At 37.3% G+C, this 277,216-nt stretch overlaps 40 protein-coding genes, 2 long non-coding RNA genes and 2 pseudogenes across 54 annotated transcripts in view; 19 read left to right on the forward strand and 25 right to left on the reverse strand.

The window, feature by feature from the left end:
• Positions 1–1,063: 1,063 nt before the first annotated feature.
• Positions 1,064–3,383, forward strand: LOC103936713 (protein ALTERED PHOSPHATE STARVATION RESPONSE 1-like). Its single transcript, XM_009346565.2, has 4 exons — positions 1,064–1,616; positions 2,053–2,270; positions 2,423–2,631; positions 2,726–3,383. Exons 1-4 carry the CDS (start codon positions 1,064–1,066, stop codon positions 3,381–3,383), a joined length of 1,638 nt encoding a protein of 545 aa, XP_009344840.2.
• Positions 3,384–3,919: 536 nt separating this feature from the next.
• Positions 3,920–6,718, reverse strand: LOC103936712 (probable serine/threonine-protein kinase PBL11). The gene is made up of 6 exons (XM_018644861.2): positions 6,517–6,718; positions 5,740–5,943; positions 5,145–5,213; positions 4,975–5,037; positions 4,571–4,893; positions 3,920–4,399 (listed from the first exon to the last, which is right to left on the reverse strand). Exons 1-6 carry the CDS (start codon positions 6,716–6,718, stop codon positions 3,920–3,922), a joined length of 1,341 nt encoding a protein of 446 aa, XP_018500377.2.
• Positions 6,719–16,210: 9,492 nt separating this feature from the next.
• LOC103936701 (NEP1-interacting protein 1) lies at positions 16,211–18,683 on the reverse strand. The gene is made up of 5 exons (XM_009346551.3): positions 17,884–18,683; positions 17,140–17,318; positions 16,880–16,963; positions 16,597–16,764; positions 16,211–16,492 (listed from the first exon to the last, which is right to left on the reverse strand). The coding sequence occupies exons 1-5, from the start codon at positions 18,035–18,037 to the stop codon at positions 16,370–16,372; spliced, it is 708 nt and encodes a 235-aa protein (XP_009344826.1). The 5' UTR covers positions 18,038–18,683; the 3' UTR covers positions 16,211–16,369.
• Positions 18,684–27,397: 8,714 nt separating this feature from the next.
• Positions 27,398–33,152, forward strand: LOC103936700 (aconitate hydratase 1). Its single transcript, XM_009346550.3, has 20 exons — positions 27,398–27,597; positions 27,717–27,821; positions 28,039–28,199; positions 28,294–28,386; positions 28,540–28,725; positions 28,821–28,982; positions 29,166–29,310; positions 29,433–29,575; positions 29,651–29,707; positions 29,805–29,884; positions 29,975–30,050; positions 30,206–30,391; positions 30,794–30,861; positions 30,940–31,058; positions 31,149–31,270; positions 31,417–31,515; positions 31,642–32,121; positions 32,279–32,377; positions 32,473–32,715; positions 32,811–33,152. The coding sequence occupies exons 1-20, from the start codon at positions 27,594–27,596 to the stop codon at positions 32,877–32,879; spliced, it is 2,697 nt and encodes an 898-aa protein (XP_009344825.2). The 5' UTR covers positions 27,398–27,593; the 3' UTR covers positions 32,880–33,152.
• Positions 33,153–34,560: 1,408 nt separating this feature from the next.
• On the reverse strand, positions 34,561–37,382 carry LOC103936698 (probable prolyl 4-hydroxylase 10). The gene is made up of 8 exons (XM_009346549.3): positions 36,912–37,382; positions 36,744–36,825; positions 36,319–36,416; positions 36,087–36,184; positions 35,770–35,899; positions 35,478–35,665; positions 35,162–35,252; positions 34,561–34,968 (listed from the first exon to the last, which is right to left on the reverse strand). Exons 1-7 carry the CDS (start codon positions 37,118–37,120, stop codon positions 35,179–35,181), a joined length of 879 nt encoding a protein of 292 aa, XP_009344824.1. The 5' UTR covers positions 37,121–37,382; the 3' UTR covers positions 34,561–34,968; positions 35,162–35,178.
• A 1,607-nt stretch (positions 37,383–38,989) lies between these two features.
• On the reverse strand, positions 38,990–40,377 carry LOC103936711. Its single transcript, XM_009346562.3, has 3 exons — positions 39,772–40,377; positions 39,442–39,572; positions 38,990–39,359 (listed from the first exon to the last, which is right to left on the reverse strand). Exons 1-3 carry the CDS (start codon positions 39,979–39,981, stop codon positions 39,005–39,007), a joined length of 696 nt encoding a protein of 231 aa, XP_009344837.1. The 5' UTR covers positions 39,982–40,377; the 3' UTR covers positions 38,990–39,004.
• Positions 40,378–41,371: 994 nt separating this feature from the next.
• Positions 41,372–41,939, reverse strand: LOC103936697. Its single transcript, XM_009346548.3, has one exon. The coding sequence runs from the start codon at positions 41,854–41,856 to the stop codon at positions 41,464–41,466; it is 393 nt and encodes a 130-aa protein (XP_009344823.1). The 5' UTR covers positions 41,857–41,939; the 3' UTR covers positions 41,372–41,463.
• Positions 41,940–43,278: 1,339 nt separating this feature from the next.
• On the forward strand, positions 43,279–51,626 carry LOC103936696 (DNA-directed RNA polymerase II subunit RPB1). The gene is made up of 15 exons (XM_009346547.3): positions 43,279–43,536; positions 43,768–44,031; positions 44,310–44,609; positions 44,692–44,850; positions 44,996–45,157; positions 45,298–45,518; positions 45,621–45,762; positions 45,848–46,183; positions 46,292–46,578; positions 46,739–46,997; positions 47,079–50,140; positions 50,344–50,415; positions 50,557–50,610; positions 50,728–50,799; positions 51,239–51,626. Exons 1-14 carry the CDS (start codon positions 43,453–43,455, stop codon positions 50,786–50,788), a joined length of 5,463 nt encoding a protein of 1,820 aa, XP_009344822.1. The 5' UTR covers positions 43,279–43,452; the 3' UTR covers positions 50,789–50,799; positions 51,239–51,626.
• Positions 51,627–60,655: 9,029 nt separating this feature from the next.
• On the forward strand, positions 60,656–66,302 carry LOC103936695 (phospholipase D delta). Its single transcript, XM_048575464.1, has 10 exons — positions 60,656–61,852; positions 62,171–62,287; positions 62,581–62,775; positions 63,039–63,341; positions 63,496–63,564; positions 63,663–63,810; positions 64,228–64,376; positions 64,749–64,901; positions 65,187–65,387; positions 65,735–66,302. The coding sequence occupies exons 1-10, from the start codon at positions 60,917–60,919 to the stop codon at positions 66,029–66,031; spliced, it is 2,568 nt and encodes an 855-aa protein (XP_048431421.1). The 5' UTR covers positions 60,656–60,916; the 3' UTR covers positions 66,032–66,302.
• Positions 66,303–66,623: 321 nt separating this feature from the next.
• LOC125473080 lies at positions 66,624–67,741 on the reverse strand. The gene is made up of 2 exons (XR_007255001.1): positions 67,682–67,741; positions 66,624–66,842 (listed from the first exon to the last, which is right to left on the reverse strand). It is a non-coding gene; the product is annotated as an uncharacterized LOC125473080 (long non-coding RNA).
• Positions 67,742–68,486: 745 nt separating this feature from the next.
• LOC103936694 (serine/arginine-rich splicing factor SR45a) lies at positions 68,487–72,506 on the forward strand. Of its 2 annotated transcripts, none has more exons than XM_048575612.1 (8): positions 68,487–68,490; positions 69,473–69,492; positions 70,476–70,613; positions 70,732–70,755; positions 70,917–71,016; positions 71,139–71,288; positions 71,839–71,908; positions 72,003–72,506. In XM_048575612.1, the coding sequence occupies exons 1-8, from the start codon at positions 68,488–68,490 to the stop codon at positions 72,236–72,238; spliced, it is 741 nt and encodes a 246-aa protein (XP_048431569.1). In that variant the 5' UTR covers position 68,487; the 3' UTR covers positions 72,239–72,506. The 2 variants fall into 2 exon arrangements, with proteins under 2 accessions (XP_048431569.1, XP_009344819.1); XM_009346544.3 differs by lacking the exon at positions 68,487–68,490 and adding an exon at positions 69,241–69,380.
• An 8,567-nt stretch (positions 72,507–81,073) lies between these two features.
• On the reverse strand, positions 81,074–81,844 carry LOC108866362. Its single transcript, XM_018644860.1, has one exon. It carries the CDS (start codon positions 81,842–81,844, stop codon positions 81,074–81,076), a length of 771 nt encoding a protein of 256 aa, XP_018500376.1.
• Positions 81,845–82,052: 208 nt separating this feature from the next.
• Positions 82,053–84,193, forward strand: LOC103936710 (annotated as a pseudogene).
• Positions 84,194–85,334: 1,141 nt separating this feature from the next.
• Positions 85,335–87,964, forward strand: LOC103936693 (bifunctional nuclease 2). Of its 2 annotated transcripts, none has more exons than XM_048575295.1 (9): positions 85,335–85,611; positions 85,879–86,091; positions 86,189–86,241; positions 86,331–86,387; positions 86,732–86,797; positions 86,886–86,999; positions 87,107–87,216; positions 87,306–87,397; positions 87,561–87,964. In XM_048575295.1, the coding sequence occupies exons 1-9, from the start codon at positions 85,350–85,352 to the stop codon at positions 87,611–87,613; spliced, it is 1,020 nt and encodes a 339-aa protein (XP_048431252.1). In that variant the 5' UTR covers positions 85,335–85,349; the 3' UTR covers positions 87,614–87,964. The 2 variants fall into 2 exon arrangements, with proteins under 2 accessions (XP_048431252.1, XP_009344815.1); XM_009346540.3 differs by having other exon boundaries at positions 86,886–86,957.
• Positions 87,965–88,230: 266 nt separating this feature from the next.
• LOC103936708 (ammonium transporter 2 member 3-like) lies at positions 88,231–90,909 on the reverse strand. Its single transcript, XM_009346560.2, has 3 exons — positions 90,301–90,909; positions 89,195–89,480; positions 88,231–88,920 (listed from the first exon to the last, which is right to left on the reverse strand). Exons 1-3 carry the CDS (start codon positions 90,907–90,909, stop codon positions 88,376–88,378), a joined length of 1,440 nt encoding a protein of 479 aa, XP_009344835.1. The 3' UTR covers positions 88,231–88,375.
• Positions 90,910–99,675: 8,766 nt separating this feature from the next.
• On the forward strand, positions 99,676–105,085 carry LOC103936707 (serine/threonine-protein kinase STY17). 3 transcript variants are annotated; one of them, XM_048575503.1, is made up of 16 exons: positions 99,678–100,037; positions 100,333–100,447; positions 100,766–100,866; positions 100,994–101,113; positions 101,644–101,698; positions 102,191–102,301; positions 102,387–102,437; positions 102,690–102,865; positions 102,947–103,048; positions 103,140–103,213; positions 103,459–103,634; positions 103,804–103,899; positions 104,194–104,274; positions 104,412–104,465; positions 104,545–104,679; positions 104,757–105,085. In XM_048575503.1, the coding sequence occupies exons 1-16, from the start codon at positions 99,841–99,843 to the stop codon at positions 104,826–104,828; spliced, it is 1,716 nt and encodes a 571-aa protein (XP_048431460.1). In that variant the 5' UTR covers positions 99,678–99,840; the 3' UTR covers positions 104,829–105,085. The 3 variants fall into 3 exon arrangements, 2 of the variants coding, with proteins under 2 accessions (XP_048431460.1, XP_009344834.2); XM_009346559.2 differs by having other exon boundaries at positions 99,679–100,037; positions 102,941–103,048; XR_007255029.1 differs by lacking the exons at positions 104,545–104,679; positions 104,757–105,085 and having other exon boundaries at positions 99,676–100,037; positions 102,941–103,048; positions 104,168–104,274; positions 104,412–104,430.
• Positions 104,856–106,322, reverse strand: LOC103936691 (protein IQ-DOMAIN 20-like). 3 transcript variants are annotated; one of them, XM_048575504.1, is made up of 2 exons: positions 105,762–106,322; positions 104,856–105,531 (listed from the first exon to the last, which is right to left on the reverse strand). In XM_048575504.1, the coding sequence occupies exons 1-2, from the start codon at positions 105,927–105,929 to the stop codon at positions 105,346–105,348; spliced, it is 354 nt and encodes a 117-aa protein (XP_048431461.1). In that variant the 5' UTR covers positions 105,930–106,322; the 3' UTR covers positions 104,856–105,345. The 3 variants fall into 3 exon arrangements, with proteins under 3 accessions (XP_048431461.1, XP_018500380.1, XP_009344813.1); XM_018644864.2 differs by having other exon boundaries at positions 104,856–105,559; positions 105,650–106,248; XM_009346538.3 differs by having other exon boundaries at positions 105,650–106,244.
• Positions 106,323–106,542: 220 nt separating this feature from the next.
• On the reverse strand, positions 106,543–108,957 carry LOC103936690 (thiosulfate sulfurtransferase 16, chloroplastic). Its single transcript, XM_009346537.3, has 6 exons — positions 108,574–108,957; positions 108,183–108,293; positions 108,037–108,110; positions 107,855–107,925; positions 107,693–107,746; positions 106,543–106,981 (listed from the first exon to the last, which is right to left on the reverse strand). The coding sequence occupies exons 1-6, from the start codon at positions 108,732–108,734 to the stop codon at positions 106,907–106,909; spliced, it is 546 nt and encodes a 181-aa protein (XP_009344812.1). The 5' UTR covers positions 108,735–108,957; the 3' UTR covers positions 106,543–106,906.
• A 1,099-nt stretch (positions 108,958–110,056) lies between these two features.
• On the forward strand, positions 110,057–113,191 carry LOC103936689 (thiol-disulfide oxidoreductase LTO1). Of its 2 annotated transcripts, XM_048575281.1 has the most exons (7): positions 110,057–110,496; positions 110,667–110,926; positions 111,015–111,127; positions 111,417–111,461; positions 111,818–111,965; positions 112,584–112,721; positions 112,884–113,191. In XM_048575281.1, the coding sequence occupies exons 1-7, from the start codon at positions 110,106–110,108 to the stop codon at positions 112,962–112,964; spliced, it is 1,176 nt and encodes a 391-aa protein (XP_048431238.1). In that variant the 5' UTR covers positions 110,057–110,105; the 3' UTR covers positions 112,965–113,191. The 2 variants fall into 2 exon arrangements, with proteins under 2 accessions (XP_048431238.1, XP_009344811.1); XM_009346536.3 differs by lacking the exon at positions 111,417–111,461 and having other exon boundaries at positions 110,060–110,496.
• Positions 113,192–114,632: 1,441 nt separating this feature from the next.
• LOC103936688 (ganglioside-induced differentiation-associated protein 2) lies at positions 114,633–116,033 on the forward strand. Its single transcript, XM_009346535.3, has 3 exons — positions 114,633–114,794; positions 115,102–115,366; positions 115,500–116,033. Exons 1-3 carry the CDS (start codon positions 114,671–114,673, stop codon positions 115,717–115,719), a joined length of 609 nt encoding a protein of 202 aa, XP_009344810.1. The 5' UTR covers positions 114,633–114,670; the 3' UTR covers positions 115,720–116,033.
• A 4,873-nt stretch (positions 116,034–120,906) lies between these two features.
• LOC103936687 (F-box protein SKIP23) lies at positions 120,907–122,484 on the reverse strand. The gene has a single exon (XM_009346534.3). The coding sequence runs from the start codon at positions 122,288–122,290 to the stop codon at positions 121,103–121,105; it is 1,188 nt and encodes a 395-aa protein (XP_009344809.3). The 5' UTR covers positions 122,291–122,484; the 3' UTR covers positions 120,907–121,102.
• A 4,404-nt stretch (positions 122,485–126,888) lies between these two features.
• On the reverse strand, positions 126,889–129,064 carry LOC103936686 (putative F-box protein At1g65770). The gene is made up of 2 exons (XM_009346532.3): positions 127,720–129,064; positions 126,889–127,162 (listed from the first exon to the last, which is right to left on the reverse strand). Exons 1-2 carry the CDS (start codon positions 129,036–129,038, stop codon positions 127,141–127,143), a joined length of 1,341 nt encoding a protein of 446 aa, XP_009344807.1. The 5' UTR covers positions 129,039–129,064; the 3' UTR covers positions 126,889–127,140.
• Positions 129,065–131,100: 2,036 nt separating this feature from the next.
• LOC103936706 lies at positions 131,101–132,271 on the reverse strand (annotated as a pseudogene).
• A 2,602-nt stretch (positions 132,272–134,873) lies between these two features.
• LOC103936705 (GDSL esterase/lipase At5g55050-like) lies at positions 134,874–137,915 on the reverse strand. The gene is made up of 5 exons (XM_009346558.2): positions 137,663–137,915; positions 137,230–137,384; positions 136,685–136,906; positions 136,098–136,347; positions 134,874–135,483 (listed from the first exon to the last, which is right to left on the reverse strand). Exons 1-5 carry the CDS (start codon positions 137,913–137,915, stop codon positions 135,263–135,265), a joined length of 1,101 nt encoding a protein of 366 aa, XP_009344833.1. The 3' UTR covers positions 134,874–135,262.
• Positions 137,916–143,678: 5,763 nt separating this feature from the next.
• On the forward strand, positions 143,679–148,926 carry LOC103936685 (protein S-acyltransferase 10). The gene is made up of 11 exons (XM_009346531.3): positions 143,679–144,045; positions 144,250–144,364; positions 144,817–144,891; positions 145,150–145,221; positions 145,370–145,507; positions 145,777–145,810; positions 146,508–146,617; positions 147,067–147,153; positions 147,359–147,442; positions 147,789–147,854; positions 148,459–148,926. The coding sequence occupies exons 1-11, from the start codon at positions 143,961–143,963 to the stop codon at positions 148,631–148,633; spliced, it is 1,041 nt and encodes a 346-aa protein (XP_009344806.1). The 5' UTR covers positions 143,679–143,960; the 3' UTR covers positions 148,634–148,926.
• Positions 148,927–150,455: 1,529 nt separating this feature from the next.
• LOC103936684 (lysine histidine transporter-like 8) lies at positions 150,456–153,729 on the reverse strand. Its single transcript, XM_009346530.3, has 5 exons — positions 153,112–153,729; positions 152,795–152,931; positions 152,258–152,685; positions 151,433–151,564; positions 150,456–151,234 (listed from the first exon to the last, which is right to left on the reverse strand). The coding sequence occupies exons 1-5, from the start codon at positions 153,561–153,563 to the stop codon at positions 150,746–150,748; spliced, it is 1,638 nt and encodes a 545-aa protein (XP_009344805.1). The 5' UTR covers positions 153,564–153,729; the 3' UTR covers positions 150,456–150,745.
• A 3,733-nt stretch (positions 153,730–157,462) lies between these two features.
• On the forward strand, positions 157,463–158,297 carry LOC103936682 (40S ribosomal protein S30). Its single transcript, XM_009346529.2, has 3 exons — positions 157,463–157,623; positions 157,740–157,877; positions 158,073–158,297. Exons 1-3 carry the CDS (start codon positions 157,620–157,622, stop codon positions 158,117–158,119), a joined length of 189 nt encoding a protein of 62 aa, XP_009344804.1. The 5' UTR covers positions 157,463–157,619; the 3' UTR covers positions 158,120–158,297.
• Positions 158,298–163,266: 4,969 nt separating this feature from the next.
• LOC125473066 lies at positions 163,267–184,209 on the reverse strand. Its single transcript, XM_048575340.1, has 7 exons — positions 184,045–184,209; positions 183,127–183,259; positions 165,031–165,134; positions 164,777–164,948; positions 164,514–164,654; positions 164,284–164,372; positions 163,267–164,197 (listed from the first exon to the last, which is right to left on the reverse strand). The coding sequence occupies exons 1-7, from the start codon at positions 184,134–184,136 to the stop codon at positions 163,468–163,470; spliced, it is 1,461 nt and encodes a 486-aa protein (XP_048431297.1). The 5' UTR covers positions 184,137–184,209; the 3' UTR covers positions 163,267–163,467.
• Positions 184,210–186,766: 2,557 nt separating this feature from the next.
• Positions 186,767–189,732, forward strand: LOC125473207. 3 transcript variants are annotated; one of them, XM_048575706.1, is made up of 8 exons: positions 186,767–186,899; positions 186,970–187,018; positions 187,113–187,219; positions 187,561–187,633; positions 188,010–188,129; positions 188,229–188,348; positions 188,698–188,888; positions 189,202–189,732. In XM_048575706.1, the coding sequence occupies exons 4-8, from the start codon at positions 187,595–187,597 to the stop codon at positions 189,218–189,220; spliced, it is 489 nt and encodes a 162-aa protein (XP_048431663.1). In that variant the 5' UTR covers positions 186,767–186,899; positions 186,970–187,018; positions 187,113–187,219; positions 187,561–187,594; the 3' UTR covers positions 189,221–189,732. The 3 variants fall into 3 exon arrangements, with proteins under 3 accessions (XP_048431663.1, XP_048431661.1, XP_048431662.1); XM_048575704.1 differs by having other exon boundaries at positions 188,698–188,845; XM_048575705.1 differs by having other exon boundaries at positions 186,771–186,899; positions 186,975–187,018; positions 188,698–188,845.
• On the reverse strand, positions 189,733–198,825 carry LOC103942514. The gene is made up of 2 exons (XM_048575703.1): positions 197,665–198,825; positions 189,733–189,829 (listed from the first exon to the last, which is right to left on the reverse strand). The coding sequence occupies exon 1, from the start codon at positions 198,643–198,645 to the stop codon at positions 197,689–197,691; it is 957 nt and encodes a 318-aa protein (XP_048431660.1). The 5' UTR covers positions 198,646–198,825; the 3' UTR covers positions 189,733–189,829; positions 197,665–197,688.
• On the reverse strand, positions 189,854–190,792 carry LOC125473021. The gene has a single exon (XM_048575238.1). The coding sequence runs from the start codon at positions 190,790–190,792 to the stop codon at positions 189,854–189,856; it is 939 nt and encodes a 312-aa protein (XP_048431195.1).
• LOC125473022 lies at positions 194,587–195,324 on the forward strand. The gene has a single exon (XM_048575239.1). The coding sequence runs from the start codon at positions 194,587–194,589 to the stop codon at positions 195,322–195,324; it is 738 nt and encodes a 245-aa protein (XP_048431196.1).
• A 4,364-nt stretch (positions 198,826–203,189) lies between the features above and the next one.
• Positions 203,190–203,876, forward strand: LOC103942513. The gene has a single exon (XM_009352699.2). The coding sequence runs from the start codon at positions 203,190–203,192 to the stop codon at positions 203,874–203,876; it is 687 nt and encodes a 228-aa protein (XP_009350974.2).
• A 5,568-nt stretch (positions 203,877–209,444) lies between these two features.
• On the forward strand, positions 209,445–210,311 carry LOC103942512. The gene has a single exon (XM_009352698.3). It carries the CDS (start codon positions 209,445–209,447, stop codon positions 210,309–210,311), a length of 867 nt encoding a protein of 288 aa, XP_009350973.2.
• A 5,531-nt stretch (positions 210,312–215,842) lies between these two features.
• LOC103942511 lies at positions 215,843–216,736 on the reverse strand. The gene has a single exon (XM_009352697.3). The coding sequence runs from the start codon at positions 216,734–216,736 to the stop codon at positions 215,843–215,845; it is 894 nt and encodes a 297-aa protein (XP_009350972.1).
• A 1,739-nt stretch (positions 216,737–218,475) lies between these two features.
• LOC103942510 (pentatricopeptide repeat-containing protein At2g17670) lies at positions 218,476–221,405 on the reverse strand. 2 transcript variants are annotated; one of them, XM_009352695.3, is made up of 2 exons: positions 219,888–221,404; positions 218,476–219,190 (listed from the first exon to the last, which is right to left on the reverse strand). In XM_009352695.3, the coding sequence occupies exon 1, from the start codon at positions 221,286–221,288 to the stop codon at positions 219,891–219,893; it is 1,398 nt and encodes a 465-aa protein (XP_009350970.1). In that variant the 5' UTR covers positions 221,289–221,404; the 3' UTR covers positions 218,476–219,190; positions 219,888–219,890. The 2 variants fall into 2 exon arrangements, with proteins under 2 accessions (XP_009350970.1, XP_009350969.1); XM_009352694.3 differs by lacking the exon at positions 218,476–219,190 and adding an exon at positions 219,715–219,796 and having other exon boundaries at positions 219,888–221,405.
• Positions 221,406–221,841: 436 nt separating this feature from the next.
• On the reverse strand, positions 221,842–224,693 carry LOC103942509 (probable FBD-associated F-box protein At1g32375). 3 transcript variants are annotated; one of them, XM_048575431.1, is made up of 4 exons: positions 224,473–224,693; positions 223,066–224,194; positions 222,823–222,969; positions 221,842–222,372 (listed from the first exon to the last, which is right to left on the reverse strand). In XM_048575431.1, exons 2-4 carry the CDS (start codon positions 224,185–224,187, stop codon positions 222,043–222,045), a joined length of 1,599 nt encoding a protein of 532 aa, XP_048431388.1. In that variant the 5' UTR covers positions 224,188–224,194; positions 224,473–224,693; the 3' UTR covers positions 221,842–222,042. The 3 variants fall into 3 exon arrangements, with proteins under 3 accessions (XP_048431388.1, XP_048431389.1, XP_048431387.1); XM_048575432.1 differs by having other exon boundaries at positions 223,066–224,202; XM_048575430.1 differs by having other exon boundaries at positions 223,066–224,233.
• A 1,485-nt stretch (positions 224,694–226,178) lies between these two features.
• LOC125473104 (endochitinase-like) lies at positions 226,179–229,292 on the reverse strand. Its single transcript, XM_048575433.1, has 4 exons — positions 227,707–229,292; positions 227,494–227,589; positions 227,019–227,169; positions 226,179–226,688 (listed from the first exon to the last, which is right to left on the reverse strand). Exons 1-4 carry the CDS (start codon positions 227,813–227,815, stop codon positions 226,319–226,321), a joined length of 726 nt encoding a protein of 241 aa, XP_048431390.1. The 5' UTR covers positions 227,816–229,292; the 3' UTR covers positions 226,179–226,318.
• LOC125473105 lies at positions 228,081–230,140 on the forward strand. The gene is made up of 2 exons (XR_007255016.1): positions 228,081–228,217; positions 229,680–230,140. It is a non-coding gene; the product is annotated as an uncharacterized LOC125473105 (long non-coding RNA).
• Positions 230,141–230,480: 340 nt separating this feature from the next.
• On the reverse strand, positions 230,481–233,392 carry LOC103936530 (putative F-box protein At3g58860). Its single transcript, XM_009346380.3, has 4 exons — positions 233,161–233,392; positions 231,754–232,905; positions 231,512–231,658; positions 230,481–231,021 (listed from the first exon to the last, which is right to left on the reverse strand). The coding sequence occupies exons 2-4, from the start codon at positions 232,834–232,836 to the stop codon at positions 230,701–230,703; spliced, it is 1,551 nt and encodes a 516-aa protein (XP_009344655.2). The 5' UTR covers positions 232,837–232,905; positions 233,161–233,392; the 3' UTR covers positions 230,481–230,700.
• Positions 233,393–240,371: 6,979 nt separating this feature from the next.
• Positions 240,372–242,239, reverse strand: LOC103936531 (endochitinase). Its single transcript, XM_009346382.3, has 3 exons — positions 241,751–242,239; positions 241,275–241,425; positions 240,372–240,866 (listed from the first exon to the last, which is right to left on the reverse strand). The coding sequence occupies exons 1-3, from the start codon at positions 242,178–242,180 to the stop codon at positions 240,497–240,499; spliced, it is 951 nt and encodes a 316-aa protein (XP_009344657.2). The 5' UTR covers positions 242,181–242,239; the 3' UTR covers positions 240,372–240,496.
• Positions 242,240–247,775: 5,536 nt separating this feature from the next.
• On the reverse strand, positions 247,776–249,653 carry LOC103936532 (endochitinase). The gene is made up of 3 exons (XM_009346383.3): positions 249,132–249,653; positions 248,493–248,640; positions 247,776–248,219 (listed from the first exon to the last, which is right to left on the reverse strand). Exons 1-3 carry the CDS (start codon positions 249,583–249,585, stop codon positions 247,850–247,852), a joined length of 972 nt encoding a protein of 323 aa, XP_009344658.1. The 5' UTR covers positions 249,586–249,653; the 3' UTR covers positions 247,776–247,849.
• A 5,422-nt stretch (positions 249,654–255,075) lies between these two features.
• On the forward strand, positions 255,076–268,711 carry LOC103936534 (butanoate--CoA ligase AAE1). The gene is made up of 2 exons (XM_009346384.3): positions 255,076–255,326; positions 267,049–268,711. Exons 1-2 carry the CDS (start codon positions 255,123–255,125, stop codon positions 268,474–268,476), a joined length of 1,632 nt encoding a protein of 543 aa, XP_009344659.1. The 5' UTR covers positions 255,076–255,122; the 3' UTR covers positions 268,477–268,711.
• Positions 268,712–274,869: 6,158 nt separating this feature from the next.
• The window catches only part of LOC103936535 (protein STRICTOSIDINE SYNTHASE-LIKE 5), a 4,170-nt gene continuing 1,823 nt past the window's right edge, over positions 274,870–277,216 (forward strand). Inside the window, exon 1 of the mRNA XM_009346385.3 lies at positions 274,870–275,370. Within this exon, the coding sequence (XP_009344660.1) occupies positions 274,924–275,370 (447 nt within the window). The 5' untranslated portion in view covers positions 274,870–274,923. The remainder of the gene's footprint in view (positions 275,371–277,216) is intronic.

Raw genomic sequence — 277,216 nt, forward strand, 5'->3', positions numbered from 1 at the left:
CAAATTCACAATGTGGAAGATACTGATACTACTGTTTTGTTAAGAGTCCCCGAGTAGATTTTGCCTCTAAAAACCGGCTTGCAGCGGAATGGCGCCCAAGAGCTCTTAAACCATCTCAAGATGTCGACGTGAAACCTATGAATCTGATGGCACAGTTTTGAGACAAATCGTATTCCAGCTATTGTTTAGGCCAGTTGGTTTTCAAGATCCCCTTGAAGGCTGTTTGTTAATGAAGTTGTCTCCCGAAGAGATGTTTCCTTCAAGTTCTTGCAACACTTGGTGGAAATTTAGCTAAAATTTCCTCCACGACCTTGCTCTAAATTGTTTTGATCTACGGGGAAGGAATTTAACTCGTGCAGGGGGTGGACACACTGCCCTATCCAATGGCCTAATATGTTTTCCTTTTTTCTTAATACAATATTCTCCTACCCTGAGGGAGAGGAAGGATTTATGCTAACTCGCACAATGGTCCAAATATAAGCAAAAATCGAAATCAGCATGTGAGTTAAACTTGATATATAATTATAAGTGAAGAAGAATATCACCTATCGTAATGTTAGTAGGTAGTATCCTTAATATGTTGATTATACCCATGATAAATTGTTTACAGAGTATCGAGAACACAAGTCACGTGATTTACAATTTTACATGTTATGATTAAACTCGACAACATAACTGAATATTCCACTTCTAGAATGTTCTAACTTTAGGCTCAAGAAAGGAGAGTTAGAAAAAGAAAAAAAAAAGGAAAGCGATTTTTCCTAAAAAGAATTTAAATATGAAAAGAGGTTTCCCAGTTTCAAACATGAAGAAAACGGCTAAGAATATGAAGAACTTCCCTAATTAAAATTTTCAAATTGATCTTTTATCCTCGGAATTAGATTAAAAAACAGCAAGTTTTTACAATTACCCCTTCAAACAAGGAGTTTTTACTACCAGTATATATACCCCTAGTCCCTACCCATGAACCCAAAAAAAAAAAACAGAACGGACTAATCTTTAGAAGTCCGTACAAATCTTCTTAAGCAAACCAAAACCCTGCAAATTCAGAGGAATCAGAGACATGGGTGGTATTCCTTCCAAATCCAATTCCAGGGTGGTGGATGTTAACGATCAGGTACGGCTTTGTAGAGAGAGAAAACGCCAGCTAGAGTTAGCCCTAGAGAGAAGGTCTGCGTTCGCAGACGCGCAGTGCAAGTACATCCATTCGCTCTTGGCGGTCGGGCATGCTGTAGGGATGTTAGCAAACGTTCATACTCAAAACATTGACTCAACGTTTTCGGACTCCGAAATTTCGACGAGCTCCGTAAAGGTTGACGGAGAAGAGGACGACGCTGGGACGACTGATGGGGAAGTAGTTTGTAGGGTGATGGTGGCTCCTTCAGTGGCATCATCAACACAAAGAGATTCTGAGGGGGGAGAGATGGCGATAAGTAGTGAAAAGGAGGGAGATTCGAGTAATATGAATCAAACGGAAGGAAAAGCGATAGAATTGTTGGAAGCACTAAAAGCTGTTGAGAAGCATTTCTTTCGAACTTATCATTCTGGTATGGAGGTTTCGAGGATGCTTGAAACCAACATGGTTCAAGTAGAATCTGCTTCCAAGGAGATTAAAGGTGAGATCCTTCTCTTTTAACTTTTCGTTTTGAGTAACCAGGGAGACCAAAATTTTTAAATCAAATTTGCAAACTAAATGATTTGGTTGTAGATGATTGAATTATTAATTAAGTGTCGATTAACGTGCTTGTTTCTTATTAGTGACATGTCATTAATTTGCAATTTAATTTTAAAAAATTTAATCTCCCTTACATTACTCTTTGATTTTTCTTTCATCTTTTCTCGGAAGTTCGTTTTGTGATTATGGTTTTTGGTGCTTTTGTCCCCCATCTGTTTTATTTTTCAACCTAATTTATAACTAAAATATGCATGACAAATTAATATATGGTGCGTGGGCATGGTAACACTTTTTTTAGTGTGTGAAATTCATGTCCACATTTGATTTTATTCTTTAATATAGCTCTAACGTCAAAGCATCTATGATTTTGGGTGCAGAAAAATCGGAAAAGTTTGTCCGTTCAATGACGGTGAGCCACTGCGCCTCATCTAGATTCTCCTCCAAAATTGTCTTGAGATCTAGCTCTAGAACTTCTTCGACATGCACTTATTTCAATAGTGGCCTTGATGACCATGGAAAGACGTTGCTTGGGGGCCATTCGTCAACACTTGCGAGCCTATACGATGCGGAGAAGAAGCTGTATGAGGAGGTGAAGGTACAATATCAATCTGACAAGTTCTTTTCTTCGTTCAGTTTCTGAAATTTCTTTGCTACCCAACTTGATCTTTCATTTGATTTTTTTCGTATTTCTTTGATATGAGTTTCACAACAATTTTTTTCTGAATCATCGTTAAATTTTATATTCAGATTGTGGAAAAAACCAAGAAAAGATGCGTCCGACTGCAAAAGCAAAGAGGAGAAGGAGATGTGCTCAAGAAAAAGGACAGGATTGGAGTTAAGATATCGTACTTGGATAGCAAAATTTCAAATTCCTATACAGATATCACATACAACTCCAAGAAAATTCAAAAGCTGAGAGATGAGTTGCAGGCACAAGTTGTTAAGTTGTTTCAAGGGTAATATAAATGCCACAATCCTACTTTGAATGTGTATTAGACACCTGAATATTTTTGAATTGTGTTCTAACCCTCTCTTTCCGCATTTTTGCAGCCTAATGAGAAATTCGCAGATGATGTCGGAAGCTCATGAGATGCAAAAGAGAATCATGTCTCAAGTGAAATGTCTCAACTCTCCGTCCGATGGAATGTCATGCAATGACTTACACCAACTTGCCACTTCTAAGCTTGAAGACGAACTTCAAAAGTGGTGCTCTTGCTTTGCTTCGTATGTCTCTTCGCAGAAGGCGTACGTTAAAGCTCTTCATGGTGGGATATTCAAGTTTGCTGGTGCTGAAAATGGATCCGGCACCCCTGACAAGTCTTCACTGTATCAGAGTTGGTTAGATTGCCTGCAGAGCCTTCCAGATGAAGCAGTCACTTGTGCCATGAAAGACTTTGGGAAGGATGTCCGAGCACTGGTGGATCGACAAAGAAAGGAGCATCGACTAAAGAAAGAGATTGCTGAAGAGTTGAAAGAACAGAATAAGCGGAACAGGCCTGAAACTGAGATGAAGGAGCAGTTGGGGAAGAAGCTAGATACTAAGAAGGCGAAAACTTATATTGCTGTGAGTAGATTTCAGACGGGGTTTTCTACAGTTTTCGAATCCTTGGTTGAGTATTCAAACAATGAAATGAAAATGTATGAAAACCTTATAGCATGCAGTGGAGATGCAAACGAAGCTGACAACGAAAGTATCAACTCATCATAAAATGACCTTGCTACAGTCGGGTTAATGCCGATGGCGGATTCGGAAGGATGCGTATAGGATTTTGAGCATGACAGGCAATTTTAAGAGTTGATTCATGTTATAGGCTTTGAGAACGTTAGGAGCCTAAGCTTTTTTTGTTTTATTATTTTGGGAACAATATTTAATTTTTCTTTGATCCTTAATTTGTTGCAAAATCGTAAATAACTTTTCATGGAATGACGGAGAAACTTGATTCTAAATATAAACTCTGTTTACTCAATAGGATATTTGGAATTAGGTCAATAAACCAATTAATCTATGGTTCCAACCTTTCTCAAAAACACTCGGTTTTGCTTGTAGTGCACGTTTGTCTCCAAATAGGCTGTTGTTTTAGGTTAATAAACTTTCCTGTATGTCACACGTTATAATATTGTGAATATGTAGAATATTCTACGATATCTCTTATAAAAAAACATTGTATTGTTGTGCTTCTTAAAGGAATGATATATTACAATTCAGAAAACTCTTACAAAATGCACACACAGAAGAAAGATGTATTACATGTTCAGTTCTTTTTCTCTAATAGATTCCTCATGTATATCTTCCCAATTTTCGATGTCGATATCGATGCTGCTATCATTCAACTCCAAACACCTTAAGCTTGTGCTCTGAAAGGAAAGGCTATCTACGTCGACATGAAACCTCTGGAGTCCAATGCCATCTATGCTCACCGAGTTTTGAGACTGGTCATAGTCCATTGATCTTCTATGCCCTAGCTCTGATGGTATGTGGGACGTGCCAGTTGATCTTCGAGATCCCCATGAAGGCTGTTTGCTAATGAAGTTGTCTGCAAAGTATAGGGCCTCTTCGAGTTCTTTCCACACTTGCGACATGGTAGGGCGGTTTTTGGGCACTTTCACAACACATCTTAGGCCAAGTTTCCCCATCTTTAGCATCATCTCTGTGTTACATGGCTCTGTTAAAAGATTTGCATCTAAAATCTCCTCAACACGGCCTTGCTCTAAGCTTGGTCTTGCCTGCATTCAAGAAAAACAGCTCACTAGAACTCGAAAAACAAAGGCAAACTCTTTTGCGAAGCAAGTTTGAATTTCCCTCTCTGCAGTCCAAAATTAATTTAAAGTAGAATACATATCGCTTGTATCAGAAGAAAGAAAAGAAGAAAAAAGAGCAATGTTTGAAATGTTTACCCAGTTAATTATATGCTGCTTAGGGCGGTGGCCTGTCGAATCAACCGCAGGCCGGGAAGAAATAAGCTGCAGAAGTATCACACCAAAGCTGTAGACATCGCTAAACGGCGTCAAATGGAAACTTGAACAATATGCAGGGTCTAGGTATCCTGGAGTTCCCTTGATTTGGCTGCTGACATGTGATTGATCCCCAGTAGGCCCTGACCTAACAAGTCCAAAATCTGAAACCTTGGCTTCAAATCCATCTCCTATCAAGACGTTACTTGGCTTTATATCGCGGTGGATTATGCTCGGGTTTACTCCTTCATGCAAATGAGCAATGCCTGCAAAATTTCACACAATCAATTAGAGTTCTACTTATCTAGTTAGACTATTTATATAGTTATGAATCTCTGATGACTGACCTTTTGCTGCTCCAATGGCTATGTTGACTCTTTGCCTCCAAGTTAAGCTCCTCCATTTTCTTCCTACATGGTAATTTAACAGGATTTATGCTAAACAAACATAGAATTAGGAAGATTTATACTTAGCACTTAACAAGTAGGTTTAATTTCCTGGTAAGGAACATACATACCCATAAAGTAATCAAGGAGAGAACCATTTGGTACATATTCATAGATCAACACTTTTCCTCCTTTTGCCCCTATTCCAGTCACAATCCAACATATTAGCTAGTTCACATGCCTTTATCAAAGGAATTGATTTCCACACACCTTTTTATAGCCTACGTATGCACTCCTGATCATTTTTGGCATTCGATTTTAAGAAATCAAAATTAAGGAGAATCAAAGGGTGCTGAAATTATTTCCCTTGTCAATACAAGGGGAGGGCTAATTTAGAAAATTAAACATGCATTTACAGGTGGATTACATACCAGATGATCCTTCACAATATCCAACCAAACCTACAAGGTTTCTGTGCTTGACCTTAGAAAGTAGCCTCACTTCTGTTCAAAGAATAAACACTACACAGAAATCAGATGATATCAACTAAATTCTGAATCTTTCTACACTACAAACTTCTACATCGATAAATCTATTTAGACACACAAGACTATATATATTTGATTGGGCCCTACTATTGATGCACATATATTAAAAAATGTTAGCAAGCGTGTTACTTTTGTGTATCTGAGTACCGTTTACATGTTTTTATTGGTTGAGGCTTACCATTTCTGAATTCTTCGACACTCTGAAATGAATCGGCGTGGGCTCGCTTAATGGCTAGGGTTCCTGCATCATCAAAGGTCCCCTTGTAGACATTTGCAAAACCACCAGAACCCAACAAGCACTCACTGCTGAAATTATTAGTAGCCTTCACTAGTTCATCCAACTGGAAGCGCCTCAACGTTATTTTCTCTTCTTTCAAATTTCCTAACAGACAAAAACATAGTAGTCACACCCCGAAATCTTCAAGTGGTCTCTCCAGATCGTAACTAATGTTCTCTTGTCAAACGGATTAACAAAACACGTAATTTCATTTGGCTGTTTAGTTCAGTAATTTCTTGTTTTGAATGGATGATGTTTAATTGGTACTTATTACATAAACGTCGAATATGTGGTAATTAAGACAACGTTTTCATATTATTAGTCCCGTTTGATTTAGTTTTCATTTTTTGTGCTAGAAATAGAGAAAAAGTATAAAAGAGAAATGAATCGCGGAGAAGGATGTAGGATGAAGGGAGGTACTGGGAGGCAGAAGAAAGAAATGAAGGAGATTCCATGAAAACAAAAATTTGAAAGTGCAAGCACGTTATACATTTTCATTTTGTGTTTCGCTCACAATTCATTCTTCTGCATACTTTTCCTATATCTACAACACACACAAAATAACACTAAATAATAAAAACTAAAATCAAAATGGTTATTAAATGATGGTTGTTGAAGAGTGTCAATGAATTGGGTTAAATTGGTGTGGGCCCCACAACAAAATGAGGTTTTGCTCACCTTTCTGCCCAAGCTCATGTAGTAATTGTCTTTGCCTTTGCCTGAGAGCTGGTAGGAGCTTCTTCTTGATCAAGTAGTATAACAAGGCCACTATCAAAACTGACAGAATGCCAACAACAAAGCCTTCCAACATGTGTATGTGAGCATGAACAAAACTTCGAGATGGTGGTGAAGCCACCGCCAACTGGTGTCGCATTTCCATTTTTGTATTCTTTAAGGGGTGTGCACACTTCGATTCAGTTACATTTCCATGAAATTAAGGTGACCATTAATTTGCTTCAGATTGAAGAGAACAATGGGTAGAGGAGGGGAAGGATTATTGGGAAGTGCATGTATATAAACTGATCCCAGGCTGATCAATAATTATCTGCCGGCTAATATTTTCAAAAATATATAAATATGTTATATACATATGTGTATATAGTAAGTCTATAGTTTCAAAGAGACATTATTCAATCGAGTCACCATGACTAGGTCTAATGCTAGGACGGCATATAAGCCAAAAACAACTTGTACATGTATACGTACGTATATGTGGATTGATGTTGTTGCATTACAGAGGATTTCTTACTATAAGAGGCATAGAATTCTCATGCTTCTTAAACTCAAAACTGGACATGTGTTGGTAGACTTGGCCATAGGTATTGTTAGAGTATTCGTTAGGATGTAAAATGGGGGAGTGGTTGATTGGTACAGAATACCAATCTACGATATATGATTAATGTTGATACCATTAAATAATCAACAGGATATCGAGTATTGAGCATCCACGATATACCTTACAATACTTTTCCAATAAAACCTAATTATATCATAATCATTTGTTTTTCATGTCTCTTGACAATGTAACGTACTAGATACAAGGACGAAGTTAGAGATCTGTATCGATGAGGGTATCCTTAGACAACAAAGTTACAAATTAAAATGTTGAAGAATTTATTAAACAAAATACCTATATATTAATCCATAGGATTTTTTGTACAACGCATCACACTATCCCTCGACGTGTTTTCATGTTTTAAAATCGTTGCATGACAACTTCATTACGAATACCATCAAATATCTCTTTCTCTATAAGAATAACCATGTTATCATTCATTCATCAATCTCCCATTCGATTTCTCAATCGATTCTTCAGAAATTTCATGGTTGAAAATGCTCTTTCAACATTGGCCAACTAAAAGAATTAATGCTAATTAATATCACAAGCAAGTAAACTAGCGATACGTCAACTTTTTTTATCCACCAAAAAACAATTGAGTGGGGGCATTCATTGCGGGGCCACTTGAGCAGAAACTATAGATCAAACAATCATTTTTCACTGTGGGGACACCCAGGTACATCACCGGATCCTCCACAACCAACATTTCTAAGTTGACACCGAGCTCTTGGGCCATTGCCATAGGGGTGTTGGCGCTGAAGTAGACCGTTGATTTTTGTAAGCTAACTTGCTGACCAGAAGCCCGACAGTAAGTTTTCAGTAAGTTTGACATATTCCGGCAATTGTCAGGAGTAGCTTTCAGGAACACAAGCGTGTCATCAGCAAAAAGTAAATGGGTAAGCTTTGGTCCATTCACACTGAGTTGAATACCATCCAAGAACCCAAGACTAGTGGCCCTCTTGATAAGGCGGGAAAGAACTTCACAAACAATAAAAAAATAGGTATGGTGACAGGGGGTCCCCCTGCCGCAGCCCCCCTTAACGGCTTGAACTTCTTCCCAGGCTGCCCATTTAGAAGCACAAAAAACTGGACAAATGATACACAAGCATCACAGAATCCCATTTTCCTCACCACTGCCTCCAAAAAATCCCATTCAACCCGGTCATAAGCCTTGTTCATATCTAGCTTGATGCCCAACTCAAATCTATGCTTAGCTTTTTGGAGCTTGAGGAAGTAGAAGACCTCATGGGCCAAAATAATAATGTCCTAAATTTGGTGGCCATGGACGAAGGCATTTTGACTGGGGGAAATTAACTTCGGTAAAAATGGTTTCAGCCGGTTGGCAAGAATTTTTGATAATACCTTAAAGGAATAATTACATAGACTTATCGGCTTGAATTGATTCACAGACTCTGGGTGTGGGACCTTGGGAATTAAAACAATATGTGTCGAGTTGATCAAATTCGGACAAGCTCCCCCACTAAGACATTCAACAGCCATCCCCATTACCTATGGAGAAATAATTTCCCATAAGTGTTGGAAGAACACCCCCTGGAATCCATTAGGACCAGGCGCCTTTAGGCCACCTATCTACGCCAAAGCCTTTCTGATCTCCATCTCCTCCTCATAATTCCTTAACCCATCATTCATCTCAGGCATTACAATTAGATCAACACACTCCAAAATGTCCCCCCACTGGCGACTCTCCTCTGTAGAAAACAACCGCATGAAGTGGTCATCAACCACATGTCGGATACCTAGGAGGTCATCCGTCTAACTCCCACTAGCATTTTGGAGTCTGCCAATGTGGTTAGAACGTCGGCGTTGTACCGTAGATTGATGGAAGAAAACAGTATTAGCGTCCCCCGCTTGTAACCATCGAACGCCGTTACTTACATTAAGGACCGGGTCCTGGTAAAAATTATGGGGTGGAAGCAACAATTCCTTTCCTAGGCAGGTAAAGAAGTGCTTATTAAGGCTATTGCCTTGGCTGTCCCAACATACTCGATGAACGTGTTTCGGCTGCCTGATAGACTATTCAGGGAGATTGATGCTACTCTTGCCACGTTTTGGTGAGGAAATACGAACAAATAGCAGAGCATTCATTAGTTAAAGTGGGACGAAATGGGGCGCGCCAAGAGGGATGATGGTTTGAACTTTCGTAATTTGAAAGATTTCAACTCCGCCATTCTCACCAAGCAATGTTGGCGGCTTCTCCACGAGCCAGATTCGCTATGGGTTAAGGTGTTGAAGGATAGATATTTCCCTCAGGATTTGTTATTGAAGGCCAAGAGGGGCGGGCATGCGTCGTTGGTTTGGTCTAGCTTGTTGGAGGGACGGGATTTTATCACTCGTGGGTTGAGATGGCAAGTTTTAAGTAGGAATCTGATCAATCTGTGGGTTGAAAAAAAGGTTTCCTGGCATCCTGAATGGTCATCCGACTCCTAGAGATGGGGTTGAGCTTGACAGGACACGGGTGGTGGCTTCGATCATTGACACAGAGCGTAGGACGTAGAGATCAGATGAGCTTGGGGCCCTTTTTTCTGAGTTTGATGGGGCTGCGATCTCCAGAATTCAGGTAGGGGATTCACTTTCTTCATATCGCCTTATCTGGCCCACCTCTAAGAATGGCAAATACTCGGTTAAATCGGGGTATTGGTGGGTGCGAAACTTTACTCCGGGTTGGCGGATTGATCATCCCTCTTCCTCCCGTTTTGCTGAGTCTGCGGTGTGGGCTGGTATTTGGAAGCTTTAGGTCCCTCCAAAAGTGAAAATCTTTGTGTGGCGCTGCATAAAGGGTGTCATTGCTACTCAGGAGAACCTGTTTAGGATGAGGTGTGTTGAAATCCGTGCTGTCCTATTTGCCTTGCTCATTCGGAATCTGTTAAGCACCTCCTGCTCTTATGCTCGTGGGTGTAGCCTGTGTGGTTCGGTGGTTCTCTTTGTATTCAAATTAATGGCGTTTCAATTACCTCATTCAATGATTAACTCTCTCACATGTGTGCGCTGCAGCTGGGGTCTAATGAGTTTAAGTCTCGATTTTTGTCTTAGGTGGCCTTTTTCTGTTGGTTTATCTGGAAAGCCAGATGCAATGTGGTGTTCAACAACCGTACCCCATCTCTATCACAAACCATATTCAATCTTTCCAGTAGTTGGGAGAATTATGTTGTTGCTAAGTCAAGGGAATCTGGTCTTGTTCCTCCGCCTCTGCCCAGCCGTGAACGTGTGATTTCGTGGTTTCCTCCTCCTTGTCCCTTGGTGAAGGTTAGTGTGGATGCGAGCTGGAGACAAGGTGCTAATTCTGCTAGGGTTGGTTTGGTGGTCTAAGACTCAAGTTGTAGATGTTTGGAGGTCAAAAGGGTGGCGGTTCCGGCTTCGTCAATGGCGGTGGCTGAGTCCTTGGCGGTTCTTGAGGGGTGCTATCTGGCGAAGGGTCTGAATATCCCCTGGGTGGTGATAGAATCAGATTTGAAACAGGTTATTTCATGTTTGCATGATAGCTCTTTGAGCTGCGCTTGGGAAATCCTCCCAATCTGAAACCGTATATGGGTGGTTGGGAAGACTTTCCAAGCCTGCTCCTGGTCTTGGATTCCAAGATTAGTAAATTATGCGGCGAATTTCGTTGCGAAGAATTTTACTCCGGAGATGTGCAATCCTGTGTGGGCAGATTAGCCCCCATCTTCACTTGTTAGAATTGTAAACAAGGATGGGTTGCCTTGCCCTTCGAGTGGTTAGTTAAGGTTCTTGTTTTTGTGGGACGATGTGTTCGCCAGTTGTGGCAGCGTCTTGTGTAATCTCGTACCTCTTGTTCTGCTGGGGTATGTTGGTCTCCCTGTTTTGTTAGCTGTCTTCGGCTTTCTTTGTTCTTGTCTGGCAGTTGTGCCTTGGTAATGAATCCTTTCTTCCAAAAAAAAAAAACCAATCTTTTTTCATACTAAAGTTACAATTTTCTACTCAAAATTTTGCATGGGTAAAGAGATATAGATACGGATCTATGTGAGGGTAGAATGAGCCTTCTTATTTTTTTGGTCAAGTTTTTCCAAGCTTTGTAATCTCTCAAGTCATTCTATCAGATACTAGATATAAATAAATCAATAAAAACATAGAAGAAGAAAAAAACCAACAAAAATAATATTGTTATATGGTGCATTGAAACGGTCAATCCTGCTTCCCTAAGGTGCTCATTTTGAGGACGTGTGAAGACTAAATGCATATTAGCCATAAAATTTTATTAGTTTTAATTCAAAGCTTAATATGTTTGACAACTTAATAAAGCAAAACCAATTTAAAATTCACGAACCATTAGAAATTTTATTTTCTTATTTTTTTTATTAAGTTGTCAAATATTTCAAGTCTTTAGATATAAACTAATATAATCTTGGGGAGCATTTTTGCTCACCATCCTAAACTTTGGTGTATGCTCACTATACACTTAATAACTGACACGTGTCTATCTTTTCAAAATTGAAAATGTAACATTTAGTGTAAAAGTTAACTAGAGTTAGGTAAAATGCACATGATAAATGATTAGGTGTATAGTAAGCATACACTATAGTTATGGTGGTCAGGGTAGAAATAAAATGAAAATGGACTGTTTTTATTGGTAATGATAGGAATACTAATATGTAGACTAAATTTTGTAAATAAAATGACATAGTAGTTGATGATTGGATTATCACTTAAGTGTTAATTAATGTACTTATTTCTTATTGGTGACAAATTATATAATTTACAAATTTATCATACATAGCATTACCTGTTTTTATTGGTAGAGTATGCATACAAAACGACTGATTCACCTATATAATTAAGAGAATTTTAACGACAAGCTCTTGGTACTATTCAATTTAACGAAAAACCATATTTTTATACTAAAAAATCAATCTTAGTACTATTCATTTTACCCTTTATTTTAAAACTCAAAGTTCTCAAATCATTTTCATTAATTTTCTTATAATTAATTCCAAGAGAATTGACGTGATGCTATTTAATTTGTTATTTATGTATACGAGTGATGGACAGCTAAATGTCAGAAATTAATTATTATTCTAAATCCTAGATATGAAACGATACGATGTCGTCACGTGCTTTTTGTTTTGTATATTGACCTGATTATCAATTTAGAAAATTAAAAAAATGGAAAACATGACCTTAGCTTTGGATGCTTTAGACACCAATGTCCTGTCCCTGGTGTTTGGTTTGCATTAAGATTCTTTTGGGAATGGAATTTATAATTACTACACTTGTATTATACTGTTGTAGCGATTGGTTGTAACAAATAAGGGAGTTTGACATTTTGTCACATTACAAAACTTGAACTTCCTAGAAAATTTAGAAATAAGGGAGTTTGACATTTTGTCACATTACAAAACTTGAACTTCCTAGAAAATTTAGGAGTCCGCACACTCAATTTTTTACTTTTCCACACACCTTTTTAAATGTTTATCGTCGGATCGAATGAACTGAAGAAGATCAATACAAAAAATTAACAACAATATATAAGAGATAAAAATAAGTGTGTGAATAATACTTTTCAAAACTCACAGCAAATTTAGCCTCACAACCAAGGACAGGTTCCATTAAAACAATCCAGCTATTGGTACATTCAAGCTTATCCCCATAAATTGTGTTTTTAATTGCTAGAGAAAATTAACAAATGTCTGTAATACTAGAAAGATCATTTATTTGGATCGTATTCTATGAAAATATTGGAGGTTTGACCGATCATGTGACTATAAATCAAGAGTCTTGTTCATGCATATCACGCAGCCAAGAATCAATCTTCTCTTCCTTTTAACTTTAGACACAATGCTCACCCCTACCTCTTTTGTCACTTTGGCGAACTCAGTGCTCTTTCTTCGTCTCTTGCTTTGGAGAGGGTTCATATGACGTCTAGGATTTGGAATGTGGAATGGATTGGGTACCAAATAAAATTCAAGGTATACTGAAGATATATGAGAATGGTTTTTTATTCTTAAAATATTAGAAAGATATATGATATGAAGGAAACTTACTATGTCTTTAATACTACTACTTTCTGCGAAGTTGAAATGAATAACTTTCTTTAATGAGTACGTTTGAGTTTGACACAAATTTGTATATTTCAATATACCTTAAACACTTAAATTAAATCTTGGACACCGAACAAGGTCTTAGACTTTCTTGTGCCTTCAAATCTATCAGGCACCCCACCTGATGCTGCTCCAAGTAAAGTTATAATTGCATGCATTCGAGGTCTATTTGAAGAAAACCTAGTTGACGAGAGTGAATGAGTGGCGATGTTTTCTTCGTTATTCGTTAAATTAACAGTCCGAGCAGTTTGTCAAAATGAAAGTGGATTAATTCCCTTTCCCTGCATGCATGCATGCATCAAGTCCTACGATCGACCATTTGGAATTATATGCCTCAAAAGTCACGTGAATTACTTTGAGACCATGGCTCTTTGCGGGTGATCATGATTTTGCAAAAAGCTGTAAAAAGGGCAGCATGTGAGAAGATCACATGATTTGAGTTGAGATATGTTGAAGGTGATCTGCATGCATCATACATGTGCGAGTGTGACTTCTCACTTGAGATGGCAGATCTCTCTCTCTCTCTCGAGATTGAACCAAAGTACATGCAGGTGAGGTAGCTAGCTAGCTAGTCGCATTCATTTCAGAAGGTAAAACAAAAGAAAAGTTTACTTGAAAAGGCCAAAAGCATGAATCCACAATAAAATATAAACAAGCTGTATATCAAGAATATTAAGATCATAATGTAATAGTAGAAAAACTAAAATTTTGAACTAATTTTGTAAATTAGATGATATGGTTGTTAATGATTAGATTATTACTTAAGTGTTAATTAACGTCTTTATTTCTAATCAGTGACAGACCATTTGATCTTCAAATTTAGTTTAAAATTTGGTCTCCTAGTGGCTAATACTTTGATAAATTTTTATGACATTCTTTTACATGGAAACAAAATTAGAATGATTTGATTCTTCAGTTTCATGCATTTATTATGAATCATTTTAATTCTTAACCTTTTATGTGTTAACACACATATAATTGAAAAAACATGAGTTCTCTTTTAAAATTTGTAATCTAATACCTAACAAATTATAATCAAATCAACTAGAGTGGACTAGTTGATACGATTTCGTTTCTTTACTTCCCCAATTCATTACTTCTTTCATTCATGTTAGGCAAACATGTCAATAGTATCTCGAAGTAGTTGTAAAAAATCTTTGACTCACATAAATAAGAAATTGCAATGTATATCTAATCTGACTTAGTGTAGGTGACGAGGTAGCTTTAATGTTATATTGAATAGATTTTGTAATTCTACAAATAACACTTAATTCCTATCTACTAAATCATTCTAAGGAATCAAACTCAGATTGCCTTATTTCTATATATAAGTATCACACTCACTCACACTATTATGAAAGATCTTACTTAATGTCCGTATTACTCTCAAATAAATAAATCAATCAATCAATAAAACAAGCATCTACACTGAGCATTGCCTGAATTATTAGTATTATTGTTCTTTATTTAAACAATCCCAGGAATCTGTTTTTCTTATTTTCCTCAACAATCCCAGGAATCTGTTTTTCTTATTTTCCTCATCTTATTAGTGGTAGATGACGAGGTTACTTTTAAGATTTGGCCTACTTGTTTAATAATTTACAGGTACGATAGATTATTCTTCACAACTGACTTGAGTCAGAGTTTATTCCAGTCTTGCAAGAATAGGATTAAAATCTGATATATTGTATAAAAACAGGAAAAGATTACATCTACTTTTCTGGTTAGAAAGTTTGTCATTGCTTGTTGCATTGCACAGGGTAAAAAGTCACCAAATACGAATTTCATAAATGAAACATCATATATTCTTGTGGATTATGTAGTAATGAGGAAGTAAGATCAAAATCGCTTGACGCTTAATTGGGCGGCAGGGTGTATGATCCGGCCGCAAACACAGTAAATGACATGCACTAAGAAAATTTAATTCGTGTTCATGTCGCGTCATGTCTTATAATAAAATGATGAAGAATGATTTGTCAAAGTTTTATTCTCATGCTTACATGAGTTTTCTTTCGTCCGTCTTTAATTTTTATGTGCAGAACACGAAAAAATATGTGCGGAAATCACTTTGCTATAATGATAAGGTATCCACACAAGTGGCTTTTTTATTTTGTACTTAAAAAAAGTGGCTTGGAAGCAAAACAAAAAAAATATATGCGTGGAAACAAAACACACCATAACCAAAAGAAATGTGTTTTCCAGTGTGGTATGAAGTTCCTACCGACCCGATGAGATAACTTTGTCAGCAAAATTTAAACCAAAATATCTCAAAGTGTTGGAGCCAACTAATTCTCAAATCACTTGCACCAGAAGAGAAGTTATTGGAGTAAGCATTATGTTATTGGAAAGCTAAGCCCAATTTCTGTGGGTTAAAGTGGGGTTAGGGATAAGATTAAAGATTTAACTGATCTTCATAACGCACATAATTCGTAACTTAAATAAATAAAAGCGTTTATTACTGAAGATCCTGTATTCAAATCCCCCATCGTCTGGTATCGGTGGACCTGAAAAGACTTACCCTTGAAAGGGAGGCATGGTGGCATGCACTACAGTTGAGACCATGCTAAAATAGTTATTGACATCTTTACTTTTGCAGACAAAATCTGGCATTCGAATTAAATTCATGTTTCAGCTCGAACTCAGATAGACCGTTATAAATGTGCAAAAATTCGATGGTTCTCCTAGCATTTTCCAAGATCTTACGTTTACAAAATCTCGAGTATCTCGTCAAAGACTAGTTAATTTAGACTACTCAAATTAAATTCAGCAGTTCTCATTAACTCATTCTGCTGACTCACCTCACATAAATCAAAAGCTTTAATTTCTCTTTCACACAAACCAAGGATCTAGATTTTCTGATCCTTAGGCTCTTGACGCTAAGGTCCCAAGAGGATCCAAATTCCCAAAAGGGTGCTGTAAAACAGTAAAAAGTAGGGGATATTGTGCAATAAAAACTTAAAACTACCAAAATAAAAAAATTTATACATGAACTCATAGTGTATAGCATGAAACTACTGGAGCAGCCTGGTGAATAATAATACAGATGAAAAGGGTACAAAATTTGTGCAGTCAATAAAAGAACATTTTACTCATATGGTAATTTACAAGAAGATCATCAGATTCACAGATCCCTTCTGCAGAGAGGGCATGAGCCATGCCTTAGGAGCCACTTATCTATACAAGGCAGGTGAAACATGTGATGGCAGTGTGGCAAGCTTCTTACTGTCTCTCCAATCTGAAAATCCTGATCATGTAAACAAAATTCACGATGTCAATCACTAAGTTCGAAATTGAGACTAATTATATCGCTTATGAGCGAAAAAAGATGGTTTCTTTAAGATTTTTTACCTGAAGACAAACTGAACAGGAGACTTTCTCCCCAGAAGCATCCACATTGTTGTGGCAGGTAATTTTGATCTTCGGGATCTTTTCAACTGAATCTCCGGGCAACCCTTTGGAGCCACCGGTGTCGAAGATGTTGGGGATCTCATCAAAGGTTGATTCCACAGCACCCATCTGGATAAAGAACAACGAATACGAATAGTTAATTAGGAATTAGCAAGCACATGAATGAACCTCTTGGAGTTTATGTTGCCTAACATAAAAACTGGCATCTAAGCATTGAAATTACCTGACTTTGCACTGCACTTAACATGGCCGGGCCAATCCGCTCACGGACTAATCTACCGCTTAGGAGACTAGCAATGACATCAATCTGCATAGATTACACGAAAACACGAATTAGGCATACTGGCATTTGCTACTTAATTAAACCTTTGGAGATCAAATACACCAACTCAGGAATTCTAAAGAACCAAACATTTGAGGCATTTGGGGCAGTGACCACCTGACCATATAAATATAGGGGTCCCCAAAATCTTAATTGCTCACCAAATACAGAAGACACCCAATTCCTGATTCATCTGATTTCCAAAGAACAAGGGAAGATTCAAACACTTCAATTGAAAAAACAGCTCCTGATATTGCTCCAACTGCAGCTCCTCTTACAAATCCACTCTCAGTTTCTTGCCCTATCAAAGCTCCAGTCATTGCTCCTAACGTGGTGCCCACTGCACACAAAAATTGCCATTTCCATTAGTCAAAATCTAACATAACTTACAGCTTTCCTTCTCTGTATCGTTCCAATTTTATCGGATGTCCCGGAAGGGACAACATAACATACAGTTCTTAATTTCAAAACACGCTATGTTCCAAGGATCCAGACACCAACAAAATAAATAAATAAATATAAAAAAAATTGATGAACAAGCTTTCCCAAAAGAACCCCTTTTGTCAACAAGTAAAGTTTTAAACTTTGATTGGAGCTAGAATTTAACAAAACAATGGCATACGAAATTCAATTCAATTCTCCAACAAAATTCAGGAATCCAAATGCATGCAATCATTGAGATAATTTCGTCTGTCACAGAAACAGAGACCCAATTGATCTTTCCTGCAGAAATTAACAATCCCAAGAGCCAAAATCCAACTCATTGCAAAATTTGCGATATACCCACATCAAAACACACAGAAACAGATCAAGAAATCAACACCCCTTAATGCATTAACAAAAGAAAGACAGAAACTTTCGACAAACAAGCAGAACCCAATTCAGAAAAAAAAAATAAAACGAACCTAATGCAAAGAAGAAGGTGAAGATCGCAGAGAAAACGTTCCCGAGAACCGCAGAGACGGCGAAGTTGCAGAAATCCTTGACCCGTTCGACGAAATTCCCCAACGAAAACGAATAGGAAGGAGGCAAACGAGATGGGTGCGCAATAAAATCCATTGCTGTTTGCGTTTATAGAAGAAAAACAAGGCTTTTGGATTTGTAGCTAAATGTTTGTTGAGTTTAAAGCAAAAATATGAATGAATTTAAAACCCTTTTCAAAGCTTTGAATATCTGCCTCTATATAAATATGTGTACATATAGAGATTTGTATATAAAGGGAAGATGGATGGAAAGGTGTATTGCTTAGTCCGTAAGAGAAGAAGGGAAAATGAAAACCACATCAACCAACTCGCATTTAAAGCTCTCTTATTTTTTTTTCTCGTTTGACAGAAATCTCTCTTTGTTTCTCTCTCTATCGCTTTCTCTCTCTAGGTCATTAAGCTCTGTTTTTCTTCCATCACAACTATAATTGCTCGTGGATCAAAGAAAATATAGGCTTGGTAGAAAAAGAACGGTAATTTTGGTTTCAGAAAATGCATGAGAGAGAGAGAGAGAGAGAGAGAGAGAGAGAGAGAGATTAACTTCAAGAAGCTTCTCCTTTGACAAATGATCAAGCTGTTCAGGTTGTAAAATCGTCCCACAAAACTCGTCACTGCAAATTGATTTTTAATTTTCCATCACCCGTTTTTCAACCAGAACAGACGAAGGAAGGCGAGAGAAAGAAAGAGTCAAGGATGTGGGGTTGGTTTTTTGTGAGATTTGGTGCCAAATTGATTGGTCACCGCTGAAATTTTGTTTTAATAATTCCACAGGGTAAGCAAAAGGCAACGAAAATATCTTCTTCTTCTTGCAATATTTTGATGGAAGACGAATTTGTGACATCACTTTTTATATATAATTTTTTACATATGTTTTTGTAAAATTTATTATATAATTTGTTTCAAAGGCTTGAATCGGCTGTCATTTAGATATTCTCTTAAATATCATTTTTGTCAAAATCACCCAACTATGAAACCTTATAATCGCTGGATTTGGCTAATTTTTTTGTAAAGATGATTTATAAATTATGTTCTAAAAAGCCTCATATAAATATGTGTCAAAGTTGTATAAAAAAAATGATCCCACAAATCTATTCTTTTTTAATTTTAATTTTGTTTTTTTAAATGTTATTGAAAGTTTAGGTTTGATCAGGGTTGCTTTGGTTAGTAGGTTTTCCCAAATATGGTATGTTGCCAAGAATTCCTGCCTGCCACCTCAAAATGGAAGTACCATTACAATGTTGGTTTGAGTGGAGTAACTAGGTGTTCAACCAAAACGAACCAAACAACAGATAGGTACGTTTTAACTTAATATTTAGATTCAATTGAATAGACCAAAAACGTGGCAGATTGAGGAATGTTCATACAAAATGTATTATATTTGTTTTATACAAGTGGGAAGAGTGATTTCTGCCATTGGATATACCGGATAAATTAATGTTCAAATAAATAAAACTGTAAGAAAATGCCGAGATGTTTATAATTTAAGACTTTTTAGTCAAAATAATTCATGAGATTTGCATAACTTCTTACTTTGGTCCTTGAGATTTCAAATCAATAGAAGTGGTCACTGAGATTGTTCACCATCTATCATTTTGGACATTCCGTTAAAAACTCCGTTAAGTGTCTCGGAACTCTTGGCCGGAAGTTTGGCTAATTTTCAAAGCTTCGTAACTCAATCGTTTCTTAAAATTCAGGGCCGGCCCTGAGGGTAACCCAAGTAGGCGCCCGTCTAGGGCCCCCCCCTTGGGAAGGGCTCCAAAAAAATATTATATCCTGTAATTAACATATAAATATAAAAAAAAGTAAGAAATATCATAATTCATTTGTTAGTGCATTGGAAATGTTGGCTTCATTTTTCTTTGGGGTGTTGAGTTTGAAACACAAAGCTATCTTTTAGTCACTAGATTTTTCTTGTTTTTCAAATTTACTGACAATCCATCTGTCCAAATGCATATAAAGTTATAAAACTCAAGTCTCTTTGCAATCTTTTTTCTTTCAACTTCTCATTCTCTCTATTTTTATCGAATGTTTAAACTAACTTCCTATTCTCTCTATTTCTATTGAATGTTTAAAACAACTATCATATGATCTTAAAGATTGTACTTTAAGGTAATCAAAACTTTGAATTTTATATTTTTCTTTTCAATAACTTTTTATTCAATGGATTATTTTAATATTCAATTCGTTAGTGTGATGTTGATTTTAGAAGGAAAAAAAAAACACAAGAGAAACAATTGGCGTTGAATTTATTATACTCGTCAATTAAGTTTTGTTGTTATTTACTCTCTTGATCATCAAGTTTTATTGTTCTTCACTCTCAATCTTAAACTCTTGACTACAAACATTTAGTTCATTTGTGTCTAAAAACATGAATCGTGTAATGTTTAAATAATGTTTGTATATTTATCTTCTTTTGATATTAATTTTTAATGATATTTGATGTGAAAATAGAACTTTTTATGTATTTAGCAATTTTGTTTTATACAAATCAATATACAAAGAACCGGAGATCAGAGAATTTTAGGGCCCTGCTTAGAAGGCTTGCCTAGGGCCTCCAAATTCTCAGGGCCGGCCCTGACCAAATTCGACCCATAATATATCAAAATGAAGATATGAAAGTGCAGAATAAGATTATAACTATTTGGAAGTCCAATGGTTGCCGGAGATGATCGGAAAATAGCCTTAAAGTTGACTGGTCCGAAAGAAAACTGGAAAACTCGCTGGAAACTGGACAAACTTTAAACGTTCATAACTTCTTCAATACTGAACGAAATCAAGTGATTAAAAATCGAAAATCATACTTTTCTTTGTCTCGTCGAGATGTATAATTTTTGTTTTTGAATCACTTGATTTCGTTGAGTATTGAAGAAGTTATGAACATTTAAAGTTTGTCCAGTTTCTGGCGAGTTTTCCAGTTTTCCCTCGGACTAGTCAACTTTGATGCTATTTTCTGACCATCTCCGGCAACCATTGGGCTTCCAAATAGGTATAATCTTATTCTACACTTTCCTATCTTCATTTTGATATATTATGGGTCGAATTTGGTTAAGAAACGATTGAGTTATGAAGCTTTGAAAATTGCCCAAACTTCCGGCTAAGAGCTCCGGAACACTTAACTAAGTTTTTAACGGAATGACCAAAATGATGGATGGTAGACAATCTCAGGGACCACTTCTATTGATTTGAAATCTCAGGGACCAAAGTGAAGAGTTATACAAATCTCAGGGACCATTTTGGCTAATTGGTTAAAAAGTATTCATCTTAGCATCCGAGATTTTATGTTAGGATTTACATTTTTCTAATATCACTTGTATGAGAGTAAGTTTTGGTGCAATGGAAAAGTTGCTCTTTTGTGACGGAAAAGTTACAAGTTCGAGTTGTGAAAACAATATCTTTGCAAAACAAAAGTGAAGCGGAATACAATAGACGTTCTCCTCAACCTTCGCAAAGCGGACGTAGAGTTGTCCTATTTTTTAATATCAATTGTATAAAAAAACTTTTAATGAAATTATGTTTATATACCTGTTTTCTCCTTCAACACTCATGTTTTCATTTTTTTTTCTCATTTACTTGTATCTACCTCTTAATTATTTTTATTTATTTATTCACTTCAATAGCTAGATAAAAATGAGAAAAGCAACAAGAAAATAAAAAGGGTGTCAACTACAAGACAAAAAAATTTATATTAGATTTAGCTCAAAGAAAAGAGTGATGCAATTTGTATGTAAGAGTCCAACGAGTCATTCAAAATGTTCAACTTTGGACAAGCAAATGATAAGCGGTGTGGCTCTGATGGGTTCAAACCAAGCTACCTCTCGAACTCAGTTCAAAACTTGAAATTTGGTGTCTGTCAAAACTTGAATCGTCTATATGTGCTAAGTGTAGTAAAGAGTCTCACGCATGCAAATAAATACTAGCTAGCTTATAAATTGAGCTTGCGTAAAGTTTATTTAAACCTAATTGAGTGTCGAAAGTCTTTTAAAATATCTCATAAGTAATTGAACCATTGTACGGGTAGCCAATACAAAAAAAATTGCTAACAGCCTCTCGCCAAGAACTTATGTGAAAGAGAAGCAAACCAGAAAATCCGAGCTCGGATTGGTTCTCTCTCAATTCGCCTAACTTACATTGTAGTAGTATACCTAAACAAGAAGTATGAACATTCTACTTTTGCAATTTTATTACGTCATTTATTGACTTTTATATACTAGAAATGCATGCATGCATAGCAGTCTTATTTGACGTGGTTATAAGATTTTGTAAATATAAAATATCTACTTGACCAAAAAAGAACTTCTGAGAACCATCTGATCAAATTAAGCGGTTGGAAGAAGAAAACCCAATTTTCTGAATAAGTATACAATTGAATTAATTAAGGCGACTGCTTCTTCTTGCTCTTCGAGGCACGCATGGTTTTTCCCATGCTGACCATCCCACACCCTTCTAGGCTCACAATTAAACTTAAAGCTAGCTATATATTGGACCTTGAGTGTGTGTGGCTTATGTTTGTGTGAGTGACTTTTAACTCTTAATATTATAATTATGCACTTTATACATCGCATTAATATTTAACGTTGTGACTTATAGACGTGAACGATTGTATTTAGCATTTAAACGGTTTTGACTACTTATGATACATCCATTATAATTTTCAAGAAAAATGAATACTACTGTTCAAAAGTCCTGTGTCATGTTCAATTTTGTAGATTTGCAATGGCAGCAGACAACAATAATATATACCTCTAGAAATTAAATCGATCCAGAAAGAGATTTTGCAAGTTGGCGAAAAGATTGAGGAAGTTGGGGTGGCTCTGTCAAGTGTCAATGCCGAAAGTTGTAGATGCTCCATGATGACACCAAGAGAGTTCTGGATACTGTAATCTTGTGTACTTTCATCCAAGGGAAGTGAATATAATTATATAATAATATGTATTACATGCACGCATGTATACATAAAAGATCTTGTAATCATTTTGAAGTTGCAGTCAAGAAAGTTTAAAGTACTTGATGAAGCTAGAACTTTCTTTTCTTCTTTGCCTTTCATTTACATTGCCTTCACCACGAATAAATTATTAAGATCCATAAGTTCGTATGTTCTAGCTTCATTAGAGCACTCAATTATTACTGAAGATGCATATAAGCTGATGCAATACGTATACTATACTAGTTGGTTCTTATATCATTCTCAAAGGAAAGTCTATATGACTTAATATTGATGTAGTACAAAATGGGGTAAATATCTACGAGGAAAGGCAAAGAAAAAGAAGCATTTTAAAATTGACAAAGCGAAGGGACGTAACAGAAATTTACAAATTTGGAGTATGAGTTCTAGTTTGGACCCGTGGTACATTTTTGAAAAGAAAACGACATCATGGGTCAAGCACGCTGCCATGCAATTAAGTATGACAAATTTTGGCTGTCTGAGGCCGTTTTGGCTTCCAAAACACCGTTTAAAGTTTCGTAATAAAAATCGGACCTTTTGGTTTTCGTCCAATTATGTTTAATTAATGTTGTTTTAATTCCTATAGTCCTTTGAGTAGTTCCAAGTAGTTGTAATTTTTTATTTATAAGTCGTTGGATGTAACAATTGTATTCATTCAATCATTAAACAATTTCAACTCTTTGGGATTTCTCTCAAATTCTAGTGGACTCTAGACCTTATTCTTCAAAGGATTACGTTGGTAGCCCTTTTGATTGGTTTGTGTTGCATCAAATATATATTTACGAAGATTGGAAAGTATATGCATTTTCCCTTTGGAAGTAATCAATATTTCTACCCACATAGAACACGTACATAAACTTTTCGTTTTGTATATTTTTGTGTGTGTCAAACTGTGTGATTTATAAAATATGAACTGATATTTTCATTTTCTTTGTAAACAATAGGATAATTTACATTATATTTATTTAAATTGAAGGGTTGTGAATTCGAAAACAAATGTCTGCAGGAAAATATATACCAATGTTCATACACATGTTGTGATCCCTTTTTTTTTTTTTTTTTTTTTTTTTTTTTTACAAGAAACGATAGTGGCATTTCATTGATCATTACAAATAAATACAAGGGTGCCAATTGGGTATATTGTTTTAGTGACCGACACATTGATTTGGAATGAATTTGCACAAATAAGCGATTAATTAAAAACCTCTACACGACTACCACAAGCACAGATGCAGCAATACAAATGTGTCAGTAAGGCCACACAATGTCATTGCTAGAGAGCGAAACCATATAAAGTCACTGTTGAAAGACAAGATCACATAATCATTGCGCAAAGACGAGACGACATCAAACTGTCGCTCAAAAGTGAAACCACATCATCCGCCAAACGCGGCACAAACAAAATCTACGCTAATCCAAAAATAGAATCCACCGATCTTAAAGAAAGACTAAGACACTCTATACAGGCAAGACCACCTGCAACTTCACCACCCTACGAATTTTTTTCCTTTGGCCAATAGATTTTGTGATCTACACCGCGTGCTCTTAATTAGTTGGAGGGAAAGTCATACATGCATGTATTAATGTCAATGCTCTCTCACGATTTCTTAATCTTATTTCTTCCACTTGATGAATTGGTGGTTAAGCTAAACACTGACCCTTGATCATGACAATGATCGTCCAAGAATTTGTGACACAATTAGTCAATAAATTGTTAATTGCATTATAATCAGGTCCAAACCTCAATAATAAAGAATTAATATGTAGATTAATATTCAATGACACTTAATTGTTGGTTATCTTTCAAGGCCAAAATTTGAAACAAATTTCCGATTTATTTGACATAAAATCATGTGACATTATTATTTTACTTAAATCATAAATGTTAATTGTTCTTTATTTTTTTTTATTAATATACTTTAAAAATAGGAATTGCATATCATGTTGCCTACTTTTATTACAACTTGTGAAATAATCCACTATTTCTAATGTGAATCCTCATAAGAGAGATATGGTTGGTTGATAACGTAATCTAATCCATGCATGTAGTAATTAGGTACAAGAAAAAAATAGTTAAATGACCTTCATATCACTGTGAAAATCTACCATATCTTTTACTGTCCAAAGTTAAATTGAGAAATTCTTTACTCAACTTAATATGTATCAGATATTTTCACATTGGAAATGTAATAAATATTCTTATTTCTTTTTGTAGTAAGAATTATTGTTTGTACGGTCTTAAAAGCAAAAATAAGACTGTGTACGATAGACGTTCTCTTCGCCCTCACTCCCTCCCCCAACAGACTTTCGCAAAACAAGAAATCTCGTTGGCTTGGAATCGCCACTTTTACAGTCGTAAAACATTGTCACAAGTTACAAATTCATGCTTCCCTTGCCAAGTCCAAACAATGTCCTATTGCCCACTCTCTGTCTCGTGAAAAGGGGTCTCTGTCTCGTGAAAAGGGGGTTGATCTCCATGATGTGAGTATCAATGGCTATAACTCTTTAATTTTCTATCACTATCTCAACTTTTTTTTTTTTAAGTAGAAGCAATATTGTACACTAATTTGTAATTAAAAGTGGGGATAACTGGATATAAATCCAATTTTGTGAGCCATTAGTAGGATTAGTCCACTCCATTGAAATAGGTCCAATAATTGAGATTCCACGTATGCTTATTTGTGGTTTATACCATATTTACCCCTTAGACTTATGAATTATAGTAAATACACAAAATTTCTTAATTATGGGATTATTTGTGGTTTAACTAATTCCTTAATTGTAGGATTAGCTATAGGCATATAATCACCTCAACCCCCAGTCCGTTTCATCCCCCCTCCTTCCCTTCTTCCAAACAATTCTCTCTGTTAGATCATGGAATCAATCCTCCTTTTTTTTGTCTCTTCTTTTCATGGGTGATATTTTTGTGTTCTTCTCTCTAAATTCGTTCCTTTAATGGAGATAAATCATATCATATTTATATTTCTATGTTCCGCTTCTTCCAATACAATAGGTAGTTTATTTTTGTTTTGCAGGTAGATTATATCTGCTTTGTAGGTATAAAGCATTTTTCTTCCTATACAATAGGTAGTTACTAGATTATATCGGTTTTGTTTTCTTCATAAATCGTAGGTAGTTACTAGATAATATTTTAGTTTAAATATTTAAATATTCAAAATTTAAAAACTGAATAAATGATAAAAAAAAAAATTTAAAGAAATTAAATATATTTATCTGAAGGGGCAAAATTGATATCAAAATATGTAATTAGATAACTGGACTCAGTCCCAAAAACTACCTATGTTTTTGGATCTAGATACAAAAACCCCTTAAAAGTGAGTGGGACGGTTTTAACAACCCTTATTTTTGCAGTGTCTTCTAACTTCGGAGATATTCGCGTTGTGTCTACATTTCTTAAAAGTACGATGGTTGCACGTAATAAGAAATGTATATTTGAAAAAGATAATCACGATTACATAGTATAATCACTTTCAGATTAGAGAAAGACAGTGATGGTTGAGGTAACTTGTCATTAATGGTTCTAATGCAAGTTTCTTTAATTTGGTTGTACTTGCTTTTCTATAAGGAATTAAACAATTAAAGAGGTGGAAAACAATATGGCAATTAGTAGCCACTGTATTAACCATCTTTTGCTCAAAATTAGTTTACTTCGACATTATTTGCCTTCTTATATGTAAGAAGCTATTCTTACGTTTTGTAAATGCAAAATAACTCATTGATTCATGTGTTAAATTGTGATTTTTCTAATACATTAGGAGCTAATATACCTATAACCATACTTTGCTCAAAATTAGTTTATTTTGACATTGTTTACCTCCTTCATCTGCAAGAGTTATTCCTACATTCTGTAAATGCAAAATTACTTATTGATTCACGTGTCAAACTGTGATTTTTTTTATTTTTTTATTTTTTTCTGATACATAAGGAGCCAATATACTCTATGACCATATTTTGCTCAAAAGTGGTTTATTCTGACATTGTTTGCCTCCCTTATCTGCAAGAGCTATTCCTACGCTTTGTAAATGCAATAACTCACTGATTCAAATGTCCAATTGTGATTTTTCTGATACGCCAGTATATTCCATTTATATCATAAAATAAAATAAATAAAAAGCTTAAGCAATTTCGAACTATAAATAAAATAAATAAAGTATAGGAATTTCCCAATCCCAACATTTGTTTTGGATATTTCAAAAAATTAAGACCTCACAAAAAATGAGATTAATATCCCACCCAACCGCAACCCAATTTGTTCTAAAAATAGCAAAAGGCATCAAGATTCTTGAAGGCCGTCCACTTCCAAAGGATCCAAAGGCCCATCTTTTGGCCTTATCATCACTGACCCAAAAGTCACCCAACCAACAGTTCAACAGCAAATCATAAGAAATTTTTTATCATAACAGGTATGCCTTTTTTTAAATTATTAATTTTTTAAAACACATATCTAACTATTTGTAATCTATCGTTAAAAAAAAAAAAAAGCGGAATCATTGCCCTTCCACTATCAGGATATTCATCGGACCAAGAACACACGACAATATCAATAACAAAAAAAGAACTCCAGATAACGTTGCAAGTGTTTTCCCCTTCCTCCTTCACTTCACTCTCTCGAATCGTCGGCCCGAGTTCGAATTGAATCGAAACCGAAAGCTCGGATCTTTATCGCTAAATGGGTACAGTCACTATCCACCAGCTCGATCTTTTAATTTGTTTTATTTTCTTGATCGGAGCTTTTTATTTATTTATTTATTGGTTTTTAGTTTTAATTTTTTATGCTTTGGGGTGGTTTCAGCGTCGGCGAATCCGTTTCAGAAGATACTGACGGCGCTTGAGAAGCCGGACGGCGGCGAATTCGGCAAATACTACAGCTTGCCAGCTCTCAACGATCCAAGAATCGGTTTGTTTGTTTCTCTGGTTGGTTTTCTGTATTTTCTGTTTGGTTGCCGAGAAAGTGTGGGTAATGAGTAGAAAGTTTGAATCTTTGTGGTTTTTGTTTGTGGAAAGTAGTTGCTTTTGGATTACTGCAGGGAAACAGTGTTAATTTTGTTTATTTCACTTGAAAGTGTGAAAATTTGTGGTGAAATTTACTTGGGTATTGGTGTTATATGTTGCAGAGAAGCTGCCATTCTCGATTAAGATCCTTCTTGAATCCGCAATTCGTAACTGTGATGAGTTTCAAGTGAAGAGTAATGATGTTGAGAAAATTATTGATTGGGAGAACACTTCTCCCAAGCAGGTTGAGATACCATTCAAACCTGCTAGAGTCCTGCTTCAGGTAAATCAGTGTGTGGATTGTCAGTCTTTAAATTTGAAGTTATCGCAGTTTAGCGTTACATGGATTATCAATGTGTTGTTCATCTGGTTCTCAGGACTTTACTGGAGTACCAGCTGTTGTTGATCTAGCTTGTATGCGTGATGCCATGAACAATCTGAAGGGGGATTCTAACAAGATTAACCCATTGGTGAGCTACATAAATGCGTGCATTGTTGCTTAACATTGGCATTTCTTGTTTATAATAACTTGACTGTCTTTCCGGTTGCATTACACGCATGCCATTTTATTTTTTCTTTTAACCGTTTCAAAGGGTATCAATGTTGGCTTCTAATGAATATAGGTCCCAGTAGATCTTGTCATTGATCACTCGGTTCAAGTAGATGTTGCAAGATCAGAAAATGCCGTGCAGGCAAATATGGAATTTGAGTTCCAGCGAAACAAAGAACGGTTTGGTTTTCTGAAATGGGGATCAAATGCGTTCCATAACATGCTTGTTGTTCCTCCTGGATCAGGGATTGTTCACCAGGTAATTCGATCATTTTGGGGAACACAAATTTGAATCTCTAATATATTATTCCAGGATGCTAACCTAAGATAAATAAATTGAAATGCTGATTACAGGTTAATTTGGAATACCTTGGTCGAGTTGTGTTCAACACAGATGGCTTGCTTTATCCTGATAGTGTTGTCGGGACAGATTCACACACGACTATGATAGATGGATTAGGTGTCGCTGGCTGGGGAGTGGGTGGTATCGAAGCAGAAGCCACTATGCTTGGCCAGGTAAAGAAGTGCATCCATGGATCCTTGCCTGCTTTTTCATGAATAACTTGATGTGTTCTTTTGATTTTGCTGACCCTAGTATTTACAGTACAACTTGAGTTTTATTGTGGCACATTTCTCACTTTCTTATCCAGAACTATACATTTACTCTTTTTGTTCGTATCTCTCGTTTCTTCTATACAGCCCATGAGCATGGTCCTGCCTGGTGTTGTTGGGTTTAAATTACTAGGAAAACTGAGAGATGGTGTGACAGCTACTGACTTGGTTCTGACAGTAACTCAAATGCTGAGGAAGCATGGAGTTGTTGGCAAATTTGTGGAGTTCTATGGTAAACCAGTACACTTAATCATATTATCTAGTTGTACTGGTGTTTCAATGATAGATGCTCCAGCTGCTGCTTGGTTTGCGTTTCTTCTCACCTCAGATGTTGGCCATTGCTTTCTTTTGCAGGGGAAGGCATGAGTGAATTGTCACTAGCAGACCGTGCGACTATTGCCAACATGTCTCCTGAGTATGGTGCAACCATGGGCTTCTTCCCTGTGGATCATGTCACCCTGCAATACCTAAAACTCACAGGCAGAAGTGATGACAAGGTAACTGCTTGTTTAAACACTGTTTCATTTATCTTGTCCATTTGTTTGTATGCTGAAATGAAAGTCACCGTGCAGGTCGCTCTGATAGAATCCTATTTACGGGCTAATAAGATGTTTGTTGACTATAATGAGGTAAAATATAAGCACCCACCCACTACGTTTGGGACCTTTCTATTTAACATCTTCTGTAATGTTGATTCTAAACTTCTGAATATTTTTCTCAACACAGCCCCAGATTGTGAGAGTGTACTCCTCCTATCTTGAGCTAAATCTTAATGATGTGGAACCATGCATATCCGGTCCAAAGAGGTAGGATTTCTTTGTAACTCAAGCTAACATGCACACTTCATTGGATTCAATCTTTTGTGACATGACACTGAGAATAATAATGCTTTCTAGGCCACACGATCGTGTTACTTTGAAAGAAATGAAAGGGGATTGGCATGCATGCCTTGACAATAGAGTTGGATTTAAGGTGAGAAGTGCTATAATTTAACTCAAATTTTCTTTCAGAACTGCTTGCAAACTGTGGGGCTCATTGATGTTCCAGAATTTGATTACTTTATAGATTAATGCTCACTTAAGAAAACCTTTTCCCGAAAAGCTTATGTTTCTTGCAATGTGTTGCAGGGTTTTGCTGTGCCAAAGGAATCTCAAAGTAAAGTTGTAGAATTCGATTTTCACGGAACTCCAGCACAGCTTAGGCATGGGGATGTTGTTATTGCAGCTATCACCAGTTGCACAAACACCTCAAATCCTAGTGTAATGCTTGGAGCTGCTTTGGTGGCCAAGAAAGCTTGTGAATTAGGATTGGAGGTTGGATGTCTCTAATTATGGCTCATTTCTCATGTCTGTGTAATCATTTATAGGAATAATAATAAATAAAATGAAATAAATTTACAAGAAGATTGGTATACTAGGATTGTGAACAGAATGTTGTGGACATTGAATTTCGTGTCATATAAAATGCATTACCATACAGTTGAGGTGGAATATTCAGACAGAATGACTCCATTTCCACTTTGCCTGCGTGTGATTAACAAAATAAGTGCCTGCATTGCGCAAGATTACTTGCTGCCCCACTGTTTGTTAGTCTACTGATTACTTTTGATTTCACATAACTGAAGGATTAGTTTTATCTCTACATTATATAACATTGGCAAATATAGTGATTATTTTTATTAACTATCCTTGCATTATTTTTGTGCCTTTTATTAGGTGAAGCCATGGATTAAGACAAGTCTTGCTCCCGGTTCTGGGGTTGTAACCAAATACTTGCAAAAGAGGTAATTTTTGGAATCTCTATTTTTTGGAAAGATACGCTACGTTTGTGATGTATACTTAAGTCATGTATTGTTCTGCAGTGGGTTGCAGAAGTATTTGAATCAGTTAGGGTTTCATATTGTTGGGTATGGATGCACGACATGCATTGGGAATTCAGGAGATATTGATGATGCAGTAGCGGCTGCTATTACAGAAAATGGTAATATTCTCTATGGTTTGGGCTCATACAGATACTACTTTGTGGAGTCTTACATGGTGACTAAGTTGTTGATTTTCTGCACATGTACAGATCTTGTAGCTGCGGCTGTATTATCTGGAAATAGGAATTTTGAGGGTCGTGTGCATCCCTTAACAAGGGCTAATTATCTTGCTTCTCCTCCCCTTGTTGTTGCCTATGCTCTTGCTGGAACGGTATGGAACTCATAGATTCTTGCAGACAGTTGTTACTCTTTGTATCGAGTTATGTTGTATGCATTTTTATGGCACTCATCAGCTGATTTTATGCTTGTAAAAATTTGACTTTTAGTGCAGTATCTCATTTGTTTGCAATGCTGCAGGTAGATATTGATTTTGAAACCGAACCAATTGGGGCGGGAAAAGATGGAAAGAAGATATTTTTCAGGGACATCTGGCCATCCAATGAAGAAGTGGCAACAGTAATTTGCTCTACTATCTTGCTATATAATTCTATAAGATTTTGAAAAGATGTGCACAGGAATAGTTTCTACTATTTAAGTCAGAGGGATCGGAAATTCATATTGGTCTTGTCGTGCTGTTTTCAGGTTGTGCAATCAAATGTGCTTCCTCATATGTTTATGGCTACATATGAAGCAATCACCAAGGGAAATCCAATGTGGAATCAGTTATCTGTACCATCTGGCACTCTTTATGCCTGGGACCCAAAATCAACATATATACATGAACCGCCATACTTTAAGGATATGACCATGTCTCCTCCGGGTGCTCATGGTGTGAAGAATGCTTACTGCTTGCTCAACTTTGGAGATAGTATTACAACTGACCACATCTCACCAGCTGGTAGCATCCACAAAGACAGCCCAGCAGCTAAATACCTTCTGGAACGTGGTGTTGATAGAAGAGACTTCAACTCATATGGAAGTCGCCGTGGTAATGACGAGATTATGGCAAGAGGGACTTTTGCTAATATTCGGCTGGTCAATAAGTTTTTGAAAGGAGAAGTTGGTCCCAAAACAATCCACATTCCCACTGGAGAGAAACTGTCTGTGTTTGACGCTGCTATGGTAATGCCTTTCAATCTCAACTTTTACTTAGGTTATTGAATAATCATTTTAATTCCTCAGGAAGGTTTTCCTTCGTATTGGATGTTTAATGTTGATGCTTTCGACCCTGACCTAAACGTGCAAATTGCAATGTTGACTCCTTTACTTTTATTGACAGAGGTACAAAAGCGAAGGACATGATACGATTATTTTGGCTGGTGCTGAGTATGGAAGTGGAAGTTCTCGTGATTGGGCTGCAAAGGGTCCAATGCTATTGGTATGCCCTCTAGCAGTATCTTAATTATGCATACGATTCCAGTATATGTTTGCCTTATATCTAACGAAGTCTGTTTTAAACATAATAATTTTCAGGGTGTGAAGGCAGTTATAGCAAAGAGCTTTGAGCGCATTCACCGTAGTAATCTCGTTGGCATGGGCATCATTCCGCTATGTTTCAAGACTGGGGAGGATGCTGACTCTCTTGGTTTAACCGGCGAGGAACGCTACACCATCAATCTTCCCAGCACTGTCAGTGAAATTAGACCTGGTCAGGATGTCACAGTAGTGACAGATAATGGCAAGTCCTTCGTATGTACACTACGTTTCGATACAGAGGTAACACACTCCATCACCCTTCGCTTCTTTCGTATGTTCATTGCCCTATCAAGCTCGGGTTGCTTAAAATTTGGCTTGTTCCGTCTTTCGTGCAGGTTGAGCTGGCATATTTCGATCACGGAGGCATTTTGCAGTATGTCATCAGGAATCTGATCAAAAGCTAGATCAACAACCACTTGACGGGTATCGACAATGCCGGTGCAGGTCAACATTGTACCAATTTTTCCGCTCAAAATAATCAACGTGTTTCAGCAACAATACGAAGTTGTTTCAAATCCCAGCGCTGACGACCCCAGGCCCCAGCTACATTATAAATAAAGGAATATTGGTGGGAATATCTGTTGTCTTAGAAAAAGAATCATGTTTTGGCAACAATACGACGTTGTGAAATTTGGTTTTTATTGGAGGTGTGGATTGTCAATGCCACTTTGTTTTCAGCTTGCTACGCATGCACACAAATTTCAAATTTCCCAGTTTTTGTTACTAGTATGTAGGGTTACATGAACTGCTGTCGGTCTATATCATGGAATTATCCGCCATCGTATTAGGTCATGCTTGTTACGTAGAGAACTAGACTACTAGTGCCGCTCATACTAATCTGTTACAACACGATTGGGACAACAGATACGTATTTGCAACTACAAGTCATCAAATAGCGATGTCACATAAAGTCATTGCGAAGGAGCAAAACCACATGAAGCCGTCATTGGAAAACAAGGCCGCATAACTCGTCGCTCAAGATAAAAATCACGTCCAGCCATCCATGTAGCACGACCACAACACTAGCTGGGCGAGACAACAAAACTAAACTACAATGAGAAGGGACCCGCTAGTCAGCTCATCAAGCCACAACTACCTGCAACATCGTCACAACCAACTTGAAGCTCAACGCAGCGGACCTGCCATATCTGACACACCACTGCCAAGCCGGAGCAAGGGCCAGTGCCGCCTGAAATTTCAATTAGGGTTTTGTGGGGGGAGGGTCGGGGAGAGAAAGGGTCCGGGACTGAAAGTTTAGACACCAACCTCTTACGAAAAATCCATGTTCTCCGTTGATTCCCCGTGAAATCTGGTGATTAAAGCTAGTATAGTCGAGTATTATTTCAAACAAAAGAGAGCGGGCAATTGGCTACGGTGGGAGGTGCGAGATGATAGACTACGCTCTCCACAAGGGTTTAGCCTTCGGAATTAGTATATTCGCCGTCCTTTCCGAACGCAACCGACAGTTCTACTGGTAACTGGAGCAGGTTCTTGAAGGGAGGAATAGAGGACCGCCATGACTTACAGACCGCACGGAATCTGGTAGTGTTCAGGCGGTTTCCGATGTTCGCTAACAGTTCGTGTGGGATATTATCTGCACTACTCGCCATGTCAAGGATGCTTGTATTGTACGTCTTGGTGTTTTCTTGGAGGAGGAGAAGGAGCAGTGTTCTTGTGGACTAGGGTTTTTGCCTATCGTGGTGAAAGCTCAACTTTTATGTCCTCGTGTCCTAACGAGAATCGGAAAACTTTTCAATTCAATATCCTAAATTAATTTCCAGTACTATATTCATCTTCACTTGAAATGTGTTAAGTTCGAATCTCGTAGATAACGAATTCGATACCAAATTAGGTTGTCCATTATATGGCTTAGCGGAACTCCTCCTCCCTTAGCGTAAAATATATCTTTGTACTAAAAAAAAATTCCTAAATTAATTAATATTCTTGTTGTAAGCCTAAGGGAGGGGGCCGGCGGCAGAGAGTGCCAGAGATAATTTGAGAATTATGCGATATGATTTATCATCCCGTCTTTATTTGTAGCAATAAGGAGAGAGTCTTGCTCTCCGAGGAATAAAAGATGTACAATGAACCATCCAAAATATGTCATAACGTGAATGAATTAGTAAACACGAATGTTCAAAAACATATAATTAGTACATGTAATTTTTTTTATTTTCCCTGAACATCTCTTGCTGTTTCTTTTCACCAATTCAACGTTCTAAACCTTCTGGGTTCTTACAGTGGGAATTTCCATCAAAAAAGAAAAAAAATCGAACTTATTTCATTGAGGCGTTGCGATAATAACAAGAATATAGAAGCTCTTGAACAAAAATTGAATTAGTAGTAGAGCAGCTGTCGACTGTAGTAATCAAAATCTAAGGCATGCAGGCGCCGACCTGTATACTTCGTTACAAATGAGACTTGAAGCACAGGTACAAAAGCTCTGGCTTGAGATATTGACAAGTACTACACCGACGTAAGAACTTGTATAACCTGCCAATCATTGAGAAAATGATACATATAATTTAAGTGCAGAAATAGCATATAACAGCATAACCCGAACCAAGCCATATATAAGAACAAGAGCATGGAGCAAGTCAGTGGCAGATTTTGGGAACTTTGTAGCTTCACAGAATGCAGAAACCTTAAGTACTGTTAGTTATCTATTTTGGGTAAAGATAGTTACCTTTTGTATAATATAGTTCAAATAGTGTACTCGCTGACACGGATCCATTTAGTAGATGACCACTTATTCCCCTTAATCACAGGGCATCCGCCTGAAATAAACATGAGTCGAAGTTAACTCAGAGGTACTACAAGTCAGCATACTTGTGAATAAGTAATAAAAGTTACAAAATTGTAATGCAGAAAGGTTTTAAATATGCACAAAATTCAAAAAGGAAGTGCAAATAAACAAACGACATTTTCCATATGGGACATTTTAGGATGACGTAAATCTGGAATTGATGCTTCACAAAGCTAAATATCAAGAAGTTACTAACCATGTAAACTTGAAGGATCTAGACTTGCGTCAGGCCTCATGCTCCAGAAAAGCAGTGCATCGCCCATCTTAGGTTTAACTGAAAGTCCTTTTTTACCGCATTCAGATAGCTCATTCCACCAAGGCACAGAGCTAATATTCCCTTTGGCAGCGGGGAACACAGTCTCACCCCCTTCTTCAACATCTGAGCTGCGCCAAACGGGAGGAGAAAACATTTGCGAAGGATATAAGTGGGTCTATGATGTAGTGCATCAGAAATGTGAGTATTTAGGCAGCGACGCGAGGAAACTTACAGGTACATAAGAACCGTAGCTATACGTTGGCCTCCATTCTTGGTGTTAAAGTCATCTTGAAAATAGTCAAAGTGAGGTTCATACTTCTGTCCAACTTCATAGTGGAGAACCTGAAGCCCCTCCCCCTGTTCTGTATTTGGTTTAAAAACTAGCTTGTGACTTTTACGAAACACACATAGCTACACTATTAATAGATGAATATCCTAAAGATTGTATCCCACAGAAAGGTAGTACCTCCAACTTCGAAGGCAAAAGAAAGCATTAAAAAGCACAAGAAAAAAATCAATAAGAAGGCGGATATGTGCTCAACAGCATACCTACAGGTAAAAAGGTGAAATTAGCGATTTTTTTCTCAATGTTCCTGATAATTTTATCGCGCCCTCGTACCAAAAATGTTCCAGAGCTCGTACGAACCCTGCATACAACAGGTAAAACAATTGTACCGCACATTAAGGCGTAAAGCAAGGGAATGAAAAGAAAAACAACAGATTTTCCCTACTACATCTTATAACTGAAATGAAACGAGATAACTACGTGCGAAATAAAGACCTGCTATCTCTGCTCTTTCCAGTTTCACTATCAACTACCGATGACTTGTGCATAGTCGGTTTGGCAAGATCGATTAGGTATTCACATTCCTCCTTGGTCTGCCAACATTAGCCAACCAGGGTCAGATTCCGCCGGCCTTAGATTCCATCGAATCCCGGCACTTATTAAGCATTAATTTCTTCCAAAAGTAAATGCAATGCAATTACCCATTACAAATAAGAAATTACACACAATTATTTACTCACTCTATATACAATGCAAGATACATTGGCACAATTATTAAAAAAAAAATCCACGACTCTCATGGATTGCTCAATTCAGCAACTTGAACAGTAATTACAAAAATGCAATCCAAAAATTTCAGAAAAATCATAAATTTTCAATGAGTGGGAGAATTAAAGGCAGCTCAGCTCAACTCAGCTCACCAAGAAATTGTGATACACAAAAGCTCTTGGCTCCCAAGAGATGGCTTCGACCCACTGCTCCCCTGTCTCATTTTCTTCATTCCTAACAAACCCACAAAATTCAATATAATTACCAAATTACCAACCGAATCAATCAAAGCAAAGAATGCAAACAGACTCGTCGCTCACCTCTCGACGCTCTGCCGCAAGATCGAGCTGAGATCGTTGGCTTTGGGGGAGCTGCCGGAGGAGCCGCTGGGGACGGAGAGGATGCCGAGGGCGAGGAGAATGAGGATGACGAAGGTGAACATGACCAGCAAGGTGAGGACCAGCGTCGTGGACGAGGCCGTCGACGTTTTGCGAGCCGGAAGGCGCGAGTGCCGATGCTTGACAGCCATTGTTGCCTCTGGGACAAGGAATTGGGGATTTGAGATCGATCGGATTGGATTTGGGAATCGGAACAGCAAGATCTGAAGATCTGTGTGGAGAGATTGGATCAGAGCATCGAATAGTCTCTACAATTTTCTAATATTAAACGCGCTTTTGTTTTTGATTTGTTTTTTAAAAAGATAATCAACATGTAGTGTTGCATGTCTATCAAAAAAAATAAAATAAAATGTTTGACATTTTAACGTGGTTGGATAGTCTGATATGTTACATTGCATCGATCAACATTAATATAAGCGACTTCAACACGAAGATATGGTTGTGAATACTTAATGGAAACATAAACGGTTGTCGTTAGCACCAACGTTTCAAAGTCACACTTGCAGGGAGATTGGTGCTAATTGTGGTAAATGGTGCATGTCAGTCAATTTGCATCATTGGTAAGCTAATTTGTTTTAGTCATTTGAGGTAAGACGATATATTTTATTGCGCACGAGATGCTAGCATAATTATATTGAGAAAAGGATTTTCGTCGGATCTTTTTTTTGGAGATCCTAATGATCTTGTGATCGTGACCGTTCATTGTATATCGTACGGTTAGTTTTCATTAGTTACTATTTATATTTAATTTTAAAATATTTTCTGATCGCACAATGTACGATAAACGGTCACAATTACAGGATCCTAAAATCCTTAGACGGGGATCATTTTCCATTATACTGAAACCTATTGTAAATTGATTTTTAATGAAATCTAAAAAATTATTATTGAAATCTAAAAATTTAATTAATGAACAATCAAGAAATTAAACAGATTGCTTTTAAAACACTCGCTGAAAGAGCACAGGAAAAACAAATCATGCATAAACGCAGCGGGAATGGGATACTACACAAATATGTTCACACCAGACTGTCTTATGTTAAACCACGAGAATATGACCGCATGTATCAATCCTGTTTACAGCGGAAGTAAGCGGGAGAATGTCTCGGCTAAAGTTCAATCCTGTATATATTGATCCTCGTTGTCCTTGAATTCGCACTCAAGTTCTGTAAATGCGTCCCCGAACTATTTGTTGCTTTGCTTGGAGGAGCGCTGGTGATATGTCTTCGCCTCGTATAAGTTGGTGATCAATGAACCTGTCGATTCCCTTCTTGATCAAAGCCTTGTGTAAACGATCTGTCAAATTGGTTCGCGCATCCTCTCCTCTAAAGCTCGAAAAGACGTCGTATCTCCACGAAGGAGTGCTGCTAAATGAAGAAGAAGAGACAAGTTGATCGGCCATAGGAGAATTAAAGCCAGATAAACTGAAGAAAACAGCCTCTCAAAGAAGTGGAATATGCAGTATGGTATGGTCAATGGACTCTCTCTTGTTATATCAGTCCTTGTGTTTTCTTGCCACGCACTTCTATGTTTCAATGTGAATGTGGTTGGTTTGAAGAAGATAAACTTTTCTGGCAACTTCACTTCAAAAGTGATTTTTATCATTTTTTTACTTACTATCTTTAAATGTGGAGAGGAACTTTCGTGGCAACTTCATTTCGTTGACAGTGATTGATCTTTCTTTAATGATGCGCTCATTTTTTCATCTCATGGCACATACACGATGCAATGCAACATGATGCTACTATGTCCATTTGTCAAACCAATCTTGCATTTAAAACGTACAAAATACGCAATTAACTTGAAATACTGTGCACTTTTAGATTATCAAGTGATTTTCTTCACCCCTTTTTTATTTTTGTACTCATGGTTTCATTTCTACTTAATTAGAGGTTGGCTTTGGGGGAGTTGCCGGAGGAGACGCTGGGGGGATGGAGAGGATGCCTAGGGCAAGAAGAACGAGGAAATAAATGCTTTTAACGACTTGAACTATAAGCCTCTTGGGAGAAAAAAATTTATTCTTGAGCTACCAATCTAATTTTTTGACAAAAAAAAAAAAAAACCAATCTGGTTTGGACTTTTGAATTGAAGTGTAATTTGTGTTCTGAAACATAAAAGATTGCCCAAAGCTTTGCAATCACAGCTCCACACCAAAATAAATATACTTGCAGAGGCTGTAAACCTTCATTTGAACTGAACCATCTGATGATCATCAACTGGTCTAAAACACACCAACAGAAGTAGGGTAGAGCCGCGCAGGCGTGTAAGCGAAACAATTCGGAGCAAAATGTGGAAGTCTGCCTTTTCGGAGGATCCACGGAGGACTCTATGGCGGGTTGGTTCAAGTATGCGTGCTTGCTTTTCGTCCACCTGCACAAATATTTGTTCAATATCTCTGTTAAGAAAAATTGAAAACTTAAAAGTGCTTGACTAGTTGAGAAAATTAACTAACCAGTCCTTGATTCCAACACGAATTTCGTTGTCACTCGCCTTCTCATTACTGTCGTTGGCAGCAGAAGAGCTGTCCTTATTGTCTTTGCCATCGTTGTTCAAGGACTCCTCGAAACGTCTGTAATCTTCCTCCTATACACCATACACCTTCAAAAAGTTAAGCAAATGAAAATGCTACGAACTACTCTTTTGCATATGTTTCTGATCCATATGTCTCAGCTCGATAGCTCTTGACACATGATCACGTGATGAGTAAGACTGAGAGAAAGGAGATATATCCTCGGTTACACTGAACTTTTTTCTCTTAACAAGTAATTTTAAAGAATGTTACCGAGAGATTGAGGGCTCGAATACATGCTGCGGCCTTGATAGCGGCAAGGAGATGCTCCTCTTCGTTAATGCGCTTCTGACACCAGAACCTCGCGATTTCTTGCTTTGTCACGCTCTCCGGAACAGCCTTCTTATCCCAGAACCTTGGAAGTGGCGGTGGTGGAGGTGGCGGCGAGAGTGAATTCCCCTGCTCGATTTGCTTCATCTTCATCAATCTTTTCGGCTAATCGAATTGCTGATTTTTCCTTTCAAAGTTGTAACAGTATAACATTAAGATTGCAAAGTGGTGGAAGAAATAATACGATTGAACTTCTTGGATATGGAACTTTCAGGTACCAACGCAACCCTCTAGGGGTAGCTACTCCTCCAACCTAACTTTCAAATTTAATGCGACTGATGGATTTGGTTTTCCAGGCACATTTCCCAGTTCTGCTTTCTAATACAAAGGAAAATTGAGTGGTAGTTGCACCTTGAAATTTCGAGTAAGATTCGACAACTCTTAGCTGTGTTATTATTTTATAAAATGGATGACATTGTTCAAAATCAGAGTATGCTAACGAAAAAACTTTGAAGACTATTTTATTAAAAGAAAAATAATGAAACAAGAATGTCAGGGACGATTACAAATTGTAGGCTACATTTTGACTAACTTGTTATCCATATAGTTACAAAGTAGCACATATACAGAAAACTAAATCGATCCTATTAGGCAAAGAAACAAAACTCTAATTCTAACTAATCATGTCCAAAAAACCAAACATTAAAAATAAAATAAATCTAAATACTAATATTTTTCAAGAATGATGACTTGTCATGAATCTAACACCATACCCTACGGAATGATGTCGTCACACCGAAAATTTACTTCCGTTGAAGTTTGGACAGCAAAGCCCCACAAGTCATGCATCAATTAAAAATTGAACAACCATAACAAGCCGGCTACCCAAAAGCCTCCACTAACTAATTAACAGGTGTTAATTTTGTTGCTACCTAAGATTTAATGGTATTTCTCTACTTGTAAGTGATAGGTCTTAGGTTTGATTCCCGCCAAATACAAATTTAAACCGCATTATTGTGAGCTCATTGTGAGGTTAAACTAATCTTCTCTCTCTTACTATAGATAATATCGTTTGTTAAAAAAAAAAAAATTGTTATATCGTTAATATGTGATCAATAACGATAGTATAGTCGGTATCGATAGTATATTGTAGATATCGTTGATGTGGTCGATAACTATGGTATTGTAGATGTGGTCAATAACAATGGTATAGTCGGTATCAATGGCATATTGTAGATATCGTTAATGTTCTGAACTTACCGTTGTAAATACATAATTTATGTGTTACTAATATGTCATCTGCAAGTGCATTTAACCGTAATATTTCATTCGCAACTGCATTTAACTTCAACGAATAAGGAATATTATGATTAATCTATTCCTAATGATCTCTTTAATTTAATAATTATATTTATGTTCTTCAATCCAGATCAAATTCCAGAGCTCTTGGGATTTTTTTTTCCAAAATTCCCAGAAAAACCCACCTCAATTTTCACTTATTTAATCACAAATTCTATAAAATCTTCAATCACAACAAAAAGTATACAATCAAGAAATTATGGTCGCAACCCATATCATTATTCAGTATACAAAGAAAATCCCAAAATTACACAAAAACAATCGCGACAATTCCAGCTAAGTCCCAGACGAAACGCGAAGGGCTTTCGTCTTGAACCTATACCGAGCAGCTCGAGGGATCACCTGGCTGGGCCCCATGTGAAACTGGCCGGGACTGTCAGTCATGGGGGGCCCATCGTCGTAGACGTGGCCGACGAGCCGCCCGCAGCCGTTGCACTTGATCTTCGTCCTCGTCCGTTGGATCCCCCAGTAGTTTCTGGTCTCGAAGAACGGCCTGATCTTGTCCTCCTTCTCGAACCGGAACTTGGTGGTGTCGACCGCCGCAAACGACACCGTTCCCTTGTTTCCGGCCTCGAAGAAGAAGTCCGGAGGGTAGAGGTTCGCTGCGGAAAGGTTCAGGTTGGCTCCGCACTCCGTGCAGGTGTAGATCGTCGAATCGGAATAAGCCATTGGCGGAATTGGGAAATGGTGTTTTTGCTGCGTTTTGGCATTTATATGGTTTCGTTTTGACTGGAAGTTTCCAAAACCGCGTTTAGCCGGCAAGGAAATTTCAGAATTGTGGAAAATCAGGTGGGCCCCAGCCAAATATGCAATGGGTGATCCAATTGGAAAATACAACCCGACCCGCTATTGCAGGTAAATAAAAGTTGGAGGCATCATATTACAGCGAATTTTCTAAAATTTGATTAGCAAGTATTTGGATCTTTGAGCAAAAATTAGTAAATCTTGGTTTTAGATAAATTGAAGTATTTACTTCCCTATCATGCGTTTTCAAAAGCAAATAAAGCTTATTACGGGCTTGCACAAGCCGCGCAAATATTATGGGTTGGTTTGAGAAGTGTTTTTAAATAACTGAAAATATTTTTAGATGAAATGTTTTTTAAACCAATCTTAGTAAAAAATACAAAGTTAATCTTGGAAAAACACTTAAAGTGTTTCATGCAAAAAACACATAATTGGTGTTTCTTACATAAAGCATTTCAAGTGCTTTTGAAACTCAGAAATATTTTCTCTATAAACATTTTCAATCATTTAAAAAAATTTCCCAAACGAGCCATTTACAAGGGTTGGTAGTAACAGTTTCAACTCACCCTCAACTTGGAATTGCATGCGAAGCAAGTAAAAAAAAAGAGAACGACAACAACAACAAGACCTGAACTTGGTTATCAACCTAAAACAAGAAGAAACAAAACAACAAGACTTGGGACGCGCAACGGGACTTACCATGCTGATTAACACTAATAAACTTGAATAGTTTTATACCTTTTTTATAAGCATTCCTAAACAACTTTTATGCTTATTGTAAAAGCACTTCAATAAACACGTATTCAAAATCGCAATCAAATAATTTAGAAAAGATCTCTAATTACTTTTGTCAAGCGCACAAAAAAATCTTTTAATGAACATTTGACATGTGTTTTAAATGACTGAAGTTATTTTTGAGAAAATATTTTTGAAATCAATCTTTAGTAGTTAATCATGAAAAAATATTTAAAGTACTTCATTTAAAAAGTACATAACTAACGACTCTTGTTAAAAAAACATTTCAAGTACTTTTGAACCCAAACCATTTTCTCTAAAATCACTTTTTTTTTTTTTTTTTTTTTTTTAACTTCCTTTATCATCATAATGCACTTTTAGCCGCTGGCAGAACACTTCCGATCAAAAAGCCCATCAGATTGGCTTTGCCACAGCCCACGGCCCACATGGGGGCGGCAAAAGCTGTCTACCTTAGAGGGCAATTTCGTCTTTCAGACAAGTCGGTACCCACAATCCTCCACCCACTTTGCCTATAAATAGAGCCTTAGGGTCTCATTTTTCCTTTGGTTTGGTCGGAGAGCTTCTCCCCCAAGAGTCGAGAGCGAAATCGATCTCTCGTATTCGCCGCAAACAGAAAAACCAAATTAAACCCAAAAAAAAATCAGAAAAACAAAGAAATCAGAATACTATTTGATTGACGAACACCACGAGCTGACTAAATTTCAGTTACAGTGAGAATTCTACTCGGAAAAAACCCTAGGGTTTGTCCTCGTCGCCGCCGCCGCCATGGATATCCGGTTTCCCTACTCGCCAGCCGAGGTGGCGAAGGTGAAATGCGTGCAGTTCGGCATCCTCAGCCCCGACGAAATTGTAATTTTCCGCTCCCTCTTTGTTCTTCGTTTTTGCGTTCATTCGGTTATCGCCTGTTTGTTTGCCGAAAAAGATTAAGAAACGTGAATTCTGTTGCGAGATTTCGAGCTGTTTACTGAGTTTGATCGATTTGGTAGTGATTGGATGATTGCTAGAGTTTATTGAATGCTGTATTTAGGTGAATCGGAGTGGTCTGAAACAATTTTTTTTTGTGGTGTGTTTTGTTTGCAGAGGCAAATGTCTGTGGTGGAGATTGAGCACAGTGAGACTATGTTGGGAGGCAAACCGAAGACGGCTGGTTTGAGTGATCCTCGGCTTGGTACAATTGACCGGAAGTTGAAATGTGAGACTTGTACAGCCAACATGGCTGAGTGCCCTGGCCATTTTGGGCACCTTGAGCTTGCAAAACCAATGTTTCACATCGGTTTCATGAAGATTGTGTTGTCCGTGATGCGATGCGTTTGCTTCAATTGCTCGAAAATTCTAGTCGATGAGGTACTGCTTTCTTGATATTGACTAACATTGGTAAGCTTGTTAGTCTAGTAACTTTGTAAGATAGATTGAAAGGTCATTTGGATGTCCCTAGCCTGTTGTATACCTCATTGTAAATTTGTTGGGTTATGTTTTGGGATGGCTTGAATGAATGCGGTGCATTAAATGAGTGTTGCCTCATGGAATCCGAAAACATCATTTTTGTTTTAAAAAAGGATCTTATACTTAAGTATGCTGACAATTGTTAACCCCAGCAAATTTTATGTGACTTCATTTTGCAGGACGACCACAAGTTTAAGCAAGCTATGAGAATAAAGAATCCGAAAAGCAGGCTGAAAAAAATTTTGGATGCCTGCAAAAACAAAACCAAATGTGAAGGTGGTGACGAAATTGATGTCCAAGGCCAAGATACTGAAGAGCCTGTAAAGAAAAGTCGGGGTGGCTGTGGTGCTCAGCAGCCCAAGCTCTCTATTGAGGGTATGAAAATGAATGCAGAGTACAAAGCCCAAAGGAAGAAAAACGATGACCCGGAACAGCTTCCTGAACCCGTGGAAAGGAAACAGACCCTCACTGCAGAAAGGGTTGGTATACTTTAAATAGACAGATTTTCCTTGTGTCAGGCCAGCTTTTCATGATGCTAAAACATTGTTAGATTTGTATCAGGTTCTTAGTGTTTTAAAGAGAATAAGTGATGAAGACTCCCAAATATTGGGATTAAACCCAAAGTACGCTCGGCCAGATTGGATGATTCTACAAGTTCTGCCTATTCCTCCACAACCTGTGAGACCCTCTGTTATGATGGACACCTCATCCAGGAGTGAGGTAAGCTTCTTTTGTGCTGTGTTTTTTCCTTTCTGTTTAGAGAACAAGTGGCAAGCTGATAATTTTAGTAGCTAAAGAGAAAGTCTAGTATTTATTGTTGTTGGTGATAAGTTGATAACTGACTTCATGTATTTTCTGTCTCCAGGATGATTTGACTCATCAATTGGCGATGATAATTCGTCATAATGACAATCTCAGGCGGCAGGAACGAAATGGTTCTCCTGCTCATATCATTTCAGAGTTTGCACAACTTCTGCAATTCCACATTGCCACTTATTTTGACAATGAGTTGCCAGGACTACCAAGGGTATGTATACATTAAAATATATTTCTGCATGGTAACTATATTCATTTATGTTGTGTCTTTCTTTGTGTAGATACACATAAATTTATGTTAAGCAGTACAACTTCATTTCATGCGTACTCTGAAATGCCTCACTGAAACAGGCTACGCAGAGATCAGGGAGGCCTATTAAATCAATTTGTAGTAGACTGAAGGCAAAGGAAGGGCGTATAAGAGGCAACTTAATGGGGAAACGTGTTGATTTTTCAGCTCGGACAGTGATTACTCCCGATCCAAACATAAACATCGATCAATTAGGAGTGCCGTGGAGTATTGCTTTGAATCTCACATACCCTGAGACTGTGACTCCATATAACATTGAAAGGTAGACTTTATCTTTTTTAATTTTCCCATCTTTGTTCTTTTCTACATTTTTCATCTTCCTAGTTTATTCAGTAGTGATGGAATATTATTCAATAACAAACAGGTTGAAGGAGCTTGTTGAGTATGGCCCCCATCCTCCGCCTGGTAAAACTGGTGCGAAGTATATAATAAGAGATGATGGGCAAAGGCTTGATCTTCGTTATTTGAAGAAAAGCAGTGATCATCATTTGGAGCTTGGATATAAGGCATTGCTCTTTCATTCTGATAAGTTTTGATTTGGGTCTTTTCTGTTTGAGAGTAAATTTTGAACTTCTACTATTGTGGCTTCAGGTGGAACGTCATTTGAATGATGGAGACTTTGTCCTCTTTAATCGACAACCTAGTCTCCATAAAATGTCTATCATGGGCCACAGAATCAAGATCATGCCATACTCGACATTCCGATTGAATTTGTCTGTGACCTCGCCATATAATGCTGACTTTGACGGGGATGAAATGAATATGCACGTGCCCCAGTCCTTTGAAACCAGGGCCGAAGTTTTGGAGCTCATGATGGTGCCAAAATGCATCGTCTCACCTCAGGCTAATCGACCTGTCATGGGAATTGTGCAGGACACACTTTTAGGTTGTCGTAAGATCACTAAGAGGGACACCTTCATAGAGAAGGTAACTGATTCACCCCTATTTTACCCTTTGAATATCGTGTTTTGTTAATATTTTTTTATATTTTTTATTTTATGCAAAAGGAGTCTTACCCTCACTAATTCTTTTCAGGATGTTTTCATGAATATCTTGATGTGGTGGGAGGATTTTGATGGAAAGGTTCCTGCTCCTGCGATTTTGAAGCCCCGACCACTTTGGACTGGAAAACAGGTGTTTAATCTTATAATACCAAAACAAATAAATCTCCAAAGAACTTCTGCATGGCACTCAGAATCAGAGAGTGGGAACATAACTCCAGGGGATACTCTTGTTAGAATAGAAAAGGGTGAATTGCTTTCTGGAACTCTCTGCAAGAAGGCCCTTGGGACTTCTACAGGAAGTCTTATCCATGTTATATGGTATGCAAATTTTCTCTTTTCAGTTCACTCTATTAAGTTAAGAAATACATTTGTGTGTATGGTCTTGGTGAAGTTCATACCCTCAGTTTATGATGCACCATACAATAGGACCTTTGCTTCCATCAAACATATAATTTGACCACTTTGGCTTGGTGTGCAGGGAAGAGGTTGGTCCAGATGCAGCCCGCAAGTTTCTGGGTCATACCCAATGGCTTGTGAATTACTGGCTGCTGCAGAATGCTTTTAGCATCGGAATTGGAGATACTATTGCTGATGCAGCCACAATGGAGAAAATCAATGAAACAATTTCCAAGGCAAAAAATGAGGTGAAGGATCTTATAAGTAAAGCCCAATCCAAGCAGCTGGAGGCTGAACCTGGACGAACCATGATGGATTCGTTTGAAAACAAAGTGAACCAGGTGTGCTACTTGGCTTTTTGCCTGCAGTTTATTCTTGTTTGCCTGCATATTGTTGGGTAATAATGTATTTGATTTTTCCAGGTGTTGAATAGGGCTCGTGATGACGCTGGAAGTAGTGCTCAAAAGAGTTTAGATGAGAGCAACAATCTTAAGGCCATGGTTACAGCAGGGTCCAAAGGGAGTTTTATCAACATATCACAGATGACTGCTTGTGTGGGACAGCAGAATGTTGAGGGTAAGCGAATCCCGTATGGGTTCATAGACCGGACGTTGCCCCACTTTACTAAAGATGATTACGGACCAGAAAGTCGTGGATTTGTAGAAAATTCATACCTGCGTGGACTAACTCCACAGGAGTTCTTTTTTCATGCTATGGGTGGTAGGGAAGGTCTTATAGATACTGCTGTTAAGACATCTGAGACTGGGTACATCCAAAGGAGACTGGTGAAGGCTATGGAGGATATTATGGTGAAATATGATGGCACAGTACGTAATTCTTTGGGCGATGTCATTCAGTTTCTATATGGGGAAGATGGGATGGATGCTGTTTGGATAGAATCGCAAAAGCTGGATTCTTTGAAAATGAAAAAAACAGAATTTGATAGGACTTTTACTTATGAGTTGGATGATGAAAATTGGAATCCCGACTACATGTTGCATGAACATGTTGAGGATCTCAAAACGATTAGAGAGTTCCGTAATGTGTTTGATGCAGAAGTTCAGAAACTTGAAACAGATAGATTACAACTGGGAACAGAGATTGCAGTCACAGGGGATAATTCTTGGCCACTGCCTGTTAACTTGAAGAGGCTTATTTGGAATGCACAAAAAACCTTTAAGATTGACTTCCGAAGGACTTCTGATATGCATCCAATGGAAATTGTGGAAGCTATTGACAAGCTCCAGGAGAGACTGAAAGTTGTTCCTGGTGATGACCAGTTGAGTGTCGAAGCGCAGAAGAACGCAACGTTGTTTTTCAACATTTTACTTCGCAGCACTTTCGCAAGCAAACGGGTGTTGGATGAGTACAGGCTTACTCGTGAAGCATTTGAGTGGGTTATTGGGGAGATAGAATCACGCTTCCTGCAATCGCTTGTAGCACCAGGGGAAATGATTGGATGTGTTGCTGCACAGTCTATTGGAGAGCCTGCCACTCAGATGACACTGAATACTTTCCACTACGCTGGTGTGAGTGCAAAGAATGTTACCCTAGGTGTCCCCAGGTTAAGGGAAATTATTAATGTTGCCAAGAGAATCAAAACGCCATCCCTGTCTGTCTACTTAAAGCCTGAAGCTAATAAAACAAAGGAGCGGGCCAAGAATGTGCAGTGTGCTTTGGAATACACCACTCTGCGAAGTGTAACTCAAGCTACAGAAGTATGGTACGATCCAGACCCCACAAGCACAGTAATTGAAGAGGATATAGATTTTGTGAAAGCTTATTATGAAATGCCAGATGAAGAGGTTAATCCTGATAAAATTTCACCTTGGTTGCTTCGCATTGAGTTGAATCGCGAAATGATGGTGGATAAGAAGTTGAGCATGGCTGACATTGCTGAGAAGATTAACCTTGAATTTGACGATGATTTGACTTGTATCTTCAATGACGACAATGCTGAAAAATTGATCCTTCGGATCCGTATCATGAATGCTGAAGCTCCAAAAGGGGAGATGGTTGATGAATCTGCTGAAGATGATGTTTTTTTGAAGAAGATTGAGAGTAACATGCTGACAGAGATGGCTCTTCGTGGTATTCCAGATATTAACAAAGTGTTCATTAAACACGGTAAAGTTAACAAGTTCGATCAGAACGAAGGATTTAAAGCGGAGCAAGAGTGGATGCTGGATACCGAAGGGGTTAATCTCTTAGCTGTTCTGTGCCATGATGATGTTGATGCTAGGCGCACAACTAGTAATCATTTGATTGAAATTCTGGAAATTCTCGGAATTGAGGCAGTTCGTCGGTCATTGTTGGATGAGCTGAGGGTTGTTATATCGTTTGATGGGTCCTATGTTAATTATCGGCATCTCGCTATCCTTTGTGACACGATGACCTACCGTGGGCACTTAATGGCAATAACCCGTCATGGCATTAATAGAAATGACACTGGTCCTATGATGAGGTGCTCCTTTGAAGAGACTGTTGATATTCTTCTTGATGCTGCAGTGTTCGCAGAGACGGATTATTTAAGAGGTGTGACAGAAAATATAATGTTAGGACAACTTGCACCAATTGGAACAGGAGATTGTGCCCTGTATCTCAATGATGAGATGCTGAAGAATGCCATTGAGCTGCAGCTGCCCAGTTACATGGATGGTCTTGATTTTGGTATGACACCGTCTCGTTCTCCAGTGTCAGGAACACCATATCACGAGGGCATGATGTCCCCTAATTATTTGTTGAGCCCGAATCTTCGGTTGTCACCAATTTCAGATGCTCAGTTTTCTCCATATGTTGGAGGAATGGCATTCTCTCCTACTTCCTCTCCAGGCTACAGCCCATCATCCCCTGGATACAGCCCTTCCTCGCCTGGATACAGCCCCACTTCTCCTGGGTACAGTCCCACCTCACCAGGGTATAGCCCCACTTCTCCTGGGTACAGTCCCACCTCTCCGACATATAGTCCTAGTTCTCCCGGCTATAGTCCCACCAGTCCAGCATACTCTCCTACGAGCCCATCATACTCGCCAACCTCTCCCAGCTACAGCCCCACCTCACCAAGCTACAGTCCCACCTCACCAAGCTACAGCCCCACTTCCCCTGCTTACAGCCCCACTTCCCCCGCTTACAGCCCCACTTCCCCCGCATATAGCCCCACTTCCCCATCGTACAGTCCCACGTCTCCTTCATACAGCCCAACTTCGCCTTCCTACAGCCCAACTTCGCCCTCCTACAGCCCAACTTCTCCCTCCTACAGCCCCACATCTCCATCCTACAGCCCTACCTCACCAGCCTACAGCCCAACTTCTCCTGGTTACAGCCCAACCTCGCCCAGTTATAGTCCAACCTCGCCCAGTTACAGCCCCACATCTCCAAGCTATAATCCTCAGTCTGCCAAGTACAGTCCATCATCAGCTTACTCTCCAAGCAGTCCAAGATTGTCACCATCTAGTCCATACAGTCCTACCTCTCCGAACTACAGGTGAGCTGTCTTTTGAACTGCACTTATGGTATTAGAATTGCTGCATGCTGACTGATCAGTGCTGATGATTAGAATTAGTACTCTCACAGTTGATCTCTTCAGTTCTAACCCTCTGTCTTGCTGCCTCTCTTTTCCAGTAATCATATTTATTGAGTTGAGGAAATCTCATGTTATCTACTAATTATGTCTTCTTTTATTTGCAGCCCAACCTCACCATCATATTCACCCACATCTCCATCGTACTCTCCCTCAAGCCCCACATACAGTCCGGGCAGGTAAACTTACTTTGGTCGCCTCTATACCGCACCTTCCTATATTTTCCTGTCCAATTTCGTACTTTTGGAGTTTATTTGGTTTTATTCTTGTGTAAGTTTGTTGAAAAATGTTATCTTGTTCTAATATTTATTCATGTTCAGCCCTTTGACTTCTGGAGTGAGCCCAGACTATAGCCCGAGTTCCCCTCAGTATAGGTAAACTGTGAAACAAAGTTTTGTTTTTCTCTGAATATTTCTATTTTGATCTTCATTGCCCCTAGATGTGCCCTAATGCTTGTTAATTTTCCTCTCGTCACTTTTATTTCCGTGCAGTCCAAGTGCTGGATACTCACCTAGTCAACCAGGTTACTCGCCATCATCTACTAGCCAGTAGATGATACGGAGGTATATTTCTTGAATCCATCATCTTGTGGATGTCTATTTATCCAAATGGAGATTTCAGTTTCTTCTTCAAGCCTTCATCTTTGGGTTATTAGGATTGATCTGCATCACCAGTTATGTTCATTTTCACGTCTCTCAAACATAAAATGCCTCCTCAAGCTTTTGACTCGAGCACTTGTATATCTCATTCATTTATACGCGTAAAGTTTTATAGTTGCACCATACAGTTTTGTAGTTAAATTGTATGTGGTCCTGGTTGTTTCCATTCTGGAAAAAGGAAATTGCGTGTAAGCAAGTCGGAATGGAAAATGAAACGATGTTTTGGTCGGAGGAAAATTTCAGAGTAGGCTCCCAAAATGCACGCCAGTAGCTAGGGAATGAAAATGATATAAAATGATACTTCATTGGCTTTTATTCATGGTTATTTTGTCTAAATCTACAGCTCGCCTGCTACCATCGAGGAGCAGACTAATTGGAACCGAGAAGTCGCGTACAAGTTGGCCGCTTCATGGCGGTTTGTGAGCTTGCCGTACATATTATAATCCCGTTAACGGCGGAGGATATCTCCAGGACTAGTTTTTACTAGCATCAGTTCGGATATCCCGGGAGAATGTATCTTAACTTTGTAACACTTTGTGTTTTTGGTGCCCAAAACTTCGTATCTGTCGGATATTTTCCTGTCGAGATGAGTTGAAACTGTAAAAAGTTATTACATTCTCGTCGGATGTTTTCGTGTCTTTGTTAGTTTGAGGATGACGAGTATGTTGAGAGTTCTGGTTCTGAATATATAACCAGTTCATAGATTTATAAAATTGCACACGTTGCTATCATAAACTGTTTTAAACCCCTTTGCCACTGCTTATCACACAATGAACGCTTCCACCATTTCATTACACAATCTGTGGGTTTGAAGAGGCCAATCTCATAAAAGAATTAAAGTACCAAGCATTGAAATTGACGGTAAATGAGTGCTTAATTCACATTAGTACTTAACCTAAAAAATTATGTGGTTTAATTCACTTCTTGCTTTCCTAGAAGGAATATTTTTAAATAACTATAATTTATTGAATTTAGATGCAAGATGACATACACACTACTCTAGCCAATTGACGCAACTAACATAGAATGAATAGTAATAGTATTGCGATTCCTGACTTCTCCGAGGCCTATTTAGCTAGAATGGGAAATTCTCTTTGTTGTGCATTAGATCGATGATGATAGTTCGCATATTTTAGTTTTCTCTTCGTTACTGAGACATAAAAAATCATGAATTAAATTAATTAGAGGTGTAGTTCATCGCATACTCATTCCTTCTCTTGATTATTTCTTACATTCTTGAATCATGAATTTCCCACTTCGAAGTTAGCATGAGAGAAAAAAAAATGATTTTCTTTCTTGTAATAATGAAAAAGGAGGCGTTTTCTCTTCAATGTGATCACTACTTCTTGTATTTTTTCACAAACAATATCGTTGGTGCGTTAAATTGTTAGTTGTTAAAGGGAAAAACGATCGGTAGAATTGAACACACTTCAACACCAAGCTACATATTGATTACTTTTCGCAACTACGATAAAGCGTCATCTTCTCGGATCACCAATTGTTGTTACCATAAAACATTATGGACCTCGCTTTGTATCGCTCACTCGCGTTTTGTCTTGTTGGGCCTAGGCCTTATATTATCGTACTTTCAGTTAATCTCATAAGTCGGTACTCGAGGGCAATTTCGTGCTTTGACAAAGTCGGCAAACCCCAAGATATAAATACCCCCTCTCGCCCTCACCAAGTCACGATTCCTCATTTTTCGGAGGTACGCGACTCGCGAGGGCGAAATCGATCTCTCGTTGGCGTAGAAATCAAAGAATTCAAATTGAAAATTCGAACCAGAAAATTGCAGATGCTGATCAGAAGAACAAACCAAAAAATAACAAAATCTGAAAAATCACATACCCTAGGGTTTCTTTTTGCGTAAGCAGATTGATTGATTACAGTATATTAGAGGGGATGAGAAAGGTATGGAATGGGGAGGGCAGACAATCCAGGTCGTCCCCGGGCTACTCTCCAACCTACAGTCCTCCATCTGCAAATTAAACTTGAGCCGTCTTTTCGTACATTGATTTGCGGCACAAGTGTTGGTGATCGCGTGCTTGACGGCGTGAAGAAAGTAGCATGTGATAACAAGCTTGGTTCTGAAATTGGAATAAGTCTGTAATTTTCGAAAATTTTGACTTAATGCTGAAAAACAACAATTAAAAATCACATCCGACTTTGGAGATTGCCCTGATGCCACGTGGAGGGGGTAATGCATTCCAAGTTTTTTTAAGGAAAAATTAGTATCCGGTTCTTAGTTTCTAATGTTCATTAACTAAGATCTTATCAGTTTTGAAATTTCGATCAAAGTTCTTAACATTAATATATTAATGAATTACATGTAAGTTACATAATTTCTATAATAAAAATTAGTAATTGATATAGAGTTTTAATACTCTCATCCTTATTAAACTCCTAATTAATTTTCAATCCAAACATTTCCAAAATATAAAAAATAAAATTATAATAAGTTTTGTACCCATTAAATTAAATTTTTTTTGACAACAAAAAATAATTAAATTTTTAATTTTTTAATCTTATATATACCCATTCTTAAATATACCAATTTGTTATATGAAAAATGTACCCTTTTTTTAATATAAAATGTACCCATTTTTTATATAAAATTCATTCAATCTTTTCTTTAATCTAATTTTTAAACTTATATTGGTACATTCTATTTCGTTGATTTGAAAATGTATTTATGTCAAGTTTAATGAAAAAAGTTTAATAATATTATTAAGCTTAATATCTTTTGTTTTTGTTTTTGTTTTTGTTTTTTTTTTTTTTTTGTGTGTGTTTTTGAAGAATGTACTCATGTTTTGGTTAGTTTTGATGAACGTACCCATGTGTGTATATACACACACACATAATATATTGGAGAGTATAATATTCACCTTTAATTTTTTTTTTTTTTTGTGTGTGTTTTTGAAGAATGTACTCATGTTTTGGTACAATAATTTTTTGGTTAGTTTTGATGAACATACCCATGTGTGTATATACACACACACACACATAATATATTGGAGAGTATAATATTTTTAATCTCATATGGGTTTTATTGAAAATCTCATTATATAAATAACTACAAATTTCATTTTTAATTTAAAAATATAATAACCTACATAGAAAGGCATTATTACATTAATGTCAGAGATTTCGATCAAAAACTAAAAACCACAAAAGTTTCAGTCAAAGAACATTGGTAGTTAAGAACCACATCCAAAGTGTCCATTTTTCTAATTTTTGCTGGCAAAAAACCTTTTCCGTTCCACTTCACACAATCTGTTATTGTGAAGTCGACATTCTCATTCCCTTTCCGGCTTCCCCAAAGCCCCTAAAGACATTTCTGCGTATATAAATATATAGGAAACCTTTAAGTGAAGGGATCTCTATTTTTTTTATAAAAATGGGAATTAGTTGTGGAGTCCACATCATATCGAACTTTAATGATCCGAACTGTCTATTTTTCAAGTTGCACCCCAAAGATCATCCTTGCAAAATATTAGCCAAATTGGAAATATTTAAGACATCTAATTGGGTTCAAAGAAATTAACGAATACTTTGTTATATAAGAAACAATGAAATTTAATCCTGATAATTAAATAGGCAAATGGTTTCGAATTGAAATGATTTTAGTAAGGATGATCTATAAATCGAGACTTACAAATTCAAATCGTTGAAGTTCGATATGAAGTGGGTTCCACACCTGATTCCCATTTTAAAAAAAATAGGGATCTCTTTGCATAAAGAAACCTGTAAACAAATAAATAATTACGCACACACACGCACACTAGATGAAGGCCACACATTGTGTGTAAATATAAAAATTAAAATAATAATAATAATAATGAAAGAGAGAAGTTAGAGAGAAATGCGAAAGAGAGAGAGAGCACAGAAGTTTTTATTTTTTAAATTAGAGACGTGATGCGATGACAAATTTTTGGTATGTAAAGTTACTTTAATTTCTATAAAAAAAATTCTAATATTTTTTTTCAATTATGCATGGAAGGGTAATACTGTTTTCTTTGATTTTTGGTTGAATGCTATTAATAAGTAAGTACACAGGAATCACAATAATTAACTCAATAGGGAAACCATCTAAACAAATGGAAAATATCAAATGATTATCACTATGGAGCAAACGTTTATTCTTTATTAAAAAACGTAATATCGAGATGCCATCAGTAATGTGTCATCATTTTCATTGCCAACCGAATGTATCAACAAATCATCAATACATTTTCAACAATATTGACACAATACTGAAAGAACCAACGTCCTACATAAAGACTCCTACACAAAATCGATACAAAAAGTTCCGTGTTGTCATAGCAGACAATGCAGTTTAGGGGTTTCACTTATCTGCACTTTATGTGAACCAATGGATTAGCTAGGTCATGAGCACTGGAGTGACTTGTGACACTTCTTGGCGCTCCAAATCATTCTTGCTTTATCAAATAATAGTCATCCAATCTCAGAAAAGAAATCAATTAACTTAATGACTAAGTCCAAATAATCACGGAAAATGACTCGGCTTTCTATTCGACATGACACCCTCGACATTTCAATTGTCACTCTCTTATTATCTATCTCCTGACATCTGTAATCTCTATATCGTGTTAGGAGAGAGATAGGAACATATTTCTTTTTCGACATGACACCTTTTACATTTCAATCTTCATCCTCTCTTTCTATCTATCTCCTGATATCCTTCTATCTCTCTATCGTGTCAAGAGAGAGAGAGGATATAGGATCTATGAAACTGGGGTATGGAAGTCTCTCCCATACTCAAAATCCTAAGGTTCGTTTTAAGTTCCAATATCCACATAGTAACAGTTTCTCCTACAGCTTCAATTAGGAAATATCGAGTTATTAAACAGAAACATAACCTGCAAACTCAGAAAATGGAAGCTCGAGTACAATAGTCTTAGGTAAATGCATTGAATCATTCTTCGTTGAATCCACGGTCAATGCAGGGCCGGTCCAGAGATTTTTGAGGTCTGGGACGATGTCAAAAAATGTGCCATCATTTCATATAAAAAAAATATTTATTTTCACACGTAAAACATCGATAAAATTATATTTAGAAAAATACTTCAAACTCAATAATTTAGAAACACAGAATAATTAATTTGTTTTGTATCAAGAGAAGGAAACTAAAAACGTTCGTGCTTACAAGTAGATAGATTATAAGTTTTGTTTTTGTATAAATCGTGAGTTATTTTTTCTTATTTACTAACCTCGTCAATATAAGACTAAAAAAATATTAATGTTTTTGAGTCTTTAAGGATATGTGTCACATCCCGGCCCGGGACGGATGACGGCCAGCATACCTTGATCTCGGTCAGGGTGTGTCAATATGTATAAGTAATGAATGAACACTAAATTAAAACTTTTGATGACACGTAATATTATTTGCAAATTTAGTCTAAAAATTTAGTCTACGCATTACTCTTTGCTGAAGATTAGACTTGAATTGGAACATATATTTAAAAATAGCAACCCACATAACTACTAGCTAATGAATAAATCAACAACCAAACAAAAATTTGTAAAAATTGAAAAAAAAAAAAACATGCACATAGCATTTTGAACTTAGGACCTCTCGTTAATTTTAAACAACAAAAACCATTGCTTCTAATTAAACTTCTTGATCATTTAACCAAATTTTATAAATTGATACTGTTAAGAAAAGAAATTTGTAAAAATTGGAATGTAAACAAGCACACATGATGTTTTGAACCTAATACCTCCTCATTCATTTTAAACAATAAAACCATTAGTTCTAGTTAAATTTCTTTGTCACTAAACCAAATTTAATTAATTTATACTCTTATAAAAACATATATAAATATATCACCTTAATAATTTTGGTGTCCCTAATTTTTTTGGACCCCGGACGATGGCTCTACCTGCACTGGACCTAGGTCAATGTGGCGACCTGGCCCGAGCTATGTTTGGAAGAAGATGAGTCATTAATGTCAAGGTGTCGTGCATTCCCATCTCCCAGTAAATCCCACCAGACGTACGACCAAGGGTCTGATCTAGCATCTCATCATGACTTGAAGACATGCATCCTTGATTAGAGTCAATTCCTCGAAAGAGATATCAGGGGAAGATGCGATACCACCTCTTGGGGAAGAGCAATTAATATTTTTTTTTCAATATTAATGAGAAAATACATAATAATATTTTCAATATTTATAAGTGATAGAAAAGTAACAATTAGATAAACTTACATTGGATTGTTCAGCCGTCTCATCCCTGGGTTAAAAGTAAACTTCTTCAAACATGTTGATCTCCGGAAACTTAGAACCCTCAAGAAGAAAAAAATTGTTAAGTAATTTGTTATTAATCCTAATAAAAATCAATATATATGAAATTTTAGAAATAATATACTTTTACCTCACGCCCATTCCTCTGGGCGCTCCACCAATCCCTTAGGGCAGCCTTTTGCTAAAGCGGTCTCCATTTGAAAAATTCTCAGAATGGTGATGAAGGTCGCTATTTCACTCGGCATACCGCTTTGTAAAAAGATTTTCAACATTAAAGGTCAACTGCAAATATAAAAAAAAAAAAAAAAGGGGTCCTACTAAATTATTAATAATAGTATACTTAATTGTAAGAAGTACTATTAAACTTGGAAAGGGATCCCCCTTCCACCAAGTCTATCCATCCGTACCATTAAAATTTGATCTAACAGCTACAAACAGGAAGCCACTTTAATAACTTTAGTCATTTGATCAAATTTTAAAGTCCCGGATAAGTGGACTTTGTGAACTTGATGGAAGAGATCCGGAGATGATCCCCATCCATTAAACTTGACAATACTATTAAATTATTAATAGTAGTTTTTTCCTTGACAAATCAAACAACTAGATGTCTGAAATGATTGATACTTCAAATAAGTTGTCTGCTGCTCCATAAAAAAATTTTAAGCACAACCGCTTATTTCAGAATTACTTTTATTAAAAGCAAATTGAATTTTTCGTTAAAAAGTTAAATGCGTCTTATAAGCGTTTTTTGAACCACAAAAACGCTTCCAAGTACTTTACTACTCCGAAACACTAACATTTTAATCATACGTTGTTGGAATTAATTTTGGTTATCTGAAAACGCTTCTAATGGTATTTCAAGCATATCCGTATTCAATTGGTTAATAAGAGCCAATTCACTAGCATTTGAAAATCATGTGGTAGGCTAGGTTGGGTCGTTGTAGCACTGGTTAAGTGGTTTATTTGGGCCCAAAATCGAGATTGGCCGAACCATATCCATCCCTAGACGTTATAATCACTGCATCATTTATGAAAATTCTTATTTGCACATTTTTTTCACGAGTGAACGGTTGAAATTAAATTTAATGAGGTGTACTTAAATCTCAGCTTTTCTTTTCTGCGAAGCACAGGAGAGTAAGGCTCTAATTCTTTATAAGATACCAAAACTTCCACAATAATCCTCTGCTGGATAGCCTTTGCCACCATCCGCAAGCCATCCTTCGCAATCATGTGGGGATTCCTCCATTTGGAAACTTAAATTTGGAAAACATGATGGAACCATTGATGTTTTGGACACCAAAACACACCGTCAAGTTTCCTGCCAAACATACGACGTGTAAGTTTACTTTACCGTGATGTTGTATCATTGACACGAAACACTACATCGATAATATTGTATTATTAACGTGAAAAGTCATAATGACAGTATACCAACGCCACGGTGATGGAAGTCCAAAATTGGGGTTGTTTGGGTATCAAGATTATGTTTGTGATAACGAGAGTGAGGTTGGGACAACTTCCCAACCAGGCTGATTGTGATATGTGGGCCGGTAGGGTAAGCTGTAAGCAAAATAAGCTGTTTTTTCCTACTTTTCAATGATGCTTTCACGTTTGGATATTGAGAAAATTGGATTACGCACAAAAGGAGTAAGCACCCAATCAACTTTCTGCTTTTGCTTTTGGAGGGACAAGTTGCTAAAAGATCGCACTTGAAACTATTCCAAGGGTATGCCGACTGCATTCTGAATTTCTTACTGGCAAAAGGAATGCTTAAGCTTAGCTAGCTTGGAACGGCTGCTCCCAACATATATGGCTGTCTCCCCTCGGAGAGAATCTAACATGCCCCAGGTTCACGAAACTTGTCTCGTGATCAGAGAGAGATTTCTACGTTTAAGTAAAAATATTTACCTTCTTTTATTCTTTTCACATATGTAAGAGTCCTTACCGAATGTAAGATTAATAAGCGATTTTGTTGTGTCGAGTTATGTGACCACTTGAAAAAAAAAAAAAAAATGTAGTACCCACTAAAATAAAATACCTAGTACCTTTATTAGTACTTGCTAGTTCCGTCATTGCATACGACACAACTAATTATACAATGCACATTAGAATTATTATTCTCAGGATAAAATTTTGAGTGTAATTCTAAAACCCTAATTTTTATTGTGTGTGTTGGAATTAGGTAACACGCATAATTTGCAAACGTTGTTTGTTGAGTATATAGATTCTATGCATTTAGTAGTTCCCAAAGCAACATAGACTTGTTTGGAAGTACTTTTAAAATAACTAGAAGCGATTTTGGTGAAATTGATTTTGAATTCCAAAAGCACTAGATATGTGCACTTAAAATGCTTTTCTAGGATGCACTTAGTACTTCAAAAAACATTAGATTTTTACTAAAAATTGGTTTCAAAAATATTTTTACAAAAAAAACTTTCGGTTGTTTTAAAAACACTTTCAACCCAGTTCATGCACATCGAAGAAACAAGTAATTTAAGCAAAAACATGAAAAATCCGATGAAGTTAATTACCTCCCATTTGGGAATTACCTGATTTATCATTTGATATTTTGAATGAATTGATGCCTAATATTAAAATAGGTAGGTATTGATCGAGTAGTTGGACTATTGGATCCACAACTCACCAAAATTAGGGAAGGAGATACGATGACGTGGATTCATAAATCCCATATGAAGTTATTGTGAACATGCTCAATCATATTCATGGGTCTCACACTCCATGTTTCCAAATCCAACCCAATTATTGCACACCCCCACTCGTTTTTACTAATTTCTAAACTTATTCTGATTTGTTTTATCGACTTTTAATTTAGTTATTTAGTCTTAGTTAGACTTTCAATTTGATTATTATGGGCTCCTAATATAAAATGTAACAATTTACTTACTATAATCAAACATGTCAATTTTTTCCATCAAATTAATATTTTACATAGTATAAGTCGCTACAAGAGTAGTAAATATAGTTATTCAAATTCTTAACCTCCTCGTGTTTACTAACACATAAAAGAAAATACATGTCAGGTCTTCTTATTCGTAATCAAATAGTCTCAAAATAAGAAATTTGATCACTTATTAAGGGATTAGTTGATTTGATTCTCATTCTTTATTTTCTTATGCTTAATTCGATACCAAATTAGGTTGCCTATTGTGTGGCTTAGCCGAACTCTCCCTCTCCTTATTGTAAAAATATTGATGTACTTAAAAAAAAAAAAAGCCTTACTTAATTTAACATAATTTAATTGGACTTAACAAAGGTGACATTTTCAATATATTCGGTACTTATTTAAATGTTTAAAAATATTGAGAACAATTTAAAATGACGTTAAAAGGTTGGGAGTTATAGGTACTTAATCCTTATTATTTTTATTTCATTTTAAAAAGAATGTGATTTGAGCAAAAAACAAAAGTCCAAATTGTGAAGTAAAAAAAAAAAAGATAAACGGAAAGAATTAGACCGTTAACGGACACCAACCCACTCACCCCGCTCACTCACTCTCATCCCTCCCTCTTATCCTCCGTCTCTCAATTTTTATTTCATCTTTTTCTTCACGGGATTTAAAATTCCCCCAAATCCTTCCCTCCGAGGCGCCACGAGTTCCCTCTGCAACTCCCGTCTCCTTTGCCTACAACCAACGCCAACGCCGACGCCAAACCTCCCAAACCCAGCTTCTTCTCACTATTCACACCCACCGCAAACCCAGCAAATCTCGCTTTTGTACACTGCCCGCCCACGAAATGGCCGAAACGGAGTCGGAGGAGCGGATGATCTACCTGCACGGCGACCTCGACCTCACAATCTACGAAGCCCGCCGCCTCCCCAACATGGACATGTTCTCCGAGCGCTTCCGCCGCTGCTTCACCGCCTGCGACACCATCAATATCTCCTCCACCCCCTCCGCCGAAGACGACGGCGGAGAACGCAAGCATCACGTTCCCCACCGAAAGATCATCACCAGCGACTCATACGTCACCGTTACGGTCCCCCAGACCACCGTCGCCCGGACACGTGTCATGAAGAACTCCCAGAACCCGCAGTGGAAGGAGCACTTCTTTGTCCCGCTGGCGCACCCTGCAATTAACCTCGAGTTTCACGTCAAAGATGACGACGTCTTTGGCGCTGAGATCATCGGAACCGCCAAGATCCCGGCGGAGACAATCGCCACCGGAGAGCTCATCTCCGGGTGGTTCCCCATTTACGGACCCTCCGGGAAGCCCCCGAAACCCGACTCGGCGATCCGGCTCGAATTGCAGTTCACGCCGTTCGAGAAAAACCCAGTGTACAAGCAAGGCATAGCGGGGGATCCGGAGCACAAGGGCGTGCGTAACACGTACTTCCCGCTCCGGAAGGGAAGCTCCGTGAGGTTGTACCAAGACGCGCACTGCCCTGCAGGGCTGCGGGAGATTCAGTTGGACGGTGGGAAGGTGTACAAGGCGGAGAATACATGGGAGGACATTTGCTATGCGATTACGGAGGCGCACCACTTGGTTTACATTGTGGGTTGGTCGGTGTTTCACAAGGTGCGGCTGATTCGGGAGCCGAGCCGGCCGCTGCCGCGCGGCGGCGACCTGATGCTCGGCGATTTGCTCAAGTACAAGTCGGAGGAGGGCGTGAGGGTGTTGCTGTTGGTGTGGGACGATAAGTCCTCGCACGACAAGTTCGGCTTCAAAACGGTCACATTTCTAACCTGCATTGTAGTTGTGAATTGCTTTTTTCTGCTTATATAACTGATATGTTAATCTATACGTTATGTCTTTGATTGTGATATTCATGTGCAAATTGGATTATTTAGTTTGATTTCGGGTAACGGGGTGTTAGAAGTGGTATTTAATTAGTTAAATCGGGAGGTTTCACACCTTCAAAACTTGCCTAGGAAGTTTGCCATCATCTCTGAACTTTTAAAGTGCATTGTGTAGTTGTGGAATGCTTGTGTTAGTTTAAATACGATGGTATGGAAATTGGGTCTTAATGTGAAGTTGGATTGGATGCAGGCAGGAATGATGGGGACGCATGATGAAGAAACCCGGAAGTTTTTCAAGCATTCATCTGTAAATTGTGTGCTGTCAACTCGCTACGCTAGCAGTAAGCTTAGCATTATAAAACAACAGGCAGGTTTCATTATGACATTTTGTAGTTTTGTTTATCGACAATTTTTTTTCTTTTGCTATTTGCTCATTTGTTTACTGCAATCTCCTTGTTATGGATATCTCCTGTTTACTGACCGTTCGGGTATAATTGGTTATAAGCTTCTTTGGTTTGAGAATAACTTTTTCATTGCAAGCCACTTATTGCTTTTATAGGAGATTTATTTTATTTCAGAATAGTTTATGGTCTACTTACGTTCTTTTATCTGAGGTGATCAACTTGCTGAATTTAACAAGCATTGCATGGGCTTGTACAGGTTGTTGGAACCCTTTTCACCCACCATCAAAAATGTGTTCTTGTGGACACACAGGCTGATGGTAATAATCGGAAGATAACTGCATTTTTAGGAGGTCTTGATCTTTGTGATGGTCGTTATGACACACCCGAGCACAGACTGTTTCGTAATCTTGACACTGTATTTAAGGGTGATGTTCATCAACCTACTTTTCCTGTAAGTGATTGGTGATGGGGTTTTATTTCCTGCATTGCTTCATCCTCTGTTTTTTGTATATTATTTCAGCACCTGTCATGAATTTCTTATACTTTTCTTTCTTGCAGTTCATTTACAAGCATCCTTTGTATATGATATTATGTTTTTTCAACAACCACTCAAAATCCGTAACTGAAAATTCTATTGTGCAATTACAACGATAATAAAATGAGACTGCTGTAATGCATATCTTTCTGCATTTTTGTGTTTTATTCTTGTGATAGGCTGGAACCAAGGCTCCAAGACAACCATGGCATGACTTGCACTGTAGAGTTGATGGGCCTGCTGCATATGATGTTCTTATAAACTTTGAGCAACGTTGGAGGAAAGCAACGCGGTGGAAGGAGTTTGCACTACTGAGTAAGAAGGTTTCACATTGGCATGACGATGCATTGATAAAAATTGACCGCATCTCCTGGATACTAAGTCCTCCCCCATCTGTTTCAAAGGATAGTACAATTATTCCAGAAGACGAACCTTCGTTGTGGGTTAGCGATGAAAAAGATCCTGAAAATTGGCATGTTCAGGTGGAGATGCAACTCTCTTGCCCTCCTTTCTGTTGTTTTCTGTTTCTTTTAATAATTTTACATAAGTGTGCATACACAGTACACACACAGATGTTCTATTGTTTCTGTAATAAAAAGGAAAATCAAGTTTGTTATTTTCTTCTTTATTTTGTAGATTTTCCGGTCCATTGACTCAGGATCACTGAAAGGATTTCCCAAGGCTGGCCATGCTGCAGAGGCCAAGGTTTTTATTTGATTCCCCCTCTTGCCTGCCCTGTCTTCCTTTTTATACTTTTAAATGTACGGACTACATCTGATCATACCTCTTGATTGTAACTGCAGCATCTTATTTGCTCAAAGAATCTGGTAATAGATAAAAGCATTCAAACAGCTTACATCCAGGCAATCAGATCCGCCCAACACTTTATATATATCGAAAATCAGTATTTTCTTGGTTCATCATATGCATGGCCAGATTATAAAAATGCAGGTAAGATGACAGTGTGTAATGCTTGATTTCTAGGAATTATTGTTTATATTTTTGGGAGAAAAATTTTAGTTTTGTAAAACAGTACAGTAGCTGGTTATTTCATGTGTGCATAGTTGCACTAGGAATTTATAGTTCAAGCATTTTGTACATGAGAAGCAGCTCAATTTGCGGTCATATTATCCATAATTGACTAGAAATATTGAAATTTTGCATCTCCATTTTGTTTCATGGTGGTTTTACATGAATTATAGCCGCAATGACCCAATATTGTTGCACCTGCCACCTAACCAGTAACCACTTAGCTTATGTCAAATTCACCTTCTTCTATTTGCAAACATTTAAGAAAACATAGTGATTAATTGATGGTAAATATCTCTTTTCTTGTGATTCAAATTTATCTGAATATTTTCACTGCAGGAGCTGATAATCTTATCCCAATGGAGTTGGCATTAAAAATTGTTAGCAAAATTAAAGCTAATGAGAGATTCACGGTGTATGTCATTTTACCTATGTGGCCTGAAGGTGATCCAAAAACTCTCGCAATGCAAGAAATTCTCTTCTGGCAGGTATGTGAATATCTATTATATAAATATACACGGAAAACACATGGTTGTTATTTGTTAAACAGGAATGCTAAATTGGATGTTATGATCTTTTAATGAATATGATAAAGAACGATGGACTTTTTGCTTCAATGTCATTGATTCTATTTGCTAGCAGCTTGAATATACGCTGCTCTATGTTGCCTTGTTGAGAATCAATGAGAATTTGTTCATGGAAATTATTGGCTCAGAATTATTTATGTAATGTTGTTCACAACAGTGTTGGTATCTAATCTTAGATGTCTATGATAAGGGACTTGAGAAGTGCATAAGAAATAAGAACCGAAAGGATACATGAAAGTTTCTTTCTGACTTGTCTATGTTTGCATTTTGCAGAGGCAGACAATGCAAGCAATGTATAGTACTGTTGCAGAGGCACTGAAATCGGCGCAGATTCAGGGCTCACATCCTCAAGATTACCTAAGTTTCTATTGCCTTGGTAACCGGGAAGCACTTCCTGAGGATACTGCAAATGACGATGCGTCTTCGGTAATTATTCGAAATAGTTGTCATCTGCACCACTTTAACAGTCTAACTCATTGAATTCTAGCTTCGTTGGTTGATCCAAGTTAACTTGTGGTACCTTGATCCCTATGGCTAATAACCAAAAAAACGAAATGGTTACTAAATGGGTTCGAAGGTTATTGTCAAAATCTGTCACCTGTACATTGTATTTTGGAATGGATAAGATATCTTCTTCAGTTAGATATTTACTTTAATTTATTATCTGCGACAAACTCTTTAGATGTTCTTCATAATGAATTTTACTTTCAGGTTTCCGATTCACAAAAAAATCGGCGGTTTATGATTTATGTTCATGCCAAGGGTATGGTAGTAGATGACGAGTACGTAATATTGGGATCTGCCAATATCAACCAAAGATCAATGGCTGGTACAAAGGACACTGAGATAGCTATGGGTGCGTATCAACCCCATTACACATGGGCTGCGAGGAAGAAACATCCGCTCGGTCAGGTCTGTAGCTTTCTGTACTTCTCTCTTGCTTTTTGCAACTTATAATTTTAGGATTCTTTCTTGGCTGAGTCTGAGGAGGATACTTATCGAACAATGGCCCACTACCTTTAGCGTCCATGAGACTCAACTAGCACTAGATGTCGTAATTGTTGTTTTAGCGTAGAGTAGCGGTTCCTTCTTGCCCCTTTATTCCATTATTTTCAAAGAACGAGTTAAATTGCATTTTAAGCTAATTATCTTACAAGTTCAGAACTTCTTCTTGTCTCCAAATATTCTGATGGCATATAACGGAAGGAAATAGTGAAATACATGCTTTAATGAGGACTTCCAATCATCCGTTCATGCAGATATATGGATATCGAATGTCACTTTGGGCCGAGCATCTTGATACGTTGCATCCATGCTTCGAAGAGCCTGAGAGTTTGGAATGTATGAGGAAAGTAAATGAGGTTGCAGACAATAACTGGAAGAGATTCACATCTCCAGAGTTTACACTACTGCAGGGTCACCTTATGAAGTATCCTATCCACGTAGATGTTGATGGGACGGTCGGCCCCCTGCCGGGACATGAAAACTTCCCTGATGTTGGTGGTAAGGTACTTGGATCTCATTCCGTCAAAATTCCTGATATGCTCACGACATAATCTCTAGACACTCTTATGTTCATACGTTATTCGTGCAATAAAATTCGAAGCGAAACGTCGCTTCGTCTTTGAGTTAACAGATGAAAATAGTGGGTGTTCTTTGTTGTTGACTAGGTTTTGTAAATTTGTACTGTGAAATGATGACGCTTTGTGAATTTGTGTCAAATGAATGTTGGCTTGGACTACATATTAGGAAGGGGATTTTACTTCAATCTATCGTATCTGTGTACGGAATTTCGACGGTGTGAATGGTGAAGTAGCATTAATTTTCTTTTTTCTGTAGCAGTGATTTTTTATTTACTTTTTTGTTGTATAATTATGTTTACTTATATCAGTGCTAATTTCTGAAGTTGAAAATGAATTAATTTGAATTTTAAAATTTGAAAATAAAAATTTTCAAATTATATTTTTAACGATATTCCTAACGATTATAAGACATTGTGTTGAATTTACTGATACAGAACGTTTATTCCACAATCCAAAAACTTATCCTTCAATCATGTTTTCTGACACACCCCAACCGAGATCAGGGCATGCTGGCCGCCACGTGGAAGTGACGTAGCCATGTGCACAGTGCGGAAGCTAGAAACAGTAATATAAAAGTGCGAATAATTTAAAACTAGCAAATATAGAGTAATAGGATATGTGCTAGTGTAAATAAAACACTGAATTCAGAGCCTAAGGCCTACAGCAGCCCAAAAATAAATGTTACGACAATAGTGCGCCCGTAGGCGACCCTACATAGGTGAAGGTCTGTCAGAATGCCGGGACGTCCCTGGGGAAACCACCGAACCCGCTAAGCTACTAGAACCTGGAGGGGCGCAAAAACAAAAGCGTGAGTGGGCAAAACAAATCTCTTAGAAAACCATTTCATAAAACATAATATAACCCCTCGCCGTAAAACCTGTATACTTCCCAGAAAATAAACATATATACGAAGGTATAAATATTCCAAGTATACGCAAGGATATACCAACATGCTCAAATGTATGTCGTCATGCTCAACGCCTCATAATAACATGCAAATGCTCAGGTATGTATATCACATCAATAGAATAATAAAATGACAGCCGGAGTCCCCTAAGTGACCTGTACGGCTGAACCTAGAGCTCAATTTACCACTCATTCCCTAAACCTGCCCACGAGTCGGAACCACCTATAGTGGTCTGTACGACAAGCCTGGGTGTAATACATATGACGCTCTAGTGCTACGATCACGTGAAGGCTGTGCGAATAATCGCGGGTCACCTACGAGTCGGAACCACCTATAGTGGTCTATACGACAGGACTGTGCACCTAACTTGGATTCAAGCTGAGCGTGTGGTGCGGGAGGTGAACAACACGTGAAGGACTGTGCCCTACTCTGGGCGGGAGCACTAACACCGGGGGTGCAGGTTATGAGCTCTCTAATCACTTCGAATCACTATTTACTGCGAATGTAAACAAAGCTTACCTGGCACTTACCTAAGCCGCCACAGCACCAACATATATGTAATTGACATAAAAATAAATATATAAATCCCCTTATATGCCACTAATCATGCATAGTCATCAATCATATAAAATTAACGGCGTAAAACAAGGTATTTATACTAATTTCTGGGAAATAACATGTATATAGGTATATACGGAAAACAAAAGCCCACTCACTGGTATGTAGAAGGGTCGTAGCCCCCCTGCCTCGAATGTGCACGCTCGTCCTCAGGATACGTGTCACCTATATGCGAATTAACTATAAAAAAGTAAATTTTAAAGCACATAACCGTCCGTTCAAAATAACTTCTCATACATTGCTCAAAATGGACAAATGAATATACCAACGTGATCTACACAACCTCACGATCACAACCATATTTTTAAAATAATTTTTGGACACGTCACGCACCCCCACGCGCCAGCACAGACACGGGTCCACGCGCCCCCACGCGCGGCCACGTGACCTGCACGCTGACGGCGTCAAGTGACGCCGTCAGGAATATTCCCTGGAATATTCCGTTAACCTTGACTGACGCCGTTACTGTCCGTTAGGAATATTCCGTTAACCCTAACGGAATATTCCCCTGTCTTCTCCGGCGAACCGCCGTCGCCGTCGCCGTCGCCGCCGCCGGAAAACTGCAAAATTTTCCAACTTTGTTTTCTCACTCGTTTTTCAACCATTTTTCACGTTCTTTATACCAAAATGAAGCTTAGGACTAGTAGATTCACGTTAGACTAGTTTTAAGGCCTAAAAATCAAAGAATCTCACCTGCAACAACGATCCAAGTTCGGCCAACTTTGAACCAAGCTTTCCCGACGTCCAAATTCACCCAACGAAGCACTCCCAAGCTCCTTGGGACCTCACTAACACATCTACAAGCTTAGAAAGTCCAAAAACATGCTAGATTAGGTTTGCATGAATAGTGTTCAAAACGGAGCTTACGAGATCGACGTGAAAACGACTGGTTTCTCACCTGAAAATGGTACCACTAGACTCCTCTCGGCCTCACCATCACGATGGTGTACTTGGTTCCCTCGATCTGCAAGGATTTGGTGGGTTTTGGGTTTGGTCCGTACATATATGGTGAAGAAGAAGGGGAAAGAGAGAGACACGGGAGAGAGAGAGTGACAGAGACAGAGCCAGAGGGTGAGGGTGAGTGAGACAGTGTGTGTGTGTGTGTGTGTGTGGCCCAAAGCTTGCCAACACCACACCGACAACCAAACAACATAACAAAACAACTAGGGGTAAAATGGTAATTCCACGCGTACGGTTCCGATAATTCCGGGACGGGATGTCACATTTTCGATTTACCCAATTCATGAAAACTATTAATTTATAGGATAATTGATAAGTTGGGCATTCTCGACTCATCAGGCGAAACCGATGGCTTTTTTGTCACGATCGGCTACAGCTAAAGTTCCATTAAAAAGCGTTTTCACGGGGTAGAACCTCCTCAGGAATATAAGGTTTTCATGAGGATTATGATCTGGTGATATTCATCTTCGCTTGGAAGTGAAAGGTTTTATGTTTGAATTTCGTGGATGACAAATTTGATACCAAATTAGTTTGCTCATTGTATGTCTTAATCGAATTTCTCCCCCTTCTAATATAAAAATATATTGTATTAAAAAAAAAAATCATTATGTTTTGGTCTCAAAAACTCGTTATGTTTCTTTAATATAAAGAAAAATCACACCCAATAAACATGTGCCTCGCCGTGTGGGATCGTGTCTCGAACAGATATAAATGTAATTTCCGGTCCAGCGCTTTCCCTTCCAAGAAAGCTCATTGACCCCAAACCCTAATTCCCTCGATTCTTCTCTCTCTCTTCTTTCTCTCTCTAGATCTCTTCGCCTTTGCCCTCTGAAAATGGTAATCTCTCTAAACATTTTCTGCAGCTGTTGCATGCTCGATAAAAGTTCAAAATTTTAATGCGATTTTTATTTTTTAATATTTTTGTGCAGGCGGATTCTCCACGCAAAAAGTAAGCCCTAAAATCCCAATTCCTCTTTTCGATTTCTGGTTCCGAATTGCACCCTGACATGTTTTTTGACAGAAAGAATTGCACTTTAACATGATAGATGCATTGAGGCTTTCGATCTGTTGGAATTTATGTTTACTGTTTTTTGGGTGATGGGAACAATTTTTTGCTATGTTTGTCCGTTTGACCGGTTGCCTTTCATTTTCGTGAATTTTGTGTCGAATTTGATGCTTTAAGGCCCCTTCCTAGGTACATGTAAGAAAGGAAACACACAAATTCCATGTTTTAGGAGCTTCAATCTTACCTGTAGAATACAGTTGATAGATATGCGGGAGCGAATGTGGCGCATGTTAGAAAATCATATGGCTGTGCTTTATGTACCGTGCCGTAGTCTATGAAAGATATTTCTATGGGAAATTTGAGGGTTTGTTTCGGATATCATCTAATGGCCCAACCGTTCTTACACAAGAGGGTTTGTGTTCACCGTCTAGGTGCTGTAATTTTAGCATAGTTGTTTGTAATTCGCTACTAGACTTGGAAGTTTTGACGTTTGAATTATATTGATTTATAGAATGAAGTGACCTGAGAGTTTTATGCTCTTTGATGATTAGTTACTTTTTCCGTTTTGTTCACCAGAATGTTATAAATATGGCCCGTATAGTGGGGCGAAATGCCCAATTATGAATTGTTACACTATTGAATCAGGGAAGCTCTAGTTATGCAGGGGCTCATATGATTCCATTTCGATTGGTTTGTTGTACGATCCACGTGGCTTGCTTTTCTTGCTTGGAACATTAATAGGGTCTGTTAAAACCACACTATAGGCAAACGTTTTTTTGTATGGTATATTGGCTTTGAGTTTGTGGTCTTCATTATGTAGATTCACTATGCAGACTGCAGAGGGGTTCAAATCAGATTATCAATAGTTAGTTTTTATTTATTTGATGATTCTCATATATTTTATGTCATGCTTATGGATAAATCAGGTATTCTCGATCCCCTTCTCCATGGAGAGCTCAGTCCAGGTCCAGGTCTAGGTCTAGGTCTTGGTCTAGGCCTCGATCAAGGTCGAGATCATGGTCTAGGCCACCAAGGCAGAGGTCTCGCTCTAGAAGTCGTGGCAGGTTGATGTTCATCTTTGGCTTAAATGAATTTTTCACTATATTACTGATTGAATTTAATAACTTTAACTTCCATGTGCCACTTATATTTCTGATACATGGTTGACATCTTTTGGTGCAGATCAAGGTCCAGAAGTCCTGGCAGGTTGGTGTACGTTTTAGTTTTGGTTTTGAGTAGTATACGTGTTTTTAAAGTTGAATCTTGTCATACCTTCTTTCAATTTATGGCACTGATATTTTTCTGTGCTGGCCACATGGTCTGAAGGTGCTGCTAGTGCTCAACTCAGTTGTTTTTTTGTGTGGTAGGTCTGCTGCTATAAATCCTGGAAATACACTGTATGTTACTGGCCTATCTACAAGGGTCTCAGAGAAGGATGTTGAAAGGCACTTTTCAAAGGAGGGAAAGGTGCTTCTCTTTTATTGTTTTTTTATTTATTTTAAATTTACTTGTTTTAAAATATTTTACTAAAACTTGGTTTAATGACAAATTGTTTTCATTTATAATTCATTTTTGTTTTTCATTCTCAGGTAGCTTCATGCTTTCTTGTTATGGAACCTAGGACTCGGATTTCTCGTGGTTTTGCCTTTGTTACAATGGACTCTGTTGAAGATGCTGAACGCTGCATTAAACATCTCAACCAGTCAGTTCTGGAAGGTCGATACATAACTGTTGAGAGGGTAATGTGATTTTAATATGGTTATAAACTTTAAACCATTTGGTTGGTTTTTCTTTTTCTTGACTTGGAAGTTTTCTGGTTATATTCAGAAGTCATTGCGTCAGCTATGTTGGCAGCAATCACAGATGATGAGTTTATCCACGTCAACTTTAGTGAAACAGCTTGATCAATGGCAAGCTTAAACAGCATTTCAAATGTGCCTGATCAACTAAACATAGCAACTATATTCCAACAACTATACAACTTCAGCATTCACTTTCAATTTTCAACCCTCAACTAATCCACGGACATTACGAACAACTTTCTAATCAGGCTTTTATGGTATTTCATAACTGGCATTTGTTTTATGGACGCTAATCGTATCACATATGTGCCTGGATATCTTGTGATTGTTTCTGTATCCAGATTGATCACTTCATTTCGATAACAAATGAGGTTTCTTTGTGGATTATTATTTCTGTTGTTTTTCTAACTTTGTTTATGATTCTCTTTTTTCATTTTGAGATTCTGTACTGGATGTTTCAGTAATTGAGGATTTATAATTATTTCAGTCTCGGAGGAAGCGACCAAGAACGCCAACACCTGGGCATTATCTTGGGCTGAAAAATACTAGAGACCATGGTATGTTTGATATGCCTTTCATAATAAGGTATCTGTTCCCTTTCTGTGATTTGTTTGCCCCTCTCTCATTTTTGAATACCTGCATGTTTGAAAGGCTACCGAGGTGACCGTGGTCGAGATCGTGAACGTGAACGTGATCACAGTAGGTACCGTGGGGGCTCAGGTCGTGATGACTATGGATATCGGAGGTCACCAAGGCGCTCACCCTATAGAGGTGGCCGCGATTATTCTCCTAGGGGCGGCTCACCTTATGGCGGAAGATCAAGAAGAGAGAGGTCTTATTCTCCATATGGCAGCCCGGAGAGGAAGTATGCCCGCGGCTCCAGATGAGTACATGTGCTGTATCTCCCGTCCGTCAAGAGTGACTAATCTGGAAACATGATGTAGCATTGTATTGATCTGTGTCTTGGAGTCTGATGTTTGTCTTGTTTCGTTTTCCCGTGTTTTTTTACCGAGTTGTAGGATTGCTGGTTCTTTACTTTGGATATGGGATTGAAATAATATGTGGCTTGTATTCGTCGATTTAGAGTGATAAATCACACCGCACTCGCAGATACTCCAACAAAATTAATGATTTGTTAATCTTTTAGTTCTTACATTTAAAGGTTGTGAATAATGTTGTGAAAATGAGGATATGTGCTATATTTAGAATAGTGGTCGGGGCTTTTGAGTACGTATTTAGTGCAACGCCCTATAGAACAATGAAGTAATGTATTCATACGAACTTTGGCCCTCAGCAACTCAAATAAATAAATAAATAAACTTGTGTTATAAATAGGCAAAAATTAGAAATAATCTTTGCTAAGGACATGAACAAAGCAAGTGCAAAATATCACATTGTTTTGTTGTAATTATAACTAAAATGATTGTAGATAAAAAGAGGAAGAGATGGATACTGATATTATGATATTATTACTTCCAGTTCTTTTCTCTTTTAGTTGTGCATTGATCACCCACAAAGTGCTCTATTTATAGAGCCACATCCGTAGGTTTACAGAGAATGAAAATCACATCTGTGACAAACCAAACAATCATCCGTAATAAACCACTTTTGAAAAAGCACAACACAACAAACTATTTCCTACTATTCCCATGTGGGCATTCAATCATCCTCACAATTTTTATTATGTTATATAAAAAGGCAAAAGTTAGAGAAATAACTTTTACTAAGGATAGAAGCGAGACTGTTGCAAAATATTACACAAAATGAATGCAGATAAGAGAGAAATAAGAGGATATTGAAAATATTCTAACTTTTCTTTCTTTATTTTGTTGTTGTTATTATATTGTTGTTCTTGTTTGTTGAACACTTGTAATACTCTATTTATAGAGCAACTATCTTGGAAACAAACATATTACACTATTAAGCATATGAAATGTTTACTATATGCATGTGAGCATACATACCCACTATTTACAACACTCCCCCTTGGATGCCCACATATCAATCATCAGTTGCCTCGTTAAAACCTTGCTTGGAAAAATCCAGTGGGAAAAAACCATAACGAAGGAAAAAGTATACACTTTTACCCGGATTGTTGATATGGTGTTAAGCATGCTTGTGTTGCCTCGTTAAAACCTTGATAGGAAAAACCTAGTAGGAAAAATCATAATCGAAGGAAAAAGAGTACAACTTGCATGTATTATGGATGCTCCCCCTGAATTGTATCTACCCCTGATTCTGCATTCTTCAAATTTGTAAGCCAACGTAATCCAATTCCCTGCACTAACTTTTGAAATGTGCACTTTGGTAGAGAATTGGTAAACAAGTCTGCCAAATTTTCATTGGAACGGATTTGTCTGACCTCAATCACTTTGGCCTTCTGAAGCTCATGTGCACTGAAAAATCTTAGAGATATGTGTTTGGTTTTATCGCCATTGATAAATCCTTCCTTCATTTGGGCAACACGGGCTGCATTATTTTTATGGATGACAGTTGGATTGTCTGTCTTTAAAGGTAGACCACATGAATTCCGGATGTGATGGATCATTGATCTTAACCAAGAACATTCACGACTTACTTCATGTAAAGCAATTATTTCCCTGTGATTGGAAGATGTAGCAACTAATGTTTGTTTTGTTGATCGTCATGAAATTGCAGTATCTCCATTAGTGAACACATATCCATTTTGTGAGCAGGCTTTATGCGTATCAGAGAGGAAACCAGCATCTGCATATCCAACAAGAATCTGATCATTTGTGGATTTCTCTGAGTAGAAGAGACCCATGTCTGTTATTCCACGAAGGTATCGCAATACATCTTTGATTCCCTTCCAATGAAGAATTGTTGGAGTAGAGCTATACCTCACTAACAAGTTGACTGATAATGCTATATTTGGTCTAGTACATTATGCTAAATACAATAAAGTACCTATTGCACTCAAATATGGTACTTCTGGACCAATGACCGGTTCATCATCTTCTTTTGGACGGAATGGATATTTCTTAATGTCCAAAGAACGAACGACCATTGAGGTGCTAAGTGGATAAGCTTTGTCCATACCAAATCGTTTCAGTATTTTTTCAATGAAATCGGATTGATGGACCAAAATTCCATTAACACAATGCTCGATCTGCAGGCCAAGACAATATTTTGTTTTCCCAATGTCTTTCATTTCAAATTCGCTTTTCAGATATTGAACAGTTTTATTGAGCTCTTCAGGGATTCCAACGAGGTTCATATCATCGACATATACTGCTACTATAGCAAATCCAGTATTTGATTTCTTAATGAACACACAAGGGTAGATGACATCGTTAGTATATCCTTCTTTAATCAAATACTCACTAAGACGATTATACCACATTCGTCTAGATTGTTTCAGCACATATAATGATCGCCTTAATTTGATTGAGAATATACCTCGTGGTTTGTTAGTTGCTTCAAGCAACTTAAGTCCTTCTGGGACTTTCATATATATGCCAGTATCTAATTCTCTATATAGATACGCGGAGATGACATCCATAAGTCGCATGTCAAGTTTTTTTGAAACCACCAAACTTATTAAGTAACGGAACGTAATTGCGTCAATTACAGGAGAGTATGTATCTTCATAATCAATTCCAGGTCTTTGTGAAAAACCTTGTGCAACGAGTTGTGCTTTATATCTTGCAATCTCGCTTTTCTCGTTGCATTTCCTTGTGAATACCCATTTGTAACCCACGGGGTTTACACCAGGCGGGGTTTGGATTACCAGTCCAAAAACACTTCGCATTTCCAAGGAATTTAATTCTACCTGAATTGCATCTTTCCACTTAGGCCAATCTTATCTCTGTTTGCATTCTTCAACAGAGCGGGGCTCAATGTCATCGCTTAATATAATTTCAGTGGCTATTGCAAATGCAAACATGTTGTCGATGATTATTTCATTTCTTTTCCTGAATGATTTCATTTGGGTTCAACTGTGCCCTCATCTTTCTCTTTCGAGGGGTTAAATCTTTTGGCCTTGGGGGTCTACCACGCTTTAGGTGTGCATTAGATGAATCATTCGCTGCCAATTTATTTTGTCCAACAGGGACATCAATTCTTGCAGGTGCATTTGCAGCTAGTATATATGACTTTGTCACTTTCGAAGCATCATTAAATGCATTTGGCATTTGATTAGCAATATTTTGAAGATGAACGATCATTTTCACTTCATTTTCACATTGAATGCTTCTCGGATCAAAAAGAGACAAAGTGGGAACAACCTATGTCAGCTCTTGCCGTTCTTCTGGAACGGTTTTTTTTCTCCTTAACGACAGGAAAATTGTTTCATCAAAATGACAATCAGCAAAACGAGCTGTAAACATATCGCCTGTCAAGGGTTCCAAATATCTAATGATAGATGGTGAATCAAAACCCACATAAATTCTCAGTCTACGCTGAAGTCCCATTTTAGTACGTTGTGGTTGTGCAACAAGCATATAAACAACACAACCAAAAACTAGTTGATGTGAAATGTTTGGTTGATGTCCAAACACAAATTGTATTGATGAATATTGGTGGTTGGCTATGGGTCTCAATCTAACCAATGATGTAGCATGTAAGATGACATGTTCCCATGCAGAGACTGATAATTTCGTTTTCATGAGCAGAGTGCGGACTATTAATTTAAGCGGCTTGATAAATGCCTCTGCAAAACCATTTTGAGTATGGACAAGAGGAACATGATGTTCAACATCAATGCCCAGTGCCATCCAGTAATCATCAAAGGTTTGAGATGTAAATTCACCAGCGTTATCAAGTCGGATTGACTTGATAGGATGATCTGAGAACTGTGCTCGCAACTTAATTATTTGAGCAAGAAGTCTCGCAAAAACTACATTTCGAGTAGACAATAGGCAAACATGTAACCATCGATTAGATGCATCAACTAGAACCATAAAATATCGAAATGGTCCACAATGTGGTTGAATAGGCCTACAGATATCCCCTTGAATTCTTTGCAAAAATGATGGGATTCAGCATCAACCTTTAGTTGTGATGGTCTAGTTACTAACTTCCCTTGAGGACAAGCCTTGTAAGGGATATCATTTGAGGTAGTGATGTCTTTGCTCAATAATGGATGTCCATTAGAGTTGGTAATGATCCTACGCATCATGGTAGATCCCGGATGACCCAGACGGTCATGCCAAAGTATGTAAACTTTTGAATTTATGAACTTCTAGTTCATGAAAGCATGTACCTCAATTGTCTTTATGTATGTATAATACAATTCACTCGATAAATCATGCAACTTCTTAAATATACGCTTCTGGATATCATTAGAGGTAATGCATAAATATTGCACATTTTCTGCACTTTTCGTTTCAATGTGGTATCCATTTAGAAGTATGTCTTTAAAACTCAACAAATTTCGAGTGGATTGAGTAGCGTACAACGCATTCTGTATGAACAATATTGTTCCATTTGGTAACATAATCTGGGTTTTTCCTGAGCCTTCAATTACATCTGATTGCCTTGATATTATTGTTACTTTTACTTTTGCAAGTACCAAGTTCGAGAAATACTTTCGATTAAATGCGTGGTTGCGCAATCTGCAAGACAAAAATCTCCGCCATTGCTCTTGTTTTGAGAATAACCATAATTTTTATCTATGTTCTTCGAGTAAAGAAATTACAGTTAAAAAGCAGTTTATTCATACTGGAATACTACTTTTATCAAATTGAAAATGCGAGCATTAAACCCAATTACTGGAACATTATTTCACATAATGAGAGAAAGTATTGTTGTTACCCCTAATCCCAGTTACTAAACCTCGTAATATTGTCTTATTTATTTTATATTTGACAGCATATATCCCACCGGTTTTGCAAAACGTTATGTTCCACAACACGCATCGCAAGTGCAACGACCATGCTAGTCTCTCTAAACCCCCCGACACCTCGCAGGCTCTCGCTGCCACCATACAGTTCCTGCGAAAGCTCCACGCCCCTCTCTCCTCTTTCATCTCGTCCTACTCCGTCCAACCCGACCATTTCGACGAAGACCATGTAATCGGCGACTGCGTCGTCTTCGAGGAAGGCGTGTTCGACGACCCTTATCTCCAAAAATACCGTTTCAGCCCCAAGAAAGTGAAACCCAGAAGAGATGTTTCTGAAATCGGTGTTAAAAAACAGAAAGATCTTCGAGAGACTAAAAGAGAAGGAAGTTCAATACACACTTGGTTTCTGGGAGAATTATCTTATTGAATTCAAAGATAACATAGACTACTTATAGCCTTACAAGATAACTGAATGAAAATAACAAACCACGATTTTATAGCACCTAGAATCGTGGTATCTGACTAGGGTTAAAGACTGAACGTGAAACAATACTGGTTCCTTAATAATAGGAATTATTAACGACTACAAAGTGGACCTAGAAACTAGGAAGCTTAACCCTAGTGGTTAAGAGACTCCTAACAAGTTTAACATCCTCCCTTAAACTGAATGTTATCACTATTTAGTTTATTCCTGGATAAGCACAGATGCCCAACAAGCCTCGCAGCTTCAAGAAATCTTCAAGCTTCAACGGTTTTGTGAAAATATCTGCAATTTGCTCCTGGGTTGAGCATTGAACCAAATCTACAACTTCTTCCTTTGTAAGATCACGCAGGAAGTGAAAGCGGACATCAATGTGTTTGCTTCGACCATGCAGAACTGGATTTTTTGAAAGTTTGATAGCTGATACGTTGTCACATAGTAGCACCGTAACCTTGCACTGATTATGACACAATTCCTTTAAGATTCTCCTTAACCAGACAGCTTGACAAGCACTAGATGCAGCTGCAATAAACTCGGCCTCAGTGGTAGAAAGAGTGACCACTGGTTGTTTCTTCGAAGACCAAGACACAGCTCCTGAACTCATTAGGAATACATAACCTGAAGTACTCTTTCTGTCGTCTTGATCCCCTGCATAATCACTGTCTGAGTATCCCAGAAGCTCCTGATTTCCTCCCTTTCTGTAAAACACCCCAAGGCCAATGGTTCCCTTCACATACCTCAACGCTCTTTTTGCCGCCTGTAAATGCATTTCAGTAGGGCGCTCCATGTACCTGCTGATCAAGCTTACTATAAATGCCATGTCAGGCCGTGTAGCCGTTAAATACATGAGGCTTCCTACAATTTGTTTGTAGAAGGTGCTGTCCACCCTTACTCCTCCTTCATCCTTCCTTAACTTAAACCCTGGAACTGCTGGATTATCCACTGGATTGCATTGATCCATGTTGAACCTGTTGAGCACCTCATGTGCATATTTACGTTGGCCAATGAATACCCCATCCGACCGTTGCAACACCTCAATACCCAAGAAAAACTTCATTTTTCCAAGATCAGTCATATCAAATTCTATCATCATGGATCGTTTAAATTCTTCAAACATAACTTCATTGTTTCCAGTAAAGATTAAATCATCTACATACAGACAAACAATCAAAACTTTACCTCCATCCGCTGCTTTGATGAACAAAGTGTGTTCATATGGACACTTCTTGAAACCTTCATTGACAAAGTAAGTCTCTATCCGGCTGTACCAAGCTCGAGGAGCTTGCTTGAGACCATACAAGGCTTTCTTAAGCTTGTATACTTTGTGTTCATGTCCTATTCTCTCATATCCAAGAGGCTGAGCAACGAAGACTTCTTCATTTATCTCTCCATGCAGAAACGCAGACTTGACGTCTAGTTGATAGAGCATCCATCCCTTTTGAGCAGCAAGTGAAATCACGACTCGAATGGTGTCGAGTCTAGCCACCGGTGCAAATACCTCAGCATAATCTACCCCATACTCTTGACTGTACCCTTTTGCAATGAGTCGCGCCTTATACTTATCTACTTCCCCATTCTCATTGAGTTTTGTCTTGTAAACCCATTTAACACCGATAACTTTGCCTCCAGGGGGTAACGTAGTAAGTTCCCATGTTTCATTCTTTTCGATAGCCTCGATCTCTAAGTTCATGGCTTGCCTCCATTTTTCATTCTTAACTGCATCTTCATAGAAGATGGGGTCACTATCAGGGAACTCAACCATGCCTGCAATATTGGAACCTTCTGAAGCCACAGCCATGCATGCAACGTTGGAGTCTTCCTCCTCGGAACAACCTTCCCCACTTACATAGTCTCGCATCCATACTGGTGGTCTTCGTATCCGTGCCCCATGAGGTGAGTTCTCCATAGTCTCTTCACTGCTTTCACCCTCCTCAGTGCTACTAGCTTCTGATCCCTCTGCATTATCGCCATTTTCTGTACCCTCTTCCTCGTCTGATTCCCACTCAAGGTTTGCTGCAATATCTCCTGTGTAACAGGCCTCCCACTCCCAACTTTGATCCTCGTCAAAAACAACATCTCGGCTCACAATTAATCTTTGAGAAATCGGATCATACAATCTATAGGCTTTTGACTCATCACTCACCCCAAGGAATATGCATTTCAAGCTCTTGTTGTCAAGCTTTATTCTTCTGTTATCTGGTACATGGACGTGAGAAATACATCCAAAGATTCTAAAGTGACTCACTGATGGTTTCTTTCCACTTCATGCCTCTTCTGGAGTCTTGCTTCCTCTTCTGGAGTCTTGCTTCTTACTGCAAGTGTGGGACTCCGATTAAGAATATGCACAGTCCAATTTACAGCTTCAGGCCAAAATGTTTTTGGGATGTTCTTTCCAGAAAGCATACTTCGGACCATGTTCATAATTGTCCGATTCTTCCTCTCGGCAACTCCGTTTTGCTGGGGTGAGTATGCAGCTGTGAGTTGTCGTCGTATGCCATTCACTTCACAAAAGTTAGTGAACTCTTGTGATGTGAATTCTCCTCCTCTGTCAGTGCGAAGAGCCCTGATGTATACTCCTGTTTCTTTTTCAACCCTAGCTTTATAGTTCTTAAAAACAACAAAAGCTTCAGACTTTTCTACCAAAAAATACACCCAAGTTTTACGACTAAAATCATCTATGAAGGTGATGAGATACCGTTTCCTCCTATGTGATATTGGATTGATTAGCCCACAGATATCAGCATGAATTAATTGAAGAATACCTGACGCCCTCCATGTGCTTTCCTTAGGAAAAGAATCCCTTCGTTGTTTCCCCACCAAGCAATCTTCACAAACCTTCGAAGTAACTTTGAGCTGTGGCATACCCTCCACCATCTTCTTCTGTTGAAGAACTTTGAGACCACTCCAGCTTAGATGACCATATCGACAGTGCCAAAGTTGGGACTGTTCCGAGACGATAGATACGAGACATTTTTGCTCCCTTATCTGACATCGTACAATGAGAATGAACATCCTGTTATGTGACATAGCAGTTTCAATGATTAAGCCCCGCTCAGGATGAAACATTTTGCAAGCTCCGTGTTGCATGAGAACTGCAAGACCTTTCTCTTGTAGTTGTCCAATACTCAGTAGATTATTCTTCAAATCTGGTACATAGAATACCTCAGTAATCACATGCATGAGTCCATCTATCTCCATTCGAACACTGCCATTTCCCTGCACTGTCAGGCTGGCATCATTTCCTAGTTTAACAGAATCTTTGAAGCCTTCATTAAGATCACAGAAAAGCTCCTTCTTGCCACTCATATGATTGCTGCACCCTGAATCTAGAAACCACACACAGTCACTGCTAGTCTTGTTATCATCCACATATGCCATAAGTAGCATCTCTTCACTTGTCTCGGCCAGGTTTACTTGTTTCTCTTTTTTAGGGCACTCCTATTGAAAATGGCCAAGCCTGTGACAGTGATAGCATTCCACTGTGGATTTGTCAAATCCCGATCGACCACGTCCTCTTCCTCTTCCGCGGTAAGAACTACGGCCTCCTCTTCGTCCTCCATCATTCGTAACTTGTAGTGCTTGTTCATCCTCAGTATGCCTACACATTCTTTGCTCATGAACCAACAGACTGCTTTGAAGTTCGTCAATGGACAAACTGTCTATATCATTTGATTCCTCAATGGAGCACACAACATAATCAAACTTTGGAGTCATGGATCTTAAGATTTTCTCGATGACCACCACATCACCCATCTGTTCACCGTGCACTCTCATCTTGTTGGCAATGGTGAGAGTTCGAGCAAAGTACCCATTAACAGACTCATCCACCCTCATGTGGAGTACTTCAAACTCTTTGCGAAGAGCTTGCAACTGTGCACGTTTGACCCGAGCCGTGCCTTGATATTTTTGCTTCAAGGAGTCCCAAATGTCTTTTGCTGTATCCTTTTTCAAAATTGTCTCCAAGATCGATCGATCGATGGCTTGAAACAGATAATTCTTTGCCTTAAGATCCTTTAGCCTTAGATCTTCGATTGTCTTCTTCTGTACCTCTGTAGGATCCACTCCTTCTGCTACTGCAGGAACCCCAATTTCTATCAAACTCCAGTATTCTTTGGATCGCAGAAAATTCTCCATCAGCATGCTCCAATGATCATAGTGCCCATCAAGCTTAGGAATGGCTGGCTGCACAAAACTACTTTCTCCTGCCATATCGCTGCTCATTCTCACTGCACTCGTGTTTACTGTCAGACTTTAAATCAGGCCCCGTGGTGGGGCTCTGATACCAGATGTTAAAAAACAAAAAGATCTTCGAGAGACTGAGAGAGAAGGAAGTTCAATACACACTTGGTTTCTGGGAGAATTATCTTATTGAATTCAAAGATAACATAGACTACTTATAGCCTTACAAGATAACTGAATGAAAATAACAACCCACGATTTTACAGCACCTAGAATCGTGGTATCTGACTAGGGTTAAAGACTGAACGTGAAACAATACTGGTTCCTTAATAATAGGAATTATTAACGATTACAAAGTGGACCTAGAAACTAGGAAGCTTAACCCTAGTGGTTAAGAGACTCCTAACAAGTTTAACAATCGGATCGGAGAATTTGGTTTCGGACCAGTGGCAGGAGGTGCAGGAGAACGAAGGGGATGGTGTGAAATCGAGTGACCGAGTGGCGCCGAAGAATCCGAGGTGGGCCGTTTATGGGAAGGGTTTGGAGGATGTTGCAGAGTTCTTTAACAGTGGGAATTATGAGCCTGGCGTTAAGAAATCTGAAGTGAAGGTAGTTGCTTATTTGTACTGAAATTTTGGATGGGATTGCGACTTTTTTTCGAATTTAGATTGCAAATGTGAGCTTTGAGTTTTATTGGAAAAGTAGTGAACTTTGGTGTGTAGGTGTAGGATAATGTGGGGAGGTATAATTCTTTATATGTTTTAGATGATAGTCAAGTGTTCAAGCTCTCTTTTTAGCCGATTTTTCGGCGTGGATAACTTTTTTTAGGTGGGATTTGAATTGGTTCTTGTGGTTTTGTTTATTTGATATGGTCTGTGAGATGTTGTTTATTGCTTGGATGAATAGGACCCCGTAAGTTGCTTTCGAAAGAGGAAAAGGCTCTGCTTAATAAGCGAAAATCTGATATAGCTGTTGCTACCTCTGTAAGTGTCCCTTTTTCTTATGATCATTAGTACATGGTTAGGAAATTGTACCTCAGTGAAATTGAACCTTAAATGTTGTACCCCCTACGTAAATTTGCACGGAGACGCATTGTCGTAGTTGTAATTTGATGAACTTGAAGCTGTTAACTGTAAAGTATTTGTAAACTCTTTCAGAGCAAATGGCTACCCCTGCATACTCTTTGCTGCATCGAGAGAATTTTACCTTATGGATGCTTTATTGAAACATAATGCTGATATCAATGTCGTGGATAAGGTATGTAAATGGCCGCCTTTTACATTAGAATGTTAAATGCAGAATATTGTTCTTGGCTTTTCGATACTGATTTGAGATTTGGTTCATTTCTTCTCCAGGATGGTTGGAGCGCGTTTCACAAAGCAATTCTTGGTAAAAACCAGGCCATCACGAACCATCTTTTGAGAAATCAGCTAATCCATTTGTTCGTGATAAAATTCACCTAGTGTATCGCTGTATCCAGTTTGGTATTGGTGTGAAGATTATTGTACCAATTAAATGTTTATGGTGAAAACCAGGATGGCGCCACCTTGATGCATTATGCCGTCGGAACAGCTTCCAGTCAAGCAATCAAAATTCTTCAGTTATATAGTGTTGATATAAACCTTCAGGACAACATACGATTTTAATTTCCCCTCACTTTATTATGCAACTTCAATCAATAATAATTCAGAAAAGTAAACTTAAAAAATATTTTACTTTCTCTATAGGATGGTTGGACGCGGTTACACCTAGCTGTTCAAGGCCGAAGAACAGATGTTGTGAGGCTTTTGCTGATTAAAGGAGCGGATAAGACATTGAAGAACAAGGTAAACATAGTATTTCTGGATTCTGCACATGCTTGAACTGTCCTCCTTGATTTCTCTTCTTACATAACGATGTTCAAGTCGAAGCAACTTTTTGACTTTCCAGTACATGCTTCTCATCTCCTTGATGTGGAACCGTAAGATCTGCGTATGTTACGAGAATTGATTGCAAGTCGTTTGCTTTCTTGCAGGATGGTTTAACCCCTCTTGACCTTTGCCTCTACACTGGTCAAGACACGAGGACTTACGAGCTAATTAAGCTGTTGAAGCTTCTTCCGAAGCCGCATTAACGGGTTGATACTCTAACCGCGTATCCGCCTCATCGGTGCCTCAGCTGGCCAAATGATAATGGCAAACCACGGTTTGATCTGCCATAACTTTTACATCAAAGTTTCAGCAGCAGCAGTCCAATTTGCGAGCCGATACTGTTACAACTTCAAAAATGCCAACCGGAATATCGAAAGGAGAACATTTGAATCTCAAAGTCATTGGCTTTCTTACTAACTTTGTAATTGTATGTAATTACGAGCTAATCAATCATGTCACGTTATGTTGACCTGTCATTGCTATGCTGAATATTTATTAAACTTTGTTAAGGCCCAAAATTTGTAGGTTACCAATTAGAACAATTAACTCTTGATGGGTTCAAGTTTAAAGCTGTGAAATAATGGACTCAAGATTAAGTTTTTCATCGTTCAAAATGGGGCTACATTCACTATGGTGCTCGGGATATATTAATTTAATGATTACAAGAAGCGCTCAGTCATAGTCTAGATTCTTTTTCCTCACAAACGTTTGGTCCCATATAAGAGGCACTACCCCCATTAAATAGGCCCTTAGCAAGTCCAAAAGGTTTTGGGTTCATTTTATTTTGGCATTAAATGAGCTACCTATGTAGGCTACGTGCTAGCTATTCTTTTGTATATTAGTTGACATGTTGCGGTGAGGTGATGGTAACTTAGTTGGGATTACATGTGTTATCGGCCAAAACGTGTACCAAGCACAAGCTCAGCCTTGACTAGTCACCGGTGTTCCTTCCTAGCAATGGTTTGGCAACCTTTACGTCTCATCCAAGACTTCTGTCTTCGCTGATGACCGACAAATATGCTATCTGAGTAGGCCTGTTCTTAGAGCCTCGTACCATAAAACTGTCAATTTACCCACATGCCTGTGTCTGTCAAAAAATACTTTATATTACTTAGTCCATTCAGATTGGTGAGTGATCGGCCATAGCGCTTAGAAATGCTCCTTTCTAATTTCATTGGGCCTTGGACTTCTTCACCTTTATTCGACCTTGACCTTTCTTGGACTTTTGTCGGGCATTTTTTCGGCCTGTACTATTTTGAGGGTCAATAAAAGGGACCCTTCATGCATTAACAAATGTTATGTTATGTCGACATGTCGAGAGGTACTATTGTCAGACACGTATATTTGTGCAAGCACTGAGTCAAAACCGACGGAGCCACCACCGGCCCACGGAAACGATCGAGTTGAGTTAATTTATTCGGGGAGACATGTCTCTAAGAGGGAGGATTAGAACAAAATTATAAAATAATTAATCATTAATTAGACTCGTTGATCACATTGATTAGAAAAAGAGTTAAAAAGGCAGCCGCAAATGAAAGAGGAAAGCGCCTAGTTGAAACCGAAGCTAAGCTCAACTTTCTCTCTCCTACCTTTCTCTGTCTATCTTGATATTTTTGTTTGGTACAATGCTTGGAGCCGGAGCTCAATGCCGCGGCCCGGATCGCTTAGCTGCCATCCGTCCGATTCCAAACACTTCTTCTTCTTCCTCCTCCTCTTCGCGCCACTTGGTCTGCACGGTTCGGTTAGGGTTTAACAGATCACCAAAACGGTGCAATTCGCTCAAATCGCTCCGCATTGCCTGCTGCAACTCTTCCTCTCCCTCCAGATCCAGCAAAGCCGACGATCATCACGATTTCGACTACATCCAAGCTTCCCTCCTCCTCTCAGGTCCCATCTCTCTCTCTCTCTCTCTCTCTCTCTCTCTCATCGCATGCATATACATATTTATATGAATATACGGATACGGACATTTCTATGCATTCGTGATTATCGAATTGATTTTGATTTGATTTTGTTGAAATTCTTACAACTTCGTCCGAAAGATGAAGTCTTTGTTACCTAAATTCTGCAATTTTGTCCTAAAGTGGAGTAATTTGATGCTAATTGAGTGTGATTAGGTCTTTGAAATTGTTTATTTGTGTTTAATTACTGCAGAAACTATATCTCACTACCGTATGCAAAGGCGAGGTTTTCAAGAAGAAACGAAATGGCAGTCATCTGGTAAAATGCGTCCCTTTCCCGTCCGAGCCAGCCGACAACATAATTTTTTCGATACATTAGGCCGAAACTTTGTCCATCGTTTCCAAAGTCCGACGATTTTTCTGAAGATTTCTTGTGATGGAGACTTTTTGCTTCCAATTGTTGTAGGTATATTAAGTTATGCGTGTCATATGAATGAATGTGAATGTAATTTGGAGTACACATCCTCGGTCATTAAATTTCGTTATCTGGTTTTTGTTTTCAGGCGAATTCGCGATCGAAAATCTCATAGACGGCCAATGGGGAGATGAGAATGGGGTAACTGCATGAACTTTGTAATTCATTTGGTTGCATTGATGCCTTCTTGTGTAAAATGTGTATTGATCCCAAAATCGGTCTTGCTGCAGGACCCCCCGGATCAATTTCACTTTATGAGAAATCTCGTTGACAAACTCGGCTATCAAGTATGGAGCTAATTTTTTTCCATGTGTTAGGTTTATTTTTTGAAGGGCCAAAGATAATGCTTTTGTCGTTTGTCCTTTTCTTGCTTTAGCTACTCACTAGTCTCACTTATGTTTATTGCATGTTCATAAGAAATATGATGATACCAATAAGTAGATTTTAGAAGTGAGTGTTGAGAAAGGGCTGCAAGCATGTAATTTGTCTGACTTAAAAGGACATCCATAGTCTTCAGATCCCTAATGGGTAGTGTTGCATTTTAATTGTACTAAACTAAATTTCCAAGTTCAAGGTGGCATGTAAAACCATTCAGATCATTGTCTTATTTATGTCAATTCTTCAATTCCAGGTGAATATGGTGAGAATTACGGAAAGAGTGCGGAATAATTACTTTGCCAGATTGTACTTTAGCAAGGTGGTAAAAGTTAAAACCCTGATGAGTTATGTCCTAATCTTTTAAAGAAAGTGAAGCAAGCTTATAACATTGAGGTTCCTGTTTGCAGCCAGGGGAAAATGGCTTTCTTAGTGTTGATGCACGCCCATCAGACGCCATAAATTTCGCACATAGATGCAAGGTGTCTATCTCTTGTCTTCCTCAACACAAATGCTCATACTTTGTCAGTAAATATTCCTGCTTCTTCATGTGCAAGAAGAAACCTTCTGTTTAAGCATGATCGTGTCGTTGAAATTGATGTTAAGTTCGAGTGACACTTGCCATGTGCAGGCACCCATATATGTAAACAAACAGATTGTCTTAACAGATGCAGTGAGGTTCAGTTATGGGATGGGCGGAGGGCGCGTGACAAAGTCTTGTTATGATGTATCTCTTGACAGGTACTTCCAACTGAATTGTATTTTGGGGGCCTCTATTTTGCGTCGTCATTCTTTTCTGTATGTCTGATCATATGTTACATTCTTTTCAGTGCTATAGAGGGCCCAGATTCTTTAATTCAAGAACTTGGTTTGGTCAAGAATATCAATCTAGCTATCAAAGAGGAAAGATATAAAGATGCAGGTATTTTATCGGGACTTCAATTCACTGCTTTTCTAACATATACAATTACTAAGTCACGTTACGATTTCCCATTGTTTTTTATTTCAACAACTTGCTTTGGATTGCTTGATTCATGTTTATATGGTTATTAGATAATTTGTAAATTAACGGCTTGTTCCTGCAGCCATATGGAGAGACGAACTATTCAAGCTTCGCAAGTCAATTCAAGGGCCTTGATCACTATATAAGGTTATTCTGCTCTAATGAGTCGTTTCTTCAACGAATATGCCTTCTAGACCTCTGGCATAGCTTTTCATTGTGAAGATTATGGTGCAAGGAAGACCTTTACGAGTTATTGGATAACGAGGGAACTTCTATAATATTTAATGTACAGCCGCCTTAGAAAATTTCCCCAAATATGTAAATATTAATCGTGTATCGAGTTCCCTAAAGACGGTCGGTAAATCTTACCAAACTGTCTGTAAATCTACTGTCAATAACTTTTGGAGATGCATATCCGTAACTCTACTGTCTGTAAATCTTACCAAACTGTTGTATGAAAAGAAGGATCAATAGTGTTTGCCCAAATTTTTTTTAATCGAATCGAAGAATCTTCTTTCAAAAGATATTGGATGTTTCTACTGAAATTTACGTTCTTGCGACTCTAAAGCTTGCGTATCAGAATCCTTGACAACGATAGCTGTTCTTTTGTGTTCCAACAGAAAGTTGCTCGTAATTTGAATCATAATGCTTGAATTTGGACTCGTAGTATATTTGTTTATCTCATTATTTTTCGCCAAATTACAGAAGACGTGTGACGTGAACGTAAATTACATGTCACATGTACTCCAGTAGCTACATTCTTCACCAGTATGAAGTATGAACATGTGCACTTTGCAGACGAGAACCAAAAGATGAACTGAAATGGAAGCCAGCAACGAGAGTTGCGGCATGCATTCTTTGAACGATAAAAAAAGGGGGAAGGTACTGCTGAACTTATTACATTTCCGCTACAAGACTCTGCTCCTGCCGTCTGCAAATGGAAGGAATCCGAGGATTCTGCCATCGAATCTGTGTAGACATCTTCTCCCCGTCTCCCCACAGAGCGTAGGCTTCTTCTCCATGCGCAGCATCGTCACCAATGTCGAGGTCCTCTTCCTTCATTCGAAGATCAACAATGCGGCTGATCAAAATACATATCAAGCTCGTGACAACGGCGTTCCATACGATGATGAAAAGTGCTCCACCGATCTGGTACCCCATTTGTTGGAGGCCAACTTTTGTTTTCCCATCATGGATGCAGTACATTAAACCAGGACCGTATGTATTGTCCGGGTACATCATTCGGAGAAGGTTGGGTCGGGCAAAGAAGCCCGAGAGGAGTCCCCCCAAGAGGCCGGCTACTGCATGCGTATGGAAGGCCCCCAAAGTGTCGTCGACGCTTTGGAAGAAGGCTGACCTTCTGTGCAATATCATCATGGTGTACCAAGGTATTGAGCCAGACATTGCTCCCATTATTACTGCTGCCCATGGCTCCACAATCCCTGCTCCATCATGTACATATTATTGGTGGAATGCTGCAAAATTGCTTGTTTTTACTTTCTTAAATAAATCAAAACCCAGTTCATAAACATTCCTAACCATCATGTTCTTGTTTTTATGACACCAATGTTTAGTTGTTTTAAGTTATGTTTTTTGTTAGATATATGACGTCTTATGTTGTCAGATTGTTTGACGCTCGACTTTAAAACAAGAATCCACTTGATCAACGAGAGGACGTTTTCATTGGTTTGGTCAATTGAGCAAGGAGTAGATTACCTGCACCAGGGGTGATGCAGACGAGGCCGGTGATCATCCCCTGGACCGCACCGATCACAGAGCTTTTCCGGTAGACCAGCATGTCAAGGGAAACCCACACCAGAAGGCTGGTGGCAGTGCAGATATGAGTGTTCAAAATGGCCAAAGATGCGATCATGTTTGCTGCAAATGGAGATCCTCCGTTGAATCCTGTCCATCCAAGCCACAAAAACCCTGCACCTCCCAACATGTGAATTATGTTGTTTGGTGGAAAATGTTGCCTGTCATGCGCTTGCCTTGGTCCTACCTACATGATCATCTCCATATCACTCCATCATGCCAGGAAAATCTAAAACGAAGAACATACGAAAGAAAGAAGTGAAATATGCACAAATACAATTGGTTATACATGCTCTTTGAGAGAAGGGATACCTATTTAAAAATAAAATAAAAAATAAAAAAAAAAACCGAAGATTAGTTGTTGCAGTAACTTGTAATATTTTAGTTTTATAGATGAAAATTTTTAAAAAATAATAAATAAAAAATATAACATTAAAAAAAATGAAGAGCCTCCATCTAAGTTTTGCACAGGGCCCTTAAATACTCAGGGCCAGTCCTGCACCTCATAGATCATCTTAGCAAAATATTAGTCAAATCGGAAATATTTGAGGCATCTAATTGAGTCCAAATAAATTAACGAACATTATATTATAAAAAACATTGAAATTTCATCGTGAGAATTAAATAGGCAAATTGTTTCGGATTGAATTGATTTTTTGCAAAGATTTTCTATGAATCGAGACTTAGAAAATAGACATTTGGATCGCTAAATTTTGATGTAAAATGGATCCCACAACTAATTTTCATTTTAAAAGAAAAATAAGAATCTCTTCCCTTAAAGAATCTAATCGATTATAACCATTTAATAAAAAAGAGAACTGAAGGCACCCCAAACAAACAATATAGATGCACCAAACTATGGTTCATTATTTACGGCTTACTGTCTATTTCGTGTTTCTTGGTTCTACTTGATAAAATTTGTAAGCTATTTCGTTTGTGCATAATAAGCATAACTAATGATAACGTATGGCATATTAAGCATGGAGTTGGGTGTCAAGATCAATTACCCAATAAGCAGCAGTGAAACCAGCCACACCAGAAGAAAGATGGATCACAAAGCCACCAGCATAATCAATGATGTGCTTTTCAAGAAACCCTCCCCCCCAAATGCTAAAGGCACCCACGGTGTAAGACAAGGTGAGCCACATTGGCACAAACAGCATCCAGGCATAGAAGTTCATCCTCCCAAGGAGGGAACCACCAAGCAAAATCACAGTAATGGCGGCGAAAACAAATTGGTAGTACACATAGTCAGCCATCGGAATATAACGCCTGGCGTATTTTGACAAGATAAAACTTTGGCTCAGGGCAAAACCGGGCTTTCCCAAAATTGAACAAAATTTTGTACCAAATGACATATTGTGGGCCCACATGACCCAACATACTAGGACCGCGGCAAAAGCATATAGGGCCATGAACGCTGAGTTCACGGCCCATTTCTTCTTCACCATGCTCCCGTAGAGTATCACAAGGCCAGGCACACTTTGCATGCCTACCATGGTGGTTGCTATTAGTTGCCACCCATTGTCTCCTTTGTTCATCCATTCCGGCGACGCTTCGTCCGGATAGAGATTAACTGGGCCGTTAAGAAGCGCATAACCGTCGGTGTTGTTCATCGAAAAGAGAAGAAGAGAGGATAGAGAGTTTGTTGAAATTTTGGAATAACTTACCAGGAAGGGAAATATATAATAAAGTTTTGAGCTTTGGAGTTTTGCTTAATGTTGTTGTACTTTGTAACAATCTACAAGTTTGGATTTTTGTGTACAAAGAATATACACAACATTCATTGCTGGCTGATGTTACAGATTCAATTTGAAATTCTTAGAGCAGTAAGGAGGTGGTAACATAATTTGGGTGCAATTAGATTCAATTAACCCAATTGGGTGATAGTTCATGTTTGTTCTCTGCGATTTAACTTGTGGACGAAATTGAAAAAAATGAGACATTGATGGGATAGCTGCAAGCGCCTTTTTGACTTCTGTGAAGGAAAGAGATTCTCTTCGTATCTCTTCTTCCTAATTCATTAAATTAAGGGATTCGTACCGTTGAAATTTGATCTAACGGTTGAAGTTATTATAATTTTTAAAGTGAACCCTTGTTTGCAGTCGTTGGATCAAATTTTAATAATACAGATCCTCTGATTTGATGGATTATGAGAAAGGGATTTTTGTTGGGTTGGTAAAAGTGTTGCAATAATAATCACTCGATTTTTGTTCTCAAAGTAGAACATGATTTTTTTTTTTTTTTTGAAATTTTAATGAAAAACTTTCAGTACTGTTCATTTTAACGAAAGACTACATTTACACTAAAAAGTCAATCCTGATACTATTCAATTTACATTTTATTTTGTTATTTTCGTTTGAACTTAAAGTTTTCAAGCTCTTTTCATTAGTTTTTTTTTTTTTTTCCCGGATCTTTTGTATTTGGATCGAGTGGATCAAATAATTTCAGCCATTTATGTAAAATCATGCTGTTGAGATCACTTTTCATTTTCAACTTTCTCACTCTCTCCTTCTCAACATATTTACCTTCTTCGATGGGGATCGACGAAGCAAACCGTCGAGAAAGAAAAGAAGAAGAAAATGGGAGGTGTTAAGGGTCGGAGAAATATGCATTGGAAATTGAGGTGGAAGGGGGAGGAGAAGGTGAATGACGGTAGGGAGGTCCGTAGGTTCCAGATGGAAAGGATACAGAGAGGATGTATTCCATATTAAAAGGGTTGGCTCTCAAGATACTTATTCGGATTTAATGGTTGACCGAGTTGTAAAGTATGTTCGTCCAATCGAGATTTGCTTCTCTCCTCTTTACTATACATGAACTTTGAAGTTCCTTAAGAATGTGGAGTAGTCACTTACTTAAGTTCGATATCCAATCAATTCTAAAAAAGCCAGTTCTTAAGGCGTTTGTCTTGGATTAAATGTTGGACAAGTTACAAAACTGGTTTGTGCGACCAAGGTTTTGACTCTTTCTTCTTTAGTGTGCTCAATTTTTGAGGCTACTTGAGGGTGCCGAGTAGGTGGCCACCTCATTTTGGTACCCAATCAACTCTAAAAGGGCAAGCTCTCAAGGCATTTGTTTTGATGTATCGGTGAATAAGTTGTAAAGCCAGTTCAAGCGATCATGGTTTTGCCTCTTTCCTTTTTAGTGTACATAAATTTTGAGGGTTTTCAAGGCTGTAGAATCGATACTCACCCAAGTTCGATTCCTAATCAACTCTATAAGGGTCGGCCCTCAAGACATTTGTCTTGGTTTAACTGTTATAAAAATTGTAAAATAGATTCATGTGATCAAAGTCGTGTTTTGTTTTCTCATTTGTACATAAACCTCCAAATTTTTTTATACTATCTTGTTTCCACAGTCCACATTAGCTAGAGTTCCATCAAATAACTCCAAGAAGTAGAATAATGAACAATTAAAAAGACACCCTTTATATGATTAATTAATGCGATTATTTTGTGTTTTGGGTGCAAATTTATATGATTAATTAAAGTGAATATTTTGTCTCTGCATTTGAATATTCATTTTTGTTTCATCTTTTATCTCGTTCTGGGTGGTTCATTAGCTGGAGCGTAGAAAGCCATGGCCCATGGTATATTCTGCTTGGACTTACCTTGACAAAAGATTCTTACGGCCACACAACAAGGTTCATTGGTTTGTGTATTGAAAACCAAGTGATGCTAATTAGATAGGTTAGGAGTTAAAGATAGGTCAAGTGAACAAGGTTGGGGTTAATTTCGTTTTAAAACTTGATAATTGAGAAGTACTTCAACTTACTTATAAGTTTTTCATTAATGTGAAATTCATTATCAACACGACTGCTCATGTGCGACGAATTTTCAAGTTAACACGTGGACAACATGGGGATGGCGTAAAATAAATGTGGCTGTTAGGCTTCACACGTGAGACAACTTGCTCTAATACTATGAAAAAAATTAAGGCTTCACCATAAAAGCAATTGCAAATTTGAGGAGTAACGCAACTTACGTACAAGCTCAATGTCCCTCCTCCTTGTCAATGTTAGATTCATTATCAACATCAAGTAAGAGAGAAATTCTTAGGTGTCGGGTCAAACATCTACCTAAGGATTTACATGAAGGAGGCAGATTCTCTGCCCTCCCACTTTTCCTGCCCTCCTGTTTGTGTGGTCATAGTTAAGTCACGTCAACATTTTATATTACTATTTCTTTTTGTCTTATTATCTCTATAAAATATATATATATATATATATATATAATGTTGACGTGGTTTAACCGTGATCACATAAAATAGAAGAGTACGAAAAAGTATGAAAAGTGAGAGGACAAAGAATCTGCCTCCTTACATGAAAAGAGGATGTCAAGTGGCGATGTCCTCACCATCAATACAATGTCATGTCGGACAATTAAAACATACAACCTATCATGGGTCTTAAATTCCCTAAGGTATAGGTAAGTCGTTCCCCCCGCAACGCACAAAAACATCCCACCCTAGCCCACCACCCTTTGCATTAATCGGCCTATGGCTTAACTACCTCGTAGTTAGGGCGTTCATTAGTCAAGATATTTCATTAATTAGTAATCGGTATTAACCAGTCATTTATTTGTACGTATAACTTATTATGTTTTTATTTGTAAATCTAGTGTAGCAATATTGAAGAGAACAATGAGAATTACTATTCCTTCTTGTAACTTAAATTATAGAAAAAAAAATTAATTTCTCTCAACAAAATATATGCCGAATTTTGAGATAAAATTAAGAATAATCAAAGGAAGGAAAAAACCTTGCCAACCATGAATTTCATGATCATGAAAAGGGAAGACATCTAGCTTAATGAAATCTACTATTTGATGCAAATGCAAAACTTCCATTGATTTAAACATGAAAATAAAAAAAACTAAAACAATATCAAACAAAAAGAAGAAGAAAAATAGAATTGAAGTTTCATTTATACTTGCCATATTTATGCCAACAAAGTAGCATCACCACACATCTCCTAGCAATATAGAACCTGGACCTTTTCTCTCTTATCATGCTCCAACATCCTTTCCCCACTGCACACCCAGCACCGCCACCTCCGCCGCCGCTGCTGCCTCCAGAAGAAGAACAACTTGAAGAACCACCACCCAGCCCTCTTCTCTTCACTTGCCTAGATATGCATTGGCCCATAATCTGTATCCAAATTCTCCACACACAAAAAAAAAAAAAGATTGAAATATGATACAGAAGAATCCCCTTAATCTAATTAACCCCAAACCAAAACAGAGCAAACCCAGCAAAGATTTTCCATACGCAAAGCCAAAAGCTTTATAAATATATGGTACAGAAGAATTTATATAATTTAACCCCAAATAAAAACAGAGTAGACCCAGCAAAGATTTCCCATATATTTGTAAAAATCTATACACCCAGCAGAGAAAAGTTCCAGTTTGCCCACAGCAGCCAGACTTATGTAAACCCAGCAAGAAACGCCTCCCTGGTTTTCTTCATGTCAAACAGTTGTCCCTTCCTCTCTGACTCTGCAATTTGTCTTCTCTGTATTTATTTCGTGAATATTTTGATAATTTGACAAAGCAAAGGTTTTTTTAATTGGTTTATGATATTTGAGTTGTTACGTTTATCCATCATCCGACGGTGGAGATTCAATCGAGACCATTCGTGGCGGTTTTGTCGTCCACGTTTCGTGTTTTTAGTGGTTGACATGTACACTCCATCGATGTTTTAAGCAAAAGAATGTTATATGCTTCTCGAATAATAATATTCTTTTTTTTTTATTATTTTCAGTTGGAAATTAACAATTCCTGGATGATTTTTAATTTTTTGAATTGGAGGATAATTAATAATTATGAGTTGCACCAATTAATTGGTTAATTTGGTTTAGGAGCAATCTATAATACTTTGAACATACTAATGAGTTGGCTTTTGTACGTCTTCCGGCCATTGGAAGGGTGGACAGGCTTGACAGAGTTAATTTTTTAAAAACAATGACAACAAAATTATGGGTGCAATTTGTTTTTTGCTAAAAAATTATTGGGCGGAACAGTCTTTTGTTTGTAAGATAAACGAAAGTGTAAACAATATCACACGTCCAGGCAAGACACTGGCACATCTTAAACAACAATACCATATTTATCAAAACTTACTAAATTTATATTGTCAAGATGTGTGGTAAGTGACATTACACCCTACTTGAAAAAACAAAATATTGTTACATCAGTTAAGATTTGAAATTCATACGAAACCGCACTCGTAATCTTCGATTTGCTTATATTCCGAAAAGAGTAAACAATGTACATAAAATCATTGGGATTAATTAGATGAATATTTGAGTTTTTCTTGCATTTCTAGATAAATTTTTGAAGAAATAATGATATAAGAGAGAATCAGAAGACAATACGGTAGGTTGACTAGGGTCATCTCACCGAGTTCAAATCTAATACATTTTGTGTGTGGCTTATATTATTAATTAATACGTGTTAATAAACTTAACCGTCTTTAACTTTGTTATAAATTTAACACATATCAATAAATGATATATACCACAGAGAAGCCACACACAAAATGAATGTAAAATATTTAATCTCTATCCCACCATGAACCATCGCATAAGAGCTTAATTCGTTCATATATGGTGGTTCAATCAATAAAATATAGTGCTATTAACAATCATATTTGGGATTTCATAATATTTTTTTGGTTAAATATAATGAAATTTATATAAACAATTTTAACAAAACTCGAGTACAGAATCTAGATAATAAACTTTTGTTTCAATTAAAAAACTTTTGTTCCAAGCAACATATTGTATTCACATTCAATTGTCAAAGACATTTCAATAATCCCCGACAAGGAATTAAAAATGTCAATTAGCAAATAGCTTCAAAGCTATGCATTGTGGCATTCTCAAGGCTTCACAAAACCAAGTGTGAAAGTAGTAACAAACATGAGATCATCACACATCACCTAGCGGTCATCACGATGAAAGGGAATGGACGTAAAACTATCCACAACCATGCATGGTCATTTTTCAAGTTTATTGCTTCAAACTACTAAAACATTGTCACTAGCAAGTATGTCTAGCATTTTCCTGCACGATCTGCTACCTTGATACAAAATGATATGAAAATAATAGATTTCAGGTTACTCATTAACGTTTCGAGTCGTTATCCGGTCACTGTTTTAGAATCCAATAAGATACCGTTTGTCATATCTAGATATTAAACATGACATATTCTTGCATGACCTGTTAATCCGAAACGAAACGACACGACCCATTAACAAATTGGGTCCTTATTAGGTCACCTGTTAAAAATTCGTTAAAATAACGAGTTTGATATGACATCATCTGTTAAGATAACAAATACAACAAACAAGACTCCTTTGTCATAGCTACTAGCTAAAGAGCTACTAGGCCTGCAAAATATAGTAAAATCCTTGTGAGAGTTTGATAAAGTGCGTTAAATTTCTTTCTGTCACCATGCATAGTTTAAATCTTGTATGATTTGTCATTTAATACTACAGTTTGATAGTATTTCTTTTCACTGGAAAATGAGAGGTCATAGGTTCAAATCTCGTGGATGGCGAATTCGATACCAAATTAGGTTGCTCATTGTATGATTTAACCAAACTCTCCATTTTCTTAGTGTAAAAATATCAATGTATTCAAAATTCTTGTACGATCTAAGAGATGCACATCAAATAAGATATGATTTATCCAAGAAACCGCCATTGACATTGACATATGTGGAAGAATGAGCACATGAGATTGTCATATGAAAATATTTCTTCGCAAACGAGCTATTGGCCTGGACTCGACCAAATTGATTTTAAGGCCCAGCAATAGCTAACGGTGACGAATAATCGGAGGAAAAAAAAAAACTTTCGTGTCACGGTCTAATATTTGGTCATGACCATCACTTAACTTTTAGTCATCTTGGCGACGGTTTCATTTCAACGTCTCAACATAGAAAATATCTTTATTTTTTTCAGTAATGATTATTGTATTGGAAATAATTCCAAGTGTATCCCTACTGTCATATTCTAACCCACTTGCGCTGATCCTACAAGAAAATTAACAATAGGCTATTGTCAATAGCATTGTAGTAGGTTAAAAGGAACAAAAACGTTATATCATTATACGTGTCATTAGCCAAAAGCATTGAAAATCTTATTTTATATGTTAAAAAATGGCACGTGCCATTTGAAGAAGAAAAAAATTCGGAGGCAAATTGTTTGCCCTCCTGTTTGGGTACCTTTCCCATCCCTTCCAATTTTATGCGATCACGGTTAAATCACGTCAACATTTTACATTGATTTTTTTTTATAGAGATGATAAGACAAAAAGTAATAGGAATATAAAATGTTAATGTGGCTTAACCGTGACCGCACAAATAGAATGAGATGAGAAGGGTACCCAAACAGGAGGGCAGACAATCTGCCTCCAAAAGATTCCAAGCAAAGGTTGCCAACATTCTCCATTTATTTATATTAAGAGTGAAGGGAATGGAGTAAGCCACATAATAAGCTAACTAAAATAGTTTGGTAACTCGACACCCATGAGAATTGCACTTAACCTAAGACTTTCACTTATAAGTGAGAAGAAACTTGTAATTTATGAAAATTGAATCTATAACCTCCGACTTACAAGTGAGAAGAGTGCCGCTAAACAACATTTTTAAATGATTTTTTTTTTTTTTTGTCAAATAGTTTTAAAAAACAATTAGATGGTACAATAAAACCTCTCTAATGTTATACAGTTGGGACCAAACCAATTTTATAACTGTAATGAAAGTTATTACTTAATATAGATATAGTTAAAAATAGAATTTATAGACTTATTTATCCTTAATGAATGTAACCCTTCCTAGATAGGATGCCTTGGGTGCCAAGTATTTTATTTCTTTTATATTTTTTGTACACATTGACAATAATAACTATGCAGATGCATGTTTTCATATAATATGGGACTAAGAAAGCGCCAAACGAATTAGCAAATGACAATTTTAAAGAAAAAAAATTTGATGACTCATTTGAAGATACTTTAAGAATGGATATTTCTATAGGACGATGTTATCCACACTCCCTGTTTACCCTTCACACACTTTTTATTAATTTATGCTTTTTAATACTCTTTAATTCATTCAATTTAGCAATAAAAAATTAAGAGAAGTGTTGAAAAAGTTAAAAAAAAAATGTAAATAACATCACCATTTATATCCGACGGCCGAAATTTTAAGGTGTCCAGCTTCAGGTACCAGGGCATTTAATATAGGAATGTGAGCTAAGCAAGCAGATAGAGATAAAATGGAATATGTACTTTATATAGCAGAATGGGTTAGCAGTGCTTGTCCCCGAGGCTGGCCCCCATGAGAGCCTCATTTTCTTGTGCCACTCATGACAAGTAGAACTTACCAATACGGCAATGCCTGAGTTTTTGGTTATCATCAGTTTTTGTTATCATTCATGCGATGCAAATGACAGTGGGTCGTTTATGCATTGTGAAACTCTTTTTCGCATTAAAGGTTCACACATATGATATTTATTAATTACGAGTTTATATGTTAGTTTTTTCATTTAAAAAGGTCTTTGATCTTGCCATAACTTCTAATTTTAGTTTCTAACAATAAAAGTTGATAAAAGTGATTATTGAGTTTGTTCACAGTAAATTATTTTGGTCATTTTGTGAAAAATTTGTCAATATCTTGCTGTATAATCACGTGAAGAACCATGTGACCACCTTTTTAAGGATAGTTTTGTCAAAAAACTCTTCCATTTAACGATGATATTGACAATTTTCACAGAATAACCAAAATGATTTACGATGGATGAAGTCGAGTACCACTCCTATCTATTTTCATTGTTAGAGACAAAGTGAGAAGTTATGCCAATCTCAGAAATTATTTTATTTAAATAAAAAAAACTACAAATTTTGCTATCATTAATCATTTACGTGTGTGAATAACTGTAAATCGTTTATTCATTAGAGAATTGACTTGGATTAGCGTCTAGACAACTAATTTAAAAACAAAAACAAATTCAACATTTTTATTTGGATAGCCATGAATTTTTATTTTGGTACTAAATAACCAAGGAGGATCGTCTTCCGATCCTCTTTATGAGGATTCTGGGGATTCTTAAATCGTGTTCGTTTATCGTATATCATGCAGTTAATTTTCGTCAGATACTATTTATATTTAATTTAAAATAATTTATAACTGTACGATATATGATGAACGGACACAATTTAATGATTCTTAAAATCCTCACAAAGAGAATCTAGAGAAATGATCATTATTCCTTAATAACTAGTGCCATGATGGATAAGCCACCGATGACTCAGCAGGTGGTGGGCCACCGTCGCTAAAGGCCAAAAATGCCATGACGGAAGCGATTCTCTCTCCTCCTTCTCACTCTTCTCTTTTTTCCAGTTCAAGCTCTCTCTCTCCTCCCTCTTTCTCTCTCTAAAATCTGCATCTCACTCTTTCCGAGCATATTCCTCTGCTCTAATCTATAAATCCACACCTGATTTATTTCACTTCTCTGAAGCAGCAAGCTTTTCCCGAGTTCTTCCAATGGCTTTCGATGAGGACGTGGAGAGCTGCGGCAGCCGAGCGGTGCTGTCGTCTCAGGCGCAGCCTCGCCACCACCGGCAGAAGCTGGAGGTCTACAACGAGGTGCTCCGACGAATCCAAGAGTCCAATTTTGAGGAGGCCAATCTTCCTGGATTTGATGATCAGCTATGGCTTCATTTCAATCGGTTGCCTGCTCGGTACCTCTTCTTTTTAACCCTAGAATAATGTAATTTCGATTTGTATGTTCGGTAATTCGCTTTTTGGCTTTTGGCATTGCTTGTTTGGTTGCCGGGAAAGTTTGGGAAACTTGAAGAAAATAAAAAGTTGGAATCTTTACGGAATTCAGATGATTACTTGTTTCATATTTATAACTTTTTCAGTTTACGAATTCGTATTGCTGGAAATAGTGATAGTAGGAGAAAAAGATACCAAATTGGCGCAGTTTATTAATGTTTGTATAATTGTGTCATTGTTGTTGTTGCTGCTATGTAGTTACGCGTTGGATGTGAATGTGGAGAGGGCAGAAGATGTTCTAGCACATAAGAGATTGCTGCAATTTGCAGAAGACCCTGCTAATCAACCTGCCTTTCAAGTTCGCTCTGTGCAGGTGAACACCTATGCATTTGTTGGAATAGTTCGGATATTAGCTTGATGTAACTCTGTTGGTGCTTAATGCTATCCGTCTTTGTTTGTGGGTGCATGCCTGCACTTATCCCTGCATCATGCGCATATGTATAATGGTTAGACTGTGGTACGCATTCTTTTCTAGTGGGAACGGTTCGTCCAACTTGTGTTGCCTGAATAGTGAGTAGAGTTTTCTAGTCTTTAGTTGAAGACTTGGAATTATCTATTAAAATCAATGTAATTTATTTGGGCAATGATGCGTGACTACTGGCTAATCATGAAAATCGTTTTTCTGATGCAGGTTTATCCTGTCTTCAATGGAAATTCTGTTGACTCGGTCCATTCAGACTCTTCGATGAAAGAAGATGCACAAAGTTCTTACAGTTACTCTAACGGACGAGGGTATGTCACATTATAAGTGTATATCAGTTACTTGTATTCTCCATCCTTCTTTTGCATTCAATAACCTCACTCTGCATTTTGTATTTTAATCTTATATGTGCTAATCATTGAATTGTTCTGTCACCAGGATTCATGCACCTCCCACCTTTGGTTCATCTCCTACTCTTGACGCACTGGCACTTCAAGCCAATAGATACCATGTTGAAGATGGAGGTAGTGCTATGAGTGCAACACCAGTCTTTTCGGGGTAAGAAATGACATTTGACCCAATCTTAAGTAGTTACTCATCCACGGAGAAATGGCTTCTCCCTTTCATTTTATAGAGGTGTTTAGTTTGATAACTTATCTGCTACTTTGTTGTTCTTTCAAATTTATCAAAATACATAGAAATAGAAACAGAGATGCCGATGGATTATCCATTTAACTAAATGATAAATCTGAGAAGTTTCCCATGCGCAGTGGAATATGTTCAATAGGACTTTTAGTTAACATAATCATGTAACAATTATTCTATGCCATAGATTTCTTTTACGGTTTAGATTGTTCCAGCTTTTCTCTCTCTCCATCTTCTTGTCGGTTTTTCGTAGTTTATAGTGTTTTGTACTTACTTGCGAAGTTGGGGGCTACATACTTTAGGCTTTTGCCCAAGACGCTTCTATACTACAAAGTAAAGTGTTTGTTATTGTTTACCATGGATACAGACACAATGTTGGTACTAATTTATTTGCATTGGTTGTTTGTAAATCTTGATGTTAATTATTGTTGTTAATTGTGTAGGCCTATGCATGAGATCACGTTTTCAACAGTTGACAAGCCCAAACTTCTTAGTCAGGTAGTCCTCATCTGTATATCCACATGTATGCTGTTGATCTTTAATTTCTACCAATTTTTATTCAATGCGGTACACATCTGATTCTGTTCATGAGCTCATAGCTTTTGTCCTTTAACTGGAATTCATTCTATAGACAATTGATATAGATATTTTTTTACTTTTATAGAAAAAGGTTTTTTATTTTCCTAGAATATTATGCTATATTAGGAGAGCCTGACTAGTGGGGCTCTAGAGTCTTGATTTCTGTATTTTCAACCCTGTAGCTAGTAAATGTTTGGAACTCTATAACTCAGAGTTACTTATCTTTTTCCATGAGATATGCTTGGTGGAACAGTTCCTAGGTTGTTAACATTAAATTGTGAGTTTTCAAGAATGTGTTATGATTAAACAATTCTGTGGAAAATTTTCTGTTGTCTTTCTGTCATTTTTCCACTGGAGTCCTGGCCTACTCTCTTAATGATCAATGATATCTATTAGTGATTAATTTTCCAGTTAACTTCATTACTTGCTGAGATTGGACTGAATATTCAAGAAGCTCATGCTTTCTCCACTGTTGATGGATTTTCTCTTGATGTTTTCGTGGTTGATGGGTGGAAATACGAGGTATGAGTTTTATATGTTTCTTCCTGGATATTTGGTTCACATGCTTCTCGTTCATTGAACAAAATGTTCTTGCATGTAACAATAGGAAACGGAGGAGCTCACAAGTGTTCTAGAAAAGGAAATTTCAAAATTTAAGGTAAGTTTTTTACTCCTTGATTTGCTTAATTATAAAGCTGTATATTGTAGAACAAAATTTAAAATGTCTCGTTCTTTGAATAGATTCAGAATAATGTGGTATGGGAATACTTGGGATGGTTTCTTAAAATCTGTTAATCTGGTGAATCTTTGTTTATCTCATTAAAACTGGATACCACCTACCATCATGCTGAATATTTGGGGATCATTGTTCCCATCTGATCACATGATTTATTGTGATTTCGTATGTTAGGAGCAACCTTGGTCAAAACCACATCCAATCGCTGCTGTTGGTGAGGACAATCAAACAAGGGATGAGTCCTTCCCCAGTTGCATAGAAATACCAACTGATGGAACAGATGTCTGGGAGATTGATGCAAGGCAGCTGAAATTTGAGAACAAAGTTGGATCTGGGTCATTCGGTGATCTGTAAGTTACATTTTGAATCCTGTGTTGAATTTTATGCTGGTACTCGTTTGACATGCTGCTTTCAACTTCTTTTAGGTACAGAGGTACTTATTGTACTCAGGAAGTTGCCATAAAACTTCTCAAACCTGAGCGTGTCAATGCAGAGATGCTCAGGGATTTTTCACAGGAAGTTTATATATTGAGGTGCATCCATGTACCTGCGTATACTTGTTGATGGCAGTTTGTCATTTTCCGTGCAGCTTTGTAAACTTCTTGATATCATGACATTTGGCAGGAAGATTCGGCACAAGAATGTTGTGCAATTTATAGGAGCATGTACACGACCTCCAAACCTATGCATTGTGACAGGTTTATCTTTAGAGAATATATATATATATATATTATTGATTCTCATGTGCACAAGTATCTTATTTATTGAGTAGTCATGATTGCTATGGATGGGTGCCGTACTTTCATCTTTGTTATACCACGTCTAATTGGTTACAACTGAAGAGAATAGTGATATATTGATTGTCAACACTTACGAATTTTAATTTAATGCGATTTGAATTCACTGATGACCACCTTTTGATGCTCATGTTCCTGTTTATCAGAATTTATGTCCAAAGGAAGTGTATACGATTTTCTGCATAAGCACAAGGGTGTGTTTAAGCTTCCATCTCTACTCAAAGTAGCAATTGATGTCTCCAAGGGAATGAACTATTTGCACCAAAATAATATAATCCACAGGGATCTTAAGACTGCCAATCTTCTTATGGATGAACATGAAGTAAGTATAATTCGTGACTATTCAATCAACGATTCATTTGTCTGCCACATCTGTTTTCCCTTTGCATTTATATAGAAAAAAATTCACCCAAAATCCTGTGTGTCAATTAACTATTCTTAGCACGTTTGTGGATTTTTAATGCTTAGAATCATATATCCTTCCTGTACAGGTCGTTAAGGTTGCTGATTTTGGGGTTGCCAGAGTGCAGACTCAATCTGGAGTGATGACAGCTGAAACTGGTACATACCGCTGGATGGCTCCTGAGGTAGTAATCTCCTCGTAAATCTACTTTTATTTTGTGGATAATATCAGAAAGAGGAACAACTTCCAAGTGATTTAAATCAGAATTTGTTTAAAGTGATAGAATTCATAGTTTAATTATTCACGTGTTCAACTCAATCCCACTAAACATTTGTCCCGAAGGGGAGTTAGAGCTATTGCGGAGCTTTTTGGGCCTGCTATCATCGGGTTCAACAATAACTATGTTGGTTGGTAGTTTGTGCTGACTTCATTTAACGTAACCTATCTCTCAGCTTCTTTTTACCATGGTCTTGTGAAGGTCATCGAACACAAACCATATGATCACAAGGCAGATATTTTCAGTTTTGGAATAGTACTATGGGAGCTTCTAACTGGACAAGTAAGTGCCTACTTTTCTTTGCAAGAACAAATGAGATTGTGTGCACTATGCTTGCTTCTGCATTTGCTATTCAGTGCGTCAGTTGATAATGGCATTAATTTCAAAACTCACGGTCGTCTTTATGGTTTATTTACCAGATCCCCTACTCATCCTTGACCCCGTTACAAGCAGCAGTAGGTGTGGTGCAAAAGGTACTTACTCCAAACAATTTGGCATAACTCTGCCACACGATATTCTTATGGATTAACATTTATTTGGCGTGACTGTCAGAGCCTACGACCTACAATTCCCAAGACCACTCACCCAAGATTCGCCGAACTGCTTGAGAGATGCTGGCAACAGGACCCGACTCAAAGACCCCCCTTTTCCGATATTATAGAAATCCTGCAGAATTTGGCCAAAGAGGTACTTTCTTGCCCAGCTGTAAAGCTTCGTGCCCGTTAAACATATTTAAATGATTAAATCCTATAATCTTAACACAGGTTGGAAATGAGGGAGAAGATCGACGCAGACCTGGTGGTTTTTTCTCGGCACTTAGATGGGGCAATCACTGAGCACGGTTGAGAGAAATCTGATCTTGCATGTGGACCATTTCCATTGCACATACTTTTTGCATTGTATAGATTTTCCAAGCACTCACAGTTGTTTTTATTGTAGTTTGTTTGTGTTTTCCCGGTGGTCTTCTCTTCAGAGACTCAGTTTTTCATCGTCTAATTTAGGCCGGCTGGTTAGCGGTAATTACTAATGAGCCCGTCATGGACTGGTAATGTTCACTACCCTATAGTTATGTATAAAATCTTTGTTTGAACCACACCTTACTGTATTGTCATTGATTCCCAGTGAATGCATTCTTAGTGTGAATATTTATATTCGACATTGAACTGCAAGAACTTTCCAGGCCACTTATCTTCCTGGTTAGCCGGAAAAGTTGGTGAAACGACGTATACAGGAGAAGAATTTTTCCTGAGTTTAAACTTAAATTAGTCATTACTAGGAAATTCCTTGACTTCCAAAATCTTTGTTACAAATTCTTAAAATCATACATTACCAGACTTATTCAGCAAACAACGGTTAACTTGCGATGGATCTGCCATCGCTAGACACGCTGAGTAGCTGCCGTGCGCGAACCTTGACCTGCAACCGCACCATTGATTCCATGCAATGCAGAGCTATACGTGCCTGTTTCCGCGCGCACGCTCCACGAACCAACGCCTGCAGCTTCACCAGGCTCCTCAGTGCTCGAAACGCTTGCCTGGCCTGTCAAATTGTTCAAATCATCACAAACTTAAGGGTTTTCAGTTTTTGTGCAAATTCAACAATTATTATGAAAGCAAAACTTGACATTGAAAAAAAGAACCAAGTTTGGGTAATGTACAAGGTGCCCCCTGAAAAAGGCTTGGAGCCTGATGGCTGCAATGTCTTCCTTGGTGAAAATTCTCTTTTCGAACGACGAAGATGATGAAGTGATGTCTTCGAGCTCTTCGTACCTGCCCGATTCTTCGTGCGTGCTTGGGGTGGTGTTGGTGTAGACGACGATGATATCTCTGTTGGATGATCTGACTAACTTTCTTCTGATTGTTCTGAACCACTTGCGAGCAGTTCCCATGATCTTGTACAGTTTGGTTGTAAGAAGAATAAGAGTTTTGTTGGGGCATTTCTCCATTTAAAATCAGATTCAAAACGTGACGTAAGGGGAGGAGATGTGGCCACCATGTTTTCTCAGAGGGAGAGAGAATTGTTTTCTGCTTGTCTGATACTGAGAACGTGGAGGGATGAATATTTCTCTTCCAACAGATCCGTGTGGGTTTGTTTGAAGCATTCTACGGTGAAGTCTCAACCAACTAAACGAACCAAAGTCTCAAATACATAAAATAAAAGGCTCAAAACTAAAAACATAGAACAACGTGCACTTTTCGTTTGGAAACGATGTCTTTTTTCGAGTTTTAGTACTTTTCCCTACAAAACGATACCACTTTTCGAGTTTTTTAGAATGGTTCGAGATCTATGACATGTTTATTTAGTTGATTACAGAGAAATTATGAATTAATGAGGTAAAAAGAGGATGAAAATGGGATCAACAATAGGATCGTACCTCTGTATCCTTGATTTCTAAGAAGACATAAACTCCAACATATCATTCATGATTTATTATTAGATTACAAATTTTAACGAAACACCAGTATATATATATATTTTTATTATATATACATGTACACCTAAGAATTGGAAAAATTTTACTACATAAATATTTGTTAACACTTTCAAAAATCAAGAATCAAAATAATTTCAATTCAGCAGAGTATCAATAGTGAGGGACTATTAACATGGGATGCCAAGTTTGTGGTTGTAAACTCCAAGCATAGAGCATACAAAATTGTTAAAGTGGAGCATTTCCTTTCCATAACTTCTTTACAAAGCTAGCTAGCTAATTTATTTAGTAATTTTCTTTTACTTGTGACATTTTATGTTGCCACATTTTCACCATAAATTCTTTGGAACCAAGTTTCCATGTTTCTGCAGGGCTCTACTGCCACTTTTCTTGTGATTTCTTCCCTTCCCATAACCTTGATTCCAAACCTCTCTCTCTCTGTCTCTCTCTCTCTCTCTCTCTCTCTCCCCCAAGAATCCCATTTCATGTCTCTGTTGGAAGTCCAGTCTGTGTCCAAGCAGCATACCCACCAGCTATATCTGTAATGCCAGTGAAACCCTGCAAAATTAAGATTAAAGAACAAAGCTCCAGTCAGCTTTTATTAATCCTTTGATTGCAAGGATGGAAAGCCATTGAGATATTCAACCAAGTCTGGACCCCCAAAAAATAAAATTCCAAAAAAACCCTAGACCGAACCATTCTTCCACCCGACTATTAGTTTATCCGACATTAATAATTGATTGTGGAAGGCTTTTTTTCTTCTTCTAATTTTATTCTTGAGCTATTTCTCAGTAACATTAACAGTTGGATCGAGCTGCAATTGCGCCACACTATTATTACTGATAGGTAAGGGCATATATCTTCTAATTTTATTCTTGAGATACTATTGCACCAGCCTATTATTTGACCGACATTAGCAACTGATAGGTAAGGGTTTACTTTAATTTTTTATTTATAATTTGATTCTCGAGTGTTTCTCACTAACATTAACGGTTGTTATAAGGCTATGCTAATGAAGTATCCCAAAAAACAAAGCATTGCATCCTTTTTTAGCCAATAATTTAAGTGATTTTTGTCATTAAATACGCGATTAAACGACACATTCTGGCTTCGACTAAATTCTTTTCGGAATTGTATATGCAATACAAGTTCTAAAAACTAATTGATAACGACGTTGAACCCAAATGTGATCCATATTTTTCAGCTTCTTCAACCATAAGTAATTACTTAAGGACAAAGTGAAAGGCTGTGAAGGGGTAATGTGCTTACAGCAGCTACAAGATCAGTTGCAGCCATCATCGATCTTTTCCCAAGCTGGCATCCCTAAAGGGCCAAAAGATCAAATTAAACACTTAACTGGGGTAGAAATTTACTGAAAATAATTGGAAAAGAAAAAGGTAGCAAAAAATGTACTTAGTAATTTGAACTCACAACTATAATCTCATCATGTTTTCTGAAATGTGATGACACTTGTTCTAGAAATTCTTGGTTCTTTGACATCCCTGCATACAAGAACAACAGGATTACATAAAAATGGTAATTAACTAAAATAATCCAAATTAAAAAAAAAATAGTCAAGAAAAATATGTGGATCGGAATAACAAAAAGTGAACCTGATCCAACTTTGTACAAGTAGGGAATGTTGACAGCCCCAGGGGCATGTCCTGCACTGAACTCCTCAGGAGTCCTACACAAAAACAAGAACAGCTAAACAAAAAGTAAACAAAGTGCTTAACTTAATAAAAAATAATTAGATTACCTGACATCCAAATATTTGTGTCCAGCTTGAAGAAGCTCATGTGCCACACGAACCGGCACCGAAGTTGGGACTCCAACAGCCTCCAAATTTCTCTCCTGAGCAGCTTTCACACTTTCCCAGTTGCCAAACAATAAGATCCCAAGTTGGTGAAAAACATAATAAATAACGATCTGAAAGTAATCTTGAGATATCGCACTCCTGTTTTCTCCTCTTTCACTCAGTTTTTAGTTCATCTTTTTTTCTTGGCTTTGGATGAAATAAATCAAAAAGAAAATCAAAGGACTTAAAGGACAACGCAGACGGAGAAAACGAGAGCCTGAAAATCACTATACCTAACAATATTAATTATTATACTTGCACAAACAGAATTTTCACTTTTTTTTTAACTTACCAGAAGTTGAAGTTCTTGTTTTGTAGTCCAGTGCCGAGTCTCTTCCCATTCAGAGGAAATAAAGATCTGTGGTTGAGATTTTGGGCAGAAAAAAGCGAAGGGGGTTGAATTGCAGCAGAGCCAGTAAAGCAAGAAGAATACACAAACGAAATCGCGACCATATTTCTAACTCCTTACGTTTTCGACCGGTGTTTTGGTATCTGAGATTTTCAGATTGCAAATGCAGTGTTTTAGTAGAAGATGGTCCGAGGGAGGATGTGAATAAAAATTTGATGGGTGTGCGTCAGCAGAAGAAGGCAGAGAGATGATGCCACGCCGAGTCTTGGTGTTCTGGTTTTTTTCGGATAAACCCAAAAAATGTGGCACACATACTTTTGCATGGATAAGTTTCAACTGTTTCAACGTCTGTCTTAATACTGATGAGTTAAAATTTATAAAAAAAAAAAAAAAGAAAGCCAACGTATGATGCATGTGAGTCTACTGCATGTACGTACACCGTGGTGGATGCGACTGACAAGATTTTTTCAGTGTTTTGGAGACATTGATATTATCCAACCAATTACAATCTCTATTATTAGAAAAACCTTACAATACACCGATGTATTATATGCCTTAATGCTTGAATGATTAGATTGTAATCGTCAAAATTCAAGGATGTAAATTCAGTTGTTCACTACAACGGTATATCTCATACACTAATGCATTATAAAAATTTTAAATTTATTGAAATATTTAAATTTTTATATAAACATCTAAGATGAATATAAATATGTGATTAAGAGCAGGTTGATAGACGAAAAATGTGTTTACAAATGCATTCTTGGATGCTAAGATAATGAACCCGTTCACAGTGCAGCAATATACATGTCATGATTCCGTAATTCTTTACGTACACATTTCAAATATCATAACACTTGTTTAATTATCTTTGTTGTTTTCATTTAATTTGTTCAATATAATAAATATATATAAGTAACGTAAAGACAGACAAATGTACCACCACTTATATAGTTGTATGGTAAACCCCTGTGTGGTAGGATAGGATAAACGACGTTAGCAATTTCTTATTATCTCGAGAAATCTTTTTATATGATGCCAACACTACATTTTAAACACGACATGTTACAAACTCGATATTTGTACGAATATAACACCTAAACACAATATGCACATGATAAACACGGCTCATATAACATTATATAAGTTTTCACATATTTCTGATAAATAATATGAGTTATGCTTAAACTACTATATCGTTTTATATATTGATCAACCCCTAATTTTATTTTATTTTATTTTTGAACAAGATCATCCCCTAAACTGAAACAACACAACACAATCATAAACGGTAAATCCGAACACAACCGTATTGATCACCCGCCAAAAAAGACCGTTAGGAAATTTGGGTTGGACTAGTTTCATAAACACAAGGCCCAAAATTGAGGAAGTAGTAGCAGTCACTTGGGCCCAGCAAGCCCAGATTAATCCCCGCGAATCTCCGTTGATTTTTCAGGTGGAATGTGAGAGCAGAAATGGCGACCTTGGCGTTCGCGAGCGTAACATCTCTGCCGTTCTTGTCGTCGCGCCGGTCTCCGTCGACCCACGGAAGATTCCAAATCCCCTTCCTCCATAAAACTCCGAAATGGGGTCAGAGATCTCTGCTTCTTCCCATAACATGCTCGTCTACCGAACCAAATCAAAACGCCGACGACTCCGAACCCAAAACGGCGTCGTTGGCCCCGTCGTCTTCGAGTGACTTGACCTACAAACTCTACGCAGGGCTCGGAGGTGTTGGGTTTCTCGAGACGACTTACTTGACTTACCTCAAGCTCACAAACTCCAATGCATTCTGCCCCACCGCCGGCGGCGGTGGCGAAGGAAGCTGCGGCGACATCCTCAGTAGCGATTACGCTGTCGTTTTTGGTACTCTCTTTAACTCCGTACCAGACTCGATTCAAATGTTTGATCACCCCGAAAAAAGAAAAAGTGAAAATTTGGATTTGGGTTTTTGTGGATTGGAATTTGGAAATGAATTGTCTTGCATTGAATTGCACGCAAGGTGTTTGACAAAAGTTCCCTTTTGGATTTCCCAGGTGTTCCTCTTCCGCTGTTCGGAATGGTTGCTTATGGGTTAGTTGCTACTATGGGTGTGCAGCTACTGACCGCAAAGAAGTTGCCTTTTGGAATTGATGAATCTAATGCTCGCTTAGTTTTGCTCGGGACTACAACTTCCATGGCAGCTGCTAGCGCTTGCTTTTTGTACATTCTTAGCACCAAATTTTCGGGAGCTTCTTGCTCGTATTGCTTGTTATCTGCTCTGCTCTCTTTCACCTTGTTTTTCACCGCCTTAAAGGTGAGCTCTTGGATATTGTTCTTTTTATTTTCTTTGATTTGATGTTGTTAATGGCAGTGATGTAGTCTTTGATTTTTCTGAATTGTAGGATTTTGGGTTGGAAAAAGTACAGAAGGAAGTGGGTTTGCTGTTTTGTATAGCTAGCTTAGTGGTTGTGACTCTCAACAGGTCATATAGTGCTCTTCCACCTGTACCCTCAAGGTGATAAACCTTGCTCGTGGCTTTATATTTTTCGGTTTTATGGATATGTTAATTTGGCAAGCTATTTAATGATATGGACGTATATTCTGCTCTGAAGCTCAATCTTCTAGGATTATGAACATGCCCTTCCAACTAATTTGATAGAGGAAATCGAAATGTAAATATTTTAAGAATGGCAGTGTGATTCGTGGGAAATATTGGAGACTGATAAACATAAGTGTTATAGTTATTTTCAAATTTTTATGTTAAGGAGATGTAGGGAAATCTAATGTTCATAAACATTGTTTAGGTTTGGGTTTGATGCTCTAAGCATTCACGACCATATATTACGAAGGTATCTGTGGCTTTATATCACTTTTATAACTTTTATTCTCAAGCAATTATCTGTGACCGGAGTTTAGTGGCCTTTGATATGAATTGATCGTTCTTTGATCGTGTGGTACTTGGCTATTTGCGTAGAAGGAAATAAGATCAGTTTTCTGTGTGTACTGACCTCATTACCTTTATCTTAAAATCCCAAACCTGTCCCATGATTTTGTTTGGATCTGATTCACCATGTCATTATTTAACAAATTTCAAAGTTCACAAATATAATATTTGGTGGCTTGTGCTAGTTGGTTAATTTTTTGTCAGTTTTGGGTGCTTATTGCCCTGATAATTTTTTCCTTGTTACATTTCTTTTGTTAACAGCCCGTCTGAAATTGATCTTCCATATTTTTCAACTGAGATAACAACACCATCAAGCCCGTTTGCAATAGCTCTTGCAAAGCATCTGAGTGCTATTGGTGCTAAAATGTATGGGGCTTTCTGGTGTTCACATTGTGTCGAACAAAAGCAGGTACTTAGATCTTCAATTCCTGATTAAATTTGATTCACTCATGATGCTTTTCTCTCTATCATCTTTCCTAAGTTTTCCTTTCAGTTCTTCTAACAAATAATGTTATCCATTAAGTTGTACTCCCAACTAGTGTTTTCAATATTTTAGCTGTCCCACCCGAGTAATAGAAAACTATGGTCTATCAATAGAAATTGGCCCCAAGTTCACCTTAAAACGATGCCTAGCGACTAAGTTAATTGCATAAAATTCTATGGAAACTGGAAACTTTTATTTTGTTGGAAGAAACTAGAAACTAGAAACGTAGAAAGTAACACATGCCTAAGAATACAAGCTAATGTTTCATATTTACGTATGATAGGCTTAATTGCAAAATATGCTATATAATGATATACATACATCCTAATTTTAATACAAAATATCTTGTTTTATGTATTAAATATCTTCTCGAAATATCCGTCGATATATGAGCTGTCGATATTTCCGTAAAGATTGATATTAAAAACCTTCCTCCCAGCCAATCATTTCAGACTTCATGAAAAACATTTTGAAAGAACAAAGCGTTCATCTATTGTATGTTCAGACTTTTGATGTATCCTGTTTGTTTTGTGCATCATGTAGATGTTTGGAAGTGAGGCAGCAAAACTATTGAACTATGTTGAGTGCTTCCCTGGTGGATTTAGGAAGGGAACTATAATGCAAAAGGAATGCTTTGATGTCCAAATTGAAGGTTTTCCTACATGGGTGATTAACGGGCAGGTGATAAATCTCCTCATGGATGATTCACTATCTTCATTTGGTCACCTCGTTTGTATATTGTCATGCACACCGTGTTTTAATATCAATACGAAACTCTAGCTGTAAGTTCATCCCATCTGTTACGATTAACTTGGTTCTGAGAAAGCTCGTTGCTTCTTACAGGTATTGAGTGGAGAAAAAGAGTTGATGGAGCTTGCACAGGAATCTGGGTTTGATTTAAAGGAATTTAATCAGACTCCCTAGATTAAGCCACGGCGTTTGTTTGGTATGTCATCACTCGTAAAGATCATAGAAAACTTGTACTATTTACATACCCCGATCATATATCACGAAAACTAGGCACCTCGAGGTGTTATATCTTGTACGTTGTTGCCTGTATTGATCATGATTCCGTGGACCAAAGAAGCTAGTTAGAGTTGTACGTCGGAAACTTTTTCCTAACTTGCGAGATTCAAGACTTTTTTCTAATATATTTGTCCACAAAATCTTCTGTCTCCCTCTGTTCTATTTGCTACCAAAACGCCCTTGGCCGGAAGAACATGAAAATCTGGTGTTTCACCGAGTGTATACACCAGGTGACAGGGCGGAATCACAGTAAAAGGTTAGGAGTAGATGAGGCATGACATCATTAGGCCGTCTAATTTTACCGTGGGCTTTTCTTTTGGGTCAAGTTATGGTTGTGGGCTTTGGTAATGAAAAGGAGCCATGAAATTAAAGCCCACTTTAAGATGAACAATGAAATCACAACCAAACATCACTACCGGTTAAAAGCTAAACCTAATCGGACAAAGAGATTAGGTATGGACTTTCCCAATATTTTGAGTTAACTTTAACTTCTATCAATCAACGAGCGAATAGGATGAGATCATGCTCGGCTTGCTTTGGAAGTTACCTAACTCATACTTCCTAACTTCGTGTTATCAACGCTATCTGCTTAATAAAAAAAACTAAATTACTTATACTCAATAGCATCGTGTTACCAAAGCTATCCGCTTAAAAAAATTACTTATAGAATGTCACGATCAGTTATGCATACGCGTGAGCTGATCTTGACTGTTCATACACATTAAGCACACATACATCAATGGCCATGATCAGCCTAACACTTGTCTTATTGACCCTAGCACTCACTACCCAAATTGCCAAATAAGCTTCATGACTATTAATGCATAATAGGTTTCACGTGTATCAACGATTAGAACAAATCTACGCACACATCCTATAAGTTTAGCCCCAAATTAACTATTTATGAGCTTCACATGTATCAACGGGAAATACCAGCCTCGACACATGACAAATTACAACCCTAATTAGCATTATTCTTTAATTAGCAAGTAGATTAAGCCTTGACCACATGCCTATGGCCTAAAACACTTCTTACTAGTTCAACCCTTCATAAGACTTTATCTCCTCCCCTCTCGCTTCTTTCTATCTTTGTCCACTTTCTAATTCAAAAGAGGATTCTCCTTGTGAGGATTCTGAGGATCCTCCAATAATGTCAGTTCATCATATATCATGCAGTAAAAAATCATTGTAATTTTTTTTATTTTAAATTAAATATGAATAGAATCTGACGAAAAATAATTGTAAGCGGTATGATTAACAGACGTGATTGAAAGATCCGAAGAGGATCCTCAATGTTATAAATCAATCAACAAAATGCCAAGTCAGCAATCAGCCACCCAAATCGTTATCCGACTCGGACACCCCGAGCCCCACCTGGTCCCTCCAATAATCGAAGATGCTTCCGAATATTCCAATCGCCCCCTGATTTCCTGAGCCAGTTACCAAATAATTAATTACCCTTGTCGTCGCCTACATAATATCTCTCATCAAACGCCATCGACCCCCCTCTCCCTTCCCATTTCAAAGTTCTTTCACAACTCCCCACACTTTCTCGGCAACCAAACGGGCAACAAGAAAATAATTGAAAAAGAAAGAAAGAAAAAATGCATACTCAAATCTCCGATTCCGAGCAGCAGGAACTCATCGAAAAGCTCGACATCTTCAAGATCAAGGGACGAGATAAACGCGGCCGCACCGTCCTTCGCATCATCGGCAAATTCTTCCCAGGTATTTTAGGCCTCGGTTAACGTTGCTCTTGTGAAAAGCACTTCTGTTTCAAAGTGCTTGTGCTAGAAATGGTTTTTGTTAAAGGTACTTTGACCTTTTTTTTTTTTTAATCAAAACTTCAAGGCATCCTGGAAGTCCTTTCTAAAAAGCGCTTTTATGACGTGTAAAGTTTTTCTGCCAATTTTAAAGCGCTTTTAACAATTCAAAAGATTATTCCCATACAGATCGTTAATTATTCTTCATAATCAACGTTTCTCCTTTATTTAATTTATTTTCTGATTTTTTTTTGTATTTTTGAATTATTTAGCTCGAATTGTGAGCGTGGATGCTCTGCGGAAGTATTTGGAGGAGAGGATATTTCCAGAGATCGAGAAAAAGCCGTTCGTGGTGCTGTACGTGCACACCGGAGCTCAAAGGTGCGAGAACTTTCCCGGGATCTCAGCCGTCCGATCAATCTACGACGCCGTACCGATCGGCGTCCGCCAGAATCTCGAAGCCGTGTATATCCTCCATCCCGGCCTCCAGGCCCGGCTCTTCCTCGCCACCTTCGGCCGCTTCTTTTTCACCGGCGGGTAATTAATTTAATCACGCTTCTTTTTCACCGGCGGGTAATTAATTTAATCAATTAATTTATTCTTAACGGAAAAAGCGCATGTTAGCATTTTCTTGTGGATGGTACTAACGTGCACTTGTGGTGCGGCGCAGGGTGTATGGGAAGCTGAGGTACGTGAGCAGGTTGGATTATCTGTGGGAGCACGTGAGGAGGAACGAGATTGAGGTGCCTGATTTCGTGTACGATCATGATGAGGACTTGGAGCACCGTCCGATGATGGACTATGGATTGGAGAGCGATCATCCGAGGGTGTACGATGCACCCGCGGTTGATTCGCCTGTGTCGACGTACTCCATGAGATGCATCTCCTAGGCCCTAGCTTGTCCGTTTAGGGTTAAAATTACTTGGGATATTTTCGAATGGGCTTCCATTTTAAGTAGACGGTAATTGAGAAGTGGTTTTTTTTCGCTTCTCTCTCTGTTACAATTTAGTAGTTGATTAGGATAAATGTGGTTGTACGTAGTATAAATTTAAAATTTCAATGTTTGGTATATATTACTTTGGCGGTAGAGTATTTATCTGTACACTTACAATTTCAACCTCCACATGGGTCCGCTCAATGTTTAAAATATTGATATTGTGAAAATAAATTTGTGAAAATATAGATGGATATATTGATATCGTTATATGTTGCTTTTGATGGAAATGTTGGAATTTGTTAAACAACGTGAAAATTTAAAATGAAAATTTTGAAGAATGTCATATGACAATTTATCGACATTTTACTGATATGTCGAAAATATTGACGAACTATATTAATTTTAGCCAAAATTTAAGAGTTTCTTCGAAATATGGTGACATCTCCCCTTCTATATCTTTTTCTGATCCAAGAATTTTCGAATACTAATTTGTCCTCATTAATTAACATTAACAATCGAATTAAATAAATTAAACAAAAAAAGGGCTAGAATTAAACATGAGTGTGTTGGTTAAAAATATCGTGTTTATCATTTATTTTCCATTTAAAAAAAAAATTATTGTTTTTTTTTATTTAAATTATAGCTAGATGATAAGGCCACCAGGAATAGCCTAGTGGTGAGGGTGTGGGCGAGGAGTGGGGCAGAATTAGGTCCCAGGTTCGAAACTTGGTGGGGGTGGGGTGGGGTGGGGTGGGGTTAAAATATATATATATAGATGATATTGTACGTGATGCTACAGTAATACGTGAACTAGGAGATACATGATGCATGTACCTTGTTTAATACGAAATATGAAGATAAGCTAAAACAATGAACTTTGACTATAATTATTCGAAGATAAAATAATTAATTATATAATAAGGTAACCTAAAACAATGAACTTTGACTATAATCTATATAATACAAAGTGAAAGCCCCAATTTTGGGTCACGTACGTGGCAAGAACTTTGGAGTCACGATTTGACAAAGCACTTGACAAAAATATTAGGACAAAATTGCCTTTTAACAAAAACAATTCAGCTCAATATAATATATTAAATAATAGAGAGGTAATTTGGTAATTTGGTCATCATAAAATATAATATAAATATAAGTATGAATAGATAAAATAATAAAAAAAAGGGAACATATTAGGATAAAATTGCCCCTCAATCAAAAAAATCCAAAAGCAATCCAATATAATATATCAAATAATGCAAATGTAATTTGGTAATTTGATCATCATAAAATATAATATAAATATAAGTGGAAAGATAGAAAAGAATAAAAAAATGAAACGATGAGTGAAAGTTGATGGGCACGGGAAAAGAAAAATATAATAAAAAAAAAGAAAAATCATGAATATTGTGTTCAAAACATATTTTAAGAGACGCGTAGTGTCGGTGATAAATTAGCAAAGTTTTTTTATATTATTTGTTTTTAATTAGTACTTTACAATAGGTTAGTAATAATGTGATTCAATTAGTTGTTTATTAAATATTATTTTCTTTATTAAAAAAAGTATTTCGCACGCGGATAATAATGTGATTAAATTAATTGTACACTAAGGGCAGGGAGTGGGATTAACCTCACAATGAGCTAGCAATCAGTTGTATATTAAATATTATTTTTTTATAATCTTAATGTAAATTCAATAAAATGTAGATGGAAATTGAAATACCGCTTTTATTAACTGTATTTATTATTCATTTCTATCTACATTAATAAATACATTTAAAACATGTAAATCGAGTGTAACACGTCGTGATTCAAAAAATATCTTCTGCATGCGCGTAAGCGCATGCATGAAGTCTAGTTCTTAAAAAAGAAATAATTATGTGTAGATACTAGATGGAGTGAACCACATTATACGTTTCCTCTTACTTATTCTTTCCATTGGATATGCGAGTACAATTCTTCATTTTTAAGCAGTCACTCCAATCTTTAACTAATTTTTTTTAATGCTCATTCACTTATATTACAGCATTTGTTATGGTGTATCCGTTCGTGTTCCAAACGTATTGAAAAATGAAACCGGATTCCTTCCGGATCCTTCTAAACTGAGCCCACTAATCAATAAATCCAGACCATTGAAATTTGATCAAACGGTTACAAACATGGGGTTCCTCTAAAATTTATAATAATTGTAGCCGTTTGATCAAATTTTAATGGTCCGGATTTATTAATTAGTGAGTTCAGTTTTGAAGGATCTGGTTCCTTGAAAAATCTGTTCCTTAACACAAGGCCAGTGATTTCAACTCCATTTTTTGTTTGTGCCCTCTGTTAATCTTGACCGTTGATTTATCTTCTCATCTGCATTCAATTTGTAAACCTTGAATTTACCCAGATTGAAACGGCGTCCTTTCATGTAGCTCGGATCTCTCTCAAGCCACCACCACCTTCCCTTCAACGAAACGAGCGCCACCTCCACAGCCAAAATCACCTATTTTTTCACGGCCGGCACAGAAAACCCCATTGCCGCCTCCACCATGAACTCCACCGCCAGAATTAATTGCCTATTCATCATCTGGATCTTCTACTATCGTCATACTTTTTGTTTCTTAACTTTCGTTTCTTATTTAATTTATTGATTTTCATATAATAGATAATTAAGAAATAGATTACAATTCGTTCACAGTTAGTTCATGACATTATGTCAAAATGCGGATCCAATAATGAGTGTCCTCCAATCCTAACTTTTATATATATATATAATATATATATATATATATATATATATTAAGGAATTATTATTAACATTTTAAAAATCTCATTCTACACTTCTCACAGGTGTATTTTTTTTCTAATTATAGAAAATTTGGAATGTCAAACGAAATTTTTAAAATGCTAATAATAATTCTCTTATATTATATTCGTTTATGTTTTATTAAGGATTTTAAAGAAATAAAAATGAATGAAGCCAAATTTGAAATTTGTTAGGAGTTAGAAGTGGGCTCCAATGTTGAGATATTTGTCGGCAAAATATCGAATGTTATTTCCTCTTTTTCTTATAAGGTCTTTCTATTTCTTAAGAAATCATTGCCTAATTTTCTTTCCTCAACGTCACACATCCTTAATTTTTGTTCCCTACTACGTCATTCGGAATAACAAAAGATGAGAACCATAAAATCACATACTAAATGGTGTTTTTTAAGTGATGCTACTAATTCAAGTGTTGTAATATATTGAAGGATATGATTGATATTTACAAATAGACACATTTTATAATATGAGTGCACCGTAAGTTTTTGCATAATCATATGATTGCAAAGTTTAACTTTAAGCTCTTATCTTTTTGCATTGGTAATGGATGAGTTAATGGACATTTCAAGATGATGTCTTTTGGTGCATGCTTTTCACAAACGATATAATGTTGGTATATGAAACTCAGGAATGCGTAAACGCAAAGCTTAACCTTTGGCAAGAAGTGTTGGAATCTAAAGGTCTTCGCCTAAGTAGGTCAAATACGGAGTATATAGAGTACAAGTTATGTGGGAACATAGGTTCAAATGAGATCAAGGTAAGGATTGGAGATTATGACATGAAGTACCAAAGAGCGAACGCGTTCGATATCTTGGATCTATCTTGCAAAAGAACAGAGAATTAGATGGAGATCTCAACCATAGAATACAAACTAGATGGATGAAGTTGAAGAGTGCATCGTATGTTTTTTGTGACCGTCGTGTCCCACTAAAAGCGGAGGGAATTTTTTCAGGACGGCAATAAGGCCAACAAAGCTTTATGGCACAGAATGTTAGGAGGAGGTCAAGTATCAACACATGCAAATGAGTGTAGCGAAGTGGAGAATGTTTCGTTAGATGTGTGGGCACACGAGAAATGACAAGATTAAGAACGAGGATATCTTAGGTAAAATAGGAATAAACGCAATTGAAGATAAGATGTGAGAAAATTAGTTAGGTGGTTTAGACACATGAACTGAAGACCTACATATGCTTCGGTTAGAAGATACGAATATGAAACAGAGACTCAAGGAAAAATGGGTAAAAGAATATCTAGGAAGACTTGGAAAGAGAATAAGAAAAGACATGAAGTATTTGGAGCTAATAGAAGATTTGGCACAAAATCAAAAGCAATGACGTTTTAGGATTCATACAGCCGACCTACTTAGAGAAATAACGCTTTATTGTTGTTGTTATTAGTGCAAGGTAACATTGCACTAATACATGTGACTTTTCTTCGTCCTTGTTTTTCTGCTTCTTCTTCTTCTTCTCGACTTTGTTTTCGCGGAGAGCGACAGCTTCTCGGCTTCGAGCTTGTTCTTCTGCCGCGCTGACGAATTCTCGGCTTCTTCTTCTTCCTTCTTATTCCTCCTCCATCTCTGAAGGCAGAAGCTGTTGTTATTGAGCATTTTGATTTTGACAAGAGCTACTGCTACCTTTGTTTCTTTGAAATTGCAGGGCAGTTCAGATCAGTCGGATTTTGATTTACAAAGGGGTATTCCTCGGATTCAGATTCTCATGCTGAAATTATATGACACTCTGTAAACGACTATAGGTATTTGCTCGTTGTGTTTTCTCTAATTTCTCTTATTTAATTGCATTTTGCTTTTAATTTTTGGTCTGATTTCTCTTTACTGAAATGAAATTTTAACGAAAAGCCCGCATAACTATTCATTTTAATGAAAACCCATATTTTTACACTAAAAAGTCAAAACTGATACTATTCATTTTACCCTTTATTTTGTCTTTATCGTTAAAACTCAAAGTTTTCATGACATTTTCATTAGTTTTCCTTTATTGAAATCCATATACTAAGTAAAGTTCTAAGGGTTGGAGAATTTTTGCTCACCACAATAACCTATACTGCATTATTACCATATATTTTAGGAAGTTGTAACGAAAAGCTTTTGGTACTGTTCACCTTAACGAAAAATCATATTTTTACACTAAAAAGTCAATTCTGATGTTATTCACTTTACCTTTTATTTTGTCCTTATCGTTAAAACTCAAAGTTTTTAAATTTTTTTCATTAGTTTTCCTTATATTTTATGTCGCACGGACTCTTTTGAGCCGTTCATCTAAATTTACTGATTGCAATTACATGCACCACTAATAAAGAACTATTTAAAAATGCTGATACGTGTAGAGAATCTAGTATATACTTGCATCAATTCAAATGATAACTCATCAATCTAAATCCACAGTCGCACGACTGTTTTCAGCAGTTCATCTGAATTTAGTGATTCCAATCACATAAGCTTATTAAAAAATGCTTAATTCATAAGCGCTGACGCGTGTAGAGAAACTAGTATAATCTTACATAAATCCAAATTGTAATCAAATAGGGAGTGGCCAAAACATCTTGGAATAAAGACGGGAAGATCCAAGCCTCTCAATGGTACGATCCTCCATGCTAAAAACAGACCCATCTCGCCGAATCAACTCTCTCAATGCAAGACCAATGTCATTAGAATCTGTGAAGTATATGCAGTTACCTTTACACCCCTCCAACTCTGTAGCCAAAACAGAGAAGCAACAATCGATGCTCAAGAAAAAAGCTTGCTCCCCCAAGCTCTTCACTTCAACCCATCTCCTCCCCAACTCCTCAGCACCATCCTCCAGCAACTTATAAACCCTAAAGTCCACCACCTTCGGCTGACCCTCCTCGTAGAACCTCCGCCTGCGGAGAGGCCGGCGGAGAAAGTGATTGTTATAAACAGAACCAACACCTCCTTCTTGAGAGTACCTATCCACCACATAAAGCTCTCCACAACACTCGATTAAATTCTTACGGTGACCAGCCCCGATCGGAGGTGAAACCGGGGTCAATTCTAACGACGAACTGATGCAAAAAATTTGACCCCATTTGTCCACAACAAAAGGGTGGCCCTTGTACACAATCATGTCATCGTAGTCAGAAACTTGATCGTTGATGAGTGTGAGCTTTTGATCTCCAGTTTTTGCAAAACCCAATTTTCCTCCGTTGTAAATAATGAAAATTGAGCAGTAATCTTTGAAATTGGGGGATTTAATCACCTTGTTTATGCCAAAAACGGATCCGGACCCATTTATGTATCTGAGCACATATGATCTGGCCAACTCCACCATGTTGAAGTCCAGCAAATTCAAATCCATGGGGTTTACCGGAACACCATCGCTTAAGGACCCGATCCGCCAGCTGGTGATGGGGTTCTGGAGACGAAGTTTGCCGGAAGACTCTTCCAGCTTCAGCAGCCAACCCTTGGACGAAGAGGTTGAAGATGATGACGCGGAAGGATTTGGATTTGAATTGGGGTCGGGGCGGAGGAGGTAGACGGTGGTTGGGCAGAGAACGGCACTGGGCCCTTCGGAGAGCGGAATGGGGACTCTAGGGGCACTGGAATTTTGCAAGGGTGGAATGGAGAAGCGCCAGGAGCTGCAGACGCTGCGGATTCGGAGGTGTTCGAGGTGGGTTTGGAGGCAGTAGGCGATGAGTGGGGGGAGCTGGTGTGGGAGGTTTGTCCAGTCGACTCGGCTGCCGTCCATGGCGGCCTTGTGCTTTTTGGTTGGACTGAAATAATTTGAGGACGACTTCTCTTCCTCTAAAAAGAGTTTGGCAGCCGCTAGTTTCTTCTCCTCGTGGAGACTTGGAGATTAGGTTGGTGTTTTTCTCTTTGTCGTGTGTTTGTCGTTGTACGATTTTGTCAGATTGGGCCTTCTACCGTTTGTCCTCGTCAGTCGTTATACGTTTTTTTTTTAACAAATAGTATTATTTACATTAAAAGAGTCAAAGTAGTTTTAGTTTCACAATAGACTAGTAATAATACAGTTCAAAATTGCATTTGGTGAGGATTGAAATTAATATCTCTTACTTACAAGTAAAAAGAATTACTGCTAAGCCGTAATACTAAATGACAAACATTATATGTTTTTATATTAAATTTTATCTTTTAAGTGCATAATAAAATTTTTAAAGTGTCATTAATAGTTTCAATGCGTTTCTAGTTTCTAGTAGTTGTTTGGAAAGTTATCTCCTACTTCACCTTGTGCACTCTACACTTTTTTTTCTTGTTCTAGGATCAAAATTTAAATCATTTTAAAGAAAATTAAGGAACATAACAAATAATGAGTGCATAATGGGAAAATAAGAGCGAGAAAATTACCATTTATCTCTTGGGTTGATGTGCCATGAGTTGTTTTGTTATTTCCGTTTTCCCTTATAAGGTATTTGTCTAAAAAATGAGGAAGAAGATGGAACACAAATCTCACTTTAACTAACTGACCTAACTTATATTCGTTTGTTAAAAATTTGGTTAGGCCTAATGGTTGTTAGCTAGGAAAATTATTGGTCCGTATGGTTCGTGTTGTCAATGATGTGCCAACAATGTATGTCAAAATTTTAACACTCCATCAAAAATGTGCATGGAAAAAGGAAGATATTTAACAAGGTATTTAGAGTCTTCACTTCAATCCACCTCCCCACTCTTCATCCAACTTATGAACCTTAAACTCTACTTCCTTGCCCTGGCAAGGCATGTAGAGTCTTTTGTCGCGAGGCAGCGGATCAACGTACCTATCCACCATATAAATCTCCCCACCACACCCCACCAAATGTTTTCGGTGACCAAAACCTATCAACAATGACGAAAATTGAACCACTTTCGAACCCGATGCAATCCAAAAAACCATCTCCATTGCATGACGACGCAACAATAACCCTTCCAAACAGTCATGTCATCCCAAACAACTGCATCATCCCAATTGGAAATCTGATCGTCCACGATCGCCATATCCTTGTCTTCAATTTTTGCAAAACCCACGGTCTTCAAAATTGGGGGCAGCGATCACCTTGCGTAAACCAAGTCTAAATCTTCTACATTCAAAAATCTCTGTGACCATCTCAAATTGTGACACCTATCTACCACTAACTTGAGTTAAACACTGCTAACTCATTTGAAAAACACTGGAAAAAAAAAAAAAAAAAAAAGAACGCATAACCCCCAAACAAAAAACCACCGTCTCTCATTACCAACCTTCTCTTGTGTCGTTTTCTCTCCATTTTAATTCTAAAGTACTACGATCTGATGGTATTCCTCTTCACTTGGAAGTAGAGATGTCGTAGGTTCAAATCTCATAGATAGTGAATTCAACACCAAATTAGGCTACTCATTGTGTGGTTTAGCCGAACTCTCCCTCCTCTTAGTGTAAAAATATCGATATACCAAACAAAAATTCAAAAGGTTAGGAGAAAATCAAGAATTTAAAGCTTCAAAATTACAAGATCCATATTTGAAATAAAACACTCATCCACAATATTAAGATTACTTCCAGATTCATACCCATAGAGAGATTATATTCACATACCCTAAATTATTTTTCTCACATTTTTTTTTATTTTTTAATATTTTTTACACACTACTAACACTTGATAGAAAAATACTAAACCAACCTCATGTCTTTGCAAGCAAAAAAAAAAGTAAAAAAATAAAAAAGTGAAAAAAATAATTTAAAATGTGTGAATATAATTTCTCACACCAAAAACCCTTCGAGAGAGGTTGTGGTCCGAGGGAGGCGGCGGTGGGGAGGCTATGCTGAACTGCTTTTTGTAGTCTTCGATTTTTTTTATCACTTTTTTTTGTTTCCTTCTTTTATTTAAAATTTTGAGAGCAGAAGATTTGGTAATAGGTGGACCAGATGCCAACATTTTAAGCAAGATACAAAAAGACCACATGATTGCAAAAGATTTGAGTAGTGTAAATTATGGACAAGGTCATAAGGATTGTCTGCCCTCTAATTTCCGGTCTTCTTCTATGTCTTCGTGTTTGTGTGGTCACGATTAAACCACGTTAACATTTTATATTACTATTCATTTTTGTCTTATTATCTCTATAAAATATATATATATATATATATATATATAAAATGTTGAAGTGGCTTAACCATGACCACACAAAACAGGAGGGCACTGGAAGTGGGAGGGCAGAAACCCTTGTCTGGAAATTATACCCTTAAATTTTCCTCCAACAATCATCATTTTTTTATGCTTTTATTTGGTTTTGCTTTATTCAATTTATATTGGAGTTGTAAAAACCAATGTTCTAAAAAACGGCCTAGGCGTGGTGGTGTTGATGCGATTAGGTCCGAATCGTTAAGAAAAATTGGGGAGCTGTTAGGCGCTTGCCTAGGCTCTCTTAGGTGATCTAGGCAGCTGTCTAGGTGGTGGTTTAGGCAGAGTGGAGGTTTCTTGGGAAGAAATTCCACCACTTCGACTCTCTCTCTCTGTGCACCACAACTTTCTTAGCTGTTGCGACTCCCTCTCTCTGAAATTCATCGAAGAAGAGGAACTTACAACGCAAAACAGAAGAAGAGGAAACAGGAAAAAAAAGGGAATGTACAGAAGGAAAACGGAAAGAAAAAGAAAGAAGGAGTGGAAAGGAAATAAGACGAAGACGATGAGAAAAAAGAAAGAATAAAAATCAATCAAAGTTTTTGGTTTTTAAGACGTCAAAAAGGAGTCTCTTGACTAATGTGAGGGATGGGGACTAGCACTAGGGGTGGAGGGTAAGGGTCACACCACACACGTGGTGCTTTTTCGAAATTGGGGAGGATGCATGCACCTCTTCACACCACACACGTGGGATTTTTATTTTTATTTTTATGAAAATTAGATATAATCATCAAAAAATCTTAACTAATAGTCTAATATGGCACATATGTGTGTTTTTAAATTTTGAACTTTGGATACTAGTTTTGCATTTTATCATTTATTTATTTATTATTGTATTCATGAATTTCGTATAAGTATAATTTTTTGTAAGTGTTAATATGCACTTACTATCAAGAGATACAAGAAATTTACCTAAATCCGCGTAGGCCGCCTAGATTCGGCCTAGCCGCTAGGTGCCCGCCCGCTGCCCGACTAGCGCCTAGCGTTTTTTAGAATCTTGGCAAAAACTAAACCTATTATCTCAACTGGTATTATTCTTAACCACTTGAATTACAATTGCGTGCACTAAATCTAAATATTAACTTCTTTTGTCACTTTAGTTACAGTTGACTAAAATACTAATTTGACCAAAATCTTTATGAAAATTCAACCTAAAATTACTATCAAACCAATATAATTAAAACACAAGGATGAAAGTCCAAGTGGGATACCTCACATTACAAAATCTGCGTGTGTCAAATTTTATATCCTGCACCTTTTTCCATGAAATGGTTGGGTCTTACGCAAGACATTTTTTTCATGAAACTTGCCAATTTGCTTGCTACTTAAGAAGGGACTTTCTAGTGAGACTGCGAAACCGTTATATCAGACGGCGTAATTAATTCAGTCATATCAATACCATGATAATCAAATTTTCCTTTTCCTAGTGACACAAGCATATGAAAATTTATTATAACAACTAAAATTGACTCAAGCACTGACTGAGTGTGGAAAAGTTAGTAAATAATTACATAATGATAAATAAGTTGGGAGCGGCCAAAAGGAATGAACTGGAAGATTTGGAATCCATATACTGCAAGAACACTGGGCTGGCTAAAAGAAAACTATTTAACAAAAGCATACCTCACAGAAAACTATTTAACTTGATTTGCAATCTATAGTACCAGGATTGACTTTTAGTGTAAAAATATGATTTTTCGTTAAAGTGAACAGTACCGCAGGGTTTTCGTTAAAACTCCCATAAGTTAATGCCCAATAATCGCACGGAAAGAATACCAAACAACCCCTACATTTCCAAATTCGATAAGTTCACTTTTTTTTTTGGTAAACGGGATACAGCGCATTATCCAGGTAAAGATGCCAAAGTTTTACAGAAAAGCCTACCCTGAGGCAAACAGCCAACAAGAAGAAGAAGAAAAGAGTAGTGCAAGGAGTTTACACACCAAATCGATCATCCAAAATCATCAATCGAATTTTATAAAATCAAATGAGTTTTGTTCGTGAATGTCTAGTTTACAACCTATGTGCTAAGATCTCAATAGGAAGTCGCAAAATAAAAGAAATCGTACACGAAATTTAACCAACAATAAGACTCAATCCAACTGTTCCACCAATTTTTATGGTTTCTAACGTGTGTTAAGGACAAGAACAAGTTCAAGTAAGTGTCTCCGTTATGGGTTGCAGTTGACAAAGATACGAAACAAGTGACAATTCCATTTGAAATCTAAGAAACCCATTACATTACCAATTAGAACATCAAAAGATCCAAGTTCTACGGAGAAACAGCTTGCATAAGCCGTATATACACATCCATAATAACATCGACAGACCACACGCCTACAGTTCGAAAAAAACTAGATTCGATAATTTTACACTAGTTTAATATACAAATCACTCTTCGTGAGAGATTGGATATTCCGCCTTCTCCGAGAGATGCAGAAATGGGTCTTCATTCGCTGTCATCAATTTCCCTGTCGAAGTGTGGAGAAATAATTAATACCAAAGAAATCCTTGTTTCTCCAAGTGAAACACAATTAGTACACAATACTCAGGGAATTAGCAAAACTGTTGAGCACAAAGCACACGGCACGTACTAAGTTCGTAACCACGGATATAACCTTGTGAAGGTGTCAATGATTCCTACAACAATACCCCATAAACTTCTCCATAACTAAGATGAGGCTTAAACGCGCTTTACACAGAATCTTTTAATTAAGATTTGAAGAAGTCTGATCTGAATAACTATACTCTCAAATTGTAACTAGACGAATATATTCTACTCAAAACAGCTAAGCTTGTTTATCAATTAAGTGTTTTAAGACCCTGCATTATACACTGCACGCTCAAGACCCCAACCTCGAAATTCCATTTCCTTCCAATTGCTTATCAGCTATTAAATTCTGAAGACAAAATTCAGTTTTAAATACAAAGCACTTTAGTTTTACCGAATGGCAAAAACAGAGAATTTGTAAGCATGTAATCAGTAAACATTTCACATTTTGAGAAGAATAAAGCATATCACACTTACATTAACCGATCAGCAAGCCGATGGCGAGAGACATCATCAAGAGCAGGGCTGAGCCAACTGGATGGTGGCTGGAGCATCTCGTAATAGGTGGGTGAAGCAGCTAGGTTCCGAATGATGCCATTCTCCATCATGAACACACGACTAATACACCTTGTTTTGGATCCTCCAATTCCTTGTAAATGAGGAAGCTTTTGATCGGTGAATAAAATGCAATTTCCCTTCACTTTACCAAAGTCTCCAGTCGAGACAGCGAAAGACCCATCATTGCTCAAAATAAACACTTGATCTCCCAAGTTTTTCACATCAACCCACTTACCCCATTCTTGATCCAACTTATAAACTTTAAAATCCACAGCTTCACCATCAAAAGGAGCGGCAAGTGGATGAGGAGGAGCTACGAATGGATTAGGAGGAGCGGCGAAAGGATGATGAGGAGCATCAAATGGATGAGGAAGAGCTTGAAAATTAGCACCAAAAATATTAACCTCGACATTGTGCTCGGGCAACCTTTCCATGTCACACTTGTCAAGGTACCGATCAACCACGAAAAGATCGCCACACGACTCAACCAAATGCTTCCTCCCACCAAGCCCAAATAACGGAGGCGAAAATTGGATCACATTCAAATCAGAATTGACCCATGAAATTGTTCCGCATCTATCAACAACATAGCATTGACCCTTATACACAATGATATCATCATAGTGAGAGTTTTGTTCATCCACATGGGTCCATTTCTCGTCTCCAGACCTCACGAAACCCAACTTTCCGCCATTGTAAATCATAAAAACACCACAGTCATTCAAGTTTTTTGCATCCATGACTACCACTTTGTTCACACAAGCCATAACAACATTGATACTATTCCTAAATTGCAGACTATACGATTTTCGCAATTCAACAATCTTAAAGTCCAACAAATTGAAATCCTTTGGAGTATTAGATGCAGGGTAGTACCTCAGTGGCTTATTAGTGATTGGATGCAGCAATCGCAGATCACCAGAATTCGACTCCTCAAACTTCACCAGCCACGGTTTTGACGAATTGGGTTTTAGAAATTCCATGCGGTAGACTGTGATTTGAAAGAGTAGAGCTTTAGATTGAGTCTGCAAAGCTCCACCATCAGGGGCGGCGGAAGGAGAAGAGAAGCTGAGGGGCAGGGGAGGAGTAATGGGTTGCTGAAAAGGGGGGACGGCGGAGCGCCATGTCTTGCAGACGCTGCGGAACCGGAGAACGTCGATGCGGTTGTCGACGCGGCTTCCGATCGCCGGCCATAGCTCCTTGGGAAGATCGGACCACTCCACCCTCTTCGTCTCCATCTCGATCGACTTAGCAGAGTGGAGAATCAACGGAAAAATGGGCTGTTATTTATCATGGTGGGGTCCCTGTCTACTCAATCGCGGGGAAATTTTTAGTCGTGACGGGAATATAAGTGGTGGTACATCATGTGTTTTAATAGGAATAGTATGAAATTTTATTTTTTAAGTTATTAATTTTTTAGCATATATATCCCACAATTTATATAATGATACATAATATACCATCTCATGTATCTGCCACATTGAAAAATCTCTTATTTGATTGACTATTGTTTGATATAACAGGTGGGGTAATATGGATAAAAAATAATAAAAGAAAAAGGTGGAATAATAAATAATTCCATTTCCATTTTGTCCTCCTCCTCGATGCATTTTACGTAGGGCACTTGATGCTAATAGAAGATGGTATAAAATTAAGTGCAGTGATATTTTAAAATTTATACAGTCGATTTTCTTTAAAGAGAGATGATTTTGTTGTTGATATTATTGATAGTTTTAAACTCAAAAAACATGGTAAAAACTTAGCACTTATCTACTAAGATATTTGATCAAATACAAAGTAAATTTGATTAGTATATATAGTCAAATTGAATTTATTTTATATAACACAGTAATGTGAATTTGGATAAATAGAGATGATTATGTTTGATTAACTCTAAGGTTTATCAAATTTCTACTCTATGACCGGTATTTTATTTTTACTCTCTCAAGAAGTTGATTATTAATATAGAGAATCAAACTCTTGTGTTAATGTATTGAACTCAAGAACTGAAACCAAACTCAATTTGTAGACCCACTTTAATAAAATACCTAATTGTGATTAACACATTTGTTTGGATCACCAACTCTACTTTAGTCTAACATTTGATATAGGGCCAAAAGTACGTTATCACCTATTAGGTAAGCTTGTAACCACATTGCAAGGAGAGGAGAGTATATGTCGTGAGATACCTTTTATATTAAAAAAATATAATTATACTAATATCTTAATCAGAGCTATTCATTTTCTTAATTATTATTTATAAATGTAAATAAAATCATAACAATTCGTTTTCCTAAACCCCCAAGATTTTATTGGTGATGCAATTGTTTTATTTTTTTCAAATTTTTTGGTGATGCAACTGTTTATTTATTTATTTTTTGGACAAAAGTGATGCAATTGTTAAGATAACAAATTATATTTGGAAGACCTTGAAGCCGAGCAAGTTCAAGAAATGATATATGATTAACAATTAGGCGCAAAGGAATAAGATGAAAAAAAAAAAAAAAAAACCATTTCAACAGAAAAGGGTTCCATATGAAAAGTTAGGTTTTCTTTAGCAGAACCTCATAGTATTTCACCTTCAGAAAATTGATATCCCATCTTCGAGAAATGCAGAAAGGGTCTTCATTAGCAGAAAGCAACTTCCCTGTCAAGTGTCGAGAAATAACTAGTACCCAAAGCAACCCTAGTTTTTCTAAGTGAAATAACACAATTAGTAAAAAAAATATTCAGGGAATTAGAAAATCTATTTAGCACACAGCAAAGTCAGCTTACCTTCTAAAGTTGTCGATGTACTGACAATGATTACTAGGGCAATAATCCAAGAAACCTTTCTATATAAACAAGGTGATGGGGATTAATTAAAAGCTGAATATTTCTTTCAGGGTTCAGGATGAGAATCAGATTTTTTTTTTTTTTTTTTTCAGATTTTGAAGGACCCTTAATTTTCCTTGTTGTTTATTGTGTCGTTAAATGCATGATATCTGCCACTTAGTACTACGTTCTGATAGTACTTCTCTTCACTTGTGAGTGAGAGGTCTTGCGTTATTTTCGCCAAAAACAAATTTAAACCACATTATTGTTAGTTCATTGTTAGGCTTAGTTCACTTCTTCAACCTTGATATAGATAATATCGTTTGTTAAAAAAATGCACAATAGCTAACCTCTTGCAGCATTTATCTCATCGTAAAAGAAAATGTGTACGCATGTAACCAGCAGTAAGCAATCTATAAACTGAGAGTCATTGACAAGTAAGGATATTCTCACAGTTACAGAAATCAGCATGCAGATGGACATTGATCACTCGGAGCTGAGCCAAGTTGAGGGCGGTGAGAGAATCCGAGAACAGCCAGGGAAAGCTTCTAGGTTCTTAATGCCGTCATCCTCTAAGTTGAACACACGACTATGAGCAGGCCTACGGTCGTTGAATAAAATGCAATTTCCTTCCACTCCAGCAAGGCCTTGTGCGGCGATGGAGAAACACCATTCGTTGCTCAAGGTAAACACTTGATCTTCCAAGTTTTTCACATCGATCAATATTCCCGATTCTTGATCCAACTTAAAAACTTTAAAATCCATTGCCTCAGCACCACAAGGAACACAGAAAGGATTAGGAGGAGCTGGAAAATAATGACGCATTAAAAATGTTATTCGGAGCATGGTAACCTAGAATCCTACCCATATCCAACCTTTCCTTCTCGAGGTACCGATCAACCACGTAAAGGTCACCACAAGACTCAACCAAATGCTTCAGCCCACCAAACCCACATAATGGAGGCGAAAGTTGAATCACCTTCAACTCAGAATTTAACCTTGAAATTGTTCCCCATCTATCAACAACATAGGATTGACCCTTATAAACAATGATATCATCGTAGTAACAGTTTTGTTCATCCACATGGGTCCCTTTCTCATCCCCAAATCTCACAAAACCCAACCTTCCTTCACTATGTGTCATGAAAAGAACCACAATCATCCAAATGCGTTTGATCCATGACTACCACTTTGTTCACAGGAGCAAAAGTAGACTGTTTTTCCTAATACTAAGACTAAATGATTTTTGCAATTCAACAATTCTAAAATCCAATAAATTGAAGTTCTCTTAGGGACAGAGGAGAACCTCGGTGGCATATATATTAGTTATGGGACGCAGTAATCGCATATGACCCGAATTAGAATCGTCAAACTTCACCAGCCATGGTTTTGACGAATTGGGTTCATCGTCGAGGATTGACTCCATGCGGTATACTGTAGCTTGACGGAGTTCAGCTACGGCAGCCTTGGCATAACCGGAAAAGAATATTTAGAGAACAGGAGGAAAAATGGTTTGCTGAAAAGGTGAGATGGAGGAACGCCATAACTTGCAGCAGCAGTTAAATCGGAGAATGTCGATGCGGTTGTCAAGGCATTTTCCCATCATTGGCCATAGCTCCTTTGGAAGACGGGACCATTCCTTTGTGTTCTTCTCCATTCCACCTCTTTGTGTTCTTCTCCATTCCCTTTTCACATGTATTGTATAATTCGACAATTCTGATAACAATTAAGATTTTTATCATGAACCGTTATTTTATTTGATACACATAAATGATTAAACAATTTCATGTTTGATTGGATTTTTTTTAGTACAATGATATATTTTACACTAACAGAAGGGGGGGAATTCAGCTAAATCACACAATGAGCAACCTAATTTGGTATCAAATTCGCCATCTACGAGATTCGAACCTAAGATCTCTCGCTTACAAGTAAAGATGAATACTACCAGATTGTTGTACTGATTGCCATATTTGACTGGATTTTAGAAGAGATGATTGTTGGTTGATAAAATAAACCATCCTAATTATAATATGTATGTAATCAAAACTCGTTAATTACAATTAAGTGGACTAGGAGAATGCATATGGAGTGAATGACACTACTACAAGTCATTTTTTCCCCAATTCAAGAGATAGCGGGAAGGTATGGCTACTAAAGTGCATTTCACATTATTTGGTAGGACTATGGGAGTACTTTTTGTGCGGGTGGCTTGCCCACCCCTATTTTCCGTTCATTCCTTCAATTCATTGGTTCTTCTTACCAGTGATAGCAACTTGGCGATGGTGGTGCAACAATTTTGGTGGAAGTGACTGTTTTTCGTTTCCAGATCTAGGGTTTTCGGTTTAGGCTTTGTCTTGGGCTCACTTTTGGGGCTTGTTTCCTTTACTTTTGTAATGGGTTGCACTTTTACTGTGTTGTGGACTGTCTTCAGACTAACCTTACTTTGTATTAGTGTGTTTTATCTTTAATGAAATTTAGTTGTTTGACCAAAAGAAAAAAGAGATAGTGGGAAGGTAGAAATGCTCATAGACTTTAGATGTAATACCCTTAACTATTTGAATTACCTGCCTTTTTTATGTTTAGTGTAGGCTGTGTGGCTATTCTGATTGTTTTCTCTTATTTCCAACTATCTATTATTCCTAAAATACCACCAATGTATCGGTTACTAATAAAGGTGTAATTTGGGCAGATTGGAAGGTCAACCTAATCTTCACAATTCGAGTTCCAGTTAGGTTCAGGTGCATACTTTATTTATTCGAGCTCGAGTTTTAATTAGCTTATGGTTTGTTCCGGTTAGGCTTGAGTTGCCCAAATTGATCAAGTTCAATCTTATAACAACTTATTTGCAAGATTTTTCAAAAGTTGAACTAAATAACGGCAATACTAGTTAAAATTTAATTCCACAAATTAGCATTCACTCAAAACTTAAACTAAATAGCATGGGACCATTTCATTTTCAACCTTTTAAAGTTGAAACTAAATTACAAAACAATATCAAAGCCCTATTTAAAAGAATTATAAAAATAATATTGTCATTCATTATACAAAAGAAAACTAAAAACAAACTGAAGCACTGTTATCCTAAAATTTATGCATATCTTATATAGTATTGAGTGGGATTGGTAATATATGCACAAGCAAATACGTGCAGAAAACGAATTGAGTTTAGGTTGACATGGGCAGGAATGAAAGACATCAACCCAGTAGAGGTCTAGTTAGGTTAAGGCGGACTTTTGCTTAATTTTAACTCACCCAATTGAGTCTGTGGCTATGTGCCCAAAGAAAATTGAAACAAATAAGCAAATAATGAAACACAAAGCTTTGCCATGATATATATGTTTGCCGGCCGAAGTTCCAAATTGGGTAACTTCCCTTTATGTAACTGTCGATTCCTTATAATTCGGAAAGGACTGAAAAATGAACAACCAGGTGGATGTTATGTTATCATTGTCGTCCCAGCCTCTATATTAACCAAGAATTTGATTTTTACGGCGGATTTGCCTAAATATACACACGTATGGACATCAATCATGAACCGTTATATCATTGTCGTCCCAGCCTCTATATTACTCATACGTGTGTATTTATGCTGTGAGTGTGATCATATATATAATTCACCAGCATATGGACAATCTAAAAAGTTAAAACCCTAATTGATGTCAGCTCTCTTTAATTTTCTCTAACCACGAAAAAAAATTATAATATTTAAATTATAAAACATGAGTAAATTAGGAAAGCTCTGCTCAGTTTAATTGACTGAAACTACATAAGTAAAGTTCGACACTTATATTTCTTTGTTTACTTTTTAATGCTGTCAAATTTCTTTAATGTCGACTGTCTTCGCTGTATATACTGTCTTCTTTAATTTATATTTATTTCTTAGTCGAAGCTCTATCATTATCATGCAGATGCACGTCTTATTTATGTACATTAATTTCCTAAGAATTAACTATCGTTTTGGACTAATTATAACGAATGAGAAAAAAGATATGAAAAGATTGTTGGTCCTTCAAATGGTTGTGTTTGTCTTTCTTCGTTTTCCAGGAACCTACTTAGTAGTTAAGACGGATGATCATGCGCATACTTAAGTTGTCAACCATGTTGATTTTCTCACATTACAATATGTGAATAATAACACCATGTAATTATATGATACTCGCTAAAAAAAATTTCATATAGCCTTATCTTTGTTTTACAAAGAAGCTGTTTCCACAACTTAAACTCGTGACTTTTTTTATCACAAAAGAACAATTTTTTCATTGCTAAATCATGTAACAAAATAAAATAACTTGAAAGGTAATTGCGCACATTCTTTTATAATCAATATGTTATTGCGCAAATTTATGCGAATTTCCAACTTATATATACTGGGAAATTTAATAACTTCTTGACAACTATACTTCCAAAAACTTCTTTATATCTTTATTTTTAATTTTACACTAATAACGTGAAAATGTTGGTCAAAAGGTGGTTTTATTTTTGAACCTCATGCTCAAAAAACCTCCACGTTCTCATTTTCTTTTTTTTTTTTTTTTTTTTTTTTTTGTTACAAGAGGGAACAACCAAACAGAAAGACACGTGCATGGTTATATACGAATCAATTAAGAAATCTATCTTCTTAATTATATCGAGGTACATATCTAAATCATGTAAGTAAGGCCAATTGACCAAAAGTCATGGGGGCCACGAATCCACCACCAGCATGAAGAGTTTGAGCTGCAAGATGAGACGCAGCTTGTGTTGGATGGAATTGATCCCAGAACAAGTAGACATCGCGATCTTTACACAAATCCGAGTCTGGTGTGCATGGTAACTCTGCATTAAAATTTCCTTTTCCACAACAAGCTTTTGTCGCCTCCTCAAACCCTACAAAATGTTAGGATGTCTATTATATAACATACAAATTCTTTGAAAACAAGAAACAAATGTACATATCAAAGCCCTTTTGGATGTACTTCTGTAGAAAGTAGTTTGCTCATAAGTGCTTTTATTAGTAGCGTGCCAAAATCTTTATAATAGTAATTAGAAAATTAGAAAAAAACTCTCATCTATCAACTTAATTGTCAATGCTTCAATTGATTCGAAGATTTAAACTTCCTTTAGTACCAGAGCATGTCAAATACGTTAACTAGGAGCTAAACGATATCAAAGTTTTCTTCATGAGAGATGTCATAATTGACATAGCAGCTGAGTCATTTGACTTCTTGTTTTCTAACAGTTTTTTTTTTTACAACAAACAAAGACAGAGCCAGTTATATATTTTTTTCCTAATGAATTGGTTTAAAAAGTTTTCTCTTAACCGTAGTGTTATTAGGGGCTTACACATGAAAAATCATTTTTATAAAATCTATGCCAACACACAAAAAACAGATTTTATAACATACACACACACACACACACACGTACGTTACATTCTATACTATTTTTGTGATACACTACCAAAAGACTGAAAGAGTAAATTAAGATGTTTAAGTAATTACGAAATTGTTTCGGGTTGTTTATGATGAGTGTGGTCATTGAATATGCATCTGCAAGTGCATATTTCACCCCTTCGCATTCTGCGCTTAACCTCTGCAAGACTCCTTGAAGTGCCTTATAAAACAATATGGCATATTCATTCATGGGCTCAGAACAGCTACCATCTTCAGTAGAATTACGCTGCAATGGGACGCACCCAACTGGGGGAACACTAATAATCCCAAATCTTTTGGCTCCAAGGTCAATTAGATTCTGCAATTGAAAACATTACTTTAAGAAAAAGACTCTTAATTAATTATGGACAATTTAATAACTATTTCGTTTTCAATTTTCATTTTTTTTTCAGTTTTCAATTTTCATTTTTTGTAGCTTTCAAAAAGTAAAAAATTGACCAAAAACGGAAAGCTATTTTTGTGAGTTTTCAAAATTTGACTATTGTTTAAAACTGAAAATATTTACTAAACAAGTTTTTAGTCAAAACTAAAAACTGAAATGATTATCAAACGGATCATTAAGAAGTCACTTTGATTAATGATTAATTTACAATGTAAAGAAATAAGAAGAAAAATTGGTAATTAATTAATGGTACCCTTAATCGACTTTCATAAGTGGACATGAGAGTGGCGACGAAGCGTTTTGCAGAAGTAGATTGGTTAATAGGAAAATGTTCGAAGATGTCATTGCTTCCGACGCTGATGAGGAAGAAAGACTTTGATATATTAGCCAATCCACCCTCACCCTGTAATTTTGATATGATGTCATGTACTCTTGCAAACTGCTGGACCTGGTCTCCAAGGGCAACGACATTTCCCTACGTGCACAGTATAACCTAGTTAACTTTATAAATAATTTTCTCCTTACATTTCTCATAGTGTCTATATACACACGTGAGAGCAAAAATACTGGACACATATTTGTATCGTTTACAATAAAACTATTAGACATACAACACTGACATACTATTGATACATTTTTTAATAGAAGCAAGTCTTACATTTACGAAAATGTGTCAGCAAGTATATTATTTTTGTATGTCTATGAGAATATGTCAGTAAATGTGTCAACTTTGTATATTCTTTTTTTGTTTTGATTGTATTCCTGAGAGAGCATATTAAGTGTGAGAATTAAGCTTACCCACTTTCGTCTTCCAGTTTCATCCAGAATTCCTGAACCTCCGGAAGCGAAATTGACTCCTTTACTTAGGAAAATGATATTCCCGTAAATTCCCTCCTTCTTGTCCAAAAGAGAGAGAAAAGGGGGCGGACTCAGCTCGAAACCCATAAACTTGGCTAATTAATAACATATTAAAAAAAATTTAATAACTATGATTATTATAAAACTAACAAAATTAACAAGAAATTTGAGTACTAAAAATATTGTCACATAATGTTATAATTTCATGCATTATAACATAAGGTGAACGACACAATTACTATGTCAGACTCCTATTATATATCATAAAAAATAGGCATGTTATAATTTGAGTGAAATGATAACGTAACACGAGAGCACACCAAAAAATTATATCATATGTAAATAATAGTGGGGTCAGTGGCCGGGCTAATACCAAGATAATCAACAATGTTGAAGCCGTTGCTAAATCTTCCAGTCGCTCTAGAGTGAGGAAAATCAATCCCATAAAAAGGGTGGTCAGCCCTTGCTTGAGCATTAGGCAAGTAATTGTTAGTTCCAACATCTACTGTGGAGTCACCAAACACGTAAATGGCAGGCGTAGTTGGTTGAGAACATGCAAGCAAACCAATGCAACCCAGAAATACAACGAGCCAAAGAGAGAGTACTGATATCAAACTCTGAGCCATGGAAGCTGGCTAGTTCTCTGTCTTATGAGCTATGTGTTCTATAATTTGTAAGTTGTCTATATTATTATCAGAGGTCAAATATAACACTATATATAGAGAGCTTTGGTGAAGAACTCTACGTCGATTGTTGCAAATTTACGGGACAAGTTGAAAACGAAAGCCAGAAGATGCCATCGCCAGCATGTAAAGTCAAACAGTATTTTTAGTGGCTAAACCTAGAAGCCGCATATGTATGATGTATACAAGGAAGTTAATTAAACTAGTTCAACTAAACATGGTTTATTTTAATTTTTGGAGGCGGAATTTTCTAATTAGTGATTTAACCCTATGATGACTCATGACTGCAGCATATTCCATCGATCGGCATTGTATTAATCATTGCTTATTCCCTTGTTAAAAGTGAATTTAATTTAATTTTCTCTTCTTTTTGTTTAGTCGTGCCGGATGCGCTGATTTAATCGATATTTTTCTGATTTATGCCATCTTCATGGTATACGTAGTTGCATGTGTTTTACTTTTGAGAATTCTAGGTCCTTCAGTTTGTGTAACTGTGACACAAATACAAACACACACACACACACACACAAGCAGCTTCTTAGCAGGATTTTGTTTTCCTGTAGCAAAAATAGATAGGTATAGAACCCTCGTGGTAATTATGTATTCTTCATATAAGACATCTTATACTTTTCACAGTTTTCCCATTTTTTCATAATATGGAGGTCCCTTGCGATAAATACGATGGAACAGATTCCTACTAAGAAGCGGGCTAATTAATGCTATATGCATATTTGTGTGTGTGTGTGTGTGTGTGTGTGTGTGTGTGTGTGTGAATGCATGTATATCAACAGCTGCTAAGTGAAAACGACTAGGAATCCTGAACGTTTGTGTAAATTTTTTGGGCGTGGGAAATTGTTAGTTAGAATCAATACACTATGGAATCAGAGGGATACTAAAGGATATCCTAGTATAAAACTGGACTCCAATTAGCCACTAAAAAGTATAAAATTAAGAATTATGATTGCCTTATGTAATCTATCAAATATTTCACAAAAAATTAAAAAAATGATTAAGTACCTAATTAAAACCCCTCAATCTTTTAGTGTCATTCTAAATTAGTAAAACTTTTTAAACATTTCCAACAAATGCCAAAACTATTAAAATTGTCACATCCATTAAACTCCAATTAAATTTCTGTTAAATTAACTAGAGTTTACTTTGTCTCTAACATCAATAGAAGGTCATGGAAGCATGACTTCCACCAAGTAACGGTCACCATCACCCCTTTCAGGCCATCACCTTCAAACCCAACGCGTGCACAACCACAAACTCCACCCTACAACTCAAGCTACCAACTAAGAAGGTCATGGAGATTGGTGAAATGGTATGGACTGCCATGATACGACCACTACCATTTTCACCGCCCACAAAGAAGAAGTGGAAGCTTTACTAGCGGAAAGTTGGTGAATGAGGAAATCACATGAGTAGAAACATACTCCTTGAAACCTGATCCGAATTCTTAACCCTCTTCTTTGTTGGAAGATTTCTCGATCTTCATTTTTATTTTCCATTTTATTCGTTAATTTGTTTAATTATTTTTATTTTTTCATCTCCATGTCTTTTTTGGAGTTAGGTGTATTATCATTTTAATGTCCAAGTAAGTAAATAAGTGGGACATAAAGCCTAACTCTGACTATGATAGCAGCCATAACAAACAAAATCTCCAATGACCAATATAAGATATAACAAGGCCAACAAAAAATAACCCATAAAAAACGGTAGTACGGAAGCCCACATAATGACGATGATAATAATGGCAATATAAAATTAAGAGGAGAATCCCACCAAATAAGACCATTAAAAGAGGAACTATGATTTGCAAGGGCATCAAAAACTTGATTACCATCTCTGTAAATGTGAGAAGACCAGAAATGCATTTGGAAAATTCTATACAAGCAGTTCCTCTACTCCACTCTGAATTGCCAAGGCACCGATTGAGGAGAGTGCAAGAAGTCAAGAACCAAAGCAGGATCAACTTTTCAACCAAATAAAATTTTAATCCCGAACTGAAGCTACTAATAGCTTTAATTACTGTTATTTCCTCTGCTACAACAGAGCTAGGAATCTCGAGATTAGAACAAAAAGTTCCAAAGAACTTACCTTTGAATTCCCGAAACACACCATCATACCAGCACAACTGAAACTACTCTTCGAAGCTCTATCACTATTTAACTTAACCCAACCATGATTGGGGGAAACGCACCTCTAAAATTATGGGAGCTCGACGAGGCTACATGTAGCACCAAACCTTTTCATCTCATATAAAGGAACATCATTATTCTTATAACCAAACCCTAATTTCTATTTGAATGATGGATCTGGCCAACAATAAGTTTAAAAGCATAAGCAACATTAGTTCCAAGTCCTTCATGCTGAGATTGGTTTCTCAAGTACCCTAATCTATTTTAACTACAATCTACATTTTCTGATGTTTGCATGGGGCCGAAGGCCAAACAAATAATTAGAAAACGACTAGCAAAGCCCACACAGTCAACAAAACAACAGCACATGTGCAGCCCAATCAAAACCTTTGCCGACAACAGAGCGTCTTGTAAGAATGTTAATGATAAAGTCTCATGGATCAAATTTTGCAAAGACTTATAAAAAGTTGAATCACTCCTTATTTAGCTTTACGATGAAAACTCAATTTCCTTTTGATATCAATGCGCCTTATTGGTTAAGGAGGCTAGCTGAGGGGTGTAGTCCGTTAGATATAAAATAACTTGTACGGTACAAGCTATACATGCAACCTTGCGAACGATGAGAAACGATATCATGATGATAACATTGATCAACCAAAGATCAACAACTAGCACAGTGATTCTGGAGCTGCCTACCTTCTGGTTCATTTTCTTGACACCAAAGAAAAGAGGAAAGATGTTATTAGTATTCTGAGAATGCAAGCTGACATTTTAAAATGTTGGTAACATCATCCTTTTTCTTACCAAAAAAAGTACAACACCCTTTTATTATGGTGAGATGTTTGTTTTTGTTTTGTGGGGCAGATTGGCAATCCAAACACCAATAGAGTTCTCTAGCTACACATTTTTAGAATTAATGTTTCTTAAAGAATACATATATAGTTAATTTGATGACATGTTATGAGAACAAAGATTGCGAATAATATTTGGCTGCTCAATGATGAGTAATAGGTCCTACTCAAAACTGTTCGTTGGCGATTTATAGAACTTTGTATTTTTTTATTAAAATCGTTCATAGTATAAGTCACTCTATAAAAATCATCTTTGTAAAAGACAAATTAAAACTAAGGTAGTTTAGTCGTCGAACTATATAAAAACAGATGAACAAAATTGGTAAAAACATTATGAATTGTCAATGTATTTGCTATAGTAGATTGACTAAACTACCTTAGTTTTAATTTATTTTTTGCATGGATTATCTTTATAGAGTGATTCATAATATGAACAGTTCTAATTATAAACAAAAAAACTTTGAAATTCGAATATGATTTTTTTTTTTAACAAATGATATTATATACACTATTTCTACTCATCTTTGAGTAGTCTTAAAAGGTTGCAACTTGCAATTGAATGATTGGTGCTCCCTACGACTGTTTGTTTAGTTAGGTGGGGGATTGAATTTAGGTTTTATATTATTGTATCTTTGTATATAAAGCCAACAACCCTTTTCGGGGTCACAAGCTTCATCAAAATTTTTTGGACAAAAATGCTCCCAAAACACAAAATTTTAAAAGCAGCTCAAAATAATGCACCAAATAATGCAGGGGGTATTTTCATCATTTTAACTGTGTTTTTCTAATAATTAATTCTTTTTGTACAATTTTTTTTAATTACTACCTCACAATAGGCTAGCAATAATGTGATTCGATCAGTTTTTCATTAAATATTATTTTCTCTATTTTTAAACATGTTAAAAACATCTTAAGAGGCGTGTAATGCCGGTTATAAAAAAGGTCAGTCGCATGCACATAGTAATATGATTAAACTAGTTGTCAAACGATTGTTTTTTTTTTTTTTTGTTTTGGGACAAATGATATTATCTACACTAAGGGAAGAGAGTGGGCTTAGTCTCACAATGGGTTAGTAATGATGTGATTTTTAATAAGTTGTTTATTAAATATTATTTTCTGTATTCTTAATGTAAATTCAATAGAATGTAGATGAAAATTGAAAGATCGATTTTATTATGTGAATTAAGCTGTTTTGATTGATTTGTGAGGAGTTTTTTCTAGCATGATTTAAGATTATTCATTTACTTCAAATATTTAACTTTTTTTTTTGTCAATTCACGTATATAAATATATTTAAAATGTGTAAATCATACGTAGTACACCGTGATTCAAAAAATATCTTGCTGCATGAAGGCTAGTTGTATGTTAAGGGGATTAGTAGGACCTATCGGGGCATGACATATCTAACTTGTTTCGGTCGAGCACGGACACCACCAAACGTTCTGTGGGCTCCTCTAATGACACCTCTTTATTTGGGAGTTGTTAAATTTCATGTTCAATTTTACACGCTTACGCACAAAACCATGAGCTTAACACAATCATATAATTAAAACTTCACTTAAAGTTTCATTTGGATCTCTTTCAATTAAATATTACAACCATAATGCTGCTTAGTATTACAGTATGAGGGTACTTCTCTTCATTTTGGTTCGATTATAGTCAAAAATGAATTTGAACCATATTATTGCTAACTTGTTATGAGGCTAAACTTATTCCTTATCTTTTTAATATAGATAATATCGTTTCTTAAAAAAAAAAAAAATATTACAACCATAATGCTTTACGTTCTCAAGTATGAACACTTGTTTTTGGTAAAAGAGTGTGAATCCTAAGGCAATGTCATTGTCATGTGTAGTCCAAAAGTTTGATTCATGATATCCAATTTTATGAGCATATCAATTGAATTTGAATACAAAAGAAATATACTTGGAGGTAAACTAAATTGAAGTTTCCTTAGGTAGTGTTTATGTTACCCAAGCATTAACGCATGATGCGAATGCTAAGGCATTGTCCGACCTGTTCTCAAAATCCAAGGGTTAAACCATAAAATAGAAGGTATTAGAGTTTTTCTATACAATAAGAAAAGTTAACTTGTTGAGAATGAGATAAAAAATAACACGTTGAGAATGAGATCAAAAAATAAAAAACACGATTAGTCGGCCATATAAAAATTTGAGTAAATCAGCAACACATAAAAGAATTCTTGTTCACATAAGAAATTTGAAACACTAAACCACATAAAACATGTTTGTGTTACATTAGTAAATCACAACATTTTATCTTATCAATTCTCATAAATAAGAAAGTTTACTTTCGATAATACTTGCTTACTTGCCAGTGAGTATTCATTTATTCTTAATTTTAGCCAGTTATATTTTAGGGAGTTTTAACGAAAAGTTCGCGGTACTGTTTGTTTTAACGAAAAACCATATTTTTACACTAAAAAGTCAATCCTGGTACTATTTCTTTACTTTTTATTTTGTCCTTATTATTAAGACTCAAAGTTTTCAAGCTATTTTCATTAATTTTCCCTATATTTTAACACATTTTTTTTACTGTTTTAGCAGATAATTATTTAACTTTTGTTGGACTTTAAAAACCAAGGACCGACATTTTAATTGGGCCAAATCAGACAATAATTATTACTAATCTAATTAATAGAGTGAAATGTAGATAGGGGTTGGAAAACCTTAAACGAGGGTGGTATGCGCAAACACGCACATGACAAATCGAAGTGTTAGACATAAGAACAAAGGCCCACGGGCGTACCTATTCAATTTCCAGTTTCTCTGACAAAAAAGCTCAATCTTCTACCCAAATCCAAAACCCTTTTCGCAGGTCCGTTGCTCTTCCAGTTTAACCGCTTGGGTTTTCCCAAATTCCATCACTTTACCGAGAAAGTTCAATTGGAGCGAAAGAACTCATTTTCCCGGAAAACCCAGTTTTGCAGAATACTGATGTAACCAGTTCCTTATTTTCTCTTTCAATTTCGTCCGATGACGAGCGTGAACATCAGCCGGGACTCGTTGTGTCGACCATTTGAGCGATGCTCCCGTTTCCTTCCCTGTCTCTCCGATCCCGGTGAGTTATTTTTCTTCTTCAAATTTGTAATTTATTTTCAGAAAAATCGGAATAGAAGACAAAATCTGACTGTTTCGGTTCAGCTACTTAGTTTTGTTATCTGAATTGAGTCCAGGATTTTGCCCTTTTATTATTGTTATAGAGCTTGACTTTTTGTTGATTCAAAAAGATTGTGTTTTTATGTTTTGGGTACTTGAATTTCAGCTCGGAGGTCTGCTTTGGGATTAAAAGTTGCATTGGTGATGCTACATCTAATATACCCCGGCTTAATTTTTCTGTTTGATGGAGGTTTGATTGAGAAAACGAAAAAGGAACCATGGTATGCTAATGCTTCTCTACTTTTATTAATTGCATTTCATTTTTGGTGAAAATCCTAATACATATTGATTAACAAGAGTTTTAGCTCGTTTGCGCAAACGGGTTACTTTAGAACTTTTAAATATATAGGCCGTTTGTAGTGTTGTAGTTGCATAATGTCAATTTTCAGTTTAAGATCACGAAGTGAATTGAACCTCGATACGTATGCAAGGATGGGTGTCAATTGATAAGGCGGTGCCTATTGTTAAGTAACGTGTGCATTCGCATTGGGGGTGAAGCTTTACAAGTGACTAATTACATTCTGTCTGAACTAGTGGTGGGACTTATGGAATGTCAGGATCAGTGATCTTATATATGGGCACAAATGGCGGAGTCACCCTATTGAAGTGATCTATTTCTTGCTTACCCCTAACCCTACTCCTTACTTTGTATTTTTTTTTTGCTCCTTTTCAGGTATACTGCTATATATTTGACTCTCTATGTTGTGACATTGATTCAATACTTTGTTACCTCTGGTTCTTCTCCTGGGTAAATGCCAATCTATGCTGCCTTCAAATTATATTTGTTTAAATATGCTTTGCAAGTTTGATGCTTGTGATCTGATTTCAAGTCATTGTGATTTCTTTAAAACTTGATGCTTGAATTCTGCAAAACCAAGCACAGTGGTGTTCTAGGATTCATACTGCCGGCCCTACTTAGTGGGATAAGGCTTTGATGTTGTTGTTGATGCTTGAATTACAATTCCAGCTACCTTTGACTTATTGATTTTTTGTGTTTACCTTTTAGCTATGTCGTGGATGCAATGAGGACTGTCAATGAGTCAAATACAATATTCAGAAAAGCATCAGGAATCTCAAAGTAAGCGTTACTTTCCTTTGGTTCCTTTTGTTTTTTGTCTTTCTAATTTTATTTCTTTGTTCATATGATAAAGGTTATAGGCATAGATCTTACAATTCCGTGGTGAACTAATTCTCTGATGTCATCTTGCTGTAACGTTTAAGCAAAGACAGCCTGCTCCAAGCAAAACTGGCAGTGTGGTTGTGACAGTGGAACGGAATCAGTTGGGAAGAAGTCTTCTGGGAAATAATGCAACATCTTGGACCAAACTTGTGATGGACTTGTATCCGCCTGGAACGTCTGTTAGGTATGCAATTACTTTTACGCTATCAGAGCAGTATCATTTTATTGCACATTTCAAAGTGATGATTTGGTGTTTGCACATTATTCTGTGTGTTTCATCTTAACTGTGTTTGTTTCAACATAAAATAGGTAGGGAAAATAGAGTTAAACTTGTGTTAATGCAACCAATTCCTTTTAAATACAAGATTGAATGAAAAAGATGAGTAAAAGAGCTAGATAAGTCGTGGTATTTCACATATATATTTGCTGACTGCCTCCTTTTGGTTATTGCAGAAGTTTGACTTGCTCGTACTGTAATGTTGAGCAGGTAGTACCCTCTCAATTTTACATATTCATCTTGTTTGATACTTATGGTTGTTTATATCTCTTGCCAACATATTTTGAATAAGGAACAAAACTTTATAAAGGATGGAATATTCAGAAGGAAACATGAAGATGTCCATCTTAGGAAAGAGGCGAACAATAATAAAAGATTTCTCCTATTATAGTTGCTTCTGTACTTTCAGTGTTATAAGAGTGACTGAGTAAATAGTTCTAGTTAAGCACCTCGGCCTGGAAACCTCTGTACTTAAATGCCTTTGTTGATAGACTAGGTGAATTCCTGACAATCTTCCATCCTAAAGTGAAAACTAGAGAAGGATTCTGTGGACTCCTCACGTGTCATTAACACCACGATTTCCCACCTTTCTCATCAAACAAGGTTCTTGAAAAACTTCATCTGATTCACATTAGGACCTTGGGAGTTGGGACAAATGAATTTCTTCAGAAGAGACCTTAGAGCATTCAAATTTATACGGTGCTTGCCAAACAAGATTCTAGCCACATTCTTCTAGATGTCCACTCCCCCTATTTTTCAGGTTATGCTTCATGATTCTTAGTGTATAAAATCGCCCATGCATAAATTTACTGGGAAATGAACCTATCGTGTATCTTGTTGCTGTTACTCTGTTGATTTCTTACTTACCTATAATGCAAATTTATATTTTCTTTTGAATTGTATGCAGCCCCCGAGATCAAAGCACTGTCATGATTGTGACAAATGTGTTCTTCAGTTCGATCATCATTGTGTTTGGCTCGGAACATGCATTGGTGTGGGTAATCATTGTAAATTTTGGTAAGTGTGATTTTGTACTAACATAAAGTTGGGTATAATTAATTTGCATCTTTAAAGTTTGTCTATGACTATTAGACAGAAGGTATTCCATGTTCTGTTTGTTGTGTGATAAGCTGAGACGAGTACCAGTTGTTGAATTTAGAATTGCACATTTTCTTATAATGTTATTATGATTTGTAGCTTTCTCCAAAGAATGCTTATCGGGTTTTCAAGTAAAAAAGTAATATTATATCTTAACCGAGTCATGTTAATATGTTATTTTGAATTGGATTCGCCTTCAAAGAATTATATTCTAATTTTGGTTAAACTATTCTTCTTGTCAATGGTTCAAAAACCTTATGAAACTGTATAGTCTTGTTGCTATTACTAGGATTGGCAATCAGTATATTTTAGTACTGCGTGTAAAAAGCCCTGTTCAAGAACTTCTGTCTTTTGGGCTAATGTTGTAGGTGGTACATTTGTGAAGAGACAGCACTGTGCCTGTGGACCGCGGTCCTATACATCACTTACCTGAAGGCTAATATATCAGTCGCTTGGTATGATATTTTTTGTGAGGTTCTTATTTCATTGGAACAATTTAAGTTCTGCCCTTAACATTGTGATAATAATGTCATTATATTTTGTTATATAATACTATAGTCCTTATTGTTTTGTGATGAAGTTTATTTGCCCATTTGGGGTTTTCTTTTCTGTTGTAATCGGTGTCCATTATAATTTGGATTCCGAATGTATAATTGTCAGGTGGAAGGATGCAATTGTGATATTGCTGCTGGTTACTTTGTCAATTATCATTATCTTTCTGCTCCTCCTGCTGATATTTCATAGGTAAAGTTTTATGTTTGACATCTGCTTCCGGTTTCTTAGATGCAAGGCATTTCTTTCCATACTATGACAACATGTTTGTAATTTCACTTTGGTACAAGTACCTAATTTTAATGCTTTCACTGAAAACTTCGCCATCTGTTTGTGTTATCATGCTGGCAGTAGTCGTGTTATTGTAAATTTTTTTTTTTAAAGAATTGGGAGATCTGATTTTATGTCTCTTCCTGCTCCCCCACCCCTGCTTCGTTCTATCTAACCGAGCACTATCATTATAAAAGTCATTTACCTTAGAAGCATAACTGAAGTGTATCAGTTGAACGTTCATTTTCTTTTTTTTCTTTTGCTGCAGTTATCTAGTTCTGACCAATCAGACTACTTATGAGCTTGTAAGACGAAGGCGCATCCCATATTTAAGGTTAGTTTTTTTCTTTTCTTTTCTACTATTTAATATTATCTACTATAGATAACTAGTCATAGCATGTTAAAAATATATAGCGTCATATTATATATTTTAGTATTTGATTATTAAAGAAAATATATGTGAAAAATATAAATACGGTTAGATATGTTTATACATAGCTACTTTGTGGTTCAAAATTTTAAATGCATGAAAAAGTTGCGTGATGAAAGAAAAAGAATGACTATACAAGGTGTTTCTACAGAACCCCAACTATCATTGTGTTTCAAATTGTTATAAATTAGTTACTAATGAACTACGAAAGATGAGAGGGAGGGATTTGATATGACTAGATACAATGTGTTGAGAGGGATTAGCATTCAAGTCATTTGTAAATCGTATGTTGATTGTGTAGTGCATTTCAAATCCCTCTGTCTGAAGTTCTGTAGTTTCTAACTAATTTAGCCTAAATCCTGTGGTACTTGCAAATCCATTATCCAAACATAGGAGAATGGTTACTTGCATACACTAGGCTAGGAACATTGTGATGAGATGTGAATTAAACTAGTTGACTGTTATCCTCTTAGATTCTCAGTTCTTTTCACTTTGTTTTGATCGACAGAGGAATACCCGAGAGAGTTTATCCCTTCAGTAAAGGAGCATGCAGAAATTTATACGAGTTTTGCTGCGTTCGAAGCAGTAATTACAGAATGGAACCATTTCCGACAGCACAGCAACTTGAAGAAAAGTCTAGACCTTACACCTGTTGTGATGTTGTAACCTGTCGTTGTTGCTGACATTGTGAGGTTTGTATCATTAATTTGTCATTCGTTTTACCTTAAATTTATAGGGAGCACCAACCGGGGCCATATCTGCGCATCGGCGCATGTATTTTGTTTAGATAGCTCCAAAATATGGTGACCGGAAATGGTTAAGTCGGAACTGGTTCAGGGTCTATGGTTTGTACTTTATTTTAGGCTAGATCTTTAGGCTTGTCATGAAGTCGGTTTTGATCGTATTGTTTTTTGCTGGATAAGAGATTCCGAATTATTTGTGCCAGTTTATATACGCAGCTGAACTCTTCCCATAAGTAACCGAATTCATTCCCTCCTACAGTAGCCCTGCAATATTTTCACATTGTTCAAACGTAGTTTAAAGGTATATAAATGTAATTTGTGTAATGTGATGAACAATGAGAACTGTAAAGAATATTATTTGGCTTCTTACATCTAAATGATGAAACGAGTCATTTCTTATTTACAAATCGTAGTTTGAAGCGTATGAAAACGCAGCTCATTGAACTAACAAAAGAAATTTTTTTGTACGCATGTCAAACTATGATTTGTGAGCAAGAAGAAATAACTTGTGTATTAACTAGCAAACTAGGTTTCCACGTGCATTTTACGGTATGTTTGCAATAAGAATCATCAAAAGTCAGGGCGTTCGTAAGGAGAAAAATTGGTGTTGAGTGTCCTGATTGTGTCGTTCGCATAGCACATTCTACCAAAGTGTGAAACTCATTGTATTTTTATCCTAGTCCACCCCGCACAATATTATCCAGGTGAGAATCGCTCTAATTAGACAACCCTACTAAATATTTTCTTGTTCTTAATTTTACTTTTAACTATTGGTTGGTGTGAAAACTATACGTAAATTAAATCCACCTACTATTTCCCTACGGATCGTTTTCCGAGTAGTTGCGTAGTTTCATGCGTCCACACTGGTCGAACCGCTAGTCAAAATTCATCACATGACTGTATTGACTTTGAGCCACCTTCTGAGACCAATAAGCTGATCTCAGTTGAATAAACTGCTATATTTGGCATGCTGACCAGTTGCAGTTGTTGCCCTTGTGACTCTGCAGCCATGTTTGAGTTTCATGAAGCCTGCTCTTTGGGTAGGATGTTTAGGACCGGAGTTGGATGTCAGCTATGAGGCACTGTGAGACCGCAAATTTGATATTGAAATGAATGATTGGATTGGTAGGCAAGAAAAACGTTGGTCCAGAGACTTCTAACCTATTAAAATTTGATGGTTCTAGTTAAATATGTTATACTGATTTGTACTTAAGGAGGAACTTCTTGTATGTAAAGAGCTAAACGGTGTAATTGAATAATAATAAAACTAGCATGGTCCACAATAGACCAGTGTAGGGTTACAATTAGGCTCTCCCACCTAACTAATTAACTTAATGGGATTTGATTTTATAATTAGAGTGGCAGCCTAGAGGAAGGGGACCATAGTTGATGTAAACATGTGTTTATGAAGGGTTATTAGTTAAAATAGTTTCTGAGATTTGTATTTCTTCATTTTGACCTTTAATAATGAAAATCGATAGAAGTGGTATTTGAGTTTGTCAACCTTAAATTATTTGGTCATTTCGTGAAAATTCTGTCAATATTCTTGTTAAATTGTCACGTGAGCGACACATGACCACCTTTTTAAAGATATTTCGTCAAACCAACACCTCCACTTAATGAATATATTGACATATTTTTTCACAAAATACCAAAATGAGGTTATCCAATCTCAGAAACCACTTTCTCAATTTTCATTGTCAAAGATCAAAATAAAAAGTTATGCATCTCAAAAGCCAGCCATGTTTCTAAATTCAAAAAATGAAAAGAGAAATCCAATCTTTAGAATTTTACTTGAGTATTACACACACTAAAGATTCTATAATATCAATTACAACATTTCAATTACAACATTTCCATGCCCAAAGAAAAAACCAAAAATATATGATTGGGTGATCTTTCCCTTGATACTCAATAGCAACTACCACTGTGAATATTTTTTTTCTTTCACTTAGCAATAAGACAAATTAATGTGCAAATCCACCCTTCTGTTTTACTCTCCACAAATCCCCCTTTCAAATCCTCCTTTTGTTGGTAATAACTTTTGCCTTATTAGTGAGGCTTGAAGAATTGGACTTCAATCCCAGTTTGAATAACAACATATATTCCAGCTGCAATCAAAACCAAACTCAAAGCGATCCCCAAAATCCCAAGAGACCAATTTAGCCACCACATAGGACTATACTTCTTAGGCTTGTTAATCTTGATCCACATGAAACAAGGGTATGCCAAAGTCACAGGCAGTGATATGCCTCCAACCAAACCAGCCACACTTCCCAAAAATGGAATTGCCACCGCGACGAAGAAGACACCGAACCCAAACATTGCCCTAGCAATGCACCTCAGCCACCATGGAAGTGGAGCTTTCTTTCTGCTTGTGTATTGGGACTCCATGTGGTCAAACATTGGCATGCCGTAGATTTGGAACGAGCACAGTGCATTCATCACCACAAACAAGCTTATGAACGCTAGTACGGATTGTGACACATCTTGTGAATGGAACTGGAACACAGCTGGAAGCATTCCTCCATTTGCTGGTATCTGTTAAAAAGGGAGCAAAACAGAATATTAAAATCTTTTGAGTTAAATCTACAGTTCATGTTTAAACATTTGTTGATTATGATCAGGACAAATTTTCCATGTGTAGGACGTCCGAAAGAAAGGATATGTTTGAATGCATGTTCTTTGATAAAGAACGAACGTCCTGTACAGAAAAGAACTAAGGATTAAGGTGCTTACCAAGTGACCATAAGCCCAGTACCCTCCAATTGCAAGGGGAAACAAGCATGCAGCAATGATTGAATAGGACACCTTCACTCCTCTCCACATGGGCACATGTGAGGGATGTTTCTCACTAGAAGGCATGGTGGCCTGCAACACAAAAACATTGAATTCAGAAAGCTAAGTCTATGATTTGAATATTCCAACCTAAAGTTATTCAACCTAGGTGATGGGGATGATCATGATAAGTTAAGAGTTGAGGACCCCCACACTTATATTTAAATTTTTCTTTTTGATTTGATGCACAAACTATTATTGTAAAGGCAAAAGAATCCTTAAAGATCAAGCCTTTTAAAAACTAAAATAAAAAAAAAAAAATAAATTAAAGCATGAATTTGCACAATTTTAATTATATAAAGATAAAGATTCATGATTGGTCATGGTTGGTTTTAATTAAATATTTAACTGGGAAAACTAAAACTATTCCAATTGTTAGAACAGTTGTACTACATCTGCATGCGTTTAAGCATCCTCTTAATTTTTTTTTTTTTTTTTCATTGACAGTTGGATTCTTATTAATATGAAGATGTTCAAATTGGTCAAAACTGTCACTTTCCATGTGTAAAAGCAATAACATGCATCGACTTGTAGTGCACATTTAATAATTTAATTAGTTAGGCATCAGTCTCTGACTTCAAAAACCCTGAAAAATATATGCCTTGACCAATTTTGCAGGTTCTCACTGGCCAAAGCATTGGGAGTTGAAAGAACCAACTCAAATTAATCTATAAAAATAATTCAATTAAAATTTAGTGATTAATTAAGATGAAAATTATCAATTACCTGAATCTCAAGGATGAGATTGTGACCTCTGAAGGCAAAAGCAATGATCCCAAGGGCATTGAGCACACTAAACACCCTATCCACATCATTCGGAGCTCTAATGGGATCATATGAAACTCCAGGAAGCCTGCCTTTTGATACAGAAACCACCCAAATCGCTGTGCAGTACCCAACAGCAGTGATAGCTCCAATCAGTGAAACTCCAGCTATGGAGTTCAAGTTTGGCAGGAGGGATAGCAGCACAGCAGCACATGTGAACACCAAGTACCATTCAACTGTTGTCAATGGCTTAGAAGTGCATGCGGCCCCACATAAAGTTTGGAAGAAGAGCTTGGAAGTGGCTCCACCAATCACTATCAAGGCCACGCAGGTGCCTCCAGATAGATACATGATCGGAAACATCCCTAGCCAATTTGCAATTTTGTCACCTGCAACATTTTGTATAAATAATCAGTCACTCTAATGGTGCAGAAAGTTGAATTTGAAAAACGTTGATGGACTTGGGGGAAATCTTATAAAGTTTGATTGGAATCGTACCATAGGTGAGACTAAAGAGCTGCATGTATCTGCTGTAACGTACTCCAGTTTCTACATTCTCGTGGAGATGAACCAGTATCCATAGGGTGTAACTTTGCCATATGAATGCTAGAGTCAAACATATTATACCCCAAGACCTGCAAATCAATCACAAAGAGGGAAAAAAACTATGAGAAACCATAATTAGAAAATTAATAGCTCCGGAAAAGACAGTTTGACATGTTGCGTTGCCAATTACATAGAGTCTAGATTGACAATTTGACAACATCAGAAGTTTGCAAAACGAATACTAATTTTGGGTTTTTGTAGAGGGTTACCAGCCAAGAATTGTGAAAGCAACAGGAAGCACCAAAGCTTGGATACCAATCCCAGAACAAAGAGTGTGGAAGGCAGCATAGTACTGGTTGCCATTTCTAGACTCAGTGATGGGAAGCCAAGCATCCTGAGGATCAAGCCTAGTCATCTTTAAAGCCTTCCTGACAGGGCTACCAATGGGAGTCATGAATGGAGTCAAAGACATCCTTGGAGTCCTTATACCAGCTGGGGTTCTTGAGCCCTTGGGGGTCTTGCTAGCCGGCACAACGGCTCCTCCCGCAGCTGGTTGATCTGAGACTCCATCAAGAAGCGGTGACCTAGACAAAGACGGTGAGTTGTACTGCGAAGGCGGGCAAGACACCGCAGGCTGTGGTGCCACCGGAGCCTTTGGAGCCCCAGCTGCCGGCCTCGGTGTTATAGGAGCTGAGCTAATCTCGTTTGCTTCTCTACTCATTTTTGATATTTTGCTTTCCCCTATATTTTACTTGCTCCTTGCACTCTATTTAGCTCCCTCCGTGGCTTGGAGAGAAAACGTAGATAGCAAAATATATATATAGGGATATAGGGGAGGGAAAGTTATGCAAATAGTGTAAAAGATGGAAGTGGGTACGTACAAGGAAAGAGCCGGTGGGTCTTGTTTGTGAAACTGCTGTGGAGTCTGTAGCCTTTGGTTCGTTTCAGACAGCTTTGTATGACCTTAAGAATGTGAGTTAGTTGGAAAATAATTAAAGCAATTGTTTGACGGGGCAATATTGGCTGCTATTTTTCTTGCTTTATGCATTTGAATTGTTTGACATATATAATATAACGTAGGATTTAGAGCTCCATGTTTATTTTACAGTATGGGAGAATGACTTGGTCAACGTATTCCTCCTAAGGAAAGAGTAGGAAAGAGGCCAAAAGGGCTATTATTTGTAATTTGAGGAGAACTTAGGGTATTTTTTTATATTATTTGTTCCATTTTAGCATGCGGAAATTTTCGAAAAGGAAAATTAAGAATTGAGAAAAATAAAGTTGGTTTCAAAGATAAACACATTGGTCAATATTAGTGTTCTTTTGGAATCGTGGATTTGGACTTTCTTAGACCCCTCAAAACATGAAGGTAGCAGAAAAAGAGTCTCTTGCCGGTCACCTTCTTGGCTTAAATAGCCATCAGCGATTCAAAAAAGAGATCCTTAGTTTCATTACTAGAGCGACTCAATTGAAAGTCGCCCCTCTAATGTTATATTAAAATGCTATATGATGATGCTAACATATATTTGGCATACTTTACTCCAAAACGGAATGTGCATGCATGATTGTTTTTTTCTTGTTGACATACATGGACCTTGCGCAGATTAAATTATCATGTTATGTTTTGATTGGCTATTAATTCGTAAGACATGTTTGTTTAATAGAAATGAGAGATAAGTTAGAAATAGAGGAAGTAAGGAAATGAAGTGGGATCAACTAGCTATATCCCCTTTATAGTTGGTTTGATTTCATATGTGTTAGTAAACATAAAGGAAGATTAATTAGTGAAATAACTTTTAGTAAATGCAAGGAACTAAAGAATAAAAATGATTCCAATCCCTATTCATGTGAGGTCAAAATTAACACAAAAAATTTGATTTCCAAGGTTTGGGGTTTGAGATTTAACAGATTCCATAGAATTTTCGTCTTACATTTATCTTGAAGTTCCAGGGAGATACTTGTATGCGAATTCATTACGTACACATGACTAATAACTAAATATATTAGGTTAAAATGGACGAGCGCTTCAACGTCTCCATCCCAGAAATATCTTATGAACATGATATGGTATATATGACTGGATTGAGGGAGTATGTGATTAATTGGCATAGAAATATCTCATAGTTAATCTCATTGCATCTGAACACAAACTATATTCCCAGGAGAAAGCTGCATGGCTAGCTGTGATGCGACTTATCAATGGCAAGTGTTGAATTTTAGATCAAGTGGGCACTTCACAAACTTTTGCGACATAATTTGCAGAGGTAAAAAAGTAGTGTTGGTATCATCGACCATCTTTCCCCTTGATTCATACTTTTGAAGTTCTAGAATTAGTACACCGGTCATCATGACCACCTAAGTCAAAACAGTGCAGCTAACATCCAAGTCTAATTTGAAAGTGTTTTTCTCTTCTATTTATTATCCTAGACACAAATATATGAGAAAATTAATAAAAATGGTTTGAAAATTTTGAGTTGTAATGATAAGGACAAAATAAAGGGTAAAATGAATAGTACCAGAATTGACTTTTTAGTATAAAAATGTAGTTTTTCGTTAAAATAAACAGTACCATGGATTTTTCGTTAAAATTTCTATGTATATAGCATCAATGACAAAGAAGAAGAAATTAATAAATACTCGTAACTTGGTCTTACGATATGTCAGTTCAACTTTGCACACTAATTTCATTGGAGTGGAATTTAGCCGGTGTGAGGGCATATTTAATGGGAAAATGCAATTTTGAGATGAAAATTATTCTTACAACTTTTTTATATTTTCGGTAGATGTAATAAAAGTTTTACTCCAATGATAGGGATGTAAATTTGAGATTTCATTTAATTTTTCTTTCTTAAGTAGTGATACTTATAACCAAAGGATGTAAATTATGTTTTTATTTACATCTTTTGGAGAAAATGTATAATTTACATTCTGCTATTAGAAAATTTTCCAACAAAGAAATATGTAAAATTCCCATTTTAAGGCATTTTGCATCCCCCATATAATGGCTTGATGATTTCCAAATGAAACTATCAAAGAAAAAGTGTCTATTTTCTTGACATTAATACGTTAAATCACGTGATGAGAGAATTGAAAGAGATTTATACCTCATTACGTGATAGATATTTCTTCTATATCTTTATGCGATGATTTCATTAGAACTCTAATAACATTTTATCCCAAAATAATTGCTTCACCAATAGTCTCTTTCACTTTCCTTCATCTGTCCCATTATTAGCCTAAGATGCGTAACCACCACGACAAATCATTCTCGCCTCTTAGCAGGCATAAAAGTCTCCCATTTTTTTAAAGCCAAATTGTATCTACTCGGTCTATTTTCTGGTTCAATTAGTTAATACTTGATTAGTTTTCAGATTTCCCTCCTTTATATTCGTACCTCATTATCTGACATCAGAGCTAGAGAGAATTTCTCATGAACGTGATTGTAAATCGGCAAAAAAAAAAACATTCAAATCATTAACTAAAGTATCAATGGGAGACGGTCAAAAAACGAGTTAAAAATCGTCTTGTCACACTTACACTTTTGTGTTCTGACATTGACACAGCAACAATAATCCACCAAGAACAGTTTACCCAACAACATCAGTTTAATTACTTGGATAAGATAATTCGATTTGCGCTTCCTTCCTCTCAAAGTTTGATTTGGTTTGGTTGGATGGATAAGAGATTAAGTGGTCAGAAAAGTTTACTTTCATCCTATCATCGTAGACGAGGATGTGTTGTTTTCGACCCATGTGATCAAACTTGTTGACCCATCAAAAGGACCAGGCAACTTATTGACAATCCCAAAGAGCAACTCAACAATTGAGTGGCAACATACATAAGGAAAAGCACTAGTGTTGTGTTTTTTGAGATGAATTTTTAAGTCTCAAGAGATGGAGAGTAGGTAAATCATTACAAAAAAAGACGAAGTAAGAAATGGACGATAAAATGTTTTATTTTTATTTTTAGAAAAGTACGATATTTATTGATATAAGATAAAAACGTACAAAGCAGTTGATAGTGTGCTTAAATGGGCATTGATAACAACCTTGCTGAGGCTTTCAACCAGATCAAAGGAAAAAAGAGCATCCCGCACGAACAACTGACTTTACCTATCCTCACACCAAGAGAGAAAACAAGCAAAATTATAAAGAGTTGTCTTCCGTAAGAGTATCCAACAATAGCTAAAGGAGATTAAAAATGCACTCCATAAACATTACCAAAATATGCGTAAGAGATTTGAAATCACTACTTTGACCAGATTAGCAATGCGAATTTGATTTCTAATCATTTTAGTCGATTTCCCTAATTAATATCATAGGTCCATGACATATTAGCCATATCATTCACTTATAGCACATGAGTTAGAAACAACACGTAATAGAGTGACAGTTATACTCATAAATTTCTCACATCGCACCTACTGGAGGAAAAGTATAGAAAAATTCACAAAATGGTTATTTTTAAAATTCCAATTGTTGATTGATTTGTTAACATATTGTGGTTATTAATCATTCTCTCGTGAATATGTTAAAGTTAAATTTGGTGGACGGAAACAATCTCACAGGGCCAACTAAAAGAAATGGGCTCATTTCAATAAACTCTTTCAGCCCAACAAAAATGCGCTGGGCCTAGGTGAACGCATACAAATCTGAACATCTATCCTTTAAAACGAAGCAACAACCAAAAACCCTACTTCTCACAGCACTCGTCTCCTTACCGCCGCGCCGTTTACCTGTCCTCCCGATTTTCTCTGCAACTACACCACTCTGCAGCCATGGGTGAGCTCAGTTCATCTCTTTCGGCCCCCGTTTCTCATCCTTTAGGTCTCATTTACTTCACCTTTTTATCTTCCATTTTTTTGTTTATTAATGTGTGTATTTGTCAAAATCTTCAGGAAAGGTCCACGGTTCTTTGGCTCGTGCCGGTAAGGTGAGAGGGCAAACTCCCAAAGTGGCCAAGCAGGACAAGAAGAAGAAGCCCCGCGGCCGCGCCCACAAGCGCCTGCAATACAACCGCCGATTCGTCACCGCTGGTAACACCACCGTTTCCCTTCCAATATTCCAGCTTTATTATCTTCCTGAAATCAATTTTGTATAACAAGTCGAGTTAATATTTTGTGGAATTAAACCATTTTATGAAAAGGGCAATTGGGAATTTATGTTTTATGAGAAGCCAATGTTTTGTTATTTTTGATTAAATCATTGTGTGTGTTGTTTGATCGTTGCAGTGGTTGGCTTCGGAAAGAAGAGGGGACCCAACTCGTCTGAGAAGTAGGGCAAAGATTCAAGCTTTGAAAAGATGACAATGTCTTCGTAGATTAAGAAACAAAAGGCTTTATTTTTGTTTAGTTGTATTTGGAAGTGTTGGATTATGTTGGAGGTTATATTTGAATCAGCAGTGATGTGATGTTGCTTCTGGGTTGTTCTCAAATTATTGTTCGTTTTGTTGTTGATTCTGTTCTGCGTTTTCTTTTCCGGGTAAATTTCGGCAAGCTAGAACTGCATAAAAACGCAAACAAAAAAAATTGTAATTTGGATTTGATTTATGGTAATGGACAAGCAAACGACGTTTTAGATCAAAGTTTAATCATACACGTGTCTAAATAGAAGGTATTAAGGCTATTTCCAACCGGAAATGGCTAAACACAGCCTGTCCAGACAAACAGTCCTATAAAAAATTATTTTTAAATGAACCACACTTGTGACGGAATAAGCTAAACATAACTCTTTCAATAATTTAGAGTGCTATTAAGCTCATTCCATTGTCTTATTTTCTCACCTACTTGAAAATAATAATTTTATCGACAAGTTTATCCTTGTGTAAAATGACGTCCAAAGACCTAAAACATCAAGGTGAGAAGTTGGCTATTGCTTTTGCCTCAATGAACATTCTAATACAATGAAAAATCCTTGTCAGGATTTGTATTCGTATCGGTCATTGCAATAAGATCTGGTGGTTTTGTTTTTCCCATCCTTGCATTGACTGGTTTCATATTCTTTGGTTGCCAAGGAACCAAAGTGGAGGAAGGCGAACACAATATTGAGTGAGTTGTTAGAATTCTTGTCACAAGCTTTCCACAGATGATTTCATGGAAGATTTCACAGAAGATTTATATTAAAGTGGATAATGATAGAGATTCTGCACCAGAGCGGTATTGAGGCTTGATGGTATTGCGATGGTTGGCAACCAAGGTGGCGAACTGGGTATCGAAGTGGCATCGTTTTGAGGGTGTAGATACGTTTGATATGGGTTTTTTTTTTTTTTTTTTTGGGGGGGGGGGGGGGTGGGTTGAGGGTTTGGGTGTGTCGATGGCGGTTTGGCATGGGTGTAAAGAGATGATGAGAACAAATTCGCATCAGCGAGAATAGCACCTATCCTCCATTGTTGTAACTAACTATGGTCTTAATAATAATTGCTTTTTAAAATTATTTTACTTCTTTTAAATCTAAAAAGAAAATATGTAGGGTTGTTTGGGGAATATTGGTGGGTGCGGAAAGAGTTTGTGTTTTTTCACTTTTTATGGAAGGTGGGAATATAAGGTGGCTGGTAAGATAAGACAATGGGGTGGGTATCATACCACTCATAATTTATTAGTTTTACATTTAAAGAATTGTTATTAGTACTTCAAAAATCTTATTCTACACTCCTCGCAAGTGTATTTTTCTTTCTAATTATAGAAAGTTTGGAGTGCCAAATGAGATTTTTAGAATGTTAATTATAATTCTGTAAATTTATACTTTAAATTTGTTTTTTTTTAACAAACGATATTATCTACATCAAGGGGAGAGGGTGGTGACACACCTCGACTCGGAATGACGAAACTCCACCGAAGAACCTGGGGGTTCTTGTCGGCGTTTCATCATTCTGGGTCGGGGTGTGTCAGGTGGGCTTAGCCTCACAATGGGTAGCGATATGTGATTCAAACTCGCTTTAGCGAGAATCGAACCTAAGACTTCTCATTTATAAGTGAAGAGAAATACAATTAGACTATATGATGATTTCATATCTAGCCGTTGAATTTGAATCAATTATTGTAACTGAGGAGGGGGACTACATTTGGTCAGCCTGATGCGCCTTTGGCCAAATAATGGTGTGGTGAGCTCCATAGGATTATAGCCGAGTCATCAGTTGAAGATGAGTTTCTGGTCAAATCAGGCGATTTCTCCATTGGAGATGACCTAACACTTAGCTCATGTCATGTGAGTATAATTTCTTGGAAGATTTTTTTTGGTAAATAAAAGTTTTATTTTAAAATGATAAATACATCATTAACATTTTCAGTAATACGTGGCTTGAAAAATAAGATAATAGGATGAGTTTAGCAACATTCTTGAAAAATTGCTCCAAAGTGTGTTGTTTGGTTTTATGCCTTTGTCTTGAAATACGAAAATTCTTGAATTTTCGGACCGGACCACTCATCCCTTCCACCAAGTTCATCTATCCGGATCCTTAAAATTTGATTCAACGGCTACAAATAGGGGACCCCTTTAAAAGTTATAATAACTTTAGTCGTTAAATCAAATTTCAACGATCCGGATGGGTGGACTTGATGAAAGAGATCCAGAGAGGATCCCTTTCCCTCATCCCTACCCCATGTTCCCTTTTTCCATGTCCATCCGACCCCATTGTGTCCCACCCTCCTCTCACACAACACGGAAGGGTCACCACCAACGATGGCCGCACCCAGAATTTTTCCATGTGCACCTGGCTCCATTGTGACCCACTCCTCTCACACCACGGAAGGGGAACCACAAACGGTGGCCGCACCAAAGATCAGCTACACTACTTCCCAGCACTTACAGTGCACCAAAAACTTGGAAATCCTCTTCCACAAGCACACTCGTGTCTTCTAGCATGGATTAGGCTCCACCTGGGAGCAGAAGCTTCAGCCAAAAGCACACCTCCGGAACCAACAAATCTAGCTACATGTTTCATGTATTCGGATTATAATTGATTAACTTTGAATATATCATTCATCACATTTAACATATTTTCGACTTTTTAGTTCATAAGTTCAACAACCCAATCGGTTTTGAAATCCTGAGTTCGTTCCTTTAGGTAGTAAAGTAAGTTATTGTCAAATAGCACGTACATGTCGTTTTTTATTTTATTTATTTATTTTTTTTTACAAGAAATGATAGCAGTATTTCATTGATCATTACAAACAAATATACGGCTACTACAAGCATAGGTGCACTAATACAAATTTGTCATAAGAAGGATAAACGCAACAAACCTATACCAATGCACACACTGATCTTCTTTGATGAGCCCACACAACGCCATCGCTGGAGAGCGCGACCATATAAAGTCACTGTTGAAAAATGAGACCACATAATCATCGCTCAAAAGTGAGACCACATCAAGTCGTCGCTCAAAGGTGAGACCACATAAAGTCACCGTTAAAAGACGAGATCATAGAACCATCACTTGAAGGCGAGATCACATCAAGTCGTCGCTCAAAGGCGAGACCATATCATCCGCCAAACGTGGCACAAACAAAACCTACACTAATTCGAAAATAGAATCCACCGGTTCCCTAGTCTCAGTATGGACTAAGACACTCTAAGCAAGACCTCCTGCAACTTCATAAGAATCTCACATCAGAAAAACTTACAAAATTAAAATGACTTATATGGTTTGCTTCCAATCACAACAATTGGAAAACTTACAACAAATTTGTTGTGCACGTGATCTAATGCAACTTGGAAAACAAAATAGGTGTAACTAATTGTAAATTGTATTCCGTTTCTGTGAAATCTGAACACGTACGTAGCTTGTAGCTAGTTGTGTCCAAGTCACACCCGGGATAGATTAATTCCAAGTGGGCGGTGTAAGGAGTTAGATGACCATGAATTCATGAATCAGGTGGTGATTAACCAGCTAGTTGGCTGTCAATTTAGTTTCCGACACTATTTATTGTCAATTTAATTTCTTTTTTCTGGTCATATTTCTAAGTTCGACGGAATTCAAATTAAGCCCATATATGTATAAGATCGACAAGAAAAGGTGCGAAATGGGGGCAACTTAAACGATGGTTTGATAATCATTTAATTTTTAGTAATAGTGAAAAAATAAAAAAGGAAACTAGGGATGAAGAATGGTGAGAGAAATGTATAAGAAAAAACACACATAATGAACAGTAAAAATCAAAACAAAAATCTATTTTGAGTTTTTTTTCACGTTAAGATTTTGTTTTCATTCATTCATCCATCATTTCTCTTATATACTTTAGTGACATCTCAAAAAAAAAAAAAAAAAAAAAAAGTGAGAAACCAAAAACCAAAGAGTTATAAACCGATGTATGAGAGAAATTAACCATGTGGGGAAAGATAAGAAGTTTTCAGAGTCAATTACGCATTGCAATGCTTTGTACATTTTTGTTAATTTTTATGTTGCCACTACAACAAACTGTCATATTCATGTTCTTTAGAATATATTTTTTCATGCGTGGAGCTCGACTGGTTTTCTGAGCACCTAGGAGTTCACCTCATTTTGCGTGTGCGGAGCTTGCCTTGTCTTGTGTGCATGGGTTCGCCTCATTCTGCATGTGAGGTGTTTGCATCGTTTTGTGTGCTAGAACCTCGCCCCTTTTGACGTCCACAGAGCTCACATCATTTTGGCGTGCACGGAGCCAACCTCATTTTTCGTGCACAGAGCTCGTCTCGTTTTGCTTGCCAAAAGCTTGCCCTGTTTTTTGCGAGCGGAGCCCACCTTGTTTTTTGTACCATGGTCCGCCTCGTTTTGTGTGGGCTAAGGCTGCTTCGTTTTGTGTGCGTCATGTTTGCCTAACACCCATGTTTTTTTGACAAAAATGAAATTTTTTTTATTTTTCGCAAAATATTTTTCATGAGCATTAAGTTAAAACTTTTAATGAATCTAGAAGCATTTTTTGGTTTATTGAGCAACAAATGCATTTTTAGAAAACTAAAAAAATAAGTGAAAAATATAGTAGCGAAGCACAGAACATTGTCAAAAGAGGTTCTACACTCAAAAATCTCGACGGAAAGTCTCACCTTAATCTTCCAAACTTCACAGTGAGGCAAAGGTGAAATAAATAGGTTGAAAGGTGATTTATGTACGAATTTGCAAAACCGACAGAAAACTATAAGTGTTAATACACGTTTTTTTTTTGTGTAAAAAATGTAAATTTTTTATTTTTCTGAAATATTTTCAGTGAGCATTAAAGAAATCTTTTTAATGTATTTAGAAGCGGATTTATAATTTATTGGCCAAGACCTTCTCCTTGGATCACTAGATGTTCGGAACCTAAGAGTATTTTATTTTCTAAACATTTGAAGTTAGGAACAACAAATGACAGAGGGCAAACACACAAAATTTCTTGTTGAAGCAGTTGAAGTTGAATCAGAAACCGGGTGGTTTATTATGGAAGAAGTTGAAGAACAAAAGGGGGGCCAACATACAAAATTTCTACCGTGTGCATTATTTAGTATTAAAATGATGGAATGACAAGCATCCACCATATGTATCAGTTATACAAAAGTAAAGCCTAAACTGGTGCAGAAGCAATCTAGACGATACGTTTTCGATTTGCTGTATGGATTGTATACGAATTATACAAGCAACCCAAAAATGATGCAGAAGCAATCTTATCCAAACATTTAGGATGACTTCCGATTCTTGAGGGCATCAAAGCGTGCAGCAAGTGCGTCATAATCTGGTAACTTGGGATGAACTCGAGGAGTCGAGTCTTGCCTTGCAGCTGAAGGTACTGGTGGTGGAGTACGCTCAGGTGCTTGATGAAAGCCTTTGGAAGGGGACTCCATTTCAACTTCTTCATCACAGTCCGAGTCATCAAACTTAATATCCGAATGTTCTGATGGGGCATTATTGTAGCTGTACCTCCTGTAGATGAACTTCTTCTCATGTCCATGGCTATCCATTGTTTCATCTCTTGAAGAGGGAGATCTATCAACTCCACGAGCTTTAGATTGGTGATCGATATTCTGAGAGCCAACTGATGGAGAATCTGGCGCAAAGAAGCCAGTGGAATTGCCAGAAGGGGTTCCAAATCCATTATTGACCCTATTCTGAGAGGCGACTGGTGGAGAATCTGGCATAAAGTGGCCACTGGAATTTCCTGAAGGGGTTCCGAATCCATTATTGACGCTCAAAGATGATTGAGCTGCTTGATTGCAGTCTTTGTTGGCCAAATATGCGGCAACTTGTGCAGCAGCCATTGCATCACTGGCAGATTTTGCGGCTGCTTCAGCAGCTGATGCGGAGTCTACAAAGTGCATTTGTCCCCTTTCACCACCACTACTTGATCTGCGATCACCACCACCACTTAATGTTCTGCGTTCTCCACCACCACTTGTTCTGCGTGAAGAACTAAACGAAAGTACGATAAAATAAATGGATAATCGAAGTATGGTCAGGTTTTAAATTAGATGAGACAAAAGGAATAGCCAAGTTACCTAGTGTCTGGCTTATTAGTCTCAACAGATTCAGGCTGCACACTGTGCACAGGCATGCTGGTAGCAGTAACAAAATTGCATGGTCCTTGCTGTTAAAATAAAAGTAAAGAGAAATAGTAATCGGAAAATGTCTTGCATATAACGTGAGAAACGAAAGGAGTGATCACTAATCAGAAATCTAAAAATGGTAAATCTTAATGAGAGAGAGAGAGAGAGAGAGAGGAACGCACTATAAGCTCTTCTGGGGGCTTGAGAAGTTCCTGTTCAGATTCCGATGTATCCCATTCAACCTGGTATTCCTTGGCTATCTCCTTGAGGAGTTTCAACTTTACTTCACCCATAGGGGTTCTAACAGAGAGCTTGTCAATCAGCTGTGTAAGAAAACAAAAGCACTCAACTACCATAGAAACTAAAATATGAACCGAAAGCAGAAAAGTAATATAGTACATCCAATAACAATAAAAGAATTATATGAGAGGGAGACCATGCTTACCATGCGATTCACCCCACAGCTGGGACGTACATCAACAGCCGCAGATACAAAATCTTTACCATACTTTTTCTCAAAAATATTCCTTAGGGAAATTAGTTCAGGAATCTCAGAGCACCTGGGGGAGGCAAAGATTAAACTAGCAATCCCTTCTTTGAGATCAGGCGGACACTCCCTGTAACAAATACGAGAAACATTGGGATTAAGAGACTATCTCACAGCTGCGAAATGCAACAAAGATAATACAATATCATCACCTTTGCTTTGCGATGATAGAAAGTCTAGATACTACTAATTCACAGAAGAGTTCAATGAACTCATTGGCAGCCAAAATGTTCTGTTCTCTGATCACATGTTCAACCTACATAACAAAGAATTCGTTAGTAATTAGTGCCAAATGATTTCGTTAACCATATTGCAAAGCGCTTTAAAAAATGCGCCCTGAGGAGCGTCTAGCTGGCTTCGAGGCGGGGTGTCGGTGAAATGCCAATGCCCAGTGGTTAGACCTGGCATTGGTGTCGTGTTTTTTATGTTCGTATCGGTTTCGTCACATACCTAATATCTTAACGGATCATGTCGTGTAACACCCCGTAAAGTAAACGGCTAATATGATCTGACCCGTTACCCGTTAAGGTTTTAAATCAATAAATAATGAAAATGAAAAACATAATTTGACCCAAAAAAAAAAGAAAACATAATACTAAATTAGTATAGCATACCACGTTGTCACATAAATATTACTTCAAAACATAAAAACTAAAAAAATAAAAAAACATTTGTCTTTCAAGTATTAACTACCTAAAAATAAGAGCCTAATGAAAAAACATTAGTACATTACAACAAAATACCAAATGTTCAAAGTACATTTGCAATAAAACCCTTCAATTTCATCAATCGCCAAGAGAAATGGTATTGAAACTTTGGCTAGATATATTGTCTTCAAGAATTATCTTGATGATGTTTTCATTAAGGCTTTCCACATTAACACTCTCTTCCACATAAATTAAGCATAAAAAACTGAACATTGTAAACCATTCAAATGTGTTTGATATTTTTACTTTTAATATGTTTGGTATTTTTAAGGTACTTGCTATTTTTATTTTTAATGTGTTTTATAATTTTTTTAATCTTACTCTTTGCATGTAGTATACTATAAAAATACATATATAAGTAAAACTTAAAATTTTAAATTTATATAGAATAATAATACAATAATATATATTTCATATACAATATATACATATACACTATGACTATTGTATTTTATAGTATGTTGTTTTTAGTAGTTTAAAAAATTAAAATTATCAAAATAACTTTTTTCTTAAGGTGTTAAAACGATTTACCTACAAATCACTCTCGTGTAAACCTGTTCATGACCCGTTATTAACGGGTTCTTATTGTGTGACCCGATAACAATCCGATTAGTTATCGCATTGACCCAAAATCCCTTAATTTCTTGTCGCTTACGTGTTGGGTTTACGAGTCCTGTAAGAAATTGTCAAGTCTACCAGTGGGATTTGGCGAAAACTCGCCTAGATGTGGTCAAGGCACGCCTAAGGTGGTTGATTGGGCGTCGTTTTTGTGTAAGAGTTGCTGGAATCTCGAAATTTTTTGGTTGAATATGAAGGTTGCAGATGCAACAACGCTACTTGAGAAGATGAATAGCAAGGTGTCGTTTGTTGTGCTTTCATTTGCGTACTTTTCATTTTTTTATATTATTTTTTTGGCTGATTTTTTTTTTCTCTTTAAATTGTCTTCTAACTGTTAGCATATTTCCCAACTTGCAACATATTCTTTGGGATATTCTCTCGTCATATATGTTAGATTTTATTTTTAATATTATACTATAGATTTCAACAGACTCATTTCTATAAAACTATTTTATTGTTGCAGTTCTATTAGTTTAGGAATATGATTATGTAAATCCTATCATATCTAAGATACCCTTATGGGATTCTACCATATATGTTAGGCTAGATATTATCTTATTAGAGCTATAATTCTATTGGGGTAAGGAATTTACTACACGAGAAATTATATTCACACCCCAAATTACTTCTCACACACCCTTTTAATTTTTTAATATTTTTCTATCAAGTGTTAGTGGTGTGTAGAATATATATAAAAAAAAAAAGGCTTTTTATCACAAAGTCCTGAAATTGACCACCTAATCAAGTGGTTTTAAAATTGAAAATCGATCAATGTAATCCCTGAAAATAGGGGTTTCAATGTGATCATTCCATCACAATTTCGTTAAAAATTCTGTTATGTGCTGATGTGGTACATAACTGGATCCCACAAGTCTAACAAAAATATTTAAATAATTAAAAACAAGTTTTAAAAACTTGAAAAATAAAAAAAGCCCGTATAATGCTGTACAATAGTACCGAATTAACCATTAAAGAGGCCCTCTATTCTCTACCCGTTCTGGAAGAACGTTGTTGAGATTAATTTTTTTTTTGTTGTTGTCAAATCGTTGCTAAGTTTTAGAGATATTCAAGATAACAAATATCATATTGAAACCACTAAAGCGAATGGTTTTGAATTTCTTTGTATCAGTTCTTACGAATATGGCCAGAAACGTATTCACGAGAAGCTAGAATGTCTCCCAATTGGATTGTACATCACAACCATTTGAGCTATAGAGACCCTAACATGGGGTCGGCTCCGAGCTTGGGATCCATAGCACTTTGTTGCTTTGATATGACCATATGGGACATCCCAGATGAGATATGATGCGCATTTTCCAAAGTATAACACGGGCATCATCTAACCTCTTATCCTAGACATCTGTCTTGCAAAACATGCTACTTAAGGAAGTTCACTCAACACTCAGCTACAAAGATCATTCACAACTCACCTAAGTTTCTCCAGAGGATTCAAGGGGATATTTGTAGACCTATCCAATCAACATGCGAACTACTTGCGAAACTTCTAGCTCAAATATTTAAGCTTAGGGTTCACTACCTTGATTGTCGTATTAAGTCGATTCGACTGGATAATGATGGAGAGTTTACGTAAGAGACTTTTGACGAATATTGCATGTCTGTTGGGATTGAAGTTGAACATCCAATACCCTATGTTCATACCCAAAACGGCCTGGTATAAGCTTTTAAAAAGCATCTTCAATCGATAGCTTATACTTTGGTTATGTGAACCAAATTGCCGATATTGGTCTGCCTAAGGCCCACTGTTACCTAACCTCATTCACTGTTACAATTATTTGCTGGGTACGAGCCTGACGTCTAACACTTATGTGTGTTTGGATGTATAGTCTATGTGCCAATAGCGCCGCCACTACGTACCAAAATGGATCTTCAGAGAATAATGAGAATTTATGTCGGTTATGATTCACCATCAATTATTCGATACTTAAAGTCCTTGACAAAAGATCTCTTTACCATACATTTTGCAAATTATCACTTCGATGAGACGTCGTTTGGGGAGATAAGAACGCTAACGTTCCTGAAGAACACCGTGAATTGTCGTGGATTACTCACATTATTTCTCATTTAGATTCCCGCACTGCCCAGTCTGAAACTGAAGTGCGTCGTATTTTAGATCTACAGAGCATTGCTCAAAGCATACTAGATGCTTTTATTGATCTAGCAAAGGTGGCATACTAGATTACATATACTAGCTACATACGCACTTGCAAGGATCGACGTACCTATCATACGCTGAAACATCGCCTCAGAAGGACAAGTCGTCCCTGAATGAGGGTTGGCCGCACCTCCCACGTGGCCTAGTACACTAGCAGCAGCTAGCCAATCATCTTTTCCTACCTGAAGGTGGCATATCTCTTGGTTCAAAAGATTCACAACCCCATAAGAGGAAAACGACACAAACTAGTGACCCTAGTATGAATCTAACCATTGCTTACTCAACCGTTCCAACATATGAGGTTATTCTAGAACTGACTACTTCATCCGCTGAAGACCTGATACGATGTTTTGTTTGATTATTTACACACTCAAGGGGGAGTAATCCTAAACCCTAAACCCTACAACACTTGTAACTTTAAATGTTTATTCCTGTTGACCTTAAAAATTACAAAGCCTACGTGGCGCGCAGGCCGAGTAACTAATAAGCTAACTACGTTATTCGGTTGAATGCTGGGCGTGCCAACTCGTCGTCTAAGCTCGATTGAGGAGTAAAATTTGTTGATGTTGCGTGGAGCGCGTTACTGACTTATTTATCTTGCGACTGCTACCGAGGAAGGAACAAATCTCGATCTTTGGATTTTCGAGCCTTAAGACAAAGCTGCTAGTTCTGCGAAGTTCACAAATCGTCGGCGCCCGATTCGGTCACAGTGATTATATTCGTAAGAGTATAAGCACGTCGAATCGACACCAGACCGTACGAACACAAGTATTCAAAAATGATGTATGCCTTGATGGTGAATGCGGTTTGGCCGTTGGAATGCCGAACTCTGAAACTCACTTGTGAGTATCCAATCATATAATCACTTGACGTTCAGTACACCGAATGCCATAACTCGTAACACCTTACTTCGTCGAGAAGGCTAATAAGATGACCTATGCCAATAAGGATTCGAAAACCCTTCTCGACCGAGACTTAAATTACCAGTCGACCTTGACGCAGTGCTGTTTATCTAAACTGAAGGTGCTCATCGATCGGCTGATTCGACGGTAACAATGCTGTTTATCCAAACTGAAGGTGTTCGCCGGTTACTTTCACAGTACTGTTTATTCAAACTGAAGGTGTGTTGGCGAGAAAAAGAAAATAAAAAAAATCTCAAGATGTTAGAGAGGTTTTGCGCAGGGTAGTTGTGGGTTCAATTGGAGTTCTCGAATTGTTGCATGATGTCTTGTATTTATAGCACTAACTCATTCTTGAGATCGAATTAAACTCATATCTGGATTGTGACTTCTTGTTTCGTTCCAACTTGGCTTCGAACAACCTTACTCCCATTAGAACTTTGAACTCACCCCTTTTTGGGGCTTTATTCATTGTTGGTCGGGAATCTTAATTGCACTAGGACTTCCTCGACCCATTTGCTTATCTGAACTACTCCTTCTTGTAAAAGGACTCGACCATCCCTGCTGAATGACCCGGAATCACCAGACAGCCCATAATATTTTTGACACGATTTTGGGCCGAGCATAAACCTACACTCGGCCCAACAATATTATTTTAGGCCCAAACATTGCCCTCTCGCTTTTGAGGTCGTCGACTGCCAACCTTTGGTCGGATCTTGACCTTGAAGAAGCGAAATCATCTTTTGCTTTTAGACTTAACTGTTCTCGATAACCATTACCATGCGCATTTATGGACTATGATTGCACGATCTTCGTTACTCCCGACATCCTGCCACGTGTTGATTCCCCGATAAACCTAACAACTCTCAATCATGGCCCTCGAAAACGTGCGCCCGTCGAAACATCTTTCTTATCAATGCATTAAAACCGTCGCCGCACGCAATCGTGCATCCCAAATTCCCAAAAACCTCGATCCTACCCTTGAAGATTCCCCAGATATCCAAAATGATTGGCAATTTCCCGGTTGATTTTCCCTCAAATTCAAAAATCTAGCGATTGCGAATACCAAATGTTTGATTTTCCTTCTAAAATGCCTATAAATACCTAAATTTCTTTCATTTGCATCCCACGCTTTTAGAAAGTTTGAAACTTCCTTTTGCCATTCTTGATTTCTCAAACTAGAAGATCTCAAGCTCATCTCTCTCAAACCCCTTTTAAACCCACGCGAACCTTTGAATCCTCACCAATGGCTTCCTTCATCTCAAAGCTCTCCGATGAATGCAACAAATGTAAAGATTTCATCAACCGGAGCACTTTCAAAACGCTACGCTTCGAGAGCGACCTAAACACCACTCATCAAATTCTGGGGCCACTTTTTAAAGATGCAGTGCTATCGTGCATCACCAACCACCTCAAGGAACAGTGCCTAACACCTTTGCTGCAAGGGTTTGACTGGTCGAAATGGTGCTTGGCACGGCCCCAAGGAGCTTGGCCCTCAACCACTGCAGCCTGGGCAGCTTGGGTAGAACGAATGGAAACATTCTTTAGCAAAAAATAGGAAGCTCTTGGCATTTACGATGCCATCAAGCTCTCGACCATGGAGATCACCATGGATAAAGAGCTGCTCATGGCGGCTCTGAGTTTGTGGTGTTCGGCCACCAACACCATAATCCTTCCTTTCGACCCTCTCAGCCCCACTGTCCTTGATATTTCAACTATCCTTGGGACTTCCCCATCTGGTCTCCTAATAGATGCTGCCCTTTCCGGGTGCCCGTCGAAACTCGACCTAAAAGCATTATTCGACGATCAGGTCGTCCAAACACTCAGCCGAGAAGGTCAGGAACCCTCGAAAAAAGAAGTTCAAAAATTGCATAAGAACTTTTTCAACTACAACACCCTCATCCTCCACTTTGCAGGCCGTGGGGAGGCGAGCTTGAAGAAAGGCGAACACGAAGCCTTCCTGTTCTACTGGTACAACAAGTTTATCTATTGTACCAAGTCGAATAAGTGCTTGGTTGAGAACATGTCGGTAGCTCAAGCCTTGGCTAGCGGTCACTCTTTGGCACTCAGTCCGGCCATCCTCGCCAATCTTTTCTGTTGGGCCGAAACAACTATCAACAAAATCGACCCACACCAGAATGGACCCCTCTAGGTATTCCAAATCTGGCTACAGGTTTATTTTTCCACACTTCGGCCCGAAGTCCCCGTTTTCCAACCTACCGCAGCGCTTGGTCCTCAATTGGCCTCTCGACCGACGCCTCCTCACCGGGCCGATAAAGTCCTTAAACACTTTTTCGACCTGGATGTCCTTTCTGACGACGAGTTCTTAGTATGTCGGCGTCAGGAATACCCTGCCTCGATCAGGCTTTCGAAGACAGCATGGGATGAGACTGAAGATGCTGATCTTCGTCAACACTGGGGGTAGTTCGTATTGACACGCGACATTCCCCTCGGTTGCGACGTTCGCCGAGCCAGTTGGGAGGTCTATCATCTCCATTTCGTTGCCCGGCAGCTCAGCTACCTCCAAGGTTGCCCAGTACCCCTGCTCGCTTCTCGCTCCCTCTTAAGTCGAGGACACCTTTCTGGTTCCTCCGAGAGGGAGTGCAAAACAATGGAACAAGATTTCAGGATAAGTGTAAAAAATTTTAACTCCAACCGACTGTTCCTGAATCTTTGAGTACTAAAACTTTTGGGGACTGGTGGGAAGAGTACACCCGCAACTTCTTTGGCGTCTCGGCCGAAGATGTGGTCAATAAAATATTCGACGACCTACCCAAACAAGCTCCTGCAGCCCAATCGAAAGAAACGACCCAAGGTATATTATCGTTTCTCTCTTTGTACTTCAACTACTTGCTTAATGTTACTAACTCGACTTTGCTTTCTCAGGTGGTCGTGTGTTGAAACGAGGGGATGTTGTCACTAAGGCGATGGCCAAGAAAAAATTGGTCCCCTCATCGTAGAAGATTACAACTACCGGGCGAACCCCGCCAACCAAGCGACCTCATCAGGACGCCGAGACGGGAGATGACGCTCCTCGACCTTCGAAACGCGTCAAGAAATTGGCAAAAAAAGAGGAACGGGAGATTCACATCATCTCCAGCCAGACTATGGGAGTGACCGCTCCTATCATCTCTCTTCCCGTCCCGGTTGTCCAGGCTTCGATGGACCAACTGCCATTGCCATCTCATCACTCGGCTGTACCGACAAGGGTTATGGCCGAACCGGCTGCTGCTCCAGCTATGGCTTCGGAGCCGATCGTTACGCCTACTTTGGAGGAGACGGCCGCATCTGTCGAGGCATCCCCCATACAACGACCGACGATCATTCTGAAAAAGGTATGATTCCATTGCTAATGATCTTCGTTTATTCGATTTTCAAGTCATAACAGCTTTTTATTTCAGGACGATGATAGCGACAAGGGTGACGAACTTCCACTAGAGCGTTGCCCTCGACCAACCAACCTTTCTTCCGTCAATCCTCCTCTTGTGGTCGAGGCGACCGTCCAACCAAATCCTTCTACGACCGATCGTGGGAAGAGACCCTTGGTTGAGCCTGAGGCGCCGGCCGAAACGCCGCTACATCCACAAGATGAAGACCTCAACATTCCTCCACAAGAAGTTACCTCGGCTTTCGTAAGGCTCCCTCTCCTTTCTTTATTAATTTTATTATGACGCGTCTGAACTCAGGAAAATATTAAATGTCAGGTGCCCGAACGTTCATTTCACTGACAATTTTATGCGTCGAAGGGTGTTGTCTATATTTCCTGGCCACCTCAGTGGCCATCAAATGTAAATAACCTCCATCGGCCGCGTGAATTTAGAAGCAGTCTTAGGTACTGAGCTCGACCATTAAGTTCTCTCAGTTCGAGCAATGAACCGGAGGACATGGCCGAAGTCTCCTCCCAGCAAGTTTAGAAACACATCCCCTCTGTTATGCATTCCATATAACTTTCCTTCTGCTGACATTTTTCCTTCCTGTGCAGCCTTCATGGGAGGTTGAGCTCGACGCCTTGATTGCGACTACTTCGGGGGTGGCCGGCTCTTCAGCGACCGCAACAAAAACTTCCGCGTCAACGACTGAACCAAATGCCCTCATCAAGCTGCAGGAATTGCTATCTCTTTCGGCATCACAAATCCTTGAGTGCCCAGGCCTCGACTCCGTAGGGACATCTGAACGATCTTACGGTTGATGGTCAGTTAAGCAACGAAGCCATTACTCAAGCTTCTTCTGCTCTGGAACGAACTCGAGAGTATTTCGGTATGCTGAAGACAAAAAAAGCAATGATGGTCGTTTAAGAATCTTTGCGTTCACGGGTCAATATGCTGAAGACGAAAAAAGCAACGCTGGCTGACTTTAACCGTCAAATTACGGAACTTCAAAACCAGAGGTAGGCAGTTGCTTTCGAGCTAGCAAGAGATTTCGAGTCCGGCGACAAATCCTGCCTGACCGAATATGCAGCTAATATGCGGCATGCCGAGCAGCTAAAGATGGATAAGAGGATTCAGCAAGCCGAGGTCACGATGGGCGAAGTGAAGTGGTTAGAATTGAAGGCTGTTCTCGAAACTCTCATTCCCTCCTCACCTTAAGGGTATCTAGCTATAACTAGGTCGAACATATGTACTTGTATACTCGTTTTTACGAGCTTATTAATGAAATAGACTACTCTTGCATTTCCCATGTGACCGGATAATACTTTTTTAAGAACTTCCTATTGATTGGTAATTTATGAATTAGCCCGGTCTGGTCTCTAAGATGATATGCCCCTTTGCCGAGAACTTTGTGGACGATGAATGATCCTTCCCAATTCGACGACCATTTGCCGAATCTGGGGTTTTTAATTCCTACGGGCAACACAGTTTGCCAAACCAACTCTCCTTCGTTGAACGTTTTTTTGTCTGACACGTTGATTATAAGCTCGCTCGGCAATTTTCTTCTGTGCTATTAATAAATTACACGCGTCGATCCGAATTTCTTCTAAGTCTTCTAACTCTTGTCGCATAGCTTGACTATATTCAGCACTAAACAAGCTACTCTGCTCGATCACTCGTAATGAGTTTATACTTAGCTCGACTGGTAACCTAGCGTCGTGTCCGTAAGTTAACGCGTAGGGAGTTGTTCTGGTGGCGGACCGGGGTGAAGTTCGGTAGGCCCATAATGCTTCATTTAACTTTAAATGCTACATCCCAGGCTTCTCTCTTACCGTTTTTTCAAGAATACCGATTAATACCTTATTGCTTACTTCGACCTACCCGTTCGCTTGTGGGTAATATGACGTAGACTGCTCAAGTCGGATATTCAGACTCACCGTGTATTCCCTAAACCTGTCGGCTATGAAGATTGTGCCATTGTTAGTTATGATTATTTCTAGCATGCCGAATCTGGTCACAATATTTTCCTCTACAAAATTGCAAACTTCTTTGGCTGTTAATTCGGCGTATGATTTTGCCTCGACCCATTTAGTGAAGTAATCGGTTCCTACTATTATCCATGCGTGTTTTGCCATTCCAGAAGATGGTGTGATTTTGCCGATTACGTCTATTACCCATCCCCTGAACGGTCATTGTTTAGTAACTGAGTAGAGTAATTCGGCTGGGGCCCTCTGCACTAGTCCATGAATCTGGCACGGTATGCATCCCTGTGTGTATTCGATGCAATCCTTTAATATACTTGGCCAGAAGTAGCCGTGTCATCGGAGCAACCAGCGCATTTTACGTCCTGATTGGTGAGCTCCACAAATTCCTTCATGTACTTCGACCATTGCTTGGACAGCCTCCTGTGGGCCGAGGCTTAGTAATAGTAACCCATCCTCACCCTTTCGGTATAATTCATTTTAGTATGACACGTAATTCGTGGCGTGGAACCTCGTTCTCCGGTCGTGTTTCCCGTTGAGGTTATCAAGATATCGTAGAATCGTTTTTCTCCAATCGTCTGGTAGTGTCTCGACGACACAATTCTACGGGGTCTTCCTGCTCTAGTAATGATGGTAACAACATCACCCTCATGCGTATCACGTGATTGCGCTAGAGAATTTACTGATTGACCTAGGCTGCGTATCCTGTGAGTTGTGCTCTGAAGGCGATTTGGGCGAGTTCGTCGGCGTCAACGTTCTGAATACGCGAAATGTGCTCAAATGTAATCCGTTCAAACGACTCGGCCAAATAGGTGGCGACTATGTGATAGGTCGCCAAAGTACAACTTATGCAACGAAAAATACCGTTTAGTTGGTATCACCAGTTCAGAATCATCGAGGACGAGAACACAGGTTACTCTTAAATTATGCAGGACGTGAAGACCGATGATAAGAGCTTCATACTTGGCTTGATTATTCATACAGCCAAAATCTAACTTGAGAAAAAAATACCACCGGTAATGGTCGGACGATTGAATGGCAATACCAACACCAGCCGAGGTCGAGGTGCTGGAACCATCAAAATGCATCATCCAATGGGTGTTGCGTGTTCTGATTAAGCCGATGTTGACGTCGTTGTCCCCAAAGCCATAAGGAGAAGGGTGTTGGGCCAAAAAATCGACGAGAGCTTGGCCTTTGACGGCCTTTTGGGGTACGTATTGCAAACTGAACTTTGATAAAGCCATTGTCCATTTCCCAATTCAGCCTTTGATGATATGCCGAGTAAGCATGTAACGAATAATATCTGTTTAGGCAATGACCTGCGTAACTGAGAGCATGTAGTGTCGAAGTTTTGATGCAGGAAAAAAAAAGCTAAGCAAAGTTTTTCGACAGGTAAATAATTGAGCTCCGGCGAATTCAGATTGCGGTTGAGATAAAAGATAGCTTGTTCACGCCCAACATCGTTATCTTGCGCGAGGAGACAACCCATGGATTTAGCTGCTGCCTAAATGTATAGTTTAAGAGGTTTACCGCGACGAGGTGGGACTAGTACAGGTGGCGTGGAAAAGGAAACCTTAATTTGCGTAAAAGTCGGTTGGTGTTCTTCGCGCCACTCAAACTTGTCGGAATCCTTAAGTTTGAGGAGCGTAGATAATGCTTTAATTTTGCCTGTCGAATTAACGATGAAACGACGGAGAAAATTTATCTTCCCGAGCAATGACTGGAGTTGCTTCTTGGTTGTCGGGGGTGAAGCGCTAATGATTGCGCGAACTTTATTTTTGTCGACTTCAATGCCGCAATGGTGCACCAAAAAATTTAAAAAATTATCGACCGATACACCGCATGCGCATTTGGCCGGGTTCATTTTGAGGTTATGCTGTCGCATACGAAGGAATGCTTGCCGAAGATCATCCAGGTGTGTTCGGCGGCTTTTCGATTTCACCACCACATCATTAATATAAACTTTTACGACCGTACCGATCAAGTCATGGAATATCGTATTCATGGCTCGCTGGTATGTGGTGTTGGCGTTCTTGAGGCCGAATGGCATGACAACCCATTCGTATGTACCGAGCGCCCCCGGGCAACGGAAGGCGGTCTTGTGGACGTCAGTCTCAGCGATAAAGATCTGGTTGAAACTGGCATGGCCGTCCACGAAGAATAGCATTTCATGATTGGCTGCGACATCAATTGGTAAATCCGAGATTGGCATTGTGTATTCATCTTTGGGAGTGGCTAGATTTAAGTTACGAAAATCGATGCAAATGCCGAGGGCTCCACTTTTCTTTAACATCGGGACGATATTGACTAACCATTCGACGTACCGAGCGATCCGAATAAACTCGGCTTTCAGAAGCCGAACTAATTTGTCCTTTATGCTGAGTTGTACTTCTGTCGAGAACCGATGTGGGGGTTGTCAGAAAGGCTTACACCCTTCTTTGATGCGTAACTCATGTTCGACGAGGTTTCGGTCAAGGCCTGGCATCTCATGATAATTTCACGCGAGATAATTTTTAAATTCATGAAGCAATTTACAAAACTCGACCTTCATAGAAGGTGGTAACAACGCACTAATAAACAATGGTTGAGCCTCATCGGTTGTGCCAACATTGTTTTCTTCCAATGGGTCCTTAACCTGGGGCAGATGATCTTCGAGTTCGGTCGGTGCGGCCTGAACTTTGTTGAACAATAAAATAGGGCCGTTATCTGCTTCGGCCAAAAATTCGATTAAGTTTATGCCTGAATGTGGTTGCTTTGCAATGGCGTACCAATGGGCCAGCAGACGTTCCATGGTTGACGAAACCGCGGCCCGACGTTTTTCTTGTTTGGCGGCATTAGTCATCGGCATTGGTAATGAGATCTGCCAAGCCGAGTCTCGCCAAATCCTGTTGTACAGTCTCGACGCCTACCTCGATAGCTTTCTGAATCGAAATTCTGGTCGGCCGTCCATCCTTGTCAAAACCCTGAAGGGTGATGTAGCCGACATGATCGTCATAATAGCGAGCTTGGATCATGTTGGTCTCAAATGGTTGATTATCGGCTGAGTGCACTATGACCGATTTGCCATCCCAAAAGATAAGAACTTGGTATAGTGATGAAGGAATGCAACTTGTTTGATGGATCCAATCGCGGCCGAGCAATACATTATAGTCAGTCTTTAAATCAATTATAAAGAATGCTGTCATGTGGTTACGACCGACAATGCTGACTTCTAACGGGAGCACTCATTTGGTTTGAGACTTGTCGCCGATGAAGCTACTCATTGTTATCCTTGATGGGATAAACTCGTCAGTAGAACGGCGTAATGCCTTCGTGATGAAAATCGGCATGATGTTGATTGTGGCTCCACAGTCGATAAATACCTTGGAAATGGTATATCCTTCAATATGAGCCGTGACGTATAACGGCTTTAGATGTTGAAGATTAACAAAAGGGGAGTGGGGAAATAATTCGGTCAGGGCTGCCTTATGGTTGTCACCTTTACTGACTTCCCCATCTTCGTCAATAGTGACGAAATCCGCTTGTGTTGCTTATTCGGCAACAACATCCCAATCCAAAAAATTCGACTGATAGGTGCTTGGTTGAAACTCAGCCGGTAAGACATGGACCATACTGATCTCCATATGCTCGAGGACCGAGGGACCCATCAGATCTTGGTCGTCGTCTTCCAGAGTAGTAGATGTAGTATCAGTCGTTGGAATGTCTTTACTTGGTCTATTTAACGCTTCGGTTTGAACATGCTTTTGAAGTGTATGGACTGAATTTATTATATTCTGGTTATCTTCCCCGAGCATGTTTACTATCGAAGATTGGTTTCGTTCTTGTAGTACTTTATAAGCTCGTTCTTCGTAGGCGATTTGGGCGTTTCTTGTGTCCAGGTATGCGTCTAAACATGCCATATGATTTTCCTCGTCGGTCGTAAGGCCGAAAAGAGATACGACCGAGAAAACTTCGAAATGATATCACAAATGCTGAAGGTTTTCGAGTGAAAAGGGTAACTCGACGGTGTCTATATATGTGTATGGGTCGACCTCAAAGCCGAGGACCCGAGCCTCACGTATATGCTGGAACCTACCTTTCATTGCTGGATCGGAAGTTTTTTGGATAATTTGCTCGGCATCAGGGCAAGTTAGTGCTAGGTCAAGGGCTTCCTGACATGCCTTGGGTAGCCCGTATAAGTCATTGGCGGAATATTTCTTATGAAATTCTCGCATGTATTACAAGGATTCACTAAGTAATGGAGGGTGCACATTGCGCCGTACTTTGACTAACGGTTCCTGCGGTGGTAACGTGGGAAGTTTTCTTTCAGCTAATTGTCTAAAATGCTTGAGACGAGCTCTCAGATCCCCAGGTCGAAGAATGAGCTTGATGCGTTTCTTGGACTCTTCAATGGTGGTCTCAAAGTCGCGAGCAACTGCCTTTTTCCCTTCAAGTAGTTCGATCATGATAGTCGGAGTAGGCCGATTGTCACCGCTTCCTACTACCTCTTTTGGTTGCCATCGAGTAGTCGAATTGGCATGCGCTTCTTGTCGTCAAGCCATGCAATCTATCCACTGGCGAAGACGTTTTTGAGACTTAGATAACGCTGTATACAGGCCAGTTGGAGAATTGTAACTGTACCAACGTTGGTCTCATGGCCTAGGCGGTTTGAAGGTTTTGCGATCGACAGATGAACTCGAACTGCTTAAGTTGCACGAGTAATAATCCTCATTATAGAATGGTGCGTCAAAGTCAAGACGCCATCTAAGTGGGGCTGGGTCTTTTGCTTGTACTTGTGGACCAAGTTCTCAAACACTTGGCGTCGTGGGCCGGCACTGAGTTCCTTTGGCAGTTTTGTAGCAGTCGTGGATAGTGGGCCTGAAGTTGGTGCCGAATATGCCCTCTTTTTAGGTTTAACTCTTGTTTTACAGTGGTCGCATAAAACCATTGATTCATGAGTTTCTTCGAAACTAGAACCTGACATTGTTCATCAATGGCCGGCCTTAAAGGCTCCATGGATGGTGCATTTGAAAATAAATCAATCTTCAGTCTTAGTTGACCATTCTGCTTATGGATATGCTGCACCGGGACGAATTCGACCTTTCATTTTCCTTTGTTTTTAGGGAGGTGAGCATCCACCATACCAATTATTGTTGAAGGGAAATGATTGACGTCGACCGCCATCTGTTTCTCCGGGAATTTTAGTTTACCCTTCTCAATCCAATTTTGAATCGCGTCACAGAACACAACGCAATTAGTGGTAGCATGCTTGTTTGAATTATGATACTTGCAAGATGTCTTGCCCTTTAATTCTTCAGCCTTAGGGATGTTATGTCCTGGCCGAAGTTTGATGATCTTTGCTACCAACAATTGGTCAAAAATTGCATCGGCTTTGGTAGCCGAGCGAGTCTTGGCGTCTTTGGGACTTACTTGAGCTAATACCTTGCAAACGTATGGTTTATCTATCACTATTTCAGCCGCATCCACACTGGCATACTGGGGGTTCTCACTTTCGGCCAATGCGTAGCTGATTGTGGGATTCTTGTATAGTGTTCCTCAGGATGGGGGCTTCAATATTTTTTCCTTTTGGAGCAAATAATCATACTGCTCAACATGTTGAGTAAGTTCGTACATATCTCGAATATTTGCTCCCATGAATTTCTTTTTGTATTCCACGTCTAGGTCGTTTAGGGTAATTCTGACGAATTCACCTTCAGGAAGAGGTACTCGGCACCAATTCCTGGCCGACTTGAACCTTGTTAAGTATTCCATCGGTGACTCATCCCAAGCTTGAGCCATCCTAGCCAACGATAAAACGGACATTTCCATCCCTGGTCGATAGAATTGTTCATGAAATTTCTCGACCAATTCTTCCTAACTCTGGACGGAGTTTGGTGGAAGATTAATGTACCAAGCAAAAGCTGACCCTGTCAGTGAAAAGTTGAATAGTCGTAGTTTATGGAAGTCACTATTGACGTCGCCACATTGCACAGTGAACCGAGCTACATGTTTTAACGAGGATAAAGACGAATCTCTAGCGAACAAACTGAAGTCGGGGATCTTGAAGCCTCTAGGGTATTTGAACCTTTCCACATAAGCCGGGTACGGATGGATGAATTTTGGGAACTTCGGCCTTTCTTTTAGGGCCGAGTAGATCATTCTTTAGGCCTCGGTCATATTAACAGATGCTGGTTCTACTCCCTGGCCAGGTCTGTCAAATCTATTGCTTGATCCGCCTCTTTTCTCTAAGTCAATTGGTTGTAGCCAAGCGAATCCTTTCTCGGCTTATAATGGGACATTTGTAAAAGAAAGCTGCCGGGGTTGGCCGACGTGGCCATCTCCGAAGGCTTTACTGACCAACAGTTCAAGCATCCTGGTCTGCGTATCAATGTTGATTCGTATTACGTGTAGTAAATCATTCATTTTCTGGCCAATCGACTGCTCGACCTGTCGATATTGTTCATCAAGTCGTTTCGAAGAAACGACCTAGTTGGCGGATCAGAACCCTCTCCACTATCTTCGTCGCAATCTTCCACTATTCCTTCAACGAAAATGCTAGCCGTTTGGTTAGGAATATCTGGATTACGAGGCTGTCCGCCGAGACAAATTTTCTTATCTCGGCGTGTCGCACTTGTAGCCTTGGGTGGTGCAACAATGATCCAATTTTATGCCTGAGACAAATCTTGCCCAGGGTATTGCACTGATAAGTCAGTTGTTGACTTTCCTATGATTGTTTTCTTCTTTACAGAGCATGTCTCAATGGTTATGAACTCCGAAGGTGTAGCATAAGGTCTCACTAGGCATGCCAAAATGTTGACCCTAAAAATTACAAAGCCCATGTGGCGCGCAGGCCGAGTAACTAATAAGCTAACTACATCATTCGGTTGAATGCGGGGGGTGCCAACTCGTCGGCCAAGCTCGACCGAGGAGTAAAATTTGTTGATATTGCGTTGAGCGCGTTGCTGACTTCTTTATCTTGTGACTGCGGCCGAAGAAGGAACAAATCTCAGCCTTTGAATTCTTGAGCCTGAAGACAAAGCTGCTAGTTCTACGAAGTTCACAAATCGTCGGCGCCCGATTTGGTCACAGTGATTATATTCGTAAGAGTATAAGCACGTCGAATCGACACCAGACTATACGGACACAAGTATTCAAAAGTGATGTATGTCTTGATGGTGAATGTGGTTCGGCCATCGGAATGCCGAACTCTGAAACTCACTTGTGAGTATCCAATCATAAAATCATTCGGCGTCCAGTATGCCGAATGCCATAACTCGTAACACCTTACTTCGCCGAGAAGGCTAATAAGATGACCTCTGCCAATAAGGATTCGAAAACCCTTCTCGACCGAGACTTAGATAGGTAACTAGTTAGCCTCGACGCAGTGATGTTTATCCAAACTGAAGGTGCTTCTCGATCGGCTGATTCTACACTGTTTATCCAAACTGAAGGTGTTCGCCGGTTGCCTTCACAATGCTATTTATCCAAACTGAAGATGTGTTGGCGAGAAAAAGAAAATAAAAAAATCTCAAGAAGTTTGAGAGGTTTTGCGTAGGGCAGTTGTGGGTTCAATTGGAGGTCCCTAATTGTTGCATGATGTCTTGTATTTATAGCACCAACTTCTTCTTGAGATCGAATTAAACTCATATATGGATTGGGAGTACTTGTTTCGTTCCAACTTTGCTTCGAACAACCCTACTCCTATTAAGACTTTGAACTCACCCCTTTTTGGGGCTTTATTCATTGTTGGTCGAGAATCCTAACTGCACTAGGACTTCCTCGACCCCTTTGCTTATCTGAACTACTCCTTCTTGTAATAGGACTTGACCATCCCTACTGAATGGCCCGGAATCACCAGACATCCCATAGTATTTTTAATACGGCTTTGGGCCGAGCACAAACCTACACTCGGCCCAACAATATTATTTTGGGCCCAAACAATTCCTTAAAAAGTAAGTAGCCAACAAGAAAAAATAAGTATTTATTTGTTTTTATTTTTGTGTAGTTATTTTTTTTTTCTTCTTAAAATGTTATATTATTCTTGTTTTTTTTCTTTTAAGACTCTTTAAGTATTCCACCATAATATTACATAATATATATAATTATATGTAAGTTATAATAGAAATCTTAAGTCTCATAAGGCGTCGCTTCACGCCTTAAGGCGGGGCTATTCATAGAATGCCTCGCCTACTCTTTCGCCTTTTAATACATTGACTGAAGTAGAAGTTTGGGTACTATAATGAATAAGGGACAAAATCCTCAAAAATGCATAAATATAAACGATGCAGTTTTACCCACTACAGTGTCAATAAAACATGCAAGGAAACAAAAAATAGTTTTACCCACTACACTGTCAATAAAGCATGCAAGAAAACCAAAAATAGTTTTACCCACTAGTGTCAGTAAAACATGCAAGGAAACAAAAAATTGAGGAAGTTGTTCTAGTAACTTGCACGGGAAATCCAGTCACACATTTGTTACTTAGCCAATAGAAAAATTAATAAGACTTTAAAATGTAGTACCCGGATTCGAGCAGTGGCGTCTTGACCAGATTGTAGGAGTAAGGCGATGTCACGCCTCATCTGCTTCACCACCGCCTGCCTCTTGTTCCTCAGCAGCTTTATTCTAGCCACCGCCATCTTCGCTTGCATTTTGCTGTTTCAACATTCATTCCATTGATCCCCATTAGCAAAACAATGAGCAAGAACAATCATTCAGCCAAAAAAAAAAAATTCCCCCCACCCTATTAAATTGTCAAAAAATGCAAAACATGGAACAAAAATTTCAACTTTTCACAATCTGGGTCTCAATAACTCCAACCACCCACATATTCTAGGCAACCAAACAGGGGAAATCTCTCCCGGCCTATTACATTGCCGAGAAAGAGCAAACATGGTAACAAAGATTCTAACTTTAACAACTTTTCACTATTTGGGTCTCAAATCTCATTTACCCCTACAATCCAAATTCTCTAGGTATCCAAACAGAGGGACTAATTCCCTCCCTATTAAATTCCACCTATAATGCAAACATTGAATAAAGATTTCAACTTTAACAACTTTTCACTATCAGAGTCTCAATTCTTCCTACTACCCAAATTTTCTAGGCAACCAAACAGAGGGACTAACTCCCACCCTGCTAAATTGCCGGTATAATGCAAACATTGAACAAATATCTCAACTCTAACAACTTTTCACTATCTGGGTCTCTATAATTCCCCCTTCCCACATATTCCAGGCAACCAAACAAAGGGACTAAGACTAACTCCGACCCTATTAAATTGCCCAGATAATGCAAACATTGAACACAATTTTCAACCTTTCACAATCTGAGGTCTTAATAACTCCTATTATTCAAAATTTTCTAGGCAACCAAACAGAGGAAAGAACTAAAGTAGAGAAACCCGGAAAGGGGAAAGGCGGAGAGAGAGAAGAATGTACCATTTGGAGGAGTTGAATCCCCATCGGAAGAGAGAGCGGCCGAGCTTCACCAGCTTCTTGGTGTGGGTGGTGGCTGCGGCGGCGACCGTCATGGTCACAGAGAGAGAAAGATGGTTTTTTTTTTTTTTTTGTCTGGGTTTTTAATGGGGAGTGTAACGGTCGCCTGAATTGGAATGGGAAACAAGATATGGAATTATACTGCAGATCCTCTGCGGGGCCCACTTGATGACCGACCTTTGCGCTGCAATTGGGCCTGTAAAAGCAAAATATAGCCGTTGTGAGTTTGACACGCGTGGGAGAAAGGTGGATCGTGTGAGAAGAATCCAATGACAGAAGTCGGTGTAAAATCAAGCCAACCTATTCACTCTATTATACGGGCAACAAAATATTTACATTAATTTTGAGCAACGGTGGACATTCTTAATCAATTGAATTACGTGTGGTTTGAAAATTATTTCTTAATCTTAACTTTTCACAATTATTTTCCAGTAAAATTCAGATTTTTATTGTTGGGAGTGATTTGTTTTGTTACACGTCGGTACTGCAAAAATAAATTTGAAGCAACTCTATATAACACCATATAATGATTGAATGTTGCTTATTTTGTTCATTTTAGATACATATATTTTTAATCAAATCAGAATTATGTAAAGTAGATAATTGTATAAATTTGGTTTCAAGATGCATTAAAACTAGGCTTATTAGTTGAAATGCCCTTTAAACTATCATTGAGTCTCAGTTTACCTTCTTAAACTGGTTTTGTCTCATTTTGCCCTCTGAAATGGACGTTTTCAACTCTTTTGTCTAACCTTACCCACTTCTGTTAATAGACTGTTAAATTTAATGGTACTTTAGACATTTTAGTTTTTACACATTTATTTACTTCTAGCCTACGCACTAAAACAAGTCTCAAATTTTTTTTTGACAACTGTAATTCAAACGCATAAATTTTGGACATTTTTTAAAATAAATTATTCAATCAACAGAAAATTTCCGAGTAACAAAATCATTGTATCAACCAAAATAAGGGTTACATTTGTTCGTATAGTCATTTTACTTGCAAGACATACATGTATTGGCTCGAAACTTTGCAACTGAAAAATATTCATTACAACAAAATCACTATACCATTAAGCTATGCTACCCAAAATACTTCCCAAACCGAAAAGATCATTTAAAGCAAACGTGCACAGTTTGAAAAAACTCATGCCTAGTGGAATCAGTGCTCAACAATGTGAATTTTTTTGTTTCAAACTATGCACATTTGCTTTAAATGATTTTCTGGTTGATACAATGATTTTGTTGTTTGAAATTTTTTTTATTAATTGAATAATTTATTTTTAAAAATGCCCAAAATTTATGCGTTTGAATTAGAGTTGTCAAAAATAAATTTGAGACTTGTTTAGTGTGTAGGATATAGGTTAATGTGTAAAAACTGAAATATCTAAAATACCCTTAAATTTAATAGTCCATTAACAGAAGTGGGTAAAGTGAGACAAAAGAATTGAAAATGTCAGTTTTAGGAGGTACAGTGAGACAAAACCATTATCAGGAGGTAATCTAAGAGTCAATTATCATTTCAGGAGCATTTCAACTAATAAACCTTCAAACTAATCAGAATCATGCACGGTAAATTGTTAACTCCGGATCATTGCTAGATTTTCATATTAAAATCATCATTCATTTCTAATTTAATTTTCTCACATTGAATTGTAATCAGATAAAAATCTACCCATCAAGAAACATAAGCATGTGTTTTGATTGGTGCAATGTTTTGATTGGTAATTTTGTTGTTGGTGGACCTCTTTGTATTTTAGTTTGGCCTTTGGCTTTGGAATAAAATGTCCAGTTTACCTATAAAAAAAAAAAAATGTGTTTCGAATTTCATATATAGAACACCTCTAAGAATTTTCTAGCACTAGTTTTAAGACTAATAACTAATATAAGATTTAACTGAATGGCATCAATAACGATTTAGAATAAAATTCAGCGTCAAACGTGTATATATACATACAGAAAACCTTTAAGTGAAGAGATTCTTATTTTTTTAAATAAAGATGGGAATTAGTTGTGGGGTCCACACCACATCGAATTTTAATGATCCGAACCGTCTATTTTTCAAGTTGTACCTCATAGATCATCTTTGCAAAACATTAGCCAAATCAGAAATATTTAAAACATCTAATTGAGTTCAAATAAATGAACAAATACTTTGTTATATAAGAAACAATGAAATTTGATCTTGATAATTAAATAGGCAAATTGTTTCGGATTGAATTGAAATTTTGTAAGGATGATCTATGAATCGAGACTAACAAAATAGACGGCTCAAATTGTTGAAATTCGATGTGAAGTAGGCTCCACATCTAATCCCCATTTTTTCAAAAAATAGGAATCCCTTTGTATAAAGGGCTGATATATATACATACACATATATATATATAGAGAATTGTTATTGACACTTTAAAAATCACATTCTACACTACAAACTTTCTATATTTGGAAAGAAAAATACACATATGAGGAATGTAGAATGAGATTTTTGAAGTACCAATAACAATTCCTTACCCAGATGTACATGAAAATTCACGTTAGTTTAGACTAGAGATTCAAATTGCATATGGAATGGGGCCTCAATTTTGAATTAATTACAATGTTGCCATTGATTTCTTTTCTTTTTGGGTTTGATGCCGACATAGTCAATCAATGATATCTTTTTTGTTTTCTTTTGACACTAGCGGCTTCTTAAGCGGAAGATCCTTTTGAAGGGAGGGGTTGCCTGGACTACCCATCAAAATCTACCCATTATTCCTTTAAATTTCGGAAATTTGTTCCACTCGGCAACAACTGCAGAGGTAAGCTCTCCGATAAATGTTCTAATTCACTCTTTATTTCGTTTTTTCATGGGTAATTAACTGATTTCAGGCCAGGTTTTGGACGCCTCGTGCTGCTTTCCAAAATCCTGTTCACTTAGGTAAGCAATTAAGACTTTTGGTTCAGTTTTTATTATGCCCAATTTTGTGTTTGAACCTAAAAAAATTTAAACTGATTTGGGGTGACTGAAATAGGCATGCTCGATGAGTGCTGCAACGCTGCCAACCTTGAATCAGAAAATACTCAAAAGGAAGAAGAAGAAGAAAGTCGTGGAGTATTGAAAGCTTTTAGCTTTGTGAAGGTATGCTTTTCCCAACTCACCTCTTACTTTTGTTGCACTGAATTGGTAGATTGGCTTTGAATTACAAAGAGGATAAAGTGTTTGAGGGAAAGACTGAGTGAGATTACAACTGAGACACATGTTCAAGTATAATTGTGTAAAAAATGGAGAGATTGATCGCCGTCACTCATAGCTACGTTTCAGGAAACAAGTTTATCTCTTGCCAATTTTGTGTACCCACTTTTTATTCATGATGGTTGATGCTCGCTTGCATCCCAATTTGCTGCTATAAAGTTTTGCATTTTACAATCTGTTCATGCTTAAACCTCTTCCAATTTTGCAATTCTGTGTAAATTTTGCAGCTCAAGATGGGACACATATCTGGGCAATGTTGGGATGTCTAGGCTTGGGTGGAGACGTGGACTTATGGAAGAGGTGAAGTAGCTTAGCCTCTATCTCATTAGCTCTTATCTGTTATGCTTAAGCTCATTGGTGCTGGCTCTAAGGTTTTTCGAAACTCTGAAGCTTAGAATCCCCATTCAACCACAAGGAACTAGGATAATTTAAAAAAAAAAATGTTTTGGCGTCCAAAAAGAAGAATGTGCAGTCCACCAATTTTATTAATATAAAAGAAGTGATGCAAATCCAGTAAAGGTGTAAATAAGAGCTATTAGTGGAAAAAATAGTTGTATAATTCCAGGCCTTGAAGAAGGCTACAAAATATATGAGAATAACGTATATTCGTAGTTTTTTTTTTTCCATTTCTCCCTTACGGTTTTTTATGCCTGTTAACGCTTGAACAATGATGCAGGTCACTCAAGCAGATAAGGTTCAGAAAGAAAACTCCACATCTGTTGCCAGCAATGCTCATGGGGAGAAGTATAGGAAACCAAAGCCTACAAAACCGAAGCCTTTTAGGTTTAGAACTGATGTATGTGAAACCTGTTGCGACCAATTTCTTTAATAAGTGTTAATAGCGTTGATGCTTTATATGATATGTTTTGGGTCCTATTTTTTTTTTTTTTTTCAGGAAAGAGGGATGTTTAAGGAAGCAACTTTGGAGAAAAAAGTTCATGCACCACTGAAGGAGATCACATTAATCAGGACTCCAGGGGCAAAGTCAACAAGCAAACATCAGAATGTGATACAGGTATACTTGGGAGCTACAAGTGCTTTGTGTGTGGTTTGAATCTGAACAATTACATTGTGTATCACCGTCATATAGCCAAATTTGTTATGTGTGATGGTGTATTTACTCATGACTGAAATGGATGATCTAATTTTATGCAATTATAATTTTGGGTTTCTCTAATTCTGTTTTTTTGTGATTTATGTGATGAAAGTTTCGATCTTCAGGTGCATTTTTCATATATGTACTCATCAAATGTCACGATTACTGTTCCTCTGGTTTTTTGGGCCACAAATTAAATTTTGGGGTTGTTTAAATTTGTTTAATTTGGTTCAAGATTTATCGATTCGATGTTCTAGGTTCTTTGTAGGCAAAACATTGGAGCAGTTGGTCATATTTGGAAGAGCAAAGGAGGATGGGGTTCTTGGTGTTGCATGAAGTTTGTGTATTAGATGGACATCCATCCTGTCTCCGACGGAGGAAATTTGATGTCACCATCTTCAACTTTCCTCATGCAGGTCATTACTCTTGGCTAAGTGAAAAGTACTCGGAGTTTATTGAGTAATTCACTAATTATTCATTTCAATTAAATGCTGATTAGGATGTTACGTGTAAATAGGATTGTAAATATGTTGTACATATATGTATAAACAGAGTTGTAAATATGTGTAAATAGAGTTGTAAACATTATTGGACATATAAATTTAGACTTTTGATGCACTATTTTTTCCCCTTCATGTAAAATTTTTGGAGATCATTACGTCTCAAACCTGGTTTTCACGCACGTCTCTCCATTTAAAGAAATACATATACACATATATCATGAATTTTATCTGTTAATCATTATTTTTGTTTTTATGTTTTCTGATTTCAGTTACCGTCATCGGCCGTGAAAAGTGTGCCGGACCGTACTGTACAAATCCACTCGAATACCAGGATTCGCAGTTGAAGCTCCCTCTGTGCAGTGTCCAGTGTTACAAGGCCATACACCGAAAGATGGCTCTTCTGTCTGCCTGTTGATTCGGCTGAAACTGGCGTTGCAGGATAGGCCTGCAGCACTTCATTAAAAAAAAAAAAAAAAAAAAGAAACCTTTCTCAAGTGATTGCAAAATTGGTTGACACTGGGAAACTATGACGGTTTAATGGTGGTTGGAATCATTAATCAAAAGTGGGTTTCTGTATCAGGAATTTCATGAATAGTATTGAAATATTGTGTATATAATTGACGGATATTTTGATCCCTTATATTGTTCAGGTGGTGAGATGTTGCCTCCAAGTTGTTGATCGAAATTAGATGTACTCTGTTGCAAAAACTTTTGTAATGTCACTCTGTCGTTGTTGACATGAGAGGGCTGTTTTGCTCCTTATTTTGTTCTTAATGTCAAAATTTCATAATGTCAGGTGATGAGTATGAATGGATTTGATATTTCTACATGTATATAAACAGTTATATATATATTTTATACAGTTTAAAAAACCGCATAGCGCGGGCTCCCCTACTAGTGTAAACTAATCGACGGATGATCTTAACAAGAAAGTATGTTTAGGAGAGAAACTCTGATGTGGATCAAGACCCTAAACAATCCCTCCAAACCATCTTCAATGCCTTCAATGCTTGAATCCAAGACCTCCAACTTTCGTTGTACAGATTGAACCTTCGGAGCATCCACAAAACCTTCACCTGAATTATGCACAACCATGTTGCCAACTGCAATATCTACCCTTTCCAGCTCGTTCATGCTTTTGCGTCGGTTGTTGTCACAAACCAACGCCCCTTTGCGCAACAAAATCGAAACCAACGACCATCTGCTAGGCCTTGGCTTCAAAATTGGAGTGGACAGAAATGAAGAAAGTGACTGAAAAATGGAGCTGGTGATCAAACTTGCCTCTCTGAACACCCGCACCATCGGGGCCAGATGGTTGTCGAGATCCAAAGGAAATGCTTCGTACTTTTGATCCATTTGCTTCAATGATGCCACGAACTGCACAATTTCCTTGTTCATCTTTTTCCTTATGCAAACATATGAACTTACAATGTCTTCGAAGCTCGAATCTCCCACCTTTCTTCTCCGAAGCGCAGATTGAAGATCTCTAACGCTTTCCTTCATGGTCAAAATGGAATCTTTTGTGTTTCCACATACATCCAAGTATTTGACAGAACTATCCAACAGCTCTTCAACCCATTTCTCGTTTTGGTGAAGGGCTAGAGCTTGCTGTGCCAATGGCAGGTGAAGAAGCTCCTCAATACAAACGTACAACTCTTTGAGACCACCTAGCCCTTTGCATATTGAATCCGCTTCTGATGACACAGGTGACGACAACGATGAAGATGTTAACTGTGCCTCCCAGACCTTGAGCTTGTTCAGCTCTTCCTCAGTTTTGGATGTGCTTGGATGTGACCTAACCGGCATACTAATTGATCCAACATTGTGAAGCTTTGAGGGTTTTGGAGAGAACGAAGCCATTGTTGCTCTTTTCATCATAGAAAGGTTGAAATTTTGTGAAAGTTATAAGAACTTATAGAAACTTATAGGAATTGGATTGAAGAAGTTGTGTTGTATGGTTTAGATTTCGAAGTCGCATATATATACCGATGTACAAATTTGAAAGAAGATGGGAGGGGAGGCCAGATTCGCCAGAAGCATCTTTTGGGTCCTTAGGTCAATGTGATCAACATGTGGAGGCCGGTGGGCTATTGTTTCATGGCGTGAGTTATATTGTCACGTCTTTCGCACCAAATATGAACTAAATATCTGTTCAATTTTAATATCAGCTTAATATTATTTTTTGGGTAAGGTATTATTCAAAAATTAATTATTTTTGTTTGCGGTATAAAAAATCAATCCAGTCGTGGATAATATATTATTACATGACTGTATTCTAAATACTTTTAAAAATTAATTGGCCGGCGCTGTTAAATTTTGGTTTCTTATGTGGTCAAATAACCCAAATTCAAAGAAGGTTGGTAGCAAAATTTTAAAGAGGTTGAGCATTTCAAAGTTCTTTCGCTGAGAAAGCCTTAGAATGTTGAATATCGAGAAATCCACATATCCATCAAGATCATGAAATCATTTTTTTTTTAATTATTTTCGGAATTTGGTTGGAAATGTGGGGTGTTAAACAAAATTGAAAGCAAAAATTATATTCAAAATAAATATGTATATGGGTTGCACGAGTGTCATGTCTTTCGATGCTCCCTTGAAGGCTTGCACCCTTCCAAATGCAATTAAACCTACATCAGTTTATAGTACTTGATTATGTAGAATTTGATGCGTGTAACTACTAGGTTTCATACTTTGTCTTCGAATCCGATTCTGGTCCCTTTAATTTTATGAGTAGTGAACGAGATTGTTGTTTTCTGTGATCTGTCCTCCTTTTTCTTCTTGATTTGGCCTTAAAAGAAGGAAACGATGATTTCTTGGTAACTTTTTGACAGATCTTTTGACTATTTGGCCAAATTTTTCTTCATCTTTGCTGACAGGTTTGAATAAGAAGTTTTTCAAGTACTTCTTAATCAAGAGAGATTTTTTAGTGTGTTTAGTATATAGGATGTTACATAACATGTTATTATACAAATAGTATGATATATATGTTAAAAAATTAATAACTTAAAAAAATAAATATTTCCATCATTTACATTAAAATATGTAGTATATACCATCGATATTCTTATCACAATGAAAATTTTCTCCGTAATCCGTGGTTTGAATTAGAAGTATCTTTGACCACTTATTTGAAAGTTTCGTAAGTTTTGGGACGGACTCAATGGAAAGGGAAAAGCTGAAAAGTCAAGAAAGAAAACTCCATATCCATTCGACAATTTGATTCAATTTTTTTATTCATGGGACATGTGAACTTGCTTCCTTTTTTAAAGATAAGCTGTGATATTCATTAAGAAATGAAGATAACCTGAACAAGAGATTAAGAAAACATGAAAGTTGCTCTCGCTAAAAACCCTTGCTGCAACTCTTTTTTTGATTCAAGGAAAAAACATGACTTACTATAAAGAAACTGATTATAAGAATTGTCCTATAATAATAAATTATTACTGAGTGTTCTCTATATATGACAGCGTGAAACATATTTTATTGACTTAGAAAGATGACATATCATATAATCAAAGTTATCACAACTCGATTTATATATAGAGAATAGAAAATGACATAAGGTGGTTCATATCAAACCATAACACCTCTTGCCAGTGAAACTACCTTCCTTAGTTGATCAGGATCGCTTAGTATGAACAAACTCAGAGGGGGTTAAGATTAGTGTTGCTTCCAAATATATCAATTTATTTGATTTCGTGACTTTGGCTTGGAAAAGAGACAAGTTGAGAAGATTTTAAGGTATATTACTATATTCTTTCAATTTAAAATACTTGAACTAAAGCATATTCAATAATTGATTTGCACATCATATTATTGCAAAGGGAAATGACTCCACCATATATCGTGGGAAATTGAGACTTAAAAATGACACATGTCACATTCACATTCTTAAAAATCTTGAATAATTTGTTGGGAAGTACGGGTCATTTTATAAATTGTTTAAAATGGTACAACGTCTTACTTCATATATTATTACTCTAATACATTTGGTTAGCAAAAACAACCAAAAAAAAGTACAGATAAATGTAGAAAGAGATGGCTAGCTGACTTTGTGAAGTTGATAAATTAATTAACAATAAGCATGGTTAAGATATAGGGTAGAGAAAAATTAGCATGTCATTGCCAAGTAAACTAGAAAGCAACCTTTTTCTTTTTTAATTTTTGATGAGCAAAATAAAAAAATATTTCAGTGTGACTGTAATCTCGACCATTAACCATCTTAAGTTCACGTTTATAAATTCACGTGATGTTATAATCACATTGAAAATTCATGTTGTCCTATTGTGAAAACTAAACGTGCTTCCCCAATGAAGACTTTCTAAGGGAGGACAAAGAGAGTGGCGTTGGAGCCAAGCCCAAATATCTAATTCTTTATGAAACCAATAAAGAGTTTTAGTAGTGGAGGGTACTCAAAACTTATTTGGGCTTGAGCACGCGTAATGTTTACAACTTTACGCACACGAATATGAAAAAGCATAGGAATATCATATGAAGTGAATAATGTTCGGCATAATTTGAATTATAAACTAATGGTGTGCCAAAACTAACCAAGATCAAAAGGATTTTGCCTAGCACTAAGGAACCCAACAGAAAGATGCATAGAAGCATCGATATTTTTTTTTTTGTTTGGAGAATTTGAAATGTTGTAGATGTTGATCAAATGCTTTTTAACTATGGAAATTCTTCACAAGGTCCTTTAGCCTTGATGTGCTAGTTGTTTAGAGTTTGATAGGAATCAGAGATGCAAGAAGCAAAAGGGAAATTTCAACAAGAAATCTACTTCAATGATTTGGTGATGAGAGGACTCAAATGAGAGAACCAAACAGAGAATCGAATCTAAAACATCTCACTTACAAGTGAAGAGAAATAGTACTAAGTGACAAATTTTATCAACTCTTTACTTCTATACTACCGAAGGAGTAGCAACACGTGTCTCCATAAGCAGCAACGTACGCTTCACACCTCTTATACACAAATGAAACAGTTTGGGGACCTTTAGTCTTGAATTAACCAATTTTAAAATGCATTTACCATAATTTTAATGGAGACATGAATAGTACAAACCACTCGTGCACATAATATAAAACTGATTAATTCCAATAATGATGATGTTAATCTTGGCTTTCTAACTACCATACATATATATAACATGTTACGTTTTTGTTTAATGCAATCTTGTCTTGGTGTTGATGAAGTTTCTCCAAAATTAAGAAAAGACACATTTATAAATAAAAATTGAACGGTAATGTGGCACTAGCGGAGCAATGTTTGTGATGACTTGTGATGCTTTTGCCCTAACCAATGCACCAAAGACAAGATCCTCATGCTAATTGCCATACCCAAAGAAATTGCAAATTATTGAGGCAATGTTACTCAAATACGTGACAAGGTAACCAAAAACCAAGGAAAGCCCACTCTGGCTCCACATGCTCCACATGGATTTGAACAGTCTTGGTTATCCCAACAACCCAACCACACCACCCCACACCCCCCCCCCCCCCCCCAACCAAAAAAAAAAAAACCCCCTCTTCTGTGTTAGTATATAATATAGGCATTCCCAAAGATAGTAAGGATAAAAAACACCTCAAACTTGAGCTCTTTAAAAAACAAAGAACAATCTCAACTTTGAGCTTTTTGTCAAACCCTAAACGATGGCTGCCAAGCACCATGTTATTAGATCAATCAGCTTGCCCTCAAGGTCTCACCCTACTACTCTTAGGGTTGAAGAGGAGCTGAACAGGCTCCAAACATCGTCATCTTGTGATTCAACTTCAGACTCAATCTGCAAATCTCTATGTGGGCTAGACGAGTTGTATGAGTGTGTAGATGATCTTTTACAGATGGCATCAACCCAACAGCTCCTTTCTCATGAGTTGTTGGATGGAGCACTCATGAGGCTCTTGGACATATGTGACATCACAGGAGATGCCATTTCAACAATCAAGGAACATGTTAGAGATCTTCAATCTGCTCTTAGGAGGAGAAAGGGAGACTCAAGCCTTGAAAGCAGCATTTCCAAGTACACTTGCTTCAGAAAGAAGATGAACAAGGATGCCAAGAAATTGATCACATCTTTGAAACAAGTAGACAATAAAATTGCAACATCGCCACTTCTTGAGCAAGATCACCATCTCACTGCCGTGATTCGAGTTCTTAGAGAAGTTCGTGTGAAGAACATGTCTATCTTCCAATCCCTCTTGGTCTTGCAACATCGCCTTGATGCTGCTTTATACAATCTATGCAAATCATCAACTGCTACATTTGAATGTGCAAATAAAAGATTGGAGGCTTTGGAAGTAACCATTGAAGGCCTTGAGAATGGTTTAGAGAGCGTTTTTAGGCGCATGATTAAAACAAGAGCTTCTCTTTTGAACATAATCTCACAATAATGTGCTCCCAAAGGCCATTTATATGTATCAAAAAATCCTCAAGCCATCCGCATTTTTTAGGATTCCTTTGGGATAATATTTTCTGCTATGCATTTGTAATGTATATATAGCCTTACAATGAAATACAATTGATACCCAAGTTCTTGAATCACATCATGATATTTCCTTGAAATTTTAAGTTGTAATGGATGGATTGGACTTGAGTACCAAATCATATATTGAACATTTATTATTTTACATTCTAGCTTTGTAAGAGACAGGTGGTGATCTCTGCTTAATTATCTCTCTCAAGTTTTTGCACCAAAAATCATTGGAGAACGGAGAATTTTAGTTGTATTTTTTTGTTGAAATTAATCTTGCAAAGCAGATAGGAGCTGTTTTTTTTTTTTCTTTGTTATCTCATTTTTGGATGGGTTTACCTAGAGTTAACTAGCTTATGAAAGTGAAAATTCTAATATGATGGTAGATAGGTTTTCAGTATTAGGGTTTGGGAGGAATTTCCAATAAAGTAAAGCTTTAGAAGGTGACCAATGGCAATTACCTATATAGTGACTCCTTTTTACGACGAGGAAATGTATTAGTTGGTTATTATTTTCTTTTCGAGGAAATATTAGTTGATTAGATCTGAAGGAATTGAGCTCTTTCGTATAAGTCAACGATCTTAAAGCATGCAGATCCCATACGCATCCATGCGAGTCATGCAACGTGGGTCTACCCCTGTCTTCACTCTCATCATCGCTCTGAAATATGACGTCCCGTGCGACTTTATTTGCCAACAAATTAAGACAACAAAAAACACTTTCTTTTAATCGCATTGGAGGTTGGAGCATGCGATGAGATGAGTAGCGCATGTATTAAGTAATGTTAAGGAGACTAGATTTTATAAACTAAATAATATTAAAGTTGATGATTCGATTATTATTTAAGTGTCACATTCCGGTTCGGGCCCCCATCACATCCCGGGTTCGAATCCACCGTAACACGATATTGTCTGTTTTGGGTCCTGACCACGCCCTCACGATTTTGTTTCTTGGAACTCACACGAGAACTTCCCAGTGGGTCACCCATCCTGGGATTGCTCTCGCGCGAACTCACTTAACTTGGGAGTTCCTATGGAACCCGAAACTGAGCTCCCAAAATGCCTCATACCAGATAGAGATGACATATAAGGCTTACAAAATCCACTCCCCTGGACGATGTGGGATGTTACAATCCACCACCCTTAAGGGCCCGAAGTCCTCGTTGACACACTTTCGGCGAGGGATTGGCTCTGATACCAAATTGTCACATCCTGGCTCGGGCCCCCACCACATTCTGGGCTCAACTCCACCATAGCACGATATTGTTTGCTTTGTGCCATGACCACGCCCTTACGATTTTGTTTCTGGGAATTCACACGAGAACTTCCTAGTGAGTCATCCATCCTGGGATTGCTCTCGCACAAACTCGCTTACCTTTGGAGTTCCTACGAAACCCGAAGTCAGTGAGCTCCCAAAAGGCCTCGTGCTAGGTAGATATGAGAATATACATATGAGGCTTACAGGATCCACCCCCCTGAGCGATGTGGGATGTTACACTAAGTGTAGATTAACGTGTTTATTTTTTATTAGTGACATGTCATTTAGTTTACAAATATAGTTTATAAATTTAATCTTTTTAACATTAGTTGTATATATTATCTCATGCATGGTGCATCTGTACTTGAAAACGTGAACAACTGCTACAGGCTCTCCATCAGCCCATTACGAATAATACCGCACACCATTCATTTGCGTGCCGTGCTGTTGTTGCCTCCCCAACATCATAGATTCATACATGATATGCCTCTCAAATTCTCACCCATAACCTTAATTCATCAGTATTTAACATTTTTGTTTCTTACAATTACTGTGTTGTACAATATCTAATTTTCTAATGGTTATGCTTCAGTTCTGACATTGTTTTTTTGTTTTTTTTTTTTTTTTTGGGTGAGAACAAGTTTAAAGAGACGGGAGACTACTCTATTCTATCTCTGCCCGTTGTTTGTCGGACTGTAGATAGTATCTATTTTGGATCGAAGACAATTTCATGTACAATTCATATTTTTGCTTTGCATTTTGTCAGTTTGCATTTCTTTTAATGGACAACAAGGTATGAATCACGTGTATATAAATAGTATTGTTTATCATATATATATATATATATATATATATATATATATACTTAGAACTTTTTACATGTTTAACATATGTTTAATCCACACAACATCGCATGGGCACCAATAGCTAGTTTAGAAAAAAACATGAAGAAGAATATACATTGATCCTTTAAATTCTGCCACTAAGGAGATATCTGGTACAAATGGAAACTAATCGACGGATGATCTTAACAAGAAAGTATGTTTAGGAGAGAAACTCTGATGTGGATCAAGACCTTAAACAATCCCTCCAAACCATTTTCAATGCCTTCAATGCTTGAATCCAAGACCTCCAACTTTCGTTGTACAAATTGAACCTTCTGAGCATCCACAAAATCTTCACCTGAATTATGCACAACCATGTTGCTAACTGAAATATCTACCTTTTCCAGCTCGTTCATGCTTTTGCGTTGGTTGTTGTCACAAACCAAAACCCCTTTGTGCAACAAAATCGAAACCAACGACCATCTGCTAGGCCTTGGCTTCAAAATTGGAGTGGACAGAAATGAAGAAAGTGACTGAAAAATGGAGCTGGTGATCAAACTTGCCTCTCTGAACACCCGCACCATCGGGGCCAGATGGTTGTTGAGATCCAAAGGAAATGCTTCGTACTTTTGATCCATTTGCTTCAATGATGCCACAAACCGCACAATTTCCTCGTTCATTTTTTTTCTTATGCAAACATATGAACTTACAATGTCTTCGAAGCTCGAATCCCCCACCTTTCTTCTCCGAAGCGCAGATTGAAGACCTCTAACGCTTTCCTTCATGGTCCCAATGGAATCCTTTGTGTTTCCACATACATCCAAGTACTTGACAGAACTATCCAACAGCTCTTCAACCCATTTCTCGTTTTGGTGAAGGGCTAGAGCTTGTTGAGCCAATGACAGGTGAAGAAGCTCTTCAATACAAACGTACAACTCTTTGAGACCACCTAGCCCTTTGCATATTGAATCCACTTCTGATGACACAGGCGACAACGACGACGAAGAGGTCAACTGTGCCTCCCAGGCCTTGAGCTTGTTCAGCTCTTCCTCAGTTTTGGATGTGCTTGGATGTGACCTAACCGGCATACTAATTGATCCAACATTGTAAAGCTTTGAGGGTTTTGGAGAGAACGAAGCCATTGTTGCTCTTTTCATCATAGAAAGGTTGAAATTTTGTGAAAGTTATAAGAACTTATAGAAACTTATAGGAATTGGATTGAAGAAGTTGTGTTGTATGGTTTAGATTTCGAAGTCGCATATATATACCGAGGTACGAATTTGAAAGAAGATGGGAGGGGAGGCCAGATTCGCTAGAAGCATCTTTTGGGTCCTCAGGTCAATGTGATCAACATGTGGAGGCCCGATGGGCTATTATTTCATGGCGTGAGTTATGTTGTCACGTCTCTTGCACTAAATATGAACTAAATATTTGTCTAATTTTAATATCAGCTTAGTATTTTTTGGGTAAGGTATCATTTAAAAATTGATTCTTTTTATTTGTGGTTCAAAAAATAAATCCAATCGTAGATAATATATTATTACTGACCTGTATTATGAATACTTTTAAAAATTAATTGGCCAGCGCTGTTAAATTTTGGTTTCTTATGTGGTCAAATAACCCAAATCATAGAAAGTTGATAGCAAAAATTTAAAGAGGTTGAGCATTTCAAAGTTCTTTCGCTGAGAAAGCCTTAGAATGTTGAATATCGAGAAATCCATACATACAACAAGATCATGAAACCATTTTTTTAAATTAGTTTTGGAATTTTGTTGGAAATGTGGGGTGTTAAACAAAATTGAAAGCAAAATTATATTCATAATATATATGTATGTGGGTTGCACGAGTGTCACGTCTTTCGATGTTCCCTTGAAGGCTTGCACCCTTCCAAATGCAATTAAACCTACGTCAGTTTATAGTACTTGATTATGTAGAATTTGATGCGTGTACCTACTAGGTTTCATACTTGGTCTTGGAATCTGATTGTGGTCCCTTTAATTTTAAGAAATTTTAACAAAACGTTCACGGTACTATTTACTTTAACAAAAAATTATATTTTTATACTAAAAAATCAAACTTGATACTATTTATTTTACTCTTTATTTCATCCTTATCGTTAAAAATTAAAATTTTCCAACCATTTTCAGTAGTTTTTTTTTTTAAAATTTTATGAGTAGTGAGATTGTTGTTTTCTTTGATCTTTCTTCCTTTTTCTTCTTGCTTTGGCCTTAAAAGAAGGAAACGATGATTTCTTGGTAACTTTTTGATGGATCTTTGACTATTTGGCCAAACTTTTCTCCATCTTTGCTGACAGGTTTGAATAAGAAGTTTTCAAGGTACTTCTTAATCAGTGGTTTGAAGTAGAAGTATTTTTGACCACTTATTTGAAAGTTTCAAAAGTTTTGGGACGGACTCAATGGAAAGGGGTGAAAAGTCAAGAAAGAAAACTCCATATGAAGCACATGCATTCGACAATTTGATTCAATTTTTTTATATATGGGACAGGTGAACTTGCTTCAATTTTTAAGATAAGTTACGATATTCATTAAGAAATGAAGAGAACATGAAAACAAGATTAAGAAAACATGAAAGTGGCCCTTGCTAAAAACTCTTGCTATAACTCTTATTTTGATTCAAGGAGAAAGCGTGATGTACAATAAAGAAACTAGTTATAAGAATTGTCATATAATAACAACTTATCACCGGGTGTTCTCTTAGCTTAGAAAGATAGTATATTATATAATCAAAGTTATCAAGCTCAATTCATATATAGAGAATAAAATATGACATAAGGCGGTTCATATCAAACCATAACACCTCTTGCAAGTGAAACTAGCTTCTTTAGTTGATCAGATCGCTTAGTATGAACAAACTCAGAAGGAGTTAAGATTAGTGTTGCTTCCAAATATATCAATTTATTTGATTTCGTGACTTTGGCTTGGGAAAGAGACAAGGTGAGAAGATTTTAAGGTATATTACTATGTTCTTTCACATTTAACAGAAAGCCGCATGTTAGAAAATACTTGAGCTTCCTTGCCAAGTGTCCTCAAGCAAGCTGCGCGAGGACAGCTAAAGCATATTCAATAATTGGTTTGCACATCATATTATTGCAAAAGGAAATGACTCCACCATATGTCGTGGGAAATGGAGACTTTAAAATGAAATATGTCACATTCACATTCTTAAAAATCTTGAATAATTTGTTGGGAAGGACCAGTCACTTCATAAATTGTTTACAATGGTACGACGTCTTACTTCATATATTATTACTCTAATACATTTGGTTAGTAAAAAAAATAAAAGAAAAGTACAGATAAATGTAGAAAGAGATGGCTAGCTGACTTTGTGAAGTTGATAAATTAATTAACAATAAGCATGGTTAAGATATAGGGTAGAGAAAAACTAGCATGTTATTGCCAAGTAAACTAGAAAGCAACCTTTTTCTTTTTTAATTTTTGATGAGCAAAAAGAAAATAAAATCAGTATGACTGTAATCTCGGACTTTAACCATTAAGTTCACGTTTATAAATTCACATGACGTTATAATCACATTGAAATTTTACATTATTCTATTGTGAAAACTAAAAAGTTCTTCTCCAATGAAGACTAAGGGAGGACAAGGAGAGTGCTGTTGGAGCTAAGCCCAAAAATCTACGTCTTGATGAAACCAATAAAGAGATTTAGTAGTGGAGGGTACTCAAAACTTATTTGGGCTTGAGCATACGTAATGTTTACAACTTTGTACACACGAATATGAATAAGCATAGGAATCTCTTATGAAGTGAATAATGTTTGGCATAATTTGAATTGTAAATCAAAACTAACCAAGATCAAAAGGATTTTGCCTAGCACTAAGGAACCCAACAGAGAGATGTATAGAAGCATCGATAATTTTTTTTTGGAGAATTTGAATTGTTGTAGATGTTGATCAAACGTTGTTTTAACTATGGAAATTCTTCACAAGTTCCTTTAGACTTGATGTGCTAGTTGGTTAGAGTTTGATAGGAATTAGAGATGCAAGAAACAAAAAGGAAATTTCAACAAAAAATCTACTTCAATGATTTGGAGATGAGAGGACTCAAATGAGAGAACCAAGTAGAGAATAAAATCTAAGATCTCTCACTTACAAATGAAGAGAAATAGTACTAGTCTATTGTACTAAGTGACAAATTTTATCAACTCTTTACTTCTATACTATCGAAGGAGTAGCAACACGTGTCTACATAAGCAGCAACGTATGCTTCACACCTCCTATACACAAATGAAACAGTTTGGGAACCTTTTGTCCTGAATTAACCAATTTTAATATGCATTTACCATAATTTTAATGGAGACATGAATAGTACAAACCACTCGTGCATATAATATAAAACTAATTAATTCCAATAATGATGATGTTAATCTTGGCTTACTAACTACCATACATATATATATATATATATATATATATATGTAACACGTTACATTTTTGTTTAATGCGATCTTGGTGTTGAAGTTTCTCCAAAATTAAGACAAGACGCATTAATAAATACAAATTGAAGGGTAATGTGGCACTAGCGGAGCAATGTTTGTGATGAATCGTGATGCTTTTGCCCTAACCAATGCACCAAAGACAAGATCCTCATTCTAATTGCCATACCTAAAGAAATTCCAAATTATTGAGGCAATGTTACCCAAATACGTGACAAGGTAACCAAAATCAAGGAAAGCCCACTCTGGCTCCACATGCTCCACATTGACTTGAACAGTCCTGGTCCCCCCTCCTCCCCCCTCCCCCCACCCCCTCTCCCCTCTCTCCTCTCCCCTCTCTGTATTAGTATATAATATAGTGTTGGAATGTCTCATATCGTCCGTATTAATGAGAAAATGAGAGTATAAATATGTTAACCCCACTCTCAATAAAACCGAGGCTTTTTGTTATAAAAACCCCACATCTGACGGATTGTGCATGTGGTAATTACCAAGTCGGGGACAATATCGGTATTGTTGAAAGTGGGTCTTTGGCTTGTCTTTTTGATAATTCTACATGGTATTAGAGCTAGGGAGCAGGCTCGTACTGTACTGCCACGTGATGGGTGGATTCCCTTGGCCTAGCGCGATGATGGTGGGTCCCTTGGCCCCGCGTGTAGGGTGAATCCCCTTGATTCCATGTGGTTGTCGATGTGTGGATCTCCCACGTGTGACCCACTAATTGGGTCTCACGTGAGGGAGTGTGTTGAAATGTCCCACATCGACCATATCAATGAGAAAAGAAGAGTTTAAATATCCTAACCTAACCCAACTCCACCTAAAACCAAGGCATTTTGTGATAAAAACCCCACACTTGACGGATTGTGCAGGTGGTAATTACCAAATTGGAGACAGTATCAGTATTATTGAAAGTGGGCCTTTGACACCTCTCTCTGATAATTCTACATATAGGCATTCCCAAAGATAGTAAGGATCAAACACCTCAAACTTGAGCTCTTTAAAAAACAAAGAACAATCTCAACTTTGAGCTTTTTGTCAAACCCTAAACGATGGCTGCCAAGCATCATGTTATTAGATCAATCAGCTTGCCCTTAAGATCTCACCCTACTAATCTTAGGGTTGAAGAGGAACTGAACAGGCTCCAAACATCGTCATCTTTTAATTCAACTTCAGACTCAATCTGCAAATCTCTATGTGGGCTAGACGAGTTGTATGAGTGTGTAATCTTTTACAGATGGCATCAACCCAACAGCTCCTTTCTCAACACCAACAAAAGAAGTGCATGGATGAGTTGTTGGATGGATCACTCATGAGGCTCTTGGACATATGTGGCATCACAAGAGATGCCATTTCAACAATCAAGGAACATGTTAGAGATCTTCAATCTGCTCTTAGGAGGAGAAAGGGAGACTCAAGCCTTGAAAGCAGCATTTCCAAGTACACTTGCTTCAGAAAGAAGATGAACAAGGATGCCAAGAAATTGATCACATCTTTGAAACAAGTAGACAATAAAATTGCAACATCGCCACTTCTTGAGCAAGATCACCATCTCACTGCCGTGATTCGAGTTCTTAGAGAAGTTTGTGTGAAGAACATGTCTATCTTCCAATCCCTCTTGGTCTTTTTAGCAGTTCCAGTTTCAAAGCCAAAGTCAAACAAGTGGTCATTGGTACCAAAGTTCATGCACAAAGGAGTGATAGCATGTGAAGATCAGAAGGAACACATTAATGGCCATGAGTTTGATGGTGTTGATGCTGCTCTATGCAATATATGCAAATCATCAACCGCTACATTTGACTGTTCAAATAAAAGATTGGAGGCTTTGGAAGTAACCATTGAAGGCCTTGAGAATGGTTTAGAGAGCGTTTTTAGGCGCATGATTAAAACAAGAGCTTCTCTTTTGAACATAATCTCACAATAATGTGCTCTCAAAGGCCATGTATATGTATCAAAAAATCCTCAAGCCATCCACATTTTTTAGGATTCCTTTGGGATTATATTTTCTGCTATGCATTTGTAATGTATATATAGCTTTACAATGAAATGCAACTGATACCCAAGTTCTTGAATCACATCATGATATTTCCTTGAAATTTTAAGTTGTAATGGATGGATTGGACTTGAGTACCAAATCATATATTGAATATTTATTATTTTACATTCTATCTTTGTATGATACAAGTGGTGATCTCTGCTTAATTATCTCTCTAGTCTTTGCACCAAAAATCATTGGAGAACAGAGAATATTAGTTGTATTTTTTGTTGAAATTAATCTTGCAAAGCAGACAGGAGCTGTTTTTTTTTTCTTTGTTATCTCATTTTTGGATGGGTTTACTTAGAGTTAGCTAGCTTATGAAAGTGAAAATTCTAATATGATGGTAGATAGGTTTTCAGTACGTAGGGTTTGGGAGGAATTTCCAATAAGAGTAATGTTATTCATACCATATTTTTATATCACATTTTTATACCACCTTAGGTGGCATCTGATGTGGACAGCCACATCATTTGAAAAATTTGCAAAACCCAAGAAAATGAAGGAGAAAGACTCCTCGTATACAACAGTCATAATTTAATTAACTAGTTTTTCTTAATTATTAGTTTATTAAATAATGAACTAAATTTAAAAATCTGATTAATTCAAATGATATGGATGTCCACATCAAATGCCAATTAAAGTAAAATAAAAATGTGGTATAAATAACATTACTCTTCCAGTAAAGTAAAGCTTTAGAAGGTGACCAATGGCAATTACCTATATAGTGACTCCTTTTTATGAAGAGGAAATGTATTAGTTGGTTATTATTTTCTTTTCGAGGAAATATTAGTTGATTAGATATGAAGGAATCGAGCTCTTTCGTATAAGTCATGGATCCCATACGCATGCAGATCCCATACGCATGCATGTGAGTCTGTGACGGCATGCAACGTGGGTCTATCCCTGTCTTCACTCTCATCGTCGCTCTAAAATATGACGTCCCCCCCTGCAACTTTATTTGCCAACAAATTAGAACTTAGATTCTCTTCCTTTCTCTTCCATCCATTTTCATCTTTTCTTTTCATACTTTACGATGAGATAAGTGATGCATATATTGAGTAATGTTAAAAAGATTAAATTTTATGGACTAAATAATATAGAAGTTAATGATTCGATTGTTACCTAAATGTATTAATGTGTTTATTTTTTATTGGTAACACATCATTTAATTTGTAAATATAGTCTACAAATTTAATCTCTCTAACATTAGTGGTATATATTATATCATGCATGATGCATCTGTATGTTCTTGAAAACGTGAAAAACTGCTGCAGGCTCTCCATCAGCCCATTACGAATAATACCGCACACCATTTATTTGCATGCCTTGCTGTTATCGCCTCCCCAACATCATAGATTCATACATGATATGCCTCTCAAATTCTCACCCATAACCTTAATTCATCAGTATTTAACATTTTTGTTTCTAACAATTACTGTGTCGTACAATATCTAATTTTCTAATGGTTATGTTTCAGTTCTGACATAGTTTTTTCCCTTTTTTTTTTTTTTTTTTTTTAGTGAGAACAAGTTTAGAGAGCCGGGAGACTACTTCATAATCCTCTTTAAGAACTTATAGAGAGGGAGAAAGAAAATAGTCTATGACTAAGATCTGTCTTTTTGATGTGGGAAAATGAGGCAAATAAGTCAGCGCAGGCTTATGATTAGTAAGAGGAAGGTAAGTTTACACTCTTACGACATGATTTGACCTTTTCACTTTTACAGAGGAAGGAAAACGAAAGTTCCGAGGAAGACAGAGTAATTCGAACTTTTGGGAATGGGGGAGTGAATTCAGGTAAGAGTTATTTCGGCATAGCTTGGCGCAAGGAATTTGCTCTCGTTCGAGCGATGTTCGACGTTAGTTGAAGTTTAGGGTCTTAGCCCTTTTTTGGTTTTTAGTTTTTCACGTTACAATTAATTTTGTCATGCTCTTGTCAGTGATTTGTCTACAATAATGTTCTCATGCTCCTGTCAGTGATTGGTCTTGTGTCCTGCTTCAAAGAACCACAGAGGCATGTGTATTGACCAATTTAAAATTTGTATTGGCAAGTTGGCAAGCTCACAAGCTCAAGTAATGAAGTAAATCAAACGATAACGTAAAACATATGAAATATGAAAGAAACTCAAAGTTTTTTATTGATAATATAGGATAACAATCTTTGATCATCTCCAATAGTAGAGAGCTAAAGAGTGAGGAGAGCCACACTTTAAGCTGCAACTCACGAGGCACCACCGCAGGCGCTAGCACCGGCTGAAGTTGCCCACCCCTCTCCCGATCAAAACGAGCATGCAGCACTTCCTCCAAATATTGTTCTTCTAACGTGTAGTCTCAACTAAATTATTTCCATCTCCACTGCTGACTAGTACATACATGGTTATATACTAATAATTCATAGTATTTAGAGAAAGAAAGTGAAAAATAAAAAATAAAGAGAAAGGAAGCCCACGTGAGCTCCCCAAAAACCTTTGTAAGAGACCTAAATGTATCCCACTTGAGGACTACAAATACCCATCCATTTATGCTGACAACCATATAGCCCCCCTATTGAAGACGAATTTTGCACATTTTCAAATTAAAAATGGCTTATACCCTTGACTTGAAATCATCTTAATACAAAAATGCCTTTAATTACTCTATGATATGTCAACTAAAATCTCTTTTAAAATATAACTACCTCAGAACTGAAACCATAGTTTTTAAGAAAAACTAATGAAAATGGTTTGAAAATTTTGAGTTTTAACAAAAATGACAAAATAAAAGATAAAGTGAATAGTACTAGGATTGACTTTTTAGTGTAAAAATGTGATTTTTCATTAAAATGAACAGTACCAAGAGTTTTTCGTTAAAATTCCTTAATTTTTAACCTAGTATACAATATAGAATTTGACCCAAATCGAAACCCAGAGCTAAATATGCAAAAGTTTAGGTAATTTTACTGTTATTGAACTTGTTTGTCAAGTTGCTCCTCAATCTTATTAGTCGTCAATTCAAACATCGCTCGACATATGTACTATTACAGGTAACCACAGGCCTGCAATAACTCATAATTTCATAACATTAAGATTTGATGTTTTACTGTGTGAAATATATATATGGATCGTGATGTATGTTGGTGATGTTGGTATCGTTTTGGAGACGGGGCACTAAGGCAGTAGATATTTCTCCTTTTCTCCTATTCTCCTATACACACAGAACCTATTCGTTCTTTGTAAACGGACATTTCTAGTCGGCTACATCATGCAACGAATGTATACCAAAGATGCAAAATTTGATGGTGTGGATGGCTTAATATTGCTGGAGAAAGTTACAATATTTTCTATGTAATTCATCAGACCAGTCCAACTGTATAAAACCAATCAGAAAACACAATTAATGACATATCGATTACATGCTCAACATATTGCATTCATATCCATGAGGGCCGCAAGAGATTTTTCTGCATAAATTAATTTAATTTGGTATTCACTCGGAATGTCACTAGGGCACATTACATTGTCTTTGCAGTGCACACACATTAGATACTGGGTATTATCTATAATATAAATCATCGATCTTAATATGGTTCATGGCCTGTGCATCTATAAAATGCATGTTGATCTAGCTGGCTATCTAGCTTGCCAGGATAGTCTTTAACCAATATGTTATGGGAAAGCACTTGTTTCCCTTTTATGGGACCTTGCTTGTCTCCCATTCGAGATTAACGTATTTTTACTGTACAAATAATATAATTGAAACCGTTAATTTTTTTTTATTACTATCTAAAGATGTACAAAAAAAATAATTTAATTTGAAAATCTTTTAACCATTCATATGTGTCAACCACGGTTATATATACTTACAAATCTGTGGAATTAGTGATGAAAATGATGAACTCATCAATCATCATGCATGAATCACAAGCCATACAAATTAAAGGACAACAGAGCGAACGCTCGGTTATAGGCTGTAATTTTCTAATGTTTGTTCACGTTTTTATGCAGCAATGCATCATGCATGATGATAGCAAGTTTTTGTAATAAAAACCTTACAACTTCCAATGGGATTAAAGAGCGTAATTTGTCGTTTTTGTGGGCCAAGAAAGTTGCAGGGACATCGAGAGAGCCTTGGGATGAGTCATGCAATCACAGAGTCACATGCATACGTTCTAGGGATGAACTGTATGAACGAGCCAAGGTTTCCCCTCAATTTCTTTAGAAATTTTTCATATAAAAGAAACAGAGAATTTTTATACCCCCATGCACTTGGAGAAGCGAAATTGACTTGAAGTGTGGAGTTTTATTCTAAGAAGTCTGTGTTATTAGTAATGGAACAAAAGCTTTAAACATTATTATTGTATTCCTTAGATCTGAAAACTTAAACAAACTGCTCATTCGATAAAGGTCTGGCACATCTCTTTTTGCTTGTACAAGCCAAACCACACCAACAATATCTTCAATCCTCCTATACCTTAACCCCTGAAACTCTAGACTTACTCAAACCAATAGTTTATAGAATACACCTTAGATTTCATACTGAACCATACTCAGCACTCGTCAGTTTTCACCTATTTTAAATGCCGAGTAGTACCTGTCTATTTTAATGCAGTTATGCAAAGTTAGTTTCAATAGGAAATACTACTCTCGAATGATTTTACCGACCCAAGAAAAAGAAGTCTCCGATGATTGGGTGATGTGACTCAACTGACAAAGCCAAGCAAAGATCTTCTCCTACCTATATTCCAAACGTAAAATTTCGGAGTTCAAATCTTCTGTACTCCTTTTGTATGTGGTTTTTTTTTTGTGGTTCTGCTTAATTTGGTTATCATAAACTTAACACATATCAAACATAAAACTACTGAAAAGCCATACATAAAATAAGTATAGAAAATTAAATAAAATTCAAAAGGAAATCTACATCAATGATATGGTGAGATGACTCAAATATGAGAACCAAGCAGAGAGCACCAAATGTCCCCATGGTCCACACGTCGACTTCTAGTGTAGTCATGACTTCTATGCAAACATTTACCAAAAGTCTAATAGAGACATGATTAGTACAAGTCACTTGTGCATACAATAATATGTTACATATCTTAATTATTATCCCAATGGATCGGGATCTCTGTATCTAATGCAACTTTGGTGTTGGACCTTTTAAAAAACTGAGAAAATCTATACAAGGCCACCGATTGGAGGACTGGCCTGCCACAGTTCAATTAATTAAAAATGAAGCGCAATGTGGCACAAGGGGAGGCAAAGTTGGTGATGAGTCGTGAGGCTTTTGCCACAAACAATTGGGGCCTCAAATTATTGAAGCAATAATGTTACCTGAAATTGTGACAATGTAACATCTCCATATTAACGCAAAAGTCTTGTCACTCTCACCTTTCATCAATATATATACGTATTCCAAGATACAGTGAGACCAAAAACCTCAAACTTGAGCTCTTGTGAAACATACAGAACAGCTTCAACCATGGCTGCCAAGTACAAAGTCAGATCAATCAGCCTTCCCTTAAGATCACCCCCCTCCACTCTTAGGGTTGAAGAACAGCTGAGTAGGCTCCAAACATCTTCATCTTCTGCTTCAATCTGCAAAGATCTATGTGGACTAGAGGAGTTGTATGATTGTGTGGATGATCTTTTACAGATGGCATCAACCCAACAACTCCTTTCTCATTACCAACAAGACAAGTGTATGGATGAGTTGTTGGATGGATCACTGAGGCTCTTGGACATATGTGGCATCACAAGGGATGTCATGTCACAAATCAAGGAACATGTTAGAGACCTTCAATCTGCTCTTAGGAGGAGAAAGGGAGACTCAAGCTTCATTGCAAATTACAATTGCTTCAGAAAGAAGATGAAGAAGGATGCCAAGAAATTGATCACATCACTGAAGCAAGTAGACAACAAAGCATCACAACATCTAGAACAAGATCAGCATGCTTCCGCGGTAACTCGAGTTCTTAAAGAAGTGTTTGGTAAGAACATGTCTATCTTTCAATCCCTATTGGTCTTCCTAGCAGTTCCAGTCTCAAAGCCAAGGTCAAAAAAGTGGACTTTGGTATCAAAGTTTATGCACAAGGGAGGGATAGCATGTGAAGATCAGAATGAGGATATTAATGGCCATGAGTTGGATGTTGTTGATGCTGCTGTCTACTCTCTATGCAAATCTTCATCGACTCCTACAGAAGGTGATAATGTTGAGAAGATTCAAAACGCACATAAAAAATTGGAGGCTTTGGAAGTCACCGTTGAAGGCCTTGAGAATGGTTTGGATAGCGTTTTTAGGCGCTTGATTAAAACAAGAGTTTTTCTTTTGAACATAATCTCACAATGATGTGCTTTAAAAGGCCACAGTTATTTGTTTCAAAATCTCTAAGGCATCCACATTTTATTAGGGTTTCCATTGGGATTAACACTTTTTGATACATTTGTAAAATGTATAGCCATACAATGAAATACAATTGACACCTTGAATCACATCAAGATATTTCTTTCCTTTATCTTTTAAGTAATCGTCTTGTGATTTGTATCCCAAAAGCATCGATATCGCAAACCCTAAACAACTTGCAAGGCTAGTGAAACTTTTGGAGGAATTTGATTTTCTAGGAACAGGAAGAAGACCATTAAAGAGGTTTCTTGCCCACGTCATCCTCTCTTCAGCTGTCTTGTTGAACAAGAGGCATCAGAAAACTAAGGATGTCATCATCCTATATCTTTATTTCATACATATGAAAGGGCTTCGATCAGATAACTAATGTTGTGTCATCATCCTGTAACTTTCTAATGCCAGCCCCCGAAACCTTCTTGGCCAACAAAAAAGACAAATGACACACTTTCTTTAGTCACATTGGGGCACATGAGATATTTGATGATTAATTTATTATTATATATATATATATATATATATATATATTGTTTGGTAATAAATTTAGGATGATGCTAGAGAGATTAGACCGTATTTTGTTGATATATGATGTGTCGATTGGTGTTAAAATCTTTATTTAAATATTAAAATAATCGCCTAACCATCAACTATCGTATTATTTTTTAACAAAATTTATGATCTAAGAAGATGATCCCCTAATATTTTCTATAAATTTATATCATGCCATGATGCATTGCATATTCTTGAAAACGTGAACAGCGGGTACAGTCTTCATCAGCCCCATTCCGCACAACATTACATTATTCTGTTGCACTTGTTCATGTGCCATGATGCATTGCATATTCTTGAAAACGTGAACGTCGGGTACAGTCTCCATCAGCCCATTAAGAACAACATTACAACGTTATTCTGCTGCACTTGTTGTTCATGTTGCACATTCCCAACATCATACATGATGATCGATGAGTTCATCACTGATATTTCCATCCATCTTAAGTCCCAACCAATATGATGGATTATTTTTTAAAAACCGTGTCCGACGTACAAATGTTTTCTCATATGCATATGTCTCGGTCTGACGCAGTGGTTTTCAAACTTTCGTTAATTTTGCATGCCGATCCCATGAGTCCATGTGTTTTGCTTCTGAGAACCCAAGAGGGTCATGACTAATTAAAATCAAAATTTGAGGAATGATGGCAACTTCTCCGTTTATCTTCAGGGGTATTCTTTTTAATTTTGTAATGTTGCACAATGAATTGAGCTGTTCATGCACTAGCTAGACACCAGCTCTGCTATTACGGGCCATGAACATATCATACTTGAAGAGGCTTGGAATAAATCATAATCGATCATAATATATGTTTAGTTCAAATTGGCAAATTGCCCGTTCTTTAAGTATGCACTATGCAGTGTGGCACTGAATTATATATGGAACTAGGTATATATGTATAATGTATCGTGATATATGATGGTGATGTTGGTGTAAGTTGGGAGACAAGGAGGCATTAAGGCAGTAGATATTCCTCCTATTCTTCTATACGGATACAACACATTCCTGCATTGGAAATTGATGCTGGCTCAGCTCTACATTATCATGCATGAAACAAATGAATACACAAATTACTGTACATAAAAATCATGAGTTCTCTTCCTCAAATATAATAGTAAATTAATTTACAAATATATTATCTCAATCCCGCAATTAAGATAAAAGCTACAATTCTTCACACATCAGACCAAAACTTGACAAAACCACATGCTCATTTTATATAAAATTACACACAGACACACAGACACACAGACACACAGACACACAGACACACACACATATATATACATATATATATATATGTATATATAATATCCATGAGGACACACACACACATATATATATATAGATATGTATATATAATATCCATGAGGACATGATTCTTCTTGTCTGCTTAAGCTAGTTTTCTGCATGCATTAATATAATTTGTTGTTCTTCATAATTAATGAAGCACAGTTCATTGTCTTTGCAATGTGCATAAATTAACCCCATTCTCTGCTTAACACATATAGTAATTAAAATATACAAATATCTTCCTCCTATAGTTATATAAACCCTGTTTTAATTCTATCTTCCTTTATCTAGCTAGTTGATATATACTACCGAAACATGTGAGAGTGCTATTAGTACTAAACCAATTAATTACACAGAAGATGTGTTTATAATATTCATACGTCACGTACATTCTCTGAGTATAAGCAGAATTTGTAATGTTATCCCATGCATAATTTGAAGTCATGGGGAGGTCCACGTCGTCCATTGAAATTTAAGGGTATATAATTTTGCCGTCCCATAAGGCCAGTTGTACAGATTGCACGCCACAAGGTTTTATAGTCATGCAGACGATGAAGTGATGTGGTGGCCAACGGCTCAGTTGGATAGTTGACCCTATCAGCTTGCCAACCACGGGATATAATAAGACAAATGGACAACATGTGAATGGGCTTATCCTAAGCCGAAAGAGATGGAAAAGACTCATTGTATCAGTTTATGATAATTCAGTTTGCTGGATAACACTTGATTGCTAGATTTTAATAGGAAATTAAGAAATAAACTACACACATATGCACGCAAATGATCGATACCAATCGAACAAAGAGTTGTCCTTAGGCTTAAATCATTAGAAAACATATGCACTTAACCATAGTACAGTTCATTTATACTAAACATATCGATAACGTTTGTCTTCGATAATATTCCTTAAGAGAGACTAGTTGAGAATTTTGTGGGAAAATTAGCGTTAGTGTTGTTGTTATTTTTAGAGTGATGTTATTCTCACCCCCTATGTTTTATCCTTCCATCCACCTTTTATTGAATTTTTTAATTACAAATTTGTTCATTTAAATGACAGATAAGGACATTGATTATCCTCTTCTGCGTTAAAAAAAAGGTTGTGTTGCACGCTCAATCTAGCTTAAACCCTAACTCATCTTTCCATCTCTTTTCATCTAGAGAAAGAAAAAACAAAGGATTTAGAATATGACTTTTTTGTTGACGAAGTAGAAGATGACGCTTCTATGAAAGAGGTAGAAGATTATGTTTCCATTGAAAAGGTAAAAGAATAATTTTGTATATAGGTCGTTTGCATTTGATGCACCATATATATGTTGTCGAAGTTTTCCTTTTGAATTTGGATACCTCTGTGTGTTCCAATTGAATTTGCATACTTGTGACTTCAAGATTAACAAGAAGGATTTGGGCAATATATCCTTATTTTTATTGCTTATTTGAATTTGGCCAATATGTTGAGAAACACAAAACTCACCTACGAAAATCTTTAAGCAAATCAAACAATCCTTTCCTTTTTTGTTGTTTCATTGACATGTGCATTTTAGAACGCTTGGAATGAATCTGTAACACTCTGGCACGAGAGCCAGTTGAAATACCATGTCTGTGATGCATTATGAAAATTATATGTTGTTTTATAATTTCATATGTATGCAAATGTTAAAGGTTATTTTGGGAATAATAGTGGATGGGGAAATAGCATTTTAATTTTTTAACTTTTTAAGGTGGATGAGATTATAACGTGAGTAGAGAAATAAAACAATAGGATGGGTCTAGTAGCTCTCTATTTTTATTGGTTTTCTTGTGGGTTAAGGATTATGGGTTTTTTTGTTTTTTATATTTATTTTAAAGTTATATATATTTTTTTACCCTTTAGGGATCAGGGGATGTTTAGTTTAAATAGTAAGCATTGTAACTCGTAGAATAATAAGTCAGTCACATCATGGTAATCTTGTAGTGTTTCTTTCTTCAAGATTAATAAAGTATTATTTTTTCTAGTTTTAAATCCCGTTTATTCGTAGAGTAATCTAATTTTCAACTTGGTATTAGACCAAGTTCAATCCTTGAAAATTTAATTTGCTTTGGTTGATATCAGTTTTGTCGTCATGTCCGTTTGTTTTGTCTCGTTTAATTGACCTATGGGTTTAGATTGTTTGATAAGTAGAGTTTCTCTATATTTATAGAAAATTGTTATTAACACTCCAAAAATCTCATTCTACACTCCAAACTTTTTATATTTGGAAAGAAAAATACACTTGTAAGGAGTGTAAAATAAAATTTTTAAAATGTCAATAACATTTTCCTATTTATAAATAGAAAGTCTAATAATATTTTTCTCTATTTAATTCAATCCTCTTTTCTCCATGCCAAAGAGGGGGTAAAAACTTGAACAAAATAAATCCCTAGCCTTTGGGCCCCATTTGACCTACTGGGATAACTACCTGACCAACTCCACCAAGGGCCAAACCCCAAATTAACTAGCCATGAGCAAGAGCGGCATCAATTCATGAGTTGCATGTGGACTGACCATGTCCACACCAAAAAATTATAAGCGTGATGCATGGATGTCATTTTCTTAATTTTGTTAGGCATACATGATTAGCAATTTTATATTGGTTAGCCGATGTGCTCTCAATAATGCTGCATTTTTCTCTTCATGCTATAGCATAGTGGATTATCTCGTTTGCAGTCACATAGGTTTTCTCGATTCAGCAAGAATCAAATAGTTTTTATTGGGCAGATCAAGTGCATGCCAAAAAGTATATTCTATACAGGTGGCATGAACCTATGTCTATAAATATAGTCCTCAATCATTGAAATTTATAGGATACATCATCTTAGGTTTTTTTATTTTGGAAAATACATCATGTTAGGTTGGGGGCGAACATTTGGTGATAATATTCTTAGATCCAATCAGTTTGAGCCAAATTGCATTTTGATCAAAATTTGTGAATTTTTGTACATTGATTGTGCCATTTCGTTGGTTGAATTTTATTTTTCACCAATTGAGAGGAGGATTCGAATTTGGACCTTATTCGGTTAGTTAGGTAGGTATCGCTAGATCAATAGCTAACTTACGAATGAGTTTATAAGTTTTGTATGCTAACACATCTAGTGTTAGATTCTAATTTTTGTCCTTCTGGTTAGTTACGTTCTTTTTTGCCACAAGGTTAGGTACTTTATTATGATTGTACCTTATAATGTAAGACCTAAATCAAACTGTAATTTCACTAGAGTTAAATAAAGAAAATGTCATTTTATAATGACAATCTAATTTTCTATTAATGAAATTCAATTTTGCTCAATTAACTCACAATACCTACATAATTGATCCCATTAGCTCAAACCTAATCAACCTTACATAATTTGAGTTCAACAAAATTGTTTACTTGCACTCAGTAATTAAATTGAGTTTGTAAATGTTAGAATCGAAACCCCATGATATTCGTATAGAACATATATACTTAGTGCAAATCTTATAAAACACACAAATAAGGTGAGAAGAATAATATCATGTATCAAATTCTCTATAATTTTGGAATTTCTCTATAACTTTGGAACAATTGTACAAAATGGTTATTGAACATGGTAGAATCCTGTAAAATGTGGATGCCATGACTGGTTCTGCAGATATCTTAGAGCTTCAAGGTGTAAGGACATTAAGTAGAGACACTCTATGTTGCAATAGGCATCTGAAGAGTCTTTCCAATCCAGCCTCAAGGCCAGATATGCTGCAATCAAGTGTGTCTAGTCTCCACTGAACCACCTGCACATCAGTCTTGGGATCACTCTTTCTGGTATTTCCACGTAGTGAGCAAAGCGCAACATCAACACTTCCCACTTCATTGTAAACCTTTTGGTCTTTTTGTGCGGCTGCGAATTTTGCTGCCTTTAGTTTCGGCACCAATGACCATTTGCTACCCTTTGCGCTGGTTGCAGGCATGGATAGAAACATGAACAGTGATTGAAATGAGGAAATTGTTACATCACTTAATTCTCTTAACAATTTAAGCACTATTTGTAAATTGTAGTCGCAATCCAACAGATGGAATGACCCAAGATTTGTTTCCATTTTCTTCAAATCTCTGAGGCTCTTTGCAGAGTTCTTCCTCGCCTTTTTTCGGAAGCAAATGTAGGAATGAACGCTGGTTTCAATGCTTGAAGCTCCGGTCCTCCTACGCAAGGCTGATTGGATGTTCTGAACATGTTCCTTCATTGTCAAGAGAATGTCTCTTGCACTAGCACATGAGTCTAGCAACCCAACTGACCCGTCAAGTGCTTCTTCCACAAGTGCTTTGCACTTCTGATTGAGAAGTGCTTGTTGGGTCAGTGGAGAGAGAACAAGTTCCTCAATGCAAGTGTACAACTCTGCTATACGAGACAAGCCCACCAGAAGATCCTCGCTCACTAGAGAACTTGAAAATTTCAAAGTCTTTAACTTGTTTAAATCTGACTCAATTTTTTGGGATTTAGGGTTTAGCCTAGATGGTAGGCTAATAGACCTCACAGGCACTATGGATGCAAATGAAACAGCCATTTACTTTTGCAAACAGTCTGTAATATTTTTGCACAAACTGGAAATAAACCCTGAATTAAGTGGAAAACCTCAACTCTCAAAATCTCTATATATAACATCAAATTATGAGGATTACATTTATGTCCTTTTTTGGTGCCAACCCAGTACGGTCGGCATGTGATCGCCCTGCAATTTGAAGATCCTGTATCAAATTTGGCTAACAACGCACAAATTCCATATCTTTTTTTTACTCAGTTTATGAATTTAGGTCTGATTTCTTTTAGGGTTTTGGACCCTCAATGTGCAAACAGCAATGTACAGGCCGTGTGAACCGTATGCCTCCTTGCCTCCCCCAATCATTCACCTGCCCATTCTCTCTCCATCAAATTTTAATGGAACTGAAAATACAGATCATATGACGTATCATTTCACGAGTTATAATAAGAGTGAAAGACGTAATTGATATGTCACACTTCTAAATATATTAAGGAAAAAAAAATTCACGTATTATAATTTGAGTAAAACAATAACGTCACATGACCGTGTTTCGAATTCACCGCACAATTGCTCCACAATCAGAACTCAATCATATATAACTATTTGGATTGATTGTTTATGGAACATGAAAGGCTGGCAAGTGCTTTGCTGGTCACTGGAGAGAAACCGAAAGAAGGTATCAGTAGGTTTAAAAACAAAAGAAAACAACAACATTGAGACAAGATTTAAGCATAAATCTATACGCCTCAAATACAAGAATCTAGCTAGGGTTTGCTGGCTATGGTAGTAATAATAATTGTAATTAGCTAGGTTCATCTAATCAATTAATTATTGATTTCCGTATCATTTTGAGTAAATTAATTACTGATTTCCGTATCATTTTGTGTACCATATAGACCCAATTTTTAATTCAAAAACAATGAAACATTTTGACACTTATTTTAATTCACCTTTTAATTAGGATTATAGATAAACATATTTGGGTTAGGAGGGGCGGCAGGTTGTTACCAATTAGTGTCACAAAAGAGCCTAAACATCAGGAGTTAAAAATGGCCCTTGTATTGTTTGTATCACATGCATTTTGCATATCGTTGTTGGAAGAACGCAAACCTAGCAAACCCTAAATCAAAGACAAAGAGTAATGCTACACTCTTCGTTGCATTTTTTAGGCCACTCTTTTCTGCCTTTGCTTAATTGTGTTCACTGAATAAACAAGAAGGACGCAAATATGATTAGGTAAGTTCGTCAAGACAGTTCGTCCGCCCACTTGCAACTAAGTTACAATTGTCCTACCGTAAGTTAGAGTAAATTAAATAGTTTAGATTTATCACATTAATTAAAATGAATAAACAACCTATTGGATCGCCGGAGACCATATTTGCCCCATCTCCATCTAGTGTTCCATGGTTATTTCTTGGTTAGATGCAGTAAGTTTGATGGTGGCTACACTTCATGTACTTGTAGTTCACATGATTTAGATGGTTTGTTTCAGGGTTTTGGTGGTCTTGTATTGTGAGTTATTTAGTTGTTTGTGTGGATTTTCCCATTAGAAGTGTTGATTTTATTGTTCTGTTTTTGTTGACTAATTTTCATGTTTATTTGATGAAATTACTTATAAAAACATAAACCAAAAATGCATTCTTACCCCACTAAGTAGGGTCAGCTGCACGAATCCTAAAACGACACTACACTTGACTTTACACCAAGTCTTTAGTTACCTCCAAGTACTCCATGTCAAGGTTCATTTGTGGTTAAAAGTCGAATAGAGAAGTAATACGTACAATCCACTATCCAGGATTAGGGAATTAGAAATATTCGGAATAATGACATCCCACTCAATTGTTAATGCGAATCAGAACAGACAGATATCATTTGGATAACCTTTCTTAAAGGCCTTTTGACTCAATTTGTATAGGCTAGTTTTTTATGCAACCACCCAATCAAGAAGAAAGGCCATTTTTGTACTTGTATGGGCAGCAGCAGACAATTACAGCTCCACAGGAGTAGCTCATCAACAACAAATAGCAGATAGTGTCTGATGCAAAATCCGGTGGAGAAGTTTGTCTGCGACCACGGGGACTTTGTTGGAGGATATCTGTCAAGAGGGTAAAATGTTTGTCTGGATGGTGAATACAAAAATGGTGGAATTCAGCTTCCGGAGATTATTATGCCCGTCATTTACTCTGGCTCCACTGGATGCTCAAACTTTCCTGTAAATTGCAACTCTTTGTAGCATGATTAGCATCACAAAATCTAGTATAGATCTTACAGCCAATGACTAGACGTGTGAAAAATTATCGTGGCTTCCTGTCCAGGGCTTTCCAGTTGGGGATTTTGTCATTGTTCCAGTTCATCAGAAGAGTCGTTTGGCCTGGTGAAGATAGACTCGGGATTGCTAACGTCCTACATACAGTCTTGTTGCTTCACCAGGGACAACCGTTGACAACTCAAACAACCTCCAACAGCCCTGTAACGAAACTGGTGGCCCAAAATAACAAGAAGTGTTTCGATCAAGTCAGGACATTGTAGGGTGAAGGCCTTACTTGCATGATAATTGGAAAAGAAAAATCACAATTCACATTTCTAAACTTATTTTGAGAACATATCTAGCCTTAGTACACATTGCACAAGTAGTGAAAGACATAAACATCATGGTTATGTTTTGGACATCAAGTACTAAAAATAAGCATTGATGTTAAACTAGTTCTACACTTTCAATTTCCACCACCGAAGGGAGTTCAAAGTCGGGATTGCAGTCAAACCAAGATGACAAACTCTGATTTCCAATTTAACAACCTAATTCAAGTTGAAAATGATCTAAACCTAGGAAACTAGAAAGCATACAAATCAAAATAACTTTGGCATACCACATAGGAAAAAAAAAAAATTCTGAGTGTTGCCAAACGAATGCTCGCAATTCACTACAGCACTTTTAAATCTGTGTAATCTCTCTTTTCAAATCAACATTAAACAAACATAGATGTCACTGAAAGCAATCAAGCTGAAACAACAGCAAAATCCAAGCTTTGTATATGTCATAGAGCACTTCTGCCAATATGGGAATTGATAACATTACACCAGCACCTTCAGTTACAAAGATAAATTAAATCACAGAACATTCAAAAACTATTAGAATTCGCCAAGCAAACATACTTGTACAAATTAGAGGAAATACCAGTTAGACAGCAAGACCTTGCTCCCTTGCTTTCTTAAGCCACTTCAGCGTACCCTCCAAAGTCGTGTAAGCAGCAACATCAGTTACACTCTTACTCTCAACTGCATAATCAAACACTTCGTAAGCATCTGCAACCCTACCCTCCCTACAAAGTGCCCTCACAAGTGTAGCATAAGAAGCTGTATCAAGCTTCATCCCACATTCTTTCATCAGCCCATACAATTCTAACCCCTTCTCTAAAAGTTTCGACTTGCATAATCCATGAAGCAACGTATTATACGTGCAAACATTCGGTTGGCACCCCAGTGCTTGCATCTCCACCAACAACTCCATTGCACCCAAGACATCCCCTTTCCGACACATTCCATTCATCAATGAAGTGTATGTCACCGCATCCGGTACATGTCCCATTTCCACCATGACACCCAGATACTTCTTAGCCTCCATAATCCTTCCACATTTCGATAACCCAAAAATCAAAGTATTATACGTTACAAGATCAGGCTCCACACCCTCCTCCTTCATTTTCTTGAAAACATCAACTGCCTCTTTGCCCAAATTCAATTTACAAAAACCCTTCATAATTGTATTGTAAATATAGCAATCAGGTTTAAATCCCTCCTCAGCTAACATTTCCACTAACTTAGTCGCCTCGCGTAAATTCTCTCTATTCGTCACATTGTCAATCAAAATAGTATAAGTGACAAGATCAGGCTTCAAATTCAAAGAACTTTTCATACTTTCAATATACTCATAAACACTACTCACAGATCTCGACTTGCAGAGACACTTCACCAGAAAATTGTATGTATAACTGTCCGGGGCTGCGTTTTTCATCGCCATTTCTTTAACCAATTCAACAGCGAGGTCAACATTACCGGCAGAACAGAGTGACCGGACAGCGATATCCGTGGTGACCTTATCGGGACTGAAGCCATTGGTGAGCATAAAGTTGAGTACCTGGTGTACTGACCCCAGTGTCTCATCCCCTGCTTTGCAGGACTGGGAGAGCAAAACATGGTAGGTCGATTTGTCGGGGGAGAACGCAGGGTGGGTTTTGATCATGTGGTTGAAGAGAGATATGGAGTCGTTGACGGTGGAGATTGCGGCGTAGGATTGAAGCAGGGCGTTGTGGACGCGGAGTTCGAGTGGGGATTTCGTGGCGGCCACGATGGAGGTGAAGACCCTCTTGGCTTCGGAGATGTTTGGGGAGGTGAAGGGGTTGCGGAAGGCGGTGGGTTCCTGGGTTTTCTCGGAAAGTTGGGATGGGATTTTCCTGGCGGGTTTCTTGGCAAAATGATGGGGTTTGTGAGATGGGGATTCGTTTCGGATTATAGATTGTGGCTTTTTGATGATGGAGGTTGAAACTGATGAGCGCAGAGATGGTGGGATTTTCCCCATTTAGGGTTTAGGGCTCCTCGTCGAGGATGGTGGAAGGTCTGCGAGGTTGAAGAGGATAGGGTTTTGCAGGGGTTTGAGATTTGGGGATTCCGTGTTGGGGTGGGGGCGCTAAAGCCCTGGTATTTGGACGACATGTCGTAAACTGCAATGAATATCGATTGATATAATACTAGTGGCTTTCCATGGAAATGATGGATATTTGCTAAAAGATGTAGATATTTAAAATGAAAATTTATAGAATGACATGTGGCAGTTTGTTAATATTTAATTGAGATGTTAAAAATATTGATAAAATCTGTTAATTTTAATCCGAAATTTAAGAATTCCTCTGGTATCTTATGAAGTTTAGACTTTATCCCTAATTTCATATTTTCTCTGATTATTCCGATATTTTCTTGAAAATATCAACCGTATTGAAAAAATTTCATGCACTATTGCAGACTACAATTATCATATTTTCCGAACCAACCCGCCTTATATAAAATTTGCAATAAACATTTTTATTAAGGAAGAATGGGCAAGTAAATACGACATGTAGGTAAATCTAGCACTCTTCACAAAATGTCATGATCATAAAATAAATATGGGTAAAAAGACATCAACAAACCAAGATCATGCCCAGCTCATAACCTTAATAGATTACATGATCAATACTTGCAAACTGCTAATTACAAACTTGCAAACTGCGAATAATACTATGTTGCAGACTAAAAAGAGCTTCAAGTATGCTGCAAAAACAGGTAAATGAGGGGGCTTATATGATAACCAAATCCGCTCCTGGTGGTAGTTGTGTTCCAATTAGCTGCAAAGCATGCTCCCTTGTTGCTTCTAATTTCTCCTCCGGTGTAGCAAACTTTTTCAGTATATTGGGCCATCTACCTAATTCGACCTTTTCAAGTTCTATGGTAAACTTTTCAAGTACTACAGCATTTTCCAACAGGTACATGGCAAACTCCGTATCGATAGTTGACCCGCCCATCCCAACGAACCCAGAAAATCTCACCTCCTTAAGGCATTGATGAGGACATCTTTTAATCTCCTGCATGTTTCTCGTATAACCGTTGCAAACAGATCCCCATTGTATCTGCAAGAGGGGCATACCACAATCATATTAATCTTCTCATGACAAGTTACTTCAACAAGCAAAAGTTTGAGAAAAATGGCTTGTAGTGTAGTTGGTTAAGAGCATCCACCCTCATACCCAAGGTCTCAAGTTTGGTTTCTCCTCCCCACTATCGCTTGTATCAAAAGTTCAAAACAAGCAGAAGTTTAATTCAGTAAAGAAAAAACTTGAACACTTTCACTTATTACAATCTCGAATCATGAAATGGCCCTTCCCTTTCTAAAACTCTACTTGCAAACTATACTGATGAAACGAACTTTCCCTTTCTGTGAACAACGGAATTATCAGTAATACAAGGTTGATGACAACATTAATCCATTTGAAACGTAGAGGATCAAAATATGACTTGTAAAAATGTGATAGACGCTTTGCGATGATAAAAACCACTCTAATAGATATATTGATTTTTACCTTCATTGTTAATCTCTGCAAGAAAGGAGATTGCTCTAACAAGGAAGTCAAATCCAGGAGACTTTGCCCATTATTTTGGGCATGTATAGTCAACGACAAGTCTTTGAGACTAGTTAAGTCTGGAAATTGTGGGAGCATAACATTTGTCTGAAAAACAGGAACACAAAAAACTTGAAAATGATCAGCCAACAAGTACAAGAAGCTAGGAAAATTTTAAAGTACATAACAGGTTGAGAGTCTAACCCGTCTTGTCATATTCATCGACAGGTTGAGAGTCTGTAGATATGAAAATCGAGCTGAGATCGACAGAAGATCTCTGGTAATCGACAGAAGATCTTTGGTAATATTAGCAGGTTCGTCTTCTGAAAGAGATACGTTGACAAGCTTGGGTGCATGTTTCAAAACAATTCCTCTTCTATACATATTTGGACCGTCATATATAAATGACACAAGATTAGGGGCAGAAATCTCAACTCTGACTAAGCTACGGCAACAACTTACTCGTAGGAACTTCAACCGGAGTGATGAACCAACTGCCTTCACAAGACAAAGATTGCTTGAGTCATAAATACTGAGGTGTTCAAGAAGTTGACAGTCGGATAGAACCAGCCCAACAACTTTATCGCTTATACTTATGTACTTCAAAGAGAGGTGTCTAAGGGACTTAATGCGTGAAACACCGAAAGGGTTTTTGAATGGCTTCTCCCAAAACTTGGCGTCTTTTTCTTTCGATTTCTCTATCTCAAGCCTTTGAACTTTCTTTTGAATTGCAAATTCTATAACATTATCAACATGATCCGAGTTATAACAAGACCCACAAATTCTGATTCCATCTACGGTTGGACCCTGATGCGATTGCAGGACGTTAGTCACCACCATACACGGTGGTGGTGATGGTGGGCCAATTTGTCTTGGAATCGCATCGGGGTGCCTAGATCTTGAACCGGAACCCTCTGAGGAAGAACCAACTCTGAATTCGCCAAAGTTTAAAGGTGTTAAACCCTGGCGCAATAGCCGGAGTCGTTGTCTTCTGCTGGTCACTTCTTTTAGACTTCTTCTCTTTGACGGATTAACTGTTGTGGTCCTTGTGGAGGTACGTGGATGTTCACCAACATGATGAGCAAAGTTGAGACGTGTAACATGTGTCCACAAATATCTCCACCTCTTAGAGAGGACACTAGTCCTTGCTACTTCCTTAATCCTCAACGGGGAAATGATGTCAACCAGAATCGCGTCCGGCAGTTGACTAATCCGATCCTCCAACGGATTACTTGTTTCTCCCTTATCACCCAAATTCATCGGAGTTTTATCTTTTTTTTTATCATATGTTGATTCAGTTGGAATTTCCATCGAACCTTCTTCCATTTGCTAACTATTGAACTTAATACAGGAACAATTTAGCCAGATAATTCTGAGGCAAATTAGCATAATTCACAAAGAACCAGTCAGTAAGTATGTCAGAGCCTAGAGTCTCATGCTAGCTGGTCAGTTTAGCAGCTAAATTACTTAATAATCGATTTCAAAAACGATGAATGTAACTAAATTACTTAATATTCGTCGATTTCAAAGGCCAAAAAAATGAATTCAAGGATGATATGAAATAAGCTACATAATGTTAAATCGGAGAGAGCGAGGAAGAAAGGAACTTACTTGTTCTTAGGATTTCTTAACTGATTTTCCGGGAGATCGGAAAGAGGAGGAGGAGGAGGAGGAGGAGGTGGTAGTGGCGGGGGTGAGTGATGGGAGTGTCGCAGGTGATGATTGACCGACGTGGATAGCCGGAAATGTGGGTGGGTGTTGGGGCTGGAAAATGGATACTCGAGCTTACGAGAGAAGTTAACAGGTAGGGAAAAAAAAAAAAAAAAAAGACTTGGAGGAAACATAACGCCAGATACCATCCTCTTCATAATTTTCTTTGTATCTTCAACGTCACTTTTTAAATATGTCATTTGATATTATGGTCTAATAGTATTCATCTTTATTTATAAATGAAAAATCTTAGATTTGATACTTGCTAAAAAAAAATTTGAACCACTTTATTGCTAGCCTATTATGAGGCTAAGCTTCATTTTCCCTTAGTGATGATAATATCGTTTGTTCAAAAAAAAAAAGTCGCCCTTTAAATGTCATTTCTACAGAATAAATTACTTTAATTTTATTTTGTTATAGTTGATATACACTAATCATTATAGATAATTTGAACCAAGACACAGTAATCTAACAAAATATGTCGTTTGACCAAAACCAAAAAAAAAGATATGTGTCGATGCAAATTTCTGATGTCTTCAGTCTTGATGAAAATACACCTACAAAACAATCAACACTTTTGATCAAAGATCAAAAGCCTCATGTGCCCACAATGAGGGATTTTGGGTTGGGGGGGGAGGGGAAGGGGGCGCGGGGGAGCGGTTGGGTTAGATTTTGGCCAATGGATCTCACCTAAGTTAGTCTCCGTAAAAAGTGAGTGTTTAGGGTTTTCAGCATATAAAAAAGCTTACCCATTTTTGGTGGAGAAATCGGTTATTTATAGAGGAGATGGTTGGCCATTAGGGTCGGATTTGATGAGAATATCCCTAGATATTGTGTAAACAATATATTAGAATTAAAGGTAATTATCCCTAATTAAATATAATTGGGATTACTTACTTGATAGAGTTATGATATGATTTAGGGATAATCCTATCATTAAATACCCTTGACATTTTTCATGTGCAGTGGAGCTTTGAGCAGTCGTGGTCTGTTGCGTGCATGTCCTAGGATGCTAAACTGCACGTGGGATGCCATGCTCATTTAATAAAGGGTCTTGTATTTTTTCACTGAAAGTCCACGTGTCGCCTCTAGGAATTTTGGGATCCACAATTTGTTAAAAAGTTCACATCAACAAAACATTAAACTAAGACAACACTAATGATATCTTCATTTCTCAGTCAAAGTATATGAACGATTTGTTGAAAAAAGGTTGGAAAGGAATCTTGTAAACCATGTCTTACTCCTTGAAAATCTCACATTCACAATTACTTAAGGATGAAGGTACTCCATTGACTGATCCCACAATGTTTAGGTGCTTAGCTAGAGCTTTACAATGTCTTACTTTTACAAGGCCAGACATTGCTTTTTTCCATCAATTATGCCTGTCAATTTATGTCCTCTCCCACTAATGCTCATTTCTATTTAGTCAAAAGAATTTTAAGGTAATTGCAAAGTACCATCAACTGTAACTTTATAAACAAGGCGTATATGATTCCGCCTGTAATTTATGAACAAAGTGAGTTTCTTAGTAGTAGTATAATATCAAGTGATTTACCATTACAACAACAGCAACAACGAAGTTCTTTTGTTTGATTCTCTCATTCTCATATAGCAATTAAAACTAATAACTTAGTGTAAACGAGAAATTTCTTTATTACAAAGGATTATTGCATTTTGTTTGGTACATAGGACAGGATTACTGTCTTTATGACAATATCTCCAAGACTGAACCTCACCGTATATTGTTTTAGGCAAAAGGACTTTGATTGTAACAATCCAAGTTGTCCCCCGGACTCACTCCCAATATCCCACAGTACCTTTTGTAGAACCCGATCCGACTAGCAACCATAGAATTCTGGCCATTGCCACATTCAAGCCCTCCGTTGATGATGTTGGTGATCACTCCATACCCGGGAACTCGACCCGCTGATTTGTCTGCAACAGATGGACTCCACCTACCAGTGATGACATCATGGCTTGATGGCATGTCTCCCCGTGGAGTCATCCAAAACCATATAGCTGTCTTGAATGATACAACCGGGTCTGTGGCCACTAGATCCGGGTTGTTTAACAGGTCCTTTCCGATTGCCTTGCCTGCTTGACCATAGTTGTAATTGCTGGAAAAGTCAAACAAGTCAGTCTCCCCTCACGTTTTCTTTCCGCACTTTTTTTTAATATCGTCTTTTTTTTTTTCATTTGATTATTCAAGTCTAAAAGTTGAAAACAGAAAGAAAAAAAAAAAAATATATATATATATATATATATAATAAAAGTGGCCTGCAAAATCAATTTACTGCGCTAATTAAAACACAAACTCGTTCACTCATATTAAATTACATGTATATTAGAAACTGCACGTAATAGTTTTACGGGTATACCTAAATGTTTTTCTTGACGGACTACCAAGTAGGTGAATACTTCGATGTTGAAGGATAAGAGAGACTTACAATGTGAGTAGGATGGGTCCTCTGCCATAGTATTGCTTGCCAGCGGCACATGGATATTGGCTGGATGGTGTACAATACACATCTTGGCTTCTATCATTGACAAAACAATATCCCCACGCATAAGGACCATCTGGTGCACTTGCCCATCCTCCTACATTAAATTGATGATTAAGCACAAAAATAACGATCATGTATAGTAAAGCTCTATAGTAAAACTAAAGAATTCATATGTTATAACCATCAAAATGATGCGTCCAATTTTTTTACAAGCGCGATATCATACGAATTCTTTTAAATTATATAAAAAAGATGTTCGAACTAGAATGCAGATACAAAAACACGTTGACTTAACCAACTTGGTTATTTAGTAATGCTGTTACTAGAGAGAAGATGCTAAACTAGTTTTTATGATCTCATGACAGTTTAAACACAAAAATCTAAACAAAAAAACATGACCGTTAAGTTTAGTACCAACCAATTGTCTCATGAGAGGTTTGAGCCAAGAAAGCAACAAGCTCTTTTATGCGAGTAGCAATATCTCCAGTTGTGCCAAACCCATTAAAAGACCGAGCTGCAGCAATGAAAGCATCATACTTGTAAAACCCATAACTAATGCATCTCACATCGTTTCGATACTTAAGCATTTGGTCGAAAACAGACTAGCTAACGAGGCTGCTGATGTCATTACCGCCACTTGGGATTGGGCACACGGCACCACCAGCTTGCCTCCCACATTGCTCCGCTAGGATCCCAATCAGCAAACTTAGGGACAACAGGATAAGGGTTTGCAACTTCATTTTTTTCGCTTTTCCGTGACAGCGTTTGATGGTTTTTCTGATCTACGAACTGGGTTTTGGGGTGTGTGAGTATATATCGTGTTTTGTGAAGCGGTTTTGTTTTGACTTATTGCTCAATTTGGGTTGTTGGGTACAAGTTTCTGCTTGAAGATCGAGTGCCCCATTTTACGCGCTTTTCTAGCTGGTTTCGTTTTTTGTGGAAATTGCAGAAAAAATGTTTATATTTAGTGACGTTGAATTTTGGGAGGATATGCAAAAGGAGACCTAAATATGTATGGTTACTGATTGACTAGTTCATCTCATATATACCCAGTTCCCCCGAAAACACGTCAATATATAAAAGATCACAGAATTTAGGAAAAGGGAAGTAATTGTGCCGACCTAATTGAAGCTCAGGTTCACGTACGTCTTCTTCCCGAATCCGTCTTTCCTGAATTACAATTTATTCGGATTTTAGGGCCTTTAGCTTTTCTTTCTCTGAATTGCGTGGATTTTTATATTGGATTGTTTTTTTTTTTTTTTTTTAATTTCTCAATTGGATTTCTGGAATTGTTTGTTTGATTTCTCAATTGGGTTTTTATATTGGATTGTTTGTTTGATTTCTCAATTGGATTCATCATAAGTTAAAAAATGTTCTGAATACCAAAAAATATGCAGATTAGGAACTATTTGCACACTGATGATGCCTTTGACATTCCTTTAGCCCTTTTGTTTCACCCACAAATTAACTTCTTTCAATTCTTGTGGTTTTAACCAATGTCTAAAATTATTTCAGGCTTTATTTTTCCCCCTCTTTAGTCCTGAAGATTTTCGTCTGGGTTGTGTTTCAACAACCTGTTTATGACATAGCTCTTAGCTCCAACTTGTTTGTTCGTGGGTTGTGTTACTTGTGTATGTGATTTTTTTTTTTTTTTTTTTTTTTGGTAAGAGCTATGTTCAGACATCTTTGTTGTTCGTGGGCTGTGATTACTTCAGATATCTACATTTGCTTCTTAGGTTCAGTACATGTTAGACAGAGTTCTGGCCTTCATTAGAATAGATGATCTTTGTATATGTGATGCCAATTGTTAATGGTATGTCCTAAACTGAGTGTTATCCACATCAATAAGATTTGATATTTGCATTATCCCAAATTCTTAATGGTGAACTCGGCCAGAGTTAATTGTTCGCATTCGATCTTCTGAGATGTTGAATTAAGTAGTTGGGAACTTACATGATGTGCCTTGGACACAAGCACAAATGATATAGAATCAATTAGCAGTTGGTCATTTGGGTGATCATGAAGAGTTGCCACAAAGTTTATTTTTCTTAGTATTGTTTGAATTTGCTCTAATTTTTCACATGTAAAATATATATTCTGATTCTGATTATTGAGGGATTTGTTTGTCCTCCACATCTTAATTTGATGTTCTATCACCGTAGCACGATATTGTCCGCTTTGGGTCCCGACCATGCCCTCACAGTTTTGTTTCTAGGAACTCAGACGAGAACTTCCCAATAGGTCACACATCTTAATTTGATGCTCCATCACCGTAGCACGATATTGTCTGCTTTGGGTCCCGACTACGCCCTCACAGTTTTGTTTCTAGGAACTCAGACGATAACTTCCCAATGGGTCACCCATCCTGAGAGTGCTCTCGTGCGCTACTCGTTTAACTTCGAAGTTCCCATGGAACCCGAAACCAGTGAGCTCCCAAAATGCCTCGTGCTAGGTAGGGATGAGAATATACATATAAGGATCACTTCCCTGGACAATGTGGGATGTCACATAAGTACTATTTTTGTTGTCTTCTCATATTTTGGTTTGTGTCATTTTGGTGCACAATATCTGATATATGTAAATTTTATGTATGATTTTGTGCAGGTACGGTTGGAGTTGCAAGTTTATGGGTTGTGAGATTCCTTTAAGTGCAGGGAAGGGAAAAAAGGTGAGATGTCCGCGTAACATTCTACCATCGCAAATTTTAACTTCATCCGTTCATTTTGGGAAAGCTCTTGCGAATCAGGTTCTTTAGGATTGACAGGATTACAGAACCTTGAAAATACTTGAATTGTTCCATCCAGTGTTTAGAGCACACCCCAAAGCTTGTGGACTGTCTTCTTGGAGATTATGGTAGAGAAATAAATCCAGATAAGACAATCCATGGGGTATGAATGTATATCACCTTTCGTTGCACTTTCTTAATATTCATGACTTGATGTTGGGCGATGAATGTGTGTGTTAGGAAGGAAGAACCGGGGTGCGTTTGTTCTTGTCTCTCTTTAATGTCATTTCACTTCATCTTGACCACAATGAGAAATACAAATTTACAACCATTTCCTTCACTTTTTAATTATGTTTCTTTTTTTTTTCTATTTGTTTGTTGAGTGAGTGGTGCAATAGATGGAGAGAAGTAAAAAAGTAAAAAAAAAAAAAAATTGAAATTAATTTTTTTAGCCAAAAAAATATTTTAATCCAGGACTAGTTCAGCACTGCACCAAATACTTCATTATTTTTATCCTGCTTAGTCCAAACCAAGTCAGTCCAACTTAGTCCCTGAAGTTAATCCAATCTGAGATAGTCCGGTGCAACAAATGCACCCTAAGTGATTTACCATTGCAACAACAACAACTAAATTTCCGTGTTCGATTCTCTCATCCTCATATCACAACTAAAACAACTAACTTATAGCGTAAACGAGAAATTTCTTTATTACATAGGATTATTGCATTTCATTTAGCACATAGGATGGGATTATTGTCTTATGACAACTCAAAACTAATCCATTGATACCCTTAAATCATTACATGGTCAGTAACTGCAAACTTGCAAACTGCGAATTATACAAATGTTGCAGACTAAAGAGAGCTCCAAGTATGCTGCAAAAACAGATAAATGAAAGGACTTATATGATAAACAACTCAGCTCCTGGTGGTAATTGTGTTCCAATTAGCTGCAAAGCATGCTCCTTTGTTGCTTCTAATTTCTCCTCCGTTGTAGCAAACTCTAGCAGTCTATAAGCTAATTTGACCTTTTCAAGTTCGATGATAAACTTTTCAAGTACCACAGCATTTTCCACCAGATACATGGCAAACTCCGTATCGATAATTGACCCACCCATCCCAATGAACCCAGAAAATCTCACCTCCTTAAGGCATTGATGAGGACATCTTTTAATCTCCTGCATGGTTCTGGTAACGCCCTCGCAAACAAGTCCCCATTGTATCTGCAAGAGGGGCATACCACAATCATATTAATCTTCTCATGACAAGTTACTTCAACACACAGAAGTTTGAGAAAATGACTTGTAGTTCAGTTGGTTAGGAGCGTCCACCCTCATACCCAAGGTCTCTGAGTTTGGTTTCGCCTCCCCCACTATCGCTTGTATCAAAAGTTCAAAACAAGTAGAAGTTTCATGCGTTAATGACAAAAAAATCACAAATGGTAAAAATACGCTTTCCTGTTGCTTTTAATTTCCAATCGGTTGTTCAATGAACACATATCTCAACTCTATGCAAAAAATTAAAAAAACAGATAAAAACTTCAAAAATTCCAAATGAACATTAAATTCATCATTTTAAATCCATGCTTTTGCGATTTCTAGGAGGAACGGAATTATCAATAATACAATGTTGATGACCACGTTAATATATTTGAAAAGTAGAGGATCAACATATGACTTCTAAAAACCACGTTAATTGATGTATGGAATTTACCTGGAATGTTAATCTCTGCAAGAAGGGAGATTGCTCTAACAAGCAAGTCATATCCAGGAGACTTTGCCCACCATTTTTGGCATGTACAGTCAACGACAAGTCTTTCAGACTAGTTAATTCGGGAAATTGTGGGAGCACAACATTTGTCTGAAAGACAGGAACACAAAGACTTGAAAATGATCAACCAACAAGTACAAGAAGCTAGGAAAATTTTAAAGTAAATAACAGGTTGAGAGTCTAACCCTTCTCAGATTCATCCACAGGTGGAGAGTCTGTAGGTATGAAAGTCGAGCTGATATCGACAGAAGATGTTTGGTAATGCTATCAGGTTCGTCTTCAGAGAGAGATACGTCAACGAGCTTGGGTGCATGTTTCAAAACAATTCCTCTTCTATACACATTTTGTCCGCGATATATAAATGACACAAGATTAGGGGCAGAAATATCAACTCTGACTATGCCACCGCAATAACTTATTTGTAGGAACTTCAACCGGAGTGATGAACCAACCGCTTTAACAGCATAAAGATCGCTTGAGCGACAAATACTGAGGTGTTCAAGAAGTTGACATTCGGATAGAACCAGCCCAACAACTTCATCAGTTATAGGTATGTACTTCAAAGAGAGGTGTCTGAGGGACTTAATGCGTGAAACACCAAAAGGGTTGTTGAAAGGCTTCTCCCAACACTTGGCGTCTTTTTCTATCGATTTGTCTATCTCAAGCCTTTGAACTTCCTTTTGAATTGCAAATTCGATAAAATCATCGACATTATCCGAGCTATAACAAGATGCACAAATTCTGACTCCATCTACAGTTGGACCCTGATGCGATCGCAGGACTTTAGTCACCACCGTACACGGTGGTGGTGATGGTGGGCGAATTAGTCTTGGAATCCCATCGGGGTGCCTAGATCTTGAACCGGAACCCGCTGAGGAAGAACCACCTCTGCATTCACCTAAGTTTAAAGGTGTTAAACCCTGGCGCAATTGCCGGATTCGTTGTCTTCTGTTTGTCGCTTCTTCTAGACGACGTCTCTCTGACCGATTAACTGTTGTGGTCCTTGTGGAGGTACGTGGATGTTCACCATCATGATGATCAAAGTTGAGACTTGTAACATGTGTCCACAAATATCTCCACCTCTTAGAGAGTATACTAGTCCTTGCTACTTCCTTAATCCTCAACGGGGAAATGATGTCAACCAGAATCGCGTCCGGCAGTTGACTAATCCGATCCTCCAACGGATTACTTTTTTCTCCCTTATCACACAAATTCATTGGAGCTTTATCTTGTTTTTTATCATATGTTGATGCAGTTGGAATTTCCATCGAACCTTCTTCGATTTGCTAACTATTGAACTTAATACTGGAACAATTTAGCCAGATAAGCTGCAGATTCTGAGGCAAATTAGCAAAATTTACAGAGAACCAGTCAGTAAGTATGCCAGAGCCTAGAGTCTCATGCTAGCTACTAGCTAGTCAGTTTAGCAGCTAAATTACTTAATAATCGATTTGAAACTTCCAAACACGATGAATGTAACTAAATTACTTAATATTCGTCGATTTCAAAGGCGATAAAATATAAATTCATGGAAGATATCAAATAAGCTAGATAATGTTAAATCAGAGAGAGCGAGGAAGAAGGGAACTTACTTGTTTTTAGGATTTCGAAACTGGTTTTCGGGGAGATCGGAGAAAGGAGGAGGAGGAGGAGGTGGTGGTGGTGGTGGTGGACGGGTGGGCACCGCGGTGAGGGTTGGGTGTGGCTCAGGTGATGATTGGCCAACGTGTCCCAGTTGGAAATGTGGGAGGGTGTTGGGGTTGGAAAATGGATACTCGAGCTTACTAGAGAAGTTAACACGTAGAAAAAAAGAGGCATGGAGGAAACATAAAGCTTGATACCTTCCTCTTTATACTTTTCTTCGCATCTTCATGTCACTATTTAAATATGCCACTTAGCCCTACGATCAATGGTATTCCTCTTTATTTATAAGTGAAATATTTTAATTTTGATTCTCTCTAAAAGCAAATTTAAATCACTTTATTGCCCGCTCATCGTGAGACTAAACTCCATTTTTCTTAGTAATGATAATATTGTTTGTTAAAAAAATAAAAAAAATCACATTTTCAATATCATCTCTGTTGTAGCTTATTTTATCTGACAAATGGAATAGGGCCGGTAGTAGAGGGAGAGAGTGAGATAGATTTGTTTGTAAAATTGTAGGGGAATGTGTGTGTTGTTATCCCTTCTACATTGTGCCTTTATTTATAGTAGTAAAAGGAGAGAAGATATTTCTTCTTCCCCAAGGAATACAAGATACAATAAAAAAGGATAACTAGAATCAAATCTAATCTAGGATTTATACAATCACAGTTAAACTAGGAATTTTTACAACACTCCTCCTTGAGTGACTAAATACTCAAGGTAGGTTTAATATCATGCAAAAGTTGAGGAAGTTGACTCATCAGCACTAATTCTAAGAAACAATGTTTATTCTCAATAAGGTAGGAACTTGCATAAGTAGTAAGTCTCACTAAAAAACCCTAAGGCTATGGAAGGAGGGACAAAATCCATAGTCTAAGGAAAAATGCGTGAGAGATGCAAAGTGAAAAAAAACGTCTAGATGACGTCATCAGGGATTTGACCAGCCCAAGGTGGGTGCCTCGTTAAAACCTAGTTAGGTAGCAAAAACCTAGTGGCAAAAATGCTCATAATCGTAGGGAAAAAGAGTATCGTAGGGAAAAAGAGTACATTAAGATCAAGCAAGTATCTACAGGATACTCTCCCTGAGTTTGACATAATTCCAAAGAGAAATAGCAAAGTTACAACTCAGAAAGTTTACGCATACTAATTCCATGAACAAGCTTCTAAAACATCGTCTTCGATAGTGATTTGGTCAAGAGGTCAACCATATTGTCTTGTGAACGGATTTGTGTGACTTCAATCTTCTGATGCTCTTGTTGTTGATGTGAAAAGAAAAACTTCGGCGCAATGTGCTTAGTGTTGTTTTCTTTGATGTAACTCTTCTTGAGTTGTTCAATGCAAATTGCATTGTCTTCAAAGATCGTCGTCGGGACATCAACGCCGGGATAAAGATCGCATGAGCTTGGAATATGGTCCACTACTGCTCTTAACCAAAAGCATTCCTGAGTTGCTTTATGTAAGGCGAGAATTTCAGCATGGTTAGACGAAATAACAACTAAGGTCTGTTTAGTTGACCTCCAAGAGATTGTGGTACCTCCAACGATAAAGACATAATCTGTTTGAGAACGCACCTTGTGCGGATCAAATAAGTATTCTGCGTCGGCATAACCAACAAGGTGAGAATCAACTCAAGGATCTATAAGGATAGAACAAGCCCAAATAATACTTCTTCAGGTGCGCGGCAATTCTCGCCAGCTCTTCAAGAGTTCCGATGAGGTTTATGTCATCGACATATACAATACTATTAAAAGCATATTCAATTTGATGCAATTGTATTTCAATAAGTTAATGCATGTACATATATTTGATGTAATTCATGGCAAATATCAAATTCACATAATTCAACAATTATGATTATGATGCAAACACAATTTATGTAGAATTTAAAATTTATAAAACGTAAAGTTGGGTTATGCATCATGGTGAATGTTCATGCTATCAGGGCTGCAAAAATATTGACATAAAAACTATTGTTTTGAAAGAACCTGATTGCGTGATGATATGGATGAATTGGTTTGATGCAAAAAATTTCTTCAACGTCAGATTTCTAAGCACAATAATAGGAGCATGCTGATAACGTGTTGTAGCCTATTTTATCTGACAAAAGGAATAGGACCGGAAGTAAAGGGAGAGAGTGAGAAAGTGAGAGAGATGTATTTGTAGAATTGTAGGGGAATATGTGTGTTGTTATCCCTCCTACATTGTACCTTTATTTATGGTAGTAAAAGGAGATAAGATATTCCTTCTTCCCTAAGGAATACAAGATACAATAAGAAAGGATAATTAGAATCAAATCGAATCTAGGATTTATATTGACACACCCCGACCAAAATCAGGGCATGCTGACCATCACGTGGAAGTGACATAACCATGTGCACAGTGCGGAAGCTAAAAAAAAATAATAATAAAAGTACAAGTAAATAAAAACCAGTTATACACAAAGTAAATAACATATATGTGTAAGTGTAAGTGTGAGAAACAAAGTTCAGAGCACGTAAGACCTAGTGCAGTCCGGGAGAAACAACCCTAAATAAACACACCCAAAGGTAGTCCTACACTTGTGATAATCTATCAGATAGGCCGGGAAAATCCTCTAGGGAGCCACCAATAGCGCTATCCAAACTAGAACCTGGAGGGGCACAAAACAGAAAGCGTGAGTGGGCAAAAACAAGCTTTTCGAAAACCATTTCATAAACAAAGTTCTAACCCCTCGCCGTAAAACCTGTATACTTCCCAGAAATATAATATATACATAAATATCAATCATGCTCAGAAATATGTCATGCCAAATGCCTCGAAATAAAATGCAAGTACTCAGGCAATGCCAAACAATGCCATATAATCTGTCAGCCGGAGTCACCTAACGTGACCTGTACAGCTGAATCTAGAGCTCAAATCTCCAACTCACTAACTATACATGCACACAAGTCGGAACCACCTAAATTGGTCTGTACGACAAGACTGGGTGTATAATAAGTACGCTCAAGTGCTACGATCACGTGAAGACTGGGCGAATAATCGCGGGTCACCTATGAGTCGAAACCACCTAAAGTGGTCTGTACGACAGGACTGTGCACCTAACTTGGATCCAAGATGAGCGTGTGGTGCGGGAGGTGGACATCACGTGAAGGACTGTGCCCAACTCTGGGCGGGAGCACTAACACGGGGGGGGGGGGGGGGGTGCAGGTTATGAGCTCTCTATGCATCTCAAATCACTACTGAACATAAACATAAATCATAACTTACCTAACACTTACCTGTGCGTCTGCAACACCAAACATATATATATATATATATATGCAACTAATAATGCATAATTAAACGGCAAACATAATGCATGGCATATAAACGTATAAACGTATCATTTCACTTTCTGGGAAAAACACAAGTATATAGGTATATACGAAAAACCAAAAGCCCACTCACTGGTATGTAGAAGGGTCGTAACCCCCTTGCCTCGAGTGACCGCGTTCGTCATCGGGATAGGTCTCACCTATATGCGAAACAACTATAAAAACGTAAATTTTAAAGCACATAACCAACAATACGAAATAACTTCTCATACAATGCTCAAATGGGGTGTATGAATACACCAACGTGATCTACTCAACCTCACGAACAACCCCATATTTTTAAAATAATTTTTCGACGCCGCACGGCCCCCACGTCCCGGCCAAGGCACGGCCACACGCGCCGCCCACGCGCAGGCACGTGCCTGGCACACTGACGGCGTCAGGTAACGCCGTCAGGAATATTCCATTAACTCTAACGGATTCCGTTAACGCCGTTAGGAATATTCTGTCCAAACTGACGGAATATTCCGTCGTCTTCTCCGGCCAACCTCCGAAAATCAGAAAAAATTCAAAACTTCGTATGTCACTCGTTTTTCAACCAAATTTCACAAAATTGGTACCAAAATGAAGCTTACAACAAGAGGAACAAATCCATACCACTTTCAAGCACTAAAACCCACGGAATCTCGCTGGAAAAACACCACCAACTCCAGCCAAATCTGCAACTCACGATCCCGAAGTCCAAAACCTTCAAACGAACCACCCCAAGCCTCCTAAAGACCTCACCAAGCTTCCTACAAGCTTGAAATTCCCAAAAACACAAGAATTAATGTGTGCATGAACAGTGACCAAATCGGGGGATCCCGAGTTCGACGTGAAAACGAAGGTATCCTTACCTGAAATGGGTATGGTTGAACTCCTAAGGACCTCACAAGCACAACTGTGTAACTTGTTTCCTCGATCTGTGAAGTTTTCAAGGGTTTTGGGTGGTGTTTGTACAAAAAGATAGGAAAGGGAGAGAGAGAGGGGCTCGGGACAGGGCAGAGAGAGAGGGAAATAAGTGTGGGTATGTGTGTGGTCCAAAACCATCCAAACAAAACCCAAAAACAACCACACAACGAAACAACCATACTAGGGGCAAAACCGTCATTTCACCCCTACGATACGAAAAGTCCGGGACGGACTGTCACAATTTACACAATCACACTTAAACTATGAATGTTTACAACAATCTCTAAATGATAAATTATTTTTATTTTATTTTATTATAGTTGATATACACTAATAGTTATCAGAAAGAATTTGAACCGAGACATAATGAGTTAAAAACAAAAAAAAAAAAAATAATAATTACAAAATTGATCTTTTTAGTACAAAATTGATTTAACATATAACTAAGGAAATTGTTATTGCCCAAAAATAGTTATTTTGCACTCTCCCACTTGTTTTTCCTTTATAAGCACTTTTCCTCTTGCTTATCTCCGTTATATTTTCACATGTTAGGAACCTTAGTTACAGTTTAAGACCATATTAATTCTCAGTTCTCAATGATGAATATTTAGGAATAATTCTGCAATTACTATATTTTTTATATTATATTTGTACTACCTCGCTAATAAAGGTAGGGCCCATCAACACGAGTGTGTCCTATCTCTATTAAATAAGAGTACAAATATGGTATAAAAATAGGATAAGAGTAACAGTTTTGATATTTAGATATTAAGATAGAATGTTATTATTCTCACCTATTCATTCAATTTTCCGACCCACTTTATATAAATTTTGTTATGAACATTTTCATTAAGGGCGGACATGTGCAAAAAATAAGACTTATAAGAAAATATTTAAAATTCTAAAATAAATATGAAAAAAAAAAACCTCTAACATTATATGATAAGTAGCATAAGAGCATCTTCATTAGTAGCATAAGAGCATCTTCAAATGATCTGTGTCGATGCAAATTTCGTTGTCTTCATTCTTGACGAAAATGCACTTGAAAAACAATCAACACCTTTGATCAAAGACTAAAAGTCTCACGTGACCACGATGAGTTTTTTTTTTTGGGGGGGGGGGGGGAGGGGATTTTGGCCAATAGATCCCTAATGCCTAAGTTAGTCTCCCTGAAAAGAGTGAGTGTTTAGAGTTTTCTGTATATAGAAAAGACCCATTTTTTGTGGAGAAATGGGGTACTGTCCATTAAGGTAGGATTTGGTCAGACTATTATATTATGTAAATAATATCTTGGAATTAAAGGTAATTATCCCGAATTAAATATAATTGAGATTACTTAGTTGATATAGTTTGTCTTCAATTGAGAGTATATTAATGATAGGATTTAGGGATAATCCTATCATTAAGTACCTTTGACATTTTCCAATGCTGAGTTGCGCATGGGATGCCTTGCTTATTTAACAACAGCTGTCTTGTCTTTTTTCGCTGAAAGTCCACGTGTCGCCTCCAGGAATTATGGGACTATTTTTGGCTCCACAATACGTCAAAAAGTTCACATCAACAATAACATTTAAATAAGGACTCGTTTGGATATGCTTTTAAAATGAATGAAAGCGCTTTTAGAGAAAATATTTTTGGATTTCAAAAGCACTTTAAGTGCTTTTTGCAAAAAGCACCAGTTATGTGCTTTTTCAGGATTTACTTGCATCTTTACTAATGATTCGTTCTAAAAATATTTTCACCAAAAACACTTTCAATCATTTCAAAAGCAAAACGAGCTCTAAGACAACACTAGTGATTTCTTCATTTCTCAATCAAAGTTTATGGACCATTTGTTGAAAAAAGGCTGGAAAGGAATCTTGTAAATCATGTCTTACTCCTTGTAAATCTCACACACAATTACTTAAGGATGAAGGTACTCCATTGACTAAGTCCACAATGTTTAGGAGCTTACTATGAGCTTTACAATGTCTTGCTTTTACAAGGTCAAACATTGCTTTTTCTGTCAATTATGCCTGTCAATTTATGTCCTCTCCCACTAGTGCTTATTTCTATTTAGTCAAAAAGAATTTAAGGTAAGAGTAGTTTTAATTAGACCCAAAAATTATCTTTTTACACCACAAAAACAACAACAAAACATTTTCTCACTAAGTGGGGCTGGCTATTAACAAAAATTATATTTCTACACCCATTGACAAAAATTATTCTTCATAATTCCCATTTTACCTTTATGCAAAATAATCTTTCTACACCTATTTTCAACCTAACGGTTGAAACCCATCCATCACCAGACATAGCGCCACCACCATGTGCCTCCCTCTCAATTTTATCTTCGCTACCTCTCCCCTAACAAAAGTTACGTCGGACCTAATCCCGACACCTACACATCCTATTACGTCTTTAACTTCTTCAACGACAAGTTGTTCATGACGTTTGCCAACGACGACGCTTAGTTCCACCTCATTACCGGCACGCTCCATCACCGCCAAGGTTTGGTCTAAAGTGGCAGTTCTAGCCCCCATCGTTGTGGCCAAAAACACCAGGCGAGATTTGATCCTATTTGACTACATCTGGCAGAGTATTGTCGAAAACAATGTTGTTCGGGTTTTAATCTTTTTTTTTTTTTCCCTTTCAGTTTTTGTAAGGGTAAAATTGAGAGTTTAGGTGCAACAATATTAAAGTTGGGTGTGAAAATAGGAGTTGGGTTCAAATAAAATTTTCCTTAAGGTAATTGCAAGATACCATCAACTGTAACTTTATAAACAAGGCGTACATGATTTTGCCTATAACTTTATAAATAAAGCAAGTTTCTTAGTGGTAGTATAATACTAAATGATTTACCATCGCAACAACAACAACAACTAAGTTCTCGTGTTCGATTCTCTCATCTTTATATCGCAATTAAAACTAATAACTTAAAGGGTAAACGAGAAATTTCTTTATTACGTAGGATTATTGAATTTTATTTAGTACATAGGGTGGGATTATTGTCTATTGAACAATATCTCCAAGACTAAACTTTAATTGAGCAATATTTTTTTTAGGCAAAAGGCCTTTGATTGTAACAATCCAAGTTGTCCCCCGGATTCACTCCCAATATCTGACAGTACCTTCTGTAGAACCCGATGCGACTAGCAACCCTAGCATCCTGACCCTTCCCGCATTCAACCCCTCCGTTGATGATGTTGGTGATCACTCCATACCCGGGAACCCGACCCGCTGATCTGTCTGCAGTAGATGGACTCCACCTACCAGTGATGACATCATGGCTTGATGGCTTGTTTCCCTGTGGAGTCATCCAGAACCATATAGCTGTCTTGAATGATACAACCGGATCTGTGGCCACTAGATCCGGGTTGTTTATCAGATCCTTTCCAATTGCCTTACCCGCTTGACCATAGTTGTAGTTGCTGGAAAAGTCAAACAAGTTGAAAAACATGTCAATCTCCCCTCAACTGTCAACATGGTGTTATATTTCATCTTTGTTATTTAGTAAACCTATATATTCTTGAAAGATAATGGCTTTTTACACTCATGTTTTTTTCTTTATGCACTTATTTGTTTGAATATTAACGCTTTATTATTTATTTATTTGATTTATTTAATTTAAATATTAAAAATAAAAAAAATATGTGAAAAATGTGGCGTGCAAAAATCAATTTAGTACACTAATTAAAACATAAACTTGTTCACCCCTATTCATATATTACATATATTAGAAACACTACTAAATAATTTTACGGTTACACCCGATTACTTTTCTTGACCAACTACCATGTTGGTGAATACTTTGATGTTGAAAGATAAGAGAGACTTACTGGGTAAGTTGGATGGGTCCTCTGCCATAGTATTTCTTGCCAGCAGCACATGGATATTGACTGGATGGTGTGCAATACACATCTTGGTTTCTTTCATTGACAAAGCAATATCCCCATGCATAAGGACCATCTGGTGCACTTGCCCATCCTCCTACATAATTAAATTGATGATTAAGAACAAAATAATGATCATGTATAGTAATGTTCTATACTAAAAATAAAGAATTCGTATGTTATAACCATCAAAATAATTTTCCAATTTTTTTATAAGCGATATATACTAAATTCCTTTAAATTACCCAAAAAGAGATTCGAACTTGAATGCAGATACAGAAATACACTGACCTAACTAACTTGGTTATTTAGTAACACTCTTACTACAGAGACGATCGTGACTAAACTAGTTTTTATGATCTCATGACAGTTTAAACACAGAAATCTAAACAAGAAAACATGACCATTAGTTTAGTACTCACCAGTAGTCTCATGAGAGGTTTGAGCCAAGAATGCAGCAAGCTCTTTTTTGCGAGTAGCAACATCACCAGTTGTGCCAAACCCATTAAAAGACCGAGCAGCAGCAATGAAAGCATCATACTTGTAAAACCCATTACTAGGGCACCTCCCATCGTTTCGATACTTAAGCATTTGATCAAAAACAGACGAGCTAACGAGGCTGCTAATATCACCACCGCCACTTGGGGTTGGGGTTGGAGTAGGGTTAGGGGTTGAGCCACATTGGCTCTGGCAACCGGCAGCGCAGTAGTCAGATGTGGTGCCGCACCACCCATGCTGGCTACAACACAGCCCATTTGGGCACACGACACCACCAGCTTGCCTCCCACATTGCTCTGCTGAGATCCCAATCAGCAAACTTAGGGACAACAGGATAAGGGTTTGCAACTTCATTTTTTTTCTTTTCCGTGAAAGTGTTTGATGGTTTTTCTGATCTATGAACTGGGTTTTGGGGTATGTGAGTATATATAGTGTTTTGTGAAGCGGTTTTGTTTGACTTTTTGCTCAATTTGGGTTGTGGGTACAAGTTTCTTCTTGAAGATCAAGTGCCCCATTTTACGCGCTTTTCTAGCTGGTTTTGTTTTTTGTGGAAATTGCAAAAAAAAATGTTTATATTTAGTGACGTTGAATTTTGGGAGGATATGCAAAAGGAGAGCTAAATATGTATAGTTACTGATTGACTAGTTCATCTCATATATATCTAGTTCCCCCGAAAACACGTCAATAGATAAAAGATCACAGAATTAAGGAAAAGGGGAGTAATTGTGCCGACCTAATTGAAGCTCAGGTTTACTTTGAATCTCACTTCGTCGATTCAAAATATTGAACAGGAACTCTAGGGAAAGACATCATGTACTAAAGTCTTTCAACTGTATTTTGAAAAAGAAAGTTTATGATTACCTTCTTAAAATAACAATAACAACTCAAAATATTTAGATTTGTGACGATTCAATCAAAAGGCTAGCTAGTCTATAGAAATTGAGATGAACGTAAATAATAAACTTCTATTTAATTAATCTGCTAGCAAACCCTTTAAGAAAAATAAATTTCTGAATATCATTGCGAAGGAAAATATGTAAATTGACTCAATGTATCCGGAATTTTGTTGAAAATATGTCACACTTCGGTCTTGCTAAATGAAAAGGAAAGATCAAAGCGAATATCAATTTTAGGTGGGACAATCTTAACTATTTGAAATAAACAAACTTACAAAATGATTAGTTTCGTCATAGTGTGAGTAAACGTTAGTATTGGTAATTTTCATCTTTATTGGTGATCATATATGCTTTGAGCTGAGTAAAAAGCTAGTCTTGGTCATGGGATAGCGTTATTGATCCAAAGTGAGGGTTAGAAAATTTTGGTTTTTACCAATTAGTTTCAATCAACTTTGGATTTAACCTTTTAGTGGATCGGTTAGAAAATTTTGGTCCTGTACCAATTTTTCTCACTTTGGATTAACCTTTTAGTGAATCTCACAAGACCATTTAGTTGAATACGAGATAGAATGCATTTTTTCGAATTCCACATTGATGGGAGGTCAGAGTAGGTTCTGGCCAAGTGGAAACAAGACGACCATCTGGAGCCTAAAAAAATTAGGGGCACCGAAAATATTGGATACTTTATATGAGTTTATAAGAAAGCTTAATAGATTCGCCCCAATGTCTTATTTCCCCACCCACATTATAATCCCACCATCATAAAAAGTTAAAAATTTAAAATGTTATTTCCACACCTACTATTATTCTTAAAGTAATCTCCAATGTGCTATTTCATCACCTACTATTATTCCTAAAAAATTGAAATGCTATTTCTCAACATTGAAGTCTCATCCGACAATAATCTACCAGTAAATGAGTGACCCTTTAATTGTTCTGTTGATGTGTGATTATGCACTCTAATAACTACCATCAATATTTAATCATCATCATTTGCTAGATTATTACCCTTTAATTGGAAAGGGCATCCACACTTTTTTGTTAAAGAATTCTTTTTATCCTCATCATTTATGTCTTTTTGCAAAGTCGGCTTACATTCTTTTTACAACCCAATGCAAATTTAGGGCTCCTGTTACCTTTTTGTGCACAACCTATTGTTATTACAATATCTTTTAAGGTTTTTAGCGGTCATTTTACAGATGAACAAACTTGTAATTAAAAAAAAGCAGTAACAATGGGTGGAGAGATAGGACACTGGATGGGAATAACAACACTCGTTTATAAATAGTAAACAATTTGATTCATCATCAAAGTATATCTTTGGTAGTGTTAGTATTGGTTGTATTTAGTATTTCTTTGGTAGTAAACAATTAATCCCGAATGTTATTATTGTACTTAAACTCATCATTAGAACCCACTAATGATGATTATGCTTAAACCTATGTATTGTGTAAATTAATGAGAACTCCTCTGCCCCGTGGACGTAGCCAAACTTAGAGTGAACCACGTACATCTTGTGTTTGTTTCCCTATCTCTATCTCTTTACATATTATCATCACTAGGTGACCAGAGAGCAACCGAGCGAAGATCACCAACTTGAACTTTACGTTGTTCCAAAGTCTCACTAATTTTGTGCATCAACATATTCTATTTAGGATTGTATTAGGTAAATTAAAGGTGCACCGATGCTTCTCCTAAAAGATCTACAAATGAATCAAAGTTTCGTTGTACAATTAAATTGGGAATCCTAGAACATATCTTGGAAAAGAAAAGAAAGTGTACTTTCCTATTCTATATAGAATAGGAATCTTAATTAGAAAATATGCATGTAAACCACATCCTATACTTATAAATAGGGTGCAGTAAGGCTAGGAAAAGTGTGAAAATAGTCAAAGACAGCAGCTGGAAAAAAGAGAGACGACTGCCTTAGTTTAGGGTGTGCAAAAGGACTGTAACTCTATTATTAATCAAAGAAACCATAGTTTCTCTACCCAAGGAAATCATAACTGGACATAGGCAAAAGTTTTGCTGAATCAATATAAATCTTGTGTCTTTCTAGTTCTCTCTATCTTTCAAAATTTAGTCTATTGCCGAATACATCAAGGAGTAAGATCAAGAGGGATTCGGATTATAACAATTGTTATCGAGAGCTTAGGTATCGTTTGGTATGCAGACGGGACGGGACGGAACGGAATGGGACGAGACGGGACGGGACGGGACAGGACAGGACGGAACGGAACGGAGCGGGAGCAAAGATGCCCTCGGATGGAAACAAGGAGGAAGAAGAAGGAGACGGAGAGGTTATAATTTTGTGTTCCAGGGATGTGGAACGAGTCGTTCCAGGGGGGTGAGGTGGAACGAAAATTCATCCAAAACTCGTCCCGTGGAACAGCTCGTTCCACCTGTTTTAGGCGCACCAAACGTGGGACGGAACGCCTTGTCCCACTCTGTTCCGTCCCGTCCCACGTACCAAACGGTACCTTAGTTCAAGGTGTTATACGATGTCAAAAGGAAAGACGACTACAGACTTAGGGTTGAGTTAAAACCTTTTGACGGCAAGGATGCCTTCACGAATTGGCAAAGGATGATGAATCATGTACTGATACAACAGGATTTGGATGATGTACTCGTTGGTGAGAAGCCTATGATCATGATAGCAGAGGCATGGACCAAGGTTCTCAAGAAGGCCAAGAGCTCCTAGATCCACCTCACGAAATTAGTCAGGCCTTACATCATAGAAAATATGATAACTAAGTAAGCATGAGACAAGTTGGAGAATGTTTATATGGGCAAAATTGTGTCCAGTAAACATTTTCTCAATGATGAATTATTCGGGCTTCGACTAGACGAAGGAGGTGATTGTTGTTGGTTTGCATGCTAGTAGAGAAAAACACACGGGCAGGAAGCCCAAAGCCCAAAAATTAGTCAATTTAATTTTGGCTCAGTAAGGACCAAGCCCATATGGGCTGAAGACAGAAGTAGAACTTCCCATGCCCAAAAAACTGGGGTGGGGACTGGAATGAACAAAGACATCAGAGAAAAATGGGAGGTCTGGCCCATTTAGGCTGGGCTACTGCAAGCGATCCAAGAAGGAAGCCCAGAGGCTTTTGGATATAGGCCGAGCGAGAGAAGGCCTAAAGGTTTCTCGGGTGGGCTGAAGATTAACCCAACAAGGCTGAGTGTCGGTGTCACGAAAAATGGTGGCGTAGCAGCAGGCAGCAGTGACCTTATGCCAAGGGGGGTCGTGGCTTCGACTGGAACTCAATGGTCGAGACAGAGGAAAAATTCATCGACGTTAAAATCCAAAACCCGTGGATTTTCGAAATCGAAGTTCGAAAATCCGGCGAGATTTCGGCGTTTCGGCGCAAATCTCTACAATCCACGTTGGGAATGACTCCGGGTCATCAGGGTTGGCGAGTTATCACCAGAAACTGGTGATCCATGACGGCTGGGCTCAACTTTGGGCGAGGTCCATGGTTGCCCATGTCCAGGGACATGGACGATGCCAAAACGACGTCGTTTTGAAGGCTTTGGCGGATCAGTTTAGCTCTAGGGCTCGGTGGCTCGGCTCAGCTGCACAGGCTGCAGGCCTGGCGCGCTGGTGGCTCACTCGGGTTTTTTTTTAAAAAAAACTAATTTATGTTTTTTTTTTTGGAGTTTTAATGAAAAACCTTTACTTTAACGAAAAATCATATTTTTACACTAAAAAGTTAATCTTGGTACTATTCACTTTACCATTTATTTTGTCCTTATCATTAAAACTCAAAGTTTTCAAGTTATTTTCATTAGTTTTCATTTTTTTTTTCCTTTCCTTCTTTCACAATCATCAATTCTCAATACAAATGCGGAAAATAATGTGAATACAATTTAAGCATAATCTTTAATTTGTAACGTGTAAAAGTTGGGTTTAAGTATTATGGTGAATGTTTTATGTAATCGAAGTTGAAAAATATCGATAATTAAGACCATATTTTAGAACAATCTAGATTGCGTGAATATAAATGTGAATTGGTTTGTAACAAAAAATACCCTTCAGATTCCTTAGCGTAATGTTAAGAACGTGTTGATAACGTGTGGGGGCCAATTCTATTAAAGGGAGAGAGAGGGCGCGGCAGTAGAGAGAGTGGAGAGAATAAGGCATAGGAAAATTGTAGGATGTATATCCCTACGCCAGCACCTTCATTTATAGTAAAACATGAGAGAGAAACTTACTCTCTAAGTAATACAAAATCTAATAGGAAAGAATCACTTGTATAAAGAGTAATCCTGAACTCTATCTACTTGGGATTTACACAATCATACATGTGCTAACTATTAATAACAACATCCTCATTGTCAATATTATTAAAAGAGTGCCCAAAGTGTCCATCTCTAATGTAACAGACACTATGTCACGTGATGCTTCGGATTATAGATTGATTAAAAAATTTCGCATTTAGAGAGTGACAAAACCAAGATCACTACACTTTTTGTTTCTTTTGAGTTCCTTTTTCAGAGTCGGCGCTACTTTTATTCAAAGAGTATTTCCTTGCTACTTTTGTTTGTGGTTTTGTGCACATAATCTCTGAAGTGGTAGGTTATGAAGGTGATTTAATATTTGTAAATTATTATCTGGTAAAGTTTTTTTGTTAGTTATTATTTGGTAACTGGCATAATAGTGCTCGGTCTTCACTAGCTCAAGGGCAAGACCAGGAATCCAAATAGGTGTCGACCATTTTTTTTATCTTGTTGGAGTGGAATTTTTGCGTACGTAGAAAAGGCTAAACTTTCCAAAGATGGGATGAACTATAGCTTAGAGGAGTCACTATCTAATTTTGCTTCTAAATTTATCGGAGTTAATCTTTCGAATCAAAGTTTATGAACAAGAGTTATTGAATTAAACAAACAATATTTAGACATTATTCGTATATATACACAAATTTAGAGAATTTCTTAATAGTAGTATAAGGTTAAGTGATTCACTTTTGCAACAAGAACTAAGTTTTTGAGCTTGATTCTCTTCTTCACAATGTCGCAATAAAACCAATAACTTAGGGAGCTTTTTCTATGAAAATAGAAACAAGAAATTTCCTATTACATAGGATTATTATTGCATTTTATTTGGTACATGGGATTATAGTCATTTTCTTAGGCAAAAGGCCTTTGATTGTAACAATCCAAGTTGTCCCCCGGACTCACTCCCAAAATCTCACAGTACCTTCTGTAGAACCCGATCCGACTAGCAACCTTAGCATCCTGACCCTTGCCACATTCAAGCCCTCCATTGATGATGTTGGTGATCACTCCATACCCGGGAACTCTACCCGCTGATGTGTCTGCACTAGATGGGCTCCACGTACCAGTGATGACATCATGGCTTGATGGCTTGTTGCTCTGTGGAGTCATCCAAAACCATATAGCTGTCCTGAATGACACAACCGGGTCTGTGGCCACTAGATCTGGGTTGTTTATCAAATCCTTTCCGATTGCTGGACCCGCTTGACCATAGTTGTAGTTGCTAGAAAAGTCAAAGAAGTTGAAAAACAAGTCAGTCTTCAATAGTCAAAGTCAACAATTCAACAGACTATATTTATTACAAATTTTTCGATATGACTGTAATACTGTAACATTGTATTATAACTCATACATTAAATAAGGAGTGCTTTTGTTTATCAACTCGACATTCACCCGAATTATAACATAAATATAAGCGATAATGAGTACATTTCCAGATCTTTTGCCAAGTTGGTGAATATTAATGCTTTCAAGTTGAAAAATAAGATAGACTTACTGGGTGAGTTGGATGGGTCCTCTGCCGTAATATTTCTTGCCAGCAGCGCATGGATATTGGTTGGAAGAACAATACACATCTTGGTTTATTTCATTGACAAAGCAATATCCCCATGCATATGGACCATCTGGTGCACTTTCCCATCCTCCTACATAATTAAATAATGTGTTAGAATACAAGGATACACGCTTTTAATAATATTTTGACACTTATATGTTAGGACATATTTTGTAAAGTATTTCTACGATTCCATCTGTCTACAATTTTATACATCATTTATAGAACATTCTTACAAAAAAATTAGATAAATCCAAAATCATTAAAACATTAATTCGTAATGAAGAAAATTGACGAATGTAGTTCAACAATAAAATACTAACTTTAATTCAACGACCATATGATGGGGGATTTGTGGTAGACATGATTAAGGTAGTGTGGAACTTCCTTGAATATAATAAGAATTAATAAAGTCATATTTTCAATTGATTTTCAAATTTCGCCCCATGATCTAAAAACCTATGAGAGAGACGATCAGTCAATGTGATGCGTCAGTCAAAATGATTAGACCAGCTTTATTGTTAATTAAACACCAAACCTAAACAAACAAAAAAATAAACATGACCAAGGTTGAGTACTGACCAGTAGTCTCATGAGAGGTTTGTCCCAAGAAAGCCGCAAGCTCTCTTTTGCGAGTAGCATCATCTCCAGTTGTGCCAAACCCATTAAAAGACCGAGCAGCTGCAACGAAAGCATCATATGTGTAAAACCCATTACTCTGGCAGCGTGGATCATTTCGATACTTCAGCATTTGGTCGAAAACCGACGAGCTAATGAGGCTGCTGATATCACCACCACCACCACCACTTGGGGTTGGGGTTGGAGTAGGATTAGGGGTTGGAGTAGGATTAGGGGTTGAGCCACATTGGCTTTGGCAACCAGTGGCGCAGTAATCAGATGTGGTGCCGCACCACCCATACTGGCTACAGCACAACCCATTTGGACACACGGCGCCACCGGCTTGGCTCCCACATTGCTCTGCTGAGATTCCTAGCAACAAAGTTAGGGACAAAAGAATGAGAACTTGCAACTTCATTACTTTTTCTTTATATATATATTTTTCTGTGAAGGTGTTTGATGGTTTTCTGATCCATGAATTAGGTCTTGGGTGTGTGTATTTATAGTTTTTTTTGGGGAGCGGTTTTGTTTGACCATTTTTTCAAGTGTGCCATGCCATTTATTTGCTTCTTTCTTTCTTCGTTTTTGTTGTGAAAATTGCAGAAAATTATTTATTAGGAAAATTAATGAAAATGCTTGAAAATTTTAAGTTTTAACAATAAGAATAAAATAAAGGATAAAATGAATAGTATCGGATTTGACTTTTTAGTATAAAAATATGATTTTTAATTAAAATAAACAGTACCGCGAACTTTCCGTTAAAACTCCCTTATTTATTTTGGCGACGTTAAGTTTGGTCAGGATGCTATGGCAGACCTAATGAAATTTGGCCAAGGATTGACTAGTTCATCTCTTTCTAGGCTCCCTTGAAACGCGTCAATTGATTAAGATCGTAGAATTTATGGAAATGGGCAGGCAGGAATAGTTGCGAACTAAACTTGTCGCTCACGTTTACTTTGAATATCACTTTGTCAATTCAAAATTTGAACAGGAACTTTTAAGGGAAAGACATAATGCACAAAAATCTCTCTTGAATTTTTATGAGTTCACATTCACTTTTGATCCCGGTTAGACGACTCGAAAGTCTATATACATGAATGTATCTGAAATTTTGTTCTTAATATATGAACATTGTCTTGCTAAGAAAAGGGAAAACAAAGCAAACTTCTCATTAAATTGAACAGATACGATTCTTCTTGTTATCATTTAAAATAATAATAGTTGAACTACATTACTTCATCTAAATCTCGGATTGTCCTTTCCTACCCACTTTCACACGCATGCTATCGTAAATTCGTAATCTTGCTTAGCAGATTAGATATCTTGTGTTCAAAGGGTTGTATCTTGAAATTTTTTGACAATTAACATGCACGCAAAGAGAGGCACTTATATCTTTAGAATCGTAATTAGGGGTGTAATTGGACAGATTGGGTGTTCAACCACACCCAAACCCAACATTTACAATTCAATTTGAGTTGGGTTTGGGTTCATTTGGGTTTAGGTTTCAATAAGGTTTAGGCTTGTGCGGACTGAGTTCAGGTTTGCCTAACTCTATCCAATGCAATGTTGTAATATCTTATTTTGCAAGATTTTTCAATTTTTTTTTCCAAATAATGACAATACTAGCTAAAATTTCATTGTACACATCACCGTTTTCACAAAAGAAAACCAAATAGCAAGGGGATACTTTAAACCGTGCAAAGTTGAAATTAAAATATTAGAGAATGCCAAAGTTTTAACCAAAAAAAAAAATTTAAATGCAACAATATCATTCATTATCTATATGAAAACCAACGGGAATTGTTATTAGCACTCCAAAAATCTCATTTGGCACTCCAAACTTTCTATAATTAGAAAGAAAAAAACACTTGTGAGGAGTGTAGAATGAGATTTTTGGAGTGCTAATAACAATTCCCAAACCAACAACAAACTTCAAGTATAATCATCACAAAACTTATATGTAGCTTATATATATATATATATATATATTATATATTATGAAGTGAGGTGCGTAATATGTACATAATCGAATGCGGACTAGAAATGGAGTTGGGTTTGAGTTGACATGCCAAGACAAGGCATTGACCCAACTCAACCCAATAAATGATTGTGAGGTTAGGTTGGGTTTGGACAAGTTTTTAGTCATTGTAACATGTTCCGTTATGTTTGAAATCAAATTGGGCATTGGTGGATTTAGGTTGGCCCAACCCAATTATGTGCCTTTCTTGTTATTATAGGTCAAATTTTTACTTACTCCTTGTTTGAATGTTATGTTTATTAGTCTAAATGTATGATTGATGAATTTGGGTTGTTTTCATCATTGAATTTAGAGGTATTTGTTTATTTGCCCCCTGAACATGTATGTAGTTGTCATTTTCCGTTTGAACTTTAATTTTAGCCGATTACTTCTGAACTTTTATAAATAGGCAATTCCCCCCTTGGCATTAGATTTTAAAAAATTTCATTCAGTTTTTCATTCTTTTTTCCCCCCTCATACAGTTGTTACGTGTTGTTTTTGTGATCAAGATGGATGGAAAATTGGATGAATTTTTTTGAAATCTAACGTGAAGGGGGAAAAGTGGCTATTTATAAAAGTTCAGGGGGTAATCGATTAAAATTAGAGTTTAAGGGGAAAATTAGCTAATTAAAAAGTTCAAGGGAGTAATTGGCTAAAATTAAAGTTCAAATGGGAAATTGGCAGCTAAATACTAGTTCAAGTGGCAAATCGACAAATATGCCTTGAATTTATGAGTTTTATGAGTATAATTAAATTACCAAACTTTTCAACTTGGGACGCACTTCTTTATTATGTGTTAGTAAGCAAGAAACTTATCAAGTATTGGTTCATACGATCAGCGAAAGTATGAACTACAATTGTTTAATTGAAATGTCTTTCTATTAGCTGCACCCTTTAAAAAAATAAAAATAAAAGCAGTTTAGCTGGTGGCTTTTTCATGACAGTCTACTTCTTTGGGTTGGGGAAGACTCACACAACCATTTTAGACTCCCCCTTACCACCATCATATGATTCATCAGAGTCAGAAATCGAACCCATAATGTGTTATATGAAGTACGGGTCTGGAATTCAACCTTAACCACTAAACCACCTCGTGGTGGTTCTATTAACTGCACTTCAGGTTGTGTGTAAAACGTGAACAAATTTGGGATTGTGGTTCGGTTATGTTCTATGAAGTGCATGAGTTTGGTTATGTTCAGCGTAAATACTGGTGTAGAATTGATACGAGTTAGGAGCAAATACGAAAAAGATTAGATTTTCTTGATTAAAACGAACAACAGAAAGAAGATTTTTGCGAAGTTCAGGAATGAGAAAAACATTAAGAAGATGGAATTTAGTAGGACCAAGAGTTAGAGGAATTGTATCAGTATGGGTATAATCATCGAATCACCATTGCCCAACTTAACATTTTGGAACCGGTATATGGTTGGGGAGCAGAAAGTGTAGAGGATTGGCCGGTCATGTGGTGAGTGGCATTGGTATCGAAGTAATATTTTGGATTAGACGGAAGAGTAAATTGGACTTCGGCAAGGAGATGAGCAGTATCGGGACCATGGGGCGCGTGAGGACATGTGGCATGAGTGTGTTGAGAGGTATAACATGGATAACACCATGGAGGGCCTAATAGGCCAACAATAGCAGGTTTAGGTTGAAGAAGTTAAGATTCTATTATAAAATCAATTGACAATATAAGGAGTAGTCTAAAATTTTATAAACTCTTGTAAAGTTTGGTCCTCATCGATATGAGATTTTGTCCTCACATTCTCATATGGGTGCCCAAGCCATGTGAGCTGCTGCTGCTGCTGCTGGGCCACGACTGCATGTTGATGGACCATGCTGAATGTTGTGGAAGGGCCATGACTGCATGCTGTTTGGACTAAAGGTAGAGGGGATGCCATAAAAAATGAAAAACAAAAGCGGAACTTTGAAGCAACCAAGGGGCAAAAGGGAAAGCTTCGAATAAGGGAAGGCTTCGTTTGGAGGAGACACAGAAAACAAGAAGAAATGAAAAGGGTAATGGATGGTTGAGAGACGCAGGGATTGATGATGGAGCGACCGTAGAATACTCTGGAAGTTTGATGTAGACCTTAAATGGGGAACGAAAATAAACAATTTTGATGGGTTTCTGTTTTTTTGTTTTGTTGATGTACTGTATTGAACGGGGAGAGAAGAAAGAAAACCCGGATCAACGAGAATGAAAACCTAGACAAATGATATCAGGTAGAATTATGACTTCTTGCATTGATGTTTAAAAAATATTTCAATATATATGGGTTATATTAATCCCTATTTAGTAGGAATCTTATACTAATAAAAATTATCATATATTCTTATAATACATGCTACAATTACGGAGATAATTTCAAATTAATTAAAACTAGTCTAACAACTGAGCAGTTGTTTCCAAATAATATTTTTAAAAATTGCTTACGCATGCTAGTTAAAGGGTTTAATTTGAAAATTTGTAGTTTTCAGTAAAATATGATATGGAAATTAGATTAAAATAAAGGGAATTTTCATGAAAAGCTCCAGGTACTGTTTACTTTAACGAAAAACCATATTTTTACACTAAAAAGTCAATCCTGGTACTATTTACTTTATCCTTTATTTTGTCGTTATCGTTAAAACTCAAAGTTTTCAAACCATTTTCATTTGTTTTCCTTAAAATAAACTGAACAATTGATAAAATTCAAACTGCAGGGAGTCTCAAGATGAGAATAAAACCCACGTTATGTGGTTTAGGTTTATCCGCACTTTAAACTTGTTTTCTACTCGTACGATAAACGTAGGCTGATTATATATACCACGCGGTTGATTATCCATATCGTGTGGTGGTGTTTGTAGTAATTACTTTAACGAAAAACCATATTTTTACACTAAAAAATCAATTATGATACTATTTAATTTGTCCTTTATTTTGTCCTTATCGTTAAAACTCAAAGTTTTCAAACCATTTTCATTAGTTTTCCTCAAAATAAACTAAACAATTGATAAAATTCAAACTACAGGGAGTCTCAAGATTAGAATAGAACCCACGTTATGTGGTTTAGGTTTATCCGCACTTTAAACTTGTTTTCTACTCGTACGATAAACGTAGGCTGATTATATATATCACGCAGTTGATTATCCATACCGTGTGGTGGTGTTTGTAGTAATTACATGGGATCATGTAATTTTTCCAACTATAGCAGCTGTACAAGGGATCAAGTAATTACCCTGTGATTGCAAATACAAAGAGAGAGTTAATACTTATTTTAGAAGAGCAAAGACTGTTTAGAGAGTTATCATCAACTGCGTATGACTGCATTATGCTTTCGTCCTTATCTAGATTAATCTCATGCTCTATCAACTGCGTATGACTGCATTATGCTCTCGTCCTTATCTAGATTAATCTCAATGCTCTATTTTTTGAACAAACGATACTGTTTGCATTAAGAGAAGAGGGTAGGCTTAGTCTTAAAATGAGTTAGCAATAATGTGGTTCAAATTCGGCTTTGGTGAGAATCAAATCTAAGGTTTCTCACTTGTAAAATAAGAGGAATATTATTGTTGAATCCCAAATCGTCCACACTTAAAGATAAGTAATAGTTTAAATATCATAACTCCACTCTAATTAACACCGAGATCTTTTGTGATAAAACCCCACATCTGACGGATTGTGCAGGTGGTAATTACCAAGTTGAGGACAATATCGGTGTTGTTAGAAATTGGTCGTATGGCCCGTCTTTCTGATAATTTTACAATTACTAGACTGTAGTACTAAGTGACATCTCATGCTCTATTTAGTTGTTTGTTTATTTTCCGAGTCAAACACAGGGAGATGAAGGGGAACCATGTGCGCATGGAGTCAGTTCTCCGACATTATGTGTGCAAGAGTCTTATATATATTGTACTTTTGCACTTAATTAGCTAGCCAAGCCAGCTAGAGACCAGCAGTCATGAATAAGGCTAGTCTTGTTCAGTGCTCGGCAAACTACATACCCTTGTCACCTATAAGCTTCTTAGAGCGAGCTGCTGTTGTCCACGGCGATAAGATTTCGATCGTTTACGGTGGAGTGAGATTTTCATGGAAGCAGACGCTTGAAAGATGTCGCAAGGTCGCCTCAGCTTTCGTTCACTTAGGCATATGTCGCCATGATATTGTAAGTAAGCTATATACTAATCTTTTATGAACATGAGTATATATGGATTTCACCGTATGTTTAGTTTCAAGAATTGTCATATTAATTAGTATATGGTTTAGTATTAAAGTAGAAATTTTGAATGTTACATACATATCTTTGTGTGAGTATCTCACTTATCATTCAGTAAAAAAAATCAATTTTTTTTGTTAAAAGTAGCGTCTGCACAACCAGTAATACTTTTCAACACAAACTTGTAGCTGAAGGTCTGCTAACAATTAAGATCACATTACATTTTAATTTGAGTTCCATGGAACTTTGATCACCATTAGCCATGGCGATGGAGATCGATCTAGCTCAGGACTAACTAGTCACCAACGACTCCGACTGTAGTAAAGTCAAAATTTTATTGTTTTATTTAGTATTTAAATATTATGGACCCAATATTATAAGACCCAAAATAGTTAATGAAATTTGTAAGTCAATGGTGCAAAATTACCAAGTCAACAGTTGCAACTTGTTCATGCATCTTGGCGTGAATGGTGGGTCAAATGGACAAAGTCCATGACTCACCATGATCTGGAACCGCCAGAGTAACATGCACGGTGATATATATGTATAAGTGTGTGTATATATATATATAGAGAGAGATGCACGGTGATATATATGTATATGTGTGTGTATATATATATATATATAGAGAGAGAGAGAGAGAGAGAGAGAGAGAGAGAGAGAGAGAGTGCGTGAATGGTGGGTCAAATGGACAAAGTCCATGACTAACCATGATCATGGAACCGCCAGAGTAACATGCACGGTGATATATATATATATATAGAGAGAGAGAGAGAGAGAGAGAGAGAGGAATCATTTAACAAGAGGTAGAGAGACATCATTTTAATTGTTGAATTTGACTTTAATGAAATTATATGGTTTGTGATTTAATCTAACCACATAATTTCATTAAAATCAATCCAATGATTAAGAGAGTGTTTTCATTTTTTTTAGAAAAGTAGGGATCTCTCTTATTAAAGGTTGTGTGTGTGTGTATAGATTGTGCTTGTTAAGGGTATCTACCAAATTTGAAATAAAAGTCTTGTATTAAGTACTTAAAAATATCGAGTCTCTTTCTATCTATTGCCAGATGTCATCATCTGAATGAGATTTGGATCCTCTCCTGAGCTAATGGAGAGGATCCTCCTCATCAATCATCCTGGGCCGTTGGATTTTTATCCAACGGCTACAATCATTATAACTTTAAAGAGATCCTCTGTTTGTAGCCGTTGGATAAAAATCTAACGGCCCAGAATGATTGATGAGGAGGATCCTCTCCATTAACTCAGGATAGGATCCAAGTCCATCTGAATGAGAGTTGTAAAGCCATCCTAGCATGTTAATCAAGTGGTTATAGTTTGTTAAACTCTAAGTGGGAGACTTAGTGAGTACAAAAGCTAGCTTACTCAAGCTATATTAAAATAAATAAATAATAAATAAAACTGTATAGATTCAAAACAATCATAAGATTCTAGAGAGAGTTTAATAGAATAAGACTGTATTTGATCAAGAAGAAACATGACAAACAGAAAAGCTCACGGTTCATCATATTTCTTTCATTTCTTCAATTTTATATTGAATTCTAATTTAGCTATGACATTTCACTCATTGTTAATTGATTTTAGATTGAATATTCGGTTCAAGTATGTCCCAAGTACATATGACTCATAAGTCGTTACATGTAGAGAATTATGTGTATGATCCTCATGTACTGATATATGCGGGTTTAATTATGCTCTAAGTTTTTTATGTCCTTGAAATCGACTCATGCATGCGTAGATGTTTGTTGTGTATTACTAATTTTATTCCCATTTGTATATTAATTTGTCCGTTTGTAAGTGTGTATTTTCAACTTCCAGACCTAGGCCGACAAAGATATATTATAGATAAAGACCTTTAACCCTTTGCTTAACTTTAGTGAGAATAAGAGTTCAATGGAAACACAAACACTTTGAGTCTTTGACCAAACCGACTAATACCCAAAAAGCTTACGTATGCAGATTTCTTTTAAGAGCATTTATAAAGAGATGTCAAAATTACCATGTAGATATACAACAGTAAAAAAATTACAGTAAACTCTCTCCAACCAAGCCTTCTTAGGTGGAGCTAAGTCATTTGAAGACAAAGCCTTTTGCTGTCAAATTTGAAAGTAAATGTTAAATTTGTTAAATGATATTTTAATAGATTAATATAATATATAATAAATATTGTTATGTTTTTTAAATATTTAATTGCTTGCCTTAATCATTGGATTTCACTAAAAGATAAAAAGTTTATTAAATAATATTATTATTTAACATATCGGGTCGAATTGCCACATAAGCTATCAACTATCATTTTGATGTTTAAAATTTAACATCTTCTTTAAAGATGCTATAAGTGTCCAAATCTGGTCCTGCATGCATTGCAGATTTCTCAAGGACCTGGCTTCTCTGCTCGTCCACTTCCCATACACTCCAATCCTCTTCTATTTGTGCGATCATGGTTAAGTTACGTCAACATTTTATATTACTATTGATTTTTGTCTTATTATCTCTATAAGAAAAAATCACTATAAAATGTTGACGTGGCTTAACCGTGACTACACAAAACAGGAAGACACAAGAAGTGAAAGGACAGAAAATCTGCCTTCCTTAAAAATTTGCATGTTGCTAAAGCTACATATGTGCCAGTGACATAACTGATGTGACGTACATAATTGAAACTTCTTTTCTTTGAACGCCAACGAAAATCAATATTATAAGCCTACAGAAAGGCAAACACCAAGAGAACATACAAGTAGTGAAAAGGGTTAGGCCACAAAGACCCCTCCACCAAGTGGAAGTGTCACCCCCAACACCACCACAACCAACTTAATGAGGACAAGGCAGACCATCATTATTCAAAACAAAGACCAACGAAGATGGGGGCCGATCGACCCAAACAACATTACTCATATCCGGAAAACCAACCGACGCAATCTCATGCGCCACATCATTAGCTGATATGGGCACCCAAGACCAGCGGCAGTTTAGAAATTCCCCCCCCCCCAACTGCTTGACCAGAGCCAACACAGGGAAGGACTCCCAACTGCCCATAGACAGAGAACAAGACAGACAATTTATAGCTTCAAGAGAGTTCGATTCCATGATGACAGAACTGACACCCAAAGCAGCTCCCAACTCACATCCACGCAACAACGCTGTAGCCTCCGCAGCAGCAGCTAAATGAGCTTTGATAGAATACCTCGTGGCAGCCACAAACTTCTTGTCCTTGTCCCGCATAATCACCCCAACAAAACCCAACTTAGAGGCCTTGGACCAGCTAGTGTCCACATTAATCTTCATAAAAGGAGAGACCGGAACATACCACCGCGAAACCTGGGCAGCCCGCCCACTCCCGCCCAATCTACAAAACCCCATTACCTCATTCGCACCTAAAAAAGAACTCATAGCAGAAGAGACAGCAACCAGGACTTTGGAAGGATTAATGGGTACCCTATTGAACACAAAATCACAACGAGCCTTCCAAATACACCAACAAGTAAAAACAATGTAAGATTGCCTTCACTTGGCATCAGCAGAGTTACAAAAAGCCGGAGAGAAAACAGCCTGAAGCCAGTCCACCCAAGCAGGGAGAGTAAACTGATTAACTTTATAACTCAAAGCCCATCCAAACCAAATAGGCTCAACCTAAGAGCAAGAAAGGAAAAGGTGCTCAATGGTTTCAACGTGGCAGCAGCAAATAGGACAGGCAGTGTGACATCCCACATCACCCAGGGGTATGATCCTTATATGTATATTCCCATCCCTACCTAGCACGAGGTCTTTTGGGAGCTTACTGGCTTCGGGTTCCGTAGGAACTCCGAAGTTAAGCGAGAAAGGGGCTAGAACAATCCCATGATGGGTGACCCACTAGGAAGTTGCTCGTGAGTTCCCAAAAATAAAACCGTGAGGGAATGGTAAGCCCAAAGCGGGCAATATCGTGCTACGGTGGTGGAGCGGGCCCAGGAAGTGATCCGCCCCGGGCCGGGATGTGACAATTTGGTATCAGAGCTTAACCCTGATCGTGGTGTGCAGACGAGGACGTCGGGCCCCTAAGGGGGGGTGGGTGGATTGTGACATCCCACATCACTCAGGGGTGTGATCCTTATATGTATATTCTCATCCCTACCTAGCACGAGGCCTTTTGGGAGCTCACTGGCTTCAGGTTCCGTAGGAACTCTGAAGTTAAGCGAGAAGGGGGCTAGAGCAATCCTATGATGGGTGACCCACTGGGAAGTTGCTCGTGAGTTCCCAAAAACAAAACCGTGAGGGAATGGTAAGCCCAAAGCGGACAATATCGTGCTACGGTGGTGGAGCGGGCCTGAGAAGTGATCCGCCCCGGGCCGGGATGTGACAGGCAGTGGACGGAAATGACCTTCGGCGGAAGAGGGCAACCCACGTAGGAAAGCAATTGTGCACAGTAAGCCACAAAAAATGCCGCAACTTAGGAGGCACCTCCAGCTTCCAAATAACTTTCCATAATGCCTTGGGTACACCGCGAGCAGTAGACAGCTGAGTATCCCTCAATTCAATCGATCTACTTTGCAGCCACCCGTAACCCGACTTGACCGAGTAGCAGCCATTCTTGCTAAAATCCCAGACAAGCCTATCCTTGTGACTTAATCCCCAAGAGACGTATCCTCAATAGCCTGCAGATCCTCCACCGAGATGAAAGGCTGCAAGAAGCTAAGGTTCCATCGCCCCGAATCCAGACAAATAAGCGTACTAACCCGCAAGCTTGGAGTAACCGCAACTGGGCCAAGCGGCAAAGGGTGTCCAAGGGGCAAGGACGGCAACCACCTATCCAGCCAAATCCACACCTCTTGACCCCCCAAAATCTGCCAATGGGAACCCTCCCTGAGCAAATCCCTGCCACAGATGAGACTGCTCCAAGCCCAAGACGCATGGCCTCCTTTCTTAGTGTCCCAAATCGAGCAATGGGGAAAATACCGAGCATTAATAACCTGAGCCCATAACGAATCCGGTTCAGTGATTAACCGCTAACACTGTTTTGCAAGCAGAGCATCATTAAATTCCTGAAAGTTTCTAAAACCTAATCCGCACATGTCTTTAGGAAGACCCAAAACCTCCTTTGAAACCCAATGAATCTTGTGGCTTCCCTCCTTGCAACCCCACCAGAATCCGGCCACCAAAGCATCCAGCTCATGACAAACAACGACGGGGAATTTGAAAATACTCATGGGGTACGCCGGAATAGCTTGGACAACAGCCTTAATTAATACCTCTTTACCAGCTTGGGATAATGTACTTTGCTTCCACCCTTGCATCTTTTCCATTATTCTCCCCTTTACATAAGCCAGGCCACGCTTTTTCGATCGACCCCATATAGCAGGAACCCCCAAATAGGTCCCCGGATTGTTAACCACAGCCATACCAAGAGTATTCCCCAACTGAGCAGCAATTGCATTCGAAACATTTGCCCCAAAGAAAACACTAGATTTCATTAAATTCACCTTCTGCCCTGAAGCCACACAGAATCTAGTAAGCAGATTTCTCAAATTTCGCAGTTTTTCTCATTTGCTCGCAAAAACAAAAGAGTATCATCAGCAAAGAAGAGATGAGAGTTAACCGGTCCCGAACTGCCTATCTTTACACCCTCCAACCTACCCTGGTCCACCGCACCCTGAATCAGTCTGGATAGGACCTTCCCTACCAAAATAAATAAGTAAGGAGAAAGAGGATCCCCCTGACGGAGACCCCGTGAGGGAGCAAAAGACGACCCAGCTTGCCCATTAAGAAGAACAGCAAACTTCACAGACGAAATACAGCCGCGAATTAGCGATCTCCACCGACTACAGAACCCCATTTTTTCCATAACTGCATCCAAAAAATCCCATTCAACCCTGTCATAAGCTTTCTGCATATCAAGTTTAATAGCCATCTCAAATCTATTCATTGTTTTCCTCCCCTTCAGAAAATGAAACATCTCATGGGCAATGCCAATACTATCCTGAATTTGTCTACCCGCCACAAAAGCATTCTGAGAAGGAGAAATAATTGTTGGCCATAATAATTTCAAACGGTTGGCGAGAATCTTGGAAAGAATTTTGTACGAGTAGTTGCATAGGCTGATGGGCCTGAATTGCGTTACATGTTCCGGGCTTGGAACCTTTGGAATCAGAACAATATGAGTCTGATTTAGAGAACCTGTACTAGTAGAGTCCTGAAGCAAAGCTCTAACCAGAGCAGAAATATCCTCCCTCACAATCTCCCAGTAAGTCTGATAAAAAATCCCCTGGAATCCATCAGGGCCAGGAGCCTTCAAACCCCCCATTTTCAGAGCTACCTCCTTAATTTCATCATCCGTAATCGGCGCAGCTAACGCCTCATTCATATCGTTAAAGACCATAGAATTGATACAGTCCAAAAGCGATCCCCAATTTTGATCCCCGGCTGAGCTAAAGACAGAATTAAAGTGATGTTCCACCAATTGACGAACCTGATCAGGACGCTCCACCCAATTCCCATTCTCAGTCATAAGCTTCACAATCTTGTTCCTCCTACGCCTCTGAAGGGTGGAAGAATGAAAAAACTGAGTGTTGGCATCCCCCTCTCTCAAGCATTTAACCTTAGAGCGCTAACACCAAAAGCTCTCCTCTTGTATCCTTAACTCATCAAGCAACCAAGACTTCTCCTTTATTACTTCATAGTTTGGACCCCAATCTCGCTATAACACATCTAACTGGGATAGAAGATCTTGAATTTGGCAACCCCGCCCCTTAAATTTAGTACGATTCCACCGACTTAAATGAGAACGGCAGTCGTTTAAAGTTCTCACCCACTTATTCACAGAATTGCCCTGATGCCGGCACTCCCAGCAATTTCGCACCAAATCCTTACACTCTTCCTCCTTAGCCCAGTAAGCCTCAAACCTGAACATTTTCCTACCTTTCGACTCATCAAGATTAGAATTAACTATGATTGGGCAGTGATCAGAGGCTAAAACCGTTCCATGCAAAACATGAGAATTCGGCCAAAGGTCTGCCACATCTCGTTGGCAAAGACCCTATCTAAGCGCTCCTCCACCCACTCCCCTCTTCTCAAACCTCTCCAAGTAAAGGCCGGCCCATGGAAACCCAAGTCCAACAACTGAGAAGAAGACATAAACTCTTCTAAGAACCTGGGCCTGTTATACAACACCTCAACTCCTCCAGACTTCTCATGATCCCAAATGTACTCGTTAAAATCCCCGCCACAAATCCAAGGTATATCCATAGGGGTAAAGTGATTAATCATCCAGCCCCAAAACAGATTTTTCTCAGTTCTGTACGAAGTTCCGTACACACCAGTAATACGGCTCCATTGAGTCTGTCCTTTAGCTCTCATAACAGCATCAATAATATGTATGTACAAAAAAATAATGTTAACCTCCATATTGTCCTCCCACTACAAACTCAAACCTCTAGATTTTCCAGTTGGCGAAGCATCAAAGCCATGTATATAGCCCAACCACCTCCTCACCCCATGAATTCTATGATCTTTCATCTTAGTCTCAGATAAAAAAAATCATAGAGGGTCTCTTGTTGCGAATAAGCCCATGAAAAGCCCCAACTGTCGTGTCCAACCCTAGCCCACGACAGGTCCAGAAAATATAACTCATGGCTGGCCTGCGGCTGTTGAAGGCCAGCCGCCACCACCCCAAGCTATCTTGCCCGCCTTCCTTGCCACCATCATTCCTTTAGCAACATCCGATCCCTCATCCAATAGCTCCCACCTCTCATGAGTCTCACTTGGGTCATCTTGGTTTGCACCCTCAGTAAAGATCGCCCATTCCACCATTAGACATCATTCCTTAAAGCTCAAACTCCTCCATAACTCAGCCAACCTACCTTGGCAGTTCTCCTCCGTACCAGGGCCCCTGAATTTCTTCTGTGGAGCTTGAGACAACACCATACCCTGCGAGTCTACCCCTCTTTTAATACCCCACATTGAAGCAGCAGCCTGGGCAGACATTTCCTCATTGGCATCCTGAAGATAGCCCGACTGCCATCCACCCAATGGTTTGGTTATTCCCATAATAAAACTGGAAGAGAGATTCTCTCCAGCAACACGCATTATTCTACGCCACTTCTTTTGACCTTGTCCTTGAGTCGTAGAGGCATCCCCTGAGTCAATTGTCTGAGTAAGCTCATGTCCCTGCGATATCGAGACCCGTTTCCTTCCTTGGTTCTGAGCAGAAACGAGGCCAGAGCCGCGCACCGCTCCAGCTTGTCGGCGTTCACCCCTTCCCAAGCACACCGCTCTCTTAGGTGCAACCACATCCCTGAATGGAGGCGCCTTAATCCACTCACCATACGCCACCGCCCCTTTACCAGACACCTCAATGTTGCATTCTGTGTTAATATGCCCTATCCGTCCACACCGATAGCAAAAGTCTTGGAGCCGTTCATATCGAAATTCAACCCAAGTATCCCGATTTGAGTCCCTCCGAATCCAAGAACCTCTGAATAACGGCTTCTCCGTATCTACTAAGATTTGAACCCGCAAAAATCCACGAGCTTGGCCGGGATCCTCCATGGCTAAAAACTTCCCAGCCTCTTTGGTTAATCGTTGAATATTATCTGGTGAAGCTAAACCCAGAGGAATTCCATGAATCTGAACCCAAAATGGTACAGCTTCCAACTCAAGTTCCTCTAAAGCAAGCTCCGGAGGCCATTTCATGACAGAGAACACCTTTTTCATCACTGCCCAGGGTACCTGCTCAAGAATTTTTAAAGCCACGTTTTCATCTTTGACTGATATAATAAAGACATTCTCCCTCACCCAATTTATTTCAACCTCACCCAAATCTTTCCAAGCCGATCTAAGAATATTCCTGACTCCCCATTTATTCAATGGTTTTTGCGTCAGGACTTTCCCAACCAATTTGACTCCCTGCTCTATAGACGATAAATCCAAAGTCTGATTTAACTGGACCACAAACTCCTCCACCCCACTATTCGCCATCAAGTTGTAATCCAGATTCCGAACTTGCCCAGCCTGAGTCGCAGAATACCCTTGAATCCCTGTACAGAATCTCAGAAAGCACATGTAGACCACCCTGTTTACCTTCTGTATCCTTGCCTCAATTCGGCCAGTTAGATAAAGCATAATTAATATCCTCATAAATGCATCCATTCGACCATACCTGAGTTTGGTGGGCAAAACTTGTTGGGAAAGAACACCTATCTGCAAAGCTAAGGAGGGCCAATCGATGTCATAAATAAGATCATGTCGCCCCTTTGGATTTTCCCCATAAATCCCCAACCACCAGGCGCTCCTACCAGCCACTTAATACCCTAACCCCCAACCTAAGTGAAAAAACCTATCGCCCCCAATCAGATCTAGACCATCAATCCACAAAAACCCTAAAAAAGAAAAGCGATCTGACTAAAGAAGCAACTTCCCCTTACCTTCACCCTGAGCCCTACCCACACAAATTCAAGACTACCAACCAGACGCACAACAACCCACCAACCATCAGAGTAAATAATATTCAAGAACTAGAACCCAAAGAGAACAACGATCTCGCATCAAAGCACAAACCTGCAAACCACGCGCACAGAGGCGGATCTCACTTCGGAGCAAGCACTCTCACCCAGGGGAGAGAAGAAAACTGAAAAGCTTTTCCGAACAATAAATTTTCATTATAATCGAAACTTCTTTTGATCAAACATAATAAACCCAACTGGAGAAAGATAAATCTCCTCCCACTAATCTTTAACAGTTGGGAAACAGTAATCAGCCATTTAAATATAGAGAGTTTTAACGAAAAGTTTACAATATAGTTCACATTAACGAAAAATCATATTTTTACACTAAAAAGTCAATCTTGGTACTATTTATTTTACCCTTTATTTTATTTTTATCATTAAAACTCAAAAATTTTAAACTATTTCTTATTAGTTTTCCTTTAAATATATAAGATGATTCAAGATCAAATCTCCTCCCACTAATCTTTTAACAGTTGGGAACCAGTAATCAGCCACTTAAATATATAAGATGATTCAAGATCAAGTCATTGATTAAGGTTTTTTCTTTCTTTCCTTGTTAATTAATTTGAAGTGGAATATATTATGTCAAACACTACATCAAAATTAGCTTTTCGTGGCACATTGCATGCCATAAAAGTACTTCACGGTACTTAGTGGAGTAATGCTTCGTAAACTAATTTTTTAGACAAAATTTGCAAATCATATGATGTGTCACAATTAGAAAAGAAGCACATGAATTAACATTAAGTAATAATTCAATCATCAACAACCACTTTATATGATTTACATAATTTGATTTAAATAATTGGTTTGCTTATCATTACTTCGCGAGTGTGCCATAAAAATTCTTGCCATAAAAGGCCCATCTCACTTATGACCAAGGTTCTAAAAGACGTTAGGCGCTACTCAGGTGGCTAGCTGGGGCGTAGTGCCTAAGCGCATAGGGGGGTCTAAGCAGGTGCTTAGATGGCTTAGGCGGATTTGAGTAAATTTATTATATATATTATAAATTGATTAAATTTACTATATTTATTATACGTTGATTTAATTTACTATATGATATACAAATAAGAATTAAATAATAGGTTATCTTTTTCAAAAGAAGAGTATATGTAAGGTGAGGGTTTTGGTTCATTCTTATGTGTGAGGTTAAAGTAAATACTTTAGTCCATGCAAAATATGGTGGAGCCTTAAACTGAAAAATAAAAAGAAGAACTATAAAATATGGTGGGCCTTAAATATGTGGGCACAAATAAATGAGTAATGATATTCATATTATATTTTTGTACCACATTTTCATACCATCTTAGGTGACATTTGATGTAGACAACCACATCATTTGAATTAATCAGATTTTTAAATTTAGTTCATTATTTAATAAACTAATAATTAAAAAAAACTAGTTAATTAAATGATGATTGTGGTATACAAGGAGTCTTTCTCCTTCCTTTCATTGGATTTTGCAAATTTTTCAAATGATGTGGCTGTCCATATCACATGTTACCTAAGATGGTATAGAAATGCGATATAAAAATATGGTATGAATAGCATTACTTCAAATAAATAGTTAAAAAAAAAATTAAAGAATAATAGTCAAAATCTGCAAAAAGGAAGATGTGGGGTAAGAGGAAAAAAATTAAATAAAAAATAAAAAAATAAAAACGAATGGAGGCAAAACGGTAGCAAAACAAGAAGATGGTGGGTCCGTTTAGAGAGGTAAAAAAGCTAAACAATTGAAAAGTCAAAAAGTTTTATTTAAACCTAAACAACATTGGGTAAGTTTCAAACTTCATCTTCTTCGCGAGCCCTTTGCTACTTCTTTTGCCAGATTTCGTTCTCCATATAAGCCAGTTATCTTCGCCTAGCCCTGCCCAACTCCGCCCAGCTCTGCCTAGCTCAGCCTAATCCCGCCTAGATCCGTCCAAAAACCACCTAATAAGTTGTCTAACTTTCCTTGGCAATTTAGACTAAATTCGGACGGCACTTCACTGCCTAGCACCTAGGCGGCCACCTAGACCGATTTTCAGAACACTACTTATGACATGCATTTGCCCACTATCTTATAGGTAACACATGGTTTCTTTGGCAGGAAGCACACCACTTTACTTTGTGTGGTATATATAATGTAACAGTAATTCTAACCAATTAAAATGTTTGAACTTCTTCCCTGACCAGGTTGCAGCTTTTGCACCAAACATTCCAGCACTCTATGAGCTACATTTCAGCGTTCCAATGGCAGGAGCAGTTCTTTGTGCACTCAACATTAAGCTGGACGCACCCGCATTAGCATTGATATTACAACAACTGGAAGCCAAAGCCATTATTGTAGATCATCAGTACCTTAAAGTTGTCCTCCAAGCACTTGACATTTTGTCCCAAACAAACTCCAACTTTAAGCTACCTCTCCTCATTCAAATCCCAACGTGTGGCCAATTATCATCCTCTTCTCCTACTGATCTTGAGCTTCCACCAGATGCCCTTAATTACAACGACCTACAGGAATCAGCAGAACCCGGTTTTCAGATTCTCAGACCCAATAATGAATGTGATCCAATTTCAGTGAGTTACACTTCTGGGTCAACAGGTAATCCCAAGGGAGTTGTGTACAGCCACAGAGCGGTGTACCTGAATTCACTGGGAGCAATTTTTCAAAGTGACATGAGAAAAATGCCGGTTTTTCTATGGACCGTCGAAATGTTTCGATGCAATGGCTGGTGCTTCCCTTGGGCCATTGCTGCTCTTGGTGGCACCAATATATGTCTCAGAAGTGTCTCAGCCAAAGCCATTTTTGAAGCAATTGATCTTCACAAAGTAACACACTTATGTGGTGCACCCTCTATATTAAACATCTTAGCAGATGCCTCGGAAAATTATCAAACTAGGGTTATAAAATCAAGTGTGGAGATTATTGTTGCTGGTGCATTGCCAGCACCCGAGATTCTGATCAAGGTTACAGAATTAGGGTTTAATGTGAGCCATGGATATGGCATGACCGAGGCTCTTGGACCGGCAATTGTCACACCATGCAAACCCCAGTTGGAATCCCAGTACAATCTAATGATGGAAGGGGTTGATGTGAAGGATCCAAACAGTATGGAGAGTGTGCCATACGATGGAAAAACAATGGGGGAAATCATGTTTAGAGGCAACACTTTGATGTTGGGATATCTGAAACACTCAAACCCTAACCATGAAATTTTCAGTGGTGGATGGTATAGGACTGGTGACCTGGCAGTTAGGCATTCAGGTGGGTACATTCAGATGAAAGATAGGGCAAGAGACATTATAATTTCTGGTGAGCAGGCTATAAGCACACTTGAGGTGGAGGCAGTTTTGCTGACTCATCCACAAGTTTTGGAGGCTGCTGTTGTGGGGAAACATGATGAGGTTTTGGGGCAGACTCCTTGCGCTTTCTTGAAGTTGAAGAATGGTTTTGGTGGTGGTGAAGAAAGTTGTAAAGAGATTATGAGGTTTTGTGAGAAGAAAATGCCTGCCTTTATGGTTCCACAAGCTTTGGTGTTTGGGGATTTGCCTAATTCCACTGGGAAGATACAAAAGTTTGTTCTAAAGGAGAAGGCCAATCTTGTGGGAAGCCTAGAATAAGATGCCTAATCTCTTATACGGGCACGAGAGATTTTTCAGTGTGACAATCACATAAGGTGGTACAACACGTGTCCCTATATAAATGGTAAGTTATGTGTGTTAAAAGGTTAATAACTTAAAAATTAAGATTTTCCATGATAAATAAAACTAGCAGAGAGCATGTACTTTGTGTGTGTGAACAATTTCTCTTAATAAGTGTATATTTTTTTTAATATTACATCATTACTGTTTTGTCCTCCTTATGTAAATATTGTGTATCAAAAGTGAGGATAAAATTGAAAAAATAAGTATAAAAAAGAGGGTAAAATAGGAAAAATAGGGATATAATTGTCATTTTGTCAAAAGGTACAAAATTACTATTTTGCCCTACTTTTGTCAATAGTGTGTATCAAAAGTGAGGGCAAAATAGGAAAAAAAAGGGAAAAAAGTTGACAAGGAGGGTTTTCTTAATAATAGTACAGATAATAGATCAATAAATACTTTTATTTATTGAAATTACAATAGTAGTTTGCTCTATTTTAATATTAGAGATAAATTGATGGGGCAATAGATGCAAAGTTTTCATTGGAGACTCATATATGACTAATTCTTCGGCGTACTTGAAACATCACTTTGTAGTTTTTTGTTTTTTTGTTTTTTGAGAAACCTCGACAGTAGGAGGAAAATTTTATTAATAACGAAAAAAACAAGTTATTCCTAGTCAGGGGGGACATAAACCTAACTCCCTCATAACACATTAAAAATAGGGGGGACATAAACCTTATCCTTCTGGAAACGAAGACAATAAAGATGGAAGTAAAAAGAGGGGGGACATGAAACCTAACCCCTCTAAAGCAATCCTAAAGGTCTAAACCTACAAAACAAACTGAACAACATCACAAGGTTAAGAAGAAAAAAAAAGTGAGACAAACATGTATGTCTAGATGCACATTTAAGTTAAGAAAGAGTTCTAATGGTCAATCCTTTAACAATCCCTGAAACTTCTCCACAAGCAGCAGGACCAGGATTTCCTTTAGATAAACCATTTGTATTAAGTTTAATCCAAGGAAACTAAGAAGAAGACTAAAGTACATGAAGAATAGTTGGCGCCGTGCAAGGGATAGGTTGGATTCCCAAAAAAGGAATGATACGAGTGTCAAAACGTTGAGAATAACCAAGAATAAACTTTCCACCATGAACGATCTCAGAACTAATAAACATGCAAAGACGATGAAAATAGGTATGGTGACACTAAAAAATAAACTTATTTCAAGTTTACAAAAAACCGAAGTAGTAGAAAGACTCGTAAAATCCAGAGATTAATGTGCAACTGTTGGGAAAAAGGTTTACGTACAAAGGCATCACAAAGAACAACAGAGAATCTAAAAAAGACAAAAAGGTGCCAAATTGACATGCTAACCACCTCTAAAGCTGCTTAGATATCGGACAATCGAAGAAAAAATAAATAGTAGATTCCTCAAAATTATGAAGTAAACAACAAATGGATGCCAAAGAAATACCACGTACTTGTAGTGCACTTTCAGTAGGAAGTTTATCATGAAGAAGCCACCAAACCAAAATAAACAGTCGAGGTGGAATAAAATGTCGCCAAATAACTTTAGCCCAAGCACAATCAGTATATTTTCATCGAATAAGATGATAGCCACAAGTAAAATTTTACAATAAATGTAGGCTCCCATATCAATTTGTCATTCTCTACATTTAAAGGCAAAGGTAGATATAGAATTTGTTGCACCACAGAAGGAAATAAATCTACAAAATAATCTAGTAAAGACCAACTTTAAGCTTCAATAACATAACCCTTGGAAAGACTATAGGTAAAATGAACGAAAATAATAAAGGGACTATAATCGAGTTATCCAACCATTTGTCAAACCAAAAGAAAATTGATTTCCCATCACTAATAATCCGACAATCTCTTATTCAGAATAGGAAAAGCACGCTTCAAACCATGCCATGCACATAGAAGACCATAAATAAATATCTTTTTTTTTGTAAGGTGCAAGAGGAAAATGTTGACGAGCAAAAAGACCCAACAAAAAAGGGATTGTAAAGCGTCCCAACCAAAACTAATCAAAGTCGTCAAGTTCAAATAACCCAAATCATGAAGACCAAGCCCATCTTCATGCTTAGATCCAAACACCATACTTTAATCAACAATTACTAACATTCACGAAGCCGTCTCTCTAACCAAATAAAATTTTCTGTACAAGCAAAAAGATACTTTAAAAGGCAAGTTAGCCATTGATAAACTGAGAAGCTATGGAGAAACAAGCTTTGATAAACAGATTGCACCAATTGGAGTCGTCCAACCATTGAGAAAAGTTTACCTTTCGAACCTGAAAGGCAAGCTTTAGAATTATCTACCAAAGCTTGAAAGTGAATTATCCTTGGCTTACCACAAAAATAAGTACCCCAAGATAAATGAAAGGAACATCACCCATATGAAAGCCAAGATGTCTCGAGACATACACTCTACGATGGGTAGAAGTGGCGTCGAGATAAAAAGTACTATTCGAAAAAAAATATTAGACATTCCAATCTTCTAAAACCAACACTTTTGATGTTATTTGACTTTGCATTAACAAGTTGTCCCCAAGAACTACCATATTTATCCAAGAACTTTTGAAGAGAATGAAGAGATCGAACATTCCCACGACAAAAAATAAAAAGATCATCAGCATATATCACATGAGTTGTAGGGCAATAATTCGTGGAGCTGAAATAATAGTGATATGTCCAGTGGAGAAAAGCAAAGGTAAACCTCTTCTCAGAGCTTCCTTTACTAGATAGAAAATAAGTGGAGAAAGAAGGTCTCCCTGACGTACACTTTGAGAGCAAGAGAAAAATCCATGTGGTGTGCCAATTACCAAAAATTAAAAGACGAGCTAACTGTAATAAAATATGCACCCAATCCACAAAAACATAAGAAAATCCAAAGCTAGAAGGATGTGGAGAAGAAAGTTCCAGTTTAAAGTATCAAAAACTTTAGCAATCTAGAAGTTTATGGCCACGTTACCACCAAAAGTCTTTTTTTGTCCATAAAATTGAACCTTTTTGAAACTAGCCTAATGCAATCATAATATGTCTACCCTTCAAAAATGTCGTTTTCTAAGGAGAAATTATGCGAGTGGCAATAGGGCCAAGCCGATCAGCAAGAATCTTGAGAATAATTTTGAAAAAAAAAAGTTAGCAAGAGTAATGGGCCAATACCGAGCAATGGTGGAATTTTCATATTGTTTAGATTAATATAATGTAGAATATCGTTGACATCAACAAAGATAATCAATTTATAACATATATTTATACATCTTGAAAGTAAAATATAGCAATCATATTATCCGTCAGTCACCCATGTTATATCACATAATAACATCACAAAACGGTGTTTCTAAACTTCTCATTGTACAAGCCGAATGGGACATTTGATTATTGAGCTATCAAAATTGAATTATTAAAAGTTCGATAGAAAAATAAATAAATACATAGATAAATAAAAAAAAAATGTAGAACTAAGAATGCAAAGGCCCAAAATGGACGCAACCCCAAAAAAAATAAAAATAAAATAAAATAAAATGCAGCAAGGTCCAAGAGGCGGGCTAAATGGGGATATATAATAAACCCATAAAATTAAATTTGGTAAATTACCGTGCTCTTTCAGCTGTTGGAACTTATGGTTGAGCTACTTCTAGGACGAGTATACTGTTAAACAAACAAAAAAAGGTTTTGAGACCCTCGCCGACTAATCTAGAGATTAAGAAATCTTTATTACCAATAGTATACAAGTATATGTCTAATATCTTAGCATTAAATAACACATGATAGGTTTAATGATCGATTCTTTAATGTAACAAAAGAAAAAGTAAAATGTACGCTCTAATTGAGAGATGAAATGAAGAGCAAGAAAGCCTTTGATTACATTAACAAGATTGATTGATTACAGTGAGCACAAGGATAGTCTTTATATATGCAACACAGCCTAACTAAACCTTGAATTATGGCACTTGAATCATAACCGTTGAATCCCTTTACTATCTCAACACTTGATCATTTTATTTCCATAAATCACCCAAAACATCGTAAGAGCCAAATGGCAACATTGTCATATGACATGAATACCAAAAGTTTGACCTTGCCTCGAAACTTGACACTGTTAAGTTGTTAACATCATCGTTCAAAAACGATAAAACCCTAAAACCAAATCAACTACAATCTAGAGATTATGCTTTGGGCGTTGAAACTTGATCTCTTATTGCTATATGTTTATACAGGATCCGTTTATACACTAACCAACTCATTTACAATGCCAAGTAGACCGGCCAACCCTTGTCATATTCTTTCTTTTATTTAAAAAAAAAAAATACAAGGGAGCACAGATTTTGTAGAACACATCTAAACCATTCTTTTAATAGAGATCAGAACTACTTGTATTGTGGATCCTATTGTTATTAGAGATATGATTGAAATGTGGTTTATAAGCATAAAATGTGGTATCTCTACCACTGATTTTTTTTGTTTTTTTAATTATTGTTTAACATTTTTTTATAATTTTTTATAATTTTTTAATAACGATGGATAACACCTAAATTGTTAGTTGTTAGGAAGAAAAGAGATCGATGGAGATCGAACCCACACCAGAGTGCATAGACGTAATTGCCTTCAGCCACTGCAATAAAGCGCCATATGCCTTTTTTATATTTTATTCTCTACTTTTTCAAATAACAAGTTAATTTATAATTATTTTTATTTAAAAGTTAAAAAAAAAAATCCACTTACTACGTGCAGAAAATTAATGTTCCATTATGAAATCAAAAGACAATATGGGAAGTAGTCAAACTACTTATAAATACATGCAAAGTTCTTTATTTTCTTGAATTTTTTATTTCAAAGTTATACTATTTTGCTTTTCATTATAATAGTCTACATTATGATCATTTTTTAATTTTTAGTAACGACAAGATACTGATAATAGATTGACAACACAACAATAACATAATAATAACATAATGACATAATAAGCACTGATCATTTTTGCAACCAAATATCAAAATATATTCTTACAGCTAATAGCCCTAAAATTTAAACTTGAGATACAATTGGTTAAAAAAGGAAACACAAAGCACTAGAAGAATACCCAACTTGCACTATATCATTTTTATTAGTTATATATCAAACTAAATACACAATGGATTGTTCTTCAAAAAAAAAAAAAAAACACAATGGATCAATAACTAAGTACAAATATATACGTCATTGGCTAACCCTTTAAGGTGTTTTTGAACATTAGTCTTTGCAAAAGATTAAAATTTTAAAAAAAAATCTGAAGCTAGATTACATATTCAATTTAATCCCTTGAAGTGTACTTTTATTCAAATTTATATTCAATTTTTGTTATTTAATGTGTATTTTTATTTAATCTCTCCACCTTAAATTTTAATTTTATTAATATGCACATATTTAGTTCTTTAATTATAAATGAACATAAATGAGAAAATATTAAAAGAAATTGTGATACAAAAATATATAAATAAATAAGTGTACAGAAATGATTGTGCCGAAATATATAAAATTGACTTTTTGTACCCAAATATCTGTACTTACATGATTGAACCGAAATATATTATAATGAACCGAAATGTATGATATTGAATTAATGTACCTAAATGCCGATACCGAAATATAGTGTACTGAATTAATGTACCTAAAAGTCAATACTCAAATATATGTACCAAAATGTACGTACCGAAATGCATTATATTGAACTAATGTGCCTATATATTTGTATCGACGGATATATCAAAATATTCAAATGTATTAATGTACCTAAATAAAGAATATACAAAATTATTATCAAAATATATATTATAAAAAATTAGTTGCCTCAATGTAGACATTAAAATATAATTTGATAAATGAAATGAAAATTAAATTTAAATGTAATTAATAAATTAAAATAGGAATAAAAAGATAAATAAAACTTCAAAATATAACTAATAAATGAGATGATTAAATATATTAGGGACTAAAATTAGATTTTAATCTTAGATTATAGTCTAAAACTCATCTTTTTTAAGGATTAAACTAAAGTTTTCTATTTCTTTTTTTCTTTAATGCTACTATTGAGTTAGTGTACTAGATATTTGGATGAATTTAGATGGATTTGGATCCTCTCCTAAGTTAATAGAGAGGATCATTCTTATTAATCATCGTGGACCGTTGGATTTTTATCTAACGACTACAAACAAACTACAAATAGGGGATTCCTTTAAAGTTATAATAATTGTAACCGTTGGATAAAAATCCAACGGCCCACAATGATTGATGAGGAGGATCCTCTCCATTAGCTCAGGAGAGGATCCAAATCCTATTTGGATATCTATAATTTCAGGTGATCAGTTTGTTCAGTATTCATAACCAAACCACAAATTCAACGCCATACCCGAGTCAATGAACTCAGCAGACTCGGTTTCTGTACCCAAACCCAGCTCCAAATCATCATGGCTCTCAGCTCCAACTTCTCTGTTTCTAATCTTGATCATCCCTATTTTTGCTGCAACCCTAATCTACCAACTCGACTCGTTCGACCCGGCCCCCATGCCGTTTCGTGAGTTGACTCGGCACTTAATCAAGAAGGCCCCAGCTCAAAACCCTCGCATGCTTCGAGGAGCTGAGCGTGTGGGGTATGGAGTCCTACTGGGGCCGGAGGACGTGGCTTACGATAAGAGATCGGGGATTATTTACACTGGCTGTGCAGACGGGTGGATGAAGCGAATCAAGAGGAACGAGTCGGAGAATCCCGAGTTTGTGGTGGAGAATTGGGTCAACACGGGCGGCAGACCACTCGGACTCGCTTTCGGGCATCACGATGAAGTTCTAGTGGCCGATGCCGACAAGGTTAGTCAGTGAAATAATGACCGTATCATTTTTTTTGAACACGTGGCATTCTTTTATTGGGTAGAAAAAAAAAAAAAGAGTACATAGAATATTGTTAGTTAGTGAATATCTAAATATTATTTATAGAATAATGTGGGTAAAAAAAAAAAAAAGAGTACATAGAATATTGTTAGTTAGTGAATATCTAAATATTATTTATAGAGTAATGTTATTCATACAATGGGTAAAAAAAAAAAAAAAAGAGTACATAGAATATTGTTAGTTAGTGAATATCTAAATATTATTTATAGAATAATGTTATTTATACAATAGTTTTGTACCACATTTTCATATCATGTTAGGCGACATTTGATGTGAACAGTCACATCATTTAAATTAATCAGATTTTTTAATTTAGTTCATTATTTAATAAACTAATAATTAAGAAAAACTGGTTAATTAAATGATAATTGTGGTATACGAGAAGTCTTTCTCCTTCATTTGCTTGGGTTTTACAAATTTTTCAAATGATGTGGCTGTCCACATCAAATATCATCTAGGATGGTATAAAAATATGATATGAATAACATTACTCAATATATTTGCATGAATAGTCTTCAATAGTAACTTTAATGAATGGCCTCCAAAAATGCAAATTTTTTTTTTTGAACAAAAAATATTATCTATGCTAATAGGGAAGAGGGGCTTAATCTCATAATGAACTAATAATAATGTGGTTCGAATTAGCTTTTAACGAGAATTACATCTAAGATCTCTCATTTATGAGTGAAAATGAATACCACTAGACCGTAGTACTAAATGACACAAAAAAATGCAACTTTAAGAACAAAAAATGTGATTTCTAAAAGGAAAATGATTTTTCACTTTTTTTAGCTTTTCTTAAGTCTCTTTTTATTTATAGTCATCAAATTGAATAAGTTAAACAAAGCCAACAATTAAGATTAAACAAGAGTTTGTAAAAGACTAAAGATCGCGTGTTAAAATCATTTTCTTAATTTATAATAAAAGAAGCCTACACATTATGTTTGTGTAAATAAAAAAGACTAAAAAAGAAAAATATATATGGAACATAGAGAAGTTGAAAAAAAAAAAAGTGAAAGAGAGAGGGAGGAAGAGAGAGTTAAAAATGTTTTGATGATGGGGTGTGATATCCACACACCATTTTTTATTTTGCACACATCCTTTTAATTTTTAACCGTTGGACCAGACGAATTGAAAAAAATCAAATGATAAAAATTAATAAGGGTTGTATGGATAGCACATCCCTTGATGATATGCCGACGACGGATGAAAAAAAGAAGTTTTTTGTTCAAAGTTATTTTAATGCCCATACTTTTTCTTTTGTTGATAGAAAGTCTCCTATTAAAATATTAATAGGTAGTACAGATATGGTAAGTGTTTTATTGTACCACATGTGGACCTCACTACTTATCTAGTTAGCCCACATGAGCTATGTTAAAGGGTAGGGAAGCTCGTGTCCTGTTAAAGGGATCTCTCACCCTCATCTTAGAGATAGCCATTCATTCATAACCCTAGCACCTGTATTCTCTAAAAGGCAACAAGCCTCATTCACAGAGTAATCTACATTTACATGGTGAACCAGAAACTACACCATCGTGAAGCCCCAATTAACTCAGGGTAAACCACGTATTCTTGTGTTCCTATGCATTTGTATCATTTACGGTCAAATCTAAGTTAATCCAAGATAGATCCAATTTTGTGTATCAACATGTTTCAAAAGTTGTTATTCTTTTTTACATGATGGTATAACATTATTTCACTGTGCAAATTTATAATACAAACATTCATTCTCAGGATCATCTTTTTATACGTCACTTTGTAACTC

Source organism: the organism of the source record quoted next, unplaced genomic scaffold (genome assembly GCF_019419815.1).
Source record: "Pyrus x bretschneideri cultivar Hongxiangsu unplaced genomic scaffold, Pyrus_bretschneideri_v1 Contig8, whole genome shotgun sequence".
Taxonomy (NCBI): domain Eukaryota; kingdom Viridiplantae; phylum Streptophyta; class Magnoliopsida; order Rosales; family Rosaceae; genus Pyrus; species Pyrus x bretschneideri.

Excerpts from the sequence above, each read along its gene's own strand:
- LOC103936682 (XM_009346529.2), top strand. Across the intron at positions 157,878-158,072 it reads CCGCCGATTCGTCACCGCTG|TGGTTGGCTTCGGAAAGAAG; the intron begins GTAACACCACCG and ends TGATCGTTGCAG.
- LOC125473207 (XM_048575704.1), top strand. The coding sequence starts at position 187,595 with ATGTCTAGGCTTGGGTGGAGACGTGGACTTATGGAAGAG. Across the intron at positions 188,130-188,228 it reads CTTTTAGGTTTAGAACTGAT|GAAAGAGGGATGTTTAAGGA; the intron begins GTATGTGAAACC and ends TTTTTTTTTCAG. Across the intron at positions 188,349-188,697 it reads AACATCAGAATGTGATACAG|GCAAAACATTGGAGCAGTTG; the intron begins GTATACTTGGGA and ends GGTTCTTTGTAG.
- LOC103936696 (XM_009346547.3), top strand. The coding sequence starts at position 43,453 with ATGGATATCCGGTTTCCCTACTCGCCAGCCGAGGTGGCGAAGGTGAAA. Across the intron at positions 44,851-44,995 it reads ACACCTCATCCAGGAGTGAG|GATGATTTGACTCATCAATT; the intron begins GTAAGCTTCTTT and ends TTCTGTCTCCAG. Across the intron at positions 46,184-46,291 it reads GGGACACCTTCATAGAGAAG|GATGTTTTCATGAATATCTT; the intron begins GTAACTGATTCA and ends AATTCTTTTCAG.
- LOC125473066 (XM_048575340.1), bottom strand. The coding sequence starts at position 184,136 with ATGACGGTCGCCGCCGCAGCCACCACCCACACCAAGAAGCTGGTGAAG. Across the intron at positions 164,949-165,030 it reads TCTATCATCGCAAAGCAAAG|GGAGTGTCCGCCTGATCTCA; the intron begins GTGATGATATTG and ends TATTTGTTACAG. Across the intron at positions 164,373-164,513 it reads AGCCCCCAGAAGAGCTTATA|CAAGGACCATGCAATTTTGT; the intron begins GTGCGTTCCTCT and ends TTATTTTAACAG.
- LOC103936534 (XM_009346384.3), top strand. The coding sequence starts at position 255,123 with ATGAATAAGGCTAGTCTTGTTCAGTGCTCGGCAAACTACATACCCTTG. Across the intron at positions 255,327-267,048 it reads GCATATGTCGCCATGATATT|GTTGCAGCTTTTGCACCAAA; the intron begins GTAAGTAAGCTA and ends TTCCCTGACCAG.
- LOC103936707 (XM_009346559.2), top strand. The coding sequence starts at position 99,841 with ATGGCTTTCGATGAGGACGTGGAGAGCTGCGGCAGCCGAGCGGTGCTG. Across the intron at positions 103,049-103,139 it reads CAGGAAGTTTATATATTGAG|GAAGATTCGGCACAAGAATG; the intron begins GTGCATCCATGT and ends GACATTTGGCAG. Across the intron at positions 103,214-103,458 it reads AAACCTATGCATTGTGACAG|AATTTATGTCCAAAGGAAGT; the intron begins GTTTATCTTTAG and ends CCTGTTTATCAG.
- LOC103936693 (XM_048575295.1), top strand. The coding sequence starts at position 85,350 with ATGCTTGGAGCCGGAGCTCAATGCCGCGGCCCGGATCGCTTAGCTGCC. Across the intron at positions 87,000-87,106 it reads AACACAAATGCTCATACTTT|GCACCCATATATGTAAACAA; the intron begins GTCAGTAAATAT and ends TGCCATGTGCAG. Across the intron at positions 87,217-87,305 it reads TATGATGTATCTCTTGACAG|TGCTATAGAGGGCCCAGATT; the intron begins GTACTTCCAACT and ends CATTCTTTTCAG.
- LOC103936691 (XM_018644864.2), bottom strand. The coding sequence starts at position 105,937 with ATGGAGAAATGCCCCAACAAAACTCTTATTCTTCTTACAACCAAACTG. Across the intron at positions 105,560-105,649 it reads CCTTTTTCAGGGGGCACCTT|GTTTGTGATGATTTGAACAA; the intron begins GTACATTACCCA and ends GAAAACCCTTAA.
- LOC103936687 (XM_009346534.3), bottom strand. The coding sequence starts at position 122,290 with ATGGACGGCAGCCGAGTCGACTGGACAAACCTCCCACACCAGCTCCCC.
- LOC103936695 (XM_048575464.1), top strand. The coding sequence starts at position 60,917 with ATGGCCGAAACGGAGTCGGAGGAGCGGATGATCTACCTGCACGGCGAC. Across the intron at positions 63,565-63,662 it reads GCCATGCTGCAGAGGCCAAG|CATCTTATTTGCTCAAAGAA; the intron begins GTTTTTATTTGA and ends TTGTAACTGCAG. Across the intron at positions 65,388-65,734 it reads AGAAACATCCGCTCGGTCAG|ATATATGGATATCGAATGTC; the intron begins GTCTGTAGCTTT and ends CCGTTCATGCAG.
- LOC103942513 (XM_009352699.2), top strand. The coding sequence starts at position 203,190 with ATGGCATCAACCCAACAGCTCCTTTCTCAACACCAACAAAAGAAGTGC.
- LOC103936532 (XM_009346383.3), bottom strand. The coding sequence starts at position 249,585 with ATGAAGTTGCAAGTTCTCATTCTTTTGTCCCTAACTTTGTTGCTAGGA. Across the intron at positions 248,641-249,131 it reads AACCTCTCATGAGACTACTG|GAGGATGGGAAAGTGCACCA; the intron begins GTCAGTACTCAA and ends TTAATTATGTAG. Across the intron at positions 248,220-248,492 it reads GGACCCATCCAACTCACCCA|CAACTACAACTATGGTCAAG; the intron begins GTAAGTCTATCT and ends TGACTTTTCTAG.
- LOC103936531 (XM_009346382.3), bottom strand. The coding sequence starts at position 242,180 with ATGAAGTTGCAAACCCTTATCCTGTTGTCCCTAAGTTTGCTGATTGGG. Across the intron at positions 241,426-241,750 it reads AACCTCTCATGAGACTACTG|GAGGATGGGCAAGTGCACCA; the intron begins GTGAGTACTAAA and ends TTAATTATGTAG. Across the intron at positions 240,867-241,274 it reads GGACCCATCCAACTTACCCA|CAACTACAACTATGGTCAAG; the intron begins GTAAGTCTCTCT and ends TGACTTTTCCAG.
- LOC103942512 (XM_009352698.3), top strand. The coding sequence starts at position 209,445 with ATGGCTGCCAAGTACAAAGTCAGATCAATCAGCCTTCCCTTAAGATCA.
- LOC103936708 (XM_009346560.2), bottom strand. The coding sequence starts at position 90,909 with ATGAACAACACCGACGGTTATGCGCTTCTTAACGGCCCAGTTAATCTC. Across the intron at positions 89,481-90,300 it reads GTTTCACTGCTGCTTATTGG|GTAGGACCAAGGCAAGCGCA; the intron begins GTAATTGATCTT and ends ATGATCATGTAG. Across the intron at positions 88,921-89,194 it reads CTGCATCACCCCTGGTGCAG|GGATTGTGGAGCCATGGGCA; the intron begins GTAATCTACTCC and ends ATGATGGAGCAG.
- LOC125473104 (XM_048575433.1), bottom strand. The coding sequence starts at position 227,815 with ATGAAGTTGCAAACCCTTATCCTGTTGTCCCTAAGTTTGCTGATTGGG. Across the intron at positions 227,590-227,706 it reads GTGCCCAATCCCAAGTGGCG|CTCGGTCTTTTAATGGGTTT; the intron begins GTAATGACATCA and ends TCATTGCTGCAG. Across the intron at positions 227,170-227,493 it reads AACCTCTCATGAGACAATTG|GAGGATGGGCAAGTGCACCA; the intron begins GTTGGTACTAAA and ends AATTTAATGTAG.
- LOC103936697 (XM_009346548.3), bottom strand. The coding sequence starts at position 41,856 with ATGGCTTATTCCGATTCGACGATCTACACCTGCACGGAGTGCGGAGCC.
- LOC103936713 (XM_009346565.2), top strand. The coding sequence starts at position 1,064 with ATGGGTGGTATTCCTTCCAAATCCAATTCCAGGGTGGTGGATGTTAAC. Across the intron at positions 2,271-2,422 it reads AGCTGTATGAGGAGGTGAAG|ATTGTGGAAAAAACCAAGAA; the intron begins GTACAATATCAA and ends TTTTATATTCAG. Across the intron at positions 2,632-2,725 it reads GTTGTTAAGTTGTTTCAAGG|CCTAATGAGAAATTCGCAGA; the intron begins GTAATATAAATG and ends GCATTTTTGCAG.
- LOC125473021 (XM_048575238.1), bottom strand. The coding sequence starts at position 190,792 with ATGGCTTCGTTCTCTCCAAAACCCTCAAAGCTTCACAATGTTGGATCA.
- LOC103942514 (XM_048575703.1), bottom strand. The coding sequence starts at position 198,645 with ATGATGAAAAGAGCAACAATGGCTTCGTTCTCTCCAAAACCCTCAAAG.
- LOC103936684 (XM_009346530.3), bottom strand. The coding sequence starts at position 153,563 with ATGAGTAGAGAAGCAAACGAGATTAGCTCAGCTCCTATAACACCGAGG. Across the intron at positions 151,565-152,257 it reads ATCTCATCCTTGAGATTCAG|GCCACCATGCCTTCTAGTGA; the intron begins GTAATTGATAAT and ends TTTGTGTTGCAG. Across the intron at positions 151,235-151,432 it reads ACTGGGCTTATGGTCACTTG|ATACCAGCAAATGGAGGAAT; the intron begins GTAAGCACCTTA and ends CCTTTTTAACAG.
- LOC125473022 (XM_048575239.1), top strand. The coding sequence starts at position 194,587 with ATGGCTGCCAAGCACCATGTTATTAGATCAATCAGCTTGCCCTCAAGG.
- LOC103936689 (XM_048575281.1), top strand. The coding sequence starts at position 110,106 with ATGGCGACCTTGGCGTTCGCGAGCGTAACATCTCTGCCGTTCTTGTCG. Across the intron at positions 110,497-110,666 it reads CGATTACGCTGTCGTTTTTG|GTGTTCCTCTTCCGCTGTTC; the intron begins GTACTCTCTTTA and ends TGGATTTCCCAG. Across the intron at positions 110,927-111,014 it reads TGTTTTTCACCGCCTTAAAG|GATTTTGGGTTGGAAAAAGT; the intron begins GTGAGCTCTTGG and ends TCTGAATTGTAG.
- LOC103936711 (XM_009346562.3), bottom strand. The coding sequence starts at position 39,981 with ATGAAGATGAAGCAAATCGAGCAGGGGAATTCACTCTCGCCGCCACCT. Across the intron at positions 39,573-39,771 it reads TTCGAGCCCTCAATCTCTCG|GAGGAAGATTACAGACGTTT; the intron begins GTAACATTCTTT and ends TATGGTGTATAG. Across the intron at positions 39,360-39,441 it reads CGTGTTGGAATCAAGGACTG|GTGGACGAAAAGCAAGCACG; the intron begins GTTAGTTAATTT and ends ATATTTGTGCAG.
- LOC103936690 (XM_009346537.3), bottom strand. The coding sequence starts at position 108,734 with ATGGTCGCGATTTCGTTTGTGTATTCTTCTTGCTTTACTGGCTCTGCT. Across the intron at positions 108,294-108,573 it reads AACAAGAACTTCAACTTCTG|TGTGAAAGCTGCTCAGGAGA; the intron begins GTAAGTTAAAAA and ends CAACTGGGAAAG. Across the intron at positions 108,111-108,182 it reads CACAAATATTTGGATGTCAG|GACTCCTGAGGAGTTCAGTG; the intron begins GTAATCTAATTA and ends GTTTTTGTGTAG.
- LOC103942511 (XM_009352697.3), bottom strand. The coding sequence starts at position 216,736 with ATGGCTGTTTCATTTGCATCCATAGTGCCTGTGAGGTCTATTAGCCTA.
- LOC103936694 (XM_048575612.1), top strand. Across the intron at positions 70,756-70,916 it reads AGGTCCAGAAGTCCTGGCAG|GTCTGCTGCTATAAATCCTG; the intron begins GTTGGTGTACGT and ends TTTGTGTGGTAG. Across the intron at positions 71,909-72,002 it reads GAAAAATACTAGAGACCATG|GCTACCGAGGTGACCGTGGT; the intron begins GTATGTTTGATA and ends CATGTTTGAAAG.
- LOC108866362 (XM_018644860.1), bottom strand. The coding sequence starts at position 81,844 with ATGGCAGGAGAAAGTAGTTTTGTGCAGCCAGCCATTCCTAAGCTTGAT.
- LOC103942510 (XM_009352695.3), bottom strand. The coding sequence starts at position 221,288 with ATGGGGAAAATCCCACCATCTCTGCGCTCATCAGTTTCAACCTCCATC.
- LOC103936530 (XM_009346380.3), bottom strand. The coding sequence starts at position 232,836 with ATGGAAATTCCAACTGCATCAACATATGATAAAAAACAAGATAAAGCT. Across the intron at positions 231,659-231,753 it reads TGTGGATGAATCTGAGAAGG|ACAAATGTTGTGCTCCCACA; the intron begins GTTAGACTCTCA and ends CCTGTCTTTCAG. Across the intron at positions 231,022-231,511 it reads TGCAGAGATTAACATTCCAG|ATACAATGGGGACTTGTTTG; the intron begins GTAAATTCCATA and ends CCCCTCTTGCAG.
- LOC103936688 (XM_009346535.3), top strand. The coding sequence starts at position 114,671 with ATGCATACTCAAATCTCCGATTCCGAGCAGCAGGAACTCATCGAAAAG. Across the intron at positions 114,795-115,101 it reads CATCGGCAAATTCTTCCCAG|CTCGAATTGTGAGCGTGGAT; the intron begins GTATTTTAGGCC and ends TGAATTATTTAG. Across the intron at positions 115,367-115,499 it reads CGCTTCTTTTTCACCGGCGG|GGTGTATGGGAAGCTGAGGT; the intron begins GTAATTAATTTA and ends GGTGCGGCGCAG.
- LOC103942509 (XM_048575431.1), bottom strand. The coding sequence starts at position 224,187 with ATGGAAGAAGGTTCGATGGAAATTCCAACTGAATCAACATATGATAAA. Across the intron at positions 222,970-223,065 it reads CGATGAATATGACAAGACGG|ACAAATGTTATGCTCCCACA; the intron begins GTTAGACTCTCA and ends CCTGTTTTTCAG. Across the intron at positions 222,373-222,822 it reads TGCAGAGATTAACAATGAAG|ATACAATGGGGATCTGTTTG; the intron begins GTAAAAATCAAT and ends CCCCTCTTGCAG.
- LOC103936712 (XM_018644861.2), bottom strand. The coding sequence starts at position 6,718 with ATGGAAATGCGACACCAGTTGGCGGTGGCTTCACCACCATCTCGAAGT. Across the intron at positions 5,214-5,739 it reads TGTCGAAGAATTCAGAAATG|GGGCAAAAGGAGGAAAAGTG; the intron begins GTAAGCCTCAAC and ends TGACTGGAATAG. Across the intron at positions 4,894-4,974 it reads AGCCATTGGAGCAGCAAAAG|GCATTGCTCATTTGCATGAA; the intron begins GTCAGTCATCAG and ends GAAATTTTGCAG.
- LOC103936698 (XM_009346549.3), bottom strand. The coding sequence starts at position 37,120 with ATGGCTGTCAAGCATCGGCACTCGCGCCTTCCGGCTCGCAAAACGTCG. Across the intron at positions 35,666-35,769 it reads GCTACGGTTCTTATGTACCT|CTCAGATGTTGAAGAAGGGG; the intron begins GTAAGTTTCCTC and ends CGTTTGGCGCAG. Across the intron at positions 35,253-35,477 it reads AGATCCTTCAAGTTTACATG|GCGGATGCCCTGTGATTAAG; the intron begins GTTAGTAACTTC and ends TGTTTATTTCAG.
- LOC103936705 (XM_009346558.2), bottom strand. The coding sequence starts at position 137,915 with ATGGCTCAGAGTTTGATATCAGTACTCTCTCTTTGGCTCGTTGTATTT. Across the intron at positions 137,385-137,662 it reads CAACATTGTTGATTATCTTG|CCAAGTTTATGGGTTTCGAG; the intron begins GTATTAGCCCGG and ends GTTATTAATTAG. Across the intron at positions 136,907-137,229 it reads AAACTGGAAGACGAAAGTGG|GGAAATGTCGTTGCCCTTGG; the intron begins GTAAGCTTAATT and ends CTGTGCACGTAG.
- LOC103936700 (XM_009346550.3), top strand. Across the intron at positions 31,059-31,148 it reads GGCTGCTATTACAGAAAATG|ATCTTGTAGCTGCGGCTGTA; the intron begins GTAATATTCTCT and ends GCACATGTACAG. Across the intron at positions 31,271-31,416 it reads CCTATGCTCTTGCTGGAACG|GTAGATATTGATTTTGAAAC; the intron begins GTATGGAACTCA and ends GCAATGCTGCAG.
- LOC103936686 (XM_009346532.3), bottom strand. The coding sequence starts at position 129,038 with ATGGAGACGAAGAGGGTGGAGTGGTCCGATCTTCCCAAGGAGCTATGG. Across the intron at positions 127,163-127,719 it reads CGGCTTGCTGATCGGTTAAT|GGAAATTGATGACAGCGAAT; the intron begins GTAAGTGTGATA and ends ACACTTCGACAG.
- LOC103936685 (XM_009346531.3), top strand. The coding sequence starts at position 143,961 with ATGACGAGCGTGAACATCAGCCGGGACTCGTTGTGTCGACCATTTGAG. Across the intron at positions 145,222-145,369 it reads AAAGCATCAGGAATCTCAAA|ACAGCCTGCTCCAAGCAAAA; the intron begins GTAAGCGTTACT and ends GTTTAAGCAAAG. Across the intron at positions 145,508-145,776 it reads CCGCCTGGAACGTCTGTTAG|AAGTTTGACTTGCTCGTACT; the intron begins GTATGCAATTAC and ends TGGTTATTGCAG.
- LOC103936701 (XM_009346551.3), bottom strand. The coding sequence starts at position 18,037 with ATGGATTTTATTGCGCACCCATCTCGTTTGCCTCCTTCCTATTCGTTT. Across the intron at positions 16,964-17,139 it reads TTGGGTGTCTTCTGTATTTG|ATTGATGTCATTGCTAGTCT; the intron begins GTGAGCAATTAA and ends TAATCTATGCAG. Across the intron at positions 16,765-16,879 it reads TAAGTGCAGTGCAAAGTCAG|ATGGGTGCTGTGGAATCAAC; the intron begins GTAATTTCAATG and ends TTCTTTATCCAG.